The sequence below is a fragment of the Manis javanica genome, chromosome 2 (assembly GCF_040802235.1).
Source record: "Manis javanica isolate MJ-LG chromosome 2, MJ_LKY, whole genome shotgun sequence".
In the NCBI taxonomy this organism is placed as follows: Eukaryota; Metazoa; Chordata; class Mammalia; order Pholidota; family Manidae; genus Manis; species Manis javanica.
In genome coordinates this window covers 9489816-9778173 of record NC_133157.1, presented here as the reverse complement: position 1 = coordinate 9778173, position 288358 = coordinate 9489816, and the positions used below count along the sequence as shown (strand labels likewise).

The following is a 288358-nucleotide window of genomic DNA, read 5'->3' as shown; positions in this document are numbered from 1 at the left end:
TTGAATGTTTTTAGAGATACAATTTATCTCAAAAAGGCAAACTGTACAACATGAATGCCAAAACAAAGCTTTGGAGGAAATCTATCTGTAGCAAACATATATGAAGCAAACCATAAAAAAATCTGAAGAAAAGTAACTGATGGAACTTCTAATTGAATGAAGTAATGCAATGACAAAAAGACTTCAGGGAAAAATGCAGAACTCAGCTTCTACACACTTGACTTGTAACAAGCAAATTCCTCTAGACAAGTTTGAACAAGATCTGCAAGGGAATGAAGGGGATTTACAAGAGTGAGGCTTTCCAAAAAGCACTGCTGTTTAGCTAGAAAGCTTGAGATAGCCAAACACCAAGCGTTCTCCAGAAAAATATGTCAAAACTATGTTTTCTTCTGTGGTAAGAGAACATAATTTTTTCTCTATGTAACTGTGAGTTCCATTGCTGGGAGTAGAGAGAACATTCAGATCTTCTATGTGTGAACTTTCTTTTCCAACAGTTCTTGGAATTCTAGCAACAAAGATTCTCTGGCAGATCGCTGGTCTCTTCAATAATTCTATCCTCATCTGGAATTAATAGCAGCATAATCTACCTACACCCCAAAAATGGAATTCCCATAAGAAGATCATCTGAAAGAAACACAACACACCTATACACATTCTTTTCTTTTTCTTCTCCCACCCATGCTTCTACCTCACTGCCAGAAAAATGGCAAGTGCTCAACAGGTTACTACTTGGAATGAGTGGATTCCAGGATTTTTCTAACAGTGGAACTACCTAACTAAAACAATATTGGATTTATAAAAGAAAATTCAAACAGCACTAACAACCTTTTCTTTAGTCCTACATGACAGCTGTTAACAGACTTTTAAATGTATATGAATGAAGATTACACAGGCTACGGAAGAACAAAGATTACCAGTTAAGCCTCACTTTGGAGCTGTTTCTTTTCTAGGAAACTCTGTGTGGCCCAATCTCTCATAAAAAGATAATCCCCCCCTCCTTTGTGCTTTGAAACTACCCTAGTATTGTGATACCTGTTACAACATCTATTATTGACTGGTTTTAGGTAATATACTACTGCATGCTTAAGAAAGCCTAGTACATAGCAGGCACTCGGTAAAGCCCATTAATGAGTAATATGTGCTTTTCTGCATAATTTCCACACAGACTAAAAATTGTCTTTTCCCTTTCTCTTCCTACAAACATAGTAGGTGCATACCTGTCTTCTTTATTGACTTGAGAATAATATGATCTCTGTCTGATTGCAGAATAGAAGGAGAAAGCCTCGTTCAGATAGCTGGTCTCAGATGTGCGTAGGCTATGAGAAAAAAAATCTTTCAATTTGACAGTGCCTCAAACTTCACCATGATAAATACTTATTCCACTATTCCTCTACACAAGGGGATGGGAATGACTATCCTAAATTTGAATCAACAAATAATCACATCACTCTTTAAATGTATAAAAATAATAATAATAATGACAATTAAAAAAATACCTTTCCACTGTTCCCAAGTCTTTTTTGATGGCAACCCAAAGTACACATTATTCTCACTCTTCAAAGGGACTCTCCAAACCCACTCAGTCAAATCTTTCCACCCAGGACCAGACCATTCATGATGTCCCCTAAATCCATACATAGTCATTTGCTCTATGGCTCATTTCTTTAGTTTTTTTCTCACAGGACTCAGAGATGTGAGTCTTATTAGTCTCTGGAGGATGCTAATGAATTAGGTTCTCTGTTTAAAATTTCTTAATGTCAAGCACTAACACTTTTTAAGAAAATATTCTAACTAAGAGAGTGATTTTAATGGTGGGAATTTGGGGATGGTGCCAAAAGACGGAAAGTGGAAGGGATTTTCTGGCCTATAAAACTACAAATGGTCCAAGCCTTTTTATGATATACCTGATATTACTTCACGATAATAACACTTAAATTCCTAAAAAGGTTTTTCTTCTTTCCTTGACTCATGGGTAGGACTATATAGATGTTATTGCTTTAAAGATATAATCAAAATTATCTCTACTTCATCTAACCTTTTAGACACCCTAGAAGTATGAGTTTTAAAGTATTCTCCTGAAAACCACTCATTCAAACATACAAGTTATGATATGTTTCTGTATAGTATCAAGATTTATGTGAAACCATTAAGAAACATAAATTCATTTACCATATATCAAACCAGGATCATACTCCTTTAAATAAAAACAACTTTAAGGTATTTTTTTAAATTGTCATTATTACAAATAAGTTTGACCTAATGGACTGTTTGGAAGGTGAGTCTTTGAAGCAAATAACGTTACCATGACTATGGAAGGTCATTTCATAATGCTGTCTTGATCAATCTGATGTGAACTATTTGGGTTTCATTTGTAACTCCTTGGTTTTTCCTCCTACCAAGTAAGTATACCATGCATACTTCTGCATGCTGTGTTTACATCAGAACAATGCTTTATTTTTTCCACATGCAATTCACTTACTAATAGTGGTAGTATAGCTGCCCAATCTTAGATGCAATTTCCCCTATTTGCCACCGCTTTAAGCCATATCGATTATCCAAGACTTGTCTGTTTTATATAGGAGATAAGAAAATAGAAATAAGAGACTATAAATTTCAAAAGTAACCAACTCTGTAAATATAATAGGATGAAATGCCACCCAATTCAGCATGAAATTTTGAACTCAAGAATTCAAATTCATGATTTTTTCATGCTATTTCAACATCATTCAATTAAATTAAAAAAGAACTTATTAAATTAGAAGAAATAGCCCCCCACCCTCTTCCCCATCCCATAGCTTTGGCCAAGAAACACCTATTTTAGAATAAAACCATGAACAGCCTGCTTATGTGAGAGTTAATCTGAACCATTTCAGATATAATGTCATCTCTAAAAATTAGATAAGAACATTACATTTTAAAACCTTAAATAAATAGGAAAGAATTCAATTTGTTTTCACTTGGGTCATGAAGATGAAATACATTAAAATAAACCACAAGATGAAAAGCATTGAGGTAATAAAGGCCAAAACTGAGTCTAGCATAAAATGGACATTCACTCTCCTTTAACTATAAAAGTCCTTTACCGATGTTGCTGCTGGAACTTCCAGAGTTTTGTGTAAACATCAAAAGTTCTTCCAAAATAGGATTGCCACTGCTTCTGCCCATACTGTGGCAAATCTCTGTAAGAACAAATAAGCACATATTAATTTTAAATCTCTTGTGCCATTTGGAAGTTGAGTCTTGTAATGGTACAAACTGAATAGATTTAAGCACTTGCATTCAGGCTGTCTTTAAAATATAAAGTTGTAATTTTTGGAGCAGAAATAGTTCTGTAACAAGGGTCCAGGACACGTTATTTCCTATTTGTCTCCCCTACCTCTGACAGCTCATACTCAGTCTCCGTTGTAGATACTCTCCCAGGGGGTTTCTAGTACTCTCTGGTACTCTCCCTAGGTGCTCTTATTCCTACTCACTTATATGTTGATAACTTCTGTATGTTTATCTTCAGCTAAGAACTGAGCGCCTTTGAAAAACTCTGCTTTGGAGAATAGATCTGACGCGGATGTGCAGATGGTATTGTCATTCTCAACATGTCTATCCCCTCCCAATAGGTGGAACTGTACATCCCTGTCCCTGGGCCTGGTGACTTATATAGACATCCCTTAGAGACAAATTACTTCCCTATCATGCAAACACTGGGCCTGGTCATATGAATTGCTCTGACCAATGAAATGTAATTGACAGTTATCACACATGTCTGGAGGGAGGATTTAAGAGATATTTCATGGTGCAGCATTTTTTCACTTCTCCCTCTGATCTAAGGCCGAGACAGGGCTGCTCCTCAGTCTGAACACAGAATAAGGCATATTTAATGGAGCCTCAGAACTGCAGGCAACTTGTAGCTAACATGGGAATAAATCTTTAGAAATAAATGTCTATTGTAGTAAGGCACTAAAATTTTGGAAGTGTTATAGCAGCCTGACTGAGGAAAAGCCAGTACAGAAACTGGTACCAGGAGTAGGTTATTCCACAGCAAATATATAACATGTGACACTTGTACTGAAATCAAGAGGCAAGTAAGTGTTCCTGAAGTCTGGAAAAATGGTGATACATAAAATAGCGGTAAAACTGCATTTGCATGCAATTACTTGGAAAGCAGATAATGTGACTGGTGAACTTGTGGATTTATACTAGGAGATGGGGAAATAGTATGTCACTAGCCTTGCATGCTATTAGCTGCACTTAACTTAAAATACGAGAAAGAGATGAACTCAGGAAAGCACTAGCTGCACGCAGGGTTGAAAAGGAAAAGAAAACCCACAAATTCCAGAACGTTCAGGATTGAAAGATACAACAATTTCTAATGCATAAGTGTAAATGATATAGTTGAGAAATACTAGCTTTAAATGCCAGTTAAGACTGAGTGTCCTCCTCAAGGCAAAAACCTCTTCATAAAAGCCTGCAAATAAATATATGGAAGTGACTTCAAGTAGATTTTTTCAGTGGGTCAAAAATAGATTAGCAAAAAAGAATCTAAGAATTTGGTTGTCTTGTAGAAGCCTGACAGGCTCAAGGTATCTGTAATGAAGTCTGGAAAAGAAAGAGAGGCATGGTATGTCTCAAAAAGAGGCACAGCACATTCAGTGGGTATGGCTATTGGTACACGGAAGCTAACTTGAATCAGACAGTTGGCTGAAAGTCAACTAAATCTTCTGAAAGTTGCACTGCCAAAAGTAATTTATTTTATTAAGGAAAAATAATCATCTATTATAGTATGCTATACTTCTTATCTTAGTCTGTAACTTGTCTTCTCATTTTTGATTGCTTTTATAAATGAGTAGATATCAAATGTATCAATCTTAACCTTTGTTCAGTGCTTTTTCTATCTTTTTAAAGAAATGGGTCCATATAATAATATAGTCTTTTAAAAGATTTAAGTTTTGACTTTCAAATTTAACTCTTTAATATAACCAAGTTGAGTTTCAGATACATAAAACAAATTTTATCTGAATGATTTTTTTAAAATATATCCTTTTGACTAACATGCTAGAACTAGAACTGCAGTCATCAATCTTCTCTTATGCTTGGGTCTCAACTTTTTGTCCTATTTCATTGGTCTGTCTTTTTAGTTCCTCATTAACACTCTATTAATTACTGTAGCTTTATAATAAGTCTGTTATGTTTCTGCTTTTTCAGGAGAACCTTAGCTATTCCTGGTTCCTTGCATTTGCATATGAATTTTAACAGCTTATCAAAGCTCTACCAAAAAATAGCCCCTGTTGGGTTCTAATGGGACCTGAATGAATCTAGAGATTCACCTGGGGAATTGACATTTAAAATAATTTTCAGTGTCAATGGTATCTCTTTCCATTTACACTGAAAAATGCTATAAATCTTACAACATTTTCCATAAAGGTCTAATATTTCTTGGTTCACATTACTGCAATATCTCAATTTATATTGCTTTTGTGAAAGGTATCTCTATTTTTTAAGTTGTATCTTTAAATTTCTTTATGGTGGAAAGTTTCAAACATACACAGAAGTGGAGAACAGTACAATGAACCAGCTTCACAGATTATAAACTTATGGTCAAATCCCTTCTACTTGGGGTTGCCAGATAAAATACAGTTGTTTGTTTTAGGGCTCTCTATTCCTTTCCAACGGTCTAATTGTCTATCTCTGTGCTAATACCACTTGGTCTAAATCAATACCCCTCTGATAACCAAAAGAAGTACAGGCTGTATTTCAGAAAGATCCCTAAATCCCAATGTCTGCCAAAATACTTAAAATAGAGAAAACACATAAATGTTTAGTAGTAAAATGAAACTTTTGAAATATAGATCCTCTTATTTAACCTAAGTTTAACTTTCAAGTATAAAAGAAATCCTTTATTTACTTCACATAAGCAAATAAGCTCAAGGTTCTTAGTACACTATACAAATGTATAGAAATTTAAGGTAGTATTTTGTGTTGTTTGGTTGTTTTGGGGGGAGGGATGTATATCCTTCCAGATTTTATACATACGCAGTATTTATGAAAACAGGTACAGTGTTTGTAATGCAAACTTTTTATTATATCATTAACATATTTTCATGTTTATACACACACATGTGCAACACTATTATACATACATGTTGGGAACATATATATGTTGGCTGAAAGGCCACACATGCACACACACAAACCTGTTATGTATTTTTTTATTTACTTAATGAAGGATGCATAATTTCCTGGAAATGACACAGCTACAGAGCAGAAACAAACGCAGCTTATGTTTGTGTAGCTTTTCTCCTGAGCTAGGGGGGTACTTTGCTCTTGGTGACACTTGCCCTGCAGTCAGACACGGTGTGTTTGGAAGACACTGGATGGAAGGAGAAGACATGGTTATACATATAATTCTGTCAAGAGTTAAGTGTTATGAAGGCCAGAGCAAGTAATGTGAAATATGATCTCTACAATCAAGGAGCTTATTTTTTAGTTAGACAGAAAATACATATACTGAGGAGAAAAAAATCACACATAACTACTAAATTATATGGTATTAAGTAAAAGTAATAGAAGAGTGTAGAAAAGACACACATCGGAAAGCCTGAGTAGTCAGGGAAAGCTGCACAAAGAGAGAGATTTGGATAGGTGAAAGAGAAAGATAACATCATGAGAGAGGGGGAGAATAAGATATATAAGAGAAATAAAGGCAATTATAAGCTAATGAAAGCCTCAGCCAGACCTCACTGAGCAACTGTGGACAGCTAGTGGGGATGCCTCCCTCAAATGCCCACCAGTCACCTAGATGACAGCTAAGGTGCTAGGTCATGTGTTTCTCATTATCCAACAGGCTAGCATGGGTCTGTTTACATGAGATTGGTTCCAAGGATCCCAACAGCAGCAAAAGAGAGGGCAGCTGTGATGTGCCCTTTTCTTTTCAAGTCTTTGCATCATGTTCGTACCATCCCACTGGCAAGAGCAGATTTCATGGCCAAGCCTAGAGTCGGTGTGGAAGGGCTGACTCATGGACATGGACACAGGAAAGGGAATAATTTTTACAATTTCCAAAATTTCTTCCTTTTCCAACTTTGAAAATAATACAAGTCTCTTGGAAAACAAAAAATATATATCATATAAAGCAAGAAGTAAAATATACCCTATTGCTTCTCCCCTCAATCCCCAGATATAACTACCATTAAGGATGCATTTTCCATGCATATTTAAGTATGTATGTGAGTTTATTATTTTACCACTAAATGGGATCAAACTACATATAATGTTCTATAATATGCCTTTTTTATTTAATATTGGGTTTTTTAATGCATATAGAATTGTATCAATATTTACCTGTGTATAATATAGTATATAATAAACCAATTTATTTAACCAATCCCCTCCTGATGGGCATTTATATTGCTTCCAGTTTTTTCCTGTTATAAAAATGCTACAATAAACATCTTCATACTAATAGACTTGAATAATTATATGAGTAAAAGGCAAATTCTCAAGTAAGCAGATGCCTGTAAATTCCCTTGAGTTTCCAAAACTGACAAATTGAGTAAATCTCAATAATACATCCTGTTAAGGGAGAAAACAGAACTAGAGCTCAGTGTTTTATTTCAGTTATTCAGTGAAAAGGACTTTGGGGGAAAGGAATTTTGTATAAGGTCTAAAAGCATATAAAAGGTAATCTAAAAGGCCAGAACAAGGCTCCTGACATTAAGGTGTAATATACAAGTATTTTCTGATTAATAGCTATGAACAATGTTGGCTAAATTCTATACTATTTTCCTCAACAGAATTTAGAATAATCTAACACTCCAGTCTAAAGACTCAGCTATAAAGACAGTAATTTCTTTTTTAAAACAGAGTTAAAAAAAATTTTGTTAACTTCCTAAAGGGTAAGTCCTATGATCACCCTTTTTCTAATGAGACATATCACAGAAGCTAATATACAAACTACTATAATATGATTAGAGTCTAAAATTAACTAAGGTAGTTTATATAAAGAGTTTTAGAAAAATTTCTCTATTCAGAGCTTGACTCTGGTATTAGACTCTGAATATATCATTTGGTCATTATTACTGTCAGTAAGGATGGGAAATTAATGGTCCATAGAATCTCAAATTAAATGGGGCTGTGAATTATCCCATAAGCTAAGTGATCTCGTACTTCACATTTTGCAAAGGCACCTATGTTACAAATTGGCTGCTCATATCCTTTTTCCAAGGCATTAGAGGAAACTGAAAGTATGGTACTAATCTTGCTCTTTTAAAAAATCCTCAATTCTATCAACAAAAGTTGGAAGACTGGTAGGAAGAAGTATAGACAAATGGTTAAACCTGATTCTGAGATGTTTCAAATGTGATGTTCAGATGTCAAAACTTGGAAATTTTTTATTTCCAAGTTTCTACAAATCAAAAATTTTTACTAAACTGAATTTAGCTACACTCACTGATGCCTACCCACACCTAAAAGCCACCCCCAACTGTCAGCATCCAGTCCTCCTGCCAGTCCTCCTAGGAGTGGCGCTGTTCACCACTTCCTTACATTCTTGTAACTCTATCTTCTTTCTGTTCTTAGTCTTTTTCATCGGTTTCTCTTTCCTTAGTCCATCCTTCAGTGCTTAGCTTCTCCAGGGTATGTGTGTGTATGTGTGTGTGTGTGTGCAGACACACACCATAAAATGAGGTTCAGAGAGCTTGAGTTGCCTGGGAACTCATGGCCAGTAAATTGTTAAACTATGATGTAAATTCAAACCCTCTAACCCTTAATCTAAAGCTCTCTTCTTTCTACCATATGGAAAAATAACCTATATTTTTATTCTACATTAGTAAAATTCTTCTCTGGAAGCTTGTTCTGCTCCTCAGGTCTTGGCACGCTGCTGATCTCCAACAAAGCTATGGTCAAAGGCTAAGTAAATAACTCTGCTTCTCTGGATATGGGTTTCAGTCAAGGAGTACACTGTCTCATCACACATTCTTGTTCATACAGACAGAACTGACTGCATTTCAGGGACACCTTAGTTCCAAGACATGCCTTTGTGTTCCTTGGTATACCAGACAAAACTGTGTTTTGGACTTGCAAAGCCCAACTAAGTGTCGCCCCATTTTAACAGCTACATTTAAAAAAAACCCCACTGGTATACCTGGTTTTCAATTTAGGCTCAGTAGTGGATCTGTGGGCTTGAAAGTATGGGGAGGGGTTATCAACAGGCCCAGGCAGTTAAGGCTGAGGATTTCCTTTAGGGGCAGACACCTTAAAGACACCACTGTAGCAATCCTTTTGTTTAAGAGGGAACAAAGCTTTTTTTTAAATGGGGGATTAAGGGAGAGAAAATGCACAAGAGTGCTAGATTAGTTTGAAGACACACACCCTGTTTATCTTTAGTGTCCTGTCTCTAGACCTACCCCAGTGCCCAAAATGGTGCTGGCACATAGAAGGCACTTAGCACGTTAGTCCATTCCTGATGATGGTTTGTGAATTTGAATAGCGTTGAATAAGCATACCTAGTTTGAATTTAGATGATCCAAGCAAATACAGCTATAGAATGCTATCTCTTCCTCCTGTGCACAAGCTTCACGGAAGTATAAAAATTCTTGCATTTAGAAACAGCTATAAATAAATTTATTTTCTAGAGGAACATTGCTCATAGAAAAAGAGGCTGCCAAATCCCATGCCTTCTCTAAGGTGTTGATGCCTTACATCTTACTGGTCCTGCCAAATGACCATGACAATCTAGTAGGTATGATGATCCACAGGGAGCTCTATAGATGTGGATTCCTCTGAGAATCAAGGAGATGAGTTCAAGAAATTAACTGCTACCATTCTTAGAGTTAAGCATTTGCCCATGCCATCTCCAGAGATGATGCTATTAAACTCCCCTGGAAGTTATGTGACCCTTACTCTTACAATGACAAAAAAACTTCTATAAAGGAGCACATCCCAAATTATAATCCATTAACACAGGCCATTACATTATCTGCCAAAACTTGGTTTTCTCATTTGTAAAGCTGAGAAAATAGACACAAATGAGGTTGTTTTGAGGATTTAATAATATACAGCATTATTAAAATCTTTATTTTTGCTCTTTATGCTCTTCCTGGAGGTTCTTAAAAACTAACTCTCCCCCTAACCAATTTCTGATCTAGCTTCCACTAGCAATTAAAAAAGTTAAGGATGCCTATCCATATTTCTAGCCAGGCCTGACAATTAAGATCTTAGAGAGAGTTAACTTATAAGACCAGATTATATTGAGCTTTGATAGTTAAAAAGAACTGAGAGGAAACATACTAATCTATTTTGTTGTTTAATATTTTGGTATGGCATTTAAATAGCTGATTTTCTGGATTTGGGGGGATATGGTGGCAGCATAGCTTTGAATCTTCTCAGAAACTTTCCAAAAACAGACTGAACTACTAGATAACAAAACCAAAAACCCAGAGACAACACTTTCAGCAAAAGTATGTTATGAGCTGAACTGTGTCACCTCTAAATTCATATGTTGAAGTTCTAATCAGCAGTACCTCACACTGAGACTGCTTGGAGATAGGGCCTTTAAAGAAGTAATTAATTAAATTGAAGCAAGGCCTTTTAGGGCGGGCCCTAATACAATCTGACTTGTGTCCTTATAAGAAGACTAGGGTACACAGAGAGACACCAGGGGTGTATGCACAGAAGGACAACAACATGAGGACGTTGCAAGAAAATGGCCACCTACAAGCCAAGGAGAGATCTCAGGAGGAACAAACCCTGCTTACACCGTGAAGTTTTTTTTTTTTTTAATTTTGGTATCATTAATGTGCAATTATGTGAACAACATTATGGTTACTAGACTCCCCCTATTTATTATCAAGACCCCACCATGTACCCCATTATAGTCACAGTCCATCAGTGTAGTAAGATGCTATAGAATTATTGCTTGTCTTCTCTGTGTTATACTACCTTCCCTGTGAACCCCCGCTATATTATGTGTGCTAATCATAAAGCCCCTTTTTTCCCCTTATCCCTCCCTTACCACCCATCCTCCCCAGTCCCTTTCCCTTTGGTAACTGTTAGTCCATTCTTGGGTTCTGTGAGTCTGCTGCTGTTTTGTTCCTTCAATTTTTTCTTTGTTCTTATACTTCACAGATGAGTGAAATCATTTGATACTTGTCATTCTCTGCCTGACTTATTTCACTGAGCATAATACCCTCTAGCTCCATCCATGTTGTTGCAAATGGTAGGATTTGTTTTCTTCTTATGGCTCAATAATATTCCATTGTGTATATGTACCACATCTTCTTTATCCATTCATCTACTGATGGACACTTAGGTTGCTTCCATTTCTTGGCTATTGTAAATAGTGCTGTGATAAACATAGGGGTGCATCTGTCTTTTTCAAACTGGGCTGCTGCATTCTTAGGGTAAATTCCTAGAAGTGGAATTCCTGGGTCAAATGATATTTCTATTTTGAGTTTTCTGAGGAACCTCCATACTGCTTTCCACAATGGTTGAACTAATTTACATTCCCACCAGCAGTGTAGGAGGGTTCCCTTTTCTCCACATCCTGGCCAACATTTGTTGTTGTTTGTCTTTTGATGTTGGCCATCCTAAGCGGTGTGAGGTGATATCTCATTGTGGTTTTAATTTGCATTTCTCTGATGATTAGCGATGTGGAGCATCTTTTCATGTGCCTGTTGGCCATGCGAATTTCTTCTTTGGAGAAGTGTCTGTTCAGATTCTCTGCCCATTTAATTGGCTTCTTTGCTTTTTGTTTGTTGAGGTGCGTAAGCTCTTTATATAATTTGGATGTCAACCCCTTATGGGATATGTCATTTATGAATATATTGTCCCATACTGTAGAATGTCTTTCTGTTTTACTGATGGTGTCCTTTGCTGTACAGCAGCTTTTCTGGTGACATAGTCCTACTTGTTCATTTTTCCTTTTGTTTCCCTGTCCGGGGAGAAATTTTCATGAAGTGGCTCATGTTTATGTACAAGAGATGTTTGCCTATGTTTTTTTCTACGAATTTTATGGTTTCATGACTTACATTCAGGTCTTTGATCCATTTTGAGTTTGCTTTTGTGTATGGGGTCAAGCAATAATCCAGTTTCATTCTCTTCCATGTAGCTGTCCAGTTTTGCCAACACCAGCTGTTGAAGAGGCTGTCATTTCCCCATTGTATGTCCATGATGGCTCCTTTATCATATATTAATAGACCATACATGCTTGGGTCTATATCTGGGCTCTCTAGTCTGTTCATTGGTCTACTGTTCTGTTCTTGTGCCAGTACCAAATTGTCTTGATTACTGTCGCTTTGTAGTAGAGCTTGAAGTCAGGGAGTGTAATTCCCACCACTTTATTCTTCCTGATCAGCATTGCTTTGACTATTCGGGGTCTTTTGTGATTCCATATGAATTTTAGAACTCTTTGCTCTAGTTTGTTGAAGAATACTGTTGGTATTTTGATAAGGATTGCATTGAATCTGTAGGCCATTTTGACAATATTAATTCTTCCTATCCATGAGCACAGGATGTGTTTCCATTTATCAGTATCTTCTTTAATTTCTCTCATGAGTGTCTCGTAGTTTTCAGAGTATAGGTCTTTCACTTCCTCAGTTAGGTTTATTCCTAGGTATTTTATTCTTTTTGATGCAATTTTGAATGGAATTGTTTTCCTGATTTTCCTTTCTGTTAGTTCATCATTAGTGTATAGGAATGCAACAGATTTCTGTGTATTAATTTTGTATCCTGCAACTTTCCTGAATTCAGATATTAGAGCTAGTAGTTTTGGAGTGGATTCTTTAGTTTTTTTTTAATGTACAATATCATGTAATCTGCAAACAGGGACAGTTCCACTTCTTCCTTGCCAATCTAGATGCCTTTTATTTCTTTGTGTTTTCTGATTGCTGTGGCGAGGACCTCCAGAACTATGTTGAATAAAAGTGGGGAGAGTGGGCATCCTTGTCTGTTCCTGATCTTAAAGGAAAAGCTTTCAGCTTCTTGCAGTTAAGTAAAATGTTGGCTGTGAGTTTGTCATATATGGCCTTTATTATATTGAGGTACTTGCCCTCTATACCCATTTTGTTGAGAGTTCTTATCATGAATGGATGTTGAATTTTATCAAATGCTTTCTCAGCATCTATGGAGATTATCATGTGGTTTTTGTCCTTCTTTTTGTTGATGTAGTGGATGATGTTGATGGATTTTCATATGTTGTACTGTCCTTGCCTCACTGGAATAAATTCTACTTGATCATGATGGATGATCTTTTTGATGTATTTTTGAATTCTGTTTGCTAATATTTTGTTGAGTATTTTTGCATTTATGTTCATCAGGGATATTGGTCTGTAATTTTTGTGTGTGTGTGTGTGGTGTCTTTGTCTGGTTTTGGTATTAGAGTGATACTGGCCTTGTAGAATGAGTTTGGGAGTATTCCATCTTCTTCAACTTTATGGAAAACTTTAAGGGGGATTGGGTATTAGGGCTTCACTAAATGTTTGATAAAATTCAGCAGTGAAACCATCTGTTCCAGGGATTTTGTTCTTACGTAATTTTTTGATTACCAGTACAATTTCCTTGCTGGTAATTGGTCTATTCAGATTTTCTGTTTCTTCCTGGGTCAGCCTTGGAAGGTTGTATTTTTCTAGAAAGTTGTCCATTTCTTCTAGGTTATCCAGTTTGTTAGCATATAATTTTTCATAGTATTTTCTCATAATTCTTTGTATTTCTGTGGGGTCCATCATGATTTTTCTCTTCTCATTTCTGATTCTGTTTATGTGAGTAGATTCTCTTTTTTTCTTGATAAGTCTGGCTAGGGGGTTACCTAATTTGTTTATTTTCTCAAAGAACCAGCTCCTGCTTTCATTGATTCTGTCTATTGTTTTATTCTTCTCGATTTTATCTATTTCTGCTCTAATCTTTATTATGTCCCTCCTTCTACTTACTTTGGGCCTCATTTGTGCTTCTTTTTCTAGTTTTGCTAATTGTGAGTTTAGACTGTTCATTTGGGATTGTTCTTGTTTCCTAAGGTAGGCCTGTATTGTAATATACTTCCCTCTTAGCATGGTCTTGCTGCATCCCACAGATTTTGCAGTGTTGAATTATTGTTGTCATTTGTCTCCATATATTGCTTGATCTCTGTTTTTATTTGGCCATTGATCCATTGATTATTTAGGAGCATGTTATTAAGCCTCCATGTGTTTGTGGGCTTTTTGTTTTCTTTGTGTAATTTATTTCTAGTTTCATACCTTTGTGATCTGAGAAGCTGGTTGGTACAATTTCAGTTTTTTGAATTTACTGAGGTTCTTTTTGTGGCCTAGTGTATGATCTATTATTGAAAATGTTCCATGTGCACTTGAGAAGAATGTGTATCCTGCTGCTTTTGGATGGAGTGTTCTGTAGATGTCTTTTAGGTCCATCTGTTCTAATCCGTTGTTCAGTGCCTCTGTCTCTTTACTTATTTTCTGTCTGGTTGATGTGTCCTTTGGAGTGAGTGGTGTGTTGAAGTCTCCTAAAATGAATGCATTGCATTCTATTTCCCCCTTTAATTGTGTTAGGATTTGTTTCAGATATGTAGGTGATCCTGTGTTGGGTACATTGATATTTATAATAGTTATATCCTCTTGTTGGACTGACCCCTTTACCATTATGTAATGTCCTTCTTTGTCTCTTGTTACTTTCTTTGTTTTGAAGTCTATTTTGTCTGATAGAAGTACTGCAACTCCTGCTTTTTTCTCCCTATTAGTTGCATGAAACATCTTTTTCTATCCCTTTACTTTCAGTCTGTGTATGTCTTTGGGTTTGAGGTGAGTTTCTTGAAGGCAGTATATAGATGGGTCTTTTATTTTTATCCATTCAGTGACTCTATGTCTTTTGATTGGTGCATTCAGACCATTTAAATTCAGGGTGATTATCAATTGGTATGTACTTACTGCCATTGTAGGCTTTAGATTCATGGTTACCAAAGGTTCAAGGGTAATTCCCTTACTATCTAACAGTCTAATTTAACTCACTCATATGCTATTATGAACACAATCTAAAGGTTCTATTTTCTTCCTCCTCCATTTTTTATATATTAGGTATCATAATCTGTAGTCTTTGTCTATCCCTTGATTGACTTTGGTGGTAGTTGATTTGATTTTGCATCTGCTTAGTAATTAATTGTTCCACTTTGCTGTGGTTTTATTTCCCTGGTGACAGTTATTTAGCCTTAAAAATACTTCCATAACATTCCCTCCAAACTGCACTGTAGAGGTGGTTTGTGGGAGTAAATTCTCTCAGCTTTTCCTTATCTGAAAATTGTTTAATCACTCCTTCAAATTTAAATGATAACCTTGCTGGGTAGAGTATTCTTGGTTTGAGGCCCTTCTATTTAATTGCATTAAATATATGTTGTCACTTCCTTCTGGCCTGAAAGGTTTTCTGTTGAGAAATCTGATGATAGCCTGATAGGTTTTCCTTTGTATGTGATCTTTTATCTCTCTCTAGTTGCTTTAAAAGTCTGTCTTTATCCTTGATCTTTGCCATTTTAATTATTAGGTCTTGACATTGTCTTCCTTGGGTCCCTTGTGTTTGGAGATCTGTGCAACTCCATGACTTGAGAGACTATCTCCTTCCCCAAATTGGGGAAGTTTTCAACAATTACCTCCTCAAAGACACTCTCTATCCCTTTTTCTCTCTCTTCTTCTTCTGCGACCTCTATAATGCGAATATTGTTCCATTTGGATTGGTCACACAGTTCTCTCAATATTCTTTCATTCTTAGGGATCCTTTTTTCTCTCTGTGCCTCAGCTTCTTTGTATTCCTTTTCTCTAATTTCTAATCCATTTACCATCTCTTCTACTACATCTAATCTGCTTTTAAATCCCTCCATTGTATGTTTCATTTCAGATATGGAATTCCTTAATGATGAATCTCTGTCTTAAATTCGTTCCTGAGTTCTTGAATATTTTTCTGTACCTCCATAAGCATGTTTATGATTTTTATTTTGAACTCTTTTTCAGAATATTGGTGAGCTCAGTTTCATCTGGCCCTTTTCCTGGGGTTTCTGAGATTTTGGTCAGAACTAGGTTCCTTGATGTTTCATATTTCTATGTGGTGCCCTTTAGTGCCCAGAAGCTCTAGTCTCTGGAGCTGCTCAGCCTGTAGAATGAGGTTGGGGGTTGTAGGGGAGTGGTGCTGGTGTCTGGGGAGAGAAAAGAGCTGTTTCCTTATTCCCAGCTGCAGCGCCTGTCTCCAGTATCAGAGCCAGTGGGCCGAACACAAACGTGTAAGCCTCTGTGCTTTGTGTTTCTAGCTGTTGTAGGTGGGGCCTCCCTCTCGCTGGCCTGATGCCAGTGCAGTGACTGCCGGTTTGCAAGCAGGTGCCAGCAGGTTAGGAGGAAGGTGCAGCAGGCTACATCATAGTGGGGGTCTTGGAGCAGACTAACCAGCCAGGGGGATGGAGCGCCTGAAGCTCCTCAAAGTTTCCACCTGCTGGGCAGAGCGTGCCCAGACAACCTTGTCCACCTGTCCCTTCTCCTAAGCAGTAAGCTCCGTGCAAACCCCACCCCTTCAGCAGCCCTCCAGCTGCTAGGAAGCCTCTCAGGGCACCTGCCTTTCCTTTGTCCCAGAGCAGTGGTGTATGGATTCCCATCTTCCATAAATGGCCAGAATCTCAGTCTCTCAAGCACTCCACCTGTCCCAACTCCCCAACCCCACCAACCTCCAGAGCATCACACAATGTAGGTTTGTGTTCCAAAGTAGATCTCCAGGGCTAGGTGTTCAGCAGTTCTAGGCTTCCACCCTCCCCCCACTCCATTTATCTTCCTCCCACTGGTGAGCTGGGGTGCAGGAAGAGCTTAGGTGCCGCCAGATCAAGGCTTTGTTATGTTACCCTGCTTCTTGAGGTCTGCTATGTTCATGAGGTCTGTATGCAGTCTGGTGTGGCCTTCTTTCCTGTTGCTGTTTTAGGGTTAGTTGTATTGACTATATTTTCGTACTCTATGTGGTTCTGGGAGGAGTTCTCTGTCTCACCTCTCATGCCGCCATCTTGAATCCCCTTACACCTTGATCTTGACTTCTAGTTTCCAGAATGTGAGACAATAAATTTCTGTTGTTTAAGCCATGCAATCTGTGGTATTTTGTTATATGACAACCCTAGCAAATTCATATGGTAAGTGATAAGGTATCCCTCAAATTCTGAAATACAGGTGGGTAGGGATAAATCATCAACAGCCCAAAGACCTGCAGACTACAGGAATCTGTACAGAAGAGACAGAAGAAACAAATGGGGATATCTGATGGACCTGTGAATAAGAGAACCCCAAATAGCCAGTATGTATTCATTGAGATAGTGGACCATTTTGAGTACAAAAGCTAAAAGTGGGAGGAATTTTGCCTGCGCCAAGAGCCACATGTGGCAACTGAGTATTTTAAATGTGGCTAATCTGAACTGAAATGTAAGTGTAAAATGTTCAGTGTACTTCAAAGACATAGTATGAACAAAAGGAAAGTAAGAGATCTCAATAACTTTTCTATATTGACTACATGTTGAAAATATTTTGGATATACTGGATTAAATAAAATATTAAAATTACTTTTGCTTTTTTCCTTTTACATTTTTAAAAACCTGGCTACTAAAAAATTTTCAATCACATTTGTGGTTCACAGTAAAATTGTAGTAGTCAATGCTTCTCTAGACCATGCAATCAAGATATTTACTGCACTCTGCTGGCAGTCTACCTCAAATGCAAGTGCAATTCTGTTGCATGGTAAGGCTTATAAAATGAAAGCATATGTCACAGGCTTGTACAAATAGTTTAGGGTATTCTCTCTGAAATAATGTACACCTTACTATTACCAGTTTGCAGAAATTGCCTCATGGAGAGTTTTTTTTTAAGAAGGAGGAGAAAAAAGAGGGAAGGGAAGGAAAAGGAAGCAGAGAGCAAGGTGAGGGAGGGGACAATGTAACAAATGTTAATTTCTCAGTTATCCTTTTCCATTTAGGAACCAGGGCATCCTAAATAAAGGCTCTTAGAGGAATCATTGTAGATGATTTCTTCTTTAATTTGAAATACCTGGGGCATATTTAATAAAAATAATTTTTGTAATTACTTTTATTTCAGACCATTACACTTCACTTCGGTGCACTTCTCTATAAATATATGTATTTATGGTCTCCAGAGATGATTTTGTTTTGTGTATTTGCTCCTCTGGAGTCAAATAAGTGACAGAAAGGCCTCTGCTATTTGAAAGCACCAAAAGTCATGGACATCACTGGTAGACACAGATGTGTATTCTCAAATACATGTCTCAAAATGCTGCCTTACATAATCCCAGGAAGTATTCCATTCTGCTTTGACAGTCTGAGTCACCATGGTAACTAGACTCTTACAAGCACTTGGGCTTTTGATCATTTTCTCACAGTATTCAAATCTATTTCTAACATTGTTCTCATTTCATTACTACTGTAGCTACATGCAAGAGCTATTATAAGCAAAACACCATTCATTTTATCCATTTCTCACTCTCTGGACTATGTTTTCTTAAACAGTGAGTAGAAAGAAGAGCTTATTTATTATGCACATATTATAAGAAGATATTTCCAGTCAAGAAAAATACTCTGTTAAAAGATATTCATGGCTGGGAAAATGAAAAGGTTCTGACAACTTGGATGAACAGCTTAATAAAAGGTGGAAAGACATGCTTTCAAGAATAAAAAGAGAATTTATTATATCCAAGTAAGACATCATACAGAAACTCTGAACACTTTCATGCACTGAAATGTACTTTTTTCATGCTGCTCACAGAATTAAAAAGTCCCACTAAGAGGGAACACAGGGTGGGTGCAGAGGCGCTGTATGTTCTATTTCCTTATCCAAGTATGAGCCACATGAATGTGTTCAGTTTGTAAAATAAATACTTATACTATGTGTACTTTCCTGCAGGTGTGTTACCCCACAATAATAAGTTGAATAACTGGTCTATGAATGCAAGCAAGAGAAAACACAAAGGAAAGCCAACCAACAGATGGGCACTAATGATGAAAGGAACACCGGCAATGAAGGACTCACGTTCAAAGCTGATACTGACCCAGCTGGATTCCCACTTCTCTCCATTTCCCTAAGGTTCAAAGCTGGTCCAGAACCAGTACAACATATTATTTGTTCTCTATAAGCACTATGATCCTGTTTTCTTTTCAGACCAATACAAATATAAGAGATGGGTGGGGGGCACAATCAAAAACTTTCTTTTCATTATTCCCAAAGAAATATTTTCTTTCAAAAGGAATGTGGAAAAACTTTATCAATACTTGGAAGCAGAGAAGTGTTTAACTCATATACTTGAACAGCTACTTTGGAGAAGAAACGAGCGGATAGTGGGGGAGAAGAAGGCCACACACTTCCAACCAATGCAGCACCATGAGGAATGGTACAGAATCACAGACCTGATAAGCAGAGGCCTTTCCAACCACTTTCCAATCAATGTTTAACACTGAACAAAACCTTTTCATTTATATAAATAAGTACAGAATATACACACATTCACATGCATCAGATACTGAGAAAATCAGCTGCCCAGAAGGGAGAGACCAAACTCAGCACTAAGAGCAGTCTCCATTAACAGTTAATATGGTTACAGAACATAAACTTAATACAGAATTTCTGATAAAACGAGATCATGTAAAACACAATTTTTATAATTTGCTTTTTTCAATTAACCATATATCATGGGCAACTTTTCATTTATAGCTCCACCAAAATCTTTTTAATAGTTCCACATTTTTCTGTGTATGTATACAACAAATTTTCTTTAAAAATGAATGGGAAGAAAGAAGAACTAGTGGTTACTAGGGGGAGGAGTGCAGGAAGTTGGGGAGGGAGGGAGGGAGGAGGGGATTGAGGGGTATTATGTGGGTGCACATGGTGTGGGGGATTGCGGGGAAGACAGTGTGGGCACAGAGAGGGCAAGTAGTGAACCTGTGGCATCTTGCTACACTGATGGACAGTGACTGCATTAGAGTATGGGTGGGGATTTTATGGTATGGGTGAGTGTAGTAACCATATTGTTTTTTCATGTGAAACCTTTATAAGAGTGTATATCAATAATTACTTAATAAAAAAGTTTTTTTAAATGAATGGGAAGAGAGTCAAAGTACTAATTTGTCATAGATGTGCACTGCCACTAGTCACAAACAAAACCAAAAGCATGCAAAGAATATATAAGCTTTATATATATATATATAAAACATTATTTTTATAGAAGTAATTAGCCTTGTTTAAACTGCAGATAGTCCTTCACACAAAACAGTAGAAATAAATCTTGGTGGATCTGCTTACCACACTTCTAGGCCAAAATTTATCACTATTAGTATTACCAAATTTTGAAACAGCACATTAGAAAGGTACTACTCCACATTCGGGAGGCAATCAATATATTAATATAGCAAACACTTTCCAGGAAGCGATTTATGATATGGCAAGTTACATATATATGCTGATAAAATTACTGATTAAGCAAATGAAGGAAATTTCAAATCATTGGGATCTGTGTCATTATCTACTGAATATTTCAGAGAACAAAAGTCAAAAGGATTAATTTTTGAACCCAATATAGTCTTTAGTGTTCAAGTACTAAAATGAAATAGGTATCCTAAGCATTTTACAATAAATTTCTCCAACAATAAATAGTTTGAAAGATCAGACTTCATACTTCTCCCTGTATAAGTTTCCTACTGTTCTCACAGACATGATTTCACTTTGTAATTACCTAAAAAATAAATAAAATCTGTGTCATATCTAAAATGGAACTTTAAAAAAAGATCAAAATGAGAATACATTTGAACTAGTAAAATTTATTTACACAGCCAAAAGAACACTTCAAAAAGAAGGTGAAATAGAACAATTCATTTTTAGGTAACAGATGTTTTTGGTACTATATACCGTCATCATATGATACGATATACTGTGGCCAAAGATAAAGATGTACTTGAAAGTGATTTAAAAGCTGTAGAATGCCCTGTGGAAGTACGTTCTGTGATTGTACTGTTCCTGTAGTTACAGAGTGATTTTCGTCCAGCAGAGGACAGCCTCTAGAAGGAGACTACCTGAGTTTTACGATTCATTTTTTATTCAACATCAGATTAGGAAAATAGTTCCTTTTTAAGAAGAGAAATGCCACTGCACTGAAAGTGAAAAAATTCACTTCCATTTACAAATACATCAAAATATGTCTTCTTTGAATATATAGAGAAGTTAGTTAAACTTTTGGTCAAATACTACCTACTTTTGTAAAAAGAGCAGTATATCAAAAATTGCTAGTATGAAATGGTAAGATAGAATATGTCTGACATATGACAGACACATTTGAGACATTTTCTGAAAATGATCAGAAAAAGAATAGGGATGAAAATCAAAAGACAATAGAAGGTAATGGAGGATTTAGACTGGTTAGTCAATCTAAGCATTACAAGTATAAACTAGGACAGAGAACAAATAAGGAAGAAAGAAAGAAAAATATGAAAAAAACACAATAATCAATTGAGAAAAATATTTTTCTGATAAAAAAATGCCCAAGTCTTCATACTATACACAAATGTTAACTCAAAATGCTTCACAGACTTAAATGTAAAAGCTAAAATCATGAAACTCATAGAAGAAAGCAGGAGTAAATCTTGACTTCAGGTTAGGGAATGATTTCTTAGACATGACACCAAAAGCACAAAAACACGAAAGAGAAGAATGACAAGTTGGACCACATTAAATTGAAAGCTTTTGTGCTTTAAAGGACATCATCGACAAAGTGAAGGGACAATCCACAGAATGGGAAAACATACATTTGCAAATCATAACATCTTTTAAGGTACTTGCATCTAGAATATACAGAAAACTACAATTTAAAAATCAGGAAGATAAATAACCCAATCTGAAAAATGATCAAAGGATTAGAACAGACATTTCTCCAAAGAAGACATAAAGAAGGCCAAAGCACATGAAAAGATGGTCAACACCATTAGTCATTAGGGAAATGCAAATTAAAACCACAAGGAGATATAATTTCACACACACTAGGACGGCTAATGTCAAAAAGAGACAATAACAGTGTTGATGAGGATGTAGGAAAACTGGAACCTTCATACATTGCTGGTGGAGGTGGGTAGCTTCTTTGAAAACAGTCTGGAATTTCCTCTAAAGGTTAAATATAATTATATGGCCCAGCAATTTCAATCCAAGGTATATACTCCAGAGTAATAAAAACATATGTCCACACAAAATGCTATCCACAAATACTCATAATAGCATTATTCATAACAGCCAAAAAGTGCAAAATAACTCAAATGTCTATCAACTGATGATTGGAAAAACAAAATGTGGTAAATCTGTACAAAGGGATATTAATCTGTAATAAAAGAAACAAAGTACTGATACATGTTACTACATGGATGAACCTCAAAAACATGCTAAGTGAAAGAAGTGAGTCACAAAAGATCACATGCTGTTTGGTTCCACTTATACGAAATGTTCGAAACAGGTAAATCCATAAAGACAAAGTGGATTAGTGGTTGCCATGGGTCAGGGACTGGGGGAACAGAGGGTCACTGCTAATGGGTATGGGGTTTCTTTGGGGGGTAATTACAATGTTCTAAAATTAGATTGTGGTGATAGTACACAAGTCTATAAATATACCGAACTATCAACTTTGAATGGGTGAATTTTATTTTATGAAATACAGCTTCATAAACTGGAGTGACAGGAAGGTGGAGGGGAAGGGGAATGGAAGGGGAGGCATCACTCTCAACTTGAGTAAAACAATGTAAATTATTCTCCTTTCCTATTGTTTTATTCATCTGAGAATAAAGACACAGTGTCAAAGAAGAAAACTGTTAACTTCTAGTATAGATATTTATATAACATTTTATCCATAACTTTCAGAAACATACTACACATCAGCAATGGGAAAAAAAAATACAGAACCAGAGAAAAGTATAAGGCATCAAGACTCACTAACCTTAACCCATTGAACAGTTGCTTAGATTTATCCAGAAGATAACAAAAATCTGTAACTGTTTTCCTCTCTCCCTGTGGGATGTCATCTTCAGCACCTCCAGAAGACATGATTTCTTTAAGAGCAAATTCAGTCCTATAAGAAAACATACATTCATTTACCCAGTAGGTGAAAATAAAAAGAGAAACAAACATTGGTTGTATCATCTGATAGCATTTTTTTTCAAAATACATATAGAGAATTCTTTTGACTACAGTCAAATCATCAAAATAATTTAAATACAGGATGGTGTGGGAAAATAGATGATCTCATACTGTTGGTGTGAATGTAAATTGGCACATCTGTACTGGAAAGCAATTTTTATAATATTCTTTCATTTAATATTATTTCAATACCTATTGTGCTCCAGGCACTCCTCTACATGGTTAAGAATAAAAAATGTTGACCCTTTTGACCTGCCTATTCTATAAGTCCATTCTGTAAATTCATCCTAGAAAATGATCCGACAAATGTTAAACATTTTATCCATGTAAATATTTATTTCAGTATCATAATATTTAAAAACTGATGACAACCTAAAAGAATCAGAGAGGGAAAGGGCTAAGTACTTCATAGAACACCAACATCTGCCCTTTACCCCATCATTAACTTAAAAATCAAATTTAAGATGATAAGGAAATAATATGGAGACACCTCAATATAAAAGGGATATAAAGAATCAAATACACACACACACATATATTAAAGCTCTATTTTTTTGTTATCATTAATCTACAATTACATGAAGAACATTATGTTTACTAGACTCCCCCCTTCACCAAGTACCCCCCACACACACCCCATTACAGTCACTACCCATCAGCGTGGAATCACTACTTGTCTTCCCTGTGTTGCACAGCCCTCCCCTTACATGCTAATTATACATGCTAATCATAATACCCCCTTGCTTCCCCCCACCTTATCCCTCCCTTCCCACCCATCCTCCCCAGTCCCTTTCCCTTTGGTAACTGTTAGTCCATTCTTGGGTTCTGTGAGTCTGCTGCTATTTTGTTCCTTCAGTTTTTATTTATTCTTATACTCCACATATGAGTGAAATCATTTGGTACTTGTCTTCACCTGGCTTATTTCACTGAGCATAATACCCTCTAGCTCCATCCATGTTGTTGCAAATGGTAGGATTTGTTTTCTTCTTATGGCTGAATAATATTCCATTGTGTATATGTACCACATCTTCTTTATCCATTCACCTACTGATGGACACTTAGGTTGCTTCCATTTCTTGGCTATTGTAAATAGTGCTGCGATAAACATAGGGGTGCATCTGTCTTTTTCAAACTGGGCTGCTGCATTCTTAGGGTAAATTCCTAGGAGTGGAATTCCTGAGTCAAATGGTATTTCTATTTTGAGCTTTTTGAGGAACCTCCATACTGCTTTCCACAATGGTTGAACTAATTTACATGCCCACCAGCAGTGTAGGAGGGTTCCTCTTTCTCCACAACCTTGCCAACATGTGTTGTTGTTTGTCTTTTGGATGGTGGTGATCCTTACTGGTGTGAGGTGATATCTCATTGTGGTTTTAATTTGCATTTCTCTGATAACTAGCAATGTTGAGCATCTTTTTATGTGTCTGTTGGCCATCTGAATTTCTTCTTTGGAGAACTGTCTGTTCAGCTCCTCTGCCCATTTTTTAATTGGATTATTTGCTTTTTGTTTGTTGAGGTGTGTGAGCTCTTTATATATTTTGGATGTCAACCTTTTATTGGATCTGTCATTTATGAATATATTCTCCCATACTGTAGGGTGCCTTTTTGTTCTATTGATGGTGTCCTTTGCTGTACAGAAGTTTTTCAGCTTAATATAGTCCCACTTGTTCATTTTTGCTTTTGTTTCCCTTGCCTGGGGAGATATGTTCATGAAGAAGTCACTCATGTTTATGTCCAAGAGATTTTTGCCTATGTTTTTTCTAGGAGTTTTATGGTTTCATGACTTACATTCAGGTCTTTGATCCATTTTGAATTTACTTTTGTGTATGGGGTTAGATAGTGATCCAGTTTCATTCTCTTACATGTAGCTGTCCAGTTTTGCCAGCACCATCTGTTAAAGAGACTGTCATTTCCCCATTGTATGTCCATGGCTCCTTTATCAAATATTAATTGACCATATATGTTTGGGTTAATGTCTGGAGTCTCTATTCTGTTCCACTGGTCTGTGGCTCTGTTCTTGTGCCAGTCCCAAATTGTCTTGATTACTGTGGCTTTGTAATAGAGCTTGAAGTTGGGGAGCAAGATCTCCCCCACTTTATTCTTCCTTCTCAGGATTGCCTTGGCTACTGGGGGTCCTTGGTATTTCCATATGAATTTTTGAACTATTTGTTCCAGTTCATTGAAGAATGCTCTTGGTAATTTGATAGGGATTGGATCAAATCTGTATATTGCTTTGGGCAGGATGGCCATTTTGATAATATTAATTCTTCCTAGCCAAGAGCATGGGACGAATTTCCATTTGCTAGTGTCCTCTTTTATTTCTCTTAAGAGTGCCTGGCTCCTGCATTCTTAGGGTAAATTCCTAGGAGTGGAATTCCTGGGTCAAATGATATTTCTATTTTGAGTTTTTTGAGGAACCTCCATACTGCTTTTCTCAATGGTTGAACTAATTTATATTCCCACCAGCAGTGTAGGAGGGTTCCCCTTTCTCCACAACCTCGCCAACATTTGTTGTTGTTTTGTCTTTTGGATATTGGCAATCCTTACTGATGTGATGATCTAGCTTTTTTTATACAAACCTGCTTGAAGCTGAAGTTTAGGGGCTATATTCTTGTAATATAGAGAACAAGTTTCTCATACTTACAAAGGTGAAATAAAAACTGTATAATTGCTGAAATGATAGGATAAGAAAAAGATTTATAGAATCAGCCCTACTACTCCCAAAAAACTAACCATAATCTTATGAAACCAATCTCAAAGTGAGACAAATGCCATATTTTAAAATCAAGCTGAGAAATGGAAATAGTTCTTCATACTGGATCATCCCCATTAAGAAAGAAGAATTTAATTAACTCTCCTGGTAGAGAGTAAAACTAGTCTGAATAGCATAGAGCTGTATTTCCTAAAGCTGGCTGGTTATCCTGGAGTTTTTTTGTTTTTAATTTTTTTTAAATGATTTCTAAGACCTACTTCCAGATATTGTGGTTCAGGAAGGCTAGGATTCTATATTTTTTTTTTTTTTTTTTTTTTTTTTTGATTTTGTGGTATATTTTTTTTTTTTTTTTTTGAGAGGGCATCTCTCATATTTATTGATCAAATGGTTGTTAACAACAATAAAATTCAGTATAGGGGGGTCAATGCTCAATGTACAATCATTAATCCATCTCAAGCCTAATTCTCGTCAGTCTCCAATCTTCTGAAGCATAACGAACAAGTTCTTACATGGTGAACGAATTCTTACAGAGTGAATAAATTCTTACATGGTGAACAGTACAAGGGCAGTCATCACAGAAACTTTCGGTTTTGATCATGCAATATGACCTATAAACCATCAGGTCAAATATGAATATTCATTTGATTTTTGTACTTGATTTATATGTTGATCCCACATTTCTCCTATTATTATTATTATTTTTATTTTTAATAAAATGCTGAAGTGGTAGGTAGATGCAAGATAAAGGTAGAAAACATAGTTTAGTGCTGTAAGAAGGCAAATGTAGATGATCAGATGATCAGGTGTGTGCCTATGGACTAAGTATTAATCCAGGCTAGACAAGGGCAGCAAAACATCCACGGATGCAGAAGATTTCTCTCAAAACAGGGGGGGTGAGGTTCTGAGCCTCACCTCTGTTGATCCCCAAATTCTCACCTGATGGCCCCCCTGCGACTGTGCCTGTCTTAGGTTGTTCCTCCCTTGAGGAATCTTACCCGTCTCTGGCTAACCAGTCATCTTCCGGGGCCATACAGGGAAATGTAAAGTTGGTAAGTGAGAGAGAAGCCATATTGTTTGCAAAGGTTAGCTTTTTACTTCTTTGCAGATTTATGCCCTGTGGCTTCTATGCCCAGCACTTGTCTCGAGGTATCTTTACCACCTGGAGGAATTATGATACTCGGTAAATTCGATATGAGGCACGAATTCTATTTAAAGTTTGTAATTAGGAAGGAAGAAGAAAAGCTATAGATGTAGCATATGAAGGAAACTTGGGAGGATTGATTATTTCTTTGACATATCTTCTTGTATAGTACCTTAAGTATGTATAGGTTTTAAACTACTAACTAATTTGCACACACATATTGACATAATAGGAATACGGTGACATAAACAAAGCAAATCTATAATTACCAGCCATCTCCAGTGAAGCCAAGAAAACCATTTAGGCACCCTAGGCATTTGTGAAAATTTATCTATGATATGATGGATATTTTCCAACTGTACTTGAACCATCAGACAAATTAAAGCAGCCCATTTCTGGGATCTGTTCACATCCCATATGTTCTTTTAACCATAGATAGTCTATAGTCATGAGATTTTGGGGTGCTACAACTTGCACCCCTCCCAACTCCTGGTTGAGTTCCAACAGACAGATCCGGTCAAATTCGTTGTCTCACTGTATGCACATGCCAGCCTAGACATCTCCCTCCTCCTTCTCATGGCAAGTCCAGGAGATGGTGGGCTGGATGCAGCCACAACCGCAGCATCGTCCGGATCCCTGTGGAGGCTTTTTGATGATCATCCCCCGGCACGAGTCCTCCAGAGAGTGCTGATGCCGGAAGCTCCTCCTCATATCGTATCTTAGTTCATTTTCTGGGTATCCAAGCTAGGCCTTGATCTTCTGCGTAGAAACAAACAGACCCTTTGCCCACACTTTGACATGCCCTCTATACCACTGTGCAGAACTCATTGGAGGTCAGCACACAGTAACTGCTTTTTTTTTTTTTTTTAATTAAGAGAAAGGAATATTATCAGAAAAGAGTACCTCCATAGCTGATCATCTGACACCCTTTAAGTGATCAACATTAAGGATATTTAAAGCATGCGTTGATCTTTGATTTACCAATAGTTTTATCCTGTTAAGGAGTAATCCCCCTTTTCTTTCTTTCTTTCTTTTTTTTTTTTTTAAATTTTTAATCTACACTTACCTGAAGAATACTATGTTTACTATGCTCTCCCCTATATCAGGTCCCCCCTAACAACCACATTACGGTTACTGTCCATCAGCTTAGCAAAATGTTGTAGAGTCACTACTTGTCCTCTCTGTGTTGTGCAGCCCACCCTCCCCTTTCTCCCTCCCCCCCATGCATGCTAATCTTAATACCCCCCTTCTTCTTCCCCCCCCTTATCCCTCCCTGCCCACCCATCCTCCCCAGTTCCTTTCCCTTTGGTACCTGTTAGTCCATTTTTGGGTTCTGTAATTCTGCTGCTGTTTTGTTCCTTCAGTTTTTCCTTTGTTCCTATACTCCTCAGATGAGTGAAATCATTTGGTATTTCTCTTTCTCCGCTTGGCTTATTTCACTGAGCATAATACTCTCCAGCTCCATCCATGTTGCTGCAAATGGTTGGATTTTTCCACTTCTTATGGCTGAGTAGTATTCCATTGTGTATATGTACCACATCTTCTTTATCCATTCATCTACAGATGGACATTTAGGTTGCTTCCAATTCTTGGCTATTGTAAATAGTGCTGCGATAAACATAGGAGTGCATCTGTCTTTCTCAAACTTGATTGCTGCGTTCTTAGGGTAAATTCCTAGGAGTGGAATTCCTGGGTCAAATGGTAGGTCTGTTTTGAGCATTTTGATGCACCTCCATACTGCTTTCCACAATGGTTGAACTAATTTACATTCCCACCAGCAGTGTAGGAGGGTTCCCCTTTCTCCACAGCCTCGCCAACATTTGTTGTTGTTTGTCTTTTGGATGGCAGCTATCCTTACTGGTGTGAGGTGATACCTCATTGTAGTTTTAATTTGCATTTCTCTGATAATTAGCGATGTGGAGCATCTTTTCATGTGTCTCTTGGCCATCTGTATTTCTTTTTTGGAGAACTGTCTGTTCAGTTCCTCTGCCCATTTTTTAATTGGGTTATTTGTTTTTTGTTTGTTGAGGCGTGTGAGCTCTTTATATATTCTGGACGTCAAGCCTTTATCAGATCTGTCATTTTCAAATATATTCTCCCATACTGTAGGGTTCCTTTTTGTTCTATTGATGGTGTCTTTCGCTGTACAGAAGCTTTTCAGCTTAATGTAGTCCCACTTGCTCATTTTTGCTGTTGTTTTCCTTGCCCGGGGAGATATGTTCAAGAAGAGATCACTCATGTTTATGTCTAAGAGGTTTTTGCCTATGTTTTTTTCCAAGAGTTTAATGGTTTCGTGACTTACATTCAGGTCTTTGATCCATTTTGAGTTTACCTTTGTATATGGGGTTAGACAATGGTCCAGTTTCATTCTCCTACATGTAGCTGTCCAGTTTTGCCAGCACCATCTGTTGAAGAGACTGTCATTTTGCCATTGTATGTCCATGGCTCCTTTATCAAATATTAATTGACCATATATGTTTGGGTTAATTTCTGGGGTCTCTAATCTGTTCCACTGGTCTGTGGCTCTGTTCTTGTGCCAGTACCAAATTGTCTTGATTACTATGGCTTTGTAGTAGAGCTTGAAGTTGGGGAGTGAGATCCCCCCTACTTTATTCTTCTTTTTCAGGATTGCTTTGGCTATTCGGGGTCTTTGGTGTTTCCATATGAATTTTTGAATTATTTGTTCCAATTCATTGAAGAATGTTGCTGGTAATTTGAGAGGGATTGCATCAAATTTGTATATTGCTTTTGGCAGGATGGCCATTTTGACGATATTAATTCTTCCTAGCCATGAGCATGGGATGAGTTTCCATTTATTAGTGTCCCCTTTAATTTCTCTTAAGAGTGACTTGTAGTTTTCAGAGTATAAGTCTTTCACTTCCTTGGTTAGGTTTATTCCTAGGTATTTTATTCTTTTTGATGCAATGGTGAATGGAATTGTTTTCCTGATTTCTCTTTCTATTGATTCGTTGTTAGTGTATAGGAAAGCTACAGATTTCTGTGTGTTGATTTTGTATCCTGCAACTTTGCTGTATTCCGATATCAGTTCTAGTAGTTTTGGAGTGGAGTCTTTAGGGTTTTTTATGTACAGTATCATATCATCTGCAAATAGTGACAGTTTAACTTCTTCTTTACCAATCTGGATTCCTTGTATTTCTTTGTTTTGTCTGATTGCCGTGGCTAGGACCTCCAGTACTATGTTAAATAACAGTGGGGAGAGTGGGCATCCCTGTCTGGTTCCCGATCTCAGTGGAAATGCTTTCAGCTTCTCGCTGTTCAGTATAATGCTGGCTGTGGGTTTATCATATATGGCCTTTATTATGTTGAGGTACTTGCCCTCTATTCCCATTTTGCTGAGAGTTTTTATCATGAATGGATGTTGAATTTTGTCAAATGCTTTTTCAGCATCTATGGAGATGATCATGTGGTTTTTGTCTTTCTTTTTGTTGATGTGGTGGATGATGTTGATGGATTTTCGAATGTTGTACCATCCTTGCATCCCTGGGATGAACCCCACTTGGTCATGGTGTATGATCCTTTTGATATACTGTTGCATTCTGTTTGCTAATATTTTATTGAGTATTTTTGCATCTACGTTCATCAGGGATATTGGTCTGTAATTTTCTTTTTTGGTGGGGTCTTTGCCTGGTTTTGGTATTAGGGTGATGTTGGCTTCATAGAATGAGTTTGGGAGTATTCCCTCTTCTTCTATTTTGTGGAACACTTTAAGGAGAATGGGTATTATGTCTTCTCTGTGTGTCTGATAAAATTCCGAGGTAAATCCGTCCGGCCCCGGGGTTTTGTTCTTGGGTAGTTTTTTGATTACTGTTTCAATTTCTTTGCTTGTAATTGGTTTGTTTAACTTTTGTGTTTCTTCCTTGGTCAGTCTTGGGAGGTTGTATTTTTCTAGGAAGTTGTCCATTTCTTCTAGGTTTTCCAGCTTGTTGGCATATAGGTTTTCATAGTAGTCTTTAATAATTCTTTGTATTTCTGTGGAGTCTGTCGTGATTTTTCCATTCTCATTTCTGATTATGTTGATTTGTGTTGACTCTCTTTTTCTCTTAATAAGTTGGGCTAGAGGCTTATCTATTTTGTTTATTTTCTCAAAGAACCAGCTCTTGGTTTCGTTGATTTTTGCTATTGTTTTATTCTTCTCAATTTTGTTTATTTCTTCTCTGATCTTTATTATGTCCCTCCTTCTGCTGACTTTAGGCCTCATTTGTTCTTCTTTTTCCAGTTTTAATAATTGTGATGTTAGACTATTCATTTGGGATTGTTCTTCCTTCTTCAAGTGTGCCTGGATTGCTATATACTTTCCTCTTAAGACTGCTTTCGCTGCATCCCACAGAAGTTGGGGCTTAGTGTTGTTGTTGTCATTTGTTTCTATATATTCCTTGATCTCTATTTTGATTTGTTCATTGATCCATTGATTATTTAGTAGCATGTTGTTAAGCCTCCATGTGTTTGTGAGCCTTTTTGTTTTCTTTGTAGAATTTATTTCTACTTTCATACCTTTGTGGTCTGAAAAATTGGTTGGTAGAATTTCAATATTGTGGAATTTACTGAGGCTCTTTTTGTGAGCTAGTATGTGGTCTATTCTAGAGAATGTTCCATGTGCACTTGAGAAGAATGTATATCCTGTTGCTTTTGGATGTAAAGTTCTATAGATGTCTATTAGGTCCATCTGTTCTAGTGTGTTGTTCAGTGCCTGTGTGTCTTTACTTATTTTCTGCCCGGTGGATCTATCCTTTGGGGTGAGTGGTGTGTTGAAGTCTCCTACAATGAATGCATTGCAGTCTATTTCCCTCTTTAGTTCTGTTAGTATTTGCTTCACATATGCTGGTGCTCCTGTATTGGGTGCATATATATTTAGAATGGTTATATCCTCTTGTTGGACTAAGCCCTTTATCATTATGTAGTGGCCTTCTTTATCTCTTGTTACTTTCTTTGTTTTGAAGTCTATTTTGTCTGATATTAGTACTGCAACCCCTGCTTTCTTCTCACTGTTGTTTGCCTGAAATATGTTTTTCCATCCCTTGACTTTTAGTCTATGCTTATCTTTGGGTTTAAGGTGAGTTTCTTGTAAGCAGCATATAGATGGGTCTTGCTTTTTTATCCATTCTATTACTCTATGTCTTTTGATTGGTGCATTAAGTCCATTTACATTTAGGGTGACTATTGAAAGATATGTACTTATTGCCATTGCAGGCTTTAGATTCGTGGTTACCAAAGGTTCAAGGTTAGCTTCTTTAGTATCTTACTGCCTAACTTAGCTCGCTTATTGAGCTGTTATATACACTGTCTGGAGAGTCTTTTCTTCTCTCCCTTCTTATTCCTCCTCCTCCCTTCTTCATATGTTGTGTGTTTTGTTCTGTGCTCTTTTTAGGGGTGCTCCCATCTAGAGCAGTCCCTGTAGGATGCCCTGTAGAGGTGGTTTGTGGGAAGCAAATTCCCTCAGCTTTTGCTTGTCTGGGAATTGTTTGATCCCACCATCATATTTAAATGATAGTCGTGCTGGATACAGTATCCTTGGTTCAAGGCCCTTCTGTTTCATTGCATTAAGTATATCATGCCATTCTCTTCTGGCCTGTAGGGTTTCTGTTGAGAAGTCTGATGTTAGCCTGATTGGTTTTCCTTTATAGGTGACCTTTTTCTCTCTAGCTGCCTTTAAAACTCTTTCCTTGTCCTTGATCCTTGCCATTTTAATTATTATGTGTCTTGGTGTTGTCCTCCTTGGATCCTTTCTGTTGGGGGTTCTGTATAATTCCATGGTCTGTTCGATTATTTCCTCCCCCAGTTTGGGGAAGTTTTCAGCAATTATTTCTTCAAAGACCCTTTCTATCCCTTTTCCTCTTTCTTCCTCTTCTGGTATCCCTATAATACGAATGTTTTTCCTTTTGTATTGGTCACATATTTCTCTTAGTGTTGTTTCATTCCTGGAGATCCTTTTATCTCTCTCTATGTCAGCTTCTATACGTTCCTGTTCTCTGGCTTCTATTCCTTCAATGGCCTCTTGCATCTTATCCATTCTGCTTATAAATCCTTCCAGGGATTGTTTCACTTCTGTGATCTCTTTCCTGACATCTGTGATCTCCTTCCGGACTTCATCCCACTGCTCTTGCATTTTTCTCTGCATCTCATCCCACTGCTCTTGCATTTTTCTCTGCATCTCATCCCATTGCTCTTGCATTTTTTTCTGCATCTCTGTCAGCATGTTCATGATTTTTATTTTGAATTCTTTTTCAGGAGGACTAGTTAGGTCTGTCTCCTTCTCAGGTGTTGTCTCTGTGATCTTTGTCTGCCTGTAGTTTTGCCTTTTCATGGTGATAGAGATAGTCTGCAGAGCTGGTACAAGTGACCGCTGGAAGAGCTTCCCTTCTTGTTGGTTTGTAGCCTTTTCCTGGGAGAATAGCGACCTCTAGTGGCTTGTGCTGGGCAGCTGTGCGCAGACAGGGCTTCTGCTTCCTGCCCAGTTGCTTTGGGGTTTATCTCCACTGTTGCTGTGGGCTTGGCCTGGCTGGGGCTGTTCCTCCAAAATGGTGGAGCCCCGTTAGAGGGGGAGCAGCCAGGAGACTATTTATCTCCGTAAGGGGCCTCTGTGCTCCCTGCTGCCCAGGGGGTTAGAGTGCCCAGAGATCCCCAGATTCCCTGCTTCTGGTCTAAGTGACCTGTCCTGCCCCTTTAAGATTTCCAAAAAGCACTCTCCAAACCAAAACAACAACAGCAACAATGAGAGAGGGAACAGAAAGGAAAAAAAAAAGAAAAAACACGCGATTTTTTTTTTTTTTCCTCAGGTGCCGGTCCCAGGCACCCGCGCACTGGTCCTGCTGCCCTGTCTCCCTAGCACCAGGGTCCCTGTCCTTTCAAGGCTTCCAAAAAGCACCCACCCACCGGTCCCGCAGGGAAGGAACGCTCAATATTCTTTGTCCTCAGGCACTGGTCCCACGCACCCGCTCACCAGTCCTGCCGCCCTGCCTCCCTAGCACCGGGGTCCCTGTCCCTTCAAGGCTTCCAAAAAGCACTTGGCAAAAAGAGAGAAAAAAAAGGGGAAAAACGCGCGATTTCTTCCGTCCTCAGGTGCTGGTCTCAGGCACCCACCCACCGGTCCCACAGGGAAAAATGCGGGATATTCTTTGTCCTCAGGTGCCGGTCCCAGGCACCCGCTCACCAGTCCCGCCGCCCTGCCTCCCTAGCACCGGGGTCCCTGTCCCTTTTAGGCTTCCAAAAAGCACTCGCAGAAAAGAGAAAAAAAAAAGGGGAAAAACGCGCGATTTCCTCTGTCCTCAAGTGCCGGTCTCAGGCACCCGCCCACCGGTCCCGCAGGGAAAAACGGGGGATATTCTTTGTCCTCAGGCGCCGGTCCCAGCCACCCGCTCACCAGTCCCGCCACCGTGCCTCCCTAGCACTGGGGTCCCCGTCCCTTCAAGGCTTCCAAAAAGCGCTTGCCAAAAAGAGAAAAAAAAAAAGGGGAAAAACGCGCGACCTCCTCCGTCCTCAGGCACCGGTCTCAGGCACCCGCCCCCAGGTCTCGCAGGGAGAAACGCGGGATATTCTTTGTCCTCCGGCGCTGTTCCCAGGCACCTCCTCACCGGTCCCGCCACCCTGCCTCCCCAGCAACGGGGGCCCGTCCCTCTAAGGCTTCCAAAAAGCGCTCGCCAAAAAAAAAAACTGCTCCGGTTTCTCTCCACCCGCCGGGAGCCGGGGGGAGGGGCGCTCGGGTCCCGCCGGGCTGGGGCTTGTATCTTACCCCCTTCACAAGGCGCTGGGTTCTTGCAGGTGTGGATGTGGTCTGGATGTTGTCCTGTGTCCTGTGGTCTCTATTTTAGGAAGATTTTTCTTTGTTATATTTTCATAGCTCTATGTGTTTTTGGGAGGAGATTTCCACTGCTCTACTCACGCCGCCATCTTGGCTCCCGCCTCTCAGGATTCTATATTTTTAAAAATTACTTTTGCCATTTCTGATGATTAATTCATTTGAAAAATCACTGTCTTAACAGGATTAAAAAAATGATTTAAAAAATTTTTACTTTTTATATATATTTTTTACTTTCTCCTTACCTTTTTAAATAATGGATGTGCATTTGGCCTATTTCAAATAACCAATATGTAAAAAAAATAGATAAAAATAATGGACTAATCAGTCCTGGGGGAAAAGTTTCCGTGAAAATGAGATCATGTACTCTCAGATCATCCACATCTAAAAATGGTTGGCTGCTTAGTTAGCAATCATGTAGAGCCCTGGAAGAAGGAATAATATTTCTGAGTGTCTATACTTGAACTCAGTTCTAGAATGACTGTAACTAGCAACCTTCTTTAGCATCATAGTGTACATAGTAGGAGCTTAGAAATATTTTTTAAATTAAAAAATGGTAAATGCTGTAGGATTTTATGAATATCTGCTAGATAAGCTATACAGCCCTGTGCAAAATAAGACTGCATCACAGACTCTAGAAAGGTCTGGATTTTAGGGTGTAAAAAAATGAAGAAGAGAGACAGGAGATGGGGAAGAAGAAAAGCAAGAAGACAAAGAAGGATTTTCCCCAAGAATTTTAGTACCAACCTAATAAGCTATTTCATGAATCTGTCCATTTTCTTTTTATCTCTTCTGCCACTATCCTAAGTCAATTTCATCTACACTGGAACCTCAGGACTGGTTTTCCTACTTCCATTATTGAACCCCTTACTTCAGTCTTTATGTAGCAGCCAGAGTAATCTTTATAAAGGTCTTCAAGATAGAGCCAATGACCAAATAAATAAGTTCAGAAGTCAAACAGATGAGATTTCAGGGATCAGAAATGGCAGCCACAGCACCTACCTTAATCTTTTCAGGCTTCTAGAAAATGCTACAGACTGAGTGGTTTAAAAACAATAGAAATTTACTTCTCACAGTTCCGGAGACTGGAAATCCAAGATCAGGGTGCCAGCATGGTCAGATGAGGGCTCTCTTCCAGGTGACATGCTTGTTTCTTCATGTGGTGGAAAGAGCTTTATGGACCTCTCTAGAGCCCTTTTATAAAGGCATTAATCCCTTGAGATTCTACCCTCATGACTTAAGCACCTCCAAACGGCCCCAACTACTAATGTTGTTACCTTTGTGGGTTAGAATTTCAATATATGCATTAGGGGGTGGGGGGCTGGAGACACACATCATACCACAGCAGCACTCTTAACTGGACATCCTTAACAAAAGTCTTCTGGTGGTATGACCTTGGCGGTAATTCCAGATCTCTTGATTCCCTTAGTTTCAGCCTGTTTTCTGAACTAGATTCTCCAATCTTTCTATCAGTGCTGTGAGGTACTTGACAACCTTCCAATAAATTTCTTGTCTGTTTAAGCTGGCCATCAGGGCCTGTAATTCTCAACCATGGACCTTTCGTGGAACAATGCCATACCCTTTTATCTTTTTAAAAAATAACCTGTTTATTTAAAAAAGGTTTAACCTCCCCCAAATGGGTATAATTAAAAAGCTGAAATTTTAAATACTATTCACATCACCAACCTCTTAAAAACAGCTTTCAAGTGAACAATTAGTTTTATTTATTACTTGATTGAGTCCAACCCTCTACCTACATATCTTGTGTATGGGCAGCTAAATATGGCTGAAGAAACACAAATGATCCTACTGATTAGTCTCATTTTCAACTTGCAACCTAAAAACAGGCACTCCCACCACATTTCCCAAGTCCATTCACTCTCTACCTTCCTAGAGCACTATTTCACATTTCACACCTTCTTCCCTCCTCAAACATCCAACACTCATCCACCATCCTCACTTTCAGCTGATGGCAACTGTTCCATATTTCACTGAAAAACAGTCAATCAGGAAAGATCTTCCACACAGTGTGCCCAGCCACACATGCACCAAACCACATGTATCTGTAACTGTAGCATTCCTCTGTCTTCCTATCACCTTGGTTGAAATGACTGTTACTACTAAGGCCAATGCCTCTACGTGTGCCTTAGCTCTCACAGCCATAACGTTATTCGAGGACATCAGTCCAGCATCACCAATCACCTCGCCTATACTGCACAATTAGCATCAGCATTCAAAGAGGCTGGAGTATCTTCAACATCAATATCCCTCACATCCGCCTGCAGCTCTCATGCTATCTCTCTACTCTCCTTCTCCTTCACAGCAGAAGTCTTTAAAAGATGGGTCTGTATAGCTGCCTCCAATTCATCTCCCATGCTCTGTTAAATACATACCAATCCACTCTGTTCACATTACTCCACTGAAACTCTACATGTGAACAGTGGTGATCTCCATGCAGGTAATCCAACAGGCAATTCTCAGTCCTCATCTTATGTTACTTACAAACACCACCCAACACAGTTGGTCATTCTCCTCTTCTTGAATACTCCTACTTGTCTTCTAAGTCATTACTTGCTCCTCTTACCTCACTAGCTTCTCCTTCTTAGGTCTCCACTGGTGGTTCACCTCATCACCAAAACCTAAAATGCTTTAGTGCTCCAGACCCCAAACCTCTGAGATGTTCTCTTCTCGTTCCACAGGTGACAGTATGCATCCTCGCAGCTTTAAATATCGACTCTACACTGACAGTTCCCAAATTTAAATTGACAGATTGGGCTTCTCTCCTACATTCCAGTCTCCATTATCAACTTCCTATTTGACATCTCTATCTGGATGTCTAATTCAGAGTCCTAACTTAATATATCAATACTTAATCCCAGCTATTCCACCCCCACCCAAAATCTACTCTATTCATAGTCCTCTCCTTCCTAGCTAAAGGCAACTCCATTCTTCCAGTCACTCAGGTGCAGTTCCTTCCAAACAGAGCAAAGTGATATTTTAAACTGTACATCAGATTCTGGCACTTTTCAGCTCAAAACCTTCACATGGCCTCTCATCTCATTCTGAGAAGATCTCAAAGTCTTAACAATGGCTTACAAGGTCTTATATGATTGACCACCATTATTATGTCCAAGACTTTTTCTCCTCCTATCCTCAGTCATTCTGGTCTAGCCACACTGGCCTTCTCAAACATGCCAACACACTGCACATGCTTGCCACAGAGCTGTTTTGGTACTTGCTGTAATCTCAGCCTAGAACATTCTTCCCCAAAATATCTGTGCAGCTAGTCCTACCAATTCACTCTTATCTTTGGCCAAATCACCTCAGAGAAGTCTTCCCTGACCACTCTATATAAAACACAAACACCCCTCCTTATATTACATTATTTTCCTCTCAAGTAATTATCACCATCTGACATATTGTAGATTTACTTATTTATTGTCTGTCATCAAATACAACATAAGCTCCTGAGGAAGGGACTTTTTTGTCATTTCCCCATCCCCAGAACCTTAATAGAGCCTGACTCATAATAGTTGCTCAAAAAATTATTGTGGAAGAATGATCAAGTAAATTTTACCTTTTTAAATTATAAAATGGATACATGAACTAATTATTTCACACTTACAAAAAGTTGTAATGGACATAGAGGTATGCCACCAAGATCTCCCTTCAAGGAAGGCCTTGGTGTCCCTGTTGCTATGCACACTGTCAGATGGCTCAGGGATCACCTCTGCAGAGCTGCCTCCCCCAAGGTCATGTTCCTCCCAAGGGAAACCACATCAATAAGTGATGCAGGCAAGGGTATAATGGTCTAGCCATTTCAGTGCGGTGCAGGACAGTGCTAAATGGCCGCTTTAATTCCACGGCTCCCTGTGGAATCAGCCAAGACTGTTACTCAGGACTGCATCATAGTCAACTTCTGCCAAACCCTGCCTCCTTCTCATCCTTCCACAGGTGCTGAACATAAAGGCACTCTCTAAGATGCTGTGACACAGTTAACAAAAAAGTGCATCTTGTTGTTAAAACTAAAAACAAACAAACCAACAAAATACATCTCCACAAAGCAGAAAATGAAAATCCATGTAATAAATAGCCCTACAATACAGGTTTTCTCCTTCTACAGAAATGGTTGCATAATAAAAGAGTCCCCAGTAAAAACTATCTTCCATGCATTCACATGTGGCCATATAACTAAGTTATAGCCATTGGGATTTGAACTGAAGTAATAAATTCCAGAACTTTTCCTTGAAATTAATGTGCTCTTTTCTTCCGATGTTCCCCCCTTTTTTTGAATGGAAATATGGACATAATATTGAGCATTCCAAACTGTGCAGGTGTGGGCCATAACCTAGAGATGACAGAGCAACAAAAGGAGCCTAGAACCCTGTGGAGCCACCAGACTAGCCCGAGGCTGCTTAAATTAGGTTACATGAGAAAGAAAGAAACCCCTATCTTGTTGAATCCTCTATAACTTCCCAGCAGTCCTTAAGCAATAACCAATGGGGATGGGAGTATAAAGGCTCTCCCTTCTTCCTTTGTCTCTGATAGTGACAGCTGTTAGATATAAGCTCCAGAACTCTCTTGCAGGACTGAGCCAAAGCTGTCCCCCATGGGGCTTTGTTTGATCCTTGCTACATCCTTGCTTGGCTACAGCCTCCTTCTCTCTTCCCAGTCCTACTTCCTCAGTTCCTACCAGTTCCCCTAAAACTCTTCCTAGTAAGTCAGTTTTCCATGAAACCTCATCCCAAGTTCTGTTTCTGGGGAATCCAACCAGAGGCAATATTTATGGGATGCCCAGTGAGTACCATCTCATTCCCTAGGTTTCATCACAGTTAATAATTGTATACCCTTCCAACCTCTTTGTATAATCAAATATATGGTGGTTCTCTTAAATGAAAATGGAATTTTATGATATAAACAATGCACTTTGTCTTTTTCACTTAAAATATTTCATGGACCTTATATTCCATGACAGCTGAATATATATACCTCCAACTATCTTTCAATATGCACGGTTGCCTATGATTTAAAGTCTAAATAAATATCAACAACACTTTTGGGTGGGAGAAGTGAAGAAAGAATTTAAAAATGTGGGAAACACCTTTGGTTTGTCTCTGCAATTCTGCTCAATATACATTGATCTGTTTAGGTTTCCAGACCCAATTCCAGAGGGTGTGTACACAGGAGAGAGTTTTCCCATGAACAACACCAAGCAATTCTCCAACATTGGATTCCCTGGTTTAAGGGTTCAGTCCCATAAGACTGCCCTCTACCCCCACTCCAGACACCAGTTGCAAGCTGCAGGCTATTAGTGGGTTTCTGATCTACCTGCTGCATATTGGAGGCTCCAAAGATCTCCCCCTTGGGTTCAATTCATTTGTTAGAGAAGCTCACAGAACTCATGAAACCATCTACGTTTACCAGTTTAATAAAGGATACAAGTTAACAGCCAGATGAAGAGATACCTAAGGAAAGGTGCCCAATCAGGGAGCTTCTACCCAGTGGAGCTTGGGGCCTGGCTTGGTGGCACGTGCAAGCGGTCTGGTACCCCAGGCGCAGGAGCTCTGTCTCAGGAAAGCAGGATGCAAAAAAGGGAAAACAAAATGCTCTTCTCTTTGTAAGGGCTTTGCTGCAGAGCCATGACTGAATAAATCATATCGGCTGATTCAGCCTCCAGCCGCTCTGTTGTCTCCAGTCCCAGAGGTCAGGGGCTGGGGACTGAAAGTTCCTACCCTCAAATCACATAGTTGGTCCCCCGACAATGCGCCTCCACGCTGGGGTAGGATCCAAGACCCCTCTTTAACGTAACAAGACACCCATTTCAACCTTATGCATCTGAAGCATTTTTTTTCAGGAACTATGGATGAAGAAAAACTGTATCTGAGAAATATATATTTGGTTATCTGAATGACCAAATATGTATTTCTTACAAATCATTACATTGCAATTGACTTCTAGAAACACCAAAATGAAGCAATGCAGAATTTATTAAAAATAGGTAAATTTATCTTTTTTATTCGATGACTTTAAACTACTGGGTTTAAAGGCCTAAAGAAGATTAATACATTTTGTATGTATACATAACCTTCAATACACTAATATTAAAATAAATATATTTAGATACATATAAAAAATCAGGATGCTCTTCCCTAGAGTCTTGTGATTTAAGAAGGCAGGAGAAGAGAAAGAGGAATTGTACGAATTATATGTGTACTGTTAATCTCCCTAACTCCTATTTTAAGTTTGGCATTTCCAAGGAATATCCTTTTATTATTGGCAAAATATATTCTGGATATTTCAGAAGGGTATGTTGTTTGAAATACACCTACATTACAAGAAAGAAGACTTTACAGATGTTTCATGAACCTCCAGGAATTAAAATAAGTCAAAAAGCAATTGAAATGTTAATATTTCAATACTAACATTATTTAAGAAAGTAAATATATTCAGAGCATAACTGATAATACAACAACAAAAATGATCTCTTATTGGATGTCAAATCTGGATTTCAAGTGTTAAAAGAGACTTAATAAAGCAGTGTAACATTTGTTTTCCACAAAATGACGACACTGGTGCATAAAATCAAACAGAAGCCTTTTTAAAAGACAAATTCTTATGAATGACAAGACTGTTTGAAACTCATTTGGAACTGCTCAATGTTACATATCAAAAAATTTGGTAGGCCAATAATCTATAACATTGTAATTTAAGACTGCGAAGAAGAGGCATAGCAGTGAAATGCAGTTGCACTGCTGGTAAATTAAGAAATGGAGGAGGTTAGATGTGGGAGAGAACTTCCACAGTGGTGTTTTTCCTATTTGTGCATTGCAAAGGGAAATCTCCAATCTAGTTATTAAACTTTCAGTCTGTCTGAGGTAATAGCTATTATGCCAGAAGCAATTACACAGGCTAGAACTGGGGATCGAAGGGCTTTGTTGTTTTAGCAGAAGTAAGGTAATTCCTTTTGGGTATATGTATTCTTATCCCTTAATCAGCAAGTACATCTACAATATCACTCCTTTTTCCATTTCTTCTTGATAGGCAAATCACATATTTAAAAAAAATTACACTAAATAAGTATGTCCAATATTGCCTTGATGCAAATATTTTTGGACAATTTTTTTAAAACTTCTGGGGGATTTTCTTTAGATATAGAGAAGTGATTACAGCTCCAGGACAGTTACTTCAGATACTGCTAGCTACATTCTTGACATCCTACACACACACACACACACACACACACACACTATCCAATATATATACAAATCTGGAAGAAAATGGAGAAAATATATACGTAGGTACTTCCCCAAATTAAACTAACCATGATGCAATTCCTACAAACTTATATAAAATGAATAATTTTTTTTCCCTGAACAAAACAAGTACACACCTTTTACATGTACAAATCGTAAAAATTATCACCATTACCCTGGCTTAGGCTCTGGCTAGACTTGGACATTCCAAAGTTTTGGAGTGAGGAACATGGAAAAATCACATGCCTGTCAGTAACGTGTTAAATTTACATGAATCACTGATACAACAAATGAATGTATTTTTTATTTATTTATGTTAAAACTGTCTCATCAGAACAGTATCTATAGTTTAAAACTAGTCTCTGCTGATCTTTTTGAGCTCTACAAAAACATACACAAAGCCCTTGACTACTTTGTGGTGATTGCTAAATATTCTAATGTGAGACTTTTTTCACTGTGGTAAAATACACATAACATACAATTTACTATTTTAACCATTTTTAAGTTCAGTTCAGTGGCATTAAGTCCATTTGCATTGTTGTACAACTACCATCACCATCCATGTCCACAATTTTTTCATCTTTCTCAATTGAAGCTCTGTACTCATTGAACAAACCTCTATTCCCCCTCCCCCAGTCCCTGGCAACCACTATTCTACTTTCTGTCTCTATGAGTTTGACTAATCCAGATACCTCATGTAAGTGGAATCATATAATACTTTGTCCTTTTGTGACTGGCTTATTTCACTTATCATGGTATCTTCAAGGTTCATCCATGTGTGGCAAGTGTCAGAATTTCATTCCTTTACCAGTTCAACAATATTCCATTACATGTACATATACATATGTAGACATGTGGACTGCTTCCACCTTTTGGCTATGGTGAATAATGCTGCTATGAGCATTGGTTAAATATATCTTCTTGAATCCTTGCTTTCAATTCCTTTGGATATATATTCAGAGGTGGAATTATTGGATCATATAGTAATTCTATGTTTACCTTTTGGGGGAACTGCCGTACTCTAATGCAAGGTTTTGAAGCACAAATACCAGCACATTGTACAGATAGATCTACGAGAAGTAGCCCTTGCCTTTTGTGCTGATTGTTCACACTGACTATATCTGAAAACTGCAACCTGGAACACATGTCAGAAAAGGCCCAGGATTTCATATTTGGAAGGGGGGGGAAAATAGCAGCTATCATTTATAGACTACTTTTTAAGTGCTGGATTCTGAGTTAAAAGCTTTACATACAAGGATGAATACATAATACCAACCAGTCAAGAAATTAAAGTACAGCCTTTTCCTAAATGTATTTCTCAGCTTGTTAACAGTTGCTGTGATAGAGGGAGAAAACAGTCAATTGGTTAGATTTTCTCCCAAGAATTTTTCAGACTTTAATAAACTAATACATACTGAAAGAAAAAGGAAGAATAGATGAAAGAAAAAGAGGAGATGTGAACTCAACAGTCCAAGCAAGTTTACTGCTAAACTGAAGGGACCCCTCTGTCCTGGCCAGCAGAACAAAGGAAAAGGAGCCTCTAACAGTTCAAGAGGCTTTTTATGGCCAGGGTTTTTGGTGGGTTTTTGAGGGAAGGGGTCAGGGGAAAGGTGGGTTTGTGGCTTGCTGACGTGTTCTCTGGAGGATGCTTGTAGCCTAGGTAAGATGACACCTAGGTCTCTCTGAGATGGTGGGTGGGACTTATTCAAAAAGTGGTACTCAGGTCTGGATTCTATCACATACTGTGACTTTCCCGGAGAGGATAAACTGAACTGTTATTCAAATTTCTCGGCTTTTGTTGGAGATCACGTTGCAAGAATGTGCTGATCTCTGGCAAGGTTTTCAACCACAGCACTGGAGGCATCTGGGACCAGATCATTCTTTGATGTGAGAGGCAGTTCTGTACATTGTAGGGTGTTTGGTAGCATGCCTTTCTTCTACACACTAGATGCCAGTAGCACATTCCCCAACTTAGGACAATCAAAAATGTCTCCAGACATTGCCAAATGTCTCCGGAGGGGCAAAATCATCTTCAGTGAAGGACTACTGGTCTGTTACTATCTCAGCAAGTTCACTATCCATTTCCTCACTTATATAGAACCCACTGGACAGGAATTTCCTCGTTTCCCCTCTGGCCTCAAATTCCTTGTCTTCTATCTTTTCTCCTCTTTTACAAAAGAGCAGTTACTCCTCTTAGTCTCCCAAGGGCCTCATACTATGACCTGCCCGCTAATTATCCTCCAGCTAAAATGTTTAATTTCTCAGGCTCCAAACATGCACATTTTTTTCTTTCCTATACAAAACAAACAAACCCAAACCCTTTCTCCTCTCTCTTAAGTATCCCTGTCCTTCTCTATACAACTAAATATTCGTAAGGGTCCATGTTAGACTCATGGCCTCCACTTTTCTCCACCTCACGTTTACTTCTCTGCCCAATAAAGTCTAGGTCTACAACCATTTTTCAGTTCTCTGAATAATCAAGACCTCTTACCTGCCCAGTTCAGTGGTTTCCTCAGGGTCCTTCCACTACCTGACATCACCTAGTGTGTCCCACAAAAAAATATTTTGAATGAACTTCTGAAGAAAATACTTGACCTGGAGAGCAATCTACCTCTTGAATTCCATGGCATTCTCCTCCTAGTTCTCCTCTCACCTCATCGACAGCTTCTCTACTTCCCTGTTTCTTCTGCATCCCCTAAATATAGGCAGTCCCTTGGGGATGACTTTCAGTACTCTCCCAAATGGTTTCTCTCACTCCAAATACCCATAGGAATTCTCTGTTCATCTCTGAACCCATATTATATCCTGAGCTCCAAATTAAGATTTTTTAATAATAGCAAGACAGCAGAATTTTGACTAAAAGGAACCAGAAGTAATGTTAACATAAAAAATAATGGTAACTACCACCAAAAAAAATACCTTCTACATGCCAGACACTAGAGAAAGCACTTTACAAATATTAAGTCATTTCAACAACCTATGAAGTAGCCTTACTATGCCAATGTTACTAATGAGCTTACAATCTCAGAGAAGTTGAGTAATTCTCTCACATAGCTAGTCAACTGTAAATACAGGATGGGAACTATATTTTCCTTCAAAGCCAATTTTCTTAACAAAGTCACATTGTTTCATTTTATCTTTCACCTTTCTTCTCAAAATTCAATTCTCTCAGGTCTTCCTGAGTTTTACAAATTTATGAGGAATTCTAAGGTCAACATTGTAAACTATACTTTTGGACTCTGTATTAAAGAAAATATTATTTTCCTAAGAATTCTAGGGCCAAAAGAAAGTCAACATTATATATAGTTCATCTCCAAGCCTGTAGGCAGAATTGTATTTAAACCATTCCAGACACGTGGTATCTCCTATTTTTAATGACATTTAGGAAAGGAGATTCTCCCCTACTAAATTCAGATTGTGAGCCAAAGGAAGGAAGCATATCTAATTTTATGCTCTATAGTTACACCTTCACATACAGTTGGTAACATACATCCTAAAGGATTATTACCACAAGTATACATGGGCACTTAAAAACTGCAATAAAAAAACAAAGTCAATCACTAGAGAGGGATTCAACTGGATCCTGCAAGTTGGCAAGAGAACAAAATCATTCTAGTCCAAATTATAGAAGAGCTGACATCATATTCTTCCTATTACATTAAAAGCTGTCTGGAAGAAGTAACTGGAAAAATGGCAAAGGAGTTTCTAGTATGAGATGGACATTTTACATGGCTGTAACTATTTTCCAAGTGCCGTATCTTAATGGAGAAGAGTCATGACTGTATCTGAGGGCAGTAGCACTTTGGGGCTACATTTCTACCTCTACAATCACTTCCTCTAAGGATCTAGGTTTTATAATCCAAACATGTCACAATCCCCCCAAAAGATTTCACTCTAACACTGCCTATCAGATCTTTACCAGCTCTCTATACATTAAAGGAAAAATAACCAAAACAAAAAATTCACTAATGCTGAAAAATTAAGAGATTTCTGGCAGTTTATTTCAAAAACTTCTTTGCACCACTCTAAAATAATTATCTCAAAGAAACTACTAGCTAGAGCTGACACAAAAGTGTAACTGGCCCTAAGTCAAATACTTTCCAAAATTAATCATACATCTTCACAAAGTTGCTTTTTAGCATTACTTCAAATATCGTAACACACTGGGTCAAATCATACTGTAAAATTAAGTTCATCTTTTTTTTTAATGAATAAAGGGAACTGCAGATTGGATAACCACATGAGTATAACTTTTGACCTCCATTATCACATTAAAATCTAGCAGATTAGCAATAAATGAAAGTTGACAAAGCTAGGGAAATGTTTGTGTGAAATTATAATAGTAGTGTTGGTACAATTCCACACACCCAGGTCATGGCTTGACCATTTTTTAAAACAAATATTCATAGAAACAGCAAATGTCAAGGATAAAATGAAAATATTGACCTGATACAATCAGGCAAAACCACCAAATACCTTTCTGAAAGTAATTCATGCTGCTTTTCAAAAGAGAGAATCTATTTTTATCTAAGCAATAATGAGGTAGGACATTTGTGGCCAAAATAGATCTTAGCGAATGATTTGACAATGAAATGGAATTAAAGGGACAAGGTTTATTCTGTCATATTCTAATTTTATAACCTTTGTTTCAACCCGCCTAAGTAAAAACCTGTTACAAGCACAAAGTATATTACTTCAAACCAACAATCATCTTCAAATTTAAATCAAAATGGTCTATCCCACAAATACCTAAACAACAAAATGTTACCTTATGTTTGGCCATACAGTAGCAACTCTAATAATGCCAAGTTCTATTTGTTGTCTGCTGTAAGCTCATGCAATGCTTTTCTCAGCTGCTTCTCAGTCATACCTCAGTCTGGAGGTGGTTAACTGCTTGGATTCTAATTCATATTTTATCAGAAAAACAATCTTTTATTAGTCATTAAAGCAAGCCATTCATAACACTTAGTGTCTTTTAAAATAACAGCTTGAGATATAACTCAATGCCATAAAGCTCTCCTCTTCAAAATGTGTAACTGTGGTTTTTAGTATATTCACAAAATTCTACACTGATCACCATTATCTAATTCCAGCACACTTTCACCACACTGAAAAGAAATCTCATACCTATTAGCAGAAAATCATCCCCATTTTCCCCACCCCTAACCCTGTCAACCAAGAATTTACTTTCTCAGTGGATTTGCCTATACAAGATGTTTCATATTAAGTGGAATCTATAACTGTGGACTTTGGGACTGGTTTTTTTCACTTAACATAATATTGTAGGGATTCATCAATGTTGTAGCATGTATGAGTACTTCATTTCTTTTATGACTGGACAATATTCCTTTGTATGGACATACATCTTATTTATTCATTCATTAGTGAAACTGCAGTATTTCCAGAATCTCTTGTCTGGCCTCAGTCCATTTATGTATCAGTAAGTGTTTTTCAGCAGCCTCTGGGACAAGGGGTGGGGGAGACTGTTCTCCCCTCTGTTACTTAATTGGTCTGGCACTTGCCAGTCGTGGGGATCCCTCAGGTGAGCCTGGATGGGGGAGACAGGGAGCAATATTGTTGGCCAGAGTGGAAGAAACGATCCCAGCATCACCGTGAGCAATAAACAGGTTTCTCCCAATCTAGCCTTTCCTTAGTTCGCCCAGCTCTGGCAACACCGCTTCCCCAGTGCCCCCACCTCACCCTCCCAAGAGCTACATGATGAACATTTCAGCTGTTTCCATTTTTGGCTATTATGAATAATGCTGCCACAAAGGTCTGTGTACAAGTTTTGTGTGAACACGTTTTCATTTTCTTGAGTAAATATCTAGAAACGGAATTTCAGGGTCACATGGTAACTACGTTCTTAACCTCTTGAGGAACTGCCAAACTTGTCAAGGCAGCTGCATAACTTTACGATCCCACCAGCAATGTAATGAGGGTTGGAATTTCTTCACATCTTCATCAACACTTGTAATTGTCTTTCTTTTTTTACTATAGCCATCCTGGGGGTAGAAAGTGGTATCTCACTCTTCTTTGGATTTGCATTTCCCATTGACAAATTATGTTGAGCATCTTTTCATGTGGTATTGGCCATGGGTTATTTGCCTTTTTACTGTTGAGTTGTATGGGATTTTTTTTTTAATATTCTGGATTTAAGTTCCTTAAAAGAAATATGACTTATAAATCAATTCACCCATTCTGTGGGCTGTGTTTTCAATTTTTGAGGATGTCCTGTGAAGGAAAAAAGTTTTTAATCTTGAAATGGTCCTATTTCTCTCTCTCTTCTTTTCATTTGCTACTTGTACTTTTACTGTCATATCTAAGAAACTATTGCCTAATCCAAGGTCACAAATATTTAATACTTCTATGTTTTCTTCTAAGAGTTTTAGTTTTAGCTCTCACATTTAGGTTTGCAATTTGTCTTCAGTTAATTTTCATACATGATGTAAGGTGGGAGGTCTAAACTCATTCTTTTGCATATGGATACCCAGTTGTCCCAGCACCATTTGTTCCACAGACTATTATTTCACCATTGACTTCCCTTGGTACCCCTATAAAAAATCATTTGACACAGACTTAGGTTTTTATTTCTTGACTTTCTATTCCATCGATCTATACATCTTTCGTTATGCCACGACCACACAACATTTTTACTGTAGCTTTGTAATAATAAGTTTTCAACATTGAGGAATTTAAGGGATGAATCAAAAATACTTTAAGATTTAGAAAGTCCAATATAGGAAGACTCCAACATTTAAGAGGTTGTTATACTAAATGTTCAATTTCCAGTCAACTCTTGGAAAACCTAGAACTTTTTTTCCTGGTATTTACATGTGCCTCACATTTTTATTTAGATCATTTTCCATGCACCTAGCTTTTAAGTTTGAGTTTTTTTAAAATGCTCCATCATACATGTATCAATTTTATTCTAAATGTTCTCTCATATAAAATAATTTATTAGTTGTCTTACATATTTCTCCTGGACACCTATTTCTCGTAGCATTCCATTTCTCACCACACTGGATTGAATGCTCTCAGACCTGCTATGCAATGTGCCACCCTGAAACTTCCCTTTCACTGTTTTCCTGTGCTGTAGCTGCCCTTTGGTGAAGCCCATTATCACCATCTTTCATGGAATATTCCCTTATTTTATTAAAAAGCACCCTCTGATAGTTTCCTACAAAAGGACACATGAAAGATAGAATTTCTAAATCCTTGCTGATCAGAAAATGATATGGTATGATACTGCTAATGATTGATAATTTGGCTATGTATCAAATTCAGGTTAAAAACACTTTTTTCATCATAATTTTTTAAGCATTACACCATTGTCTTTCAGCCTCCAGAACTGCAATTGAGAAATCTGATACTACTCCTATTATATACTTTTTAAAAGTGATGGGGGTGAAAATATGGCAGCGTGAAAGGATAGACGGTGACCTCCTCCCAAAACCACATATAATATGAAAATATAATTAATACAACTAATCCAAGAAGAGCAACAGGAAAGAAGACTGTGCAAGACTGCACATACCTGGAGAAAAGAACAGACCTCAGGGAACAGAGTAACATACCAAAGTCATGATCCGGCAGTATCTAAGCCCTTCCTCCACCCCAGGTCATGGGGAGGAGGAAGAGAAACAGAGTGGGGAGGGGGTGGAAGCATGGGACTACTGAACAAACAGCCCTGGAGATCTGCTCTGGGAGCATGGACCTACACTGCATGGTGCTTTGAAGATTAGTTGGGTTGGAAAGCTAAGACAGGTGGAATACCTGGAAACACTGAGATTTTGGCCGCTTGTAGAAAACAGGGATCTGTCCGTCTGCTCTGAGACAAAAGAACAGTGGGCAGTCTGAGAGACGTCCTAACAATGAGAGGACTGCTAAAGGGGCAAGGACTGCATAGAGCTTGCTGCTTAGGAGAAAGGACAGATGTACAAAATTGTTTCAGTGCACTGTGTCCAGCATGTTGGGAACCTTCAGGAGCTTCCGGTGCTCCACACCCCTGGCTCCAAGGCTCCCCACTGTGATACACAACCAGCTGAGCCCTACTCCTGGCCAGCACCAGCTCATAAACTGGCTGCCCCTGCCCTGGCGTCAGACCAGCCAGAGGGAACTCCAACTATGGCAGCTACAAACACAAAGCATAGACACTTACACCTGTGCACTCAGACTACTAGTTCTGGCAGTGTATAAGGGCACAGCAGCTGGGAAGCAGACAACAGCTATTACCTCCCCCTAGGCACAAGCACCACGCCCCTGCAAACCCTGACATAACTCCATAGGCTGAGCAGCTCCACAGAGTAGAGTTTCAGGACACTAGAGGGCACCACATACAAACATAAAACATCAAAGAAACCTGGTTCAAAGCAAAATTCTACATACACCAGAAAAAGAGCCAAATGAAACCGATCTCATGAATCCTCCTGAAAGAGATTTCAAAATAAAAATCATAAACATGCTAATGGAGGAACAGAAAAATATTCAGTAACTCAGGAATGAATTCCAGATGGAGATCCAATAATTATGGAAAACAGTATTAGAAATGAAACATACAATGGAAGGTTTTAAAAGGAGATTAGATATAGTGGAGGAAATGATAAATGAAATAGAAATTAGAGAAGAGGAATAAAAGAAGCTGAGGCACAGAGAGAAAAAAGGATCTCTAAGAATAAAAGAATATTGAGAGAAGTGTGTGACCAATCCAAATGGAACAATATTCATATTACAGGGGTCCCAGAAGAAGAAGAAGAAGACAGAGAGAAAAGGGATAGAAACTGTCTTTGAGGAGGTAATTGCTGAAAACTTCCCCAATCTGGGGAAGGAGATAGTCTCTTAGGCCATGGAGGTGCACAGATCTCCCAACACAAGGGACCAAGGAAGACAACACCAAAACATATAATAATTAAAATGGCAAAGATCAAGGATAAGGACAGACTTTTAAACACAGCCAGAGAGAGAAATAAGATGACATACAAAGGAAAGCCCACCACTGCCCTTGCACTGTTCACCATGTAAGAACTTATTCACTATGTAAGAATTTGTTCACCATGTAAGAACTTGTTCGTTATGCTTCAGAAGATTGGAGACTGTTGAGAATTAGGCTTGGGGTTGATTAATGATTGTGCATTGAGTCCCGTATACAGAATTTTATTGTTGTTAATAACCATTTGATCAATAAATATGAGAGATGCCCTCTCAAATAAATAAATAAAAATAAATTGAAGAACAGACTGGGAGAAAAAAAAAAAAAGGAAAGTCCATCAAGCTATAATCAAACTTCTCAGCAGAGTAACATGATATATTTAATGTAATGAAGCAGAAGGGCCTTGAACTAAGAATACTTTATCCGACAAAATTATCTTTTAAATTTGAAGAAGGGATTAAACAATTTCCACATAAGCAAAAGGCGAGAGAATTTATCTCCCACAAACCATCCCCACAGTGTATTTTGGAGGGACTGCCATAGATGGAAGTGTTCCTATGGCTCAATAGCTGTCACCAGAGGAAATAAAACCACAGTAAAGAAAGTAGAACAACTGATTACTAAAGAGATGCAAAATCAAGTCAACTATCCAGGGATAGACAAAGAGTACAGAATATGATACTTAGTATATAAAGAATGGAGGAGGGAAAAAAAGGAGGAAAAAACTCTTTTAGATTGTCTTTGTAGTAGCATACTAAGTGAGTTAAATTAGAGTGTTAGATAGTAAGGAAGTTACCCTTGAATCGGTAACCACGAATCTAAAGCCTGCCATGGCAGTAAGTACATACCTATCGATAATCACCCTAAATGTAAATGGTCTGAATTCACTAATCAAAAGACATAGAGTCACTGAATGGATAAAAAAAAAACCCCATCTATATGTTACGTACAAGAGACTCACTTCAAACCCAAAGACATACACAGACTAAAAGTGAAGAGATGGAAAGAGATATTTCATGAAACTAATGAGAGAAAAAAGGAGATGTAATACTTGTATCAGACAAAATAGACTTCAAAGCAAAGAAAGTAAGTAACAAGAGACAAAGGACATTACATAATGATAAGGAGTCAGTCCAACAAAAGGATATAACTATTATAAATATCTATGCACCCAACACAGAGCACCACCATATATTAAACAAATACTAACAGAATTAAAGGGGGAAATAGAATGCAGTGCATTCCTTTTAGGAGACTTCAGCACACCACTCACTCCAAAGGAGAGATCAACCAGACAGAAAATAAATAAAGAGACAGAGGCACTGAACAACACACTAGAACAGAAGAGCCTAACAGGTAGCTACAGAATACTCCTCCCAAAAGCAGCAGGATACACATTCTTCTCAAGTGCACATGGAACATTTTCAAGAATAGATCATATACTAAGTCACAAAAAGAGCCTCGGTAAATTTAAAAAGATTGAAATTGTACCAACCAATTTCTCAGACCATAAAGGTATATAACTAGAAATAAATTACACATAGTAAATGAAAAAGACCACAAACACATGGATGCTTAACATCATGCTCCTAAATAATCAATGGATCATTGATCAAATAAAAACAGAGATCGAGCAATATATGGAGACAAATGACAACAATAACTCAACATTGAAAAATCTGTGGGACACAACAAAGGCTGTGCTAAGAGAGAAGTATATTGCAATACAGCCCTACCTCAGGAAAGAAGAACAACCCAATATGAACAGTCTAAACTCACGATTAACAAAAATAGAAAAAGAAGAACAAATATGTGGCCCAAACTCAGTAGAAGGAGGGACATAATAAAGATTAGAGCAGAAATAAATAAAATCGAGAATAAAAGAATAGAAAGAATCAATGAAAGCAGGAACTGTTTCTTCAAGAAAATTAACAAAATAGATAAATCCCTAGGCAGACTTATCAAGAAAAAAACAGAGTCTACACACATAAACAGAAAAATTAGAAAGGAAAAAATCACTATGGATGCCACAGAAATACAAAGAATTATTAGAGAATACTATGAAAAATTATATGCAAAAGACAGTGGATAACCTAGAATTGAAAACTTTAGAAAAATACAACCTTCCAAGGCTGACCCAGGAAGAAACAGAAAATCTGAACAGACCAATTAGGAGCAACAAAGTTGAATTGGTAATCAAAAAATTACCTAAGAACAAAATCCCTGGACCAGATGGATTCACCACTGAAGTATTTCAAACATTATTGAAGACCTAAAGCCTATCCACCTTAAAATTTTCCAAAAAGTAGGAAAAGGGAATACTTCCAAACTCATTCCATGAAGCCAGCTTCACTCTAATAACAAAATCAGGCAAAGACACCACAAAAAAACAATATTACAGACCAATATCCCTGATGAACATAGATGCAAAAATCTTCAACAAAATATTAGGAAACTGAATTCAGAAATATATCAAAAAGACCATCCATCATAACCAAGTAGGATTTATTCCATGGTTGCAAGGATGTTACAGTATTCAAAAATCGATCAACATCCTTCACCACATCAACAAAAGGGAAAAAAAACACATGCTAATCTCCATGGATGCTGAGAAAGCATTTGACAAAATTCAACATCCATTGGTGACAATAACCCTCAACAAAATGGGTATAGAGGACAAGTACCTCAATATAATAAAGGCCATTTATGACAAACCCACAAACAACATCATACTTAACAGTAAGAAGCTGAAAGCTTTTCCTTTAAGATCAGGAACAAGACAAGGATGCCCACTCTCCTGACTTTTATTCAACATATATCTGGAGGTCCTATCCACAGCAATCAGACAACACAAAGAAATAAAAAGCATCCAGATTGGTTAAGAACAAGTTAAACTGTCACTGTTTGCAGATGACATGATACTGTACATGAAAAACCCTAAAGAATCCACTCCAAAACTACTAGATCTAATATCTGAATTCAGCAAAGTTGCAGGATACGAAATTAATACACAGAATTATGATGGGCACACATACTGTGGGGGAGATCATGGGGAAGACAGTATAGCAGAGAGAAGACAAGTAGTGACTCTGTGACATCTTACTACACCAATAGACAGTGACTGCAATGGGGTATGGGGAGGACTCGATAATATGGGTGAATGTAGTAACCAAATTGTTCTTTCATGTGAAACCTTCATAAGAATGTACATAAATAATACCTTAATAAAATTTTAATTAATACACAAATCTGTTGCATTACTATACACTAACGATGAACTTGCAGAAAGAGAAATCAGGAAAACAATTCCATTCACAATTGCATCAAAAAGAATAAAATACCTAGGAATAAACCTAACCAAGGAAGTGAAAGACCTATACTCTGAAAACTACAAGACACTCATGAGAGAAATTAAAGAAGACACAAATAAATGGAAATATTCTGTACTCATGGATAGGAAGAATTAATATTGTCAAAATGGCCATCATGCCTAAAGGAATCTACAAATTCAATGCAATCCCTATCAAAATACCAACAACATTCTTCAATGAACTGTAACAAATACTTCTAAAATTCCTTTTAATTTTTTTATTTTGGTATTAATATACTACATGATCAACATTGTGATTACTAGATTCCCCCCATTATCAAGTCCACACTACATACCCCATTATAGTCACTGTCCATCAGCATAGTAAGATGCTATGGAGTCACCACTTGTTTTATCTGTGCTATACTGCCTTCCCCGTGCCCACTCCCCTACATTATTTGTGCCAATTGCAATGCCCCATATTCCACTTACCCCTCACTTCCCACCCTTCCTCTCCAGTCCCTTTCCTTTTGGTAACTGTTCATCCATTCTTGGGTTCTGTGAGTGTGCTGCTACTTTGTTCCTTCAGTTTTTGATTTCTTCTTATACTCCACAGATGAGTGAAATCATTTAGAACTTGTCTTTCTCCGCCTGGCTTATTTCACTGAGCATAATACTCTATACCTCCATCCATGTTGATGCAAATGGTAGGATTTGTTTTCTTCTTAAGGATGAATAATATTCTATTGCGTATATGTACCACATCTTCTTTATCCATTCATCTATTGATGGACATTTAAGTTGCTTCCATTTCTCGGCTATTGTAAATAGTGCTGTGATAAACATAGGGGTGCATATGTCCTTTCAAACTGGGCTCCTGCATTCCTAGAGTAAATTCCAAGGAGTGGAATTCCTGGGTCAAATGGTATTTCTATTTTTAGTTTTTTGAGGAACCTCCGTACTGCTCTCCACATGGTTGAACTAATTTACATTCCCACCAGCAGTGTAGGAGGGTTCCCCTTTCTTCACATCCTCGCCAACATTTGTTGTTGCTTGTCTTTTGGATGTTGGCCATCCTGACTGGTGTGAGGTGATATCTCATTGTGGTTTTAATTTGCATTTCTCTGATGAATAGCTGTGTGGAACATCTTTTCATGTGCCTGTTGGCCATATGCATTTTTTCTTTCAAGAAGCATCTATTCAGATACTCTGCCCATTTTTTAATTTTATTAGCTTTTCATTTGTTGAGGTGCATGAGCTCTTCCTATATTTTGGATGTTAATCCCTTATCAGATATGTCATTTACGAATATATTCTCCCATACTGTAGGACGTCTTTTTGTTCTCTTGATGGTGTTGTTTGCTGTACAGAACGTTTTCAGCTTGATATAGTCCCACTTGTTCATTTTTGCTTATGTTTCCCTTGCCCGGGGAGATACGTTCATGAAGAAGTTGCTCATATTTATGTTTAAGAGAGTTTTGCCCATGTTTTCTTCTAAGATTTTATGGTTTCATGACTTACATTCAAGTATTTGATTCATTTTGAGTTTACTTTTGTGTATGGAATTAGATAGTAAACCAGTTTCATTCTCTTACATATAGCTGTCCAGTTTTGCCAACACCAGTTGTTGAGGAGTCTGTCATTTCCCCATTGTATACCCATGGCTTCTTTATCGCATATTAATTGACCATATATGCTTGGGTTAATATCTGGACTCTTTATTCTGTTCCATGGGTCTATGCGTCTGTTCTTGTGTCAGTACCAAATTATCTTGATAACTGTGGCTTTGTAGTAGAGCTTGAAGGTGCAAAGCAAGATCTCCCTACTTTATTCTTCCTTCTAAGGATTGCTTTGGCTATTTAGGGTCTTTTGTGGTTCCATATCAATTTTAGAACTATTTCTTCCAGTTTGTTGAAGAATACTGTTGCCATTTTGATAGGGATTACAGTGAATCTGTAGATTGCTGTAAGCAGGATAGCCATTTTGACAATATCAATTCTTGCAACCCAAGAGCATGAGATGAATTTCCATTTATTAGTGTCCTCTTTAATTTCTCTCATAAGTGTCTTGTAGTTTTCAGAGTATAGGTCTTTCACTTCCTTGGTTAGCTTTATTCCTAGGTATTTTATTCATTTTGATGCAATTGTGAATGGAGTTGTTTTCCTGATTTCTCTTTCTGCTAGTTCATCGCTAGTGTATAGGAATGCAACAGATTTCTGCGTATTAATTTTGTATCCTGCAACTTTGCTGAATTCAGATATTAAATCTAGTAGTTTTGGAGTGGATTAAGGTTTTTTATGTACAATATCATGTCATCTGCAAACAGTGATAGTTTAGCTTCTTCCTTACCAATCTGAATGCCTTTTATTTCTTTGCATTGTCTGATTGCCATGTCTAGGACCTCCAGTACTATGTTGAATTGAAGCAGGGTGAGTGGGCATCCTTGTCTTGTTCCTGATCTTAGAGGAAGAGCTTTCAGCTTCTTGCTGGTAAGTATGATATTGGCTGTGGGTTTGTCATATACGGCCTTTATTATGTTGAGGTACTTGCCCTCTATACCCATTTTTTTTAGGGTTTTTATCATGAATGGATGTTGAATTTTGTTGAATGCTTTTTCAGCATCTATGGAGATGATCAAGTCATTTTTGTAATTCTTTTGTTGATGTCGTGCATGATGTTGATAGATTTTCGAATGTTGTACCATCTTTGCATTCCTGGGATTAATCTCACTTGATCATGGTGTATGATCCTCTTGATGTATTTTTGAATTTGGTTTGCTAGTATTTTGTTGAGGATTTTTGCATCTATGTTCATCAGGGATATTGGTCTGTAATACTGTTTTTTTTTTTGTGGTGTCTTTGCCTGGTTTTGGTATTAGTGATGCTGGCCTCATAGAATGAGTTTGGAAGTATTCCATCCTCTTCTATTTTTTGGAAAACTTGAAGGAGAATGGCTATTATGTCTTCTCTAAATGTCTGATAAAAATCAGTGGTGAATCCATCTGGACCAGGGGTTTTGTTCTTGGGTAGTTTTTTGATTACTGATTCAATTTCATTGCTGGTAATTGGTCTGTTTAGATTTTCTGTTTCTTCCTGGGTAAGCCTTGGAAGGTTGTATTTTTCTAGAAGTTGTCTGTTTCTTTTAGGTTATCCAATTTGTTAGCATATAGCTTTTCATAGTATTCTCTAATAATTCTCTGTATTTCTGTGTCATCTGTAGTGACTTTTCCTTTCTAATTTCTGATTTTGTTTATGTGTGTAGATTCTCTTTTTTTCTTAATAAGTCTGGCTGGGGGTTTATCTATTTTGTTTATTTTCTCAAAGAACCTGCTTTTGGTTTCATTAATTTTTTGTATTGTTTCATTCTTCTCAATTTTATTTATTTCTTTTCTGACCTTTATTATGTATCTCATTCTACTGACATTGGGCCTCATTTGTTCTACGTTTTCCAGTTTCAATAATTGTGAATTTAGACTATTCATTTGGGAGTGTTTTTCCTTCTTTAAATAGGCCCAAATTGCTTTATCCTTTCCTGTTTGAACTGGTTTTGCTACATCCCACAGAACTTGGGGTGTTGTGCTATTGTGTTCATTTGTCTCCATATATTGCTTGCTCTCTGTTTTAATTTGGTCATTGATCCATTGATTATTTAGGAGCAAGTTGTTAAGCTTCCATGTCATTGTGGGCCTTTTTGTTTTCTTTGTACAGTCTATTTCTAGTTTCATACCTTTCTGATCTGAGAAGTTGGTTGGTACAATTTCAATCTTTTTTAATTTACCTAGGCTCTTTTTGTGGCCTATTCTGGAAAATGTTCCATGTGCAATTGAGAAGAATGTGAATCCAGCTGCTTTTGGGTGGAACGTTCTATAGATGTCTGTTAGGTCCATCTGTTCTAATGTGTTGTTCAGTGCCTGTGTATCTTTATTTATTTTCTGTCTTGGTGATCTATCTTTTGTACTCAGTGGTATGTTGAAGTCTCCTAAAATGAACGCATTGAATTCTATTTCCTTCTTTATTTCTGTTAGTATCTGTTTCACATATGTTGGTCCTCCTGTGTTGGATGCATAGATACTTATAATGGTTTTATCCTTTTGTTGGACTGAGCCCTTTATCATTATGTAATGTCCTTCTTTGTCTCTTGTTGCTTTCTTTGTTTTGAACTCTATTTTGTCTGACACAAATACTGCAACACCTGCTTTTTTCTCCCTATTGTTTGCATGGAATGTCTTTTTCCATCCCTTCACTTTTAGTCTGTGTATGTCCTTGGTTTTGAAGTGAGTCTCTTGTAGGCACCATATAGATGGGTCTTGCTTTTTTATCCATCCTGTAACTGTGCCTTTTGATTGGTGCATTCAGTCCATTTACATTTAGGGTGATTATCAATAGATATGTACTTATTGCCATTGAAGGCTTTGGATTTGTGGTTACCACAGGTTCAAGGAGAGCTTCTGTACTATCTGTCTAATTTAACTCACTTACTACGCTATTGTAAACACATTCTGATCATTATTTCTCTCACTTCTTATTCTTCCTTCTCCACTCTTTATATGTTAGGTGTTTTATTCTGTACTCTTTGTGATTTCATTGACTCACTTCATGGGTATCTGATTTTATTTTTCAATTAGTTAGTATTTAGTTCATCTACTTCCTTTGCTGTGGTTTTATTTTCTCTAGTGACAGCTGTTTAGCCTAAGGCATACTTCCATCTAGAGCAGTCCCTTTAAGATTCACTGTAGAGATGGTCTGTGGGAGGTAAATTCCCTCAACTATTGCTTTCTGGGTATCGTTTAATTCCTCCTCCAAATCTAAATGATGGTCTTGCTGGATAGAGTATTCTTGGTTCGAGGCCCTTCTGTTTCATTGCATTGAATATATCATGGCATTTCCTTCTGGTCTATAACGTTTCTGCTGAGAACTCTGATAGCCTAATGGGTTTTCCTTTGTAGGTGATCTTTTTTCTCTCTCTGGCTGCTTTTAATACTCTGTCCTTATCTTTGATCTTTGCCATTTTAATTATTATATGACTTGGTGTTGTCCTCCTTGGGTCCCCTGTGTTTGGAGATCTATGGGCTTCAATGGCCTGAGACACTATTTCCTTCCCCACCTTGGGAAAGTTTTCAGCAATTATTTCTTCAAAGACACTTTCTCTCCCTTGCTCTCTGTTCTTCTTCTGGTACTCCTATAATGTGAATATTGTCTCATTTGTAATGGTCACACTGTTCTCTTAATGTTCTTTCATTCCTAGAGATCCTTTTTTCTCTCTCTGCCTCAGCTTCTCTGTATTCCTATTCTCTGATTTCTATTCCATTAACAGTCCCTTCCACCTCATCCAGTCTGCTCTTAAATTCTTCCATTGTTTGTTTCATTTCTGTTATCTCCCTCCTAAATTCATCCTGTAGGTCTTTTATATTTCTCTGTAGGCTCCATCAGCATGCTTATGACTTTAATTTTTCAATTCTTTTTCAGGAAGATTGGTGACTTTGGTCTCACCAAGCCCTCTTTCTGGTGTTTGAGCGATTTGGGATTGAACAAGGTTCTTCTGTCTTTTCATGGTGATGGGAGTGGACACCAGTAAGTGGTGTATGTGTCAGCCGGGAGAACAATATCCCTTCCTGCTTGCAGGTCGCCTTGTCTGTCTCCACTGTTTGTGCCGATTAACTGCACACAGAAAGTAGCCTCTGGGTTAATCCCCTAGGCTTCTGTGGGTGGTGTGGCCCTCAGAATGGCCTAGGGCACTGGCAGCCAGTGGTGCGTAAGTCTACTGCAAGGACAAGACCCCTTCATGTTTCCTGGTCACCGTGTCTGTCTCCTCTGTCTGTGCCAGTCAACTACACAGAGGGAGCAGCCTCTGGGTTAATCCCCTAAGCTGCCATGAGTGGGGCGGCCATCAGGATAGCCTAGGGCAATGGTGGGGTTTGCAGGCCAGCAGCACATGTTTTGCCACAAGGACAAGGCCCCTTCATGCCTCCCAGTCTCTGTGCCCATTTCCTCTATCTGTGCCAGTCAACCACATACAGGGAGGAGCCTCTGGGTGAATTCCCTGAGCTTCCATGAACGGGGTGGCCCTCAGGATGGCCTATAGCACAGGCAGGGTATGCAGGCAAGTGGCATGTATTCTGCCATGAGAACAAAGTCCCTCAGTGCTGCCTGGACTCTGCACCCATCTCCTCTGTCTGTGCTGCTCAGCCGCATGCAGGGAGTAGCCTCTGTGTTGAACCCATGAGCTGCTGTGGGTGGGGGGGCTCTCAGGAGAGCCTATGGCACTAGCAGGGGTGGCAGGTGAGTGGCATGTATTCTGCCATGAGAATAGAGCCCCTTTGTGCCTCCCAGACTCTGTGCCCATCTCCTCTGTCTGTGCTGGTCAACTGCATGCAGGGAACAGCCTTTGTGTTAATCCCCTGAGCTCCCATGGGCGGGGCAGCCCTCAGGATGGCGTAGGGTGCTGGCAGGGTGTGCAGGCAAGCGGTGCAGGTTCTGCCGTGAGAACAAAGTCCCTTCGTGTCTCCTGGACTCTGCCCCTATGTCCACTATCTGTGCCAGTCCACCACATACAGCAAGCAGCCTCTGGGTCTGGGCCAACAAGCCGTGCACAGGGAAATGCCCCATGTTAAGCTGTGTGGTTACTGTAGGTGGGGCTGCTCTCTGGCTGGTCTGCAGCAATGGCAGGGACAGCTGGCTTGCTCACACATGCCGGCAGGGAAGAAGGAACAGCAGGCTGCCTATCGCCGTGAGGGGCCTCAGAGCTGCATTGCCACCAAGGGACATAGGGTGCCTGAAGTTCCTTAAAGTTCCCAGCCTGCTCGGTTGAGTGTGCCAGGACGATTTTCTCAACCTGTTAAATCCTTGTCCCTTTAAGACTTTTAATGCACCTGATTTTCTTTTGTCCCAGGGCAGCTGGCTGTGGGAACCTGTTTGCAGTTTTAGTCTTGGATTTTGCTTTTCCACTCCTCCAATATGCAGAGCACCATGCAATGTGTGTCTATGTTCCTGGGGAAGATTAATAGGGCTGTTTATTTAGCAGTTCAGTGCTTCCACTCCCTCCCCACTCTGATATTTTTCCTCCCACAGGTGAGCTAGGGTGGTGGGAGTGCTCAGGTCCTGCCAGGTCACGGCTCTGCACCTTGCCCTTTTCCGTGAGATGTTGGTTTCTTGCAGATGTTGCCTGGCTGGTATACTGTATGTTCTGGTTACTCTTTTAGAAAAAGTTGTACTTGCTGTATTTTCAAAATATATATGGTTTTGGGAGGAGATTTCTGCCACCCTACTCACGCTGCCATCTTTGGGTCCTCCTAAAACTCTTATGGAACCACAAAAGACCCCAAATAGACAAAGCAATCCTAAGAAGGAAGAATAAAGCTGGGGGGATCATGCTCCCTGACTTCAAGCTCTACTACAAAGCCACAGTAATCAAGACAATTTGGTAGTGGCACAAGAACAGACCCATAGATCTAGAGAGCCCAGATATAAAAATCCAACCATATATGGTCAATTAATATACAATAAAGGAGTCATGGATATACAATGGGAAAATGACAGCCTCTTCAACAACTGGTGTTGGTAAAACTGGACAGCTACATGTAAGAGAATGAAACTGGATTGTTGTCTAACCCCATACACAAAAGTAAACTCAAAATGGATCAAAGACCGGAATGTAAGTCATAAAATCATAAAACTCTTAGAAGAAAACATAGGCAGAAATATCTTAAATATAAACATGACCAACTGTTTCCTGAATGCATTTTCTCAGGCAAGGGAAACAAAAGCAAATATGAACAAATGGGACTACATCAAGCTAAAAAGCTTCTGTACAGCAAAGGACATCATCAGCAGAATAAAATCGCATCCTACAGGATGGGAGAATATATTCATAAATGACATATCTGACAAGTGGTTAACGTCCAAAATATATAAAGAACTCACACACCTCAACACCCAAAAAGCTTATAACCTGATTAAAAAATAGGAGGATATAAACAGACATTTCTCCAAAGAAAAAATTCAGATGGCCAACAGGCATATGAAAAGATGCCCCATGTCGCTAATTATCAAGGAAATGCAAAGTAAAATCACAATGAGTTATCACCTCACACCAGTTAGGATGGCCAACATCAAAAGGACTAGGGACAACAAATGCTGGCAAGGATGAAGAGAAAGGGGAACCCTCCTACACTGCTGGTGGGAATGTAAACTAGTTCAACCATTGTGGAAAGCAATATGGAGGTTCCTTAAAAAACTAAAAAGAGAAATACCATTTGACTCAGGAATTCCACTCCTAGGAATTTACCCAAAGAAAACAAGTTCTCAGATTCAAAAAGCCATATGCACCCCTATGTTTATTGCAGCACTGTTTACAATAGCCAAGATATGGAAGCAACCTAAGTGTCCATCAGTGGATAAATGGATAATGATGTGGTATATACACAATAGGACACTATTCAGCCATAGGAAAAAAACAGATCCTACCATTTGCAACAACATGGATGGAGCTAGAGGGTATCATGCTCAGTGAAATAAGTCAGGCAGAGAAAGACAAATCCCAAATTATTTCTCTCATTTGTAGAGTATAACAACAAAGCAAAACTGAAGGAACAAAACAGCAGCAGAATCACAGACTCCTAGAAGGGACTAGTGGTTACCAAAGGGGAGGGGTGTGGGAGGGCAGGTGGGGAGAGAGGGAGAAGGGGATTGAGGGCTATTATGATTAGTTCACATGATGTGTAGGAGGTTACTGGGAAGACAGTGTAGCATAGAGAAGACAAGTGGTGACTCTGTGGCATCTTACTACACTGATGGACAGTGACTGCAATGAGGTATGGGGGGGACTTGATAATATGGGTGAATGAGCAATTACATTGTTTTTCTTGTGAAACTTTCATAAGAGTGTGTATCATTGATATACACACTCTTAATAAAAAAAAAGTGATGGGGGTATGTGTATGTGTCTACAAGTTTTCCAGAACTTTATTTTATCTTTTGTCAAGGGTGTTCTGTAATTTCATGCTGATGGATCTTACTATGGGCCTTTCTCATTCACTCTGCTAGCCTCTCAGAGGCTTTTCATTCTGAAAACCTCAGTTCTGGACAATTGTCTTGTTTTGCTGTTGTTCGTATAATTTTTCTCTTTTCTTATGCAGCTTGTTAGTCTGTCACTGTACCTCCTCAATAATTTTGTAAGCCTCTCACCTTTTCTCTCCTTTATTCTATTACTCTCTTCTCCTTCTAGTTTCTGGGAGATTTTTTCAACTTCACCTCCCATTTTTAAGTTTTTTCAAAAAAACTTGAGCTTTCATAATTACATACATCCAATAGCTCTTTTTTTATTCCTAAATTGTACCTTCTTCAAAGAATCTAGTTCTTCTTCTACAAATTCTTATCTCTATGAAATTATAAACCAGAGAATTTTTGTTTGATTTTGGTTTGATGGGATCTGTGAGTTGTTTTTTCTTTTTCTTTTTATAGTTTTACTCTGAGTCCTCTTACCTCACCTCTGTTTCCACCAGATTCATTTTTACACTGTGTCATTTTTGGTCTGTGTTTCATGTTGAAGGCTTTTTCCCATGTTGTGTGACCTTTAGTTGTTCAAGCCTATTTAAGAATGCAGCCCTGAAAGATTTGATTGGCAGCCCTGGTGTATACAGAAGGATGTGCAAACAGCGAGCTTCCTTACAGAAACAGCTTTTCTTCTTTTAGGAACCCTCAAATGTCTGTAGGAGAAGTCTTTTCTTACGGCTTCTTCAGTTTCTCTAGAAAGGATCCCTTCAATCTCCTGAATGAGCCACAGAAGTCTTATGGCCAGTGCTCAGGATCTACAGTCTATTTGAGAGATTAAGTACAAGGATTAAGTCTATAGTTCAGTGCATAGATAATCCCCATTTCCTATTCCATGACTCACTCCATCCCACAATTACTCCAATTTGTAGAAACCCCAGCCCCCATCACATGTAATTCCTGAGTAACTGAGGGGTAGTCAGTATACAGACTTTGAACCAATGTCCCATTTTCAGCTCATTGCCTCACTGCCACCTCTGAAGTTCCCCGTGACTCTGGAAAAGTTTGTGGAGTGAACCAGTTTGCTTCTTGTAGGCACTGCCTCTTCAGGTCCTAAAGGTCTTGCTCTGTCAGCTACTTTTCCTCTATCATGTTTCTGTCATCCAAATTTGTATTAAATCTCTCATCAGATGCTCCCACTCTTCTTATTTTTATAGTCTTACACTTTTCTGCTTTTTTAATATCAAAAGAGAAATGTACATGCATATGCAAAGGGCATCCTTTTTAATTAAAGGTGAACCTAAATTCACAATAACACTGGAAGGATGTTATTTTCAAGTGCATTTTAAAAAGAAGGAAACTAAGTCTCAAAATGATTATAAGTAAAATGCTGAAAGTCAACAAAGTAGCAAGTGACAGATACTGAATTTAAGTCCATGTCTGTTCAAAGAAGAAGGGAAGGTTAGATTTGGGACCAGTACAAAGTTATGTAAAATACAAAAATAAGCTAAGAAATATAAGATTCAACACACAGATGAAGAGCACACATTCCAGATATATTTCTTCTCATTCTTGGAGTAAATCAAGAAAATTATGAAAAGAATGAACTGTATGAACCAAGAAGTCAAAAAAAAAAAGGGTAAGAGTCAACAGAAAATAATTGATCCAAGTAAAGAAAATGAGTGAGGAAAAAAATACCATGTCAGAATTTTAAATAGAGCCAGGAACAACAAATGCAGAAGAAAAAGGAGGAGGCAGGAGACAAGGAAGACAGAGGGATGAAAAGGCAAGGGAAAGGGAAGGAGGGGGAGCAGAGGAGGAGGAACCCCATTCCCCTTCTGAATGCGGACAGTAGGCAGGAGCTCAGGAAACCTCATCAGGAAGTGAGGTAGTGGCTATTGGAGGTCTGATGTTGAGACCACCACAAGATCCAGGATGCTAAGCCTGGTCTATGATTAGATGGGACTTGAGGTGGTCTCTGGAGAGAGGGGCTAGAAGAAAATATTTTATAAGCATAAGGAAGGAAACGAAATAGTTATGACAAAAAGCAGATTGTAGAATACTGAATTACTGTTTTACACTTTGGGAAATGCTAGTTTAAACCATCAAATTTACTTCAAGAAACTAAAAGCCTATTATAAAAACTAAATATGCCTAATAATAATAACAGCTAACATTTATTGAATACTTACTAAGCCTGATTCTAAGAGCTTTACTTGTTATGACAGTAGCAACAGTAATAGCTAACATTTGCTAGCACTTCATAAATATTAATATAACCCTCAAAACAAGGTACACAAGGTATATACTATTATTAATCTCATTTTACAGTTGAAGAAACTGGGACACATGGAAGCAAAGTAACCTGCCCAATAGTACAGAGCTAGTTAAGTGGCACAGCTCTAGCTCTTAGTAATTTGGCTGCCTCTGATGCACAGGGTAAAATGCAGCTGCAATCTGAGCTCAAAATAAAACTCTTCTGTAAAAAGAAATTTTTCAGAAATTAAGTAGCAGCATTTTTTTTTGCTTCTTCAAATGTTCTTTAATGCTGTTATGAATTGTATCCATTTAAAAAATAATTAATATCAATATTCTATGTCCCAGAATTAAACCAGACTGAGATTTCAACCTACAACAAAGTTACAAAGATTGTCTATAACTGAAATCACAAGACCATCTCTATTCCTTTTAGTGTTTTATAGCATTAATCTAAAACATTTCTAGAACTTCAAGAGGCACTCATAATGGAAGAGAGAAGAGTGTTTTATATATGTAGAAGGAGCCAAGAAAGCTTAAATTAAGTAATCTCATAATATCCTTCTCTCAATTTTACACAGATAAATACTTTGGCACACTTTTATTTATATTCTCTGTATTTCCATTTTTGGCAGGAAAAGGAAATTGCTTAAGCTACTTGCTATATTTTGTTCCCAAGAACTTAAAGCCCTTCTCCTAATTCATTTCCAAATCTTAATATCAGAAAATAAACATTTAATATCAGAAAATATAATTAATATTTATTCAATCTGATCTTAAAAAATTTCTTAAATTTTCATTTAAAAGTTTTAAACAGTTTATATTATATGAGTAAGTAAATCTGATTGTTTACTAAACATAATAGTGTGATAAAGAATACAAACATTCGAAGATTGGTTTTCAATGGTCTAGCCATCCAGTAAAATGTTTTAGCACCTTAAGCTTTATTTCCTGCCTGACATCCTCAGGGATCTAGTCTGACAGCTGTCCTGTACAATTTCTGCTACAGGACTATTCTGGCCTCTCCTGGCACATGTAAACTGCTGCTAGGTAATATTTCTTTTGGCAACAGAATACATACTTTATAGAAACAAACTGTCAGTTGAACCCTCTCCACTCAAAATCACATTCTTCCCTAACATGTGAATCTTAAACTAAGTCTACTACAACAAGATGGACACATTTTTATGGTACTGAAATGTTATTCACTAAATTTTTCCTAATAACAGAATTCAGTTCAAGTTATAATATGTCTTGAACAGCAATAAAAAATGGTTTTGGTAAATCATATTTTGACTAGAGTCATTTTTCTTTCTTTCAATTGCCCTAGAATTATATACAGATATCTATTCTAGTAGGTTAGTAGGTTTTAGGAAATAAAAATAAAATTGAGTAGATCTAGAAAAAAAAATGAACGATATAAATGGTATTTTCAAAGTTTAAGAACTTTCAGTTCACTATTCCCACCTTTTTATTCAATACATACAACAATATTAACAAAGAACTAAAATGTGAATTTTAGAGGCTGACAAGAGCCCAAATGAAGTATTGAAAACAACTACTTATATCAAGGTCTCTCCTTTTAAAATTTCAAAACAAACCCCAATTGCTTTAAATTAACTCAAATATCTATTTGGTCCTAAGCCATATATGATACAATCAGAGAATCTGCCTGCTAGCTCATAGCCTATTGGAGAGGATAAAAGTGTATACAAATTTAAAAGTGTATGTTATGTTGGTATCACATAGTTTGAAAAAGCACAGTATTGGAAGGTTTATTCATTATTACATGTATGACCTTGAATAGATCATTTGTCTTAGAAACGCTGGGCAAAATTGAAAGAGAAAATAAATGAATAATCTGAATAGTCCTATTAAAGAAACAGATCTGTAATTAAACAGTTTCCCAAATGAAAATACCACACAGCTTCACCAGAGAATCTAACCATTTATGGAAGAAAAAGCACCAATAATAAGCAAACTTTTAGAGAAAAAGAGGGAACGTTTCCCAACCCATTTTATAAAACAGGACGGCCTGGGTGTCAAAACCTGAAGGGCAGGATATGAACATAAACACAGATGCAAAAATCCTCAAAAATATACTAGTAAATTGAATAGAGCAATATATATATATAAAAAAAAAGGACAATACATCCTGACTAAAAAGAGTTTATTCCAGAAATGCAAAGCTGATTTAACATTAGAAAAAAAATCAATCAATGTAATTAAACTTACATTCTCAGAAAAAAAAAGAGTAGGAGAAAAATCATACAATCATCTCAACAGACATAAAAAAAATATGTGATAAAATTAAACATCTATTCTGGATTTTTAAAAATATCTCAAGGACTTCTACTTCTGGCCGAGATACAGCAACAAGGACCAGATTTACTCTCCTACATTAAACAATCAAAAGCAAGCAGAAAAAAATATGTAAATAATGGTTTTCAAGGCACTGTATATCAGGCAACAAAGAACAGTGATCTCTGAGGACAAAAGAAATAAGTCCTACAATTGTACCTGCTCACTGCCTTGAGCCCACCAGATATTCTAAGTTGAAATGATGGAGCTGAACATCCAGGGAGACCAAGGCAGCTGGAGTTCACAGAATGGTGGGATACTGTAGAGAAAAAGCGTAACAGAGAAAAACGCTGGAGATCTGTCAAATATCCCAGCCAATATTCATCAGCCCATGCTTGGAAGAAGATGACCAAACACAAAGGAAAGAATCATCCAAGAGGATTAGTGGGACAGTTCCTGGAACCTACACAGGGCCAACAACAGTGCCTGTTCCTACCAGCCAGACTTGGAGGCTCCCAGGTAGGGTATTCTGCAGGTTCTTGCCCCAGCAGGAGAGACTGAGAAGCCTTAGTGATGACAGCTGTAAATGCTGCTCTGGTCCCCATGCAACAAAGCTTAAAGCCAATGTCATTCAACACCCAAAAGAATCAAAATATTTACAAATAATTTAACTGCATCCCAGTAAAAATCCAGAAATTTGTACGAAAGAAAACAAAAGAATCAAACAAAACAAACGCCAGTCCCTCTACAATGTCTGCCACCCACTCAAAGATTACCAGGCTTCCAAAGAAACAAAAGATGACCAGCAATGATGAGAAAAATCAGCCAATCAAAACCAACACAGAACTGATATTAGAACAGTTATCATAACTATAGGGGTAAGCAATCTTTCTCTGTAAAGGGCCAGACAGTAAACATTTTTGCTTTATAAGCCATACAGTCTCTGTCACAACTACTGAACTCTACTGTTGGACAAAAGTCTTGAACAGACTTGTTACATGACAAACAGGATATATAAATAATAACTAAATATATATGAAGGCCTCTGACTTCATAAATCATCAGAGGAATATAAATACCACACAATACTCCATTAGCAGCAAGTACACCCAGTGCCCAATCTTGATTCTTAATACCATTCACCAATAAAAGGAAACAGGGCTCCTTGGAGAAATGTCTGATTCATGACTGAGGCAAGAAATAGACAAGATGAGCCTGCAGCATCGTGTAGTGCCAGAAAGTAAGCAAGTGGTCCAAAAAAAATTTTTTTTAACCTATAATGGTAGGAGTATGTCAAAGGGACAGAGCAGCCAATTGAAGAGCTCCCAAAAGCCAAGCTGGAACAGTTTCAGCAACAAAAATCAAAGTATTTTTGGATTATAATCCCCTGCCCCTCCCAAGTATTTATAAATCCAATTACATAAATAAATGATTGAATAAACAGACAAATAAATAAATTGGGGGGGAATAGATGAATCTCCTATGAATAAGAGTTTAAAATAATTGATGTATTCTGTACTCCACACAAGGAAGTGGAGCATAACATAGTGACTTCCTATCAAAGCAGACAGCACGAAAAAAGGAAATAAAGAAGTAACTTTATAGTGAAGAAATCTGACAAACATTGCCTCAGCTAGGTGATCAAGGTTAACATCAATCATGATAACTCAAGTGGACAGCACTAGCCTTGATTCCAAGAGAATAGCATTTTACCTCTGTGGTCTTCCCAAATGAAAGACTCATTAAAAAATACTTGACGAATAATCCACAACACCATCAAGGTCATCAAAAATAAGAATGGTCTGAGAAACTGTCACTGTTAAGAGACTTCTCAGGAAAACTGATGTAACATGGTATCTGTGTGGAACAGAAATAGGACATTAGGTAAAAACTAAAGAAAGCATAATAAACTGTAGACTTTAATAGTTTCTTTTTAAAATAGAACATACACCTTTTTTCCTCTGATCTCTTAAGTGTATATACTCACTATAAAAGAAATATGGCAAATCCAGAAAGTATTAAAAAAATTAATAAAATTCAACTCCCTGGAGGTAACCATGATTAATATCCCAAGGTTGTGATTTCCAAACTTTGCGCTCAGGCACCACAACGCACCACAGCAAATTCACAAGGATGCGGCAGATATTTTAAACGTTCAAGGGAAACACACAGTGACATCTGTAGGATACTACACAAACTACAAGCTCTAGGTAGTTCAGTTTTAACATTAAAACATTTTACATTCCTTAAAATAATGTCTTATATTTGTGAAGCTGGGTTTTTTTTAGAGGTTGCTGTCATAAAAAGCAAATACCATGTGAAAATCGTGTAGTAGAGTTATTGGGGTGATGGCATCCAATATGATTCCAAGATTTAGAAGCTGTGAAGTGCCAACACAATTGCAGTTATTTAAGAATGAAATAAAAAATGTATTCTTTTAGAAAAAAATGCATACAGATGGCTTCACTGCTGAATTTTATCAAACATTTAGTGAAGGTCTAATATCCATCCTCCTTAAAGTTTTCCAAAAAGTAGAAGAGGGAATACTTCCAAACTCATTTTATGAGGCCAGCACCACTCTAATACCAAAACCAGGCAAAGACACCACAAAAGAACAATATTACATATCAATATCCCTGATGAACATAGACGCAAAAATCTTCAACAAAATATTAGCAAAATGAATTCAAAAACATACCAAACAGACCATCCACCATGATCAAGTAGGATTTATTCCAGGGATGCAAGGATGGTACCATCAACAAAAAGAAGGACAAAAAACACATGATCATCTCCAGAGATGCTGAAAAAGCATTCAACAAAATTCAACATCCCTTCATGATAAAAACTCTCAACAAAATGGATATAGAGGGCAAGTACCTCAACATGATAAAGGCCATGTATGACAAACACACAGCCAACATCATACTTAACAGCAAGAAGCTGAAAGCCTTTCCTTTAAGATTGGGAACAAGACAAGGATGCCCACTCTCTCCACTTTTATTCAACATAGTTCTGGAGGTCTTTCCCGAGGCAATTAGACAACACAAAGAAATAATGGCATCCAGATTGGTAAAGAAGAAGTTAAACTGTCACTGTTTGCAGATGACATGATACTGTACATAAAAACCCTAAAGAATCCACTCCAAACTACTAGATCTAATATTAGAATTCAGCAAAGTTGCAGGATACAAAATTAATACACAGAAATATGTGGCATTCCTATACACTAAAGATGAACTAGCAGAAAGAGAAATCAGGAAAACAACTCGACTCACAACTGCATCAAAAAGAATAAAATACCTAGGAATAAACCTAACTAAGGAAGTGAAAGACCTGTACTGTGAAAACTACAATACCCTCATGAGAGAAATTAAAGAAGATACCAATAAATGGAAAAACATCCCATGCTCATGGATAGGAAGAATTAATATTGTCAAAATGGCCATCCTGCTTAAAGCAATCTACAGATTCAATGCAATTCCTATCAAAATACCAACAGCATTCTTCAATGAGCTAGAGCAAATAGTTCTAAAATTCATATGGAACCACAAAAGACCCCAAACAACCTACGCAATCCTGAGAAGGAAGAATAAAGCTGGAGGGATTACACTCCCTGACTTCAAGCTCTACTACAAAGCCACAGTAATCAAGACAATTTGGTACTGGCATAAGAAGACCCATAGACCAATGGAACAGACTAGAGAGCCCAGATATAAACCCAAACTTATATAGTCAATTAATATATGATAAAGGACCTATGGACATACAATGGGGCAATGACAGCCTCTTCAACAACTGGTGTTGGCAAAACTGGACAACTACATGCAAGAGAATGAAACTGGATTATTGTTTAACCCCACACACAAAAAGTAAACTCAAAATGGATCAAAGACTAGAATGTAAGTCATGAAACCATAAAACTCTTAGAAGACAACATAGGCAAAAATCTAAATATAAACATGAGCAACTTCTTCCTCAATGCATATCCTCAAACAAGGGAAACAAAAGCAAAAATGAACACATGGGACTACATCAAACTAAAAAGCTTCTGTACAGCAAATGACACCATCAACAGAACAAAAAGGCATACTACAGTATGGGAGAATATATTTGTAAATGACATATCCAACAAGAGGTTAACACCCAAAATATATAAAGAACTCACACGCCTCAACAACCAAAAAGCAAATAACCTAATTAAAAAATGGGTGGAGGATATGCAGAGACAATTCTCCAAAGAAGAAATTTGGATGGCCAAGAGACACATGACCAGATGCTCCAGATCACTAATTATCAGGGAAATGCAAATAAAAACAACAATGAGATATCACCTCACACCAGTTAGGATGGCCAACATCAAAAAGACTAAGAACAACAAATGCTGGTGAGGATGCAGAGAAAGGGGAACCCTCCTACACTGTTGGTGAGAACATAAGCTAGATCAACCATTGTGGAAAGCAATATGGAGGTTCCTCAAAAAACTAAAAATAGAAATACCATTTCACCCAGGAATTCCACTCTGAGGAATTTACCCAAAGAATACAAGTTCTCAGATACAAAAAGACATATGCACCCCTATGTTTATCACAGCACTACTTACAATAGCCAAGATATGGAAGCAACCTAAGTGTCCATCAGTAGATGAATGGATAAAGAAGAGGTGGTACGTACATACAATAGAATACTATTCAGCCATAAGAAAGAAATAAATCCGACCATTTGCAACAACATGGATGGAGCTGGAGGGTACTATGTTCAGTGAAATAAACCAGGTGGAGAAAGACAAGTACCTAATGATTTCCCTTATTTGTGGAGTATAACAACAAAGCAAAACTGAAGGAACAAAACAGCAGCAAAATCACAGACTCCAAGAAGGGACAAGTGGTTACCAAAGGGGAGGGCTGTGGAAGGGCAGGTGGGGAGGAGGGAGAAGGGGATTGAGGGGTATTATGTTTAGTACACATGGTGTGGGGGGGTCATGGGGAAGACAGTGCAGCACAGAGAAGGCATATAGTGACTCTGTGGCATCTTACTACACTGATGGACAGTGACTGCAATGGAGTATGAGCGGGCATCAATAATATGGGTGAATGCAGTAACCACATTGTTTTTCACGTAAAACCTTCATAAGAGTGTATATCTACAGTACCTTAATAAAAAAAAAGGAAAAATAAAATAAAATAAACCCAGAATAAAATGCATAGTAGTATTATTATGTACTTACCACAGTGGTTAAAACTTAAGAATACCAAGTGCTGTCAAGGAGTAGAGAAATTAGAACTCTAACAGAAGTGGCTGATGGTAGTGTAAATTGGTACAACTACTTCAGAAAATGAATGTCAGTATTCAGTTGATGGTGCCCATTGTGTATTATCCAGAAAGTCTTCAGATGTACACTTTAAAGAAACTCTCCCACATATACAGCAGGAGATACTCTTTAAAAATGTTAGTGGCTACATTGTTTCTAACTTAGAAATAATTCAATTACTCAGGAGAATAGATACATCATGACATAGTCATATAACTAAATGCTATTTAACAGTGAAAAAAATGGGACACATTCCTGTGCCTCAACATAAATGAATCTCAAACTTCTAATGTTCAATGAATGAAGCAAACTGAAAAGAATACATGCAGTACAATTTCATGCATACAACAAATCTAAAAATGAACAATGTATTTACAGTTACATTCATATATAATGTAAAACCATGAAAAAAATTCAAGAGAATGAAAACAATTTCAAAGTAGTGCTTTCCTTGGATAAGGAAAGGAAGGAAGTGAATGCCGTAGGAGAGGCAAATGAGGAACTTCCAAGGTACTGATAATGTACTATATTAATTCTACACTTGGCCAGTAGGAACAAAGATGTTCATTTTATTATTGTTCTTTAAAGTATGCGTATGTCATATCTGCTTTTTGGTTTACATGTTAGATTTCATCTTTAAATAATTAAACTAGTCAACAAAATATTTATTGAACACCTACTGTGTTCCAGATATTTTTTGTGCTTTTCAACCAAAGAAACATCCCTGCCCTCACAGAGCTTATATTCTAGCACAGGAAGAAGACAGAAAGCGAAACCCAAAGTGCATGAATTTAAATATATGTTATTTTATATTATATTTATTACTTTTTAATTATTCTTTTTATATTTATATCACACTTATTTTATTATTATATTTACTTTAAAAATTAAAAGCAGAGAATGGGATATCAGGAATATCAGGCAGCTTTTAATATGAAATACTAAACTTGAGGTGTTTGAAATTTTTACTACAAATAAAACTCTTCGATTTTTACTAGTTTATAAGAAACTAAGAAAAATCTAAGTGGTGAAACCATTAACAGTATATTAAAAGAAAATCATTTCTGCTTTCAGTATCTTGAAAATAACAAGCAGATTATCCATTAATAGTCTTCAGAATAAAAAAATGCTTAGCGTATCTAAATGTTTTAGAGTATCTATTGAACAAACGATTGCTCATGAACTGTCTAAATTATCCCATTTTCTGAGCTTGCATTTTCCATAAAGTAAAAATTTAAAGAGATCTATGAAAATGAATGGCTGAACTCTCATTTGCCCTTTAATTATATTGTGTTTATCTCTTCACCTACAATATGAAAGAAAGAAAAATCTGAGACCTTCAGGAATACCAATCTGATTGAATCAAAGACTACATTCCTGCACCTGAAGAGGTTTTTTACTCAATAACATTTCAAATCATCTAGTCTCAAATGTGAAGTTTGTTAGTTCTCCAGCAAAATTAAGTAACATCACTTATATTTCTGCCTCTAATCTTTATCTAAGAGACCTGCAATAGCATGCATGCACTGTCTAGGAACAGAATTCTTTTCATTGTTACTGGTCTTTACTTTCTTTGATACTTAAAAAGGCACTAGGTAACCCAGAACAACTACTTTTACCTAATACCGAAGCATGGAGAGGAGCATCTGATAAAACTACACTATCTCAATGACAGAAATTGGTGAAAATAGAATATAATGGTTTTAGAAGCTTGAGGAAGTTTGAAACATTTGAAACCAGAGGATATCCACATCAAGAACTGTTTTTATTTCATTTATGGGACCTTAAAAAAATTTCATCAGAAATTATCCCCTCCGAAGTTGGAAAAAAATTTCCCATGTCACTATTTTAGTCTGTAATCACAAAATTTTGTGCAGCCAGACAAAAATTGTGTTCTGTCTTGACTGTGCCACTTCCTAGCAGTTACTTGGGATAAAGCACTTAACTTCCCTGAGTCTCAGTTTCTCTATTTGTAGATGGGAATAATATAATCTGTCTTCTAATGAAGCAACAAATACAAACCTTATCTGTTAATAAGCACCAGCCCTGGGAATTAAGTTATCCTCCCTTGCTCCCCTTCTTCCAATTAGTTCATTTACTCGACTCTAATAACCCTGAACACTAAACGATTAAAAATTGCTAAAAACACAATGAACTAAACATTTAAGACCTATGTATTTTATTGCATGTAAAGTACTGATCAATAAATTGAAAGAGCTTGTTAAAAAACATACCCGTGATGACAGGTAATATATTTGAGACATGACAGCTCAATCTATTAGTAAATGCTGGTCATTTTCAAGAAGTCTAAAACCCAGCACCAGCTCACCCCAACTCTGGTTTTGAAATTTCTCTATTAACCTTCTCACTAACCCTTTTTTCCAAAGAGGTCATTCTGGCCTTCACCTCTTAAGTGAACCTTTAAACCTTGAAAAATCTAAAACATGTTTCTTAATTCCTTAATCCCTTCAGACTTCCCAACACCCCTTTGTCCCTAACTTCTCAGGAGCATTTCCTCCATCATTTCAGATTACAACCTTCCCCTCTCTAGTCTAAAAACAGTAGTAGTGATTAGCAGTAGCAATCAACAGTCAACATCTTATGACACCACCATCTAAACACTTTATATGAATATTTCATAGAATGTTCACAACAACCCTATGAAGGAGATTCTGTTTCATGGATGAAGACACTGAGTTAAAAACAGGGGACACACCTGGCCTGAATCATTCCAGTCACTGCTTGTTATTAACATGCTGTGGGTAAAACTGTAACATTTCCAGAGTATCTCGCCTGGCTTTAGTACATCTGCATATCAACAGGCGTTCAGGGGTGGAAAGAAGTATGGCTTTAATGCATTTGCATTATTCCTCAGGGGTGGAGAGAAGTATGGCTTTAATGCATTTGCATCATTCCTCAGGGGTGGAGAGAAGTTCATCCCCATATCAATGGGTAATTACCTAGGCAAGGAGGGCTTATCTGTACCTGAGAGGTGAGGGGAGAGCCTGTTTTGCTTCTGCTGGAGCAGGAAAGAGAGAAGGGCCTGGACTGCAGTTTGTAAGCAATAAAGGACTTAAAACTATTTATTCCTGTGACTGATTTCGGTTTTAGAGGTATTTTGCCCCGGGATTTCCTCTCCCCAGACATACATCTGGCAGTAGTCGACAGGATTCCTCTGAACCCGAAATCTGTCATAATGGGTGTGACCTTTGGGAGCAGAATACAAAGGGAATGTTGGAGAAAAGATGAATGACACCCAAGGCTAGGCTGATGTATTTATTAGTCAGGGTTCTCCTGAGAAAAAGAACCAACACAACGTGTGTGTGTGTGTGTGTGCGCGCGCGCGCGCGCACATGTGTGCAGACAGACAATAAGGAACTGACTTATACAGTTACAGGGGCTAGGAAGTCCCCAGATCTGCAGTCAACAAGCTGGAGACCCAGAAGAGATGATGGTGTGGTTCCAGTTGGAGCGTGAAGGCTTGAGAACCAAGAGAGCTGGCGGCGTAAATTCCAGTCTGAGAGCCAGCAGGCTTGAGACCCAAGAAGAGCAAAATTTCAGCTCGAGTCCAAAGGCAGGAAAGACCAATATCCCAACTTAAGCTATCAGGCAGGAGGCATTCTCTCTAACTCAGCTTTTTTTTCATTTCAGATCATCAACAGATAAGATGTGGGGTCAGCCCACACTGGGGACAGCAATCTGTTTTACTCAGTCTACCAACTCAGTTGTTACTCTCATCTGGAAACACCCTTGCACACACCAGAATGTTTGACCAAATACTCTGAGGCCCAAGTAAGCCGACATGTAAAATTAACCATCAGAGTGTACTTCATCCTGATTTGCCCACTCTTCGCATTCAAGAAAGGGTTGAAAAAGAGAGACTGAGCCCTTTGGGTACAATGGAACTAGTGCTGCAAGAAAAGAGGCTTTCCCTACCAAAAAAAAAAATCACAGGCTCACATAACTCAGCCCTTGTTAAGCTAGGCTAATAAATCAAGCTGTTGGCCAGGGCTGTAGTCATCTCAAGGCTCAACTAACATAGGTTCCCCTTCCAAGCTCACTCTCATGCAGTTGCTGGCTTCTTACCATGTGGCCCTCCCCATAGGCTGCCTGAGTGTCTTCACAGCATGGCAGCTGGTTCCCCTCTCTCCAGGGCTGCCTTACATCATGGCAACCAGCCTCCCTCAGAGCAAGTGATTCAAGAAAGAGAGAGTGAAAGAATCCACCCAAGACAGAAGCTGGAGTCTCCATATAACCTGATCTGAGAAGTGACATCTCATCACTTCTGCACTATTCCATTCATTTAGACCAGAACACATTCATGAGGTGAATTAGCTTCATCTTAAAAAAAAAAAGAGAGAAAGAGAATCAAAGAATTTGTAGACAGATCTTTAAAGCCACCCCAGGGACTAAAAAAATTACTGAAAGGAAAAAATGTAGCTGGGTAAGTTATTAAGACATCATTGGATGTTTTATTCTCACTGTATTCCCCAACCTCCAAGAAGACAGTCCTTACCTCAGGGGAGGTTTGTGTTTGTTTTCTGAAAATGTTAACTCCCTGAGGAGATAATGCTGAGGGAAGAACAAGAAAAATAGTGTCTTTGAAGGAAGAAAGGTAGAAACAAAAAGGGTGTGATTTATCTGGAAAGGGGAGGGAGTTCTTTGGGACCCTCAAAAAGAGGAGGCTTGCAATCCCACTTCCTAGCAGTGCCCTGGATAAATGACAAGTGCTAGGGAAATGGGTGTGCCCATGCCTGGCAAAACTTCATGTGCTGTATTTCCTATTGGGAATATTCCTTCATATTCCCAATGAAGTTGGCCATACTATTAGAGTCACTGAACATCAAGGAGGTTCATCAATGTGGTTATCAGTCACAGCCATAACGGACTGAAAATGAACCTGCCACCCTTCTACTGGTTCTTTGTAAGTCTCTCAGGTTCTTCCCATCCTGAGGAGGAGTAGATGCCCATTCTTAATCACTGACATTGACTTTTTCATCAGTTTGGCAGAATTGGGAGTGAGGGACTGTCCCTTGAAGGTTGGATCTAATTTCATTTGAAGGAATTAAAGTATTTTAACATTTCTTGGTTGCCTGATTTGTGAAATAAGATTCATACTTACTGTGCAGTCACTTGATTTATTTAACTTATGGATATCTTTTTTAACTCATTAATCTTGGTGGTTTACAAAAAATGTCCCAAACAAATTGCTCCATCAAAACATTAAGACTTTTCCATCAGTAATATATTACCTCCAAATTTTTCCAGGCTATACTCTCCTAATGTATAGAATATTAAGCAATGTTATATATCCTGTGTATCTGCCTGGGTTCCCATCCACCCAGAAAAATCCTGGCCTTGTAGGGAAGTCATCTATTTAGGTTTGGGATCCACAATTTCCATCAAGAAGAAAAAGTTCATTCTACCACCTGGTCATTTTATCTCTCAACTGATTCAGCCATAATCAGCACTACAGATTACCTATATTTCAAGATCTTAACCTAAAATATAACTCCCAACTATGTGCTACTCAACTTTTATCAAAAACCTAAATTTTAAAAATCACACAAATGGAGGATTATTGAAGAACACAGTCTATAACACATTATTCTAGACTTGCTACTTTCAAAATGACTTTTATCATATCATCCTATCTTTCAACAGAATCTCAGGATATAAAACAGCTAGTTAGAAGCAGAGTGGTGCTAGAAGAAATAGGTCTCCTTGGAGAATGGCCAATTCTAGATCTGAGCAGAAAACAGACAAGATGGGCCTGGAATACCTTTCCCAACCAGGAAGCAAGGAAGCTATCAGTCTACTGGAGTCATGTCAGAAGGACCCAAGTGCCAATTTAAAGAGGCTTCCACTGGGCAAAGTTAGGTCAATATGAACATCAATAAGAAAAATAATCCTAACAGACTGAAATTCACCAAATACATTTAAATCCATGGGTTGATAATATGATTAATGAAAAAGAAAGGTAGCCAGATACCTTTGGAGCATGTTAGGAAACCAACTCATTGAAATCTGGCTTAAAAAGGGGTCTGGGGCATCTATCTTGCTTTTCCTTTTACAAACTATTCCTTAGGAAAATCAAATAGTGAAGGGAAGGAGAACAGATCAGTTTCAGGGGGCAGAGGGATGCACTGAGGATGTGACTGCTACAGAACAGCACAAATGAGTTTTTTAGGGTGATGGAAATGTTCTGTAATCTTATTGCAGGGGTGGCTATACAAATCTACATGCATGTGTTCAAATGTCATGGAAGTGAACATTCCAAAAACTGAATGTGCAGTATCATTGTATATTAATTTCAAAAATGAAATTAAAAAAATTTTAAGTCAACAAGGGATAAAGGAATGAGAGTTAAGACCGTTTTATCATCTGTAACTGCAAATGAAATTATAAATAGAGACACTGATTACTATGGGTTCCTAACATCAAAAAAAGAGAGGTCTTGATGAAGTACACACCATTCCTATGAAGTATTTTTTCTGAAAAATTAAAAAATTAAATCTGAATCTCATCAAGTTTCTAGAACTAGTTCTAACTACCAATTGATAAAGACACACAGTGAATACAGAAACATGGTAAGTGGTACCATGGAGAAAGAGTCAGCAACATTCAGGCTGTGGAAAAACCAGTCGGTGGCTGCCAATTGGTCAGTGGGAACAGAAGGGGATTTTGGGGAGTAACAGAACTGTTCTCTATTATGACTACAGTGATGGTTACACAGCTGTATGCATTTGTCAAAATCCACAGAACAATATAGGTGAATTTTATTGCATAGAGTTATACCTCAGTTTTTTAGAAAACTAAAAATTCAGATTGTGGGAAACTAATAATGAATGTGCTTTCTTCAACAAACAGCAAGGAGAAAAAAGACAGAGTGGGAAACCTATGGAATATCAAACATTTAAGATCTAATCAACAAATTGCAACTTATGAACCTTATCTAGATCCTGATTTGAACACATATTCTTAAAATAATCAGCAACTGGAAATCTGAACACTGATGAGATATTTGATATTAAGGGAATACTGTTAATTTTTAAGTTATTGTTAACTGCATCATGGTTATGTGTTTTAAAAGACCTCTTATCTTTCAACAGTATTAAAACATTTACAAATTAATGATATGTATGGAATATACTTCAGGTGGAGTGGGGGAATACATCATCAAATAGGATTGAGATAACTGTTGAAGCTGGGGATGAACAACTCAGGTTCATTGCAGTATTCTAAATTTGTATTTGAAATTTCCCATATTAAAAATATATATACATACATAAAATTAGAAGTGGAACCTTAAAAGCCAGCCTGCTTAGCCTTCTTCTAGCAACTCCTGGCATCCCACTCTCTGGGAACCCTTGAATAGTCCCAAGGAAACTTTGGGCTCTTTTTGAAATCGTTGAAAATCACAGCTTGAGCTTATCTAGGTTTTATTCTTGAATGAAATTGATCTTGAATACCATGAAATTGCTGAATACTTCGACCATATTATCTTGGGCCCCTGTAGAATCTGCTTTCACAGAACTGAATTTTGGCATTACGTCCCAGGTTTTCACTGACACCGGCTATAAGAACGGCTCTACCCAAACCACTGCATTTCTGTAGGAATGCTGCTGAGGCAAACACTGTCACAAAGAAGCTGTTACATAGAGGATATTCCTGAGTTCAGTGTAAACTCAAAAATGTTCATCTAGTTGTCCAGATAACTACCTCCAGAATCTCAGTTTTCATCAAAGAGTACAGAGATCTATCTCCCAGAGACAAATACTACTTGTTTGAATACTACGTACATGTAACATGCTACCCCTTCTACGCGTAACACTCAAGATGATCTCCCTAGTTATTTCATTTATTTTCATGATTCCATTACTAAGTGTTTGCTGAGGACTTTTAAAAATGTATCTCAAGCCTAATCTCTCTTCTCAGTCCAGACCCATGTTTTCACCTTACTGGCTATGAAATTATGAGATGGTACACTGAAGAACTTAATACTCCATATAGCCAAAATAAACTCATATTCTTACCCTTCCAAACTTGTTCCTGTATCTGCTGTTTCAGTTAACAGCACTCCCATCCAACCTATTATTCAAGCTAAAAACGCCTCAAGATATTGTAAAGAAAAGGAAGACTAGGCAAGAATATCTGCAAAACATACACCTAATAAAGAATTTGTTTCTAGAATACATAAAGAATTCTTCTAACTACACGAAACAAACTGATAAAAAGAAAAATGGGCCAAAGATTTGAACAGAAAATTCACAAAAGAAGTTATATAAATGGCAAATACACAAAAACATACTCAACTTCATTAGCCATGAAAGAAAGGCGTATTAAAAACATAGTGATATATAGGGCTATACAACTCCCAAAATAGCAAACAATGGTGATGGTTTCAAGAGTGTATATATATATGTCAAAATGTACTAAATTGTACACTTTAAATATGTGCAACTTATTGTATTGCCAATTATGCCTCAATAAAGTTATTTAAAAGAAAAAGAATGGCAATACCAAGGATTGGCAAGGATATGGAGCAAACGGAATCCCATACATTACTAGTGAGAATGCAAAATGGTACAGCCACCTTGGACAACAGTGGCAATTTCCTAAAAAGCTAAACATACACTTACCATAAGACCCAACAAGTCCACTCCTAGGCATTTACTCAAGAGAAATGAAAACATATGTCTGCACAAAGACTTAATTCAAATGTTCATTAACAGTTGTATACACACTAGCCAAAAACTAGAAACAAGCCAAATGTCCATCATCTGATGAATGGATAAACAAATTGTGGTAAAATCAGACAATGAAATGCTCCACAATAATCCGAAGAAATTAATACAGTTATAAACAATAATATGGATGAATCTCAAAAGCATCAGGCTAAGTGGAAGCTAGACACAAAAAAGCTTTATACTGAATGATTCACTTACATGAAATTCTAGAAAAGGCAAAACTGTAGTGATAGGGAAAAAAAGATCAGTGGTGGCCAGAACTATGACTGCAAAGGAACATGAATAAATGTGTACTTTGGCGGGGCGGGTGCCGCAGGGGGGCAGGGGTTGGTGGTTTGGGGGGAGGGCATGAGGAGAGGACAGCAATAGTGATATTCTATACCATAATTACAGTAGGTGGTTACACAACTGAATATATTTGTCAAAACTCATCAAATTATATACTCAAAATTGGTGAGCTTTAGTATATGTAAATAATACCTCAATAATGTTTTTTTTAAAAAGACTAGGAAGATTTAAATTAGTCACAGTAATAGCTATCATTTATGGCATCCATAATGCATGTCAGGTAACTGTCTTATGTACTATACATTCATTATTTCATTGAATCCTTTCAATAAGTCAATCTTTGAATTATCCAAAGAAGAGTTACTGAGTCCCTATTATATGTGAGGCACTGTTCTAGGTGCTAAGAATAAAATAGTAAAGGAAACACACACAAATCTCTGCACTCACACCGTTTATGTTATTAGAGGACAGTAAATCCTGTAAGGTAGGTACTGTCATTACCTGCGTTTTGCAAAAGAGCAAACAGGTTCAGAGATTACATACATTATTTGCCTAAGAACTCAAAAGTTAGTATTTCAAGTAGGTAGGATTCAAACTCTAGTCCAGTCAGCCTCAGCATCATTGACAATTTGAGGTGGATAATTCTTAGAAGTGGGAAGTTGTTCTGTGTATTTCAGGGTACTCAGCAGCATTCCTGGTCTCTATTCACTAGATGCCCCAGTTCTAACAACCAAAAATGTCTCTGTCTGGGTATTGCCAAATACCCCCTAATTGAGAACCACAGCTTGATCTTGAAAAACTGACACCACAGCCCAAGCCCCAAAACAAACACTGTCTTTCCACACCTGACACAGCCTTGGTTCAAGTCCTGAATTCACCTCACCTAAAATCTTGTCATTAGTCAGTCGAATCCAGGCTCTACTTCTGTTATTTTAACAGTTACACTACTGCCTTCTAAACCTTCAGGGCCTATATGAAATAACTGTGGAAACTGCCCTCACTACTGCAGAATTACTATAAACCCTTTGTATATATACAAAGTCATTACACTGACTTATTTTGTGTGTTTGTCTTCTCCACTAATACATAAGCTTTACCTTAGCAGGGGCCATATCTCACTCATCTCTATATCCCTAGTACCCAGAACTAGAAAGCATTTAAATGCAAAATTCAAATATAAGTGAAACAAATTACATTTACCACCAAAATGCCTAGATCCCTTTGCTTTAAACACATCAAAAAAAAAAAAAGCTCCCAAATCATACAGTAAAGCTTTAATCAATATGAATCCTATCTTGTTCCTAAAAGGACCTGAAAGGATTCTTTAACTCATAACCAAAACATTATTAACAGACATACTATAGTCCTCAGAATTTTCCAAAACCACAAAAGATCAAATTTCCTAATCTTAAAACTCTAGTAGTTTATCAGGGGCATTTAATATTATCACATTATTTTGGACCACAAAGCCCCATCCTATACTTACTCCTTCTTGTCACCAATTCATTTATTGATTCAATGTAGTTTTATTGAGCACCCCTCAGTATTAAGGATACAAAGATGAATGAAGACAAAGAAACAGAAGTATTAGTGGGGAAAAAAGACAAAAATAATAATAGTAGTGTATGAAGTGCTTGCTTATCTCAGATTATCTTTGTTTTTCTTCAACTGTCTTATAGTTTGGTCTTTACTACAAATGATCTCAAAAGATCTCAAAAGATCAGCCACTAACTGATACATATCAGAAAGAATGATAACAGCAACTATTCTAAAATAAAAACCATACTTTTGGCGACTGTTTTCCAAACTGTAACAGGACATATAGTATAACAATCAACAACTCTACACAGCAGGCTTGTCTAAGGGCCACTTAAGGCTACATTCAGCAATTAATCCATCTGGAAGTGTTTCATTTGATATTGGCAATCTATATGACCACAATATGCAACTAATAATAACAGCTATAAAACAAATTCCATCTACAAGCATTACATCCTTTCTCTATAATCCATCTATATGTTCTTCATTGGCCGTTTTGACTTCTATTTTTAGAACAATCCCAGAACTGTTTTCTGTCTTGGGCTTGCCTGCAGGACCTCTTTAGAGATGTACTGTGGCCATACATTCAGGTTAAAATCCTAACTTGATCAGGATCTGACCTGAATCAGACATGAAGAACATGTGCCCTCATGATTCTTCCCTGAGAATATAAACTTAAACTCTTGGCTGACTGATATTTACCAAAACATATTCACAGAGAATCACGTAAGAACACATTGATCCGGTAATTTAATCAACTTTTCTAGCTGCTGGAGATAAGCAGAGTCCCTACAGCTTATTCATTCCTCTTCATCCCTGAACCAAGCCCAACTGTCTGTATACCTAAACAACATTCCTTTGTCTCTTGAGAGAATCTTCATTAGAGTTACCTGAACCTGGACTGAGAAGTATTGTAAGAAGCAATCTTAAAAAACTTACTACTACATTTATCATTCAACTTTTTTCTCCACAAAACAGTGTCCCCACTATGAAAACTAGTGAGAGAAAGTTCTCAGATTTAACAGTCAAAAAGAGTTGCGCTTCTCTTGAACAACATGTGCTTGACTTTTCAGACACCATGAATCTGAAAGTTGACCTTTATTTTCTTCTTTACTTTGCTCTAGGAAATTCAGAGCCAAATATGGAGCCCACCTTAAGTAACTGTGAAGACTTTCTAGTCTGTATACAAACTTTGCCACTGGTTTAATTTTATTCTTCCCTCATTTCTTATTTGCTTTAGTATCTTTATTTTTGATCCTTTAGACTGCATTTATTTAGAAATGAGATGAGAAATAAAAGGGTGCTTTTTTAAAATTTAAGTATAGTTGATATACAATCTTATGTTGGTTTCAAGTATACAACACCGTGGTTCAACAGTTACGCATATCATTAAATCCTCACTCTCCACTGGAGCGGTTACTATCTGTCAACACAAGAAGAGGTTACACAATCATTGGCTATATTCTCCATGCTATACTACAATCCCTGTAACCAATTTATGACTGAGAATTTATGTGCCCAACAGGGTGTTTTTTAACCTAAAATATCTATGCACTTCCTGTGTGTCAGGCACTGTACTAAGCAGTCTACAACCTATTAGGGTTGAACCATCATTATTTCATTATATAGATGAGGAAACTCGGACTCAGAGAAGTTTATTAACTTGCATATGATCTTATAACGTGTATTTAACAGGGCTAGGGCTCAAATTAAAATCACTACACCTAGATGTACGATCAATTATCAAGGGAGCAAAAAGATAAAAGTAGAGGAAGGTGAAGTGAAGGAAAGAGTGGGGAGGATGTGACGTTTGCACTAAGTCTTTAAGAAGGGAACTTGCCAAGGAGCAAGGAGAAAGTATTCCAGAAAGAAAGAGAAACCATGTGCAAAATCCCAAAGCAAAGAAAGAACATAAGTTTGGGAATGGCAAACAGAACATAGGGTTACATTGAGTTATTAATTTATCGTGAAGGGTCTACAGAAAGTTAAAAGTCATTAAATACTAGACACTTTATGCCTCAAAAAATAGGCAGAAGTGAAATAAAAGCCTCTTTTTAAAAAGTCTCTTTTTACACTTAGGCTAAAAAGTCTGAATTATGTTCAATAAGGCAATGGGAACCATAGAAGGATTTAAGCAGGAGGATTACAAGACCGACTTGCACAGTGAATGAAGTACAGATCCGAGGTAGGTAACCCAGTCATTACGCTACTCCAAGAGCCTGGCAGTCGGGTAATAAGAGTTAAATAAAGGTAGTCCAAAAGAAATATAATGCAAGCCATATATGTAATTTTTAGTTTTCTAGTAGCTATGCTAGGGGAAAAAAAAGGAAGAATAGTTTAAGTAATACTTTTATTTAATCCAATAGATCTAAAATATCTAAAATATTATTTCACCATGTAATCAGTATAAAGATTAGTAATGAGAAATTTTACACTCATTTTTTATACTAACCCAAAATCTAATACATATTTTATACTTAGAGCATATCTTATTTTAGACAGTAAACTCTCACTGGAAATTTATCTGTATTTAGATTTCATAAGATTTAGAAATGAAAAAGTAGATTCACATACCCAAGTTGTTCCAAACATACTTAAAACATTTTCCAATAAGTGAATCAGCCAAGTATTGGTTTTTGAATTTAATATGTATGTCAAATTAATATGTTATAATTAATAACATTCAGTTCCTCAGTCATGCTAGTCATATTTCAAGTGCTTAGCAACCACATATGGCTACCCTACTGGACAGTTCAAGCCTAAAGAGTGACAAAGGACCTTTGGCTGTTGATATTTCCATCAGTATTTCCTGTCTGTCTACTGTTGAGGTTTTCTGTTTACTGACATTAAAAACTTACCAAATATTAACTATGACAGTAATCCTCCTGGCCACATCTCACTACTGTAGCTTCCTTTCTCTAGAGCCAATGCCTACATCTGTGAAAAAGGCATCTTCCTTATTCCACACAGACTTGCTATGTAGTGACATCAGGAAGGCCGTGAAAAATGTTTGTGGAATGGATATATGCTCTTCTTCATTACTCAAGGAATAATCCACTTGTTTGCAGTCCTTTGTTTCTATTTTCCTGTAGTTCAACTGTTTATTAGACTGTGTACAATAATAAAAGAAAAAGCAGTAATAAAACTTATTTTCAGTTGTATATTTATTAGAGGCATTATAGTATAATGGCTAGGAGCTTCAGCTCTGGAGTCAGACTGCCAGGATTCAAATACTGGTTCTCTCATTTATAGATGTATGAACTTGAGTAAATACTTGGCCTCCCTCTCTGTGTCTCAGTTCCCTCTTCTGCAAAATAGTAATAATGGTACATACTTTCTTGGGGTGCTTCAAGATTATAACACATAACACTTACAAAGTACTTGCAGGTAGTACCAGACACATAGTTGATGACCAATAAACACTTTTAAAGAGAGCTGGTGGAGAAATTGAAATTATGGCTTAAGTAACAATTAGGATTTCTCAATTATCCACATCTTCTTTCCACGTAATTTCAGATACAAAAAAGAAAAAGAAGAGAAAAAAGTGGTACAGGTAGTAGTTAGAAGTCCTCAAAAGAAAGATCTTGCATGTAGCTACATTCATTTAAAAAAAAAAGATAGGTAAATAAGAAATTTCATCTACTGACAGTGCATAAATATGCAGTATGGCATAGGTGTAGTCAAGCAAATGGAAAAATATGAATCAGAGTAGGAAGGCATTTTGCCTTACCTGCTTTTCCGTTTTCGAGGTGGTTTCTCCACTGTGCCAGTCAATCTACAGACCAAACAAATAATATGGTAACTAAAAGTAACATAGAAGCCCACATCTCCGGGCCCAACAGAGCCAGTCAAGAACTCAGTATACCATCCTCGCTAAGCCCATACCTGACCTTCCAAACGCCTTAAGCTCTGCTTTTCCTATTGACCAAGACCCAGCAATCTTGGGAGTCCCTGTTCCCCTAATGTCTGCTGAGCTCAAACCCTGCCCTGCCTCCTGGTCCCTCACTCCGTCCTCAGCTCCTATTCTTCAGAGACCAGCTCCCCAAAACCACCCACCTCCACCTACTCATTGTCTGCCTCGTCACCCCCGAAATCCCCTCCGACCTCCCACTCCCCGTGCTCACACGCTCCCGAGTGTGCGCTGCGCCTCCGAGCCCCGCCCCTCCAGGCCCCGCGCCCCCCGCATTCCGCGGTGCCTCCACGGGGCGCGCGCAATGCCCCTCCCGGCCCAGCGCCCCAGCCTCATCCCTCGGCGCCCCTTCCCTCACACGCCCCTCTCATCCGGCCTTGAGGATGCGATCGGCGCCCAGCCGCTCCCCCACCCTTGGAGCCCCCGAGTTCTCCCCAGACAACCCCGGCCCTTCCAGTCTCGGGGCCCCGAACGCTACACGGCCCCGAGCCGCTGCCCATGGGCCCGCTCCCAAGCCCCCACCCCATCCCTAACCCCGACAGCCACGCCGCCCCCGCCCCACCTGGGGGCCAGGCGACTCCGCGGCTGCTGGGGCTGCCGGGCTCCTCTGACCATCCGGCTCCGGCTCCGCCGCGGGAGCTGCTCCGGCGGCCGCAGGGCTCGCTCGGGAAGCTGAGGCGGCGGAGGCTGGAGTAGGCGGAGAGGCGGGAGGAGGGCGTCGCGCCTCGGCCAGGCTTGCCGCGGGGCCCGCCTCCTCCGCGCCCCTCCTCGACTCCTATTGGCCATAGCTATAGTGTGGCCGCAAGCCTCGCGGCCGATTGGTCGTGCGGGCCGTCACATCCCGCGCACCTAGAGTTTGGTTGAGACTGCAGGTGGCGGCGGAGGTGCCTTAGAGACTGCGAGCTGGGCTAGGGGGGAACCTAAACGCCACCGTGCGCCCGAAACTAGAAACTGCACCTTCAGCGCCAGACACCTGCCGACAGGTTCTGGCTCTGCGTCCTGCATCCCACACACCTGCTGGCGCCCCCCAACACTGCACCGCAGCCGGGACCAACAGCCAAGCACTAGAAATTTCCCAAACTCCTCTGACAGGTGCGACATTGAGGTAAACTCTCCAAACGGAGCTTCACTTTGAACCAACTTGTCTGCGATCCCTGACTCTTTCAGACTGAAATGTCTCGCAGCTCAGATACCCTTCATAGAGAATCCAGCTAGACTGTGAGAGTCTACCAAAATAAACATGGTTTAGATGCTCAGTCCTCTGCAGAAAAGATAATGAGCTCAGCTATCGGCTCCCAACGAAGCAAGGGTTTTTTAAATTACCATGAAAGAAAAGTCAAACTGCAAACAGAATATAACTGAAAGCAGTAAGTCCCCTTTTGAAAGGCCTAGAATTGATCCCTGAGTGTGTGCTACCCATCCTGTGATACTGCAAATGATTGTAAATCCTAAGCCAGTTAATTCTAAAATTTTCTAAATTTCTGCTAAATTTAAATTTTAAATATTGTTGACACACCAAAGCATGAAAGACTACCACTACAAAAGCACAAAAAATTCAGTTGCCTACCCTCTTATACTTCAAAAGGCCATCCTTGAGAAAAACATTGTAAAATTCCTCCTTTAATGTGGTATATATACCCTTCAACCTCTCTACATTCTTTGTGCAGTTTTTGTTTGGTTGATCCATGGCATCTCTTTGGGTCTGGTAGGAGGCATAAAAATTTCTCTTAAATGTGACAGCCTAGAGTAATACACACCAACAGATTGGGGACAAATCTCTCACCGACTTTCACAAATGGTAAAAAAAATGGTACTAGTTTTTCACAGAACTAAACTTACTCGGTGCAAAAAGCTGTCCTTTATTCTAATGGCTTTTTATTTTTTTATCTTTCATGTTAAAAATGACCCTCCTTTGAAATGATGAATTACAGAGGGATTTTTTAATGGCTTTGACAAGGAAAAGAATGTCAAATTTCTGTTTCCCCAAATTAATATTTTATGTAATCCCAAAGTCAAAGAACAACAAACCTTCTCAACCCCAAAGAACAGTATCCACCCTTACCATCACCAAGCCAGAAAGGAGAAAGAACCTCAGAATAATTTGCCAAACAAGACTGGAGGAGATAGTGTAGGAGTCCTGGTGGGAAGATCATCAACTCAGTAGGAAACTAATCTTAAAACATCACTCATTGTGTTTCTTAAAATATGAATTGAAATCCTCTATCTGGTTATTTATAATCAGCTGACACCTCTTTGATACATAGTACTATTAACAGAGCTGCAGCTACTCATCTCTTATGCCCTTCGAAGACGTAGCCTTAAATCCTATCCTCGTGTCATGTCCAAGTCCTAGTAATCTCTGCTTCTGTGCTTTTTGTTGAAGAAATGCACATGCCATCATTCTAGTCCACGTTTAACTCACACATCCTCTTATAAGCCTTCCCCAATTACTCCAACCTACAACAAACATTTCCTTCTCCAAATCTGCTGTACTTCCTTAAGCTACACTATGTCAGCAATTATATATTGCCTTGGATTAATCTTACTTCCCAACTACACTGAATTTGGGCAAATGCTATCTGAGTAAGCCCTCAAAAAACAGCGGTTAGGGGCCAGAGATGGAGTGCTTTATATGTGGTAATTTTAATCCTGAGATCAACCTTGCATTGTATTCTCGTATTTTAAGACATAATTTCAAGATTCAGAGAACACAACTTACTCAAGGTCACGCAGCTACAACCAATATTGCTTGAAATGACTTAAGAGGTACTCTGGTATGCCCTAAAGGGGTTCAAATTCCAGCTCTTCTGTGCACCTTGGGCAAATTACCTAAGCACCCTAAGGCTGTTTCATCTGTATTGAAGAAAAAAAAGAGGAATATAGTCATAGAGCTATCATAAGGGTAACACAAAATAGGACATGTACAGTATTTAATTAAGTATGCTCAATACAGGTTAGATGCTATTACCGCCTGGCAGAGCTGGATTTTTTACCTAGTCTAATCCCAAAGTCTGTATCTTTTCCATTCCATAATGCCTCCATGCAGTCTTTTATATCCCACCACCATTTACACACAAAAGCAGAGTACTAAGAACAATAGCGGTGCCCAGAGATTGAGTAGAATACACTATGTAACAAGTATTTTTGTTTATACACACAAAAAAATCTTCATAAATTTCATACCTTCTTGAATTAAGACATTTGAGTGACTCAAGCCAGCTTAAGCTTACTCTCAATGAGGGTAAAAAAGGCATATATTCACAGGCTGATTGACAAGAAAACAGCAACTTGGTAAGAGGGGATTAAGGAACCAACCATCCCCAATCATCTACTGTTGGCATCATGCTAGGGGACTTTCCACATGCTTCTTTCTGGTGTTTTGCTATTGTATACTTTATCAGCAAGACTACACACCATAAAAACACAATTGAAAGGTTGTGACAATCTCACAATGCATGATTCTAGGCACGGGATCCTGGACATAACAGTGAATACTGCCTTTAAAGAACTGGAACACTCAGCTCGGAGTCAAATGCAGAACAAGAAAGTTTCACTTCTGTTTACTAGGCTAAGCAATCAAGTGAAGGAATAGCATTTTTTAATTTGTTATACACGATGCTAACTTACTGGGACATACTGCAAACTAGGGACTAAATTTTTTTGACAAACTTCCTATAATTTTTTATTAATTTACACTGAGAATATAGCACCTTTCATCCAATGAACTGAAGGTGCTTTACAAACATTAGCATTTAAAAAACAATTACATTTAAGAATCTGGATTCTTGCTGTTAAATCTCTTCAACTCCAGAAACACAATTTGCTGGAGGCTGATGGAAAGCAATTCTATTTCCGACAATGAAAGATGCTCAGGAAGAGTTCAGCTTTGCTTTCACAATACAGGTATTTTCCAAACCCTGGTGCTGGGCTTACAAAGCAAAACACAAAAACCTTAATGCAATGAACAATATTTCAAATGCAAAACCCAGGGATTGAAACATTAAAATCTACCAACAGTTCTAGACATCCAGACGGAGTAGGAGCTGATGCAGGTTGCATATTAAGACATGCTCTTGATGGAGGCTTTTTAGGATCACACCCAAATGAACACATTTGAAGTGGTGAGATTTTTCAAGAAAAAGCATTAACCTACAAAAAGCTAGCCAAGAGCATATCATGAAAATTAGGACATGGAGTAACTGGCAATTAAAAGTAGACAGTTCTCACTAGAGCCTAGGATACTTTATTAGAAACCAAGTATATCATAGGCAAATAAAAAGTTATTACCCCCATCAATACAATATAAGGGATTTTACATTCAGCCTAGATACAGGAAATAACAGATTCTCCTGCCTACAAAACTGTAACTTGCAAGTATCTTCCACCACATGAGTACTCTGTATAATACATAGCCCTTGTTGATTAGAGAGAGCCAAATATTCCTTTTAGGCTTACAAAGTCCAAACATTCACTCTCTTCCCTTACATGTCTAATAGTAAAACTTTTTTTTTCATGCAAAAAGGTTATGTAACAAGTTGTGTTCAAGGTTATGTATTCAGTTGAAGAGAAAAAAAAAATCAGGCAAAACAGAGATGGCAGTTAAGGAATGGACAGAATATTATTGGCACATGCCCCAACTACTGACAAACAAATGCAGTACACCATGACTTAAAAGTAAAAATCACATTACAGGGATGACTAAAACAACTACATCAATCTAAGCTAAGGAGCATCAAATGCGAAGGGAGGCCTGAGGGTTACTGGTTTTATTGGTACAACTTAAAAGCAGTCAAGAGCAAGCACTTAAATACAATTATGATAACAGAAAAAAATACTGCAGAGAGCTGTTTAAAGACCACACCAAGTTGTCTGGGCCATTAATTTCCAGTGTTTCATAATTAGTAAAATACATAGCTAAATATTCCTGTAAAATAAAATTACCTTTCCCTCTGATTTACGCTGGGGTCACGGCAATAGCACAAAGCTACTGACCCCACAGTTCAAGTGTGTGCAGCACATGTCTCAGCCACTTCTGTAATACAGTGATCACGATTAAAGAGTAACAAGGAGCTGGGGAATGGAGGAAAAGAAATCAAAACAGTATTGTGCTTATTTAATACAAGAAAAACCCTGATGAAAAATTATATGCCAAGAAGCTTAGACTATAAACATTTTTATTGCATTTTTAGGTAACCTGGAAGTTCTTATCCTGAAGGGGAAAAGTGGGTTTTCAAAGCTACCTGAACAGATGCTAAAGTGCTTTATTAATTGGCTGGCTTCACAAAGATTTCCTGGACTGACAAAAATTAATTATAGTAGTAAAGGGATACCAAGTATTTCACAAAGTGGTAAATTCCAACATCATTTATGACCACAGTCATAAGGGACACTGGAACACTTGTCCTTAGTTAAGTGGACAGTTGCATATCAAGAACTGATCATCACAACCCTTTGGATATTCAAATTACTTACACAAAGCCAAAACATGGTATCACAGACCTTTACAAAAAAGGACATTTGTTTCTTTCTATACTTCTTAAAATCTGCTTCAAATTACAGTTCACAAATACAAGAGTCCTGACTTTTCAAGCTTTCCAGTTAAAAAATGAACACTTTCTAAAAGTTAAGGTGAAGTGTTACAGCATGAGAAGAATGTTTCCTATTGAAAAGTACACAGATTTTACTTAGTTGATACTCATGATAAATTGTAAACTGGATTGATCACATTCTACTCAACTGGTATCAAATGAATACATCAGTATTACAAGTATTAAATGTTTTTCTATTACTAGAGAGGATATAAACCAAAACATTAATATGGCAGTTATGTTCTTTAGGCACAGTTTAGTAATTTCTTTTTTTAAATAAATAGTACTGAATTTCAATTGGAGTTTTAAACTCAATAACCAAAGGGTTAAGAGTTCTGATTAGAAAAAAGAAAAAAAAGAATAAACCAACAATGTAAGCTGTTTAAAATTTCTAACACTTTAACCTATCTGGGTTTTATTTAAGATTACTTTATTAAAAAATACAATGAATCTGAAAAAAGATCAATACAATTATCTTAATGTACAAAGTCATAAGCTGTAGCAGTTTTTAACTAAAATTTAAAAACGCAACAAGGAGGGCAGCCCTTTAGAGCAATTTATTTTATATCCATTTAAAATATCATCCAACAAAGGACAATGAAGTTTACAGCTGGGACAGGTATACAGAACTCGAGGCATTTGCAGTCCATCATGCCTACTGAATAACAACTTTGCTGCTGAAATTTCTTAAAACTTACCAAACTAAAACAAAGGGCTGACTGATACAAAAGGAGTAGTATTTCAGTGTAGTCTGTTCTGTCAATTGGCTTTTTAAAAAAAGGAAACACATCCTGTGTTCCCCACACCAGTAAATAAGCAAGAGCTACATGCAGCAGTGTGAGTATTAAGACATTTCTCAAGTCTTCTCAAATGAGTCCAAGGTGGGGATGGGATCCGGGAGAAAATGATAGAAAACATTGTTATAGACACCGTAACAAACAATAAATTTAGATAATTTAAAATAAAAAAAAAAAAAGGCAAGAGGCAGCATTTCAGCAGCAAAGTGCTCAATAAAAAGTATATTGTAGAGGGTAATACACAAAAGTTGGGGTAAGAGGGCACAAAAATGGGTCAGCAGGATGGGCGAAGTCCTCAAAGGAAATACGGCGTCGTCGTTCTGGGAGGAATAACACGTTCTGAATCTGGAACTGCCCGGAATAACTTTGGTTCTCTTGTATTTACATCTTTGAAGACCATGATCGAAGCAATATTTCCACAACGATAGCAGTAATTAGGCGCAGACCACACTGTTACCAGCTTCTCATCAAACATAAATTTATAGCCTTCGTGTACTAGTTGGTGTGCTCTGCAGATGAGTTTTAAGTTGTTGATATGAACAAACTGAAATTTGGAAAGGTAATTTGTTAAGTATTCAGCATATTAAACAACAAAAATCAACCTACATATATAAGAAAATAATCCTTTAAATAAAGTATAAATCTTTTTACTTCTAAAGTTTTCACGATTAGAGGACCCATTCTACAGTTGGTCCCCACTAATTTCAATAAATTACAGGCAAGTAGAGCTGCTTTGGCATGAGTTATAGAAATCACACAGTCACATAACTAGTTAGAAGTTTCTGACAGAAAAGCTTCCAGAAAAGTACTATCAGATATGAAACAAAGTTTTTATGGTTTAATAATAATATATTACTATCAATATCTGTCATTTACTGAGGATTTAGTATGGTTAACAAAAATTCTGAGATTATCTTTCTTTTGCAATGTAGGGAAACAAAGACTCAGACAAGATAAATAACTTAAGTTGAATCTAGCTCTCTAACTCTATTATGCTCAGTAACTTCCCCATATAAGCTCATCTCTTGTGTGTGTATATGTGTATGTTTGTGTATATATGTGGATATTTTTAAAAAATCAAAAACAGTTGAGCCTCAAAGTCAGCTGTTCACAATATATGCATATATCAATATCATGTTGTACACCAAAAATGTCAAATATATCTCAATTTAAAAAAATATAAAGAAATATATATGTATATATAAATTTAAAAACTTGCTATCTTGCCCTTTGTATCTCATTACTCAATTGCAATATTTGAAAGAAAAGGAACATTTATTTTACACATATTTCCAAGTGGATACTGAAAGAGGTGTGTTCATTATGTGATCTCATTTAACCACTAGGGAAAGACATATATATGATAAACTAGATGAGAAATTATAAATCCATAACCACCATAGTTTGAGTAAACTACACTAGCAGTCTGTTATCTATAGCCACCATAGTTCTTTATGTAACCCATTAGCAATCACCAAACCACCTTTCAAAAAATGGCAGCCTTACCTCATTTGTGACCTTTGCGCCAAAAAGCCAGCCTGCGCCTCGGGGACTGATTGCCCAAGTATCCACATCTTCAGGATCAGACCAAACCAGATCACAAAATGCTCCTTTATGAGGAATTTCCTGATTCCGTTCAATGGTTCGAATTTGATCCAGTGTTTTGATATCAGGAGATAAACCACCATGAACACACAAAATCTGCTCATCTATTAACTAGCAAAAAAGGATAGAGAGCTGAATGTATAATAAACTCAGCCAGGTATCTAAATTCATCAATGAATGCCAATGATATTGATGCAACTGAGATGGCAATTAGATAAAACTATGCAAAGTGCTAAAGGCAGGAAAACACTTAAAGTTTTAAGAAAGTGTACATAAACTTACAGCTGCTACTGTGAGCATGTCAAAAACTTTGGTACAATATCTCCAGGCATTAGCATTTCCATATTTGGTCTGGCACTCATCTATGAAAGAAACGGAAGAGCTCTCATTAATGAAGTTCTGAATTTGCCAATAAAAATAAAGAATACAGCCATTACTAGGACAACAGAAATTCAGTTTAAACTAGGACAGCAAGTTATGACACATATTTAGCCCTAGTAGGTCTTCCATATAGAGCCAGGAGACCAGTTCATCTAACTAGTCTAAGAATTTAATCCTGCTTTTTATTTGAGAAGTGGCCCTAAGCAGCAGCTGAAATTATTGATCAAAATGCTATGACTTAGAAGAGCTAAATATTAATTTCACAACACCCAAAGTAAATGCTTTTGTCTACTGCATTATTAATACTGGGCAATTCTTTCAGAGTAACTTATTTAAAGTGACTCTCTTTTTCTAGCAGGATTCTCAAACAAATTAGAAGACCCTTAATTCTAGAAGCATGGGTAATTCCCAGCTTAACATTTCCCAGGCCTAGGTTGTCTCTTCGGAGATTTTCTGCAAACTGTGCAAGAAAATACAAGCTCCAGTAAGTACACCTGTAATCATCACTGAGACCAGACTGCCAATCAGTTCTTACGTATTCCCAGCTGAGCACTCTCTCTACAACAGTAATAGGATACATATCTCTTCTTTCAATGAATACTAAAGAAGTTCTGCTCTTTGGCTTTCTTCCTTAATTTTGAAAAAACTGACAGTACCACTATTGCCCTGTTTATAGCTAAAAGTGATAGAGAAGACTATGGGATATGGTCACTCCTCATGGTTTATTTTTTTTTCAGAGCAGAGTAGTTTATTGGGAATATGTAAAGCCAAGGAGCACAGAATGGTGGTGATTTTTTTTCTTTCCTCCTTGGTCCTCTCCTCCTTGATCATGTTCTCAGCTTAGCTGACCCTTTTATTGTCTTTCCACATCTCTCACGCCACTATCTTGAATCCCCTCCTCATTTTTTAAAGTAGATCTCTACGTGAAGTAGGATCCATATGTACACCTGCATGACAGAGCTCTATCAACAGGTTCAACCTGCAGTCAGGAATCTTGCATTTTTCATCTTCACACATACACAAAGTACTTGGCTCATAATAACTGCTCAGTATATACTTACCAGCATGAACTGAAGACCTAATATAATTAATTAGTAACTTTTTATGGACATTTTTACTACTTTAAAATCCATGTTAAGTCCCACGGTGACTAAAGTTTTCTCCCCTCTAAGGATCTGGTGGGCTTTCTTTTTAAACAGAACCATAGATGAGCATTAGATGAACATAGTGTAGAAACAAGGAAATTCCACACTAAATGTTGTGGCTGTTGTTATTTTCTTCAGTCAGAGCATCTTGATCAAAATGTCCTCCTTCCTTTTTCCCTTTTATTCCTTTTGCTTTACTTTGATAAATGTTGGTCAAAGTCTGGGGTATAATTACATGTAAACATTCATCTTACACAGCTGGAGCCAGTTGCTTTCACTAACCTAATACTCACAGTATGTATTACCCAAAATACTGACTAGTTTGCAAAAGAATCAAAACCTTTTATTTCAAATGGTACACTTGGTATTTTGTGAATGAAAATCAGAAGTAACTTGTAGAAAGGAGACAAATATTAGCCATCCAAATTATTAAATTACTATTAGCAAAGTTATATGAACAATATATTATCAAAATTTCTAATTGACAAGAGCAGACAAACTGAAGAGTAAGACAGTTCAGCTTATCTTTATAATGACAGAAGATAATGCAAAATAAAAAATCTAAAACTAAAGGGTTATGAGATTAATATCTTTTCAAATCTCTCAATACCTGCCTTAATAATTGTGTTCAAGGAAAAGTCATTAATAATCTCTCAATAGCTCTGCCTTCAAAGAGCTTCCTAAACTCATTTTTTTTTAAATTTTCACCCATATAAAAGTTTTATAGAAGAAGCTATTTTGCTTTTAATGGCTGAGTTCTGCTTCTGACCCCAGAGGTCTTGGCACTCTCTGGAACAAGCACACAGATAAAACTATTTTATATTTATATTCATATATACTTGGTGTTTTATATATACCAAGCACACAGACACACACACAGAGACACATATATATGACACATAAAATATCCTTTCACATATATATCTTGTCATATATATATATGTAAGAGGATATTGACTCAACTAATGTTTTACAGCAACTTAAAAACAACTCCACTGTCCAATGTTAAAGCAACTGGGTTAAATCAACTATATATATACATCCATACAGTATAATAAAGCACAGCTATAAAAATAATATCAATAAAGTGAAAGTGCTGGTCATAATATTAGGTGAAAGCAAGCAGGTATGATCCCATTTTAGTGTGGTAGGTATGAGTACACACACATATATGTATACATATATACAGACCAGGTTCTCACAGTATGCAGAACATTATCTTCAGCAGATTCTAGGATACCACCCCAAAGGGTCTGCACTGGGGCTCGTCTATCTACAATTTTAACAAACACCCCAGATGATTCCAATGAGGTAAAATGAGGACTACACTTTAAGGCACTAATCTAAAAAGATGTACACCAAAAGGTTAAGAATGATTCTTTCTCCATAGTAAGACTGTCAATTTACTGGGTCAAGTGGGGGAGTTAAAGGATGAGAAAATATAAAAACATGATCTGTATTTTCTAACTTTACAATAAAAGACATGTTTGATCTGTGTGGCTTTTTTCCCAAAGAGGAAAGTAATAAAACAATATTCAGTGTCAAAGAAATAGAAGTTCTTACCATAAAATCCATAAACCTGTGTTATCTGTCTACTCTCATGATTTCCTCTCAAAAGTGTAATACGATCAGGCCATTTGGCCTTTAGTGCAAGAAGGTAAGTGAAGGTCTCCAAACTATAGTAACCTCTGTCTACAAAATCACCCTGTAAAATAAAAGTTTACAGTTACAAACAATACCATAAAAAAAATTTTTTTAATTATACCAAAATGCATGTACTCAGAGACACAGCCCCAAATAACAAAACTGAGTAAAACATTGAATTATTTGGAAATTGGGTTTTAACAAAAAATTCAAAAGAATAAGCTGTTTCTACTAAATGTGCTAGTCTTATGATTTGGGAGGCGGATAGAAACATGCTATGCAATTCTCTCAAGGATTTCCCCTGCAGAACCACTATTTTTTCTATTTTCTATTACCTACATTAACAGATGTTTCTAAAAGGTCATTCATGAATCAAAACTTTCTAGATAAATTTCAAAACCCATTTTAACTCTGTCAGAAGAGCTGCCAACCTGAAGAAAATAATTCTTTTGTAAAGCAAATACCATAATCATAATAGGTTTCTAAGTTCAGCTTTGTATTTAACAACTACATATGATAGTATACTATTTACACTTCCCATTAAGTCTCATTAATATTACTTGGGTCAATATTAGACCAATGGGAAAAGAGCTAAAATAGGAAAGTGACCCAGAAACTTTCAGAAAGAAGGAAAGTGATAGGATTCAGATAAAGCTCAACAGTAACATTACATTCCAAAAGGAAAATAAGCAAATATCTACCTTAATAGCAAATGTTTATGTGTATATATTTATTGATCTGCAAATTAACAGCAGATGAAAATGAATGCTCAAAAAAAAAGTCTGACAAATAACAATACATTGAAGATTTATGCCTTAAACCTATGGTCCCAGGATATTTTTCTGCCCAACAATTACTTAGGGCTAAAACCTAATCCAAATAGGAATTTACCAAAGCAGTTATTTTCAACTAGAGGACACAGCAGAATGCAGAGAAGTACAGAGTTACTTTTTCCTTTATTTAAATAGTGGTTGCCATGTGGCAAGGAAATCATGTAATTTACATGTAATATGTCAGATCTTTCCATTTTAAGTAAGAACTTGGTGGTATTGATGTTTACATACCATAAATATGTAGTTTGTGTCAGGAACCTGACCTCCAGTTCTGAATAGTTCACAAAGGTCATAAAACTATAAAAGAAAGGTAATATATGCTGATTACAAATTCCTGTGAAGGAGCAAAATAATAAAAACAGAGTGAAATGTGCAAAGCAACAGTTAATTAAGAGGACTTTAAATATTTACATTTATAAGAAGAAGAAGTGTAAGGAAAACTGCCAGGCATACAACTGCCAGTCTAAAAAAAAAGTGCTAAAATACAGCTCACAGTTGCCATGAAAGTCATTCCTAAATTATCAAAATTATAGGCCCCCCTCAAAATTCTTTCATACATCTCCTCAACCTATCACTTGAGAGAATGTGAAATCATTTAATCTATTCAGTTACCTAATTTGTCAATATGCTAACCTAACGGCCTGCCCCACAATCAGCACCTATTTTAATGAGACAAAAGAAAATAAGTGGATAAGAATTTCTTTCAAAGAAAGAACAGATCAACCTACTATCCAACACTCTACTGTTGGAGATGTGTATCCTCAGTCTCCATAGCTCTGGAGTGTCTTCTTGATAATCAGTAAAAAAAATAATTTTTAACAATAAAAATCAGGAAAAAATGTATTTCTTTATAATCTACTTGACAGAAAACTGGTAAGTAACCAATTGCGCATTTGGTGACTTCAGTCTACTAGATTCCCAATCCTAATTCTTAAAGAAAACCACATTTTTTCTGAAAATGATTTGGGATTAAAGGAATTGACTATAATATACTGTACCTACTACAAATGATTTCCTATACACTTATCTCTTATTAAAACCTTAAACATGAAGTTACTAAAACAGTACAAGAATCTTAGTCACAGTGAACAATTTAAATAGTAACTACTGAAAGACAGAGCACTACCTTTTGTAACAATGTTTCTTCTTAAGTCTGAAGAGTTGTTACTTCCTTAGACTAAAAAGAAAACTTCACAAACTTTAGCATTAAAGCTGTCCTCTCACTAAAATTATCAAGTAAACAAATGTTCATTCTCAAACAAGTGGCAGACTATTATTTGTTCAAAATATTTGCTGTTTGTTTCTACTATGTGGAGTCCTTCCCTTTCAAGAGTTATACTCTCATTTTCCACCCCACAGATGTGTATGATGGCATATGTGTGTCATACATTATTTACATATACATTTATAAAAATGCACACAGTCGAAGTAAAAAAAATACATATGCCTACATGTATATACACACACTCTCAATATATGTGTGTGTACATATATATACATATATATTTCATTATATACATCATCCAAAAACCATGTGTGTCTTATCTGGCTTAGTAATTCCACCTCTGTGACTGTATCCTAAAGGCAAAACAACAACAAAAAAATCAAATGCTGTGTAAATATATAGAAAATGTGTTAAACCATCATGTATAATAACAAAAGAAACAACCTTCATGACTAACATAAGGGAATATTTAATAACCTATGATCTACCTACTCAAGAACTTGGACCTTACATGATCATGAATAATTATGATGGAAACTACATAGCAAAATGGAAAAATTATTTAAGGAAAAGGATGGAACCCAAATCTATACCTATAACTACACAAGTTTACTATGTAAAAATTAGGTATACATACAAAGACAAGAAGAGAACATTAAAAAGTTTTATAAAACAGTTACTTTCATAAAACTGTGGTAGAAGAGTAAGTGCCCTTAAACTTTTCTATTGCTGTTTATAGAAACATGTCCTTGACTAAAAGCTTTATAAGTTTCCATTTACCCTAGATATATTTAATGTATATTTTTCATATCACAGACACTCTGTAAATGTTCTCATTTTAAAACTGTGGAATTTCATTCCATCATGAGAAGGAAGGAAACAGGTGGACAGCTCAGTAGTTTTTAAACTTTTTGGTTTCATGACTCACTCAGTCTTAAAAAAATTATACGTCCCTGATTAAAGATGGTGGCGTGACAGGTGAGACAGAGGCCTCCTCCTAAAATCGCACATAATACAAAAGTTAATACAACTATCCTGAAAGAGCAACAGAAAAGAAGGCTGAGCTAGACTGCATACACCTAGAGAAAAGAATGGAGTTCACGGAACAGGGTAATGTACCAAAGCCGAGACTGGGTGGAACCCAAGCCCTTCCCCCACCCCAGCTCACAGGTAGGAGGAAGAGACTTGGAGCGGGGATGCAGTGGAGGCCTGGGGCTGTTGAAGACCTAACTCTGAAGATCTGCTCTGGGAGCACAAACCTCCACTGCATGGTGCTCTGGTGATTAGGGGGGTTGGAAAGCGAAGAATACCTGGAGAGACTGAGATTCCAGCCACTTGTGAAAAATGGGGATCCACACCCAACTGCTCTGGGACAAAAGAAAGGCAGGCAGTCTGAGAGAATTCCTAACGGCAAGAGAGCTCCTACAGGGGCAAAGATTGCACAGAGCTTACTGCTCAGGAGAAAGGACAGGTAGACAAAATTGTCTCGGTGCACTGTGCCCAGCACATTGGGAACTTTCAAGATCTTCAGGCACTCCAGCCCCCTGGCTGGCTAGGCAGCTCCACGGCCCCCATCCATGATATGCAACAGCCTTCCTCCCAGCCAGCCTGCACCTGGCGGGCAAACTGGCAAACCCGGCGCTGCCATCAGGCCAGCCAGAAGGAAGCCCTGCCTACTGCAGCTACAAATGCAAAGCATAGAAACTTATACCAAGGGTTCTGGTAGTGGTGACAGGCACAGCAGCCAGGAAGCAGGAAACAGCTATTTCCTCCCGCAAGGGAACCAACACCACTTCCCTGAAAGCCCCAAAATTGCTCCAGGGGCTGAGCAGCTCCACAGAGTAGAGCTTCTGGGAACTAGAGGGCGCCACATACAAACATGAAACATCAAAGGCACCTGGTTCAAAGCAAAATCCTACATACACCAGAAAAAGAGTCAAATGAAACCGATCTCATGAATATTCCTGAAAGCGATTTCAAAATAAAAATGATAAACATGCTTATGGAGGTACAGAAAAATATTCAGTAACTCAGGAATGAATTCCGGTAGGAGATCCAATCATTACAGAACACAGAATCAGAAATGAAACATACAATGGAAGGTTTTAAAAGAAGATTAGATCCGGTGGAGGGAATGATAAATGAAATAGAAATTAGAGAAGAGGAATACAAAGAAGCTGAGGCACAGAGATAAAAAAGGATCTCTAAGAAGAAAGAATATTGAGAGAACTATGTGACCAATCCAAAAGGAACAATATTCACGTTATAGGGGTACCAGAAGAAGAAGAGAAACAAAGAGGCATAGAAAGTGCCTTTGAAGAAGTTAATTGCTGAAAACTTCCCCAATTTGGGGAAGGACATAAGTTTCTCAGGCCATGGAGGTGCACAGATCTCCCAACACAAGGGACCCAAGGAAGACAACACCAAGACATATAATAATTAAAATGGGAAAGATCAAGGATAAGGACAGACTATTGAAAGTAGCCAGAGAGAGAAATAAGATGATACACAAAGGAAAGCCCATCAGGCTATCAACAGACTTCTCAGCAAAAACCTTACAGGCCAGAAGGGAGTGGCATGATATATGTAATGCAATGAAGCAGAAGGGCCTTGAGCCAAGAGTACTTTATTGGGCAAGATTAATATTTAAATATGAAGGAGGGATTAAACAATTTCCAGATAAACAAAAGCTGAGAACTTACCTCCCCCAAATCCTCTCTACAGTGTATTTTGGAGGGACTGCTATAGATGGAAGTGTTCCTAAGGTTTAATAGCTGTCACCAGAGGTAATAAAAAGGGATAGAAAAAGAGTAGAGATATGAAACCTGATATATAAAGAATGGACGAGGAAGAAAAGAAGAGGGAAAAAAAAGAACCTTTAGATGGTGTTTGTAATAATATATTAAGTGAGTTAAGTTAGAGTCTTAGATAGGAAGGAAGTAACCCTTGAACTTTTGGTAACCACGTATCTAAAGCCTGCAATGGCACTAAGTACATACTTATTGATAATCACCCTAAATGTAAATGGTCTGAATATACCAATCAAAAGACAGAGAGTCACTGAAAGATAAAAAAACAAGACCCAACTATATGCTGCCTACAAGAGACTCACTTCAAGCCTAAAGACATACACAGATTAAAAGTGAAGGGATCGAAAAAGATATTTCATGCAACTAATAGGCAGAAAAAAGCAGGAGTTGCAGCATTTGTATGAGACAAAATAGATTGCAAAAAAAAAAAGTCACAAGAGACAAAGAAAGCCATTACATAATGATAAAGGGGTCAAGCCAACAAGAAGATAAAACCATTATAAATATCTATGCACCTAACACAGGAGCACCTACATATGTGAAACAAATACAAACAAAATTAAAAGGGGAAATAGAATGCAATATATTCATTCTAGGCGTCTTCAACACTCCACTTACTCCAAACGACACATCAACCAGACAGAAAATAAGTAAGGAGACAGAGGCACTGAACAACACATTAGAACAGATGGACCTAACAGACATCTATAGAACTCTACACCCAAAACCAGCAGAATACACATTCTTCTCAAGTGCACATGGAACATTTTCAAGAATAGATCACATACTAGGCCACAAAAAGAGCCTCAGTAAATTCTAAAAGACTGAAATTTACCAACCAGCTTCTTGGACCACAAATGTATGAAACTAGAAATAAATTATGCAAAGAAAATGAAAAATCCCACAAACACATGGAGGTTTCACAACATGCTCCTAAATAACCAATGGAACAATGACCACATAAAAACAGAGATCAAGCAATATATGGAGGGAAACGACAACAATAATTCAACACTGCAAAATCTGTGGGATGCAGTGAAGGCCGTGCTAAGAGGGAAGTATACAACAATACAGGCTTACCTCAGGAAAGAAGAACAATCCCATATGAACAGTCTAAACTCACAATTAATGAAACTAGGAAAAGAACAAATGAGGCCCAAAGTCAGTAGAAGGAAGAACATAATAAAGATTAGAGCAGAAATAAATAAAATCAAGAAGAATAAAACAATAGACAGAATTAACAAAAGCAAGAGCTGGTTCCTTGAGAAAATAAACAAAATAAATGGACCCCTAGCCAGACCTGCCAAGAAAAAAAGAGAGTCTACGCACATAAACAGAATCAGAAATGAGAAAAGAAAAATCACTACGGACACCACAGAAATACAAAGAATGATTAGAGAATAGTATGAAAAATTACATGCTAACAAACTGGATAACCTAGAAGAAATGGACAACTTTCTAGAAAAATACAACCTTCCGAGGCTGACCCAGAAAGAAACAGAAAATCTAAACAGACCAATTACCAACAACAAAATCAAACTGGTAATCAAAAAACTACCTAAGGACAAAACCCCTGGAACAGAAGCTTCCCCGCTGAATTTTATCAAACATTTAGTGAAGAACTAATACCCATCCTCCTTAAAGTTTTCCAAGAGTAGAAGAAGATGGAATACTTTCAAACTCATTCTATGAGGCCAGCATCACTCTAATACCAAAACCAGGCAAAGACACCACAAAAAAAGAAAATTACACACCAATATCCCCGATGAACATACATGCAAAAATACTCAACAAAATAATAGCAAACCAAATTAAAAAATACATCTAAAAGACCATCCATCATGATCAAGTAGAATTTATTCCAGTGATGCAAGGATGGTACAACATTAGAAAATCCATCAACATCATCCACCACATCAAAAAAAGGGACAGAAACCACATGATCATCTCCATAGCTGCAGAGAAAGCATTTCACAAAATTCAACATCCATTCATGATAAAAACTCTCAACAAAATGGGTATAGAGGACAATTACCTGAAAGCTGTATATGACAAACCCACAGCCAACATCACACTTAACAGCGAGAAGTTGAAAGCCTTTCCTTTAAGATATGGAACAAGACAAGGATGCCCACTCTCTCCACTTTTATTCAACATAGTTCTGGAGCTCCTAGCCACAGCAATTAGATAACACAAAGAAATCAAGGGTATCCAGTTTGATAAAGAAGTTAAACTGTCCCTGTTTGCAGATGACATAATATTGTACATATAAAATCCTAAAGAATCCATTCTAAAACTACTAGAGCTAATAACAGAATTCAGCAAAGTTGCAGGATACAAAATTAATACACAGAAATATGTTGCATTCCTATACACTAACGATGAACTACCAGAAAGAGAAATCAAGAAAACAATTCCATTCACAATTGCATCAAAAAGAATAAAATACCTAGGAATAAACCTAACCAAGGAAGTGGAACACCTGTACTCTAAAAACTATAAGTTACTCATGAGAGAAATTAAAGAAGATATCAATAAATGGAAACACATTCCATGCTCAATGATAGGAAGAATTACTATTGTCAAAATGGCCATCCTGCCTAAAGCAATCTACAAATTCAGTGCTATCCCTATCAAAATCCCAATAGCATTCTTCAAAGAACTAGAGCAAATAGTTCTAAAATTCATATGGAACCACAAAAGACCCTGAATAGCCAAAGCAATCCTAAGAAGGAAGAATTAAGTTCGGAGATTATGCTCCCCAACTTCGAGCTCCACTACAAAGCCACAGTAATCAAGATAATTTGGTACTGGCACAAGACAGAACAGACCAATGGAACAGACTACAGAGCCCAGAGATAAACCCAACCATTTATGGTCAATTAATATACAATAAAGGAGCCATTGACATACAACAGGGAAATGACAGCCTCTTCAACAACAGGTGTTGGCAAAACTGGAGAGCTACATCCAAGAGAATGAAATTGGATTATTGTTTAACCCCATACACAAAAGTAAACTCGAAATGGATCAAAGACCTGAATGTAAGTCATGAAACCATAAAACTCTCAGAAGACAACATAGGCAAAAATCTCCTGAATATAAACATGAGCAACTTCTTCCTGAAGGCATCTCCTCAAGCAAGAGAAACAAAAGCAAAAATGGATACATGGGACTACATCATGCTAAAAAGCTTCTATATGGCAAAGGATACCATCAGTGGAACACAAAGGCATCCTATAGTATGGGAGAATATATTTGTAAATGTCATATCCGACAAGGGGTTAACATCCAAAATATATAAAGAACTCACATGCCTCAACACCCAAAAAGCAAATAACCCAATTAAAAAATGGGCGGGGGATATAAACAGACACTTCTCCAAAGAAGAAATTCAGATGGCCAACAGGCACATGAAAAGATGCTCCACATTGCTAGTCGTCAGAGAAATGCAAATTAAAACCACAATGAGATATCACCTCACACCAGTTAGAATGGCCAGTATCAAAAAGACTAAGAACAACAAATGAGGATGTGTAGAAAGGGGAACCCTCCTACACTGTTGGTGAGAATGTAAGCTAGCTCAACCATTGTGGAAAGGAATACAGAGGTTCCTCAAAAAACTAAAAAGAGAAATACCATTTGATCTGGGAATCCCACTCCTAGGAATTTACCCAAAGAATAAAAGTTCTCAGATTCAAAAAGACATATGCACCCCTATGTTTATCACAGCACTTTTTACAACAGCCGAGAAACGGAAGCAACCCAAGTGTCCATGAGTAGACGAATGGCTAAAGAAGATGTGGTACATATACACAATGCAATACTATTCAGTCGTGAGAAGAAAACAAATCCTACCATTTGCAACAACATGGATGGAGCTGGAGGATATTATGCTCGGTGAAATAAGCCAGGCAGAGAAAGACAAGTGCCAAATGATTTCCCTCATCTGTGGAGTATAACAATGAAGCAAAACTGAAGGAACAAAACAGCAACAGACTCACAGACTCCAAGAAGGGCCTAGCAGTTACTAAAGGGGAGGTGTTGGGGAGGGAGGGAGAATGGGATTTAGGGGTATTGTTTAGTACACATAGTGTGGGGGGTTACGGGGAAGACAGTGTAACACAGAGAAGGCAAATAGTGAATCTGTGGCATCTTACTACACTGATGCACAATGACTGCAATGGGGTATAGGTGGGGACTTGATAATATGAGTAACTGTAGTAACCACATTGTTTTTTCATGTGACACCTTTGTAAGAGTGTACATCTATAATACCTTAATAAAAAAAATTATAGGTCCCTAAAAAGCTTTGTTTATGTAAGTTATATCAGTCAGTAATTACAATATTAGAAATTAAAACTGATCATTTTTAAGTGTTTAAATTCATTTAAGTCAATAATAAACTCATTAAATATGCACAAACACATTTTTTAATGAAAAGTAGATTGTTTAACAAAATGACAAATTTAATGAGGTGAGTGGTATGGTTTCACATTTTTATAAATCTCTTTACTGTCTAGCTAAACAAAACAACTGGATTCTCATAACTTGTCTGCATTCAGTGGGTTGGGATACACTGATGCAATGTATATGAAGAAAATACAGCTTCACACAGATACGTGTTACAAAAGAGAGAAGTATTTTAATAACCATTAGAGATAATGGTACATTTTCTTATTTTAATACATCAAAACTTGACAAGTGGTTTTTTCATAGTCTCTTAGGTAAACTGGTCTAACACTTTGAGTGGTAATACAGTTGTCATTTGGAAAATGGAAATGACATTTCACTATATATCATCAAAAAAACATATTCATGAATGTCACTACTCATCTCACCAGAAAAGTGTTTAAGTAACAGAAGCGGATAGCCTCATCATGGACTCAAATTTTCTAAAATTCTAATTTTTCATTTGAAAACTTAAATTTTGTCAGTGGCAACAAATACTATTCATTTTCCTTGAAGTGACTGGCTCATCACTTCTGCAAAAATGGTTGTCAAATAACCACTGTTTGTCAATTATTCTCTCAGGTAAAAATAGCGTTCCACAAAAAAAGAGGTTCCCTCTGCTTGCAATGCAAAGAGCGGCATATCTTCCTTGAGCATCCATCCTTCGTTGGTATGCAGCAGATGTGTTTTATGCATAATTCCTATTTCATCACAAGGACTACTCAGAAGACTTACCTACTCAAGGGTTGAGAGTTACAATTAGTAATACCTGTTTCATCAAAGACATTTGTCAGTGGTACTGGCATTTTATTTTACTGTGTATGCATGCTGGTGAAGAATATGATAATCAGTGCCGGTGCTATACCCTTGACTTTTACTCAGGCACCAGCAGTTTTACCCTCATTGATAGTGTACCACCTTAGGGACCCCCAAGGGTCCATAGGCCATACTTAGAGAACTTGTGAGCTAACCAAAGAGGCTTCTTAAATAGCTAGGATGTAGCCGAGCCAGGACTTAAACCAAGCTCTGTCGACACTGACGTTTACAATCTCCTCACTAGATTACACTGTATAAATGCTTTTCAGCACTCTATGCTTGCCAGCATTTTGTGAGTTTATTTATACTCATAATCCAATCTTCCATTTCCAGAACTGGCCCAAGGGGAAGACAACTGTACAAGTACAAAAGGATATATATATTACAGTTGATTTATCAAAGACTTTAGAAGCTCAAGTCTGATGTTTTTGATTAGCAATTGTTTTAAAGGGTCAAGTACAACAGAAACAATCTTCAGTTTAGTAGTAGTCTTAAAATAATATGGGCTATCGAGCACCCCAATGAGTTTCAAATCTCAGGTCTGTCCTTTAGTAGTTGTGCACGTTTGGGCTAATTATTCCATCTTTCAGTCTCAGTTTCTTTTTCTACAAAATGATCCAATTTCATAGAACTCTTGAAAAAATTTGACATGGAATATGTTAAAAAATACTTTCTTAACCTCAAAACACAAGATAAATGTTAGTAAGAACTGTACATTTGCCGGGAGGTATATATATAAAGAGAAGTACAATTTTTTTATTTTAAATAATTTTAGTTGTTTGAAGTTTCTCTAACTTCCTGACTTTTGACCATGGCTGTAATTTATATGTTGAAAGTCCTTGATAACACAGTTAACTCCTCAAATTTAATATTTAACCATGGGAAAACATTACGTGTTTTATTACAGCTCTGAGGAATGTGTTAAAGCATTAATATCTTTTATGTTAGCAAAATACATATGTTTACTATATTTTTGGAAAGAATATATGGAAAGTTTAGGAAAATCCCTTCTGAAGAATACTCCAGAGAACTAGAATTTTAACAGATCAAAGAAGATATAATGGGGTCTCTATTTAGATTGCTAACAAGCAGATGTCAGATTTATTACAACTTCAACCATCCAGGGAACAGATTGAAAAACCAGAAAGAAAAGAGCCCTTTCAGTAGCCATTAAGACTTTACTCATGGAACAGCTCCTCATCACAACCAATTTATACACATTTCTGTTCCTCTAGACAATCATATTTAAGGCAGGAAATTGCATAGATGAAAGTAAGTCCTGTTGGCCTTCATAAGTATTATATTGTTCATATTACATGTCTTACAGCCCAATTCCACTGTATGCATATAGTAGGCTATGAGTGTCCTGTTCAGCTTTAACTTCCCAGTAAAACAAAACAAAACAATACTCTACAAATACACAGAAGGTTTCCAACTAGGCTAAAAACTAACAGTACAAATCTAAAAATGAGGTGTGCGTTTCCTGTCACAACTTTAAAACTCTTAAAAACAAACAAAACCCAGCAATCGAAAAAAATGAACTAAATCTTTCTCACTCCATTCTAACAGTGACTTGCTGGGAAATTACGCATCACCATTTTTATCTTTCTGAATCTTTGCTATTCCCATTTCACTAAGGAAAAATGATACATTTTCAATAAAATATTACATAAGTGAACAAAGTAAACAGAAATGAATGGAATGAATAAAAAATTAGCATTTAAAACCAAAGCATCTCCTATTAATCATAGTAACTGTCCACATTTGTTTTATATCTCCCCTTTCCACACAGCAATAATGCTGCATTCTGTTTACTTTGAAAGTATAATTTCAACAAACTTTATGAATAATTTGAATAATTTGACCACTTTGATTCACTGTAACAGTAAGCAGGAATCATTAGTGTCACACAGATTGAAGCAACCTGACCAACCACCAATTGTTTATTCAGCACACATGGGCTAGAGACAGTAGAAAAACTAAGTATCTGCTCATGAAATATTACCTGTCCGTGTATGTCTCCACACACTGTTACTGGTGTCGATACTGGCTGGACATTTGACTCTTCCAAGAGGAGATCACAAACATAGTCACAAAGCCGCTGTAAGAAGAGAAAATAAAATGCAATCTTTTACTATAATATTAAAACTAAGGATCAAATGCAAAAAAATGTAAGAATTGATATGCACATTGTTTCATAGGAAGGAAAATTACCCTTTGAAGACACTGGGATTCAATTTCTGTCAGCTTTCACCGTCATAAAGCCTAAGATTGATAAGATTCCAAAACGCAAACTCCCTGGCTACATGAACAATGGACTGAATAAGACAGCTTTACCAGGAACTGTAAAATTATGTTTTTCACCAAAAAATGTAAGAGCAAATAATTTAACAGGGTTAGGTTTTAATATGCTGATTTTTGAAGTAAATTGCAAGCCATACACTTCATATATGACCCAGTAATTACACTCTTGGCAATGAAAATGTATGTTCACATAAATAAATGTCCTTAGAAACTAAGTTCATAATAGCCCCAACACTGGAAATGAATTAGTTGTCCTTCAACAATGAATAGTTAGACAAATTGTGGTACATCCATACGTCGGAAGACTATTCAGCAATAAAAAGAAATAAACTATTGACACACAACAAACTGAATAAATCTCAAGGGAATTTATGCTACGTGGGAAAAAAAACTACCCAAAAAAGGTTATATACTGTATGATTCCATTTATAAAATATTCTTGAAATGACAAATTTATAGAAATGGGAGACCAGATTAGTGTTGGCCAGGGGTTCAGGAACTAGGGGCTGCAAGAGGGAACTGAGTGTGGTTATAAAAGGACAGGAGGAATCCTTGTGGTGTAACTGTGTCTTGATTGTAGTGCTGCATATGTTGAGATTACAGATCTAACAAAATACACAGAACTAAATACACGCACAAATTAGTACAGTAAAACTGAAGAAATTTGAACAAGATCATGGATTGTATTAGTGTCAATATCCTGGCTGTGGTATTTATACTATAGTTCTAACAAGACACTACTACTAGAAAAAACTGGGTAAAAGGTAGATGGGATCTCTCTATTATTTCTCACAACTGCATATAAATCCACAATTATTTCAAAATAAAAAGGTTAACTAAAGTTAATTATTAAATGTAAATCTAAAATTGGGGAGTCACTCTAGTTTTTAAAAAGAACTTTAAAGGTTTGCATTAAAATTTTTTTCTCTTCTGAAAACAATCAAATCAACAGATTTCATAGAAGGAAAATGATTTTCACAGCAGCGCTCTGGAGAAGTGTATAGTCCTACTATGTAAAGAACTAGAGGGGATCCTACCTTCCATCTGAGACCAGTTTATATTAGTCAGAGGAGGCCCTGCTGCATTTTATGATAGGTCTGCCAAGAGAAGAGAAATTTAACTACTGTATATACCACTCCTTCAACACCAAATGCAATGGTGTATTTTTTCCCTATGTATACTTATAACAAAAACAATAATATACACAGCAGTAATAGTAGTATAACTTCATTTGGGTTCCCAGACCTGATTCCAATGTGTGTTAAGTATGTGGGAGGGGGACTTCCCATACATACTAACACCAAGCAATTCTCGAACACCAGCAGGATGCTGGAGAACTCAACTTAATTCTTATGCTATCTGCAAAGAGACAGCACCAGATTCCCCAAGTTAAGGGTTCTGTCCTACAAGACTGCCATCCACCCTCCACCAGTTCCCTGTGCTTCTGACCTGCCGGCTACAGATTGGAGGTTCCCACAACCTCCCACTTAGGTTCAATTAATTTGCTAGAGGAGCTCACAGTACTCAGGAAAACACTTAACGTTTACTAGTTTAATAAAGGATTCCATAAAGGATACAAGTTAACAGCCAGATGAAGAGATACATAGGGCAAGGTCTCAAATAAAGGAGTTTCTACCCTGGTGGAGCTTGGGGCCTGGCTCAGTGGCATATGGAGGTGTTCCGGTTTCCCAAGGTTAGAAGCTTTCTTCCACCAAGCAGCAGGATCCAAATGAGCAGAGCACACAAGGCAGAGCAGAGCACTGACACAATGACAAGCTCTTCTCAGGGGCTTTTATGGGGGCTTCTCTGCATAGTCATGATTGACTAATTATTGGCCATTGGCTGATTTAGCCTCCAGCCCCTGCCCTTGGGTGGGGGGTACAAAGTCTCTCATTAACGTAACACAACATTCATTTCACCTTTAAGACTTTTGCAGTGTTTTCAGGAATTGTGGATGAAGTCCAAATATACCTGGCAAATATATATTTGGTCATATGAATGACCAAATATTTATTTTTTATGACTTATAAAATCACAACTACACAAGTATAATGAAATGATTTTAAGCAGTAGTAAGGAATCTAAATGCTACAATTTACTTAAATATATGAAAGACACACTTTAACAGTTATAGCTACAATACTTTACACAGGCATGTGCAGGAGAGAACTCACAATGGGTGGGGCAGGAAGAGGAGGAAAAAAGGTTCCCCAAATAAAATGGGAGGAAAGAGAGCTGCTTAAAAACTTTCCAAATAAGAAAAGGATTAAAGATGGTGGCGTGAGAGGAGAGACAGAGGCTTCCTCCTAAAACAGGATACAATTAGAAAATATGGTTGGCACAACTAATCCTGAGAGAGCAACAGGAAAGAGGACAGCATCAGACTGCACACACCTGGAGAAAAGAGCAAACCTCACCGAACGGGGTAACGTACCAGAGCTGTGGCTCCGCGGGACCCAAGCCCTTCGCCCACTCCAGCTCACTAGCAGGAGGAAGAGAAACGGAGCAGGGAGGGAGTAGAAGGTTTGGGACTGATGAATACCTAGCTCGGGAGATCTGCGCTGGGAGCACAAACCTACATTTCATGGTACTTTCATCATACTCTTCTGATTAAGGGGTTGGAAAGTTGGGACAGGCGGAATTCCTGGGGAGACTGGGATTCCGGCCGCTTGTGGAAAGCAGGGATCCATATCCGGCTGCTCTGGGACAAAAGCTTATTATACCTGTGTGCTTGGCACACTAGATCAGGCAGTGGAGACAGGCACAGCAGCCGGGAAGCAGGGAACAGCTCTTTCCTCCAACCAGGAACCAATACTGCTCCCCGGCGACCCCCAACATTGCTTCAGGGGCTGAGCAGCTCCAGAATACAGCTTCTGGACACTAGAGGGCGCCATATACAAATATGAAACGCCAAAGAAACCTGGTCCAGAGTAAAATTATTAATACAACACCTGAGAAAGATTTAAATGATATGGACTTCGTGACTCTTCCTGAAGGGGAGTTCAAAATGAAAATCATCAACATGCTAATAGAGGTACGCAAAGACATCCAAGAACTCAGGAATGAATTCAGGTTGGAAATCCAATCATTGAACAGCACGATGGACAGTATTAAAAGCAGGTTGGATACAGTAAAGGAGATGATAAATGAAATAGAAACTCGAGAAGAGGAATACAAAGAAGCTGAGGCACAGAGAGAAAAAAGGATCTCTAAGAATGAAAGAATATTGAGAGAACTGTGTGACCAATCCACATGGAACAATATTCGCATTATAGGGATACCAGAAGAAGGAGAGACAGAGAAAGGGATAGAAAGTGTCTTTGAGGAGGTAGTTGCTGAAAACTTCCCCAATCTGGGGAAGGAGATAGTCTCTCAGGCCATGGAGATCCACAGATCTCCCAACACAAGGGACCCAAGGAAGACAACACCAAGACACATAGTAATTAAAATGGGAAAGATCAAGGATAAGGACAGACTGTTAAAAGCAGCCAGAGGCAGAATTAAGATCACATACAAAGGAAAGCCCATCAGACTAACATCAGACTTCTCAGCAGAAACCTTACAGGCCAGAAGGGAGTGGCATGATGTATTTAATGCCATGAAGCAGAAGGGCCTGGAACCAAGATTACTTTATCCAGCAAGATTATCATTTAAATTTGAAGGAGGGATTAAACAATTTCCAGATAAGCAAAAGTTGAGAGAATTTAACCTCCCACAAACCATCTCTACAGTCTATTTTGAGGGACTGCTATAGATGGAAGTGTTCCTAAGGTTGAACAGCTGTCACCAGAGGTAACAAAACCACAGTAAAGAAAGTAGAACAGCTAATTACTAAGCAAGTACAAAATTAAATTAACTATCCCCAAAGTCAATCAAGGGATACACAAAAAGTACAGAATATGATACCTAATACATAAAGAATGGAGGAGGAAGAAAAAGGAGGAGAAACAGAAAAGAACCTTTAGATTGTGTTGCAACAGCATACTAAATGAGTTAAATTAGACTCTTAGATAGTAAGGAAATTAACCTTGAACCTTTGGTAACCACGAATCTAAAGCCTGCAATGGCAATAAGTACATACCTATCAATAATCACCCTAAATGTAAATGGACTGAATGCACCAATCAAAAGACACAGAGTCACTGAATGGATAAAAAAACAAGACCCATCTATATGCTGCTTACAAGAGACTCACCTCAAACCCAAAGACATGCACAGACTAAAAGTCAAGAGATAGAAAAAGATATTTCATGCAAACAACAGGGACAAAAAAGCAGGTGTTGCAGTACTAGTAACAGACAAAATAGACTTCAAAACAAAGAAAGTAACAAGAGATAAAGAAGGACATTACATAATGATAAAGGGGTCAATCCAACAAGAAGATATAACCATTATAAATATATATGCACCCAACACAGGAGCACCAGCATATGTGAAACAAATACTAACAGAACTAAAGGAGGAAATGGAATGCAATGCATTCATTTTAGGAGACTTCAACACACCATTCACTCCAAAGAACAGATCTACCAGACAGAAAATAAGTCACAACACAGAGGCACTGAACAACACACTAGAACAGATGGACCTAATATACATCAATAGAACTCTACATCCAAAAGCAACAGGATACACATTCTTCTCAAGTGCACATGGAACATTCTCCACAATAGACAGACCACATACTAGGCCACAAAAAGAGTCTCAATAAACTCAAAAAGATTGAAATTATACCAACCAACTTTTCAGACCACAAAGGTATAAAACTAGAAATAAATTGTAAAAAGAAAGCAAAAAGGCCCATAAACACAGGGATGTTTAACAACATGCTCCTAAATAATCAATGGATCAATGACAAAATTAAAATTGAGATCCAGCAATATATGGAAACAAATGACAACAACAACACAAAGCCCCAACTTCTGTGGGATGCAGCGAAAGCAAACTTAAGAGGAAAGTATATAGCAATCCAGGCATATTTAAAGAAGGAAGAACAAACCCAAATGAATGGTCTAACACCAAAATTATCAAAATTGGAAAAAGAAGAACAAATGAGGCCTAAAGTCAGCAGAAGGAGGGATATAATAAAGATCAGAGAAGAAATAAACAAAATTGAGAAGAATAAAACAATAGCAAAAATCAATGAATCCAAGAGCTGGTTCTTAGAGAAAATAAACAAAATAGATAAGCCTCTAGCCAGACTTATTAAGAGGAAAAGAGAGTCAACACATATTGACAGAATTAGAAACGAGAAAGGAAACATCATGATGGACCCCACAGAAATACAAAGAATTATTAGAGACTACTATGAAAACCTATATGCTAACAAGCCAGAAAACCTGGAAGAAATGGACAATTTCCCAGAAAAATACAACCTTCCAAGACTGACCAAGGAAGAAACACAAAATCTAAAAAAACCAATTACCAGCAAGGAAATTGAAGCAGTAATCAAAAAACTACCCAAGAAGAAAACCCCCAGGCCAGATGGATTTACCCCGGAATTTTATCAGACATACAGAGAAGACATAATACCCATTATTTTTAAAGTTTACCAAAAAACAGAAGAGAAGGGAATACTCCCAAACTCATTCTATGAAGCCAACAACACCCTAATGCCAAAACCAGTCAGAGACCCCACCAAAAAAGAAAATTACAGACCAATATCCCTGATGAACATAGATACAAAAATACTCAACAAAATATTAGCAAACCAAATTCAAAAATATATCAAAAGGATCATACACCATGACAAAGTGGGATTCATCTCAGGGATGCAAGGATGGTACAACATTCGAAAATCCATTAACATTATCCAACACATAAACAAAAAGAAGGACAAAAACCACATGATCATCTCCATAGATGCTGAAAAGGCATTCGACAAAATTCAACATCCATTCATGATAAAAACTCTCAACAAAATGGGTATAGAGGGCAAGTACCTCAACATAATAAAGGCCATATATCATAAACCCACAGCCAACATCATACTGAACAGTGAGAAGCTGAAAGCTTTTCCTCTGAGATCAAGTACAAGACAGGGATGCCCACTCTGCCCACTGTTATTCAACATAGTACTGGAGGTCCTAGCCACGGCAATTAGACAAAAAAAAGAAATACAAGGAATCCAGATTGGTAAAGAAGAAGTTAAATTGTCACTATTTGCAGATGACGTGATACTGTACATAAAAAACCCTAAAGACTCCACTCCAAAACTACTAGAACTGATATCGGAATTCAGCAAAGCTGCAGGATACAAAATTAACACACAGAAATCTGTGGCTTTCCTATACACTAACAATGAACTAATAGAAAGAGAAATCAGGAAAACAATTCCATTCACAATTGCATCAAAAAGAATAAAATACTTAGGAATAAACCTAACCAAGGAAGTGAAAGACCTATACCCTGAAAACTACAAGACACTCAAGAGAAATTAAAGAGGACACTAATAAATGGAAACTCATCCCATGCCCTTGGAAGAATCAATATCGTCAAAATGGCCATCCTGCCTAAAGCAATCTATAGATTCGATGCAATTCCTATCAAACTACCAACAGCATTCTTCAATGAACTGGAACAAATAGTTCAAAAATTCACATGGAAACACCAAAGACCCCGAATAGCTAAAGCAATCCTGAGAAGGAAGACTGAAGTGGGGAGGATCTCACTCCCCAACTTCAAGCTCTACTACAAAGCCACAGTAATCAAGACAATTTGGTAGTGGCACAAGAACAGAGCCACAGACCAATGGAACAGAATAGAGACTCCAAACATTAACCCAAACATACATGGTCAACTAATATTTGATAAAGGAGCCATGGACATACAATGGGGAAATGACAGTCTCTTCAACAGATGGTGCTGGCAAAACTGGACAGCTACATGTAAGAGAATGAAACTGGATCACTGTCAACCCCACACACAAAAGTAAATTCGAAATGGATCAAAGAACTGAATGTAAGTCATGAAACAATAAAACTCCTAGAAAAAAACATAGGCAAAAATCTCTTGGACATAAGCATGAGTGACTTCTTCATGAACATATCTCCCTGGGCAAGGGAAACAAAAGCAAAAATGAACAAGTGGGACTATATCAAGCTGAAAAGCTTCTGTACAGCAAAGGATACCATCAATAGAACAAAAAGGTACCCTACAGTATGGGAGAATATATTCATAAATGACAGATCCGATAAAGGGTTGACATCCAAAGTATATAAAGAGCTCATGCACCTCAACAAACAAAAACAAATAATCCAATTAAAAAATGGGCAGAGGAGCTGAACAGACAGTTCTCCAAACAAGAAATTCAGATGGCCAACAGACACATGAAAAGATGCTCAACATTGCTAGTCATCAGAGAAATGCAAATTAAAACCACAATGAGATATCACCTCACACCAGTTAAGGATCACCACCATCCAAAAGACAAATAACAACAAATGTTGGCGAGCTTGTGGAGAAAGGGGAACCCTCTGACACTACTGGTGGGAATGTAAATTAGTTCAACCATTGTGGAATACAGTATGGAGGTTCCACAAAAAGCTAAAAACAGACATACCACTTGACCCAGAAATTCCACTTCTAGGAATTTACCCTAAGAATGCAGCAGCCCAGTTTGAAAAATACAGATGCACCCCTATGTTTATAACAGCACTATTTACAATAGCCAAGAAATGGAAGCAACCTAAGTGTCCATCAGTAGATGAATGGATAAAGAAGATTATGGTACATATACACAATGGAATATTATTCAGCCATAAGAAGAAAATAAATCCTACCACTTGCAGCAACATGGATGGAGCCAGAGGGTATTATGCTCAGTGAAATAAGCCAGGTGGAAAAAGACAAGTATCAAATGATTTCACTCATATGTGGAGTATAAGAACAAAGAAAAAAACTGAAGGAACAAAACAGCAGATTCACAGAACCCAAGAATGGACTAACAGTTAACAAAGGGAAAGGGACTGGGGAGGATGGGTGGGAAGGCAGGGGCAAGGGAGGAAAAGGGGCATTACAATTAGCAGACATAATATAGTGGTGGGAGGCACGGGGAGGGCTATACAACACAGAGAAGACAAGTAGTGATTCTACAGCATCTTACTATGCTGATGCACAATGACTGTAATGGGGTATGTGGTAGGGACTTGATGATGGGGGGAGTCTAGTAACCATAATGTCGCTCATGTAATTGTAGATTAATGATACATATATACATAGATAGATAGATAGATAATTTAGCGGCCCACCTGTGTATACTCTTTAAAAGATTAAAATGTTACCCAAACAAATCTATAAGCAAGATGGCCTCTAGAAAGGCTTGTCCTCACTCTGCATTATCCTGCCCTCCTTTCCTAATTGCTTTTTTTCCAAATTGCACTTTAATGTCATGCCATTAACCTGCAGAAAGGAACACTATAGGAAACAGTCCTCTATGGTGCTTACCCATTACATAGACTATAAACAAAGTAGAGGATGCTGGGATTAAACAGTGGTCTCCAGGGGGGACCCAGGGGAGGAATGTCTCTTTGCTCCCTCTATCAGACAGAGATGAGATTTCCCTGAGAAGACTGTTTTCATCATTTTACAGACTGAATTTTTAATTGATCAATTTCCATCTTTTGGTAGGCTCCTAGAAAGTTTAGGGCCTAATCTCAAAGAAGTAACCTGGTCATCACAGCTTTTACTTTACATACAATTCTTACTTTTACTGTTGGCTCCATCTTGGTTTCCTATCTGTATTTTCTCTTTTGTCTCATTTTTCTTACTTATTCTAAACATTATATACCTTGCTATGTTTTTTGTAATCACTCTCTAACCTTTCTGAAACAAAGTGAGCTATCAATTAATTATCATTTTGAAACTAATCACAGCACTGATTCCTGAGGGTCTCCATGGTTCCCATATTTGAATGTGCCAGAATTCACACTCACATATGACTGGCTCTCCTAGCCCAGAATACCTCATGACCTGCAAGTCACCCCTGGTGACTGGCCCATACCCCCAGTGCTAATCAGACCATAAACTAAACAACATTACCGTGACATCCTGCCAATTTCTGGAGAACACATGTAAACTACCTAAGTAGCATCTTCAACCCAAGGTCAAGCATGCTAATTTGAGTAAAATAAGTTGCCTCCTCTAACTGCCAGTTCTGCGGCCCCCACTGAGGATTTAGAGCTAAGTGTCTAAGCCAAAGCCAATGCATCTCTCCAAATCAGCAATATCTTAACAGGATCAAGCCAAGCACACAGAAAAATAAGAAAACTATGAAATCTCAGTACAAACTCTACATTAAGTCATGTAACTACACACACAGTGACCTCATAGAGCCCAGTCCTGCCATGGGAGACACACATAGCCCTCCCCTCCCAAGTCTGCTGCTTCGTTTGCAGGAAGTGTGGTTTCCCTACCGCTACAAAACAGTCACTGATGCTAGGTTCTCAGTCTTATCCCAGATTTAGGACAAACTACCCCTATCTCTGGTAATGAGTGGAAATCCAAGATGACAATGGTATGCTCTCCCTAACAACACAAAACAACATACCTGTATCTTCATTCTAAACGAGAGTTTCTCACCCACAACACAGCTGGTAATTCCTTGTTGTCGGGGACTGTCCTGTGCATTACAGAATGTTTATCAATATTTCTGTCCTTATCACACACTAGATGCCCACAGAAGCCCCCCAGCTGTGATCATCAAAAAATGTCTAGGGACAAAATCACTCCCTTTTGAGCACTGGTCTAGACCTTTTTCCTGAGCTTAATACTATTAAAATAATGTTTGGAGCACATTTGGCAATCAGTATTTATTACCCAAACAATCTGTGTATCCAACAGTTTTCTGGACATCTCTGCCTCAATGTCTTAACAACTTCTCAAATTCATTACAGCTCAAACCAAATTCCTTTACAATACCTGATATAGTTATAGTATTACTGAGTAATTCATACCAGGAAACTAAGAGATTACACTGACCTCTTCTCTCTCTCACTTAACCTAGACCTAATCTGCCAACAGGTCCTATTATACCTCTTCATTTCCTTTTAAACACCACAATTACATGTCACTACCTTACTTCAAGATCTCACTTCACCTGGCCTATTCATTCTACAACATTTTTGTCCCATTCCAATTCATGGTTCATAATGCTCAGAGAATAATATTTCAAAACCTACTCTCATGTCTTCCTTTAGAATCTCTCAAGGGCACTTCTCTGTCTATGGCAGAATTTCCAAAACTCCACTCAGATACCATCTCTATGATTGTGTCATATTCCTACCACATACAAGAGTGTATCCCTGTAATAGTTTTCTTTGAATCTACTTTTCACTTTAGTTAGCCACATTTTAAACAATATCACATGGTCACAGTATGACTTGTTTTTCCCTAAAATACAAAAAACACTTCTAAGTGTTTATCCATGTACCACCTAAAAGATAAAAATCCAAGTTCATCAGCCTAGTTTTTCATGATTTAACCTGTGCCTGTCTTCCTAACACCACCTCCAGTCATACCAAACTACTTCAAGTTCCCTGAACCAGTCACGCTCTTCCAGATTAAGCTATACCCCTGCACACGGTATTTTTTCTGCTTCCATGTTTGTCCCCCTGTACAGGCTCTGTTCATTCTTTCACTGTTCCTCCTTCGTGAAATCACCTCTACCTCCAGAGTTAGATGCTGCTGCTTCTGGACAGCGCTCTATTACATAGCACTTAGCGCACCATGCAATGACTGTTTACCTCTCTACCTCCCTTACTTTGAGTGACCCTCAAAGGCACAGAGAAGTACCAGATTCTATCTCTAGCACCCACAGGAACAGTACTTGACAAACGGAGACAGCCAAAGAAATGTTTGTTGTAAAGCAGAGTACAGAGTTGATTCAACAAACCTTAACTGATTGTCTATCACATACAAGGCAGTGCAGAGGAAAATAATAAACAAGATATGACCCTGGCCCTCAAGAAGCTTGTAGTCTAATGGTGGAGACAGACATCTTTCCTATCTTACAAAACAGAACACTGTAAGTGGTAAAATGGAGCAATAAAGTGCAATGGGGCAAAGGTCAGTACAGAGAAGAATGGGAATTTTTAATAGCAAATAAATCAGGTATGTATCTGCTGAGTCACTATGGTGAAAATTAGACATCAAACCTGACTGATTATCTAATCCGCCTTACACAAGAATTATGTCAATGTAGAGTGGACATGAAGGTGCTCTGAAAACTCTAAGTAGCTATATAAATCCTAATCATTGCTAATAATTCTGATTGTGGAATACAGGAGCCCTACCTGAAGAAAGTGCCATCTGAGCTAGACTTCAAAAGGAGCATGAACGGTACTGTATAGAGAAATCACAAGCGGTAGTTTTGGACAAGAACCCTGGAGCCAGACTGCCTAGGTCTGAATCAATTACAGCTCCTCCACTGACTTACTAGCTGTATGACTTTGGAAAGTTATTTAATCTGTCTGGGCTTCAGTTACCTATCTGTAAAATGCAGTAAATCTTAGCATCCAACTCACAGAGTATTAAATGATTTAATATTTGTGCTATGTAAGAATAAAATAAGTAGGTGAAAGAGACTGAAAAGAAGAAAAGCAGGGAAGTACAGGGCATGTTGTCAGAAGAAAGCAGTCCAATGTGCTTAGAGTAGAAGGTAAAAAGAAAGGTTATGAAGTAGAAGACATACCCAGAAAAGCATATTTGCCATCCTAAAAAGGCTATTAACTATATTAGAAAGAGGTCTGCACAAGGAAGCTTTCCAACGTAATTCACTGATTAGCAGGACATCCTCTATGAAACTCAAGATTCCTGTTCAGTAAAGGTACAGAACTAGGCAAACTCTAACTCTCTCAACTCTGAAATTCCAAGAAAGGGACTGGGGTGTCATTAGAAGTGTGCACTGTCCTACATAACACCAACAGCCACAGGTAGCTATTGAGCATCTGAAATACAGCTGGTCTGAATTGGGATGTGTTGTAAGTTAAAATATACACCACATTTCATACACTTGGTGCAAAAAAAGAGCAAAATATTACTTTAATAATTTTATATTGATTACATGTTAAAACTGGGTTAAATATTACTAAAATTAATCTGTTTCTTTTTACTTTTTATAAATGTGACAATTTGAGTCTCACATTTCTGAGCATTTTATTTCTATTGGGCAGCACTGTTATAACAATTTTCAGAAGACATAGGAGAATGTGAACAAAACATCAGGCACTATCAGAAAGGGTCTGGAAAACACAGAAAACACTCTTAAAACCCTATGCAAAGTCACAGTGTGTCCCTAACTGTGGTACTGTATTTGATTTTCCTTGCATTACCTTTAGAAAGATACACTGTAAAAAAACAACTCAGGTACACAGAATGATCAATAAGACAGGCAAAAAGGGGAGTGACAAGACTAACAGGTTAGAGATGATGAGAATCTATAAAATCAGATGGAGGCTGAATGAGGAGGTGTGAAAGGCTATTCGCCAAGCTCAGAAAGGAGCAAGGACTTTGGAGGTTTATGGAGGCATTTCAGAGGTACAATTTCGCAGAGCAGGTAACCAGAAAGACTCAGAGATGGCTCAGACTAAGCATAAAAGTGCATTCCAAAAAGATTATGTTATTAATCCACAGAAGTGGTTACTATGGAATTACACAATTCCTTCCTTGTGTTACATCCCTGAGATAGTATTCTCCCAACCCCTACACCACAGTAACTGTCTTCAGTTCCTCAGCAGAAAACCTCAGTGTGCAATTTCTTTACTTATATGTCACCTTGAAGAACTGTCCGAGATATCAGCCACTCTCCAAAGTCAGATCAGACAATCTGCCAAAATATTTGCATATTCAGTAAGCCTGCCTTTTATCATTCATTCTTCCACTTGGCCAGATATGGAATCTGTATCTCCTATGATCTGCTCTGAAATCTTTATAATGGATGAGAATCACATGAACTCTTTAAGGTTATGCCTTGTTCCACTCACTTTCACATATTTCATCCTTATTATTTCACAACAGTATGTAGACTTAATCCAGTACTACTGATCTGACCATTTCCAATTCAGATACAGAGAAATCCTGATTAGATCCAGAACATCCTTTCCATTTATTTTACTTAGTACCTCCAACTTCTAGTCAATTTAAAAACAAAGGTGAATTTCTGTTTTCTTTTCTACCAAAACAAGTGTTTTTCATAATCATCATAAGTGGCCCCAATGATTTCTTCCCTGATAAAATCTTTTATTTTGGCATTAAAGCCTCAGAAAAGGTGTTCCTGGAATACTTTCATGGCCTGCCTAATTTTAGTGTGCACTTCATGTTGAGACATAACAACAAAATCAAATTTCTTTAAATACACCAGAGATCAGCAGCACAAGCAAATTAATCTGATCAAAACATTTCTGAGAAGACAAGCCTCCACTTACAGAGAATTCAGAATTCTTTTTTTTCCCAGTAGTTATCCAGAATATTTAAAAATAAAAACTTTATTAAGAAATAGATACATGCTGATTAACACTTATAATGTAGGGGGGTCACAGGGGAAGGCAGTACAGCACAGAGAAGACAAGTAGTGCCTCTAACATCTTACTACACTGATAGTGACTGCAACGGGGTGGGGGGAGGGGACTTGATAATATGGGTGAATGTAGTAACAACCACAATGTTGCTCATGTGAAACCTTTCTAAGATTGTATATCAATGTTACCTTAATTAAAAAAAACAGAAACAGATACATGCTAACTACAGTTCAATTGTGTTGTAAATGGATATGAAATGGTTTAATAATTATTTACTTAAGGGAGGAAGGAAACCTAATGTTTATGAAATTAAGAGGTCTAAAGAAAATCCAACTGATTATCTTCCAGACCATTTCAATATCCAATTTCAAGTTAACATCAAGATACATTTTCAATAAGAAACATTTTATTCATTATAAACACAAAGTGTAAAACAACTTTACATGTGCTTAAAGAACAGAAAATTCCACATCAATTCACTGATATGCAAAAATCAATTTCACCTATGGGATTAACAATGCTACCAGAAGACATCTGGTTAGTTTTTCATGAATTGGGTCCCAATTTTGGTCGTATCCTTGTTTCGTAAAAAAAAAACATACAGCAGAAAGAAGCCACAAAACTAATGTCTGAAGGACTCAGATTAAGCATGAAAGCTACATTTCTACTAGTATTGGCTTTGCCCTTATCTAAATGAAACTATCCTATTAAAAAGGGGGAAATGCACAAGAACGACTCCCACATCACATAGCACATATGGCTAACATTTAAGTACAAATAAATAAATTACATTCACAACAGCTCCCATGACTTTAACATTTTGCATACTAGTTGACTGACTTATTAAATATTAACTTCCTGTACCAAGAGATAGCAAAAGAAAAAAACCAATAACGTACCTTCCTTAACAGAAAAAATTCACAAAGATAAACTGCTTTAAGCCCACAGATTCAAGAATACAAAGGACTCAAAACTATCAACAGTTTATCCAGTTACCACAGAGCAAATTAAAGTTAACTGAACAAATAAAACAGGCTACTACTAACCACTAAACGATGGTAGACACCCAAGCACTGGTTTTAACAAACGCATAGAAACACTCGTCAAAAAACCGTTATGCCAAAGACTCACATTCCTTAACTCTTATATTTATTCCTTTACTCACACATATATTTACTATTACTTGGACTCGGCCGTAACAAGGCACAAATCTCCTTTGGGAAACCAAGAAAATGAAATCCCGAATTAAGAAGGGTTATAGGGGAATAAATGATGGGACAGAAAAGTATATTTACTGAAGGACGACTACTTCATCCACTTAAATGAATTCAACAAGTACTTGAAAATCGGTTACTATCTGAATTAGCAAAAGAAAACCAACACTCCTCAAAAGCAACTTGCGGGAAGGCCACGGAAAGAGGGAAGACTTTGTTCTCTCACATCACTACCAAACCGCTCTGGCCCACCGTCCTGCCACTCCTCGGGACCCTAAGCACACTGGGGCGGCGTCCCGGGAGCCGGCGGCATCTCCTGTCAGTCCCCAGCCACCCCGCGCTCCTGTCACAACCTCTGGGGGGATAAGCCCATCCCGAGTGCACTGCCCGCTGGGGCTCGGCTCGGGCTCCGAGAGACCGGGGCTGGGTCGGGAAGGGGAAGGAGTCTTCTAAGCAAAGCTGTTAGGTGTCAGAGCCCTGGGGCAGCCCGAAGGCCAGGAGGGGGTGTCAATCCTGGAGCAGAGGCCGCGACATCCCTCGGGATCCCCGCTGAGGGAACCGGGAGAGCATTCGGGGGACTCGGCTTTCCCGGCTCTCCACGTGACTCCAGGTCGGCCCGGGTCGCTTCGCCCCGCTTTAGGCCTTCCACCGCGACCGGACGGGATACCGGCGGGGGTCCCGCAGAGAGTGGAGGAGCGGGCCGGCTGGTGCCCTGCTCCCGGAAGGGGCGAGCCCCGCAAGCGGCGTTCTTGCCCTGACCGGACTCACCTTCAGGTCGTTCTCCGGCAGGTACTTACACAGCCGCGCTATCTCCACATACTTGTCCAAGTCCAGGGGCGCCATTTTAGAAATAACAAACCACCCCCAACAGCGGCGGTGGCGGCGGCAGTGGCTGTAGTGGTGGGAGGAGCGGCGGGGGCCGAAGCCGGAACTCTTCTACGTCACGTCCGACCCGTGAGACGCGACTGCGCAGTGACGTAACGCTTAACCCGACTCCCCCGCTGCTTAGGCAAGCCTCACGCCCTCTCTCGGTGAAGCCAGGCTGCAGGTCCCTTGACGCCCACTCGTTCCAGAGTGAAACCTGCTGGGACCCGTAGTTGTTTGCCGCGAGGAGTGCTGGGACTTGTAGTTTTAAGTAATAGCCCGCTGGCTCTCTTTTCCTCCCTTTCCCTTTCTCCAGACTTCACCTTTCAGGGACCCAGAGAGGCTTTCCGAGGCAAAACTGCGAAGTAAGTGACTTCAGCCATTCCCTGGTTTCTCACTCCAACCCTTTTAGTTCTTCTCTCAACAGAACATCTTCAGTTAAAAATTAGGTAAGCGTGTTTCCTCCAGGTGGTAAAGATACCTCGAGACAAGTGCTGGGCATAGAAGCCACAGGGCATAAATCTGCAAAGAAGTAAAAAGCTAACCTTTGCAAACAATATGGCTTCTCTCTCACTTACCAACTTTACATTTCCCTGTATGGCCCCGGAAGATGACTGGTTAGCCAGAGACGGGTAAGATTCCTCAAGGGAGGAACAACCTAAGACAGGCACAGTCGCAGGGGGGCCATCAGGTGAGAATTTGGGGATCAACAGAGGTGAGGCTCAGAACCTCACCCCCCCCTGCTTTGAGAGAAATCTTCTGCATCCGTGGATGTCTTGCTGCCCTTGTCTAACCTGGATTAATACTTAGTCCATAGGCACACACCTGATCATCTGATCATCTACATTTGCCTTCTTACAGCACTAAACTATGTTTTCTACCTTTATCTTGCATCTACCTACCACTTCAGCATTTTATTAAAAATAAAAATAATAATAATAATAGGAGAAATGTGGGATCAACATATAAATCAAGTACAAAAATCAAACGAATATTCATATTTGACCTGATTGTTTATAGGTCATATTGCATGATCAAAACCGAAAGTTTCTGTGATGAATGCCCTTGTACTGTTCACCATGTAAGAATTTATTCACTATGTAAGAATTCGTTCACCATGTAAGAACTTGTTCGTTATGCTTCAGAAGATTGGAGACTGACGAGAATTAGGCTTGAGATGGATTAATGATTGTACATTGAGCGTTGACCCCCCTATACTGAATTTTATTGTTGTTAACAACCATTTGATCAATAAATATGAGAGATGCCCTCTCAAAAAAAAAAAAAAAATTAGGTAAGCGTGGCCGTAGTAACCCATTTGCACTTCTCCGACGCTTTGTGAAAACCATGCCTAAACCTGTGGCAGAGATGTCAGGCTACCAGTCTTCCAGCCTGGAAGGTAGGGAAACAAATATTAAAGAGTTCTTTATGCTAAATCTTCTTTATGCTAAGTGCTATATAGATGCTGTTTTTTACGTTTAATCCTCATAACGATTGATAGAAAGCAAGGCTCAGAGAGGTTAAGTAACTTGCCCAAATTCTTCAGGGAATAAGCATGGAAGCTGACACTGGAACATAGATCTAACGAGTTTGCCCTAGTGAGGGCAGAGAGTATTTTGTTGTACCCCCAGCGCGAAGAACAAGACCTGGCAGTTAGTATACCTTAAACGTTGGTTCATTTAACAGCTATTTATTGAATACCAACTATGTGCCAGGTAGAGTTGTAGGCACTTGGGATATTCAGCAAACAAAATAGAGATCCGTATCCTCAGCCTGTAGCAACATTTCTGTAGAGGAGATGGAACATAAAAATAAACATAACAAATAACTGTATAGCATATTACAAAGTGTTAAGTGCTGTGGGAGAGGAGGGTGCCCAGCAGGGTAAGAGAGATGGGGTGAAGCATTTTTAAGAACCAACAAAGAGAAGGGGAAGTCAGCTATGCAGATACTTGAGGGAAACTATAGGGAAGAGCTGATGCAGAGGCCCTAAAATGGAAACATATGTAGAATCTTGTTGTTGGAGCAAGGTAAGAGGAGAAGGAAAGGAGATAAGAGAAAACACTGATTTTTACTTTTAATATAATGGGGAGTTACGGCAGGTTTTGAACAAAAGAGTAAATTCTTTTTAAAGTGATCACTGTGGCTGCTGTATGAGACTGTAGGAGACAATGCTTGCAGCTAAGAGACTGGTTGGGAAACTGATATACACTCCAATCGTAGCAGATGTTCAACAAATATTTGTTGTCCAGGTAATCCTGGACTTGATCTTCTTACTTTGAAGTATATTTGGGGGACATTTGGCTAGACTTGTATAGTTCTTTGTATAATTCTTTTAACTGTTCTGTAAGTATAAAATTTTTCAAAGTAAAATTAGTTTTTAAAAATTTGTTGCAGAAAGACTCAGCCTTCCAGTGTGATCCTGAACATTAATCTGCATGCATGCACGTGAGATGTCTGCAGGAGTCATTCCATGTGCAGTTTTTAACCAACATGTATTATGTTTTAATGACTCAATACCTTTTAAGTAGTCTTAATATATAATAATCAATGTGAATAAAATGATCCCAATTTAAATTAAATGATATGATGAAATGTGAAATAAATAAATAAAAATTTGTTGCAGAATGAATCATGTCCACAAACATACATTTCTTCATTTATTCAACAAATAATTTTATTGTACCTATGATGTGAATAGAACAGATACGACTCCTCTCTTGTGGCTTATGGTCTGATAGGGAAGACAAACTGTACATATAAATGAGCAAGTAATTGCAAAGTGTGATTGGTGCTAAAAGGGGAAAGGAGTGGTACTATGAGTAAGAAAATAGTAGTAGAACGGGCCTTCTTTAGGTTGACAATATAGTGGAGGTAAAGTGTGCAGACTCTAGCACCCAATGTGGAAATGATAACAGTGCCTACCTCATATTACTTATAGGTTTATACTGATGGTCTAATAGAGTTAATATTTGGAAAGGGCTTAAAACAATGTCATATACAAAGTAAGTGCAATGTGAATGAATGTTAGCCCTGAGTAGTGGGTAGGCTAGAAAGGATTTTTCTAAAGGAGTAACATTTCAGATTTTAGGAGGAAAACGTATCAGGATAATATGCTCAGAGTTTCTTGGGGAAAAAATTCCAAATGAGGAAAAGACACTACTGTTATTTGACTTTTTTCCCCCAATTAGTCTTTGGAAAGCTGGAAATTCACTTTTCATCTCTGAATCTCAGTAACTGCAAATGAATCTACTCAAGATAAATTTTCAGAATTGGGAAAGAGAACAAAGAGAGTTGGATATGAATGTTTTTTACAAACTATAACATGCTTGAAAGGAAGATATCACCAGCATATTCTTCCCTTGCTGATAAGTTAATGAACAGGTAGGTAATGAAAGTGAATAGTATCCCTTTCCAGTGAAAATAAGTGGCAGTCCTCACATTACCAGACTGTCTGGAAGTGAAAATCTCCCTCGTGCAGACCCACTTCATTCAGTGATCCTCACTCCTGACATCCACAGCAGATAGAAAGGAGGGAAGCATCCCTCAGATATTGGGTGAGTTCTTGGAAGAGGTGATAGACACATTGGGTTGTTTGTTACAAGCTGGCCTTTCATCAGTACCATCAAATCCTCTCAACTGTTCCGTGAGGTAGGTATTACAATTCCCTTTCTAGAGGTGAGGAAACTAGGACTCAGAGAAGGTAATGAACTTGCCATATGTCAGGATTAGATGGTTAGTGCTGGAGCCAGGATTTGAACCCAGGTATGTCTGTCTGCTTCCCACTATGCTCTGTACTCCAGGAGCTCATGGGGCTTCCTCTATTTCCTAGGACACAACTGGCTTCAGCCCTACTAAGTAAATTGTGAGGTCTTCTGAAACATAAACATAGGTGAGCCACCTCTCTGTTTTCAGAAAAGCCACAGAGAACCTATGGTTATGAAGGAGACCAGAAGTAATGCAGATGAACATGTCTAAGTCAGGACTGGTGTCCAGAGTTCATTTATAGCTGTGAATAGCCTAACACTTTAGAGAGGACCAGCTCTGTGCCACAATAACCTTATGACAAAAAGTCTTACTGGCTCCATTTTACAGACAGGCAACACTGAGGTGCAGAGAAAAGTAATTTACCCAAAAATAGATACTCCCACTGATGAACTTTTTATTCCTTGCATTTTTTACAAATGAATGAATACCTAGTTATTTGTTTAATCTCTCTTGTTAGATTGTAAACTACAGGTCAGGGGCCATGTTTGTCTTGTTCGCCAAGTGCCTGCCATATTTACAAAAGCTAATTATAGTGAGTCAACTGCCTAACGCGCCAAAGCTTGAACTGGCCTAAGGACTGCGCCAGGAGATTCCACACCTAGGAAAGCACCTTAACTCTTCCCTTTCAGGAACCATTTCTAACAGCCGTTGGAACTGAAAATAATCCTACCCGCTTTAGGAGAGCCCAGCTGCCAAAGGAATCTGGGTCCTCCAACTGGACGCCCAGCCCCGGCCAATTCCCTTGTAAATTGTTTCCAAGTATCCCTGACTGACTCCGCTGGGGAAGGAAGGCCCCAGGGGCTGTCGGGCCTGTTCGGTTACCGAGAAACGCACAGCCTGGCCGCCACCCGGGGCCGGGAAGACACCCCCGGCTGCTTCCAAAGGCGCGCCGTCGGGGCGGGGAGGAGCGGCGCGCTCGGCCGCCGCACTCTTCCAAGGCTCAAGCCCCGCCCCCTAGTGGGGCGGAGCCACGGCCGGGGACCGTCCTGAGCCGCCTCAGGTAACGCGGTGCTGGGCCTGGGGTCTCGCTGCGAAGGGTCTGACGCGATCGCGGGCAGGGGCGGCTGCATCCTTTAGGGACTTGGGCCCGGGCCGGGTGGAAGGCGCTGGGAGGGGCGTGCTTGGGCTACGGCCCGGCATCACTGACCGTGCAACCAGCCTGTGCTCTGCCGACCCTGTCTCCTCCCCCACTGCTGCCACGCGGGGATCGGACTGGGGAATGGGACTGTCGGGGTGGCCGCGGGGAATCCCAGCCCGTGTGAGGTTTATCCCACTGAGCTTTTGGGCTTTGGGGACAGCAGTCGGTGGCTTAGGCTTAAGTTTGGACTTACCCATTCACCTCCCAGAAATCTCATCCATTTTCTTTCTTCATTCATTTATCCCTCACCTCTACTCTATGCCGGGTCCTTTGGTGGATTCTCGGAATGAATCCGGTAGGCTCAGCTCTCTTGGAATTTAGAATCTAGTCCAGAGACTTGTAAATAATTATATTCAGGGTGATCCTTGCAATGATGGTGGCTGAATAGATAACCTTCAGAGGGAGAAGGAAGTAATTTGAGAATTTAAGTGGAAAGCAACAAATCAGGGAAGGTTTTACTGAGGAGGTGACATTTGAACTGGACTTTGCAAGTTGACTAGTAGTATTCTAGGTGACAAGAAGGAAAGAGACATTTCACATAGGGCAGTCAGCACAGGATACAAGTTATGAAAAGGCCTGCCATTTTAGAGGAACAAAAAATATAGCAAGAACTGCTCAATATAGCAAGAAATTGTGGAGGTGAGTTCCTGGAAAGACAGTTGAGACAGACCAAAAGGCTTTGAATGCCGTGCTGAACTCAGAATTCATCTGAGTTCAGTACTTCTCAGCCTTTTAAAATGTTTTATCTTTTGATAAACATTTTAGGACCTCTAAAAATTTATTTTGATGCATGCCCCTTCCCCATGAAAATACAGAAAACTTCAAAAAACTTCTGCAGTTGTGTTAAGAAAGTTCTATTATATTTGCCTCCCGAATATAAGCTTTTATCAAAAAGGTTGGAAATGCTTATGCCAATTAATCAGGCCCTAGAAATTGGTACATGAACAGGAAAGTTTTTAAAAAGGAAAGGGACCTGATTTGTTCTGTGTTTTAGGTGGAAAATAATGGTAAATGTCTAAAGAGTGTCTTTCTTTCTCATGCATAGGACACCATGAAGCAGCTGCCAGTCTTGGAGCCTGGAGACAAGCCCAGAAGAGCAACATGGTCTGTAAGGAAGGATTCAGACAGAGAAAAACATGAGTTTTTGTCTCATTTTTATAAGTAGTTTACTAACATATTTGATCATCTAGGAAAAGGGTAGAGATTAAACTGCAGTTTCTGGCAATTAGACTCATACTGTTTGAGAAGGTCTTCAGAGGAAAGATAGTGGGGCAATAATTATCACAAACCAGATGTTGATTTTATTAATATCCACTTAGCAGGAAGAGTAATGCACTGACCATCTGGCATCCTCAGCTTCAACACTGTGTCTTCCCCTAAGCTGTGACTCATTTTTAAGATTTTCAGAGAATTGGATTTGGTTTAAACTGGCTTTCTTGGGTGTTGCTCAACAAACCCTTCATTCAGTAACTGACACTGGCCTGAGGGGCAGCTGCCGTGTTGGTGACAAAGGTACAGAGGTGAATGGTCTCAGTGTAGTGGGGGCTGTACACTGAGCAGGTGATGGTGAGGAAACAGGAGCAGTGGTGAAGTGGGGTTCACAGAAGGTGTGGAGAGGAGGCAGTACTTCCACAGGACCCTGGAGGAGACTCCGATCTGGCTTTCCTGTGTCCACTCCTGCTCTCTACCCAACATAAATCTGATCATGGCAGTCCTTGGTTGGAAACCCTTTTTTACCTCCCCATTGGTCTTCAGATAAAAACCAGAGTTCTTAACATGGCCCACTGGACCCTGCATGATCTGTCCCTGCCTATCTTTCCCACCTCAAATCCCCTTACCTGTCCTTCGTTCTCTTTCTCTTCCTTAACGTGCCTTGTGAGGTGCCTCTCAGGAACGGTTCATGCCGGTCTCCCTGCCTAGATCACTCTTCCCCTCCCTCGTTCATCCTGCTCTGCCCAGCTAACTTTTACTCATACTTCAGCTCTCAATTCAAATGGTACTTCTTCCGGCAACCTTCTCTGACCACCTCACACCCTCTACTGGTCCTTACAAGGTGACGTCCCCCTATGACATGTTTTCATACTGTATGTCCTGTATATATCCTGTACTCTTTTATACTACAATTGAAATGAAATGGGTATTTGTGAAATTATCTGTTTGATGTTCCTCTTCCTAACTAATCCATAAAGGTTATGAAGGCAGGGAATTTTTTTGTTTCAATCACCATGTACCTGGATGTTTGTGCTCTTGGGTAAGTTATTTGACTTTTCTAAGCCTTGGGTCCTTCACTGTAACACTCAGATGATGATAATAAGACTGTCCTCAAAGGGGTTTTGTGCAGATTAAGTGAAACCAGGGTTGTAAAGCATGCACGGGCCATTGTTAGGAATTTTCCAAGTGATAATGGGACATATGAATCTGGACATCAGAAGAGAGATCTAAAAAAGAAACATTTGAAAATCACTGGTGAATATATAGATGAGTGGTAATTGAAGCCATCAGTACAGATAAAATTGATCAAGTAAGCAAACATAGACTGAGGAGAAGAAAAGAGAATCAAAGGATTCTGAGGAATAGGAGAAAGCTGGCAGGAGAAAGGAGTCAGAAGGTAACAAAGATCAGCTAGAAGGTGGGGGCAGAACCAGAAGGGAAGATTATAGGGAAGCCAGTTAGGCGAAAAGTACAGGAAGAAGGGAGGAGTCAGGAGTAACAAATGCCAGAGAGGTCAAATAAGACAGGGACTGAGGAAGAGTGACAGAATTTTCTTTTCCAAACACAAAGCTTGAGGTATGTTTTCTCAGTCAGCTTTCAGAATAAATTTAGAGAGTGAAATGAATAGATCTGGTATTTGATTTTTTTCAAAGTTCTAGCTTTGGCCTCCATCAGCTTTATGAGTAATCTGGGAAAGCTCGTAACATCAATAAATTCAGGAGAATATTACTTGCAGAGGGAAGCATCACTGGCTAGTGGCAAGAGCACTGGGGCTGTGGGTTCCCATGTGATGGCACATAAAGCTCTAGCCACCATTGGGTCCTTCCCTGCACTATCACAAGACTTCAGCTTTCTCTTCACAGGCAAGAACTATTGTTATCATCATTTTACAAACAAGGAATCAAGGTTCAGAAAGGTTCAATGACTTTCACAAGGTCACACATCTCGAAAAGACCTGACATGGGACCCGAACCAGTTTTCTGAATTCACAAATCATGCTCATAACTACTATCCTGTGCCAGGCCATGGGACCTGGACATCCCTGGGCATCAGTTTCCCTACCTATCAAATGGGGACAGCACCAACCCAGTGTACCCCCATTGGGTTAAAGTCAAAGCTTATGTGCAAATGGAAGGTACTGATAATAATCAGGGAAATGCTGCTTTATTGGATGCAGTTTAAAATGTCTGTATATGTGTAAGACTCTTTATTCAGGTGAATATTTCAAGAGGAATGGAGAGAACACACTACTGCATTTATTCTCTACTTAGGCCTCCTGATTACATCCTCCCTTGGCAGGTACACCTTAACCCCCACTGGAGACAGCCCCTGTGCTCGGGTTGGCCACAGCTGCTCATATTTACCCCCTGTTGGTGATGCCAAGAGAGGGAAGGTCTTCATCATTGGGGGAGCAGATCCAAACAGAAGCTTCTCAGATGTTCACACCATGGATCTGGGTAAGACCAGCAGCTATGAAGCACATGCCCTGTGACCAGAGAGCAGTGCTTTTTGCTGCCAGCCATGACCAGAGCATTCCTAGGAACACCAGTTCACACCAGACAGCAGTGAGAGGCACCTAAGGTCTCAGCAGACCCCTGACACACATCCACCCAACCAGTTCCTCATTGTTTTGTATGGAGCCCTGGACATCCTGCTATTCATTCATCAAATATTTTTCTGGGAAACACTGGTGACTTCACACCCTCTTCCATCCATATATCCAGTACATCACCAAGTCTGTCCATTGCCACTACCACTATTATAGCCAAAGCATTATTCTCTCCAAACCAGATATGATAACATCCTCCTGTCTGTCTCCCAAGTTCCCCCCTGTATAGTGCATTCACCATACCTAGCCAGACAGTATTGTCTAAAATACACATCTGACCATGTCACTCCCACATTTCAAGCCTTTGCCAACCTCATTTCTTGGCTCTCCCAAACCCACATTTGCTACACTGAGTCCTTCACTTACTTGAGCACATCTTGAACTCTGGCCTCCAAGCCTTTGTGCATATCATTCCCTCTGCTCAGAAGGCTTCCCTTTCCTTATCATCTGGCTACTGTTCATCTTTCAGACCCCAGATTAAATGGCATATAAATGTCAGCTTTCCCTGATACTTCTGGACTGCTGTAGGCATTACCACTGTAAAGGAGAAACTCTGCTGCTCTCCTTCTCTCCTCCTGTGTCTCCTCTCAGCACTTGTCTCAGTACTTTGCTTCTAGCTGTCAAATATGTGGTCTTTTTTCCCCACACCAAGCAATTCTGCAGCACCTGCTGGGTGTCCTACAACTCAGTTCAGTTCTGACAAGATCTACCTGAAGTTAGCATTAGTTCCCACACATAAAGGGCTCAGTCCCACAGGACTCCTCTCCCCCCAGTCCTTCAGACACTAGTCACAAGTCCAGATTGTCACCTGTGCTTCTAACCTACCAACTATATACATCAGAGGTTACTGTGACCCCCCTCCTCGGGTTCCATTAATTTGCTAGGGTAGCTCACAGAACTAAGGAAAATAGTTTATTTACTAGATTGCCAGTTTATTGTAAAAGAGTGTAACTCAGGAACAGCCAGATGGAAGAGATGCAAGGGGCAAGTTCTGAGGGAAGGGGCATGGGGCTTCCATGCCCTCTCCAGGCGCACCACCCTCCCAGCACCTCCACGTGTTCACCAACATGGAAGCTCTCCTAACCCCTCCTTTTGAGTTTTTATCAGAGGTTTCTTTTACAAAAGCAGGATTGATGAAATCACTGGCCATTGGTGATTGATTCAACCTTCATCCTGTCTCCCCACCCCAGAGGAGGGGCAGGGGGGTGGGGAATGGAGGGCAGGCTGGGACTGATGATAGTTCCAGCCCTCTAATCGTGTGGCTGGTTCCCCTGGCAACCCGCCCCCATCCTTAACGGCTTTCCAAAAGTCACCTCATTAACATAAACCCAGGGGCTTGTTAAGGAAGACACGTTTATGGATATTATCGCTTACGAAATTTCAAGGGTTTTAGAAGTTCTTTCCAGTCCTTCTCCCCCTTACAGCTCTTTTCACATGTGATTGTCTCTTGCCTGTCTTCCCCACAAAGGTATAAGCTCCTTAGAAACAGGGAACATGGTTTTCTTACCATTGTCTCCACAGCCACACCATAGCACCTGGCACAGAGCAGGTGCTTTAAAAGTATTTGGATGAAAGGATGAATGAATGAGTGAACAGGGACTACTAGGTACTATACACAACAGTAGAAGAAAACTGGTGACCCACATGCACATTTTGTTAGGTCCATGAAACATTGCTGTTATTGTTTCAGTCTATGTTGTTTACCTACCAAATGTGCAGTCTACATATAAAAATTGATGTTGTTTGGCTTCTCTTGGCAATTTTGGAAGATCTGACATCAGTAGGCCTGTACGTCTACATAGAAGCAATTATTTGGAGCTGAGCTGCCACCTATCACTGGGGCTCTCATGCTTCAATTAGCCACATTCCCTTTGCTCTAATGTAGGCATTTGAATTTCTACACTTGTCCTAGGGTATCAAAAGTAAATTAAATCTCTTCCAGCCCTCAAGAAACTCACTGTCTGGTTCAGTTATGTCTTTGTTGTGACCTATAACTAACTTTGTGTCTCTGGCTAACCCATCTAAACCACCTGGGCTTCAGTCCTGTAAAATAAGAATAATAACTTTTTCAATTGGCAGTTACGGTGATCTAACAAGATAATGCCTGTCAAAGTCCTGTGTGAGTGGTTTACTAACTAAAATAACTTGTAGGTTGGGTGTTATTCTGTGAACCTGTTTTATCCCAAAATCATTTAGTTGCAGGTAACAGAAACTCTCTTAAATCGGCAAAAAAGGAGGAGTCCAAGGGCAGAAAATATAGCCTAGGCTCAGGAAAGAGTGGAAGGAGAAACTGGGAAACTCAGAAACCATCTACTTCCTCCCTCACACTCTCTGGGGAAATCTGCTTCCCACACATGGTAGAATATGGCCACCCAAATCCAGGAATCTGAATTCCAAATTCTCTGGGAGGGAAGGTCTGATTGGCCCATTTTGGGTAAAGTGGTTACCTTAGACCCCATCAGCAAAGGCTAGAAAGTCAAGGGGTTGTAGTACAAACAAGTCCTCTTGAAGCTACCCCCTGTGCTTGGGAGAGTGGGGACAGTTTTCATATGAGAGGGCATATGGACTAGACAGACAGTAGAAGTGTCCACTGTAGAACTTTTTGGAATTCTACCACATTCCCTTTAAGCGATCTGATGATTGTTCACCTATGCTTTTGACCCTCTTCTCCTCTCTACCCACCCCCAAGTTTGTCAACCAATGTATGCACTTGGCAACCTCAGTCTAGGAATGGGGTGAAATGTTTTCTAGGAACACAATGCTGGGAGTTAACCGCCTCGGAGGGCCTCTTGCCCCGGTATGAGCATGCCAGCTTTGTTCCCTCTTGCACACCTCACAGCGTCTGGGTGTTTGGAGGTGCTGACCAATCAGGAAATAGAAATTGCCTCCAAGTTCTGAATCCTGGTAAGTAGCCAGAGGTAATTTTATTTGATTATTTATTTTTTGCTGTTCAGTCTTTTTTTTATTAAGGTATTATTGATAAACACTCTTATGAAGGTTTCACATGAAAAAACAATGTGCTTACTACATTCATCCATATTATCAAGTCCCCACCCATACCCAATTGCAGTCACTGTCCATCGGTATAGTAAGATGCCACAGATTCGCCATTTGCCTTCTCTGTGCTACCCTGTCGTTCCCATGACCCCCAACACCATGTGTAGGAAACATAATACCCCTAAATCCCCTTCTCCCTTTTTCCCCACCTGCCCTCCCACACCACTCCCCTTTGGTAACCGCTAGTCCCTTCTTGGAGTCTGTGAGTCTGCTGCTGTTTTGTTCCTTCAGTTTTGCTTCATTGTTATACTCCACAAATGAGGGAAATAATTTGGCACTTGTCTTTCTCTGCCTGGCTTATTTCACTGAGCATAATACCCTGTAGCCCCATCCATGTTGCAAATGGTAGGATTTGTTTCTTTCTTAAGGCTGAATAGTATTCCATTGTATATATGTACTACATCTTCTTTATCCATTCATCTACTGATGGACACTTAGGTTGCTTCCATATCTTGGCTATTGTAAATAGTGCTGCGATAAACATAGGGGTGCATCTGTCTTTTTGAATCTGAGAACTTGTATTCTTTGGGTAAATTCCTAGGAGTGGAATTTCCAAGTCAAATGGTATTTCTATTTTAGTTTCTTGAGGAACCTCCATACTGCTTTCCACACTGGTTGATCTAGCTTGCATTCCTACCAGCAGTGAAGGAGGGTTCCCTTTTCTCCCCATCCTCACCAGCATTTGTTGTTCTTAGTCTTTTTGATACTGGCCATCCTAACTGGTGTGAGGTGATATCTCATTGTGGTTTTAATTTGCATTTCCCTGATGATTAGTGATGTGGAGCATCTTTTCATGTGCCTGTTGGCCATCTGAATTTCTTCTTTGGAGAATTGTCTCTTCATATCCCCCGCCCATTTTTAAATCAGTTTATTTCCTTTCTGGGTGTTGAGACATGTGAGTTCTTTATATATTTTGGATGTTAACCCCTTGTTGGATATGTCATTTACAAATATATTCTCTCATACTATAGGATGCCTTTTTGTTCTGTTGATGGTATTCTTTGCCATACAGAAGCTTTTCAGTTTAATGTAGTCCCATGAATGTGTTCTTTTTTGCTTTTGTTTCCCTTGCTCGAGAAGATGCGTTCTGGAAGAAGTTGCTCATGTTTATATTCAGGAGATTTTTGTCTATGCTGTCTTCTAAGGGTTTTATAGTTTCATAACTTACATTCAAGTCTTTGATTTATTTCGAGTTTACTTTTGTGTATGGGGTTAAACAATAGTCCAGTTTCATTCTCTTGCATGTGGCTCTCCAGTTTTGCCAACACCACCTGTTGAAGAGGCTGTCATTTCCCCATTGTATGTCTATGGCTCCTTTATTGTATATTAATTGACCATTTAGGGTTGGGTTTATATCAGGGCTTTCTAGTCTGTTCATTGGTCTATTGTTCTGTTCTTGTGCCAGTACCAAATTGTCTTGATTACTGTGGCTTTGTAGTAGAGCTTGAAGTTGGGGAGCATAATACCCCCAGCTTTATTCCTCTTTCTCAGGATTGCTTTGGCTATTCATGGTCTTTTGTGGTTCCATATGAATTGTAGAATGATTTTCGCTGGTTCGCTGAGGAATGCTGTTGGTATTTTGATAGGGATTGCATTGAATCTGTTGATTGCTTTAAGCAGGATGGCCATTCTGACAATATTAATTCTTCCTATCCATGAGCATGGGATGTGTTTCCATTTATTGGTATCTTCTTTAATATCTCTGCTAAATGTCTTGTAGTTTTCAGAGTACAGGTCTTTCACTTCCTTGGTAAGGTTGATTCCTATGTTATTTTATTCTTTTTGATGCAATTGTGAATGGAATTGTTTCCTGATTTCTCTTTCTGCTAGTTTATCGTTAGTGTATAAGAATGCAACAGATTTCTGTGTATTAATTTTGTATCCTGCAACTTTGCTGAATTCATATATTAGATCTAGTAGTTTTGGAGTGGATTCTTTAGGGTTTTTTAACTACAATATCATGTCATCTGCAAACAGTGACAGTTTAACTTCTTCTTTACCAATCTGGATGCCCTTTATTTCTTTGTGTTATCTAATTGCTGTCTGTGGCTAGGACCTCCAGAACTATGTTGAATAAATGTGCAGAGAGTGGGCATCCTTGTCTTGTTCCCAATATTAAAGGAAAGGCTTTCAGCTTCTAGCTGTTATGTATGATGTTGGCTGTGGGTTTGTCATATATGGCCTTTATTATGTTGAGGTACTTGCTCTCTATACCCATTCTTTTGAGAATTTTTATCATGAGTGGATGTTGAATTTTGTGAAATGCTTTTTCTGCAGTTATGGAGATGATCATGTGGTTTCTGTCCTTCTTTTTGTTGATGTGGTGGATGATGTTGATGGATTTTCGAATGTTGTACCATCCTTGCATCACTGGAATAAATCCTACTTGATCATGATGGAAGATCTTTTTGATATATTTTTGAATTTGGTTTGCTAATATTTTGTTGAGTATTTTTGCATCTATGTTCATTGGTGGTATTGGTGTGTAATTTTCTTTTTTTGTGGTGTCTTTGCCTGGTTTTGGTATTAGAGTGATGCTGGCCTCATAGAATGAGTTTGGAAATATTCCCTCCTCTTCTACTTTTTGGAAAGCTTTAAGGAGAATGGGTATTAGGTCTTCACTTAATGTTTGATAAAATTCAGCAGTGAAGCTATCAGGTCCATGAGTTTTGTTCTTAGGGAGTTTTTTGATTACTAATTCAATTTCCTTGCTGGTAATTGGTCTGTTCAGATTTTCTGTTTCTTTCTGGGTCAGCCTTGGAAGGTTGTATTTTTCTAGAAAGTTGTCAATTTCTTCTAGGTTATCCAGTTTGTTAGCAGGTAATTTTTCATACTATTCTCTAATCATTCTTTGTATTTCTGTGGTGTCCATAGTGACTTTTCCTTTCTCATTTCTGATTCTGTTTATGTGTATAGACTCTCTTTTTTTCTTGGCAAGTCTGGCTAGGGGTCCATTTATTTTGTTTATTTTCTCAAGGAACCAGCTCTTGCTTTCGTTAATTCTGTCTATTGTTTTATTCTTCTTGATTTTATTTATTTCTGCTCTAATCTTTATTATGTCCTTCCTTCTACTGACTTTGGGCCTCATTTGCTCTTCTTTTTCTAGTTTTGTTAATTGTGAGGTTAGACTGTTCATATGGGATTGTTGTTCTTTCCTGAGGTAGGCCTGTATTGCAGTATAGTTCGCTCTTAGAATGGCCTTCACTGCATCCCACAAATTTTGCAATGTTGAATTATTGTTGTCATTTGTCTCCATATATTGCTTGATCTCTGTTTTTATTTGGTCATTGATACATTGGTTATTTAGGAGCATGTTGTGAAACCTCCATGTGTTTGTGGGATTTTTCATTTTCTTTGTATAATTTATTTCTAGTTTCATACCTTTGTGATCTAAGAAGCTGGTTGGTACAATTTCAATCTTTTTGAATTTACTGAGGCTCTTTTTGTGGCCTAGTGTATGATCTATTCTTGAAAATGTTCCATGTGCACTTGAGGAGAATGTATATTCTGCTGGTTTTGGGTGTAGAGTTCTGTAGATGTCTGTTAGGTCCATCTGTTCTAATGTGTTGTTCAGTGCCTCTGTCTCCTTACTTATTTTCTGTCTGGTTGATGTGTCCTTTGGAGTAAGTGGAGTGTTGAAGATGCCTAGAATGAATGCATTGCATTCTATTTCCCCTTTCAATTCTGTTAGTATTTGTTTCACATATGTAGGTGCTCCTGTGTTGGGTGCATAGATATTTATAATGGTTATATCTTCTTGTTGGATTGACCCCTTTATCATTATGTAATGGCTTTCTTTGTCTCTTATGGATTTTTTTGTTTTGAAATCTATTTTGTCTGATACAAGTACTGCAACTCCTGCTTTTTTCTACCTATTAGTTGCATGAAATATCTTTTTCTATCCCTTCCCTTTTAGTCTGTGTATGTCTTTGGGTTTAAAGTGAGTCTCTTGTAGGCAGCATATAGATGAGTCTTGTTTTTTAATCCATTCAGTGGCTCTCTGTCTTTTGATTGGTTCATTCAGACCAATGACATTTAGGGTGATTATCGATAAGTATGTACTTATTGCCATTGCAGGGTTTAGATTCATGGTTACCAAAGATTCAAGGTTAACTTCCTTACTATCTGAGAGTTTAACTTAACTAACTTAGTATGCTATTACAAACACAATCTAAAGGTTCTTTTTTTCTCCTCCTTTTTCTTCTTCCTCCATTCTTTAAATATTAGGTATCATATTCTGTACTCTTTGTCAGTCCTTTGATTGACTTTGGGGGTAGTTGATTTAATTTTGTGTTTGCTTATTAATTAACTGTTCTACTTTCTTTACTGTTGTTTTATTACCTCTGGTGACAGCTATTAAGCCTTAGGAACACTTCCATCTAGAGCAGTCCCTCCAAAATACACTGTAGAGACAGTTTTGGGGAGGTAAATTCTCTCAGGTTTTGCTAATGTGGCAATTGTTTAATCCCTCCTTCAAATTTAAGTGATAATCTTGCCAGATAAAGTATTCTTCATTTGAGGCCCTTCTGCTTCATTGCATTAAATACATCATGCCACTCCCTTCTTGCCTGTAAGGTTTCTGCTGAGAAGTCTGATGATAGCCTTGAAGGGCTTTATTTACCTAATGACATAAATAATTCCAATTCCAATACAAAAACCTGTTTGGATTGTACTGAATAATCCATTTAATATTTGTGTCCTCATTGGAAGTAGGAATTTTAACATCTAGCAGAATCTGAAAATAACAGAATTGCATTTTGTTTTCATGGCAACATGTACAATGATCAACTTCATAAAAAACAAAGCTAAAAGAGACTTCAGAGAACAGTGTGCTAAATGGCCCACCCAAGTCCAGGGAAAGTGACTTTCCTAAAGTCACTGGCAAGTCCATGACTAAACTAGGCTAGAACCTTTCACCTAGATTAGTAGTCTCAGATGGGGGTTATTGTCCAATCGATTGTCCAAAGGTCATGACTTGGAAACATTTTAGGTCATCACAACTTGAGGCTGGATTGAAGTTGCTACTGTGTCTTGTTGAGTAGAGGCCAGAGATGCTACTATACATCCTGTTATGCACAAGACAGGCCCCCAGTAACAAGTTACCTGGTCTAAAATGTCAATAGTGCCAAAATTAAGAAACCCTGACCTAGATCCCCCTAGTAGGTTTCTTTTAGCCCAAAAGTGCAAAGTTGCTAATGAGTCTCACTGGCAGTTTTATTACAGAGGAAGCAGTTTGGGAATATCTCTGCTCAGAGAATGTTGTTGAACCACCAATGGATGATTATTTGTCTGTTTGTCAGGTTAAAAAATTTTTGTTGTTGTCTTATTATAAATAATAATTTATATTATGAATATAATTTATAAATTTAATTACATTAGGTTTATTATAGTACATATAAAATAAATCTATTATATTGGAACTATAAATACATAATTTATCAGTTTGTAATTTATAAATATAATTTATATTCATTGTAAGACATTTGAAAAGTGTAAATATGTGGACAGAAACCATCCACAATCCTGTGACATTAAGGCTATTAACATTTTTGTGTACTTCCTGTCTTTTCTCCGCATTTTTATAAGCCAAAGATCATACTTTTCCAACACTACACTGTTGTACCTTTCTCTTTTTAATTTCATAATTACCAGAGAAATGACTTCCTATTTTCAGTGCTTCGTTAACACCATTTTTAGTGGCTGCATTATACTCCATTTTATGACAATACCATAATTTAGGTTGTTTTCAGATTTTTGCCATTATGAATGACAAAGCAGTGAGCATCTTTTTTTGGAAGTCATTGTTTATATGTCAGATTATTTTCTTAGAATCCATTCCCAGAAATAAACATATTAAGTAAAATGCTATGAACTTTATAGCTTTTGATACATGCTACCCAGTTGCTTTCCAAGAAGATTGTCTAGCTTATCCTCTCTGTAGCTGTGTTTAATAATGCTTGTTTCACTCCTGACATGCATTGAATTTATCATTTTTAAACACTTCTAATTTGATAGGCAAAAAACTTGTATCTGATTTTTTAAATATGCATTTTGTTAATTACAAATAACCTGGTCATTTTTCACCTAACAGTCAACTCTTGTCCAGCTCCTTAATTGACAATATTCTATGCTTTTATAGAAGCCCAGTTAGCTTCTATCACTTTGGGATAGTAATAGCTCCTATCTTTTTAAGTTTGGCAATGATTTAAATTAACTCAATATCTTGCACATAGTTAAAGCTCAGTAATTATTGTTGTGGTTGATATAGCTGTAGTTTGGCAGATGGAATCATTTCTGGAGCCCTGGCCTTTTGATTTTCAGTAATGGCATCCATTTGGCTAACATACAGTAAGAATTTGGAAAGCCTCTGTCAAAGGAATTGGTATTCATTTGCAACAACATGGATGGACCTAGAGGGTTTTATGCTAAGTAAAATAAGACAGGTGGAGAAAGACAAATATCATATGATTTCACTTATTTGTGGAATCTAAAAACAAAACAAAGTGAACAAACAGCAGTAGACTCATATATACACTGAGAAGTGATTGGTGGTTACCATGGGGGAGGGGTTGGGGTGGGTGAGTGGGGTGTGTGCAGGGGATAAAGGGGCACGAAAAAATCTCAATCATAATATAGGTTGGTCACAGGGATGGATGTTCAGCATTAGAATACGGTCAATGATTCTGTATCAACTTTCTATATTGACAGATAGTAACTCCACTAGTTGGAATGAGGATTTAATAATGCGTGCAAGTGTTGAACCGCTGTGTTGTATACTTGAAACTAAAATAATATTGTTTATCAACTATACTTCAATAAAAAGAAACACTTTAAAAAATAACAACAAAGGAATTGGTTTTCCACCATATCATTTTTCTCTCCTAGAAAGTATAATTTGACACCATGCCTAAGAAATCATTAGTTGCTTTTGTTCCTGAGGCAAGTCTGTCCAATGGCTTAGGACTCCTTTGTGATTATCTGTGCTGGCATTTAACTTGGCAGGAACACAAACCCTGATCCTCTGACCCTGGAGGTCGTGTACCTTCTAACTCCCCCTAAGATCCAAAAGCTTTCTAAGATCTGTAACCACAGAGACAATTACATTTTGCTTTGGATATAGGCTGAGATTTGTTTGGTCTCCAGGTTCATGTTTGAGTTCCACACGTCTTAGAAGCACTTCATGTGGCCCTTTACCAAAAGCCCCAAACTTCCCAGGAAAGAATTATTTCCCGGTGGGTGGTGGTAGAGTGAGTACAGGAGTCTTGACATGTCTGAATTCAAACTGCTGCTCTGCTACTCACAAGTCCCGGGACCTGAGGGAGAGGATTTATATTTTCTGAGCTTCATTTCCCTCATCTGCAAAGTGGGGAGACTTTCCACCCATCTCCCAGGGCTGAATAAGGGTAGTGGGGATGGCAGAGTGCTCAGGGCAGTGATTCTGTATGAGGAAGGTGCTCAGTTAATGCATCTGTTTCTATAAAATTATGTTTCATTCTAAAAAGAAATAAGCTGTTTTATACCTACCCAGGTGGGGAAATTGTGTTCTCAAGTCCAAAGAGTAGAAAATGCATGGATCTTGGTGTTATTGAAATAGAATTTTGAATCCCAACTCAGCCATTTATTAGCCATGTCACCTTAAACAAGTGACCTCATCTATCTCTGCTTCAATTCTCTGGTCTATAAAATGGAGAAACAATATTTACTTAGCACTTACTGTTGAGTAGGGGACTGTTATTACTGCTACTGAAACTGTGATAACATTGTCTACTTTCTTTTAACGGCCATATTTCCTGAGAAATTTGGCACATTTGGTTCTAGCTTCTAGTGGGAATGAACTTTTGCAAACATTGAGCTCCTCTGAATGCACACAGATCAGGGTAGTGAGCAAAGTGGAAGAGGGTTCAGAGAGGATATTTGAAGTCCTCCAAAAACAAATCGACCTCATTCTTAATTGCACTTGTGACTTCAGTCTTCAGGATTTGACTCTTATCTATTCTAAGTATTGCCCCCTATGCCTCCTTGACTCTGGTGGCGAGATCCCTGCCTAGACTTACACTGTCCTCCTTAGGAAGTGGGGTTTAGAAGGTGATCCTGTCCAGCCCCAGAGTCAAGGTCAGAGGCCCCTCAAACTGGGTGTTTTAGGTGCCTGTTTTCTCCTTGGACCAGAAACCAGGACTTGGACCATACCAGAGGTGATCAACCTGCCACCATCCCCAAGAACATTTCACACGTCTTCAGCAGCCATTGGAAACCAGCTGTATGTCTTTGGAGGTGGAGAGAGAGGTGCCCAGCCCGTGCAGGATGTGAAACTTCATGTGTTTGATGCAAGTATGGACTGGTGGGCACCTCGGGGCTGCCACTTACCTGTTCAGGGTCATCCCCGCCTGCAGCTTACCTGATGTAGGAAGCAGAGGTTAGAAAATGACGCCCTGACTTCGTGTCTCACTTCTAGACGTCTTTGGTATATCCCTTAGTTGATACCGTCTTCCCACAGCAAAATTTGCATTTGAACAGATATAAATGATCAATTTTTAAAAATTTAAACTTAGTTTATAAAGTAAAAAAGTAAAAGTTTCGCTTTTAGCCTTCAGCCTTCAGCCTCTCCTTCCCACTCTCTGGACAGAGGTAAACACTGTTAAGCAGTTCCCAGTGTTTCCTTCTAGACTTTCTTATGCACTTAATCATACATACCTGTACATATGTGAATTTTCTATGAATTTGGAAATTATGTGAAAACTTTAAAACACATGTGTGGAATTAAATTATATATACTGTTCCACAGCTTACTTTTGCAAGGCTAAGGGTAGATCTTAGTAGCTGAAAGCCTGAACTTCGAAGCTGCACACCATGGACTCAGGACTACATCTGACGCATACTTTCTATATTACTTTCAACAGGTTACTTAATCTCGCTAAGTCTTAGTTTGCTGATCTGTAAAGTAGAGTAATAGCACCTACCACAAAGAGTTGGAAAGGTTAAATGAGATCATGTGATATGATGCATGGCACATAGGAAGCATCTAATGTATATGAACTGTGTTATTATTATTATTCCTTCATTTAATTATATATCATAGATGTCTTCTAAGTCAGTACCAATTTCTTTGCAAAGCATATCCTCCTGTGTGTATTCTTTATTCATCCATTTTTCTGCCGATTGACATTTTGCTGACAGTGTTGCAGTGAACATGCATGTCAATTCTTAGATACATTATAAACATTTGTATGGAAGAGATGCTGAGAAGTGGAATTACTAGGTCAAAATGGTAAATTGTGAGACCTCTTGCCAAATTGTTGTCTAGCAAATGTCTACATTTCTTCCTCTTGGTAGTGAGAATTTATGAGTAATACTTAACAAATAATCTGACAAATACAATTTCCATGTGTATATTTCAGGAACTATGCAGCCTTTTTTTGATAAAATGCCATAAGCAAAATTTTAAACTCATAAAGTAAAACTGGAAGAATTGAGACATATCACATTATGACTTTTCTCTTTCCAGAAAGAATTGGTTTTGTGATTCTCCTAAAGCAATTTTTAAGATGTTAAATAATATTTGTTTGATACATGTAAAACTCTAAGGAAGGAGAAAAGAAATGTGTATCTATGTACGCTCTAAGTGTATGTGTGATATATAGATATATATGTATATATATATCACCACCAAATTATTAACATCTCAATGCACTTCGTCTTTTTTTTTAAATAACAGATAATTCTATATGTAATATTTGTATCCTATATTTTTCACTTAAGCATTTCCACTGTAACCACGAAGTCTTCACATTTTTAATGAATGTATGGTATTCTGTGACCATAGCAATAATAACCATTCACCTGCAGGTAGACTTAGTCTATTTCCAATTCTTCTGTATTACAGACAATGCCATGATGAATATATTTGGACACAAACCTTTTCAGATTATTTCTGCTTGTTGTCCTTGAAACACTGGGGTCTCCTTATGTAACCTGCAGGCGTGCCACAAGCAGTAGTTCAAAGATAAATTGTTGACAGGCTTTTGTCTCAAATGGTTTTTTGCAACATTCCTTTAAGACTTTTTTGCTTTGTTGCAATGATTGATTATTGTTCTCAAATTCTGTATATACACAACTTTGAAGATGTGAAGGGTCGCCAGCAGGTAGAACACATCTGTGCTATTAGGATAATAACCGTATTAATTTCTGAGGAATTGGATACTTTCCCTGTGCCTGTGCTTTATGTACATTATCTTACTTAACCCATGCTTCAACTTTGAGAGGTAGGTGTTATCTTTAACTCCATTTTACAACTGTAGAAACGAAAGCTTAGAGAATTAACTGGTGCACGTACACACAGTTGTTCAATGAAGTAACCTATTTTAACTCCAGATCCTATGTTCTAACCATTAACTTACACTGCCACTTCAGAAGGTCCTCCTAACTTTAAAAGTCAGTTTCCTTCCACATGCTTCCAGCAAATCGATAAGGATATTGTCTTGAAAAAAGAAGATTCTGAAGGCCTGTGAGGGAAGCAGCAGATTCATTCTTTTTAACTTGGGGGCAGTTCTAGGTTGAAACTAAGGGAGGTCTTTTTAATTCAAAGCAAAGAATGCTTTCCTACTGCCTGATAGTAGAAGGGGCAGATGTTTCGGGTAGTGACTGCTGCAGCCCCCAGATGTGACTAGGCAGGGGCTGCACAGGCTGTTGAGGGAGGGAGACCTGAATTGGGTTGGTGAGTTGGAGTGAATGACCCCAGTGTCACTTTGTGTTGAAGCATTTCTCCTTGTGAGGAAGTGAGGCTTGGATGTATTTCTCATGTTCTTGCTTTGTAGCTTTGTTGTCTGATGTCAGTGAATTACTTTTTCAGACACTCTGACCTGGTCACAGCCAGAGACACTTGGAAAACCTCCATCCCCCCGGCATGGTCATGTAATGGTAGCAGCAGGGACAAAACTGTTCATCCATGGAGGTTTGGCAGGGGACAAGTTCTATGATGATCTCCATTGCATTGATATAAGTAAGTAGTATGGAGGGCATGGGGGTTTGTCTGCTTTAAATTAAATGAAATGTGCTTTGATAGACTATAGCCTTGCTCTTAGGTTTGGGTAACTTGACCAGCCAGCAGAATCTTCACTAGACTATGTCAAATGTACCTGGATAATAGTAATAAACAATAATGGCAGTAAAAGCAGTCATTTCCTGAGCACTTGCTATGTACCCAGCCGTTCTCTCTTATCCTTCCAACAACTTTGCTCTTGCATTAAAATTCATTATGCTTTCTGTTCCCCGACTAACTTCTAGAGTGTGTCTGGTGGTAGTTGACCAGAACTGGCATGCTGAGTAGTTAAAAACATTGGGAAGAGGAAAGTTAGGGAAAACCTGACTATTGCTTTTATGTGTCTGAAGGGCTGACGTGCACTAGAGAGCCTGGACTCGTTTGGAGTCATTCTATCACACTGTGAGCTCCTTGGGGCAGGGACTTTGTCTCTTTTGTTCCCAGTGTATTTCCAGCACTTAACAGTGTCTGGCAGATCATAAATGATGAGTTCACATCTGCTGATCACTGGACAAATGAACATGTTCTGCATTGCTCCAGACCACAAGAATTGGAACAATGGGCAGAAAGCATGAGACCTGTTGTGCAGTGGACTGGGCCACCTTGCCAAACAATGGGCCCTCTAGCTTGGTGACATCTGATGCCTGGCAACACTGGCTGGGATTCCTGCATTGGCTGGAGTTTTGGCTAGACAGGGTGATTCTCCCCTTCCACCTCAGATCCTGGGGTCCTGTGTTGAGTTGACAGACAGAAAAATACCTTCACAGAAGTGTTCCTTGAAGGCAGGCAAATGGGGTTTTAATGATTATTTTTAAAAAGGTCCTTTTCTCTTATGCTGAGGAACTACTTCCTGTTTTTCTTCCTTCCTTACCCATGTAGTTCTCTAAACCTAAAATCCAATCATATCCTACCTCATCTCAACACTTGCTGAAAAAGATGCAAATATCCATGCAGAAATAGGTTGGAGGCAGGTGCTGAGACAGCACGTTATGGTATAGAGAACATAGGTTTTGGAGTCAAACCTGAGTATCATTCTAGCCCTGTCTGCCACTTGCTAATTGGGGGATCTCAGACAAGTCTCTTTTCCTACCTAATTCCTCTTCCCTTACCTGTAAGAAAGAGGATAGGCAGAAGTAATACCAACTTCATAGGGCTGTTATATGAGAATTAAGTAAGCAAGATACTTCCAGTATTTAGCCAGAACTCACAAAGTTGCTTTCTAAGGAACTGTACTAAAAACATGTGCACGCACACACACTCACATACACAATAAAAACTTGGAACCTCACCTAAATTCCAGGCTCCGAAATAATTAATGATGATGGTCACCTAAGATACACATTCCTGTGTGCTTGGAAGACCACCACCATCAGCATCACCTGGGAGGCTTAGTCCCTCCCTCCCTGGAATACCCCAACAGAATCTCAAGCTCACCCAAGTAATTTTTACATGCACTAAACCTTGCAAAGTTACCTCTCAGAGCTCTTGGCAAATGACACTCAATGAGTGGTTTGCAAACTAGAGTCTGGTAGTTAAGTTTGAGACCACATTTAGACTACTGTTGTACCCACTTTCTTTCTCTTGGCAGGTGACATGAAGTGGCAGCAGCTCAGTCCCACTGGGGCAGCTCCCATTGGCTGTGCTGCCCACTCAGCTGTGACCATGGGAAAACATGTGTATGTCTTCGGAGGGATGACTCCCACGGGAGCCCTGGACACAATGTACCAGTATCACACAGGTGAGGTGTTCACTGTGGGTGGGTCTTTCAACAGCTGACCATTTTCTTAAGTATCACAGTGCTTTGGTTCTTCAATTTAGTCCCTTCACACTTAAATCCAAAGGAATAGAAACCAAACTTTAAGGGAATGACATCATCAAAACAGTAACAGTGTCATTAATTTTATTTCCCGTTTCTGTTAGGGCTCAGGTGATACAGATCACTGAACATTTCTGGAAATTTCTTAACAGAGCTTTTGTTTTTTCCTCCCCTAACATAGAAAAGCAGCACTGGACCTTGCTTAAATTTGATACTTTTCTGCCTCCTGGACGATTGGACCATTCCATGTGTATCATTCCATGGCCAGTGATGTCTGCTTCTGAGAAAAATTCAAATTCTACCACTGTGAACTGTGATGCTGAGAAAGGGGATTCCACTGACAAAGGAGTGACTCAGGGTGGTGACTCACAGGAGGAAAATCAGACTGACAGGCTGCTCTGTTTTGTGTTTGGTGGGATGAATACAGAAGGGGAAATCTATGATGATTGTATTGTGACTGTAGTTGACTAATAAAACCCACATTTAAAAGTGTTTAAATGTCAATTGCTTTCAGAAGTTAGATAAAAAATGAACCTTAGCTGTCTCACAACTCCAAAATACTTTCTGCACTATTACGTTCTTGTTCGTAACTACTTTGGTAGGTATAGAAATGACCTGGGTAGCCCAGTAGAAAAACCTCTTAAAGGGGTTTGCCAGCAATTACAACCATAATTTGTTAATAGTAATCACACAAAAAAGTTGTGGTATCATAATTGTTAGGTGTAAGCTGTAGGAACTGAGTGGACTTTAAAGTATTTAGTAGCTGCTCCTTAGAAAGATGTACTATCAGTTGGCATTTGTTAGTGAACCACTGGGGACAGGGATGAAGCCGTGTTTCCCAACTATTATCAGACCCCACTGCAGACAGCACTGTGGGTCATTTTTAACGTTTGTATTGAACTTCACCTGAAGGCCATCTGTATTATACTCCAGGCCAGTCCAGATGCTTCTGGGGCAATACCACCCACAGCAGTCTGGGCCTCAGTGTAAAACAATCATGCCATGAGGTCCCAGTTCTGCCACAGTTGGCAAAGTAACCTCTCAGCCAAGTTGCTCATTTATAAATTATCCTTGGGCAGTACTGGATTCATGTTAACATCAGACAGCTGGCCTTATTACTGACCATACTAATTATTTCAACAAGGTTATCCTTTCCTCAGGAAGCCAATCCAAGTAATCTTGAACCTGTGTCTCGACACAAATGACTGCTTTTGAGCCACAGTTGCAGTAGGGTTGAATGTTGCTTCCAGGTTACCATTCTAGGTCCTGTCCAGTACCAGAGAAATTTGAGATGGAGACTCTGACATAACTTAAAGCTCAAAACACACCTTTATATCCATAGATTGGATCTAAGTGTGTAAATAACAGTGATCTGTCAATCTATCAAATCTTAAGAGAATACAAGTAGCTATAAATCAGTAATAAAAAGCAACCAGCAGGACAAGAGGAATAGGAAATTTCAAGCATGTTCAAGAAAACTCCACTCTTGGTCATTGTAAAATGGTCCTTGCAAGCTCCCTGAAAATACTGAAAAAAAATTTCTTTACCTCAAAACCCCAGCACTTACCCCAAGTGAGGCTTACGCCTTAAAATAAATGACCTAATTAGAAGCTTGTCACAAAAATAAGACCAGTGTAAATAAACATTTATTGGTGTCACTTATGGTAGAAAAAAGTTCCTACACCAGATGCACATGACCAATTGTTAAATAACATTTCCAAGGTGAACACACACCCTAACCCAGTTTTACCCACTTTTTAAGATGGCCAATTCCTCCTCTTCTCCTACCGCAAGACATGTGAGCAACTGCTAATGAAAAGCAGTAAACAGCCACTTAGGCTATAGCATTTTCAACTCCACTCCAAGGTGAAGATTCCAATTACATTCGAGATTTAAGTTCTCTCAATTTTCTCCTAGCGAAAGTTCCCGAGTCCAGTATTTACAATATTACAGCACTGGCAGAGCAGTGTCTACAACTCATCTTTGTCTGCTGCTTCCTCATCACCAGTTGGGGGAGGGCCTGCACTTCCATAGAGTTTGCTGATAATTGGCTGGACAATTTCTTCTAGTTCCTTCTTTTTAGCTTTGAAATCTTCAATGTCAGCATCTTGGTGACTTTCTAGCCATTCAATCTTTTCCTCTACGGCTTTTTCCATGGTCTCCTTATCTTCAGAAGAAAGTTTGCCTCCCAGCTTTTCTTTATCCCCAATCTGATTCTTTAGAGAATAGGCATAGCTTTCCAATTCATTTCTGGTATCAATGCGCTCCTTGAGCTTTTTGTCTTCCTCGGCAAACTTCTCGGCATCATTAACCATCCTTTCAATTTCTTCAGGTGTTAGGCGATTTTGGTCATTGGTAATGGTGATCTTATTTTTGTTGCCTGTACCTTTGTCTTCAGCCGTCACGCGAAGAATGCCATTCACATCTATCTCAAAGGTGACTTCAATCTGTGGAACCCCACGAGGAGCAGGAGGAATTCCCGTCAGATCAAAAGTTCCCAGAAGGTGATTGTCTTTCGTGAGGGGTCGTTCACCTAGAAGTTAAACACAAAAAACTTACTGCTACTGACAAATACCAGTACACCTGGATCCCCACATCTCAGTCTATCAGACCCTACAGTGAGTGGCAAGGGCACTCCATTCAGTTACAAGTGGGTCAGTATTCACCTGTAAGTAGCAGCAAATAGGACTAAGAGTGAGTTGAGTCACCAACTCTAAACTGAATTTCATCTACTTTATAGCATTATGAACCCATTTCTTGTTATTGTATTCTAAGAGCCAGCTCATAAGTTATTTTTAATGGGAAAGGGTGCTAGATTAGAACTGAATTTTAGTACTGACTCCACCAAATTCAACACTAGTCAAATTAGGCACACCCATTTGAAAATAGCAGGCGTCTCTTTCCTAGTCATTTCAATAGAGCATTTTAAGCAAGATATCATGCTCTTCAAAAACATACTATGGTATTAACAAATGTAAGCAATTACCTTCATAGACCTTGATTGTAACAGTTGGTTGATTATCAGAAGCTGTAGAAAAGATCTGAGACTTCTTGGTGGGCACCACAGTGTTCCTTGGAATCAGTTTGGTCATGACGCCTCCCACAGTCTCAATACCGAGTGTAAGGGGACATACATCCAGCAGTACCAGATCACCTGCAAAGGTAAGTTAACGGAAATAAGTTCAAATTCAAGAGTCCTAAGAGCACCATCACGCAGTCTCCCCACAAACAGTGTAACTTTATCTTCTCCCTTTGGCCATTTGGTTAGGTTCTACACAAAACCATTTTCAAAGCAGAGGACCTTGAGATTGTGCCAGTCTTATCTTCACTGTACCCTTTACTAGGTGTGTGACCTCGTTGCTCGTATTCTATTACTTTCTAAAGCAAGAGCTACTGACACTCCTCCCATTCAGCTACTGAAGCACCATGGAAGATGCTGTGATGCCAGCCTACCTGTATCTTGATCACCAGAGAGAACACCAGCCTGAACAGCAGCACCATATGCTACAGCCTCATCTGGGTTTATGCCACGGGATGGCTCCTTGCCATTGAAGAACTCTTTAACCAGTTGTTGAATCTTTGGGATTCGAGTAGAGCCACCGACAAGAACAATTTCATCAATATCAGACTTCTTTAAATCAGAATCTTCCAGCACTTTCTGGACAGGCTTCATGGTAGAACGGAACAGGTCCTAGAATAAGAGAATTACTGTGATGATGCCTGTACCGCTTGATGTTGTCTACACATTAACTGTCACGAACTCAAGAGTGTCGAACTAGATCTCACCAGTAAAGGAAATAAACAAGGAACATACCATGTTTAGCTCTTCAAACTTGGCCCGAGTCAGGGTCTCAGAGAAGTCTTCTCCTTCATAGAAAGACTCAATCTCAATTCTTGCTTGATGTTGAGAAGACAGGGCCCGTTTGGCCTTTTCTACCTCACGTCGGAGTTTCTGCACTGCTCTGTTGTCTTTCCTAACATCTTTGCCAGTCTTCTTTTTGTAGAGCTTGATGAAGTGTTCCATGACACGCTGGTCAAAGTCTTCTCCACCCAGATGAGTATCTCCATTAGTGGCCACAACTTCAAAGACACCGTTATCAATGGTTAGAAGAGACACATCGAAGGTTCCACCACCCAGATCAAACACCAGGATGTTCTTCTCCCCTTCCCTCTTGTCCAGGCCATAAGCAATAGCAGCTGCTGTACTGTTAGAAAGAAAAGAAAAAAAAAGCTTAAACTTACATTTCCCTTTTTTTGGCATATATACCGTATCTTTGAATTTAACACTTACGGCTCATTGATTATCCTCATAACATTCAATCCAGCAATAGTTCCAGCATCTTTGGTTGCCTGGCGTTGGGCATCATTGAAATAGGCTGGTACAGTAACTACTGCATGGGTAACCTCGAAGGATAACAAAAGTTAATTAAGTATTTTGTTACATGATTTAACCCTTTAGTCAAACCAACACTTTCATTTCTAAATCAGTTTCTTTGTAAGATGGATGTAGTACATATAATTTTCTATCCACGGATTTGAGAGCATTCAGTGATAACACATAGAAAGTCCCTAGTATTTTGTTTGCCCTACAGTAAAGCATGCAAGTTAACTGAAACTCATATTCATGGATGTCATACTGATTAAAATTATTAAAATAAAATCATCTTAACAACACAATCAAGAACAGTAATAAAATTACTTAACATTGTTCCAGAAATACATACTTTCTTTCCCAAATAAGCCTCAGCAGTTTCCTTCATTTTAGTGAGAACCATGGCAGAAATTTCTTCAGGAGCAAACGTCTTTGTCTGCCCACCTCCAATATCGACTTGGATATATGGTTTAGTTTTCTTTTCAACAACCTATTTATAAAATGATTATTATTTTCAGACACAGAAATACTAACATTTCAAACATTTTTTGACATTTCAAGCTTTGTCTGGGACCCACTTCCTCCCCTCTAGCTTGTCTTTTGGTCTCTCAAAGCAGAAACAGAAATACGTAACAGTAAAGGTGCCTTATAAAAACATGCCTCTTCAGTTTTAGTTGGCCTCTTAATTCTAAACTATCGTTGACAAAGTTTAGGATTGCCAACTTTAGTTTTGTAACATACACCACAGCCGTATTCTTTTTAGTCGCCTCAACATTTTTTCATTAACTTCTTAACTCTTAACTACTCCCCACCACCACCACCTACACCCAACTTTCTATCCAGGTGAGAAAAACCCGTTCGAACCTTGAAAGGCAAGAACTTGATGTCCTGCTGCACAGATGGGTCATTCCAAGTGCGGCCGATGAGACGCTTGGCGTCGAAGACAGTGTTCTCAGGGTTGGAGGTGAGCTGGTTCTTGGCTGCATCGCCGATCAGTCGCTCCCCTTCAGGGGTGAAGGCCACGTACGACGGCGTGATGCGGTTGCCCTGGTCGTTGGCGATGATCTCCACGCGGCCGTTCTTGAACACCCCGACGCTGGCGGAAAAACCGAACGGAAGGAATCAGCACCACGACTCTCACAGCAGCCCAGGAGGCCACACCCCAGTCGCCCCTTCCCACAAACCCCACTTACCAAGAGTAGGTAGTTCCCAGGTCGATACCGACCACGGTGCCCACGTCCTCCTTCTTGTCGTCCTCCTCCGCCCGCGCCGCGCCGAGCAGCAGAAGCACCGCAGCCACCAGGGAGAGCTTCATCTTCCGCAGCCGTGGGCCAGCGGTTGGCACGCAGGCAGGATGCCGCAGGCGATCCAGTCACAGGCCGCAGACGGGAGCGCACCGAGGGTACCGACCGGAGGGCGAGAGGCCCGCAGTCAGGAGCAGCAGAGGACAGGCGAAAAGCAGGTCCGGAAAAGCAGGCCGCGGCGCTTACCTCCCCACTCACTGAATCCAACTCCCCCTGTAATGATGTCTCGGTTAGCCTCGACCGCGCCGTCGCCGAGTCCTCTTTTATACCTTCCCCCAGCCCGGTCGTGGAGGCCGCCGATTGGCGAAGGCGCAGCTCGTTGGAGGCCACTGATTGGTCCCGGCCACCAAGCTGGCCGCAGCCGATTCGAAGTGGCCTGCTCCGCAACTGACATCACCTCTACACCCACCCCCGGGCCGACTCATTGGCTGCTGGAAGTGCCCACTAGCCACCAATGGGAGGCAACATCCGCCCTGTGTGATGTCCCCATTGGTTCAGTAGCTGCCTGTCTTTCGTGCAACCTCTCACCCGAAGGCCGCTTCCGCCGGCAGCTGCTGCGGTTCCGTTTTCTCGCTGGGGCCTGAGGGGTCGCTACCTATCCAGCGTACCTGACTCCGTCGAGGCGGCGGGATTTGAGTCCTTTGCTTCTCCCCACTGCCGGTCCGCCCATCCTCCGTCCTTCATCCCCGAGCGGGAAGCGGCTGTCCCTCCTCCCGACTTCCATCCTATCCCAGGCAGACAGGCTTCAGCATAGATGCAGGGATCACCTAGAACAAATTTCTCTGCCCTTAATAGGCACTCCGGGTAGTAGGCTCTCCGTTCCGCAGCCCTCGAGCTGGGGCCTGGTCTGGGCACTGCCAGGCCACCAATCAGTGGCTCCGCCTAGCCAGTTCTGTCGCCCTTATTCTCCCTGCCCAGCCACCAGGCTTCTCCACCTTGTCCTGCCCCCACGGTAAGTCACAGGACAGGCCTGGCCAACGTAATTTCCCCCTAACCCTGGATACCCGTCCCCACCGTGGCAGCTCTCTCCTGAAGAGCTTAGTAATGCCATCGCAACCGCTCTGTGATGTTTCATTTTTCTAGCTTGGCACCCTTAGCTTCCCCTCCTCTGCCCATCATTTACCTTTACAAGGCCTTCCTCATCCTTTATTCTTGATACCTTTCACCTTCGCTTTTCCTGGAGAACATCTGATTGTGCTTAAATGCATTTGATACACAAAGACGTCTTGATGCCTTACTCTTGTATAAATGGCATCCTCTAATGAAAAATAATAGCGGCTACTATTCACTTCATGCTCACTATACACCTAGCGTTGTTCTGTGTTTCCCGTGTCATTCGGTCCTTGCAGTTCCCATTTTCCGGATAAGAAAATTGAGACTGAAAGAGATCAATAACTAGCTTAAAGTCATAGAGCTGGTGAGTGATGGAGTTAGGATTGATACCCAAGTCAGCTTAACTCCATAGCCAATGGGCTTTACTTTTTTTTTTTAATTTTTTAAATTTTGGTATCATTAATCTACAATGATTATGTTTACTAGGTTCCCCCCTTCACCAAGTCCCCCCCCACAACCCGCGTTACAGTCACTGTCCATCAGCGTAGTAAGATGCTGTAGATTCACTACTTGTCTTCTCTGTTGCACAGTCCTCCCTGTGCCTCCCCCCACATTATACATACTAAGGGCTTAACTTTTTTTAAACATTAATTCAACAAATATTTTTGGAGGACCTACCATGGACAGGCCAAAGGCCTGATGCAAAATACATTGAAATGCTTACAGAAAAGGCTGAAGACTGAAGTATTTTTCCCACTACATGTGTTTTTGAGATTAGTGGGTATGTGCAATACTGTGACCAAATAGCACTGAAACATCTTGAAGTTCACTAAGATGCTAAGCCTAGGAGTCAGTACTCAAGAATTTAGTGCTTTTCTCCTTTAAGTGCTCTTCAAAGGTTATGCTGGTGACTCAGAGTTGAATCCATTCTTACTGTAGAAGTTGCATCATCTAACTCTTTCAACCGGGCTTGTAATACTGCTGTAACACTGACCCCTTCTTCAGGTTACATCAGTTCATTATCACTATAGAAATCACCATTTGGCCACATTATACCCTCCTATCATTTCCAGCAAATTTTCTAAGCAAATTTCTAAGCAAATTTTCTGTATCTATCACAGTCTGTTTTCACTCAAAATTTCAGGCTCAATTTCAATCTGAAAAACCTCAATTTCAGACTCACCCTTGAGTGCTGGAGTAACCTTTTGCAACTCTCCTTTATCTGAGATTTCTTAGAAAAGTGGTATCTAGCTAACTTCCAAAGGGAACTGAGTAGTGGTTTTAGTATCTTTTAAAAACCAAGTATATTAGGTACTTATTGCAGTATACCTGTTCCAAAGTGGGATCGTTTATGCATTGAATAGGAAAGTGCATAGATAAATCTAGCTTGCTGAACGTTAAATGCTAGTATTAGTGCCAAATTAATCAATATTGAACTAAGTGCTAGACTTTTGCTAAATGCTTTATGTGCATTATCTCTTTTAATCCTTAGTTGACTTTTTTTAACCTCTGTTTTAGAGCTAAGGAATCTGAAGTCCCAAGATGTAAGAAAACTTGCCCAGGAGATCACACAGCTGAGAAGATATGCAGCCAGGATTTGAGCCATCTCAGTTTGATTTTTAATTTCTGTAGTCTAGGTTGTCAAACTTATATTGTGTTTTAGGATATAGAGTAGTTGCATAGGTTGCAAATATTTTGGTAATGAGTGCTAGAGAGATGTAGATTTTATCCAGTAATTTAAACCAGCTCCTTTCACTTGTGCTCCTATATTTAAGAAAATAGATTTCTATTTCCCATCTGATCTCAGAAAGCTAAGCAAAGTTAGGACTGACCAGGACTGGGTATCATTTAGCTCCAAAATCTTACTTTCTGAAAGGAAATGAAGGGTATAGAGTTGGAAGGAAAAGACAAACACCTATGTAATTGACAAATGTTGAGACCCTGATAATTGAGCATTTTCTACATGCTTTGCTGAAGAGAATACTCAGTTAAGAGAGACGGTACATCACCTTGGACAAACCAACCTCTTAGAACCTCAGTTTCTTCATTTTTTGGATGTCAGGGATCTCTGTCTTGCCTGTCTTAGTGGCTTGTTCCAGATATCAGATGAGATACTTTATGTGAAGGTATTTGGAGTGTTGTAGAGGAGTGGTAATGCTATTGTTAATCATGTTAATACATTATCACAAGAAATTTTAGAGGCTTTTCAAGAAAACTACCTCTTAAGGGTCAATTTTCAAAAATTCTTTCAATGGGAAATAGTAAACTTGGTGATTATGTTGAATTTGACAGAGACTTTGGAAATGCTTTAAGACGTACTACATCTAATTACTCTCATATTGGCCACATAGATCTTTTTTTATTAAGGGACTGGGAATAATTCCACAAACTTCATTAAACAACTTGGAAGTAAAACAGAAGTATCTCTAACGTGAGCTGGGAGTAATACAAGGTATAAATCATGTAGTGTTTTTTATTTTTTATTTGGTATCATTAATATACAGTTACATAAGCAACATTATGGTTACTAAATTCCCCTCATTGTCAAGTCCCCACCACATACCCTGCTACGGTCACTGTCCATCAGCATAGTAAGATGTTACAGAGTCACTACTTGTCTTCTCTGTGCTCCACTACCTTCCCTGTGCCCCTACATTATGTGTGCTAATCGTAATGCCCCTTGTTCCCCTTCTCCCTCCCTTCCCACCTACCCTCCCCGGTCCCTTTCCCTTTGGAAACTGTTAGTCTAGTCCATTCTTGGGTTCTGTGAGTCTGATGCTGTTTTGTTCCTTCAGTTTTCGCTTTGTTCTTATGCTCCACAGATGAGTGAAATCATTTGGTACTTGTCTTTCTCCACCTGGTTTATTTCCCTCTAGCTCAATCCATGTTGCAAATGGTAGGATTTGTTTTCTTCTTATGGCTGAATAATATTCCATTGTGTATATGTACCACATCTTTATCCATTCATCTACTGGTGGACACTTAGGTTGCTTCCATTTCTTGGCTATTGTAAATAGTGCTGCCATAAACATAGGGGTGCATATGTCTTTTTCAAACTGGGCTGCTGCATTCTTAGGGAAAATTCCTAGGAGTGGAATTCCTGGGCCAATTGATATTTCTATTTTTAGTGTTTTGAGGAATGTCCATACTGCTTTCCACAATGGTTGAACTAGTTTACATTCCCACCAGCAGTGTAGGAGGGTTCCCCTTTCTTTGCATCCTTGCCAGCATTTGTTGTTCCTATTCTTTTCTATGTTGGCCATCCTAACATGTGAGGTAATATCTCATTGTGGTTTTAATTTGCATTTCCCTGATAATTGGTGATGTGGAGCATCTTTTCATGTGCCTGTTGGCCATCTGAATTTCTTCTTTGGAGAAGTGTCTGTTCATATCCTCCGCTCATTTTTTAATAGGGTTATTTGCTTTTTGAGTGTTGAGGCATCTAAGTTCTTTTTGGGTGTTGAGGTGTGTGAGTTCTTTATATATTTTGGATGTTAACCCCTTGTTAGATATGTCATTTACAAATATATTCTCCCATACTGTAGGATGCCTTTTTCTTCTGTTGATGGTGTCCTTTGCTGTACAGAAGCTTTTTAGCATGATGTAATCCCATTTGTTCATTTTTTATTTTATTTCCCCTGCCCAAGGAGACAAGTTCAGGAAGAAGTTTCTCATGTTTATATTCAAGAAGTTTTTGCCTATGTTTTCTTCTAAGAGTTTTATGGTTTCATGACTTACATTCAGGTCTTTGATCCATTTTGAGTTTACTTCTGTGGATGGGGTTAGACAATCCAGTTTCATTCTCTTGCATGTAGCTGTCCAGTTTTGCCAACACCAGCTGTTGAAGAGGCTGTCATTTTCCCCATTGTATATCCATGGCTCCTTTATCATATATTAATTGACCATATATGGTTGGGTTTATATCTGGGCTCTGTAGTCTGTTCCATTGGTCTATTGTTCTGTTCTTGTGCCAGTACCAAGTTGTCTTGATTACTGTGGCTTTGTAGTAAAGCTTGAAGTCGGGGAGGGTAATCCCCCCAGCTTTATTCTTCCTTCTCAGTATTGCTTTGGCTATTTGGTGTCTTTTGTGGTTCCATGTGAGTTTTAGAACTATTTGCTCTAGTTTGTTGAAGAATGCTGTTTGTATTTTGCTAGGTATTGCATTGAATCTGTAGATTGCTTTAGGCAGGATGGCCATTTTGACAATATTAATTCTTATCCATGAGCACAGGATGTGTTTCCATTTATTGGTATCTTCTTTAATTTCTCTCATGAGTCTTGTAGTTTTCAGGGTATAGGTCTTCCACTTCCTTGGTTAGATTTATTCCTAGGTATTCTATTCTATTCTTTTTGATGCAATTGTGAATGGAATTGTTTTCCTGATTTCTCTTTCTGCTAGTTCATTGTTAGTGTATAGGAATGCAACAGATTTCTGTGTATTAATTTTGTACCTTGTAACTTTGCTGAATTCTGATATTAGATCTAGTGGTTTTGGAGTGGATTCTTTAGGGTTTTTTATGTACATTATAATGTCATCTTCAAACAGGGGCAGTTTAACTTCTTGCATGTAGTGTTTTTTTGTACTTTTGAAAGTGCAGTGTGCTATGCACTAAGTTTCCTTCTTTGTCTTCGCTTTTTAAAGTGAATTTTATAGTTAATAGAGAACCTTCTCCAAAAAATAAATAGACCCACAAATATAGACAACAACTGTTGGTTACTATAGGGTGTGGGGATGGGTAAAATAGGTGTAGGCGATAAAGAGCACAAAATTTCAATTACACAAATTAGTTATAGGGATGAGAGTATAGCATAGAGAATATAGTCACTGATAATGTAATAGTATCTTTCTGTGTTGACAGTAACTACACTAATTGGGGTGAACATTTAATGATGCACATAACTTTCTAATCACTATGTTGCATAATTGAAACCAATATAATACTGTTTATCAACTACAATACAAAAAACTAAAAAAAGAAGAAGAGAGAAACTTCTCTTTCCCCCCCACACAAATGGAAAGTAACAAATAGTGCATTTTCTATTCTTCAAATATATTTTTTTGATGGAAGACATTTAGGAGAGCATGCTGTGTCAGATAGTGTGATAGAAGACCAAGTTGTTACGAAGCATACAAACTATAGGAATTCCAGTTCTATCAACTAGCTGTGATTTAGGACAAGTCACTTAATCTCTCTGAGGCTCTGTTTACTAGTAGTCTGTAAAATGGATATAATTCTTACTCTTCACAAGGCTGTTATGATTTATTTGAATAATTTAATTTTATACATAAAATGCTAGTTTTAATTTTTCTTCTGTGTGAAATTTTCCTTTGAAGTAAAATAAGCTAAATATAAAGAGGTGCTCCTACAGAATTTGACTGATAGTATTTAACACATATCTTAGATTTCTAAATTTTTTAAACTGGAAATATATACACATAAAATTCAAAGGGTACAATATACAATGAAAATAAGTCTGACTGCCACCCAGTCCCAGTCCTGTTCCCCTACCCTGGTAAAGGTAACCACTGTTATTACTTTCTTCTATAGCCTAGAAATGTTTTATGCATGTACAGTGTGTGTGTGTGTGTGTGTGTGTGTGTATATATCCCTGTCTGAAGTCTAGTAATGGAGCATACTATACACATGGTTCTGCTCCTTTATCTCTAATATAGTTACCTATATTTCTTAGCGATTGTCACAAATCAGCTGCCTTTTTTTAAATGCCGTGTCAATAGCAGCTACCCTTAATTGAGTATCTACTATGTGCTGGATGTTTTTTGTATTTTAAAATGTTTTATTATAAATTACAGTGTAAATACAGAAAATACATAAAATGCAAATATACAGTTTAGTGAATAACTATAAAGTGAGTGCCCAGGTAGTTGATATCCAGGTTAAGAAATAAGAGTGTTGTCAGCACGCGGAAGTCCTCATTTTCCTCCCTAACTGATCACAATCTCCTCCTCCATAAAAAACATTATTGTTATTATAATCTTCTAGAATTTCAAATATACTCTGTCAATTAGTTTTTCCTGTTTTTTTAGTTCATGTAAATGGAATCACAGTGTCTGGCTTCTTTCACTCAGCATTGTTTTTAAGTTTTATCCTTACTCTTGTGTAGCTCTAATTTATTCATTTTTACTTCTGTATAGTATTCCAATGTATCACAATTTATATTGTATTTAGATGTTGGCTATTATGAACAATGCTACTATGAACATTCTTCTATATGTTTCTTGGTTCACACGTGCATAAATTTCTCTAGGGTGTATGACCAGGATTAGAATTTATGGATCAAAGAGTTTAAAATTTTCAACTTAAGTAAATCATGGCAAATCGCTTTCTAAAGTGGTTGTACAAATAAATGTCCACTCTCACCAGAAGTGTATGAGAGTTCCAGGTGTTCACATCATTGTCAACACTTTATACAAACTTTCTATTTGACATTCTGGGGCATGTGTACTGTCATCTCATTGTGGTTTTAATTGTCATTTTCCTGATCACAAATGAAGTTGTGTATTTTTTCATATTTGTATTGGTCATTTTGATTTCTTATTTACTGAAGCAACCCATTTGTCTATTGAGTTTCTTATTTTGTGATAATTATTTATGTTCTAGATATTAGTCAGTTTTTCAGTTATATGTGTTGCGTATCTTTTCCCACTCTTTGGCATGTTTTTTTATTCCCCTGCTGATGTTTTTAAAAAAACTTTTAATTTTGAAAGCAGTACACTCACAGAAAGTTGCAAAAATAGTAGAATCCCAGGTACCCTTCACTCAACTTACTCTAATGTTAACATCTTACATAGCTGGAAAAATTAGGAAATTGACCTTGGAATATTACTTTTAACTAGACAATACATTTTACTCAGTTTTATACCATTTTTTAAAGCCTGCATTTGTGTGTGTTTGTATACAGTTCTGTACAGTTTCATTTTTTGTAGAGATTCATGTAACCATCACCAAAGTCAAGTTATAGGAGTTAATACTGAGTTTTTTTTGATGAACAGATATTTTGACAAACAGAAAACTTAGCAATTTTTCCCTTTATGGTTGTGCTTTTCATGACTTGTTTACATACTCTTCTCAATTTTCTACTAAAAATTTATTTCTTTTTTACCTGTCTCTTTCAGATCTATATAGTTTACCTGAAATTGACTTGTATACCTATGAGTTGTATATAATGAGTAAAATTAATTTTTTTCCAAATGGATAGTGAATTGTCCCAGCACAATTTTTCATATTAGTAGGCGTGTTAGCCTCTGTCTTAATTACTATAGCTGTATAATAACTCTTCATATCCAGTAGAACAAGTCCTTCTCCATTCCTCTTCTTCAGGACTCTCTTTGGCTATTCTTAGCACTTTGTATTTCTATACAAATTTTAGAATTAGCTTGTCAAGTTTGGAAAACTAATGTTTTATATTGTTAAAGTAGGCTACTCAACAGTATGATAGTACTATATCTTTTTAAAATTAGCTTTACAAAGTATTAAATTTCTATTTAATTTTTAATATTCTACAATTTAAAAAATACACACAAATTTAGCATTTAAAAAGTTACCAGGAATAATTTCCATTTTGAAATGACAAATTATGATACATCAGCATGATGAGATATTATGTAACCATTAAAACTGGTGATATCTATGCTTTTCAAAGAGTGAATTGTATTAATTGTGTTACATTTTTGTCTGCATTTGCTTATTATTTTAAAAAAATCTATGTCTATCAGGAAGTTACTAAGCTTGAAAAACTTTAGGAATTTAAAACTAAAAGTTATATAAGAGAACAAAAAAGCTTGCCAGTGAAAGATATGTAAGATATAATTACATTAAGGGTCTTTCATACATTATAATTAGTTATAGGTTAAATTCAAATGCAGGCAATTTACAAAAGTTTTGTGTTGTATTAACAGCTCCTGTCAGTCTGGACATTCCTGGTTCTGGTAGAAAAATAAGGTTTATGGTAGATTTCATGCTGTTTAAGTGTAAGTTGTATAATTTATGACCCTGTTCTACAGAAGACACTCTCATTTTCAATATTCTGAAGTTTTAGACTTTTAGTTGTTGTCCTCAATTTAGCCGATAATTTAAAATTCCTTGGCAAATGTTACAAAGCCATACAACTGAACACATTGCTGGGGCCTTGGAGGGGCCCTCAATCATGAACTCCAGCAGCTTCATTAGTAAATTGACCTCTGAGTACTCCTATTTATGAGCCTACCAGTGGGGGCCAGTGCAGGACAACCAAGGGCCCAGAACATGGAGTAGGGCTATGCCTGGAGGCCTGTCCTTTACTTTCAGTTGGACTGTTCTAAAGTGCAGAAAGGATTTTATGAAGGAATCCTTTCTGCCATGTTGTATAGGACAGCTTCCATCATATCTTTCCAGATTTTTTCATTTACAGATTCCCAGAGCTTTAGAAATTTTTTCCCATTAAAAATTAACATAGTTAATTCACAGATATTTTTTTTTGTTCAAAGTATAAGTCAACTTAAATGTCCATCAATGGGGAATGCTAAATAAGTTATGGTAGATTATTCTGTGGAAATACTGTACAAAGTTTCATATGAAGTAGATTTTTATGTACTGATATGGAAAGATGCCCAGGATTTATTATTTAAAAAGTAAGTTATAGAACACAGAAGTGTGTGTACAAGGTGATCCTATTCATGTTAAACACCTCTCACCCCTAAGTTTGGACAGATTGCTATCAAATTAACAAGAATGGCTCCCTTTGGGCAGAATTGGATGGGAATCCAGAAGAACTTTTGACATTATATACATTTTTTTAAAGAACAAAAATGAGTTCCTGTATTATTGTTTGATGGAAAATAAATTTCAGAAAAGAAATGAAGCAAATGAAAAATGGCTAAGTTAGCCATTAGCATTGAGTGTTTGTTTGCCTGCTCTTTGAGTTTGAGCTATGTCACAGTATAACAGCCTATATTTGTGTTTTGCTTTATGGTAAGCATAAATAGATATGCTTTATGTGTTTTGCCTTATTATTTCATAATAAAACTATGAATTTTCTGCTGTGTTGGTTTCTATTCATGTTATTGCTGTATTTACCTATCACCTACTTTATGTTTTAATTGATTCAGGTGAGACACTAAGATTAATCTTTCTACAGGCTGTGTCTTTCCACAGCCAAGTGTGTACTGCCACTTCAAAGTAATTTATTTCCCATGCTGTGTGCCAAATTGATAAAATCATGTCATTTGATAAAATCATGTCATAAGTGAAGTCCTTGTTTTTTCCCCTCTCACCTTGCTCTACCTCTTCTTAGTTTTACTTCTTTCTGGATTTGGCCCTGTTTTTCTTTCAGGTATGACTTTTCTGACTATGTACAAGTAACTTCGTATCGCTATATGTCAGGGAATGCTGAGTCATATAGTGGAAAGAAAAGGGCTTTGGTCAGGGTTCTGTTTATTCATCCCGTTCATTAAAAAAACAAAATGAAAAAAGTTTGCATTACATTCTAGGCAGTATGCCAGGTTCCAGGGAGACGATGGTGAATAAGATGGGTTCCCTGCCCTCAGGGAGTACTACTTATCAAGTTTGAGCATCTTTCCACCTGTGGAGTTCACTTTCCTGTGAGTAAAAGGGGTTTGAGAATAATACCTGCTCCAGTATTTAGCAAGAATTACTCTTGTAGTGATCCATTATTCTAATGTATTGGTGTGTTCCTTGGGTGTGCTGGGTGGAAAAAAATATTGAGAACTGCTCGTATAGTTCAAGCTGTTCGTTTGTAGGTGTCAGAGTAGGGCTCAGAACAATTAGCATACCAGTGCTCTTTTTAGAACGTGTCACGGTGCAGTTTCTTCACCACCCTCAAAAATATGTTGTAACTTTTGGGATCCTTTCCTTCCCCTCCTCCCTGGCCCATGTGCTCCAGTATATCTAGAATATTCAGTCAAGTGACAGCAAACTGTGATTGTGTTCATTTACTCATTCATTTTGCTTAGGCTGGGTTCTTAGCAATCCTCATATACCATTTCCCTTCTCGAAACCCAGCTATCTCGTAACTCCCATGTGTCATCTCTTTCCTAAGGTCATGGCCCCTCCACTTGATGAAGCCTTCCTCTGGGAGTCTCATAGCACTTTATACCTTATCTTATCGTTATTATCCTTAGTCTGTGTGAGTTATCCTTTCACCCTAGATTTTAAATCATATCCTGTTGCTTTTTAAAATTCCCCTTCTGCTTTTGGACAATTCTTTATAACAGAGCTGATAAATAATCTTTGGATTGAATTCTTTAATCAGTTGAATGGCAATATGATAGCAACAATACCTGAACAGTTTACCATAGAATGCTATCATGGTAATAAAATGAGGCAATAAATATGAAGAAAATTTTGACAAGTTTTAGAGGTAATACATCAAGGAGGATGATTAAATGGAAAGCAATCTGGGAGCTGATTCACATTTGAAATAGTTGAAAAACTGATTATTACTTTTCTTCTTTTTTTCTCCTGAAGACTCCCAGAGTTGGAGGATATAATCATTGTTTTCAATATTTTGAAAGGCTGTCAAGTGGAAAACATTCCATTTTGCCCCAGGAGGCATAACTACCGGCAATGGAAGAAAAAGGGAAGCAGATTACAGTTCAACAGGAGGCGGGACTTTCTAACATTTAGAGCTGTCCAACAATGGTGTAGGCTGCCTTACTTAAGATAGTGAGCTCCCAGAAATTCGAACTGCTGAAATAGAAGTTGGATGACCGTCTGACTGGAATGTACAAGAGGGAATTCCTTCCTCGGGGAGGAGTTGGTCAAATGACCTTCAAGGTGTCTTCCGAGTCTAAGGTTTCTGTGACTGTTCAGCTCGGTTAATTTGATATTTGAATATACCTAAATTGGTTTTGTAAAAAAAAAAAAAATTTTATTAGATAAATGGTTAATCAACCACATGGTCAAGTTTACAATATGTAAATTTTGGTAAAATGAGGAGTGGAAAATCAGGTTCAAAGCTGATAATCCAGATACTACCAACAGTTAGCGACACTTAACATCGAGGGAGAGGAGAGGTGTGTGTATGTGTGTGTGAGCTTCCAACGACGTGTCCTGGGCAAGTGACAGTTGTTAAGGACGGCGTAAAAGCTCTGACTTGTTATACTTCACACATACTTGCTCAGGCGATTTTTCACATCCAGCAGTACCATGCGCGCAAGCAAGGGCCTGCGCGTCTGGTTTTCACCAGGTTCCCGGAAGGCGCTTCGCGGTACCCGCGTCGCCCGCCACCGCTCAAGCGGGTAGCGGACCCGGGTGGCTAAAGCTGAAGGGGAACCAGCAGCCGGCCCGCCGCCCGGACCACCAGTCCCAGGGGCCCCCGCGGCACTGCGCACGCGCGCTGGCGTGGCGGCAGCGCCGCCGCAGGACGCAGAGGAGCCAACTAGCGAGTGGCGGCGGCGGCAGTGGCGGTGGCAGTTTGCGGCGAGGGCGACGGCTGTAAGGCCGAGCGACGGCCTAGCGGAGATCGCGGTGCCCACTTCCGCGTGATCTCTTGGTGAGTACGCGTTTCGAGTTCACCCACGCAGAGTACGCGGCTCCCCGCCTGGCGGCCGGGCTGCTCCGGCCTAGGGCCGCACGCTGCGCTTGACGGCCGGGCCGCCCATCCTGGCTGACCCCTGGGCCCTTCCCTGTGGTGTCTGGAGAAGTGAGGGAAGGAGGAGATACGGTTAGGCCCCGGGGAGAGCCGTGGTGGCGCGCAGGGGCCAGGGTGGCCTGGGGCCGACGACAGGGAGGGACGCGTGGGGGATGGGCTGGGAAGGGGCCGGAGGACCGCGGGGCAGTTTCGGGTGGAAGCCCGAGGCGAGCCACCAGGCTGGTAGGGAACTGAGTATAGGAGGCGAGAAGGAGGTGGAATGTATTCTGAGCGCCTCTGTGAAGATGTCGGCCTTCGGGGACTCTTGACAAGCTGGACTCAAGAGTTGGTCTTGAGTGGCTGCGCCCCCCGGCCACCGCAAACACACAGTGTATCTGGCATCTTTCCATTTGCCGTGGAGGTCAGGAAATGAGGGACTTTTGGTTGCTTCCATCTCCTTTTCTGCAAATTCACTTTTTATTGACTAGCAAAATGTAAATGGGTGAAATAAACAGGATTCTGTGTAAAAACCTGTGAAAAATCAGAGAGGCATGATGATATTCTGCTCAGATGAGAGCTAGGTGAAAGGAGGAACCAGTGTTTTTATTTAAAAACTTGTGACAAGAATCATCTTGAGCAAGACTTTGAACTAGAAAGGGCTTTTAACCTGGGATTCACCAGTTGGGGGACAGAATTCAGGGGATCCTTGAACTAGAATGGAGATTAAAATCCCATCTTTATTTTCATTATCTGATAACTGTAATTTATTCTTTTCATTATGAGTGTAGGCAATAAACCACAGTGGAATTAGAATTCGCAATGCCTGTGACTATGTCACCAGTAAAAATTACAGACTTTTAAAAATCATTTTTATGGTTGTTGCGGATATCTCCAGATATCATTTATGCTAATAATTTCTTCAAATTTATGGTATTATTAGACTTGTTAGATCTTATTATATTTAATGTGATAATAAAGCTACACATACATAGCCATATCAGGATTTTTAAACTGTTTTGCAAATAGTTCAGTGTAATTGTTTCCTTTTTTAATCTGATGTATTTAAATATGCATTTAAAACTGAGAAGGGATCTGTAGGTTTCATCGGACTACCCAACATCCATGGCACAAAAAGACTAAGGACTCCTGAAGAAGCAATAAGTTTTGGGGATCTTATTCGTCTGCCTGTAAGAATTTTTGAATCATTAGATAAGAAGGAAGACAGTGCAGATAGGATGATAATGTAGGTGAAAGAGGGAATTTTGTAATCAGAAAGTAAAAGAAAAGATTTGGCTGGGATCAGAGTAATAGTTTTAAAAGAGACTAGACCACATATATTTCATTCAGGGACTAGAGAATCAGCAAAATATCTGAGGAAAAAATAAGAGGAAAGAGAGAAGTGAATACTTTGGCCCTTAGGTTTTTGTATTAAGGCATTTCTAGTTCCGAGTAATTGAAGCCCTCTAAACCCTTGTGTAAGCCTGTGAAAGGTAATTTTAGTGTGTGCTGGTTTTCTTTAATCATGTAGATACTGTGGCTTAGAGAGGGGTATTCCAATTTTTCTGTCCTTAAGTGGAAAACCGCAGGATCTCTTAAGATGTATTTTCCTATTGCTTTTATTCTTCTTTTCATATATGATAGAAAGTAAATGTGCAGATGATACAGTTGAAGAATTGTCAAGTCATTTTCTTGAAATTTCATTTTAAATTCTTGCAGTTCAGCTTCATTTTGTCATCAGGCTTCTCACTGACAAATCATTCTTAACATTTTTTTCAGAATGTGTGACTTGAAATTTGCACCTGTTTATAAAGCACCTGTCATCATCTCTTGTGAAATATTTTTCCCCTCTAAAATAAAAGCAATAATGGAAAAGCACTATAGCAAACTTTTTCTGGAAAAAATAAAGGGAAGGGGGTATGAAATGCTGAATAAGAGTATTTTATGAAACAGATGTTGGTGCTGCAATAGTTTATACTTAACACACCATATTACAAACCACTACTTTGGAGAGATCTTGCCTGGTACTTTCTGTGTCTTTATACTGCCCCCTTTGTAATTCATTATTCCTATCTCTTTATTTTCTTTACAGTATATATATACCGGATATCATTATTTGTGAATTTCTTTATTATTTTGATTTTTGTCTCATTAGAATGTCAGGTATGTGAGAATAGGAACTTGGTCTTCAGTGCTGTGCTAGAGTAGTGTCTGGAACATAATAGGTACTCAGTAAATGCCGAATAAGTAAATTAATGAGTTAATTTATAAGAAGTAAGTTTTTTATTTCTAGGATTAAAACACATTCATTTTTAAAATCTTGGAAATGGTGGTATGCATGCTGGGTTGAATTTGAAGCTTTTCATTTTATATTTTTTAAAAGACAGGTAATTAATTCCCAAACACTGTGTGGTGCTTTTGTGAGCATTCAGTTTCATATGGGGACTAATTCTTAGTATATGCTGTCATGTAGGTTTGATTATCCTCAACTTTCTATAGTGATGTAATAAAAGGAAGGGTCTGTGGGTGAAGTTCTTATTTTGCTAAGGCTCTTTTGTTGTATGGTCCTAGTTTGGTGTAAGTGACACTGCATTTTTCACATCAGATTGACCCAAAAAAAATTTATGTCATGAAATATGATAGTAGGTGATATTTTTTGACACCTTCATACAATTGATCTTCTCCATAGAACTTACTTTCCACATAGTAGGTAATACTGGTTGTGTAGAGAAGGTATGAAACTTCCCCAAAGTCATAACAAATCAAGAATAGCATGAATAAGAATTCCTACCTTAGGACCTCTGTTGTATCTATGATCTATGTATATATCTCTTACAGAATTTACTTTGTGAACATATTCAATAGGTTGTGAGGGAGATGTGAAAGTGCAGTTGTACCAACTGCACAGATGAGGCCCATCAGTCTACACACTTTGGGCTGGAATGGTGTCTCATTGCTTGTTATCTGGAGTCAGGGCTGAGGCTGGATTTCCTTCCACTTGAGTCCTCATCATAATGACATCAAAGGGAAGGCAGCTGAGTGCCAGTGAAAAGCCCAAGGTGTTCGTTGTGTCAAGTTGTCTGGGTTCAAGCATTTGGTCACCTATGTATCAGCCTTGTGACCTGAGATGAGCCACTCAGCATCTCCCTGCATCTCTTTTTCTGGTAGACATAGAGGCAGAAGAAAGCAAATGCTGTAGAAATGTTAGTGTGAACTCCGATCTTTAAATTCTCTTTGGGGTATTTATGCCCAGATTGACAAAAAAAATTTAATGTTTGACAGTGTCAAATATTAGTGAAGATGTGGTTGAAAATGGTAATTTAGAAACTGCTAGTGGAGTTCAAGTTGGTGCAGTTGCCTTGAGAGACACTATTTGCAGTGCTTGTAAAGTTGAAAATGGGCATTCCCTACCTTAGAATTTCACAGTGTCTGGAAGACAATAAGAATGGGATGATGTGGCAAAGGGGATGATACCTATTTTTTGTGAAGACTAGAAGCAACTATGACAGTGTTAGCTGTTAATTCTGGGAGGCAGAAAACAAGTGCTAAATCATTCTTTGCAACTTTCTCTATTTTCTGTTGATTTTGTTTTTTTGAATCTATAACTTTTTTTTTTTTTTTGAGAGGGCATCTCTCATATTTATTGATCAAATGGTTGTTAACAACAATAAAATTCAGTATAGGGGGGTCAATGCTCAATGTACAATCATTAATCCATCTCAAGCCTAACTCTCGTCAGTCTCCAATCTTCTGAAGCATAATGAACAAGTTCTTACATGGTGAACGAATTCTTACATAGTGAATAAATTCTTACATGGTGAACAGTACAAGGGCATTCATCACAGAAACTTTTGGTTTTGATCACGCATCATGAACTATAAACAATCAGGTCAAATATGAATATTCGTTTGATTTTTATACTTGATTTATATGTTGATCCCACATTTCTCCCTTTATTATTATTATTTTTATTTTTAATAAAATGCTGAAGTGGTAGGTAGATGCAAGTTGAATCTATAACTTTTAAATACTGTTTTCGAACTCTGAAAAATTGTAAGCCTACAGAAGAGCTGCAGGAGTACAATAAACACCCATATATTCTTCATCTAGATTGGATAATTATTAAAACTTTGCTTTTTGTGCAAGTAGACATTTTTTGCTCAATCATTTGTGAGTTAGGTATAGATATCATGAGGACACTTTATCCCCAATACTTCAGTCTATATTTCCCAAGAACACGGACTTTCTTCTACATACCTGCAATTCTGTTGACACCCTGAAGAAATTTAACATGGATGTAATATTATTTAGTGTGTAGTACATATCCAGATTTCTTCAGGTATTCTCATATTAGTCATTTATCATTGAACCCCCATCTCAAGCAGTGAGTTAGATAGGATTAAATTTGGTAATAATACATGGGAAGAGTCAGGAACATGACTTTCATTGGACATTTCCTTAGTTTTTAAATTTTTGTTATTGACCCAAGATTCAACCAAGGATTTTGCATTTAGTTGCCTGTTTTAATCTGGACCTGTTTTCCAGCCTTTTTTTTAGTCTCATGACAGTAAGCGTTCAGACCAGCTGCTTTGTAGGATGCCTCTCAGTTTGGATTTGCCTGAACGTTTCTTTGTGATCAGATAAGGTGAAACACTGCTGTCTGGAATGCTACCTAGGTGATTTTAGGTCTGTCTCAATGTAGCACATCAGAGGCACAAGATGTCAGTTTCATTATTGGTGTAAATTTGATCATTTGAATAACGTAATGTTTCCTAGATTTACATTATAAAGGCACTGTTTTTCCTTTGTAATTAATAAGTAATATGTAGGATGATAATTTTTTAAAACCTCTACAAGTCATGAGTTGTTAATAGAGGTACCAGTATAAAAAGTCAAGAATCCATAGACTGGAGATCTTATTACTAAATGGGAGAATGGGAAATCAGGGAGTGCTGTGTGGAGGAGATGGCATTTGAACTGGACCATAACTCACAGATGTAATTGGCTCTAGGGGTATTGGAGAAGGGCTCCAGATGAAGGGAACAACTTGAACAAAGACAAGAACGGAGGAATTTGTAAATCAAACAGAACATCCCAGTCATTTTTTTCTTTCCTTGTTTTTTTTTTTTGCTAGTGTGTCAGGCCTGTGAATGGACAAAAATGGGAGAAAAAGTTATAAAGGTAGCTTGAATGAAGAAAGGCTGACAAGTCTAGTCTGTCTAGGTGATAGTATGTGACCGTGGGCCTCCAGGTGGATCCTTCCCTTCCTAGAGCCCACTGTGGTGAAACTGCCCACAGGGAACCTGAAATCAGTATCTGAGTAAGAACCAGAGAGGCAGCTTGGGGAAATGAGAAGAGTATGTGTGCACTGTGGAGTCAGACAAAGGTTATTTTGAATTTCTTCTCTGCTGCATAATAGCAGAATGATTAGGCAGTAAGTTGTTTGACTTCTAATCTTGTTTCCTCTTTTATAAAATGGAGGTGATAGGATTAATTTTTTTAAACTTTTATCTTTCATCTCAATTTTATTCTCATTATATAAATGATGGAAGTTCATTGTTTACAAAGTGAAAAAAATTAAAATTACTCAAACTCAACATCCAGATCTTTTTTAAATGTATGAATATAAGCATAATTCTGTATTTACCAAATACCCCACTAGTTATACTGTCTTGAACTTGCTTTCTCCTCTCAACAATTTGTCTTGAAAAGGCCTGTGTTCTTGTGTTAGTCATTTATCATTAAACCCCCATCTCAAGCAGTGAGTTAGATAGGATTAAATTTAGTAATAATACATGGAAAGAGTAAGGAACATGATTTTCATTGAATAATTGTTGGTTGTCTTTTGGTGCTCCAACTCTCAAGCTACTTTCACTCTTTTCGACCTTGGTATCAAATCCCTGACTTTAAAACAAGCTCCACTTTTCTGATGCCTTCTTGGCCACCGCCATGCTGTCACTTCTCACTTCACCCACTTGGCTCCACTGTAGGGTTTGTAAGCTGTTTTGAAATGATAGCACAGAGCACTTATCACCTTACAAGGTGATGCGGTCCGTTAATGGCATTCTGGAAATTACAACATGTTAAATTAGTTTATTTGGAAAAATTATCCCCAAAATTATGGAAAATAAAGGGAGAAAGTGGATTTATTCCTAATGGTAGACATTTCACTTCAAAAAAAATTTTCAGGAATGAGTATATTGGGGAGAGTTGGTTACATACACACATTATTATATTACATTTGAACTGCCTGAATTTGTGTTTACATAGAATTATTTTTGTTTGTAAGTCAAGTAATCCTAGTCAAGCAGTTTCATTTGTAAAGGACCAATTATTTCTGTATTGTGTACACATTTGAGAAGAAGCTTTAGGCACTGAGCATATTTCTGGTTTTTTTAATTGTAGTTAATTAAGATTTCCTTCTTTATGCCTACCTATATTCTCTGAGTTTTTGGAATGTTTCAATATGTATTATGATTTTGTAAAAACATTTTCAGAAGGGAAGCTTTTCATTGTTCCTAAGCTGAGACCCAGTTTTGAACTCTGCAGTAGAGTGATCAGAAGTGGTGAATATTTGTCGATACTTCATGTTCTCATATTTAATATATGTAAATGAGTGGTTGAGCAGATGTTTAAAAAAAACTTACAAATTTTCTAGGGGGCTCTTTAATGTCTTTTTTTTTCTTTTTTTGAAGTTTGAAGATGCATCATTTAACTGGTAAGTATTTATATCTGAAAGGAAGGTGTAACTTAACGCCAGCTCTGTGGTTACATATATATATCAAGCCAAAATTGTCCTTGCATGCACCATTTTTGTAAGCTATTTTTTTAAGGCTTTAAGCATAGTGTTGTAACAGGCAAGAATTCAACAGGCATACTGTTGAAAACAGGCAAGATGCCGGCTCATTAATCTGAGATGTCGGTCTGAAAAGGTGCTTGCTTGGTCTTGCTCCCATGTGACGCCAATACACCCACGCTGGAGACTAGCGAGAAGCATGTCGGCAGACATACTCAATTTTTTGCCCTTTTTTCTCTTACTAATTTCTGTGTTCAGTTTATTTTCTGTGAATCTTTGAAAGGATCAAAATTGGAAAATTAAAAAAAAAAGTAGTCAAAGGATGTTAATTAGCCTCATTTTCTTCTGTCAGGATCAGAGTAAAGTTTTCTTCCTAAGCAATCTTAATTTTATCCAAATAAAGTTTTTAGGACTTAGGCAAACTCATCTGTTTTCAACCCACAATGAACTGTCTCCTTTCACTTTCTCATGCAGAACTCTGATCCATCTCCTGATTTTACTTCCATTATTTGTAAATCCTGACTACCTGACAAAAATACATTAGGTCTGAAAGTCATAGCACTTAAGGCAGAATTGCAAATGTTTACAAATACAAATTTCTGTACCAGAAAGCTTAGAAAAGGTGAATTTTTTGGCAGAATATATTTAATCTATACTATCTTTAGTTCCTCTTTGATTCCTCTAAAACAAAATGCTTCTTAATATCTAGCTGTTCAAGATGGTGATGGGCCAATTTGGATTCTGATGAAAAGTCACTTATTAAACCTTCCTGAGTAAGTTTCTCTTCCATCATTTCCAAACATTATCATAATGATAATAGCTTTGATGATGAAAAAATTGAGTTTTTTCCCTTTTTTTAGACATATGTAAACCATTTAGAGTTATGAATTGTATAATTCTAAGGAGGAATCTTAGTGATTGATTTCTTTTTGAAAAGCTATTTTAACTAACTAGATAATTTTTTTCCTTTTCTTTTTTTGTGGTCTAAGAGGTTCCTTTTAGGTAGGACACAGTCAATGATTATAATGCTGTTTGAAGTTTGATAATAAATATTTACAATTTTATGAAACATCATTCTAGTAAACGTGAGGAAATGGACATGACAGCTTGCTGTCTACGTGCTTTCCTTAATTTTGAGGGTGGACGCTTGGTTCTTCAAACAGGCTTTACCAGTATTACAGCTCAGCAAAAATGCAGCTGAAGCTCAAAGTTCTCTTTCTGCTCCTCTATTTGGTTGTTTTGTACACTGTATTTGTGGAAGAAGCTAAGTTTATCCCCGGGACCAAAGCTTCCTCAAAGTATGTGGGTGGTGAAATCTTCCTCTGAAAAGTTTGCAGAGAGTTCTAAGGAATTTTGTTTTTGCCTTAGTTATTTGGTTTATCTTATTTCCAAATTTATATATGTCTTAGTCGTCATTAGAGATTGTTGAATAGGAGGAAATTAGGTTTGGCATTATTTAATTTCAGACTAATAAAATTAATGGAGGTTTATCTAACTGAAAATTCCTTATACTCACCCATTTCCTAGATTCGGTGGATTTTTTGAATTACCTATTGCCTCTGGGAAATGAAGGGATATAATTTTAATGCCATTGCAGTTTTGCCTATTGGTGTGTAGCTTGTTATTGTTGAACTATGTCTGGATGTTAAGTACTATGTCATTTTTGTTGCACTTGAAATTTTTCATGGAATTTGGTCCTGAGTGTTTAAATAATTGCACCTAACAGATCTTTCATTGGACAAGATCTTAGTGCTGAATTTTTATTATGTTTTCCTTTTTTTTATTACTAAAGTAGTAAATGTTCTTTGTTTAAAAAAAAAACTCAAAACAATGCAAAAAAATGGAAGCATTTCTTACCTGCATATATATGCACATACTGTATGACTGGATTTTTTTCCCCCAAAATTCCAAAAAATTATAGTTGACACATGTGCTTGCTAAGTGCTCTACATTTATTAATCCATTAAACTCTTACAACATACCCAAGAAGTAAGTTCTATTTTATACTTTTTGCATACGAAGAAACTGTGGCAGAGGTAACTACTAAAGGTTGCACAGTTAATGAGTGGCAGAGCTGAGAACTAAGGCCAGGTAGTCTTGCTATAAGGTTTGTGTTTTAACTCTTGTACTGCCTCTGGGATCCTGCCATGCGCATTATTCTGCAGTTTTCTCTTTTCACTTACTAGTACATAATGAACATCTTTCCATGTGCCTTTATCTCCTTAATTACATAATATTCATGGTAGGACTGTACTAAAACTTACTTAATGTCTTTGGAACTTAATCTTGTTTAATATTGCCAATCCCATTAGTAATGATTTCAAGTAATATCTTAAAAAGTCAAGGTTTTTAAACTGGAATAGTGAGGATACATTAATTTTTACTAAGTAATGCATGTTAGCTCTCCAAGTCTTAATCTCTCAGTCAAGTTGTGTAATAAAATTTGAGTTTAACCCAAGAGCCATTTGTTGTGCATGGATTTCACTATTTTTGTGGTTTGTCTTCTTTAGCTGTGGAAAATCAGTAGCATGTTGTGGCTAAAATTGACATCAGTTTGGATTTTATTTATATTTGGTAGATCTGGAATTTTGGTGTTATTAACAAGAAGTCTGTCATAATGTAAATTTGAGTTCTGAATACTGTCTGGCTTTATCTTGCTTGTATCTTCAAAATAGTGTGCCTTTCAGTTCTCTATACTTGTGCCAGGATTAGTTGGTACTAAGTACATTCTTTTTTCTACAATGTTTCACTCTTGTTTCAAATATACCAAGTAAAGATAGTAAGTATTGCTTATTTCCATTTTTTTTCCCTCATGGGTACTTATTTCTTCATTGTGAGGAAATACCTTTTTAGTACATTAATAATTACTTCAAACATACTCACTGGAAAGTTAGTAGATTTTTCAACTTAAATTTAGTTACAATTCTTTAATCATTTTGGAACTGAGTTAGCCCCAGCTTAGCTGATTCCTAACTGCAGCATTACTTTGCTCTTTGTCATTCAGCCATTTATTTATTCATTTTATAATAAATTCAAACACTTAATCAGCACCTGCTAAATGCCAGTCCCTTTGCTAAGTAGTGGGGATACTAAGATGACTATGTCCCCACTTCATGGAACTTGAAATTTTGTTGAGAAAACAACGTTTTTTTTTTGTTGTTGTTGTTGTTTTAGATAATTATTTTTTATTGAAGGGTAGTTGACACACAGTATTACATTAGTTTCAGGTGTACAACACAGTGATTGAGCATTTATATACATGATAATTGTAGGTACCAGCTATCACCATACCAAGTTGTTACAATATTTTGACTATATTCCTTATGCTATACATTACATCCCGGTTACTTATTTATTTTACAATTGGAAGTGTGTACTTTTTTTTTTTTGAGAGGGTATCTCTCATATTTATTGATCAAATGGTTGTTAACAACAATAGAATTCTGTATAGGGGGGTCAATGCTCAATGCACAATCCTTAATCCACCCCAAGCCTAATTTTCGTCAGTCTCCAATCTTCTGAAGCATAACGAACAAATTCTTACATGGAGAACAAATTCTTACATAGTGAATAAGTTACATGGTGAACATTACAAGGGCAGTCATCACAGAAGCTTTCGGTTTTGCTCATGCATTATGAACTATAAACAGTCAGTTCAAATATGAATATTCATTTGATTTTTATACTTGATTTATATGTGGATACCACATTTCTCTCTCTATTATTATTATTTTTAATAAAATCCTGAAGTGGTAGGTAGATACAAGATAAAGGTAGAAAACATAGTTTAGTGTTGTAAGAGAGCAAATGTAGATGGTCAGGTATGTGCCTGTAGACTATGTGTTAATCCAAGCTAGACAAGGGCAATAAAACATTCACGTATGCAGAAGATTTCTCTCAGAACGGGGGGTGGGGGAAGGTTCTAAGTCTCACCTCTGTTGATCCCCAATTTCTCACCTGATGGCCCCCCTGCGACTGTGCCTGTCTTAGGTTGTTCCTCCCTTGAGGAATCTTACCCGTCTCTGGCTAACCTGTCATCTTCCTGGGCCATACAGGGAAATGTTAAGTTGGTAAGTGAGAGAGAAGCCTTATTGTTTGAAAAGGTTAGCTTTTTACTTCTTTGCATATTTATGCCCTGTGGCTTCTATGCCCAGCATTTGTCATGAGGTGTCTTTACCACTTGGAAGAATTATGATACTCGGTAAATTCGATATGTGGCACGAATAAGGGTTGTAATTAGGAAGGAAGAAGAAAAGCTATAGAAGTAGCAGGCGGAAGAAAACCTGGGAAGATTGATTATTTCTTTGACATATCTTCTTGTAGAGTAACTTCAGCATGTATAGGTTTTAAACTACTAATTAAATTGCGCACACACATTAACATAATAGGAGCACAGTTACATAACCAAAGCATACCTGTAATTACCAGCCATCTCCAGTGGAACCAAGAAAACCAGTTAGGCACCTTAGGCATTTGTGAAAACTTATCTATGATATGGTGGATATTGTCCAACTGAACTTGAACAGTCTGAGAGAAATCAGACAAATTAAAACAACCCATTCCTGGGGACCTTTCGCATCCCATATGTTCTTTTAACAGTAAATAGTCTGTAGTTGTAAGATTTTGGAGCGCTACAATTTGCACTTCTCCTAATTCTTGGTTGAGTTCCAACAGTATAGATCCAGTCAAATTTGTTGTTTTACTGTATGCACAGGCCAGCTTAGATATCTCCTTCTTCATTCCCATGGCAAGTCCAGGAACTGGTGGGATGAGTGCATCTACACCTATAGCAGTGCGTGGATCTTTGTTGGGGTTTTTTGATGATCATCATCTGGCATGAGTCTTCCCGAGAGTCCTGATGTTGGAAATTCTTTTTCACATCGTATCTTAGTTCATTTTCTGGGTAGGCAAATTAGGCTTTGATTCTCTGTATAAACACAAACAGACCCTTTGCCTACACTTTTATATGCCCTTTATATCATTGTGTAGAACTCATTGGAGGTCACCACACAGGAACTGCTTTTTTTTTTTTTTTATCATCAATCTACACTTACATGATGAATATTTTGTTTACTAGGCTCTCCCCTATACCAGGTCCCCCCTATATACCCCTTTACAGTCACTGTCCATCAGTGTAGCAAAATGTTGTAGAATCACTACTTGTCTTCTCTGTGTTGTACAGCCCTCCCCTTTCTCCCACCCCCCCATGCATGGTAATCTTAATACCCCTCTTTCCCCCCCACTTATCCCTCCCTACCCACCCATCCTCCCCAGTCCCTTTCCCTTTGGTACCTGTTAGTCCATTCTTGAGTTCTGTGATTCTGCTGCTATTTTGTTCCTTCAGTTTTTCCTTTGTTCTTATACTCCACAGATGAGTGAAATCATTTGGTATTTCTCTTTCTCCGCTTGGCTTGTTTCACTGAGCATAATACCCTTCAGCTCCATCCATGTTGCTGCAAATGGTAGGATTTGCCCTTTTATGGCTGAGTAGTATTCCATTGTGTATATGTACCACATCTTCTTTATTCATCTATCAATGAACATTTAGGTTGCTTCCAATTCTTGGCTATTGTAAATAGTGCTGTGATAAACATAGGGGTGCATTGGTCTTTCTCATACTTGATTGCTGCATTCTTAGGGTAAATTCCTAGAAGTGCAATTCCTGGGTCAAATGGTATGTCTGTTTTGAGCATTTTGATGTACCTCCATACTGCTTTCCACAATGGTTGAACTAATTTACATTCCCACCAGCAGTGTAGGAGGGTTCCCCTTTCTCCACAGCCTCGTCAACATTTGTTGTTGTTTGTCTTTTGGATGGCAGCCATCCTTACTGGTGTGAGGTGATACCTCATTGTAGTTTTAATATGCATTTCTCTGATAATTAGCGATGTGGAGCATCTTTTCATGTGTCTGTTGGCCATCTGTATTTCTTTTTTGGAGAACTGTCTGTTCAGTTCCTCTGCCCATTTTTTAATTGGGTTATTTGTTTTTTGTTTGTTGAGGCGTGTGAGCTCTTTATATATTCTGGACGTCAAGCCTTTATCGGATGTGTCATTTTCAAATATATTTTCCCATACTGTAGGGTTCCTTTTTGTTCTATTGATGGTGTCTTTTGCTGTACAGAAGCTTTTCAGCTTAATATAGTCCCACTTGTTCATTTTTGCTGTTGTTTTCCTTGCCCGGGGAGATATGTTCAAGAAGAGGTCACTCATGTTTATGTCTAAGAGGTTTTTGCCTATGTTTTTTTCCAAGAGTTTAATGGTTTCATGACTTACATTCAGGTCTTTGATCCATTTTGAGTTTACTTTTGTATATGGGGTTAGGAGAAAACAACATTTTGTTGCAAACAGTATAAAATGCTGTGATAAAAATTAGCCCAAATGAGAAATATTTGAGTCAAGAGAATGGACAGTAAAGGCTACTGGGTTTGAGCTGGTCCCTGTTGCCTCAGTGGGATTTAACTGGCCAATGAAAGGAGTGGCCAAAGGGTTCTAAATGGAGGGTGTATAGAAATCTCATCTGTAAAAACCACTCAAAATTGTCACTAGAATGTCACATGTCCCTGTGAGAATGTGGGCCCCTCAAGAACAGACTTTACTTGTTTTATTCATTAGTGCCTAGCACATTGTAGGTGTTTGATGAACATTTGTGGAATGAATGAGGGAAGGAAGTGTGTTAAATAAAGTTTACTTTGCTTGTCTGTCCATTTTTTGGAAAGAGATGAGATTAGTATTTTTAATGGCTGACAAGTTTTAGGTCATATAATTTAACAAAACATTATAAAATGAGTAAGTAATTGTTTCTGCATGGAAGGATATAAATCTTGTAAGGGGAAACACATGTAGACAAATCCTTGTAATTCAACATAATTGTTAAAATATTTTTAAAAATATTTGCAACACCCTTCTTATATGGATTGGTTTGATCCTTGAAAATTGGTGGGTAATTAAGTCCTCAAATTTAAATTATTTGATTTATATAATATAGGAGCTAACATTTTGGTAGGTCATTAAAAAATGGCAATCATGTCTTTTTTCGCTCTAGCACATTAATACGAATATTACATAAATACTATGAGGAAAAGTGCCTATATTATGAACAAAAAATTAAGTGACAGTTCTGTCTAGGGGTAGGTATCAGTGCATAAAAATGTTTCCCATGCTTAATCCTTGAGTAATGTCATGATTTTTCCCAAATCTGCATACTACTTGTACTGTTATTTTGATTTATGAACACACTAAAAATATTTTTAAAGAAACGTTTACTACCATAATGCAAGGCTAAACATTTCTTACCCTATTTAAAAAGCAACTTAACTCCAGTATAAACAAAACAATGGTATAAAACCTAGCTAGCTACTGTTTGCAGAAGATGCTGAGTTTGAAGCCTGCTATCCATTAATGAGAAGAAAATAGCAAGTGTTAGAGAAGTGTTGAAGACAAATTGGCACCTTGCTTAGACTTGCTCCATGATGTAAATAGAAGGAATGAAAGCAACTTTAAAACAGAGTAACTTCCCACTTAGTCATTCAGTGATATTTAGTGTCATAGAGGAGGAAAGGCTGCTTTCTGTTTGTTGGTGGGAGCTGTTCCCCTAGAAAGAAGACATTTGGACACTGGAACTTAAGGATAAATCTGAGTTCATTTGAAAAGCAGGATACGGGTCTCTTAGGTGATATAATAGCATCTGCAAATATTGGAGACTTATAGTATGGCAACAATGTCTGACTTTGGGGACGTGGAGGAAAGGTGAAAGAGGAGATAGAATGTGTAAAAAGAGGGATTTATAGGATTTACCCATAGTAATTCTTTTTAAATTTTCATTATATCATTTCTTTTATAGAATGAGGGAATTTAGGTTATTTATTTAGTCCTGAAGTCTAGCTGAACTTGACCTTCTCAGATAGTTTAAAACTATTAAAGAAAGGGGGAGTTGTCCAGATAGTGACTTAAATATTAATGGTTGTTAAAAGCAGCAGAGTGATTAGAAGAAGTGACCTTGCCATAAATTAAAGTACTCACACATAGTATAGTGGTTAAAAGCCGTGTGAGCCAGATACACCTGGATTCTAGTCTCAGCTTTGCCAGTTGTTAATTTGGCCTTGAGCAAGTAACTTAATTTCCTCAATTTCTGTAGAATGTGGATAAGAATGTCTACCTTTCAGGAGTGTTTCACAGACTAAATGAAAATATCCATGTAAAGCACCCCTTTTCATGCCTAGTATATGACAAGCCTGAAATGTGTGATAGTTACTATTTTTATTTCCTAAGCACCCATATATTTTACTGCAGTCAGTCAGTTAAAACTCTTTCATTTAACCATTTCTATTTATAATGGCTTTTTAAAAAGTTAGCCTTTTTAAAAAGTGGAAATTGATGTAAAAACTGGCTTTTCTTAAATAATTCTGTCTAGGAAATATATTTGCCTTTCTTCAGTTGACCAGGAATGTAGCTATGGAAATTTTGTCTTACAGAGTTTTTGTATTTTATTTTTGATCAAAGTGGACTGAAAACAATTTTTTAGTGAGATAGTTTAAACACTACAGTGTGTTACCAGATGTTAATGGATTCTGGAACATCATATGGTAGTAATTCTTTTCCTAGATGGTGGTGTTAGAGGTGGGGATAAATTAGTGTTCAAATGCTTCTCTTAAGTGTGTATACTTTTCCTTACTGAAAAAAAGTGTTTAGTTGGATGCTTGGATTTATTTTTTATTTTTTATGAAGATATCATTGATGTGCACTCTTATGAAGGCTTCATATGAAAAACATTGTGGTTACTACATTCACCCAAACTATCAAGTCCCCCCCATACCCCATTGAAGTCACTGTCCATCAGTGTAGTAAGATGCCACAGAGTCATTACTTGTCTTCTCTGTGCTACACTCTCTTCCCTGTGATCCCCCTGCACACCGTGTGCACCAATCATGATACCCCACAATCCCCTTCTCCTTCCCTCACCCCTCCCCTTTGATAACCGCTAGTCCCTTCCTGGAGTTTGTGAGTCTGCTGCTGTTTTGTTCCTTCAGTTTTGCTTCGTTGTTATACTCCACAAATGAGGGAAATCATTTGATACTTGTCTTTCTCCGCCTGGCTTATTTCGCTGAGCATTATACCCTCTAGCTCCATCCATGTTGTTGCAATGGTAGAATTTGTTATCTTCTGATGGTTGAATAATATTCCAGGATGCTTGGATTTAGAAGTATATTATTATAATTTAAAAAATTTAAATAGACTTTAAAATAAAGAACAGTTTAAGATTTACAGAAAAATTGAGACAGTAGTACACAGAGTTCCCATATACATAGCACCAAGTTGCCCCTATTACTAACATCTTACATTATTAGTACAGTATATTTGTTACAATTAGTGATCTGGTACTGATACATTATTATTAACTAAAGTTCATACTTTATTCAGATTTCCTTAGTTTTTACCTTTCTGTGTTCCAAGATCTGTTCCAGGGTCCCTTTGAGAATACCATATTACATTTAGTTGTCATCCATGAAATTTTTAATTGGATCATCTTATATTATACACATTAACTTATTTGCAAAGGATGCTTTATTCTCAAATTTCAAAGCCATACTTGTGTCTGGCATGTTATTAAAAACCCTTCAATTGAAGATAGTTGGCCTTTAATTTCACTTTTAATAAGTCTTTTATAAGTTTTATAGGTTTCATAATGTTAGCAAGTAGTCTATCTTACCTCTTTGATACTTCCCACTTACTGCATGGAAAGGATCATATTGGTCATTTCTGTCTTATGATAGACATGGAGTCTATCTCACTTTGACCTAGTGAAATGATGAAAATTACCCTACCTTTTAAGTGAGGAGAATAATGCTTTGTTATATTGGGCAGTCATTTACACTTTAAGTCATCTCATGTGAGCTGTACAGTTTAGTGTGTGAGGTAGATAAGGACGTATTATTCCAATTTTGAAGATGTGTAAACAGAAACTTAGGTGAAGTGACTAGTCACAGATTACATTGCTGGTAGGAGTCACAGCCCTATGTTAAGTGCCTCAAATCTTCTAAACCCAGTTTTGGTATTCTTTCTGCTGTGGTGTTTGAAGTAGTCTCTATGTAAAATAAGAAAGTAGTACATGGTCATCTCTCATTGACTGTCTTACAGAGTTGTTTATTAGATTAATAAAGAGATGGTTAGTTTGATTACTTGAAGTCTAGCTATTTACTTACAATTTAGAACTATTAGATGCATACTAACTTGGGGTGCCTTTAATTAGAAATTTTCAACAGACAAAACATTAAATGTGATTCTCATCCTATAAAATGTTTGAAGTAATTTTTTCCTACTTTAGAGTCCTTCTCTTGAGTCACAGAAGTTTGTTCAGGCATAGTCACTAATATTTGTAATATATGTATCCTCCTTGGAACTTTTAATGTATTTCCAATTCACATATATCACTTTATTAAGCTGTGCTTCCTGTCCATGCTCTCTGTTAGAGTAGGTATACTTGCTTATTAGGAGTTGGCAAACTTTGTGAAGGGCAAGATAGTAGATATTTTAGGTTTTGTGAGCTCTGAGGACACTGGAGGACTCTGGCAAATGTCCAACACTGCCATTGTGGCATGAAAGCAGTCACAATATAATAAATAAATAAATGGGCATGTCTGTGTACCAATACATATTTTTATTTATTTATCTGGTATCATTAATATACACTTACATGAACAAAATTGTGGTTACTAGATTGCCCCATCCTCAAGTTCCCCCCACATACCCCATTTCAGTCACTGTCAATCAGTGTAGTAAGATGCTATAGAATCACTACTTGTCTTCTCTGGGCTATACTGCCTTCCCCTTACCTACCCCTCTACATTATGTGTGCTAATCATAATGCCCCTTTTTCCCCTTATCCCTCCCTTCCCACCCATCTACCCAGTTCCTTTCCCTTTGTTAACTGTTAGTCCATTCTTGGGTTCTGTGAGTCTGCTGCTGTTTTGTTCCTTCAGTTTTTTCTTTGTTCTTATACTCCACAGATGAATGAAATCATTTGATACTTGTCTTTCTCTGCCTGGCTTATTTCACTAAGCATAATACCCTCTAGCTCCATCCATGTTGTTGCAAATGGTAGGATTTATTTTCTTCTTACGGCTGAATAATATTCCATTGTGTATATATACCACATCTTCTTTATCCATTCATCTACTGATGGACACTTAGGTTGCTTCCATTTCTTGGCTATTGTATATAGTGCTGTGATAAACATAGGGGTGCATATGCCTTTTTTCAAACTGGGCTGCTGCATTTTTAGGGTAAATTCCTAGAAATAGAATTCCTGGGTCTAATGGTATTTCTATTTTTAGTTTTTTGAGGAACCTCCATACTGCTTCCCACAATGGTTGAACTAATTTACATTCCCACCAGCAGTGTATGAGGGTTCCCCTTTCTCCACATCCTCGCCAACATTTGTTGTTGTTTGTCTTTTGGATGTTGGCCATCCTAACTGGTGTGAGGTGATACCTCGTTGTGGTTTTAATTTGCATTTCTCTGATGATTAGTGATGTGGAGCATCTTTTCATGTGTCTGTTGGCCATCTGAATTTCTTCTTTGGAGAAATGTCTGTTCAGCTCCTCTGTCCATTTTTTAATTGGCTTATTTGCTTTTTGTTTGTTGAGGTGTGTGAGCTCTTTATATAATTTGGATGTCAACCCCTTATCAGATATGTCATTTATGTATACTCCCATACTGTAGGATGTCTTTTTGTTCTACTGATGGTATCCTTTGCTGTACAGAAGCTTTTTAGTTTGATATAGTCTCACTTGTTCATTTTTGCTTTTGTTTCCCTTGCCCAGGGAGATATGTTCATGAAGAAGTTGCTCATGTTTATGTCCAAGAGATTTTTGCCTGTATTTTTTTCTAAGAGTTTTATGGTTTCATGACTTACATTCAGGTCTTTGATCCATTTTGAATTTATTTTTGTGTATGGGGTTAGACAGTAATCCAGTTTCATTCTCTTACATATAACTGTCCAGTTTTGCCAACACCAACTGTTGAAGAGGCTGTCATTTCCCCATTGTATATCCATGGCTCCTTTATTGTATATTAATTGACCATATATGATTGGTTTTATATCTGGGCTCTCTATTCTGTTCCACTGGTCTATGTGTCTCTTCTTGTGCCAGTACCAAATTGTCTTGATTACTGTGGTTTTATAGTAGAGCTTGAAGCCAGGGAGTATAATTCTGCCTGCTTTATTCTTCCTTCTCAGGATTGCTTTGGCTATTCTGGGTCTTTTGTTGTTCCGTATGAATTTTAGAACTATTTGCTGTAGTTAATTGAAGAATGCTGTAGGTATTTTGATAGGCATTGCATTGAATCTGTAGATTGCTTTAGGCAGGATGGCCATTTTGACAATATTAATTCTTCCTAGCCAAGAGCATGAGATGAATTTCCATTTATTAGTGTCCTCTTTAATTTCTCTTAAGAGTGTTCCGTAGTTTTCAGGGTATAGGTATTTCACTTCCTTGGTTAGGTTTATTCCTGGGTATTTTATTCTTTTTGATGCAATTGTGAATGGAGTTGTTTTCCTGATTTCTCTTTCTGGTAGTTCATCTTCAGTGTATAGGAATGCAACAGATTTCTGTGTATTAATTTTGTATCCTGCAACTTTGCTGAATTCAGATATTACATCTAGTCATTTTGGAGTGGATTCTTTAGAGTTTTTTATGTACAATATCATGTCATCTGCTGTCAGGAACAGTTTGACTTCTTCCTTGCCAATCCGGATGCCTTTTATTTCTTTGTATTGTGTGATTGCTGTGGCTAGCACCTCCAGTACTATGTTGAATAACAGTTGGAAGAGTGGGCATCCCTGTCTTGTTCCTGATCTTAGGTGAAAAGCTTTCAGTTTTTCGCTGTTAAGTATTATGTTGGCTGTGGGTTTGTCATATATGGCCTTTATTATGTTGAGGTACTTGCCCTCCATACCCATTTTGTTGAGAGTTTTTTATCATGAATGGATGTTGAATTTTGTCGAATGCTTTTTCAGCATCTCTGGAGATGATCATGTGGTTTTTGTCCTTTTTGTTGATGTGGTGGATGATGTTGATGGATTTTCTAATGTTGTACCATCCTTCCATCCCTGTGATGAATCCCACTTGATCATGGTATATGATCCTCTTGATGTATTTTTGAATTCGGTTTGCTAATATTTTGTTGAGTATTTTTGCACCTATGTTCATCAGGGGATATTGGGCTGTAATTTTCTTTTTTTGTGGTGTCTTTGCTTGGTTTTGGTATTAGAGTGATGCTGGCCTCATGGAATGAGTTTGAAAGTATTCCATCTTCTGCTCTTTGGAAAACTTTAAGGAGGATGGATATCAGTTCTTCACTAAATGTTTGATAAAATTCAGCTGAGAAGCCTTCTGTTCCAGGGGTTTTGTTCTTAGTTGTTTTTTGATCACCAGTTCAGTTTTGTTGCTGGTAATTGGTCTGTTTAGATTCTCTTTTTCTATCTGGGTCAACCTTGGAAGGTTGCATTTTTCTAGAAAGTTGTCCATTTCTTCTAGGTTATCCAGTTTGTTAGCATGTAGTTTTTCATAGTATTCTCTATTAATTCTTTGTTTTTCTGTGGTGTCCGTAGTGATTTTTCCTTTCTCATTTCTGATTCTGTTTATGTGAGTAGACTCTCTTTTTTTCTTGATAAGTATAGCTAGGGGTTTATCTATTTTGTTTATTTTCTCGAAGAACCAGCTCTTGCTTTCATTGATTCTTTCTATTGTTTTATTCTTCTCTATTTTATTTTATTTCTGCTCTAATCTTTATTATGTCCCTCCTTCTACTGACTTTGGGCCTCATTTGTTCTTCTTTTTCTAGTTTTGTTAATTGTGAGTTTGGACTGCCCATATGGGGTTGTTGTTCTTCCCTGAGGTAGGCCTGTATTGCAATATACTTTCCTCTTAGCACGGCCTTCGCTGTGTCCCAGAGATTTCGTGGTGTTGAGTTATTGTTGTCATTTGTTGCCATATATTGCTTAATCTCTGTGTTTATTTGGTCATTGATCCATCGGTTATTTAGAAGCATGTTGTGAGGCCTCTGTGTGTTTGTTGGATTTTTTCATTTTCTTTGCGTGATTTATTTGTAGTTTCATATCTTTGTGGTCTGAGAAACTGCTTGGTACAATTTCAATCTTTTTTAATTTAGTGAGGCTCTTTTTGTGACCTAGTATATGATCTATTCTTGAAAATGTTCCACACAGTCCTAGAGGAGAGAAATGAAGTAGAGAGGTTTTTTTTTAAGATGAAAAAAATAATAGCAAAAAGTAATAGGATATTTATGTATCTGTGAGAATGTTCCATATTTCTAGAGGAGAATAAAGATGGTGATGATGGGGTAGTTGGGATTTCTATAGTAATGGAATGTTCTTGAGTAGATGTAAAGGGAGAAAATTAGTATACAAGTGAGGGTTGCTAGGAGAAAGGCAGTTCATTCAAAGTAAAAGACAAGGTAGAGCACAAATGGGTGTGCATGTATATGATGCTTTAAGGTTGGGGAAGTCTCTTTTTTTCTCAGTAAATTAGGAAGCAAAGAGCTAAGAATAAGGATAGGGTAAGAGTTGTTGGAGATTTGAGAAGAGAAGATGATGTTAGTTGCCTGGGAGAATGGGAGAGTAGTGGATGGACTGGGGAAATAATAGTGTGCATGCTATGTATCATTAAGGACCCATGTGGGGTTTGTGATCATGTTAAAGTGATGTTAGCATGGTTGTGTGTGCTTTCTCATCTACAGTTACATACTAGAGTCAGGCAGAGCATTGGGTTTTACTGGAATTGTGGTTTAGTTAAGTGAGAGGGCCAAATTGAGAGTGCATTCAAGGAAGTGATCATGACTGACCATGGGATTTATGCTAGCTGGTAAGGAGGAAAGCAAAGACAGGAAGGGGTGAAGGTTAGTAAAAAAGGTGATAGGATTATTGGCTTGAAAGTCTTGGTGGAGTCAAACCATTGTTGCAGTTTTTGGGGTGTTGCAGTAGTGAGAGACACTGTAGTACCTGATTGCAAGGGGAGTGTAATAGGTCATATGGCTTGATGACATGAAAGTCAAAGCTGGGTCTTTTCATGAGTAGGGAGGGAGAATGGTCTGGAAGTGGGCCCATAATGTGAAGGGCATGGGAGAGGAAACAGCTGTATCTGAGAGGTCTGTAGAGGAAGCTATGCTTCCGGGGAAAGCTGTGATTCAATTAAAATGATTAGGCCCAGGGAACCTTTCCAGAAAAGGGTCAGATTATAGGAGGTTTTCTGAGTGGACTTGTGTTCCAGGGGACACTGTGAAAAGGACTGTAGAGGTGGGGAAGGGCAACAGGTGAGGTTAGAAGAGCTGTGTAGGGATTAGGTTCTGCAGGATGAGGAGTTCTTGGCTTCCTGTTGGTACTGAGGTGGACAGAAATACAGAGCAGGCTCGGTTAAGACCTGGTGGTCCAGGGTAGATTTTGATGGAGTTGGCTGTAGGGTTAAGGGAAGGCAGAGCAGAGGATCTTCTTGCCAGATACATGCAGAGTTTCTGGAGCTTCCGTTTGACTCCAGCTGTTGGAAGCCTGGAGAATTAATCAGGGGTAGTCTTAATTAGCATGCAAACACCCTCCTGACTTCAACAGGTGATTTAACATATTCTGGCACTGTAGGGAAGTCATTAATGTCTGAAAGGGGATTTGGGAGGGATTGGGTAGGTTATTTATCAAGTAGTGCTTTGGAAATATTCAGTGTAGGATGGACTGGAAAGAGAAGAACCTTTAAAAGGCAGAGAAACATGTTGGGACATTTTTTTCAGTTGTTTGGATTCCTGGGACTGAATTTATTTGCTAGAGGAATTAGACAGATGTGAAAGTAGAACTTGATTGATGCAGACTGCTGCTGAGGAAAAGGATGAGTCCTAAGGTTTTGAGACTGGAGTGTGTTTGTGCCACAACAGAACATGGCAGGAAGGTCTGGAACAATTGCCAGTTTTAGGGTAGAAATTTTTAGGTTCCGTTTTGGAGATTTTTGAGTCTTGAGTGATTGGGCTCTTACTTCTCCCTTTGTCATACTTGTAGCTACTTGTAATGTACTTGCTCCTGGCTTCAGTCACTAAGCTTTGAGGACAGAGGTTGTATGTGTTTTGTTCTGTGTTAAGACATTCAGAAAATAATTTGTTGAATTCATTTGGAGAAGATAGCTTTTAATAGCTTTTCCAATTCTAAGATTCTGTCTTGATATTAAGATGGCAGAAGAAATAAAGAATTTAAGCTCAGCCGAGAGGTGAGGGCTAGGGATAAAGTAGATGTCGCTAGAAGCCAGACAAAGTTCTGTAAAAACCAATAGATAAAAGGAACTTTAAGAAGCCAGTTATTAAATTAAAGTATATGTTACTGACAAAATGTTTTGATTAGTTGGTTGGGAACAAGGGCTGATTTGTAGTCTGACAGAGTTGGTTTGAATTTGATGTAGCTACTTACTAGGTATGTCAGCACTTTAAGCAACCCTTAAATGAGAGCATAATTGTCATAGAGTCATGAGGATTCATGAGGAAAGACTAGCAGTGCCTGGCATTCTAAAGTCCTAAATAAATGTTAGTTTGATGTTAATATTATTATTAGTTTGATATTGTTATTGTTACTTTTCAGGAAACTGCCAGTGTTTGTACTTGTCTTCAGTAAGGTGAAATTTCCTCACTTTTAATTATTCATGTCTGTATTTATTTAAGCTATTCTTGTTGGCTCTTAACTCCTCTTGTGTTATAGTGATGCCTTAGAAGGGCAGACTTTTATAGACTTTACCTTTTAAGCTCTCACACCCTTTTTTGCAACTGTTGTTTTTAAGTAATGATCTATTAGGTATTATTATTTATGTGTGTGTGTAGAGGGGGGAGTATTATTTTTCAAAATGTCTGAGCCCAGGGCACGTGGTGCTCCCTGAATTGACTTCTGTTAACATGTTGCGCTTCTCCTAACTGCCATTAGCTTTGCTAGGACACAAGGGTGAATTCGTTCTTTCCCTCAGTGCTTACACTCTAATGGAACAGGTATAATATCACTGTGCCCTGGCATGTGCTGCATGTTATATAAAATAATATTCAGAATATGAATTTAATTTTTAAATAAGAATTTAAAATGACCTTAATTTAGGTAAATTGTGGGTAATCATATAGGTCAGAGTTAATTCATATTTTGTGGAAAAAGGATTTTACATTTACACAATGATTTTTTTTAAAGTATTGTTTTATAGGGTAAGCCACTAACTATTTTTTGACAGCATTCTGACTGGCTTACTATAGAAAAGAAAGCAGCAAAGCTTATAATTCTTGAACTTGATTAAAGAAAAAATTTGCGTAGCAGGTTTGTCTATGTTTATTTAAAACATCTTTACAAAAATGTCTTTGAAGACATTTAGGTCTATTGAAGCATTTAGAAGATGAGTTCTTGCTTACATTACTTTTTTTTGTGGGATGCTGCAAAAGCATTTCTTTTTTTTTAAGGTATCATTGATATACACTCTTATGAAGGTTTCACAAGAAAAACAATGTGGTTATTATATTCACCCATTTTATTGAGTACCCACCATACCCCATTGCAGTCACTGTCCATCAGTGTAGTAAGATGCCACAGAGTCCTTATTTGTCTTCACTGAGGTACAGTGTCTTCCCCATGATCCCCCACACACCATTGTTTACATTTACTTTTTAAAAAATTAAGTGGAACATTACTTTCATGTGTTAATTTTTTTTAAGTGAAGTTATATTTGAAGGTTTTAATTTCTGAATTGCATAAATTGGTTCATACTTTGCCATCCTTGGAAACATTTCATGTGCCCTCTGCCTTGAACAGTCTTTTGGTTGTATGTAATGAGACTATGAGCTCCTTGAGATTAGGGGGCCTGGTTAGGCTCCAACAAAATTCAGTAATATATTTGTTGAATTAAATTGTACTAAAGTAGCAAAAAAGGGGGCACACTTGGAGAATTTCTAAAATATTTTCCCTATCTTTTTATTATGAAAAATTTCTAACATGTCTGAAACTGTTAGGGGATAGTAAAGGGATCCCCAGATACCTTCTACCCAGATTCAACGGTTGTTTACATTTTGCTGCATTTAAAAAAATCTCTTGAGTTTTTTTGCTAAGTAAGTTACAGACATCCTAACCCTACTTCTACATATTTGAGCATGCATCTCTTAAAAGTAAAATATTTACTTGAGTAATCATGGGTTTCTGAGTCATTCTTACAGAGATCAGGGTAATAATAGTGTACTGGCTCTACCACTTCTCACCTGTGTGGCCTTGGGCATATTACTTACTATCTCTGATCCTCAGTTTCCTTAGCTGCAAAGCACCTATCTCAGCAGGGATATTGTGAAGATCCAGTGTGTAAAGTCCTTAGAACTACACAGGCACAATTTTCAGTTTATAATGTATTTCCTCATATGATACTCAATTCTGATAAGTAACACCACACCACTCTAGTCACCAGAGTTGGAAACTTCTACCTCACCTTCCCCCATGTAGTGCCAGCAAATCTTGTATTTTCTACCTCCTAACATCTCTCAAATTTGTCCTGCTCTTTCCATTGCCACTGCTGCACTTCCTGCCTGTCACCGATTTCTGTCTTCCTTCATCTTGTGCCATCCTCACTTCCTTATTCTCTTCCTTACTGATAATTTATACTCTCAAATATAAATTTAATCAAGTTAGTTTTTTTGTTTAAAACTCTTTTCCCACCCCCTGCAGTGCAAAGTCCTAGTTTCTTAACTCTGGTGTCTGTGTACCTTCTGTCTGTGCAGCCTTATCTTTCATTATACCCTTCTTCCCCTCCTGCCAGCTTCACTCAGCACACAGACACACACACACATGCCCCCAAGACTGTAGCAAGCCATGCATAGTTTTCAAAATAGACTTTTTGTTACACATCTTTGTGCCTTTGCTTGGCTGGCTCCCTCTATCTGGAATTCTATCCCTACCCACCATCCTCTTTATGTCTGGCAAATACTTGTATTTCGCCCCCTACCTCCATACTTGTCTTTTTTTTATTATTAAGGTATCATTGATACACAATCTTAGGAAGGTTTCACATGAGCAACACTGTGGTTACTACATTCACCCATATAGTCAAGTCCCCACCACTGTCCCCCATTGTAGTCACTGTCCATCAGTGTAATAAGATGCTCCCATACTTGTCTGTTAAGGTGAGATGTAGTTATTTGACTCTTCAGTCACTTCTTTTTGTCTCTACTTCTCACATACAGTCTCTTAGCATAATGCCCATACCATTTTTGGGTGGCCATTTGCTTGCATGTCTGCCTCATTGTATGAGTTAAGAAAGCCCTTGAAGATACATGCTAGGTTTTATTTCTTTTTATATCCCAGTATCAAATATGTTGCTTATACCAGGCCCAAAATAAATGTAGATATTTGTCTACGTTTTTATGGATGGAAAAAAATGGAGATTCAGAGAGTATGTATTATGTGCCCAAGGCAACAGAACTAATTAATGAAGCATTTAGATCTTTAAGAGCCCATTTCATTACCATTTTCATTAACTATAACACTTCTTATAATTACAATCAGTTGTTCAGTGATTCTGTTCTTGGCCAATGGACTTACAGCATCCTAGAGGATGTTAGAGTTCCCACATGGAAATCTACAGTCATATATGCATCTTCTGTAAGCTGAGTTAATAAGATTATGTATATGTGTGTCACCAATTTTTTTTAATGTACATAGATGCTGTTGTGATTAATAGCAAATCATCTTGGTGAAGTAGACATACTTCTTCCTTTTGAGAGGAAAACAATATACAGGAGATTTGGACTAACAGATTTGCATAGTTTGCTAGGGAATTGTTAAGGTACAAGAAAGTGTTTTTTGAAAACAAATTCAGATTAGATCTTAATATCTGAAATTTTCCTACTCATCAGGAGTCCATTAAAATAAGAAAATGTAAAAACTTCTGAACTTAAAAATTGTTATATCTATTCCTTTAGGTAAAAGTGGTTTTAAATTTATTTCCACCTGCTACCATACTGTTTAATTCTTCTCTTTTTTATTGGCCTTAGCATCAAAAATGTTTATTTCATATCTGTGAACATGTTTTGTTGTATCTGTAAACATTGAGAGTCTAGGTTGTCATCTCTCTTAAAATCTGAATTCACTACAAATTGTATTGTTTGATACAGTAAGGTGACTTTTGAATCTTATTGGTGGGGGCAACTTTTTTTTTCTAACTTTAATGAGATGTAATTCACATATAACATATTACACATTTAAGATATACAATGTGATGGTTTGATATATGTATATATTGCAAAAGTTTAACTACAATAGTACTGTGTGAGTTAACACATCCTTGACCTCACATAATTACCATTTTGGTGTTATGGTAAGAACGTTAAAGCTCTGCTGTCACAGCAACTTTCAATCATATGAAAGTATGCAATCATAATGCTTAATTCTTAATGAGAAGTATTTTTCTAACTTAATGACTATTGGCTGTTCTGGACACACAGTGTTGTATTATTATCTGGGCTAGATGCACTTTTATTGTTGAAATAAAATATTTGTGGTCTGGCTGGCATTCTAGATTCAGGCGTATAACTTAAATAGTAATGCTACTTCTATCAGTTTGTTCAGCTACCAGATAAACAAGAATTGTGTGATTTCATTCATTCCTTTGGCAAATGTTTATTCAACTCCTGCTGTGAACCAGGCCCTCTCCTCGGTCCTGAAATTATATCTATGAGTAAATACAGCAGACAAGCATTGGCTCTGGTGGCTCTTACCTCTTAGCGGGAGAGCCATACTCTGAGCAAGATGAACATGCAAGTAGGTGCCTGTGATGTAATACTAGACAGTACACGTACTTTTTAAAAAGGCTGGAAGAGGGAGTAGAAAGGTTTTTTTTAAATTTTAGAATCTGAGAAGGCCTTTCTAATTAGACATTTGAGCAGAGAGACCTGAGTGAAGTCAAGTCACTAGCCTTGTAAAGATATCTGGAGGAATAGCCTTCTGTGCAAAGGTATCAACAAATGCAGAGGTTTAGGGAAGGGGATGCTTGTTCTGTTCAAGCAAGGAGGCCAGTGTGTCTGGTGCTTTGTGAGCAAGTGTAGAATGGTAGGAAATGAAGTTGGAGAAGTAGCCTAGGGAAGATCATGTAGGACCTTCAAATTTCCTTCTAAGTGTAAAATAAACCATTGGATGGTTTATAATAAAGGAATAAAGTGGTCAGACGCAAGTTGAAGGGACACTGTGCTATGTAGAGAACGGACTCTAGTAGTAAAAGAAAGGAAGCAGGGAGAGCAGTTAGGAAATAGTGGTCATAGGCCTTAGGGTGAGAGGTAATGATGGAATGGTGAGAAGTAGTCAGATTGGAGATGTATTTTAAAGAGAGTCAGCAGGGTATGTTGATTGATTATAATGAAAAGCTGTAGGAAGTCAAGGAAAAGCTGGTTAATAGACAGACACTGTACTTGAAGGATACAAAGAAGGTTTTTACAGTGGCTGTCTCTGAGAGGTGGCTTTATTAGAAGCTTTTCTTTTTGCTTATCTATATTTACTAATTTTTCTATACTGAACCTGAATGCTTCTATAATAAAAAAACAGATTATTTTAAAAATAGAGTTAATCTTAGTGCTCAATGTAGCCTACCTAATTCTTAACGTGTTCTCTTACCCGTTTTGATTTTGGAAAACAATTCAAGTGACATAAAAATTTTCAATTTGTCTTTTTTGCTCTTAGTGATCAGCCTTGTACCTTTTCCACATTTGAAGATGGTGAAGCTAGATATTCATAGTCTGGCCCATCACCTCAAGCAGGAACGCTTATATGTAAATTCTGAGAAACAGCTCATTCAGAGGCTCAATGCAGATGTCCTTAAGACAGCTGAGAAGTTGTACCGTACAGCATGGATTGCTAAGCAACAGAGAATTAATTTGGATCGGCTTATCATAACCAGGTAAAAAGTTTTGAGGTCTCAGATTTTATGAGCCACTATAATTCTGTGCTAATTGTAAATACAAATCTATTTCCAGCAAAGTACATGGTTTAAGATAATTTAAATCCACGTTAATGTAAATCTTTGCCTGTTTTATTACCTTAAGTGCTGTTACAGAGAATTATAACTTAAGCATTAATATTTTATACTACACCTATCAATTTTGTATCTCTGTGTATAACGTTGTAAACTGTCTTGTGTTGTTTTTCTATTATTTAATATATATATTGCCATGTTCTGATACTGTATATCTGTTTTTCAATTTTAGAAACCTCAGTTTTAACTGTTAATACCTCATTGTTCTCTTGTCCAAGAAGCAGTTTTTAACTTTAAAAATAGTGGTGCTTGAGGTATAATGTTGAGAAAAGAAGTCAGACACAGAAGATTACATACTGTATGATTCTATTTATATGAAGTTCAGAAAAAGGCAGGACTAATCTTTGATGATAGAAATCAGAATAATGGTTACTTCTTGATACTTTTAGTTGAACCTTATTTAATACAATGAATTTGTCCTTGTTTGTACTTTGTTTTTGTCTTTCTTTACATATTCAGATGCTGGGGGTCTAAATTATTTTAGCAATCCAAAGTGATCTCATTGCTGGGATTATAATCAACTCACATTTCCATGTTTCAGTATAGTATGTGTGCTACACTATTGTTAATTTTGTTATTTTGTTTGCTCGGTTTTTAGTGCTGAAGCTTCTCCTGCTGAATGTTGCCAGCATGCCAAGATTTTGGAAGATACACAATTTGTTGATGGATATAAGCAGTTGGGATTTCAGGAGACTGCTTATGGGGAATTCTTGAGTCGATTAAGGGAAAATCCTCGTCTTATTGCCTCCTCTTTGGTTGCTGGAGAGAAACTTAATCAGGAGAACACACACAGTGTTATTTACACAGTTTTTACCTCCCTCTATGGCAACTGCATTATGCAAGAAGATGAAAGCTACCTCCTTCAGGTTTTGAGATACTTGATTGAATTTGAACTTAAGGAAAGTGACAACCCCAGGCGACTTCTAAGGAGAGGAACTTGTGCCTTCAGCATCTTATTTAAACTTTTTTCCGAAGGACTGTTTTCTGCCAAACTTTTCCTCACAGCTACTTTGCATGAGCCGATCATGCAACTGCTGGTTGAAGATGAAGATCACCTTGAAACAGATCCAAACAAGCTAATTGAGAGGTTCTCCCCATCTCAACAGGAGAAACTCTTTGGAGAGAAAGGCTCAGATAGATTCAGGCAAAAGGTTCAAGAGATGGTAGATTCCAATGAGGCCAAACTAGTGGCTTTGGTGAACAAATTTATTGGTTATCTCAAGCAGAACACATATTGCTTTCCACATAGTTTAAGGTGGATTGTGTCACAGATGTACAAAACCCTGTCCTGTGTGGATAGACTGGAAGTTGGGGAGGTCAGGGCAATGTGTACTGATCTCCTGTTGGCCTGCTTCATTTGTCCTGCAGTTGTCAATCCAGAACAATATGGAATAATTTCTGATGCTCCTATTAATGAGGTGGCGAGATTTAATCTGATGCAGGTATGCTTTTGCTATTATTAATGCGGCATTTAGTTTAAAATTAGTTGGGCAGTAGGGGTAGAAATAGAAAATATGACAATATTCATATATTCTTACTCTTCTGTTTCTTCAAACTGTCCTAAGTATTTGCTTCTTAAGAAATGAAAGCAGTCTATTGGGATTTTAAAATATTGTAGTCATAAAACATCTTATGTTAGTTTTTTAAATAGAGTCCTCACATACTTGGATGTGTAGTTGATTGGATTTTCTGAAACAAATCCACCATCCCTTTCCTGTGATTTCAAAATCCAGAATGATTGAAAACTGAGAGTGTCATTTGGTAGCAAAACATAACCTGAACTAACACGAGACTGTTTATAATTGTCAGTTCTTCCATTTGGTGCTAATGAATAGTCATGTTTTGGGGCAGGAATGTTATTGTGTTTGATTACAGGATGCCACCTTAAGTATTGTACATGTTACATATACACTAACCAACCTTTCTAAATCTCCCAAATTTTGAAATCTGAAACTGTTTTGGACCTAAAGATTTCAGAAAGGATTTTTGGATCAATACTATCACTTTTTTTTTTTTCCTACTCATCTGAACTACTGAAATATTTTATCCCTCAGAAATACTGTGAAGAAGGGACTGAATTTATTTGAATAAAATGTATCTTTGGATGATTACCTTTTTTTCATGATCAGTTCTATCATATTGGGGTGTTTAGCAGTTAACTATAAATTCCTGAAATAAAATTAAAAAATTTTTTTTCATCTGTGAAACATTAAATTTATTCAAATGTTAATGTAGTTCTCATTTTTGTCATTCCAGTAGAGATTGGGTTACATATTTTCAAAATGAGTGAAATGGAGGATTGTCCCATATACTAAGATGATGCTTTATGATGTAACTTTCAACAAAGTATCTTTAAAGAGAATGGATTAACAGTTTTTGGCAGTAAGGAGCTTACTCTATGAACTAATACTTACCTTCCAGTCAGCTTATGTTCTGTAGGAACTGTTTGCTTTTAAATCTAGGAAAGAAATTGTACTTTGAGTACTTTGTGGACTACATAGGGAAAGGTATTTAATATTTGAAATAGTTTGAATCTCCTTTTACAAGTTAATTAAAAATTTTCTAAACACATGGAAATTACAGTATCAAAAAATGTGTTGTATTTTTATTTCCTCTTATTGATATAATGTGTTTAAAAGAAATGAAAGCAAAATTTTCTGCTGCTTCTCCATAATTCTTAATATAGAAAAAGCTGGTGTAGACAAGGTGTACATTTTATTGGGGACCCTGTTGTATTCCTGGTCAGGTGGTGTTGGTGTGAATATTATTGTGAAACAGATTTTTAAAATTAAGTGGAAGTACTTTCACAGGGAGGGATTTGTGAATGTCTGTAGCCTGTGTCTTCCCACCACTGCTTTGGGTTGCAGGTTGGGCGCCTTTTGCAGCAGTTAGCGATGACTGGCTCTGAAGAGGGCGATCCCCGGACAAAGAGCAGCCTTGGGAAATTTGACAAAGTAAGAATGAATACTGTGTCATATGAAATACTGTTTGTAGACAGTTCTGCCAAAGTATTAGCAAACCTAACTATTTTCTTTATTAAATCTTATCCTTAGGTGATGTATAAATTATTATTTTCAGTTAGTCTTGGTATAGCTGTAGAGGATTCAGTGTCAGATTGGCAGCATTTAAAGGAAGAAGTCACTAAAGATGACTAATTGTCACTTATGAAAGTGTTGAGATGCCACTGTAATGAGAATCAGGAGCTATTAAGATTATTTTTAAAAGTTTAATTTTACAAAATGTCACTAAATTCAAATCAGCAATAATTGTATAATAAGTGTATTTCTTAAGTTAACATGGCATTGTTCAGTTAGTTTAATTAAAATCTTAATCATATTTGAATAGGTTGTAAAGAGTTTAATTTTTTAAAATGTTTGGTTTAATAAAATTTTCAAGAAGAAAACCTTATTTGCATTCTTGTCCACCTTAATCAGAATTTTGTTCCCTTATTTTAAAGGGGAAATGTTCACTGTGTAGTCACTGTCTACACAGTGTATTTATACTGTTTTTACTGTGATCTGTTTCTGTTTTAACAGAGCTGTGTTGCTGCTTTCCTTGATGTTGTGATTGGCGGCCGTGCAGTGGAGACCCCTCCAATGTCCTCTGTTAATCTTCTGGAAGGGTTGAGCAGAACTGTGGTTTATATAACTTACAGTCAGCTTATTACTCTGGTAATGGCTTTATTCTTTAATAGGATTTTCTCAAAAGTCACTTATCTAAGACTCATAGATGAGTATACTGTGTGAGAAATACATACTGTGTTTGAAAAATTGATTTCACTACCTAATATCATTTTACTTTTGCTAGGTGAATTTTATGAAGAGTGTAATGTCTGGAGATCAACTGAGAGAAGATAGAATGGCTCTTGACAATTTATTGGCAAACCTCCCCCAGGCAAAGCCAGGAAAAAGCAGCAGTTTAGAAATGACTCCCTACAATACTCCTCAGTTGTCTCCAGCAACCACACCAGCAAATAAAAAGAATCGATTGCCTATAGGTAAAGAGAGTTTCTCATATCAGGACTTTCCCTTAAATTTGTTATTTCTTTATTAGCGTTTGCTATTGCTCATTGTTTTGGAATATAGTTTTAAATACTCTGGAAAAGTCTTTCTCTTCAAGTTTACTGATAGTAATTCAATTTTTTAAATTACACCAGAATTGTTAAGTTTCATCAGTAGGCTTTAGCTTTATCTAGATGTATTTTTCATAATTAATTGAAATCATACCACTGTAGTATATTTTGTATATCTTTGTGTCTTGGAAAATGTGGAAGTGTCATTTGTTGTAAGTAGTAATTATTTGAATTATGTCCTTCTGCAAAATTCTGAAGAGTAAAATAATATTTTAGAAGTTCTTATCAGTAAAGTTGAAAATGCATAGTTACTATTTTTCCATTATTGTTGTTATTAATAGTCTTTTATCAACTGAGCTATTTGTGTTAATGTATAAAATAAAAGTTTCAATTTTTTGTCAAGCTTATTTATTTAAGAATTAGGTTTAAGCTTTATTCACTTAGTAAATATCTATTTTTTATCTTTATATACATATTTATATGAAAAAAATTGAGCACATACCATGTATCAGACATTGGGTAAGCACATTATAAATGTTGTTTCATTTAATCCATGCAAAACAATGCATGCCAAAAGAGCAGGCATAATCACTGTCCCGAAGATGGAGCTGTGTTAGACACTGGGGTTGCAGAGACCATTAGGACATGCCTTTACTCTAAATTAGTTGCTGGTGGTCTCTTTGGGCAGAAAAGTAGAGACCATACCTTTGAGTATACAAAGTGTCTGATGGGGGTTTCCTAACTTAGCCAGGTGGTGATGGTATCAGGAGAAGATCCTGGAGCAGGTGAAGCCTGTACTTTGTCTTGAAGGATAAATGGGCGTTAGAGAAAGTAAACAAGACAGGGAAAGAGTGTTCAAGCCAAGGTTGCAGAGTGATCTAGTGTCAATTTTTTAGTGATAATGAGGACCTTAGCAACAATTAGTGAACATGAATAGTCACTGTAATTTATGCATTTTGAAGAATGGGATTTCAGTTTTTAACTTATGAGAACTGATTTGTAAGTTTCTAAAAATTATCTACCTTACATTTAGCATACTATTGAATAACATCATCAAGATGCAGCATCATATTCAAGTCTTGGTTTTCATCATGCCAAAATGTCAATTTTCAAAATTAAACATAAGAAAAAAATTGTTTGACATTTAATGATTTTTAACATTACAGGCTATTTGCATTTTTTCAACATGAAGTAAATGACTCTAATTCAGATTTTTTTTCTCCATTATTCACTCCTGTATATTCGTTCTTTAATTTCTTGCCATCCAGAAGTCATTAAATGTGGCTATAATAGAAGTAAATTTCATATGTTTACCCAGATTTATTTTGTATAGTCATATGACTGGGTCATTGAATTTATTTCATATTTTTTTTAATGTGTCCATTATTCAGAGGGTTGATTTTCTTTCTGTTTAATGCTTTCGCAACCCAGGACAACAGTTAGCAGCCATCACTGCCTGGGATTCCTCAGCCACCAATCTTACTGCTCATATTACTCTAGTAACCCCATTTGGTGGGTAATAGGCTGCTGTTCCTCTTTTTATTTAACTTTTATTTTAAAAATTGTCTCAAAGTGTGCTCCATGTGCATGTTGCTTTTGCTTTATGTAAATTGCTCCATGAATTTTGATTACTTGCATTTTTATAAATCAAAGTTTTTTACTTAAGATTTATGTAATTCATGAAGTTGAATTTAAGTTCTCAGTTTAGTAGAGGAAAGTGAGGGTCAGCAAATAAGGTGTGAGTGAATGTGTTTTATTCTTGGAAGTTGATGTGTACTCTGATTTTTTAACGTTAATAGTGATTAATTAACAGATCTACAGCATTTTGGAAAGGTGATTGTTTATATTTGTGTCTTCAAGTAGGTCATCTTTCACTCAAAATTGAAAGTCTTGTTTTTACAGAGTGTTTTTGGTTTGTCTCTACTTTTGATTATTTTGCACTGAAATAGAATCTCTATTTAGTATTCTGGTTGTACTGAGTATTGTCCTCTGAAGGAAAATTGAAACCTTATGACAGAAGATTAAAAACTCATAGAGAAATTGTCATAAATTATGTAAGTCTGTTAGCGTCCAAGAGTTCTTTTAAGAGTTATAAGGAGTTACAAGTATTACTTGTTTATTTATAGGTAGGGATCCAAAATAATTAGATCCTTTATTAATTTAATAGAGCAAAAAGGAAACTTGTATTCAAACATAGGACTCTTCTGGACTACATCTTTGGAAAGAGGTTAATACACTTCAGGAAAAACAATGTGTTTTGAAAAATTCTGATTTTTCCGGTAGTTGCCTGACCAACATATATTACACTATATGGCTATCAGGTTTATATATGACTTTCTAGTGCTTATAAATTAGTTCAGTTATTAGTATGGAAGACCTGTGGCAGCTAAATCATTTTCTAGAATAGTTGAGGCTATCTTTAAAAGATAAGAAGTAAGGTAATGTTTTTTTTGTCACCCTAAGTCTTAAATTGATGGGGATATCTTTGCTGTCATTGTGGTCATCTGTGTGTCACTCTCTGTCAGGTGAACATGGATCCTTGTTTCTGATTATCAGTTTTGAAGGAGAATCTTTATTTTAGTCATCAGGAGAGTAACTGGAAAGATACAGATATTTTTTTCTTATTCATTTCTCATCACTTTTGTTGCATGTGCAAGTGTTCTACATTAATCAAAAATGTTTTTGTATTAGTGTACTATTTTCTCTATCTTTGTCTTTTTCTCTAAGTTATCATATTTGAAATTTTTTTATTAGCAACTCGGAGCAGGAGCCGCACCAATGTGCTAATGGACCTACATATGGACCATGAAGGACCATTTCAAGAAACCATCCAGGAGGTACAACCAGAAGAGGTGTTGGTCATTTCCTTAGGGACAGGTCCACAGCTTACTCCAGGGATGATGTCAGAAAATGAGGTATTTAACTTATGGCCATCAATATTAAGAAATTTAAATTCTTCTAATTAATTGTCACTTGCTTCTATAAATCAATATTCATTTAGTGAATATTTTTCGTTATCCTCAGTGGGCCTACCATGACACACCATCAAATGCTAACTTCCCTGTGAACAGTTCTGGAGGCATGTTTACGTTACTGTAGTTGGTGACCAGGTCCACACCAAAAGAAATTTTCTTTATAGTAGTAGAAGAGACAGGAAGCCTTGAAATGGAAGAGACTTTTCCAGTGACCTTGTTTCTTTTCTTTCTTTAAGTGGTATTCCTGCTTTAAAGAACCAAACATTCTTTAGAAATAGTTTCTATTATTTGACCAGTTAGGAAGAAATGGAAGAGAGAGAACAGAAAAAGACCAAGAAAGTAAAATATTTTGAAGAAATAAGGTTGGAGGTATGGAAATCAGTTTTTAAGATACTTGTAAACAGAATAGTTTGGGACAGAGGCAAAAGGAAAATAATCTTGACTCTCTAAAGGTAGGAGCCTTTTCTCATAGAGTGTGACCTCCTAAAAAAGAAATAATGTTTTATATTCAGCAGTGATTGTTTATTCAAGAAAGTGTATTCCTGGCCTGGGAAGAAGGGACCAGTTATTTGGTTGAAGAGGGGATGGTAGTCGTTAAAGCTGTGTTTGAAACTGTGGCATGACTCATAAAAAATAGGACTATAATACTCTAAAACTGCACACACACACATACACACACACACACACACACACACCACACACACACACACACACACAAAAAGCTGGCAAACGCAAAAGCTGTCAGAATCAACTTCTTAGGTATTCTGGAATATAATAAAAAACACAACAACTAGGGGAATGCTGAATGGGGAAAAAATTGCTGAATTTCAGTCTGAGAGCTCTGTGGCATTTCACTTTATCCTGTGATCTTCCCCAATCTGCAGCTCGGCAGCAGCCTTGGAAATAGTAGCTTGCATTCTTGTGCAGGGAATTACCCGCATTGTGGTGTGATCCTTTGGTTTCTTGTTAATTCATACCACTCTCTCTAAACCTTCAGATGGGTTTTCCTGAAGATTAGTTGTACATTTCTCGCTATAAGTTTAAAAGACCAAGTTATCTTAAAAATTCAAAATGTAAAATTTTTATGTTTGCATTTACTTTTAAGCAAATAGGAAATACATCCTATTTTCACATGGCTTTTTTTTTTTTTTTTTTTTTTTAGGAGAGCAAAGCAGAGGCTTTATTTAGAGAGAAAGCGAGAGGACAGAGCTCCTGGCTCACGCCTGGAGGGGACAAGAGAGCCCCCACATGGCTTTTTAAAAGTATCATATGGCTGAATAGATAGAGCCATTCAAAACTTCTAATTTGCTCATTTAAATGCACAGCAAACCAGCACCCAATGCTGTTTGTTTTATTTTGCTTTATCTTCTTTTTTGGAATGAGGATACTATTCATATTCCAGCAACAGCCTACAAACCCAATGGCTGTGAGTTCAAGTTCTAGGTATACTTAAAACATGCTGTGTGACTTCCAACAAAGAAATGTTCAATTCTTCATTCAGTTGGAGATCAACATACCAGGCTGAGTTAGGAGGCTTGTGGGAATGAGAAGTAATTATGTTATTTGAAAATCATCTAACAAATAGAAAACATTATAGAAATGTCATTAGCCCTAAGCTGGAAATGTCTTTGAAATCACACTTCAGCTTCTGGTATGAACTTTTTGCATATTTATATATGATTGAGAGGAGGTTCAGACTAGACTGATTAAGTTCTGGTACCTACAAGATAATTTGTTTATATGTTCTCTTCCTGTTGTATTAGTTTATTAACTTTAGGAAAAGTGTACTACCAATTTAATGTGTCATTTTACCATGCCAAATGCTTTAATCTTTTAATTTAATTATTAACAATTCCATGGCATGGAAGGCTGATGGAAAGGCATAGATTCAGTCTTTTTTTAACTGATATACTTTCATTTTAGAGGTATTTAAAAGCTTGTAAATGGGTTTTTAGTAAAAAATGATAGTTTAAGAAGAATTTAAATGTGTATTTGCTGTGGTTTGTTTTCTTATCAGTAATCTTAGTAATCAGTTAGTTATGAAAAACCAATAGCATTCTATTTTTCAGGTCCTAAACATGCAACTTTCGGATGGAGGACAAGGAGATGTCCCTGTCGATGAAAACAAACTCCATGGTAAACCTGATAAAACCTTGCGCTTTTCCCTCTGCAGTGATAATCTGGAAGGAATATCTGAAGGTGAAGGATTACTTCATTCAAGGAATTGTACAACTCAAATAATGTTTTGTGTTTTTTTAAAGGAGACTTATAAATTATAATTATACCGTTTGTGCCTCTCATTGAGGACAGTAAAGAAGTTTTCTTCTAATGATCTTTGTCATTTGGTTGTAAAGATTATTTCTTGAATAGAATTAACATTACAAGAACAAACAAAAGATTGCAAGAGATCTTTGGTCTTATAAAATGTAGAAGAAAATAAGTCTTCAATGAGATTCCAATAATACCAAGTTTTCTTTCTTTGGCATTAATATGTACCAAAGCTTATAGAGCTCCTTTAGAGGGAGATAATGCATGACTAAATGGAAAGCAATGGACTTACTAGTATTTCAGAATTTTGTGTGTACTTCTCTGTATTTCTTTATTCACATACTAACACCTTTATGAAGCAGAAAGATATAATGGTAATAGGAATAAAAAAGAAAACTAAAAGCCAAGATTGTGAAGTGAGAGTATGTCATTCCATGTACTAGGACAAACTTTTTAAATGAAAAAAGTTGAAGTTTACTAACATTTTTAAACAAAGAGTAATAACTTTTCCTTTTTCTTGAACTTTTCATAACAAAAGTAATTCATTCTAGAGAATGCAGAAAAGAAATTAAATCAACTAATCTCACCATTCTATCAACAACAGTTCACATTTTGATTTATTTATAGCAAAATTAGGTTTATGCTATCTTGTAACCTTTTTAGTTTAACAACGTTAAGAGTAACATTTCCCTTTGTTATTTAACATTATTAACACGGTTTTTAATGGCTGTTTTCTTTAACATCAAATGGGTATATTATAATTTACTTAAACATTCTTCTAAGATTAAATATGTGGATTACGTCCACTTTTTAGACATTTTGAAGCCCTGCAACAAACAACCTTAGATGAATTGTGAAATCATTCCTAGGATAAATTGCTAGAAGCAGAATTTCTGGCTTAAAAGGCATGTATATATATATATTTTTTTTTTTTGAGAGGGCATCTCATATTTATTGATCAAATGGTTAACAACAATAAAATTCAGTATAGGGGGGTCAATGCTCAATGCACAATCATTAATCCATCTCAAGCCTAATTCTCGTCAGTCTCCAATCTTCTGAAGCATAACGAACAAGTTCTTACATGGTGAACGAATTCTTACATAGTGAATAAATTCTTACATGGTGAACAGTACAAGGGCATTCATCACAGAAACTTTCGGTTTTGATCACGCATTATGAACTATAAACAATCAGGTCAAATATGAATATTCGTTTGATTTTTATACTTGATTTATATGTTGATCCCACATTTCTCCCTTTATTATTATTATTATTATTATTTTTAATAAAATGCTGAAGTGGTAGGTAGATGCAAGATAAAGGTAGAAAACATTGTTTAGTGCTATAAGAGGGCAAATGTAGATGATCAGGTGTGTGCCTATGGACTAAGTATTAATCCAAGCTAGACAAGGGCAGCAAAACATCCACGGATGCAGAAGATTTCTCTCAAAGCAGGGGGGGTGAGGTTCTGAGCCTCCCCTCTGTTGATCCCCAATTTCTCACCTGATGGCCCCCCTGCGACTGTGCCTGTCTTAGGTTGTTCCTCCCTTGAGGAATCTTACCCGTCTCTGGCTAACCAGTCATCTTCCGGGGCCATACAGGGAAATGTAATGTTGGTAAGTGAGAGAGAAGCCATATTGTTTGAAAAGGTTAGCTTTTTACTTCTTTGCAGGTTTATGCCCTGTGGCTTCTATGCCCAGTACTTGTCTCGAGGTATCTTTACCACCTGGAGGAATTATGATACTCGGTAAATTTGATATGAGGCACGAATTCTATTTAAGGGTTGTAATTAGGAAGGAAGAAGAAAAGCTATAGAGGTAGCATATGGAAGAAAACATGGGGGGATTGATTATTTCTTTGACATATCTTCTTGTAGAGTACCTTAAGTATGTATAGGTTTTAAACTACTAACTAATTTAAGGCATGTATATTTTTAAGGCATAATAAATAAATGCAGTATTAAGAGCACTTTAATCAGTCTTTAGTCTCTAGGGCATGAAAATTACATCATGGCTCATGGCTGTTTTGAAAAGTCCACTTACAGTATAACCATTTCCTTAGGTCCTTCAAACCGTTCCAATTCAGTATCTTCTCTAGACCTGGAAGGAGAGTCTGTATCAGAACTAGGAGCAGGGCCTTCTGGGAGTAACGGAGTTGAAGCTCTACAGCTGTTAGAGCATGAGCAAGGTAAAGTGAAGTTTATCACAGTTGCTCAAGTGGCAAAGAATTTACCTGATTACAAGATAAACAATGTGTTTCAATGTAAGTTGGCTGTGTTCAATAAGAGAATAATTTAAGTTGATTATCTAATGACCATTAAACGTGCATTTATTCATAGTTGCCTCAGTTCTTAAAAATGTGTTTACTTGGTAAGTAAATTGTTTAGGCTTAAATTACATAGAATAATTAAAATGAATTGCTTGAATGCTATAGTATTTGGCATTTCAGTTCTGTGATATTCATATTTTAAAGGATCCAAAGATAAAAATACTCCGGGCTCAAGGCACTTAAAATAGGGAGAAAATGGTACACAGATGATTGAAAGTACATGAAAGTGCTTTGGCAGTTTTGAGTGAGAGATATGTGTGGTTGAAAGTATAGGGAAAAGCTTATTGGAAGAAAATAATAGCCTTAATACTGGCTGGCATTGCATTAGCAGAAACTGGAAATAGGGCATTCTAGTAAAGAAACAGACCAACCAAGTCAAAGAAGTGGGAAACCGTAGTACTAGTTCAGGACCTGTCAAGTAGGGGAATAGTGTGAGGTTAAGGATTGGAAAGTAGATGGATCCCCATTGTGCTTTAGGAAGATAAATTTGAACAAGTTCTTTGAATGTGTTATTTAAAGGTCACTGGTGGACTTCAAGAAAGTGTTGAGGGCAGCACTGAGGGCAGCTGGGTTTGAGGCAATGATTCTTTGACTTTAGTGCACATAAGAATTACCTGGGACATGCTATTTACAATAGCCAAGATATGGAAGCAACCTGAGTGTCTATTAATAGATGAATGGATAAGGAAGATGTGGTACATACACACAATGGAATATTGTTTAGTCATAGAAAGAAAACAAATCCTACCATTTGCAACAACATGGTTGGAGCTAGAGGGTATTATGCCCAGTGAAATAAGCTAGGTGGAGAAAGACAAGTACCAAATAATTTCACTCATTTGTGGAGTATAATGACAAAGGAAAACTGAAGAAACAGAACAGCAGACTCACAGACCCCAAGAAGGGACTAGCAGTTACCAAAGGGAAAGGGGGTGAGGAGGGTGGGTGGGGAGGGAAGGAGAAGGGGATTAAGGGGCATTGTGATTAGCACACATAATGTAGGGGGGCTCAGGGAAGGCAGGATAGCACAGAGAAGACAAGTAGTGACTCTGTAGCATCTTACTATGCTAATGGACAGTGACTGCAATGGGGTGTGGGGGGTGGACTTGATAATATCAGTGAATGTAGTAACCAGAGTGTTGCTTATATGAAACCTTCATAAGATTGTATATCAGTGATACCTTAATAAGAAAAAAAAAAGTGAAGGAAGCAAGATATAGACTGCTTCTCATTGGTCAAGGGCAGAGAGAAAACTCTAGAACTGGGGGCAGTGTATTCAAGTCACGTGGAAAAATTTTTTTTAGTATGAGTTTACCAATTACTGCTGTAATAGTGCTGTATAACAAACCACCTCAAAACTTCATGACTTAAAACAATAACATTTGTTTTTGTTCTCATGTCTGTGGGTCCACTTAGTGGTGCTTTTGATTTGCATTGGGTTCATTCATGCATCTGCAGTCACTAGACGTTGAGTTAGGAGCCCTACTGATCTTAACTGGGGGTCATTTGGTCAATGGGAGCAGGCTGGTCTAGGATGACCTTTGCTTTGTTCCATGTGGTCTCTTATCCTCCAGCAGGCTAGCTTAAATTAAGCTTGTTCACATGGGAGAAGCAAGGGTGACAGAGCAGAAGTTCGTAAGGTGTGTGGAGGCCTCCCCTCACCACTGGCACACTTGCTCCTTACCCTTTTGACCAAAGCAAGAAACAAGGCCTGCACAAATTCAAAAAGAAGGTAATATATCTCAGTTCTTGTTCAGTCACACTCCCTGTGAATACAGGGAGACAACTGCGTCAATGGCCCCAGTTAATCTACCAGGATGGGGAGTACATGTGATGAGCTTAGTTCAGAGAGGGAAAGATTTCCTCAGTGAGGGAATAATTCAGTGCTTTGGTACTACATTCACAGTGTTAGTGATAAAATATGTAACTTTAAGTCCAAAGACAAAGTTCTTCAAAGTTGACTAAAAAATTATAGCTCTGTTACCATTTATTAAATGCTTAATTTTGTTTTGTAGCTACAACACAAGATAATCTTGATGATAAGCTAAGGAAGTTTGAAATTCGTGACATGATGGGACTGACAGATGATAGAGATATATCAGAAACAGTGAGTGAGACCTGGAGTACAGACGTCTTGGGAAGTGATTTTGACCCGAACATTGATGAAGATCGTTTGCAAGAAATTGCAGGTAACTGCTACTTAATGTCTCTGGAAGATTGCTGTTTATTCATACCCAACCCACCCTTCTGGGAGGGAACTTAAGATGCTCTGACAACGAGGTGTGCATGTTAGCGCTAACTGGGAATCTAAAATAACTGTATGTGACAAGACAATTCTGTATTTTTTTTCTTAAATATAGGTAGTGCTTTCCCTGTGTACATTTAACTACCCCCTGCAGAACCCCAAAGAAAAACCAGTCTTTTGAATTGGCTTGTTTGTCATCATGTCTTGTTTGCAGGCCATAGTATATGCTCTTAGTTTATGATTAGGTTATTCTTCTTTTGAGACTAAACACCTTCCATACCTTAAGGTGAAAATTCTTGCAGATTATAGCCATAAAATCTTTTGAAATAATATGATACTGAGATTCTCTAAAAATTTAATCTATTTCTAGAAGGATTAATTTAGTTCCAAAGACTAGCCAGTTTTTTTCTTTTTCTTTTTTTAAAATATTTTATTGAGATACAATTTATATACATTAAAATTCACCCTTTATAGGGAATCTATGAATTCCAAAAGATTCATACAGTCTCATAACCACCATCTTCATTTTCATACACACACACACACACACACACACACACACACACACACACACACACACACACACACACACACACACACACACACACACAGCCAGTTTTATTTCTTCTCTTCTCCCACCCTCTCCAGTTGTTATGTTTAGGCAACTTCCAGTCATCATTTTATTTGTAATTATTTCATGACATAAATCACTTTAAAAAGTTTCTTTAACCAGTAACCTGTTTCCAGAGGTTTTTTCATGCCCTAACATTCAATTTTTATTTTATTAGGTTTAATCACAAGTACTGGAGCTTTTCTGAACTTAAGGATTTTTAACACAGATGTACACTACTGCTTAGTCCTTTCTATTTGTATTTTTAAGAAGTGTAAATAAATTTCTTAAATGGTTTTGCATTACTCTGTTCCAGATGCCAAAGTAGTAGTTTTCCTGGCAGTGAGCTATATTTAAGCAATAAGCTGTATTTACATTTGAATGAGTGTTCAGAGGAGATGTGTATTTTCCTGCAAATATATTTTATTGCTCTGAATATGTAGCTAATGTTCCACAAGAAAACGTATTTGGCCAATATAACTTACTGTGATTACATGTCTGCGAGTGTTATTAATCCCTGTAGGACTCATATACATTTTAGAAAGATGCTGGGAGCACACACAAAATTTGCTGAAAAATCAAGGTGAAAGTTAGTTGAAATGACTTGACCTAATGATGTGTGTTTTTTCAATGGAGGTCCGAGGTGAACAGGAGGAAACCAATGGAAAGGAGCTTGTGTCATTGTGGCCAGAGTGGGAAATGTGTGTTTTTGGTGGTTACTCATGGAAATTACCCTTACCTTGGCTTCTTTCTTGTGGGTAGAGTAGAGAGCTTTTGTTGGTTTAGTGTTTGGCCTTTCCCTGGTATCACTGCTCTTTCCTTTAGGATCTTTGTTAACCCTTTGCTCCCCACTGGTTATACAGGTGCAGCAGCAGAGAACATGTTAGGCAGTTTACTATGCCTGCCAGGCTCAGGGTCAGTGCTTCTTGACCCCTGCACTGGTTCTACCATATCAGAGACAACAAGCGAAGCTTGGAGTGTAGAGGTATTGCCAAGTGACTCAGGTTAGTACGCTGTCATTGTTTGCTTTTGATTTGCACAGAAGTTTTAAATGTGAGGTATCCAGATTTCTGTACTATGTACATTTTGTCAAATATATGTTTAATAAGTGTGAAGCAATTGCATTGCTAAGAATTTCAAATGGAAAATTAGGACATTTCTGTCCACCAAGAAAAAATGCAGTGTTGGATGGCAGGGACTTTCTGTCTCTTGAGTTATTTTGGAAGCAATTGTTGGTAACTCCTCAGGGTTCGGTGTGGGACATTGAGTTCAGTTATCTCCCACTAAGTCAGAACAAAATAGGAGTAGCAAAAGAACTTGACCCCCAAGTGGTTGGATGCCTGGTAAGCATGTTTAGGTTTATCCCAGAGGAGAGCTTAACCCTTTAAAAGATATCTAATATATTTTTGAAACACATTGAAATTGAGACTCTGGAGTACTGAGAATTATTTTGTGCAAGGTTATTATAAAGGTATATAAAGTGTTTGTACTTTCTCTCTTCTTATATATTGCATTTCTACTTTTTTTTCTGATTATCTTTGCTGTCAACTAAATGTCAACTACCAGAATGCAAATATAAATAACTGTATGTCTGAACCACATTCTATCTGATCTGCTTGGTTCAAGAATAATCAAGTGATCCTGATACGTGTTTTGTAATGTTAATACATTCAGACATGCTAACTTTTGCATAAGGAGATGGTAGGATTAGCTCACTGTCTGTTAAGCATCCACAGGAGTTATTTTTAAGAAAGCAGTTGATTTAATGCTAAGTTATTCCATATTCTCTTGTTCCGTTTACTTGTTAACCAACAGCATATTCTATGAGATGAGTGGTCTAGAAGCAGAGTTTCTGTCTTTGCGCAGTGAACTGGTTTATACAGGGATGAAAACCGTAACCTTGTCTTTTTTAACACTAAGGACCTTTGCTAACTGTCCCAGACCGAGAAATCTATTTACACTGATTTCATTCAGGCCCTGTTAGTTTTTTTCATCTGGGTCACAAAAGCTGAAGCTGTGGTGTGCTAACATAATCACTAATGTGATTCCTTGTGTCTTCTATTCAGAGGCCCCAGATCTAAAGCAGGAGGAGCGGCTTCAAGAACTGGAGAGCTGTTCTGGACTGGGTAGCACATCTGATGATACGGATGTCAGGGAGGTCAGTTCCCGCCCCAGCACACCAGGCCTCAGTGTTGTGTCGGGTATGTCTGTCTTGTTTTAAGGAATAAGGATTCAAGGTGTGTTCCCACCTCCCCATTTATAAAGTTGATGGCAAAGAGATATGTTGTATTTAAAAGCTGAGTAAGTTATTTCTGTGGTACCTTAAATCTGTGAGAACTTAACCTGTGGTTTTATCAAGCCTGTTGAAGTAATAGGTGAATAGTCTGTGTGTGTTCCCTCTATAACTATCTGTTCTTGGTAACCTCTTCTATATTTAGATATCACATGGTAGTTCTGATTATGTTGTATAAATCAAGGGATGTATATAAGCCATAGTATAATAAAGTATATAATATCAAACGGGAAACAAAATTTGAGAATATTTACATTTCTATAAACTTCATATTCTTTTTGTGTGTTTATTTTGTTCTTCCTGTTTATTTTTTACTATTTTTTTTTTTTAAGGCATAAGTGCAACCTCTGAGGATATTCCCAATAAGACTGAAGACCTGAGATCTGAGTGCAGTTCTGATTTTGGGGGTAAAGATTCTGTCACCAGTCCAGACATGGATGAAGTAACTCATGGTAAGAAGGGGAAATGACAATGACTTTTAAAGTGATGACATTCATGACTGAAACTCAGTCTTACACATTGCTGGTGATGTCAGTTATTAGAGCACTTTGGAGTATAATTTTTCAATATGTATATAAGGCCTTAAAAGTTCACATACTAAATTTGGTCCACTTAGCCCACTTTAGGTATCAGTCATAAGGAAACAATTCCATATGTGGAGAAAGTTTTACACACAAAGATGTTCTTTACAACATTTGTATTGACAGAAATGAGAAACAGTCCAAGAATTGAAAAATAGAATGGCTAAGTGAATTTTGATATAACCACTTACTAGAATTCATAAAGCTATTTCTTAAGTGCTTTAAGGAACATGAAGTAACTTGGGGAAGTATCTAGAAAATACTATCATTTGGAAAATTATTTTTTTTTGAGGGTTCTTTTTTTTTGTTATCAGTAATCTACAATTACATGAAGAACATTATGTTTACTAGGCTCCCCCCTTCACCAAGTCCAAGTCCCCCTCCCACACCCCATTACAGTCACTGTCCATCAGCATAGTAAGATGCTGTAGAATCACTACTTGTCTTCACTGTGTTGCACAGCCCTCCCCATACCCTCCACCCTATATTATGCATGCTAATCGTAATGCCCCCTTTCTTTTTTCCCACCCTTATCCCTCCCCTCCCACCCATCCTTCCCAGTCCCTTTCCCTTTGGTAACTGTTAGTCCATTCTGAGTTCTGTGATTCTGCTACTGTTTTGTTCCTTCAGTTTTTCTTTGTTCTTATACTCCACATATGAGTGAAATCATATGATACTTGTCTTTCTCTGCCTGGCTTATTTCACTGAGCATAATACCCTCTGGCTCCATCCAGTTGTTACGAATGGTAGGATTTGTTTTCTTCTTATGGCTGAGTAATATTCCATGTGTGTATGTACCACATCTTCTTTATCCATTCATCTACTGATGGACACTGAGGTTGCTTCCATTTCTTGGCTATTGTATTTAGTGCTGTGATAAACATAGGGGTGCATCTGTCTTTTTCAAACTGGGCTGCTGCATTCTTAGGGTAAATTCCTAGAAGTGGAATTCCTGGGTCAAATGATATGTCTATTTTTAGCTTTTTGAGGAACCTCCATACTGCTTTCCACAATGGTTGAACTAATTTACATTCCCACCAGCCGTGTAGGAGGGTTCCCCTTTCTCCACAACCTCACCAACATTTGCTGTTGTCTTTTGGATGGTGGCGATCCTTACTGGTGTGAGGTGATATCTCATTGTGGTTTTTATTTTCATTTGGAAAATTTTAAGAATTTTACATATAAGACAATGAAACATAAAAAAGCCTATCATAGAGAAGGCATTGGAAATACCAAAATGTTACCAGTGGTTTTATATATAATAAATACTGGGTTTAGAGGTTTTTGTTTTTTTTTTTTTAACATTTTTGTTTGTTCCAAACCAAGGTTTCTCATGTTAACTCTGTTGACATCTTGAGCCAGGTAATTCTTCATTGTGAGGGCCTGTCCTTTGCATCGAAGGTTGTTCAGCAGCATCTCTGGCCTCTACCAGGAGCACACCACCCCTTTGTTCCCCTGCAGTGTGGCACCCAAAAACATCTGCAGACATTTCCACATGATCCTTTGGGGGGCAAAGTAGCCCCAGTTGAGAAATGCTGTTCCCTTTTTTTTTGAAGTATCATTGATATACAATCTTACGATGGTTTCTCGAACACAAAACAGTGGAGAACCACTGTTCTTAACAGTTCTTAACCAGCAGTTTTCAACAGGCAGTTTTTCATGGACTCTTGAGGGCCCTTAAGACCCTTCTGAGGAATGGGACTTACAAGTTCAAAACTATTTTCATAATAACAAAAGATTATTGTCTTTTTCACTGGATGGAAATTTGCACCAGTGGCACACAAGTAAAGGTGGGTAAATTTGCCAAGGCCTCAGCGTGAAGCAAGGCACCAAACCATGCTAGCAGTCACTCTTCTCTCCAGTTAAAAAAGAAAGTTTTACTTATGAATGTCTTTGATGAAGCAGTAAAAATTATTTAATTGTATTTCTACCCTTGAGTACACATCTACTTAATATTCTAAAGAAATAAGATGTACCCCTAACGCATTTCTGCTGCGTTCTGAAATACGATGAAGTGTCTCAAGGAAAAGCACTTATGATTGAGTTGTGAGCTTAACTAGCCGTTTTTTTTTTCTTGTTTGTTTTTTATGAAATACCATTTTTACTTGAAAGAATTACTAACAAACCATAGTCATTCATACTTGGGTTTTTGGTAGACATTTCTTAAAAAATTAAAAAGTTTTACCATTTCCAAATGGTAAAATTCATGCTTTGAGATAAAAATTATAATTTCAGAAAATTTGTGCCCACCTCAAGTTTGACAGCTTCCTGCTATTTAAAGACTTTGGGTGAGATTGATGGTGATAGCAAGAATGTGATTTTTTTTTTATATGATGAAATGTGTCAACATTTGGAAGATAGGCACATCTAACTGAACCGGTATTTTCCAGATGATCAGTGCATGATGTTACAAAGTCATGCATGAGTAAAAGATCTGTTCAAAGTGCAAGACAGATCAATTAATTTTTAGTGTAACAGAGTACAAAAAAGTTACTGATTTGGGTTTAAATTCCAAATTGTAGCTAACCTTTAAAAACCTACTTGTCAAGGTTAAGCGTTGTTATCAAAGAAGAGTATCCACAGTTATCTGACAGAGCTATTAAAATATCATCCTTTTTCTAACTATGTATCTGTGTCAGGCCTCCTTTTCTTTATATACTTCAGCCAAAGCAATATATTGCAACAGATTGAAAGCAAAAGCAGATAGACTTCAGCTGTGTTCTGTTAAACCATATGTTAAAGGACTTTGTAAAAAATGTAAAACAATGTCACTTTTGTTTTTTATTTTGGAAAAATAGTTATTTTTTTTCCCCAATATAGTTATTTCCATTAAATGTAGCTACTTTTCATTAAAAGGGGTTATTTGTGATACCATTTAATGGGTATGTTTAAATGAATATATAAATATTTGTACATTCCAGTTTTTATTTCTAATATAGTAAACATCAAAGATAGAACCAATATAGACAAGCTCTTAGGGTCAGTAATTTTAAAGAATGTGAAAGTGTTCTAAGACTAAAATTTTGAGAACTGACATTTTCAAAAAGGAAGGGAAATGTAAGACATAAGACAGAAGGAAAAATCAAAAGGCATAATCGTCCTTTTGTTCATTATCAAAAAAGAGCTCAAACTCAGAAAGTGTAGAGTAACCATTCTTTGTATGTATTGAAAAGTTTAAGCCTCCGCATATAAGCCTCCACATACTTACCTGTTTTAATATTTTGGATTTTGGTTCTTTAGACATATGCTTAGAGGAGTCATCTTTTATTTTGTAGCTTCAAATAGTGTACTTAGAAGTTTGAGTTTGTTTTATGGTATAATGTAGTACTATTCATTTTTGCTGTGAGTTCTTTTAGAAATTGTCATTTGCTGAGAACAATTTGCTTAGAATTTCAAATTTTGCAATTTTTTATACTCCTCCTGTAAATGGTATTGCCTCTAGTTTTACAGGTGGAGGGAAGCTAAGGCTCTGGGAAATTGTGACATTCTGAAAGTTTTGATGATTTACATCTTCTGGCCCTGCTTTTTGCATTAACCATAATATAGTTTGGCCACTAAAAGTAAGAGGCATGTGGATGCCAGACCACTTAAATGTAGTTAAAATCCATGTATGTAGATAAAAGCATAAAATGAATTTGCAGCAATCAGAATATGATATTTATTATATTCTTTTTTCCTGATATGCCCCTCCAGTTCTAATTGATCCAAAAAGGAAAACCGGAAGAATGCTAGAACCTTTTTCACTGTATTGGAACTCTCACTGAGTCCTGAGTTCTGACTTGGTTTCACAGTTTGTCCTTCTGTTTTAGGCGCCCACCAGCTGACCTCTCCTCCTTCTCAGTCAGAATCTCTGCTTGCCATGTTTGATCCACTGTCTTCACATGAAGGTAAACTAGACAAATGGGCTTTTTGACTTTTGTCTTATCATGGATGGAAGAACAAAACTAAAATCCGTTATTAATGCCTTTGCTGGATCATTTGTGTCTCAGTTGCAAACATTTTTTCCTGTGTTCCAGGGGCTTCCGCTGTGGTAAGGCCAAAAGTTCACTATGCCAGGCCATCGCATCCACCACCAGATCCTCCAATCCTGGAAGGAGCTGTGGGAGGCCATGAGGTTCGATTGCCAAACTTTGGTTCCCACATTTTAACTCCAGCAGAAATGGAGGCATTCAGGCAAAGGCATTCTTACCCTGAGAGACTAGTTCGCAGCAGGAGCTCCGATATAGTATCTTCTGTCCGGCGACCCATGAGTGACCCCAGCTGGAACCGACGTCCAGGGAATGAAGAGCGAGAACTCCCTGCAGCTGCAGCCATTGGTGCTACCTCTTTGGTGGCTGCTCCGCATTCGTCATCTTCATCCCCGAGTAAGGACTCCTCGAGAGGAGAGGTATGGGACACCAGCCATGTAAAATTTGCTGATTGTGGTCAGCTCTAGTGTTCTGTCTGCCTCACTTCTCTTGATATCTGAAGCTAACATGAAATGTATAAACCTAGGCTTAAGGGTGGACAATTGTCATGATTAAAGATGATTTTTTAATCTAGTATGTCTGTAAGCATGACCCATAGAAAGCTGCACTACTTTGGTTTCGTAGTAATGTGTCTTGCATTTTTTGACACTTTAAACTTTTCTCCAAGCAATTTTGTATCTGACTTCATTCAAACCTCACAGTTTCCTTCCAGGATCGTTAGATGAAGTATTATTTTTTATCTTGAAACAATCACAAAGTCAAAAAATATGGGAAAAGATACGTACAAGGAACCTCTCTACAACCATCTAAGATTAAGTTTCCCACCTGATGCTCTAATGCCCCATCACCTATGAATACCTCAGTGTAAGTTCCCTGCAAACAAGCACTTCCTCCTACACGTCAGAGTGCAGCCATCAACATCAGGAAATTTAAATTGATACATTACTACCCTCTAGTTCTCACACTCCATTCATGTACCCCTAGTTGTCCCAGTAATATATTTTATACTAAAAAGATCCTATTCAAAACCACATCTTTTATTTAGCTGTCATGTCTGTTTGGTCTCTTTCAGTCTAGAGCATTTCCTCAGTCTTTCCTTGATGTTCATGATCCTCACTCTCTTGAAGATTACAGGCCAGTTATTTTTAGAATGTCCCTCAATTTGGGTTTGTTTGGTGTTTTCTCATGAATAAATGCAGTTATTCATGTTTGGCAGGAATATCACTAAAGTGACACTGTTCTTTTCATTACATCCTTTCACATAGCACACAATTTTAATTAGTTCCACTACTATGATGTTCATTTGGATAATTTGATGAAAGTGTTGTCATTCTTTTTCCCTTTGTAATTAATAAGTATTTTGGGTGGAGAGGGGACTGTGAAAATATATAAACATCCTGTTCTTCATCAAATTTTTAATTTATCCATGTATTAGTTGTTATACTTATGGACTCATGGTTTTCTGTTTTAGTCAGTGGGTTTGCTGCTGTTATTTATTTTGAAGCCCAGTTGTCCCTGATTTGGCCAGTGGTAGCCCCTTCATGCTGGCTCCCGGGCTCATTGGACACACACACAACTGTCATTATTTGAGTATTCCTTTGCTTTCTGACCCAAAATGTTATGAGCTTATATTGTACTGTGTCTGCCCTGGTTCTGGAGCCAACCATTTCTATAAGGAGCCCTTGTTCCTTTTGGGAGAAAATGGTTTTTAAAAATCAAGATCTGGATACAAGGTGTGCCCATTGCTGTAGGAGTGTTGCTGTTCCTAGGACCTCTCAGTAGACAGAGCTCTGGGGGAGGGGTGTATGTGTACATATTTATTTACATATATATTTATTTCTACGGCTAGCTTTCTCTATATGTAGAGAACCACAAGCTCAAACTGATATATTCCATTCCAGCCTAAAAACAACAGAATTTATTTCATCTTTCTCCCTTTCCATATTTATAACTCCCTTCTCTAACATTGAGAAATCTGCTTTTATTATTCTTTATGTATGTACTTATTTGATCAGTCCCCCTGTATGTTATCAGTATTCCATCCCAGCTGCTAAGCTCTCCCTGGCACAGATGCCCTCATTCTGCTTGGGTTCTGATAGCCCATCACATGGATGCCCTTACAGAAGGTATTATTAGTTCCAGCTTTGTAGAAGAGAAAATAAATGATTCATCTAAAATCGGATGATAGACTAGTAACAGAATTACAGTCCCTGTCCTTTGACATGTGATCTTAATTATAATTCATTATAATTGGTAATCAGACATGAAGTTTGTCAGATCTAGGTTTGAATCCCAGATGTGCCACATACAGGCTATATAACTTTGGGAAAGATGAAGAGATAACCTTTTTTAGCCTCATATTTTTCATCTATAGAAAGGGCCAAATAGTCCTAAGGCTACTGTGAGGTTTAAATGGGATAATATACACTCTGTCTGGCACACAGTACATACTCTGTTTTAATATTAATACTTCTGCTACTATCTCTACTCTCCCTCTAGACTCCAGTGCATTGCATTTACTTATTGTATAAGTATTTATTGTGCCTGCTCTATGCTAGGCTCTGTATTAAGCACTTGGTTTAGTAACAGTAATGAGGTAGTGCTTACTTTCAAGCAGATCATATAGTCTGGTGCTTAAAAGTATACTTCCATGTTCCAGAAGTTGCCTATACAGCAATAAGAACAGTTTAGCTTTTAAGACAAATAAGAGTGGTTTTTGTATTTCACAAACTAACTGAAATCCTTTTTATAGTAATTAATCCTGCTGTTCAACTCCAACTAAAGCGTCAAACTTTTTCTACAGACTGAAGAACGCAAAGATAGTGATGACGAGAAATCAGACAGGAACAGACCTTGGTGGAGAAAACGTTTTGTTTCTGCCATGCCTAAAGGTAATTTTATAAAATATTAGAATGCTGTATTAGCAACAAGAACCAAAGCCAAAAATCCTCTTTCAGACAGCCAATATCTCAACTCCTGAGGCTTGCTGGACCTAAGTTTCTAGCTGTTTTGAGGGTATGGAAAATGGTTTTGCTCAGGTGAACACTAAGGCAGAGCTTTAGAGATACTTCTTGTTCTTTGTAAGAAGTGGTAGTGGTTGCATGGACGGACGCCATGCAGGTCACGGTTGTTTAAATAACATACACCATTGAAGTTAAACGAATAGAACTTTTGACATATGTGTTGTTGATAATTATTGCAGGAAAAAAGGGATGCTATTGGTAATTAAACATTGAAAATTCATCCTTTACATAAAAAACTTAAGCTTTTTATGTTTATGTTCATGCATTGAGAATGTTTATATCCCTAGTAGTTTTTTATTCTGGAAGGCAGTTGTATAAAATTGTTTGCTTATTTTGTGAATAGCCTGGCATCATACCAGTAGATACTAAGATTTGAGTTGGCAAAAGCATCTCTTCCTTCAAGGAGAGAGCATCCAGGATTAAAGCTAGGGGCTTCTTCCAAAAGCCTCTTCTTGGCACTGTGGCGCTCAGGAGCTGAGGAGCACTGCTTTCACGCCTGCTCCAGCCCACTTGGTGAGGAGGAGAGAATGAGGCTCAGAGCTTGGAGCGTGTTGTTTTGAGCAAAGGTTAAGAGACAGTGGTTTTGATTTAGTCCCAATAGGTTCCTGTTAAATCATTCTTCCTGTGACCAGTGACTCCAAAGCAGGTTCTGAAAGCTGCTTTAAGAATCTTCAGTGCTGTATTTTAAGAATTATTATCAGTTGACACTCAGGATTTCTTAGCTTTTAAACTTTTCACCTTCCTTTCACTTAGAAATGTTGGCACACCAGTTAACTCCAAAATGACTGCTGTCTTCCAAGTAGTGCAGTATGTTATATGTCACACTACTGACTTTATTTAATTTCCAGCTCCTATACCATTTAGAAAGAAAGAAAAACAAGAAAAAGACAAAGATGATCTGGGGCCTGACAGATTCTCAACACTCACAGGTTTGTAGACCCATGGACTTCCTGGCTCCTTCATTCCAAGAGCACATATTTCATAACACTTTTTCTTGGGTGCCATAAGCGTTGCCTTCTTAGAAGAGTGTGTCTGTGTGTGTACAGTGGGGAGTATGTTCTTCATAGCTCTGTGGTTCCAGTTGGTGGCCACAGTGAATCTTAGTGTGCTCTTCCTGCAGACCGCCCCCACCATCATCATCCTCATTATCATAACTTGCATTATGATGAGGCCCCTGAGCCTCTAGGTGTGCCCTGCAACTCAGCATGTTAGCGGATGATGACACAGTGCCTTTTAGGGACGTGCGGTAATGGTTTCAGTGCTATGCATGCCATATCTTTGGATCATCGATGGAATAGTTTTCTCTAATGTTGATTATAGACTTCTAAATTTATTTCCATCTATAGTTCTTGATTACTTGGGATCACAGTGAAGTTCTGTTTTACCTAATCATTTCATTTTTTGGTGATAAAGTGTTTATTTAAACAGTATCGTAAGTTTATAAACTTTACCAATTTTTTACAGCTCAGATAATCTTAACATTGCCATCTGACCCAAGGAAAGTATAACTAGGGGTTGGATTTTATCTTATTCAGCATTTTTATTTTTGTAGCTTCTTTTTTGGTACATTATGAATGGGTACCCTTGAAGGAAAGAGTTTGAGAAGTAGTGTTAATGACCCAACCTTAAGTTTGATAGCTATGTGCTGTTTCCAGTGACAGGAGCATCTAGAAGGAAATTAATTGTGTACCTCTTTTTTTCTTATTTTGATCTTAAATTATTTTATCCTACTAACTTAAAGTGAGGAATTTTATTTAAAAATGAAATGGGTTTCAAAAGAACATCCTCTTCAAAGAGTTCAGCATAGTACAGGTAGAATCTCATTTCAATTCATATTATTCTAATGTCCACGTCTATATCTTTAGACATATTTCCACATTGTAGCATACTTCCCTTCTTTATTCAGTGAGGTGACTTTCCAGGAATAAAGGGTTTTGAACAGCAGCAGCCATGCTTCCAGTTCACAGTTCCCTGCTGAGAGCAGTCAAGCCCATCCTACTCAGTTAACAAATATTTATTGAACATCTGACTCATGCCAGGCACTGTGCTAAGTGTTGTAAGTATTAAGTCAATCACACATGACCCTGTTCTTCAGGAACCTGCAGTCTTATTGAGAAGTGTTGGAAAGGTATCCTTCTGGCAAGGTATTTAGGTTTCCCTACCATGTCCTAGTTTTAGAACACCATGAAGGTTTATAGACTACTCTTCATGAAATCTCATGTTTTTAAAATGTTGAATTAATAACTTTGGAGAAGCTGTAAATTACTTTTTACTTGCATCTTTGGACAGACATTTTTCTTGGTTCTTGGTGCTTAAACCAGAAGCTAAGTAAGTTTTTCTCATGAAGTCTATAATCTTCTTTGTGTTTAATTCAAGCAATTTAGTTTCCCTTCTGGTATAGAAATTTCTATCCAGTCCAAATTAGTGACCTATTGAAAATTATCATTAAACTAATTTTAAAATGTTATGAAAGGAAATTTCTTAATAGTCTGCCCATTATCCCCCATGCTTTTTTTTTTTCATGTTCTGTCCCAGTTTCTCCATATTTATACAAGGCTTTTCCACAATTGAATCAAGAGTATGTGTGTCACATTGTATTCTTCTTTTACTACTTGCTAGTTCATAAACCCTTTCCCAACTTCTACTAAACATAGTTGGTTTTTTAATAATTTTTATTAGCTCTAAGATAATCTGTCATATGATTTTACTACAGTGTGAATGCTCTCTTGCTTTTGGATATTTAAGTTGTATCCAGTTTTTTACTGTAAAAATTCTACTCACATCTTCATGTGTGTGTATGTATATATAGCATTTTTTATTTGTTCTTATTATTTTCCTTGGGTAAATTTTTCAGAATGGTGTTACAGAAATGAAGATTATAAGCAACATTATGACTTTGACTGTGTTAAGCCAAATTTGATTGTCCCTTTTTCAGAGCCCTGAACAGCACTCAAAGCCAATAAAGCAAAAAAGTACTCCCCCTCCAAAAAAAGATTTTTTAATGATAAACGTTTTATCAGTGTACATTTTGAAGATGAGATTTTATTAGGACTCCCTTATGCATTCAGATACCATTATAGGAGAAAAATTAAATTACTTTGGAAGTTCTTTCTCTGCAGTTCACTACAATTATATGGAGACACAGATACTAAATATTTTTTTCGTGGCAGCAGAAGAAGAGCCAGTGAGCTGCTTAACCTCTCCGCACCTTGATCTCCTCTTGTGTAAAATGGGGGGGATTATGGCACCTCCCTGCAGTGCTGTCATGATGATTAATGAAGATTGTTTAGCACAGCTAAACAATAAGATGCTTAGCACAGCTCCTGGCATGTGAGAAGTGCTCAATAAATGTTAGCCGCTATTAATACTAACTGCTGTTAACACACACTCACATACAGAAAATCTAATGATTCTTATGTGTTTTCAGAGTTTTTGAAAAATGGGATTCTACCAGGATGTGGACATTTATGGTTACCTTCCTGGCCTAGATCTCTCTCAGGAGTTTGCATTTCACCGTGGAACTTCATCTTGTCCCATAGTCTGTAGCAGTTCTTGGCTTTGATAACAATGATTCTGCCATCTTAGACTCCAGGAAGACATTGCGATGTGCTGATTTTGCTGCCAGGATAACAGTCCTGCCAGCAAACAGCTGCCCCTGTGATTGTGATAAGCTTTCTCTCTGTGCATCCCAGGTACAAGTCCAGCACTCCCCAACAATTCTAGATTCTCTAGGAGTGCCTCTCACACCATTGCATGCACAAAAGTGCTCTGTTCCAGCAGCTGCGCTGTCATGGTGAGATTTAGTGGGATGGAATATGAATATTTGAAGTTTTCAGAGGTGGTATAGAGAGAGAAATTCGTGAAGGGAGAATGAAGGCATTTTTTTTACTGTTACTTAAAAGGGTTAATTCTAAGTTTGAATGCTTCTTTCTTCCCTCCTTCAGCATGGAGATGTCTGAATAAATGAAGTCTGCATATAAAAATGCATTGTAGGAAGTTTTGTAAGCATGAATTGCTAATAACAATGATTTGAGTATAAGCACTTTAGAAACCCATCATCCATTCAGTCTGCACTGAACTTTTTGACACTGTCATGCAGAATTCTGGCGATGATGAGAAAGTGGAGCTAATCGTCCTAATTTTGTGCTTTGGCAAGGCTCTCAGACCTAGAAATGGGATGAGTAGGCAGCTGCATGGTGCCTCTTAACATCGAGATATGTGCTCTTTTTAAGTCTTACCTCCTAATCCGCCTTTGGGATTTTGCTACTGGTGTCGTACTAACATCAGAGTTGGTGCAAACCAAGGGGAGCTAATTCTTTCACTCTCCTTTCCCCTGCAGATGATCCCAGCCCTAGACTCAGTGCACAAGCTCAGGTCGCTGAGGATATTTTGGACAAGTACAGGAATGCCATCAAACGAACCAGCCCCAGTGAAGGAGCAATGGCAAACTATGAAAGTGCAGGTGATAATCATGATTAAGATTTGAGTAGTAACTTGTATCACAGTGATAAAGATAACCTGAATAAAAAGTAGCTTTTTAATAGCTACTTTTGAATAGCTGTCAGAAAAATATTATACAAACCCCAAGATAAATGAAGCAGAAACAAAAGTATATAAAAGTAAATCATACACTGCATGCATGTATGCTTGTGTGCATGCAGAATATCTCTGGGAGACTCTGTGACACACTGGTAATGGGAGCTGGCTTGGAGGGCTCAGGGATCCTCAGAGGGAGCCGGGGGAGAGGAGACCTTCCCACACTTTCTAGTTTGAAAGGTTTTAAAATAACAGAAAAGTTCAAAGAATAGTACAATGAAGGTCTCTATTCTATCAGTTGTTAACATTTGGCACATTTTCTCTATGTATTTTTTTCCGAAGCATTTAAGATTATCTCCTGAGTATAAATATATTTTTCCTACATAAGCACAGTATTTTCATTACACTAGTGAACTATTTATTCCCTTTGATTTTATGTATATATATATGTACTATCTAAATTGATTCATTAAAAACATAAAAACAACTTGGGAATCACAGGATCTGTTCTAGCTGCATTCGTGAGTTTGTCGCCAGCTCACTTGTTCCTGACCAGTGGATGAAGCCTCTGGGACCTAAGCACAGGCCTGCTGTGGCCACTGGCTGGCCCAGGGTTTCACAGCCGCCATTTTGTGCTTGGGCAGGATTCCATGTCTATAAAGCAAGAGTGCTACTTAAAAAGATTTTTGGGGCACTTTTTAGTTATGTGGGTCAATGATTCTGATTAGAGAATATTGTCTTCATTAAGTTAATAAGGCTTTCATTGTTTTGGATTAGGATTGGTCTAGGAAGTAAAACCATTCTCTTCTCAACAACTGTCTCTTGATACATTATCTTGCTATCAATAACTTGGTTAAGTTTTAAAGTTTTTTTTCTTTCTTTTTCAAAGAGTTCTTATTGTAAAGCACAATGCCAATTTATTGTTGAGTAGCTCTGAATACCTACTAGTGTCAGAATATTCTGGAGTAACCTGCTTATCCTTGTTTGGGGGGTGGGTTTTGTTCAGAGGTTATGGGTGATGGGGAAAGTGCACATGACTCTCCTCGTGAGGAGGCCCTGCAGAACATCTCAGCCGATGACCTCCCAGACTCCGCCAGCCAGGCCGCCCACCCACAGGACTCAGCTTTTTCTTACAGGTACTGCTTTTATAGGTTTAGAACTTTGGGGTTTGGACTTCTCATTACCTTTGCAGTCACTTTAAGCCCACTGATCTATTGAGTCACTTAATAAGTGTATAAAGAAGAGAGGTAAAAATGAAGTGCTCTCTACTGAGAAGACCTTGTGCTTCCCTTATGGATGCTGTATACCCAGGGCTTTAAATCAGGGATAAAAAGTGCCTCATATGATCTTGCTGGTCATGTAATAAATTTAAATGGAACAAGTGGCATTGCCTCTGCTGAACCAGAGCTCCAGCCCGTGGGAGAGAGGTTGGAGGAGGGTTGAGGTAGAGGTCGGCTCAGCCACAGAGTTGTTGAGGAGTTCCCTGGCCCCAGGAAACCTGCTGGAGCCCTCTCAGCCTGTCAGCCTCCTCATTCCCTCGGCAGGTTTCTGTTTCTAATGGGGCTTGAGGAAGAAAATGACATTAGGAGCCTGAAAAATCTGCCGTTGTTTCTTAGGGACCCTCTGCTTCCCCGAACAAGGATTATCAGTTTTAAAGCACAGGCCACCCATCTCCATCTCTCTCTCTCTCTCTCTCTCTCTTTCTCTTTTTCTCTCTCTCCCCCTTTCCATCCCCAATCTCTAATCATCTGTTTTTGCCTTTCTTTAACTTTTTATTAGAGAAATTTTCAAACATGTACAAAAATGGAAGAGTACAATAATGTGCCCATTACTCACATTCAGCAGTTATTATGTGGCCAGTATTGTTTTGCATTTATCTCAAGCCCCTCCCACAAATTAGTTTAAAACAAACTCTAAACAACATGTCTTTATTTATTTATTAAGGCATCATTGATAAACAATCTTATGAAGGTTTTACATGAGCAACATTGTGGTTTCAACATTCACCCATATTGTCAAGCCCTCACCTCGCCTCCCACTGCAGTCACTGTCTATCAGTGTAGTAAGATGATGCTATAGAGTCATTACTTGTCTTCTCTACAAGGTATCTTCATTTATAAATATTATGAAGCTTTATAATTTTTTTCCTACAGTAAAGTTGGGGGGAATGGCAGACAGAATTTTTATTTCTATCCATGGCTTTTACCATTGTATATTTTATAAGAGTCTTTGCAACATGGGTAAATACCACATTTAATTAGCTTGATTTGTAAATTATAAGTTTTATAGGAAGCCAACCAATAGAGAAAGAGTCCAAGCTAGTCATATAAGGTGAGCAAGTGACAGTCCTGCAGGAGGACGAAACTCTGGCCTGTTCTCTGAGGTGTTTCAACTCCTTTCTTTGGATGGTGTTTTGCACATTCTGAAGCAGCTCTGATCCACACCCTGCAGGACCAGAAAAGGGCACAGACTCCAGCAGAAAAAAGAAGCTCAGGGGCATCTCCTAGTGTGAAGAGCTGATTGTTGTAGAAGGCGGCACTTACTGAAGGGTGTTCCTCCCTGAGTGGTAGTAGGGGATTCAGTAGTTGTGAGTTGAAAGGAAACAGGTTTTGGCTTGACATAAAAAAGTTTCGACCAATAGAAAAGGCTTCTTGTCGGGTAGTGAGCTTGTCATGTACAGAATCAGCATCTCATTTCTCAAGAGATGTGATAGGAGGCATTATTAGTTTGGGTAGTGAGATGGCTTGGGTGACATCTGTGGTCCCTCCCAACTCTGGCATAATACATCTGTATGACTCTCCTCAGAGCAACTATCATAGAACTTAGAACATGGTAAAAAGTCAAAAGAATCTGTTATGTGATTGATGCTGGCAACCTTACAGAATAGCCCTGGCCCAGAACACTTTTACAGCCTTCCTCCTTGGGTAACTAAAAGAAGATGTGGTACATATACACAATGGAATATTATTCAGTCATAAGAAGAAAACAAATCCTACTATTTGCAACAACATGGATGGAGCTAGAGGGTATTATGCTCAGTGAAATAAGCCAGGCGGAGAAAGACAAGTACCAAATGATTTCACTCATTTGAACGTAGTAACAAAGTAAAAACTGAAGGAACAAAACAGCAGCAGAATCACAGAACCTAAGAGTGGACTAACAGTTACCAAAGGGAAAGGGACTGGGGAGGGTGGGTGGGAAGGGAGGGAGAAGGGGAATAAGGGGCATTACGATTAGCACACATAACGTAGGAGTGGGGCACGGGGAAGGCAGTGTAGCATGGAGAAGACAAGGAGTGACTCTGTAGCATCTTACTGTGCTGGTGGACAGTGACTATAATGGGTTATGTGGTGGGGACTTGATAATGGGGGGAATCTAGTAACCACAATGTTGCCCATGTGATTGTATATTAATGATACCAAAAAAAAGTTATCTTTTATTTGTCACCACTTGAAACATTTGAGTCCTGAGGTAACATACTAATTTATACGATGAATGTTCATAAAATGTGACTATATATGGGTAAAGAGATTAATGTATTTTCAACTCATTCCTCAGAGATGCAAAAAAGAAACTGAGGCTTGCTCTTTGCTCTGCGGATTCTGTTGCTTTCCCAGTGCTAACGCATTCAACAAGGAATGGCTTACCAGACCATACAGACCCAGAAGGTACGTGGTTGCCTGAAGTTTATTTTTCCTCTCTGTATAGGTTAAACCATATGAAATTGCCAGTGTTCAGCTGTATTTAAACTATACAGCAGTTCAGAGTGGTTCAACTTAATACATTTGTATTAGCATCAGTTAAGGGCACTTTGATTACTGATGGCTCATTAATATGCTCTCAGATTGAGAGGCAGTACAACCTAGTGCTGCTGAAAGATGGTAGTTCAGAATTGACATCCCAAAGACTGAGGGAGGACATATCGCTTATCTTGGCCCTTGGAAATTCTCAACAATAACAGAATTCTTATTTTTTGGTTTAGACAATGAAATTGTATGCTTCTTAAAAGTTCAAATAGCTGAAGCAATTAATTTACAAGATAAGAACCTAATGGCTCAACTTCAAGAAACAATGCGTTGTGTGTGCCGCTTTGATAACAGGACTTGTAGGAAACTGCTGGCATCTATCGCCGAGGACTATAGGTAATATGCCCAACCTGTTTCGCTTGTAGAGCTATTTTCAGGTGCAGTATTTTCTTCTTGGTCCTTATTCCAGAAGTGAATCTAAATCTAGACTTGCTACAAAGTGCTTGGCTGGATGTAGATGTCTAGGGAACACGTTTGGATATTCAGTCTGGAAATGTAGTGGTAAATGAGCAGCTCTTATAACAGAGAAGTGCAGTTTACTTCAGCTTTGCACAAGTTCAGCTTTAACAGAGGTGAGGCCACCATAACTAGGGTGTCAATTTCCTTTTTGTAGGGGTAAAGGAAAGACTCCTTTGGAGCAGGCAAGCAGGAGTAGGCCGCGGATATGCTACACTTTGTTGCCAGTCCTTTGCTAACAGTTAAGGTGAAAAAGTAACTGAGATGCTTAGGAAAGGAAGAGGCTTTGAGGCCTAGGGAACAGGTATCCTAATGATTGTTAGTTAGATTATAAGCAAATAATTGGTGGTATGTTTAATGATCTAGTGGTATATTAACTGTACTTTGTTGTTATTTTAGTCTTCGGGGGCAATCAATTTCCTGTTAAGTATGAGATCCTACAACATAGAGACCATGCTCCCATGTAAATAGGCCAGTGATGCAAAGGGACTTAGGAACAGTTTGTGAGTTAGGAAGCTAAGTGTTCAACCCAGTAGCTGATACTCTTCACAAGCATAAAGAATTATTCTGTTTCTTGAGCTGATAGCATAGTCTTTGTGGTAGTTGTCTGCAGCCTGTCATGCTAATTTGCAGTATCAAAGTTTATGAAGTACTTTAAAAAAATAAATTAAAAATATTTAAAAATATATCTCCTTTTAGGAAAAGGGCCCCCTATATTGCATATCTCACCCGTTGTCGACAAGGACTGCAGACCACACAGGCTCACCTGGAAAGGCTACTCCAAAGGGTTTTGCGGGACAAAGAGGTAGCCAATAGATACTTTACCACCGTCTGTGTGAGACTGCTGCTTGAGAGCAAAGAAAAGAAGATCAGGGAATTCATTCAAGGTAACTAAAGACCTTTAGATTAAGCACGTCTTCAGCCACTGGAGAGATTTGGAAATTTTTGTTTTGCTAGTTTGTTTGAGTACCTACCATGTCAAAGGCAGTTCCTTAAATTCCTGGTTATTTTATGGATTCTTAATAATTAAACCTTGATGTCATACCAATACATTTCATTTTTTTTTTTTTTTTTTTTTTTTTTTTTTTTTTTTTTTTCTGCTACCAGCTTTTTTTTTTTTTTTTTTTGAGAGGGCATCTCTCATATTTATTGATCAAATGGTTGTTAACAACAATAAAATTCAGTATAGGGGGGTCAATGCTCAATGTACAATCATTAATCCATCTCAAGCCTAATTCTCGTCAGTCTCCAATCTTCTGAAGCATAACGAACAAGTTCTTACATGGTGAACGAATTCTTACAGAGTGAATAAATTCTTACATGGTGAACAGTACAAGGGCAGTCATCACAGAAACTTTCGGTTTTGATCATGCAATATGACCTATAAACCATCAGGTCAAATATGAATATTCATTTGATTTTTGTACTTGATTTATATGTTGATCCCACATTTCTCCTATTATTATTATTATTTTTATTTTTAATAAAATGCTGAAGTGGTAGGTAGATGCAAGATAAAGGTAGAAAACATAGTTTAGTGCTGTAAGAAGGCAAATGTAGATGATCAGATGATCAGGTGTGTGCCTATGGACTAAGTATTAATCCAGGCTAGACAAGGGCAGCAAAACATCCACGGATGCAGAAGATTTCTCTCAAAACAGGGGGGGTGAGGTTCTGAGCCTCACCTCTGTTGATCCCCAAATTCTCACCTGATGGCCCCCCTGCGACTGTGCCTGTCTTAGGTTGTTCCTCCCTTGAGGAATCTTACCCGTCTCTGGCTAACCAGTCATCTTCCGGGGCCAAACAGGGAAATGTAAAGTTGGTAAGTGAGAGAGAAGCCATATTGTTTGCAAAGGTTAGCTTTTTACTTCTTTGCAGATTTATGCCCTGTGGCTTCTATGCCCAGCACTTGTCTCGAGGTATCTTTACCACCTGGAGGAATTATGATACTCGGTAAATTCGATATGAGGCACGAATTCTATTTAAAGTTTGTAATTAGGAAGGAAGAAGAAAAGCTATAGATGTAGCATATGAAGGAAACTTGGGAGGATTGATTATTTCTTTGACATATCTTCTTGTATAGTACCTTAAGTATGTATAGGTTTTAAACTACTAACTAATTTGCACACACATATTGACATAATAGGAATACGGTGACATAAACAAAGCAAATCTATAATTACCAGCCATCTCCAGTGAAGCCAAGAAAACCATTTAGGCACCCTAGGCATTTGTGAAAATTTATCTATGATATGATGGATATTTTCCAACTGTACTTGAACCATCAGACAAATTAAAGCAGCCCATTTCTGGGATCTGTTCACATCCCATATGTTCTTTTAACCATAGATAGTCTATAGTCATGAGATTTTGGGGTGCTACAACTTGCACCCCTCCCAACTCCTGGTTGAGTTCCAACAGACAGATCCGGTCAAATTCGTTGTCTCACTGTATGCACATGCCAGCCTAGACATCTCCCTCCTCCTTCTCATGGCAAGTCCAGGAGATGGTGGGCTGGATGCAGCCACAACCGCAGCATCGTCCGGATCCCTGTGGAGGCTTTTTGATGATCATCCCCCGGCACGAGTCCTCCAGAGAGTGCTGATGCCGGAAGCTCCTCCTCATATCGTATCTTAGTTCATTTTCTGGGTATCCAAGCTAGGCCTTGATCTTCTGTTAGTCCATTTTTGGGTTCTGTAATTCTGCTGCTGTTTTGTTCCTTCAGTTTTTCCTTTGTTCCTATACTCCTCAGATGAGTGAAATCATTTGGTATTTCTCTTTCTCCGCTTGGCTTATTTCACTGAGCATAATACTCTCCAGCTCCATCCATGTTGCTGCAAATGGTTGGATTTTTCCACTTCTTATGGCTGAGTAGTATTCCATTGTGTATATGTACCACATCTTCTTTATCCATTCATCTACAGATGGACATTTAGGTTGCTTCCAATTCTTGGCTATTGTAAATAGTGCTGCGATAAACATAGGAGTGCATCTGTCTTTCTCAAACTTGATTGCTGCGTTCTTAGGGTAAATTCCTAGGAGTGGAATTCCTGGGTCAAATGGTAGGTCTGTTTTGAGCATTTTGATGCACCTCCATACTGCTTTCCACAATGGTTGAACTAATTTACATTCCCACCAGCAGTGTAGGAGGGTTCCCCTTTCTCCACATCCTCGCCAACATTTGTTGTTGTTTGTCTTTTGGATGGCAGCTATCCTTACTGGTGTGAGGTGATACCTCATTGTAGTTTTAATTTGCATTTCTCTGATAATTAGCGATGTGGAGCATCTTTTCATGTGTCTCTTGGCCATCTGTATTTCTTTTTTGGAGAACTGTCTGTTCAGTTCCTCTGCCCATTTTTTAATTGGGTTATTTGTTTTTTGTTTGTTGAGGCGTGTGAGCTCTTTATATATTCTGGACGTCAAGCCTTCATCAGATCTGTCATTTTCAAATATATTCTCCCATACTGTAGGGTTCCTTTTTGTTCTATTGATGGTGTCTTTCGCTGTACAGAAGCTTTTCAGCTTAATGTAGTCCCACTTGCTCATTTTTGCTGTTGTTTTCCTTGCCCGGGGAGATATGTTCAAGAAGAGATCACTCATGTTTATGTCTAAGAGGTTTTTGCCTATGTTTTTTTCCAAGAGTTTAATGGTTTCGTGACTTACATTCAGGTCTTTGATCCATTTTGAGTTTACCTTTGTATATGGGGTTAGACAATGGTCCAGTTTCATTCTCCTACATGTAGCTGTCCAGTTTTGCCAGCACCATCTGTTGAAGAGACTGTCATTTTGCCATTGTATGTCCATGGCTCCTTTATCAAATATTAATTGACCATATATGTTTGGGTTAATTTCTGGGGTCTCTAATCTGTTCCACTGGTCTGTGGCTCTGTTCTTGTGCCAGTACCAAATTGTCTTGATTACTATGGCTTTGTAGTAGAGCTTGAAGTTGGGGAGTGAGATCCCCCCTACTTTATTCTTCTTTTTCAGGATTGCTTTGGCTATTCGGGGTCTTTGGTGTTTCCATATGAATTTTTGAATTATTTGTTCCAATTCATTGAAGAATGTTGCTGGTAATTTGAGAGGGATTGCATCAAATTTGTATATTGCTTTCGGCAGGATGGCCATTTTGACGATATTAATTCTTCCTAGCCATGAGCATGGGATGAGTTTCCATTTATTAGTGTCCCCTTTAATTTCTCTTAAGAGTGACTTGTAGTTTTCAGAGTATAAGTCTTTCACTTCCTTGGTTAGGTTTATTCCTAGGTATTTTATTCTTTTTGATGCAATGGTGAATGGAATTGTTTTCCTGATTTCTCTTTCTATTGATTCGTTGTTAGTGTATAGGAAAGCTACAGATTTCTGTGTGTTGATTTTGTATCCTGCAACTTTGCTGTATTCCGATATCAGTTCTAGTAGTTTTGGAGTGGAGTCTTTAGGGTTTTTTATGTACAGTATCATATCATCTGCAAATAGTGACAGTTTAACTTCTTCTTTACCAATCTGGATTCCTTGTATTTCTTTGTTTTGTCTGATTGCCGTGGCTAGGACCTCCAGTACTATGTTAAATAACAGTGGGGAGAGTGGGCATCCCTGTCTGGTTCCCGATCTCAGTGGAAATGCTTTCAGCTTCTCGCTGTTCAGTATAATGCTGGCTGTGGGTTTATCATATATGGCCTTTATTATGTTGAGGTACTTGCCCTCTATTCCCATTTTGCTGAGAGTTTTTATCATGAATGGATGTTGAATTTTGTCAAATGCTTTTTCAGCATCTATGGAGATGATCATGTGGTTTTTGTCTTTCTTTTTGTTGATGTGGTGGATGATGTTGATGGATTTTCGAATGTTGTACCATCCTTGCATCCCTGGGATGAACCCCACTTGGTCATGGTGTATGATCCTTTTGATATACTGTTGAATTCTGTTTGCTAATATTTTATTGAGTATTTTTGCATCTACGTTCATCAGGGATATTGGTCTGTAATTTTCTTTTTTGGTGGGGTCTTTGCCTGGTTTTGGTATTAGGGTGATGTTGGCTTCATAGAATGAGTTTGGGAGTATTCCCTCTTCTTCTATTTTGTGGAACACTTTAAGGAGAATGGGTATTATGTCTTCTCTGTGTGTCTGATAAAATTCCGAGGTAAATCCGTCCGGCCCCGGGGTTTTGTTCTTGGGTAGTTTTTTGATTACTGTTTCAATTTCTTTGCTTGTAATTGGTTTGTTTAACTTTTGTGTTTCTTCCTTGGTCAGTCTTGGGAGGTTGTATTTTTCTAGGAAGTTGTCCATTTCTTCTAGGTTTTCCAGCTTGTTGGCATATAGGTTTTCATAGTAGTCTTTAATAATTCTTTGTATTTCTGTGGAGTCTGTCGTGATTTTTCCATTCTCATTTCTGATTATGTTGATTTGTGTTGACTCTCTTTTTCTCTTAATAAGTTGGGCTAGAGGCTTATCTATTTTGTTTATTTTCTCAAAGAACCAGCTCTTGGTTTCGTTGATTTTTGCTATTGTTTTATTCTTCTCAATTTTGTTTATTTCTTCTCTGATCTTTATTATGTCCCTCCTTCTGCTGACTTTAGGCCTCATTTGTTCTTCTTTTTCCAGTTTTAATAATTGTGATGTTAGACTATTCATTTGGGATTGTTCTTCCTTCTTCAAGTGTGCCTGGATTGCTATATACTTTCCTCTTAAGACTGCTTTCGCTGCATCCCACAGAAGTTGGGGCTTAGTGTTGTTGTTGTCATTTGTTTCTATATATTCCTTGATCTCTATTTTGATTTGTTCATTGATCCATTGATTATTTAGTAGCATGTTGTTAAGCCTCCATGTGTTTGTGAGCCTTTTTGTTTTCTTTGTAGAATTTATTTCTACTTTCATACCTTTGTGGTCTGAAAAATTGGTTGGTAGAATTTCAATATTGTGGAATTTACTGAGGCTCTTTTTGTGAGCTAGTATGTGGTCTATTCTAGAGAATGTTCCATGTGCACTTGAGAAGAATGTATATCCTGTTGCTTTTGGATGTAAAGTTCTATAGATGTCTATTAGGTCCATCTGTTCTAGTGTGTTGTTCAGTGCCTGTGTGTCTTTACTTATTTTCTGCCCGGTGGATCTATCCTTTGGGGTGAGTGGTGTGTTGAAGTCTCCTACAATGAATGCATTGCAGTCTATTTCCCTCTTTAGTTCTGTTAGTATTTGCTTCACATATGCTGGTGCTCCTGTATTGGGTGCATATATATTTAGAATGGTTATATCCTCTTGTTGGACTAAGCCCTTTATCATTATGTAGTGGCCTTCTTTATCTCTTGTTACTTTCTTTGTTTTGAAGTCTATTTTGTCTGATATTAGTACTGCAACCCCTGCTTTCTTCTCACTGTTGTTTGCCTGAAATATGTTTTTCCATCCCTTGACTTTTAGTCTATGCTTATCTTTGGGTTTAAGGTGAGTTTCTTGTAAGCAGCATATAGATGGGTCTTGCTTTTTTATCCATTCTATTACTCTATGTCTTTTGATTGGTGCATTAAGTCCATTTACATTTAGGGTGACTATTGAAAGATATGTACTTATTGCCATTGCAGGCTTTAGATTCGTGGTTACCAAAGGTTCAAGGTTAGCTTCTTTAGTATCTTACTGCCTAACTTAGCTCGCTTATTGAGCTGTTATATACACTGTCTGGAGAGTCTTTTCTTCTCTCCCTTCTTATTCCTCCTCCTCCCTTCTTCATATGTTGTGTGTTTTGTTCTGTGCTCTTTTTAGGGGTGCTCCCATCTAGAGCAGTCCCTGTAGGATGCCCTGTAGAGGTGGTTTGTGGGAAGCAAATTCCCTCAGCTTTTGCTTGTCTGGGAATTGTTTGATCCCACCATCATATTTAAATGATAGTCGTGCTGGATACAGTATCCTTGGTTCAAGGCCCTTCTGTTTCATTGCATTAAGTATATCATGCCATTCTCTTCTGGCCTGTAGGGTTTCTGTTGAGAAGTCTGATGTTAGCCTGATTGGTTTTCCTTTATAGGTGACCTTTTTCTCTCTAGCTGCCTTTAAAACTCTTTCCTTGTCCTTGATCCTTGCCATTTTAATTATTATGTGTCTTGGTGTTGTCCTCCTTGGATCCTTTCTGTTGGGGGTTCTGTATAATTCCATGGTCTGTTCGATTATTTCCTCCCCCAGTTTGGGGAAGTTTTCAGCAATTATTTCTTCAAAGACCCTTTCTATCCCTTTTCCTCTTTCTTCCTCTTCTGGTATCCCTATAATACGAATGTTTTTCCTTTTGTATTGGTCACATATTTCTCTTAGTGTTGTTTCATTCCTGGAGATCCTTTTATCTCTCTCTATGTCAGCTTCTATACGTTCCTGTTCTCTGGCTTCTATTCCTTCAATGGCCTCTTGCATCTTATCCATTCTGCTTATAAATCCTTCCAGGGATTGTTTCACTTCTGTGATCTCTTTCCTGACATCTGTGATCTCCTTCCGGACTTCATCCCACTGCTCTTGCATTTTTCTCTGCATCTCATCCCACTGCTCTTGCATTTTTCTCTGCATCTCATCCCATTGCTCTTGCATTTTTTTCTGCATCTCTGTCAGCATGTTCATGATTTTTATTTTGAATTCTTTTTCAGGAGGACTAGTTAGGTCTGTCTCCTTCTCAGGTGTTGTCTCTGTGATCTTTGTCTGCCTGTAGTTTTGCCTTTTCATGGTGATAGAGATAGTCTGCAGAGCTGGTACAAGTGACCGCTGGAAGAGCTTCCCTTCTTGTTGGTTTGTAGCCTTTTCCTGGGAGAATAGCGACCTCTAGTGGCTTGTGCTGGGCAGCTGTGCGCAGACAGGGCTTCTGCTTCCTGCCCAGTTGCTTTGGGGTTTATCTCCACTGTTGCTGTGGGCTTGGCCTGGCTGGGGCTGTTCCTCCAAAATGGTGGAGCCCCGTTAGAGGGGGAGCAGCCAGGAGACTATTTATCTCCGTAAGGGGCCTCTGTGCTCCCTGCTGCCCAGGGGGTTAGAGTGCCCAGAGATCCCCAGATTCCCTGCTTCTGGTCTAAGTGACCTGTCCTGCCCCTTTAAGATTTCCAAAAAGCACTCTCCAAACCAAAACAACAACAGCAACAATGAGAGAGGGAACAGAAAGGAAAAAAAAAAGAAAAAACACGCGATTTTTTTTTTTTTTTTTCCTCAGGTGCCGGTCCCAGGCACCCGCGCACTGGTCCTGCTGCCCTGTCTCCCTAGCACCAGGGTCCCTGTCCTTTCAAGGCTTCCAAAAAGCACCCACCCACCGGTCCCGCAGGGAAGGAACGCTCAATATTCTTTGTCCTCAGGCACTGGTCCCACGCACCCGCTCACCAGTCCTGCCGCCCTGCCTCCCTAGCACCGGGGTCCCTGTCCCTTCAAGGCTTCCAAAAAGCACTTGGCAAAAAGAGGGAAAAAAAAGGGGAAAAACGCGCGATTTCTTCCGTCCTCAGGTGCTGGTCTCAGGCACCCACCCACCGGTCCCACAGGGAAAAATGCGGGATATTCTTTGTCCTCAGGTGCCGGTCCCAGGCACCCGCTCACCAGTCCCGCCGCCCTGCCTCCCTAGCACCGGGGTCCCTGTCCCTTTTAGGCTTCCAAAAAGCACTCGCAGAAAAGAGAAAAAAAAAAGGGGAAAAACGCGCGATTTCCTCTGTCCTCAAGTGCCGGTCTCAGGCACCCGCCCACCGGTCCCGCAGGGAAAAACGGGGGATATTCTTTGTCCTCAGGCGCCGGTCCCAGCCACCCGCTCACCAGTCCCGCCACCGTGCCTCCCTAGCACTGGGGTCCCCGTCCCTTCAAGGCTTCCAAAAAGCGCTTGCCATAAAGAGAAAAAAAAAAGGGGAAAAACGCGCGACCTCCTCCGTCCTCAGGCACCGGTCTCAGGCACCCGCCCCCAGGTCTCGCAGGGAGAAACGCGGGATATTCTTTGTCCTCCGGCGCTGTTCCCAGGCACCTCCTCACCGGTCCCGCCACCCTGCCTCCCCAGCAACGGGGGCCCGTCCCTCTAAGGCTTCCAAAAAGCGCTCGCCAAAAAAAAAAACTGCTCCGGTTTCTCTCCACCCGCCGGGAGCCGGGGGGAGGGGCGCTCGGGTCCCGCCGGGCTGGGGCTTGTATCTTACCCCCTTCACAAGGCGCTGGGTTCTTGCAGGTGTGGATGTGGTCTGGATGTTGTCCTGTGTCCTGTGGTCTCTATTTTAGGAAGATTTTTCTTTGTTATATTTTCATAGCTCTATGTGTTTTTGGGAGGAGATTTCCACTGCTCTACTCACGCCGCCATCTTGGCTCCCGCCCCAATACATTTCATTTTTATCCTGGATGAAAATCTGTAGTTTATACAAAATTTGGAAAATTGGTATTGGATCTGCACAATTTTTCCCATTATTTACAACAAAGTATATCATTTTTATAACACATCCCATGCTGTTAAACTTTTACATATTTTTTACCTTTCTCTTGATTTTAATGATTTGGCTGTATATTCTCCTAAAATAAACATCCAGACATTTTTGGTTTTAAGAGCATAGTATCTGCAAAAAATGATATAATTTCCTTTTTTAAATTATTCAGATAGTGTATAAAAAATTATTATTTTGCATTGGAGACTTTCAGAAACTCACAGCAGCTGATGACAAAACTGCTCAGGTAGAAGATTTTCTGCAGTTCCTTTATGGTGCAATGGCCCAGGACGTCATATGGCAAAATGCGAGTGAAGAGCAGCTCCAGGACGCTCAACTTGCCATTGAACGAAGTGTGATGAATCGGATCTTCAAGCTTGCTTTTTACCCTAATCAGGATGGGGACATACTTCGTGACCAGTGAGTTCTTCTGTGTTTAATGTGCCTGTGGTAGACTACGTAGGGACACATCAGTAGGGACACATCAGCTAGCCCCATGTTTTAGATACTCTATACAGGAGACTGAGTATCTGATAGTAAAGGAAATGCATGCAACCATTTCTCACCCATCAGACTTACAAGGTCAAAAAGAATGATAATATCCATTTTCAGGGATGTGGGGAATCAAGCTGCTGGAGGGCATATCAATTGGTGTAGCCTTTTCAGAAGGCACTGCTGTTTACTCTGCCTTAACTCTTCTTCCCTTCGTCCTTGTTTTCTTCCTAATCTCACATATCCTTTGGATTTTGACTCTAGAATCACTTCTCAGGGAGACCTTTCCTGGCATTTCTGACTAGGTTAAATCCCCTGCCAGGGCTCTCACAGGCCTGTGTGCCTTCCACTAGCACTTGACACAGTTTCAGGTTACTTTTGTAGAGTCAAGATTTCTCAGCCTAGCACTACTGACATTTGGGGTCAGGTAATTGTTTGATGTGGGAGGCTGTTGTGTGTGTCATAGGACAGTTAGCAGTACACATTAGATGCCAGTAGTACCCCAGGAGTTGTGAGAACCAACATGTCTTCAGACATTACTAAATGCCCCTGGGGGGCAAATCACCCCGTCCTCTTGATCAGTGGTTTGTGTGATCATCTGATGAATGCTTCCCCCAACCCCCACTGGATTTTCCTCCATGAGCACGAGAACAGGATGCTTTTCTTTTATTCACCAATCTATCACAGCATCGTATTGACTTCTAATACAGGCTCATTATTTATTAGGGATGAAAAGTTATATATTTGAATATTTAAAAAATTCCTGGAATTGTATGGTATGTGAACTACATCTCAGTAAAACTTTTTTTAAAAAGTGATCCTAAAAAAATAATCCTGAAAAAAAATATCTCAAATGGTAGCAGTGGTTATTTTTGGGCATTGAGACAATGGGTGATGTAGCATTTTTAGTTTTCCTCTTTTTCATTTTCTTGAGCACTGCCTTACAGCCCTTTCTGCCCTGTGCATGAGCCCTGTGCTCCCCAGGGGTTACTGTGGCTTCCTGTGTCAGCAGCTCTAAGGAGTCCATGTAATAGGACCCCAGGGGGGAGTCCTTAGCAGTTTATATGAAATTGTTTTCAGGGTTGTTTTAAGGTAGTACATGTGCATTTGAGAGAATCCACTTCCTGTGAGTGGACTAGGATGATTCCAACCTGCCTCTTATTTGTTCGTAGCTTCAGAAGCTTTTGGCCCACTCCGGGTTTCTTTACTTAATTTGCCAAGTGACCTTTTTTCTCTCCAGAGCACCAGTGTTTGGCTTGCAGAATGGGATAAGGAATGGGGTCATTCAAACTGTATTTACTGCAAAGAGCATCTTTGAAGCAAATTGTTCCTGCCCTGTCCTCCATGACATTTCTGCAGGTTTTAAGAGTGGAGAGTTATCACTGTTCTAGAAAGACACCAAAACCAGGATTTGTCCCCTGCTCCTAACCCCTCTGGTGGCCTTGGGCAAAACCTTCACATTTTTAAGACTAATTATTTTCATCTGAAATGAGAGGTTAAGTGTTCGCAGAGTCCTTTTCCCATGTAAGCATCTGTGGTCTTTGGTTTCTGGCTTTTGATCCCACTACTTCCTCTCAGTCTATTCCTAATTAGTGTGTCCAAGTAGCTTCTGGGCTAAGGGCTCCTCTCCTTTCTCCTGTGGGATGCAGTCCTAGCCCAGAGAGAAGGACTTACTCCCCCTGCATCCTCAGCATTTCTAAGCAGATCCTAGATAGGAGACATTTTTGACAAGACAGAATACTTATAGCAAAGAGACAGTCTCATCTGTAATTGTAATTTAAATCTAGAAATAAGTAAAAAACTTTAAAAAATCTATTACAACTATTTGTGTGCCTGATTTTCTGAAATGTATATTTACCTATGTGTTTTTGGGGGTTTTCAGGGTTCTTCATGAACATATTCAGAGATTGTCTAAAGTAGTGACTGCAAATCACAGAGCTCTCCAGATACCAGAGGTAATACAAGCTTACATAGCATGGGTGGTATTACTTAAAAACTGCTCAGTATACTATATGCATGTGATAATTTTCAAGGAAATAGGATATAATAAATTATGCAGCACTTTTTGTACTAGATGTGATTCATTCTAACTGTAAAGTTCTCAAAGGTCCTTCCAAGGATTAAAATTCCCTGGCATGGAAAGGGACCTCAGGAGTGGAGAGAAGGAAGAGCCAGCACTGCAGAGCCCTGCCCTGCCTGAAGCCACTCAGCATGCAGGCAAGGCCACTGTCTGCAGCCCTGCTCGGCCTGGGGCAGCAACGCTCTCTATTGATGTTTTTATAGTCATGTTTCTGCAGAAACACTCCATTTGAAGCACGTCAAAGCATACAACAGCTTCTGTTCTAGGAGGGGGAATTTAACCTGAATGTGACCTCAAAATTACCTTTTAGTTATTGATACTAGCATTTTTACCTATCATGCAACTCTTACAAAATAATAGGAAAATTTCAGGTATTTGAGCTTTCTGGTTGTTATATTAAAATCCCCACTAATGAAGTATTAATTAGCATAAAATTTTTCATTGTCCTTGATTTTTTTGAAACTGTTATGTCTGTAACTGCTGCAACAAAGGTACATATTAAGTTTTTTCCTTTTAAAAGTAGCTTGTTTGTGCTTTTAGAATCAGCTTCTGTGTGTGTTGTAGATGGGTTTCATTCTAGCTAGTTAAGAAAGATAATTATTTGAAATTTTATGAATTTGGGGTTCCATGTTGTCATATGTTCTTTCCTCTGCTAATGGATATCTGGGTTGCTTTATTGTAAAATGCAAAGCAAATTATTTAAAAGTTGAAAAGCTAACCTTCAGTCTTAAGTGGAAGGGGAGGGAACCACAATCTGGTTTAACTGAAGACAGGAAAAGGTAACAACTCCACCCTTCTGCCTCCTGACATGGAGGTTGCTGTGGTAGCTACCTGTAGCATAGCCCTAGGATTCAAGATCTGTCTCTCTCTCTGTGGTTTCACTTAGGTTTATCTTCGGGAGGCACCATGGCCATCTGCACAGTCAGAAATCAGGACTATAAGTGCTTACAAAACACCCCGGGACAAAGTGCAGTGCATCCTGAGAATGTGCTCCACGATCATGAACTTACTGAGCCTGGCCAATGAGGATTCTGTCCCAGGAGCAGATGACTTTGTCCCCGTTTTGGTATTTGTGTTGATAAAGGTGGGCCCCTCATTACTGCTAGTGAAAAGAGTGTATTTGACATTCTGAGCAGGGTGGTGTAGGGCCTCACGTGATGACACAGAGCTTGGCTCTTTCCCAAGCTCCAGCTCTGTGTTATCCAGAGAAAAGGTCTTGACCATGTCAAGTTTTGTCCAACCCAGGAGCTAGGGTTTTCAGGAGAAAGAGTGGAGGACCGGGTCCTAGCTGAACATTTTCAGCGTTTAAAGCAGTCCTTGAGGTTCTTGGGGCTCAGTTACGGCTACTGAGGGAGGGAGGGGGCGATGCTGTCTGTGCTCTGCTTGTGCCATCTCCTTGCACATTGGATGCCTTGCTGTAGTTGGCACATCAGCTACCAAGTTCACTAAACATCCCTCTCCTCTTACAGCCTTATTTTGTAATTGTACCTTATTGTTTTAAAAACTACTGACATCTCTTGTCCTTTTTTGACTTTAAAGTTTCATCATTTAAATGGTTTATTTTGAACATTTCTGGTGTGCCATGTGGTGTAGGTGCCCAGAGCCACCAAGTGACTGTGTTACTATTATGTCCAGTTCAGCTCAGCTCATCTGTTGATGTCTAAAGTATATTTGACATATATCTTACTAATTTTTAATGTTTGCAGTATTTCTCCAACCTGAACTCTTAGCTCAGAGTCAGAAAATACCAGATCGGTGTATGATCAGCCTTCATAACTCCTTCTGATGGCCTTGTTCTCTTCTCTCTCTTCCACATGTGCTGTGTCTAGTTCTGCACTGAGCCAGTTTGACCTTCTTTTAAGGAATAGCTCTTTGCTTGTCCTCCTAACCAGTTAATGCACCTGTGTCCTTTCTATCCCCATGAAGAGGATGAAAAAGCAGATGTTCTATTTTACCTCTTGCAACAGAGGGCATATTATCTCTTTTAGCTTTGTCTTTCTCAGCTGATTCTACCCAGACTTACTAACCTAGACTTAAAACTCAGTTTACCTCCAGCATTTATTCCCTTATCTAACATTCTAGATTATGGGATGGTGGGTAAGTCCACTGGGATAGTTCAGCTTCCTTAAGCAACAGCAAGGTTAAGTGACTCGCAAGGATTGAAAGCTCTGGACAGCTCAGCTAGGATTGGAACTGGAGTCACCTTCCCTCTATGCTGTTGCTACTCATCGTAGCTAGGGTTTATAAATTTCTTCCAAAGAGAATTTGGCTATTGTTTTCAAAAGGACTGGTATCTGTTTCTCAGAAAAACATTCAGAGATGTTTACCTTAATACCTTAATTTTTGTAAACTATTCATCTGAGTGATTGACTCTTTCTTTTTCACTTCTCCAGGCAAATCCACCCTGTTTGCTGTCCACTGTTCAGTATATCAGTAGTTTTTATGCCAGCTGTCTTTCTGGAGAGGAGTCCTATTGGTGGATGCAGTTCACAGCTGCAGTGGAATTCATTAAAACTATTGATGACCGAAAGTGACCACAGCCAAGGCCCACCAAGGCAGCAGACTGTTAGGCGGGCAAACCGATCCCTTAGAGAATGTGCCAGCTGCTTTGAAGGCTGAAGATTGTTTTTGTATAATATTGTACAGTATTCAGACATTTTAAACAGATCTTTACTAAACAGATTAATGAGCTAACAAGCAGGTTCTCTTTTCTTTGGGCTCTTTTCCTGTCTGAGTTGCGTATTTTGTTATTTTCTTGTCCCAAGTAGAGAATAGTACTGCAAAAAGGGGACCACATTTTCAGGTTTTTTTAAATATTGGGGGAAAAAAAATCTCCTAGAAAATTCCCAGATCTCCATTCATGGGTATCCATTCTTTTGTTTTATTTCAAAAAAAGAGTGTACACCTCTTTCAAGATGCTCTCTGATCTCATATGCATCCAATGGAAGGAAGATACCAGTTGCACTGAGGGTGATTATAATAGTGGTGACATTAGTGGCATTATCTATAAATACAGTCACCTAACTTGAAAAGCTAAGAAGGAAATGTAAATATATATTTATATTTGATGTAATATGGACATCTTCAGATTCTAATAAACAAGGAATATTGCCGGTAGTAGGTTTGATGTATCCTCTTGTGAAATGGTTTCCTTGACAAAATATAAGCTAAGCTTAAAAGCAAAAAGCAAATACACAGAAATATTTATTAAGGTGTAATACAGTTCATTGAGCTTTTTAGGTGTGGAGTTTGATGCACAGGGCTACCTTTGATGAAGGGTATAAAAATCACTCGGACACTCTTACCCTCGATGTCTCTGAGCCTCCCGTAGACTCCCGATCTATACATGCAGTGCGAAGGAGCAGGAGCTATGTAGTTCATTATTGTGGCGCTTCTCATCTGAAATACTAGGAAGTACAGTGTAGAGACCCCAAACAGAACTCCTTACAGACTTCTAATTGTAATATATTTTTGATGATTATTCACATTGAATGCACAGACCAGGAATTCAGTGAATGTCATTTTTTAAAAAAACTAATTTGTATTGTCTAGTGACACAAGTTTTACTAGTGATAAGCTATTTTAATCAATCATACTATTCTTATGGAAAAAAATCTATTTTGTCAGGTTTCTGTGCCTTTATTTCCCTCTTCTGAACAAAATTACATGTTACGGTATTTTTATTTGATTGTATATTGATAACTAACTAATCAGGAGCGGGTTTTGGTGTCTGTGAAATTGAGCAAGGAGGTTCACCAAAGCTTCAAGCACATGTGTTGTACGTAGGTTATCACCAGCTGGTTTCACTTTGTATGTTTCTTAAACACATTTAGCTGCTTTTATAACAAACTCAGTCCCACAGTTTGAGCCCCTTGTTGCTGGCAGCATTTCCAGGCATTTTTAAGGGAACTGAGACCAACAGCCTTAAGCAGATGAATACAGAGGCTGTCTCCTCCCTCCCTCCAAGATCCTTTTGTGTAATTGTGACTAAAGAAGCTGGATTTCCATTATGCCTCCACCTCTTCTCATTCATTTATTTTATAATACCAAAATAAGCTGCAGAGGAGTGTGGGGTGTGGTTTCTGCCTTTTAGGGAGAGATCAAAATTAAACTAGTGCCACAGAATGTCCTTTTGAATGTTAGGTCAAGAAATCTGTGTACAGTCATGTGCTTCATGGGCTGTAACTGTCAAATTTGCGTAGGTATTAGAAGTCAGTTCCCCTCGTAAATACTTAACAAAACAAACTGCCTAATGTGATTTCTAAGACCCTCTAGAGGGAGTCCATTTACTTCACATTTGATTCAATAAATGTTAAGTCAATGGAAGACTTGGAGTAGTTGAAATTCATTGTTAAGGGACTTAACTCATAAGTCAGTGAGATTTTTTTCCTCCACAATGGTTGCTAATTGATGGCATGTTATTACTATGGAAATAAATACGACGATGTGGACATGGCACAGGGCTTGTTTCTGTGAGGCTGAGGTGACAAGTTGAGTGTAGGGCTTACTGGAGGCAGGTGACACAGCTCTGCAGCGCTTGAGCTGGTGGTGAGGGTAGAAGCCCAGAGTCACTGTATCTCTGAGTCAGAGGCAGGCACTTGGGTCTTGACTCAGGTGCTGGCAAAGAAGCACAGCCCAGCTGTTTAAGGGGCAGTTACGTTTCCCTCAGGAAATCCTGTCAGGAGCAAGGACCAACCAGCATTAACTGTTACTGGTCTGATTCCAGGAGAGGATTCATTGTAGTGTTGTTTCTGAATCTGCATGGCAGGTGGGGGTGGGGGTGAGATAGGGAGGAATTTGATTTTGCTCTTTCAAGAATGAGGAATAGTTGTTCTAATGTTTCACTATACTTCTTTCCAGTACCTAGTCTATGTGAAAGATTACTGCAAAAGTACAAAATCACCCATAGGAAACATTCAGTAGCCACCAGTTATTACGTGGAACTTACAAGGATAATGAATGTTAAATGGAGAGGTGGTGACTCAGTTTATTGAAATGTTACAGAATTAACTCCTCTAATGAAAAATCAGTTTGTATTTCATATTAATATTCTGCTGTGGCAGAGAGTTGAGTAATAGAAATATAGATTGAAGATTGTTTTTCCTTGTGAAGTTTTTAAAAAAGTTCTTCCTTGTGAATTATTTTTTTAAAAACCTGGCAAACATTTTGTTTTCTTGCTCCATGTTCAAAACTCAGCTAGTTACTGCTTTCTTCTTTTTTTTTATTTTTAAAAAACCTGCTTACAAAAGCCTTTTTATACAGATATAAAATCACTGTAGTAAGAGAATTAGGCTTTATGAGGGATTGAAAATGTGGTGCATGGTTTTCCTTTTCCTGTTGTGTCCTGGAAGCCTTTGTTTGTTTCACCATACATGTTCCTGAGGTAAATAAGAAAACAAAAATCTGGCCCCAAAATAGGCTGTGTTCTTGCCGTAAGAATCTGTAGCTGACTGCCCATGCCAGCCTGGCGCCACTTTTCTGTTGCCTGCCGTGGGAATTCCAGTTTGGGCCAAGGTCATCTAGGTGTTTTAAATGGGTGCAGTTTTAAAATACTACTTTCTCTGATGTGATTGGGTATGAAAAGGGAAAGTAGGACCACACTTGCTCTGAATTATTAGTGGATTGTGTAGAACTGATAGAAATGTGGAGTTAGCATTCTTCATTTCTGTGTACTAGACTTTCTCTTCCTGCCTCTCCATTTTCTTAAAGGAAAAATCTGTATTTGCTCTCCTTTTATTTATTTTAAGTCTAGTAAATTTATTCTGTATGTAATTACCAAAATTTGTGGGGTGGGGGGTCAAATGATCTTGAAGGTCAAAGAATTTTTAGTAAAGTAGATTAACAGTGACAAGACATTTGAGATATTTTTGAATGCCAAAATGCTTCAGAACTTTGCCAGATTAATAATTACTTAATGTAGTTTAGAATATAGGTTACCCAATAAGTAGGATGACCTGGATAGCTTTATTACTCTTGAGAACATTTGGAGAATAGAAAGTATAATTTGCTTCAGTGTTGAGGTTGGTGTGGTTGAGCTGTGGCGTCACCATGGAGTTGCTGTGTCCAATCTGCCTGTCCTCAGAATAGGGTAAGTCCAAGAGAGGTGACATCTACACTTGGTTAATGGCAGATAGTGTGGGCAGGGGCCACATGCCTTAAGAATTCACCTCTGCTGAGTTGATACTCTCATCTACCGTATTCTTGTGCTTCAACTGTGTTAAAAACCTTTGTACTGCCTCTCCTCTTGAAACTGACAAAACCTTATATGAGCCTCAGTTAATGAGCTTGCGCAATCTTGTATGTGTATAGGCAACCCATCCTGTCTCCTAATGTGATTGCTAGTGTATATCATTCTGAAATACTTATTAAAAAGGGAGAGCAGTTGAATTCACTGGGTTTTATGTTTACATCATCTATTTTGTATTCAGAAGAATTTCTGGAAATTTCTTTGACTTCTCAAATATTACTAATGTTCTCCATAAATTTACACTTGTCATTTTCATCTGAACATCTAAGGATATTTGTTAAGTGTGGTATGGGAAGGAATTAGAAAGATCCAGCAGTTACTAATGAGACTGTGAACAATTACTATTTTAACACAGTTCCTATCTGACTCCTGTATTTGGTAGCTATTCATCAGCCTTAGTTCTGAGAGCAGAAGTCCTCATCGGGGTACTCACTGAAGCTTTTATCAGCCTTTTCGGCTGAGGGGAGTCCCTATTAGACAAGGAGCCCTTGTCACAGAGGCAAGCTCGCTCTGCTGGCTTCCCTCGCTGGTGGAAAGGTGCTTTCCCTATATTGATTCACTTCATTTAGAAAGTTCTTAGAGAGTTCTACATTTAAAAATTTGATTAGGGCTTAGTGTTCACTCAGTCTGCTTGGTATTAATATTACAACTAGCCTAGAACTGAAAGTGGAGTTCAATTTTTCTTGACAACTTGGAATTACCTGTGTTCTTGGGCTCCGGTTTTATTTGTACCCAGTTAACCCCTTCTCCAAATAAGTGGCTCTGTAGCTTTTCCCAGAGGATGCTGAGCTTGTGACATTGTTTAGCTAGGCCTCCCTGTAGTGCTGCCTGTAAAATGTGTCAGGATCCTGAAAAGTGAGATCAGGTCAGAAGCTCTTCTTGGTTGTAAATGTGTTCTCTACCTAGAGATTTAAGTATTCATTGAAGAGTTTTTGCTTCAGTTATTTCGTTCCAGAAGAATGCTTTTCCATCTTTGGGTACTAAAATGCAGTTCAGACTTAAAAAAAAAACTGACCAGAAAAGCTGGAAGGTCTCTTGTTGTGGGGATCCAGAAAACATCTTCCACATTCTGTGCTAAAATGGAAATATCTCTCAGTTCAAACCATTGAGCCTGTTACAAATGATGAACATGAAAACCATGGTAGTCTTAACTTCTGTTAACTAAGAATTCAGCACATCGCTGGTCAAAAACATTAAATTTTGCGTTCCTGTGAAAAGAGTATCCAATGTGATTTTTTAAAAATAGGACATTTTCACCCCCACTTTCCTTAGCCCTCCTAATTTGTATGTTTGACAAAAGTTTTGTAACCAGGGCTGTTAGCTGCTGATGTTTCTTATCATTAATTAATTACTGGTTAATTCAGTCAAGTGACCTGTTCTGACTCAGTTTTCCCAAATGAATTCTAATCTCTGGGAGTGGGGCCCATTCTTAGGTGCCTTAGAAGTTCTACTATACACTATTGTTTTCCAAATTTCCCTGTTGAGAATCACCTGGTACTTGTGTTGGTAAATCAGAATCCGTGGAGGACAGAAACAAAAATAAGTCCTTGACTGATTCCTGGCTCTAGGCTCTCTGGGCTGGAGCATCAGGAAAAGACAAATTGTAAGAAAAGAAATAGAAACCATGTTTCAGAGATTTGTATTACAGGTACTTCCTCAGTTTGTAAGACAGGAGTCTGAAATGCTATTAGCTTTTTTCTCAAGAGAGCTCTGCATTGTGTGCTTACTTGGACAAATGGACCAGGACTTTGTAATGAGACAGGTTGAAGGAAAACCCAGTCATGATGTTTTCTCTAGCCACTAATGAGAGGTGGCAATCGGGAAAGTGAAGCTCATCATGGGTGATAATCATTCAAAAGACAATATGACCAGGCCTCAGAGATGTGGTATATATATATATATGTGAAAAAGGGGTGTTGAATTTATGTGGAAGGGGAAGTAAAGTGAACACGGATTAAAAATAATACAAGTTAACAACAGCAAGTGTGGTGATAATGTATTTCTGCATGAGCAAACGAAAGAGAAGGCACGGAATGGACGATTCTTCTTTGTCCATTGTTTGGTACCGTTTCATTTCCAAATCATACTCCTTATAATTTCTAAGGACAGGAATTCAAACATTCTTTTATATTAAAAAAAAGTCCTCCAGGTGACTTACTCAATTCAGGGAGGTTTGAGAAGCGCTGTGAGCGCCTCCATTTCACAAAGTATGAACCAATGAGCCACGTGCATCATCCATCTGAGGACAATCATAAACTGCAGACTTGTGATATCACCCCATAGCTATTGAATCAGAATTTCTGGGCAGGACCTGGGAATCTGCATGCCTGGCAAACTCCCCATTTGACTATGATCCTTATTAAAATTTGCCATCTACTGTGGAAATCTTATCTCCACCTCCCTCAAGGTAATAGGTATGAGTGAGCAAGGTCCTTTTAAAGTATAAGAAATCTTGCCCGACAGCCAGACCAATTTGTCCTTTAAGGGTAGCTCTTCTTATTTGCTTAAATTCAAGTATTTTTTTTTAGTCATAATTATGTAAAAGCTGTCTCCCTCCCAAACTTCAACTTGCTGAACATCCTCAGAGGATTGCAGTGTTCAGATTTCTGTATGAAAAACTTGTCTAATCTTCCTCACTGTTTTAGCTTTTAAAATGGCTGTTTGGTTTCTGCTGTTTTGTACTCATTCATAACCCATGTCCCATGTAAAATAACGGCATTCATTCCAGCAGCCCCTGGCTTCTGACTTAACTTTTACTCCCAAAGACCAGCCTGGCCTGCCCCTGCTAAATGTGAGAGAACCTTCGCTTTCATCTCCTATTTCTGGTCCCCTCAGTCCATTTGTGAATTCCAGCTCCTGGATTTATTTACCTCCCTCTCCTCACTTGATTACTAGCAACCCTGCTTTCCTTCTCTTGTGGCTGAGAGGGAGGGGAGAGGCCACGTGCGCTGCAGCTTAGCGGTAGCAGGCTGAGAGTGAGCCAGCCTGGTGGAGAGACGGGGGAGGTGCGTGCCTAGAAGATGATGATAGGAAGAGAGGATGGTAAGCTCCAACCAGCATTCCCACAGCAAAGCTGGACCACTCGGATGTGCCTGAAGAGTTTTTTTTTTACCCTCCCTGGATCATTCTTGCCACTTGCTGGAAAGTCATGGGCTTCAAGTGGGGTATGTTGTAGTGCCAGGTCCTGGAGCCTGAAGATGGTTCTAATCTTAGCTCTGCCACTAACCAGTCCTAAGGCAAGTGACAACTTTGAAGGCCTTTCCTGTGTTGGGCTATATTACCTCAGTTGATCCCTTCTAGTCTCTGGTTTTGTCATGTTACAATATATAAAATCTTGAAATATTTCTGCTCTTTTACCATTTAACCAAGGGATGTAGCTAAAGTAAAGTGACTTTGTGGCAGTTGCCAGAAGTACCATGTTGTTTCGGACCCCTGTTAGAAGAGAATACCCACTGAGCTGGCTCAAAGGGGAACTTGAGACTGGCCAGTGAACACAAATTTGGTCACCAAGCTTCTTTCTAACCTGGTTTAATGAACTTGAACCAGGACTGAAACGTTATGGGTGGTGAGAGGCCAGGAAGTCCTGGAGAAGCATTACCCTCCACCATCAGCTAGCAGAGCTATCACTGTAAGAGGGACAGCATTGATGGTGCCTCTAGACATGTCAGGATCAGGTGTATACCTGTAAGCATAGAAATCACTCGAGGAACCATTTTTAATTAAAAGGCTCTGTTGTGAATTTAAGTTTTATTGTGCTGTGGTCATGAATAATAACTCCGGTGGAACAATTCCTGAAATTTTCCTTTATTCCCGTCTGGGTCTGGACACGCAATCCTCCAGTGACTGCCGTCCTGCCTCTTGTATTCTTCCCTGCCCCCAATCCGGGGTCATCCAGTCTCCACTGTCTCCTGAATGTGCCTCCACCGCTACAGCCGGTTTTCTCCACTAGTCTCACAGCTGCCCTCTGATGGGCTTCCATGACGTCTTCTAGCTCTTTCTCCCAAGTGCCCTTTGTATTGGGTTCGACCAGGTTTCTCTTCTGCCTAAAATCTTCTCTCTTCTATTTTGGTTCCAATCTACTTTTCAGGCTTAAGCTCTCTGCCCCTTCTCCTTCCTCTCCAGCTCCACCTGGCCCCTTAAAACTCACTGTACCCTCAAGTGTCATGCTCTGTGTCCCTGTAGGCCTTTGCCCTGGCGGTCTGGGCACGCCCTAACCTCTCCTTCAGCGTAAGCCGACCCCTCCCGGAGACGAGCAGTCTCCCTGGGGTCCGAACTCTCCGTGGGGACTGTGAGACCCCGACGGGCAGGGGTCCCAAATGCCTGCAGATGGGAGTGGATGAGAGAGCAGACAGTAGTTCCGCGGGGCGGGGATTCCGCATTTTCTACCCCAGTTCGGCCCCTGTAGGACTGGCTCTTCCTCCCCACCTCTCGTGCACCCGGTCCCCCCGGAATTCGCCGCGCCCGAGCCCTTGGGCACCCGTCCGGGGCAGAGGACGCGGGGCCTCTCCTCTGCAGCTCGGCCCAGCCGCCCGCTTCCTGCACCGCGGAGCCAAAGAGGCCAGGGCTGGGGGACCCATGGGGAGCCTCGTGCTCCCCACGTGCCAGCACCACCGAGTCAAGTCCCGGGTGCAAGGTTCCGGCCGGGTCTACAGGCCCTGGAGGGACAGGCTCGGGGCCCAGGACCCGGGGCTCTCCAGCTCCAGCCGGTCCTCGGGTCTGGAGACACCAGGGCACTTGGCCCAGCATGCGCGCCCCGTTCGGTCGCGGGGTCCCCGCACTCCAGGCCGCGGGCTGCCCGGCGCCGCTCCAGCCCCGGTGGCGCCAGGCCGGGGCCCTGTTCTTCCGCCCTTCTCGGCCCATCCAGATCCATGCGCCAGGGGGCCCGATTTTGTAGGATTGGTGCGGGCCCGGCTGGGCCACGTGGGACTGAACAACTAGAAAGATGGGGCCTGGGGCCGCCCCGAGGGGCGGAGAGTATGCCACAGTGTCGCCTCTCCAGCATCTGCTCCCCACCCCTCCCGCGCGGGGCTGGGACGGAGGATGTCGGGGACGCACAGGGCGCCTGCGCGGCTGCAGTCCTGAACACACCGAGGTTGCACCACCCTCTCCACCCGTCGTTTCCCGGGCACTGATTCTCCTCTATTAAGTAGCGATTATTATCCCTATTTATATGTGAATTTAGGTGGGGTCTGCAAACCAGAGTTCTCTGAAGGCACCGGCGCATGTTCTGCAGTAACTCCTGGAATTTGATCCCACCCAGCACGCCTGCCTCTGCAGGCCCCTCCTCTGCGGATTCCCAGAGGTGGGGCGGCGTGAGGACTGCGGCTGGATTTGCCATTCTGATTGGCAAGTTTTCTCCCAGATCCCTGCTTTCCTAAACAGTGGGTGACATCTTGTGGCCAAGGCCAGGTACAATCATTGACTGTAAAAGCTGCCGAATGAAGGACCCTCTCCCGCCTCCTTGGAGGAGGGGCCAGGTTGGCCAGGGGAGCGGGTAGGCTCCGGACGGAGGAAGCCTCAAGCAGCCTCTGCTTCATTGGGCCTTTCACTGAATTCTTTATTAGGACAGTTCTAGATGGACCCTAGAACTAGTCCATGGCTCTTGCCCCAGAGACACAAATGCGCTGGCTTCCAACTTACCCACCCTGTGTTGTGGCAAATAATAACCACTATTCCTGATATATAAAACTTTTCTGCTGCAACCCAACGGCAAGGTTATTACTGCCATGTCACAGATGAAGCAGCAGCTCTGAGTCACATAGCCAGTAAATAGCCAAGTCAGGACTTGAGCCCAGCTCTGACAGGCTCCAAGGCCAGACAAGCTCGTGGGACACAGTCCTAAGAACTGTGGGAACCCTCCCTGTAGCCCCATTCTCCAGGGAGACACTACCTAGAATGCATGTATTGCTAATCACAATAATGCCTTGAATTCTGGGGCCATTTTTATGCGCCAGGCACAGAGTTGAGTGCCTTATGCACATTACCTCCCAGAACCCTCACCTATGAGCAGGGTAGTATTATGAATTCCATTTTACAGACAAGGAAGCTGAGGCTCAGGGAGGTGAAGTGGCTTATCCAAAGCCACACGGAAAATCCATGACAGAGCCAGGATCAGATTCAGGTTTAGATGATTCCCCATGTCCTTATTCTTAGCTACTGAGGGATCCTATCTGCCCCTCTGCGAAATACCAGCCCCACAGGGTTGGGGGGGTCACGTGGGGTGGGGGCAGAGGGGGCTTTGCACACTGTAGAGGATGGTGTCTGTGATGGTTCATTATTATTCTGATCCTGGTGTGCACTTCCTCTCCAGAGCAGGGCTGGACACTCGAGGCATCCCCAGCACCCAGTGTGGAGCCTGTCACCTAGCAGGCATCAGCAAATCAGACTGAATTAGAATCTCCGGAGCAGGGAAAGCCCATGTCCCCCACACAGCCCAGGTCGACTTCCTAGGGTCAAGGCCACAGCAAGGACAGACAGGCAGTCTCCACCTCCTGATTTGCCTCGTTCAGAAGGAGTGACCTTCATCTCCTTTGTTGTAATGGGATGGCCACCTGGACTTCCATGCAGGGCCCAGGGGAGAGGGCCTGTAGGGGATCCCTCACAGACCCCGGAGAAAGCTACAGGGCAGTTGGAATATAAATGTGTCTGTGAGTGCAGAGGAACAGACGAGAGAAAGCAAGCCTCCAGGTGACTGGGTGGAAAGGACCCACTGGGCAGCCACCTCCTCTCTGCGCACAGATTGAGCCTGTGATGAAGATGAATGGAAACCCCTTTGCTGGAAAATGTGGAGGCAATCAAGACGGCTACCTGTGCTGAGGGGCCCTCCCACCAGCTCTGAGCAGTGAAATGTTAGGATTCGGAATTTTAGCAGCAGCCACATGGTTAGCACAGAAACCAGGCAAAACTCGTGATAAGCAGCCCCAATTACAGGATAAATGATTCAGGACGCCCGTTAGTGTGGCAGGAATTACTGGACTCATACAGCGGCTGCAGGCGGGTAGCAGGCAGCCCCTGTAAACACACAACAGCTTGTGCAAAAGAAAGGCAGTCCAGACTGATGAGGGCCCCTGGCCTCAGACGGCTCAGTGAGGTGGTGTTAATGACCAAAAGCCTTTCATGCTAGCGGCTGTGGAATTTTTAAAGGCTGGTTGGTAGGGAAGATGGGAGATGGTTTTGTGGGTTATCTGGCCTTTGCTGATGAGAACAGACTGAATTAGTAGCTCCCAAATCCCACGCAGGGAGGCAGGACTGATGAGAACACTGTGTCTTCATCTTTCCAGGCTGAAAAATCCCAATTTTTCTCAATACGTCCACTGCAGAACAGTATGTGACTCGGTCACATGCACGGTGGACCAAGAAGAAAGGTTTGCTGAGCGAATTAATATTGTCGATGAGATTGCAGGGGGCATGTTTAACTCACTTCAGGTGCTCTAGAAGCATTCACACAATGGATAAGCTAATTACAAATCATGCCTATTTATTCATTAAACAGGGCCTGGGGGAAATTCAAAGAGGCAACACTGTCTTAACTTCATTCAATTTGCTGTCTGTGATTAAGCGGAACACAGCTGCAAGACTCCAGAAATGCTGTCAAATAGTGCCTTTTTCCTGGTTCAGACCTCTACTCTGGGGGCCATTTCTACCCTCAAGTGGGATCTTGTCCTTCAGCCCTTTAGATGCTCATTGGCTACTTGTGACTTTGGGCAAGCCCCTTCGCAGCCCATTTGTCAGTTTTCTCATCTGTGCAGTGGGTTCACAACCCTCTGGCTGTTGGGATTCCTGAGAGGAGTAGGGAGGTGTCAGCTGTTCGGTGGCTGTTCCAGAGCTTGACGGGCAGCTGTGTGGTGAAGGTTCCTTCCCTGTCCTGGGACACACATGGGCTGCTTGCCTATTGCTGGATTGAACTGGCCTGATGTCTCCTATCTGTGACCAGGTGTCCCTCTAGGATAGGGTGACCAACTCTCTCAGTTTGTCCTGCTCTGAGGGGTTTCCTGGGATGTGGGATTTTCAGAACTAAAACCAGGACAGTTCCTGGCAAAGCTGGATAGCTAGTCACTTTGCTGTCAGAGCTGCAAGAAACTCTCCATATCCAAGTGCCCTAAAATATGCAAAAACTAGAGCTAACTTTACTGTCAATACTTACAAACATCTGGAGGTCCAAGCATTGTTTATTATCATCAGTCAATTATAAGAACCAAACAGCCAACATTTGCTTAGCATTTTCTGATTCACAAAGTGCTTTTAATGTATGGATGGGTGTTTTGGGACTTCCTGCCCCTTCCCTCAGCACTAGAACTGATGTGGGAAATAGGAGCTCAGTGGCTGTGTCCCCTGTAAGGCCAGAGATCTGGCAGCTCCTTGGATTCTGTGACCCACAGCTCAGGGCCCTGTTCTGTCCCTCTCTCCTGCCTTTGTGGGAGGCTTCTGTATCTTAGAAGGGGTCTTTAGCCAGGAAGTAAAATATCAGCCTGAACCATATGAAATTACCATTTTTGTGGACCCTGAATGGTCAAATTTTGGCAAGTTCATATGGTTCAACCTAATACAGTAGTGGTGAGTGGCAGGCCACGATGCAACTTGAGACAACTTAATTTTTCTGAGTCTCAGTTTCTCATCTGAAAAATGGGGATCTTGATAGTTTCTCTGTCCCTGTGTTGCTGTTAGAATTAAATGAGATCACCCATGTACAGCGTTTCAGTATTGCCTGGCATATGTAGGCGCTGTCTGAATTAGAGCTTTTATTTCGGGTTTGCACCTGTGTGTGTTCTTCCTATTTCTGAGTTGCCTGTGGTCAGCCACGCAGCTGGCAACCAAAAAATGTCAGTTGAATGAAGAGGCAGAAGTAAATGCAGGCATTTCCCTCCTGATGGTCTTTCCCAAATGACCTTGAACTCAGAGAGGCGGCTTCCCCCTCTGTCAACCAAGGGGCTCTTCCTGGCCCCCTTCCCTTGGAGACCTCTCCTTAAAACCCCATTTCCCCATAGCTCCCGGTGGGGGGCCTCATGGCTTGTGAGACAAGTTTCCATCCCCCCTATGGTTTCTAAAACACACAAATCATTCTGGCTGCAGTTCTGTGTTTCATTACTAGGGAATGCACATTTGAAAACAACAGAGGGTGAGGTTTAAAAGCAACATGCAATTTTTATTACATATATCTCCAAATCTGCCATTAGGCTCATCCCCGTGGTGGTATTGACCTTGATTCTTTCTCATTTGCATCCTGCATTTTTCATCCTTTGGAATATGGTGTTTTGGGACTTCTCCATCATTAAGTGGATTTACAGCAATTTCCCTGTGTGTTTTCTCCAAGGGATTCTGTTATGAGATGCACATTAAATCTCCATTAATACCTCATTATCCGACTGATAAGATTACCATGATAATGAGGCAGAAATTCTAATTGTTTCACTTCTTATTGTGCCTACCATTTAATCCTTTACTCTACCTGGAAGTTGGTCACAAGCAGGTGAGCACCAGGCTGAAAAAGACTTTGCAAACGCAGGACCCGAGGCTGGAAGCATTGTGATCAATAGTGATTGGGGGAAAGAAAGGGATGGAAGAGTGTTTGAACCTCTTGGGCAAAAGTTTGACAGTGGAAGGCCATCTGGGGTGGCCCTAGTTGGAACTATCCCTCCACTCCTGTCCACAATGTACTCACACACACACATGCACAGGAACAAATGTACATGCACACATACACATAACCACTCACATGTGTGCACACAAGATACACACACACGTCTGAACCCCAAGTTCAAGAGAGCCTAGCCTCTTGAACTCTTACTCTATTTCCCGGCCTCCCCCTTCCCTGCCTTACCCCCCACCCGGCCTCACACCCACCCCTGCCCTGCTTACAGGACCCCTTTCCAGATCATTCCTAGCTCTGGAGCACTCTATGAACCCGCCTTCCAGATCCATGAACTCATTTGCTGAAGAGTCAGGCTTTGGGCCAGAAGATGTGGCGGGCAGGGAGGGAGGAGTGGAGACAGCAGAAGAGGAGGCCCCTTCAAGGGAGAGCTGACAAAGGGTCCTCTGTGAGGGGTGCTCCCACCAGGGCATCTTGGGGCCCCCCAAGTGTGCTTGTCTGCTTCAGGTCAGCTCCCTCTATCTGTTGGAGAGTGTCTTGCCAACAGGTTTCAGCCCCGGGCAAGTTTGCTATGGATTCAGTGTGACCAAAGAAATTGACAGTAAAACGTTCTTTGGGGTGAAAGGGTTATATCCAACTTTATTTCCAGGTGGCAGGTCAGTCACTAAAATCCCATTCACTCAGAGTGAGTCTGTATGCAGCAAGCCAGTCTCTGCCTTGGGCCCCTCTGCCCGCACAGCCGTCCTCTGGGCCTCTGTCCTCAGCACTGCCACCACTCCAGCCTCTGCTCTGCTCTCCTGCAGCCTTGCAGCCCTGCCACCATGTCACGCCCAGAGCACTGGGCGGAGCTCTTTATATAGAGTCAACAGCCATGTATTGCCCACAGGTGTGCAGTGAGCTAGTCAACCACGGCCAGGTGAGAATCCTGGCCACAGGAACTCTCATTTTATCCACAGGGGGGGAGTTCCCCTGAGAATGTCCAGGTAAACAACGGCCCCCTGGCTGTCATGCTCGGGGTGCTATGAGCTTTGCACATTCCCGGAGCTGGGCTGCTCAGGCAGTAGAAGAGAAAGTCTCCGCCTTGGCCTTCATCCTGTCCTTCTGCTTGGAGAGCAAGCTCCCAAGCCTGCAGGAACCCTACCTTGAGGCAGAAAGAGCATTTCTGAAGTAGCCAGAAAGATGGCGGCTGTCAGTGGTGGAGGGTCTGTGGCTGGAGAAACAGCCTGTCAGTGGGCCCCGTTCCTCAGGTGTCCCAAGGTCAGGTCAGGCTCCGCCCCAAGGGTAGGAAGCTGCGCCACTTCCACAGGCTGGACTTGGGGACTGGGGAGCTCAGTGGTGCCTGGACATTATAAACATCATTATAACAATGCAGACTTTCTACAGTTATCTTAGGTTTAGTGGCAAAATATTGAAAGTGTTTCTGTTGCCTTCTGTGTTTGTTCCTAGGGCTGCTGTAACAAAACACCAGAAACTGGGGGCTTAAAAACAACAGAAACTTACTCTCTCACAGTCCTGGAGGCTGAAAGTCTGAAATTCAGGTGTCAGCAGGGTCATGCTCTCTCTGAGATTCTGGGCAGAGCCCTTCTTGCCTCCTGGCTTCTGGTGGAGGCTGTTGGTCCTTGGCACTCCTTCGCTTGCAGCCACATCGCTCCAGTCCCTGCCTCTGCTGTCAGATGGCCACCTCCTCCTTGCGTGTCTGTCCTCTGCTTGTAAGGGCACCAACTGTGTTGGAGTAGAGCCCACACTAATGACTTCGTGAACTTCATTACATTTGCAGAGCTTCTGTTCCCAGATAAGACCACAATTACAGGTATTGGCGGTTAGGAAGTCAACATATTTTTTTGAAGGAAACAATTCAACCCATAACAAGTACATATTTTTAAAAATTCAAATGGTATGAAAAGCTTTTATCAAAGCCAGCTGTCCCTTGATCCATCCCTACGTCCTTTCTGAGTTCCCCAAAACAATTACGTTAAATTATTTCAGGCAAATACCTCGTATTTGTCAATAATATGTTTATGCTACTATTTTTTGACTCGTCAACTTTAGACATTGTCTACTAGTGGAACAGGAAAAGTTAATTCTCTTACTAGCCCTCCTTCCATTTTTTCTTGCCTATGCTCATAGCAATATTTGTTAAATCAGTATTCAGCATCTATATAATTATTGTTCACATCTGAGCCATGTAGGGAAATTTAATCACATTTCCTTTCTTGTATAACTCTGGGGAGCCTCACGTTTTCATTTGATCAGTTTCCTATGTCCTGATTGTTAATTTTTCTCCAGCTCCTCAACAGAACTGTAGAACCCTTCTGAGGTCTGCTTGCCACGTAGCCTAAGAACACCTTGTTGATTTTCTCCCCTTGCTGACTTTCTCCTGAAAAGTTCTGACCTGCTGGAGTCTGGGTCGATCACTTTTGAGAGCCTCTGCACAGCATCCCACACTTCCCTCATTTCTCTCCTGTCTCGGATCCATCCAAGATCCAGATCACAACCTCAGGAGCCTCCTGAGAAACTTGCATAAGAGAGATCTTGCAAGGTATTTATTCTGTGCACCTGTGGGATTCATAGTTTGGTTGGATATGAAATTCTAGGTGAGAAGTTGTATTCTCAGATAATTTTGAGGGTTATGCTCCATTACCTTCTACTCCCCACTATTGCCATGGTGCTGGTGAGACGTCCAAAGCCATTCAGGTACCCAATCCACTGTACATGACCTTTTTCCTACCCTACTGTAGAAATTAAAAAAATATTTTTTTTGTTATAGTAAAATATATGTAATATAAAACTTACCATTTTAACTATTTTAAGTGTACAGATCTGTGGGATTAACCATATCCACACTGGGCAACCATCCAGCTCCAGAACTCTTTCATCTTGTAAAACTGAAACTCTGTCCCCGGTAAACACTAACTCCCCAATCCCCGCCCCAGCCCCTGGCACCGCCGCTCTCCTTTCTGTCTCTGTGCATGTGGCTGCTCTAGATACCTCATATAAGTAGAATCACACTGTATTTGTTCTTTTGTCTGTGGCTTATTTCACTTAGCAAATATCTTCAAGGTTCATCCATGTTGTAGCATGCATCAGAATTTCCATTCTTTTAAGTCTAAATAATATTTCATCGTATGTATATGCCACATCTTTTTTTGGAGGTGGGGGGAATACCCAGAAGTGGAATTGCTGGATCATATGGTAATTCTATGTTTAAAATTTTGAGAAACCACTATACCATTTTCTACAGTGACAACACCATTTTATATTCCCACCAGCAGTGCCCAGTGTTCCAATTTCTCCACATCACTGCCAATAACATATGTTATTTTCATTTTTAAAAAGTAATAGCAGTTTTAATGAGTGTGAAGGGGATCTAATTGTAAATTTGATTTGCATTTCCCTAATGATTAATGATGTGAAGCATATTTTCATGTGTACATCTTCTTGGGAGAAATTTTTATTCAGGCCATAGCCCATTTTTGAATTGGGTTGTTTGCTTTTTTGTGTGTTGAGTTGTAAGAGGTTTTTGTAAAAACTGTATTCTGGATATTAATCCCTTATCAGATACATGACTTACAAAAGTCTTCTCCCATTCTTCAGGTTGTCTTTTCACTTTCTTGACAATGTCCTTTGATGCACACAAATTTAAAATTTTGATGAAGTCCAATTTATTATTTTCTTTTGTTGCCTTTATTTTCCTAATTGTATCTTTTGAATAGCAGTTCTTACTTTCCATGATCTACATTTTATCAATTTTTTTATTTTGTACTTTTGGTGTTGTATCAAAAAAAACCTAAGGTTACAAAGATTTTTCTCCTGTTTTATTCTAGAAGTTTCATAATTTTAGGTTTTATATTTGGATCTATGTATGAATCTGTTGTTTGGTATCTTCCACTGATTTTGGAAAATTCTCAGCCATTCTTATTTCAAATACTTCTTCTGTCTCATTCTTTTCTTCTGGGATTCCCATTATACATATTTTAGACTATTAGATATTGTCTCTTAATTCTTGGATTCTCTGTTCTGTTTCTGGGGTATTTCCCCCTCACTCTTTTTTCTCTTTGATTTCAGTTGGCTATCTTCAGGGTCACTGACTGTTACCCCAGCTTTGTTGAGTCTATTTTGTTGAGTCTTTTGATGAGTGTGGATAAAATGAGAGTTCCTGTGACCAGGATTCCCACCTGGCCATGGTTGGCTAGCTCACTGCACACCTGTGGGCAATACATGGCTGTTGACTCTATATAAAGAGCTCCGCCCGTGCTCTGGGCGCGACATGGTGGCAGGGCTGCAAGGCTGCAGGAGAGCAGAGCAGAGGCTGGAGTGGTGGCAGTGCTGAGGACAGAGGCCCAGAGGACGGCTGTGCGGGATGGCTGTGCAGAGAGGCCCAGAGGACAGCTGTGTGGGATGACTGTGCAGACAGAGGGGCCCAGAGGCAGAGACGGGCTTGCTGCCTGCAGCCTCACTCTGAGTGAGTGGGATTCTAGTGATTGACCTGCCACCTCGAAATAAAGTTGGGTATAACCCTTTCACCCCAAGAGCGTTTTGCTGTCATTTTCTTTGATCACACTGAATCCATAGCAAACTTGCCCGGGGCTGAAACCCATTGGAAAGACACTGGGTCTATCAAAGTCATTTGTCATCTCTTACTGTTTTTCATTTCTATCATATTGTTTGATTCTTTATTATAGTTTCCATCTCTTCGATGAAATTCCTTAACTGTTCATACATGTTATTCACCTTTTCCCCTAGAACCTTTAATATTAATCATATTTATTTAAAATTTCCTATTAGTTCCAACCTCTGGGTCATATCAAAGTCTGGTTCTACTGACTGCTTTGTCCTCTGACAGTTTTTTTTCTTCTTCTTCTTACCTCTTTATGTGTCTTACTGTTTTTGGTTGGAATCTGGATGTCTTATGTAGGACAGCAGAGATGGGAGTAAACAGTATTTATTTCTGGAAGTGGGCACATTTCTTCTTTTGCTAGGCCTGTTGTCTGGGGAATTGAGTCAATCTGGTCAGGAGTTGAGCTGAAGTTTAAGTTTTGTTGTTACGGTTATTTTTGCGCTTCATGTTCCTCTAGAAACACCTCGCTTGGCTAATAATATCAGGCATCATTTCATGTGTTCATTTGCTGTACATGTATCTTCCTTGATGAAGTGTCTATTCAGATCTTTTGTCCATTTTTAAAGTTGGGCTGCTCTGCATTACCCCAGCATTTCCATGTGCTTAGGGTAGGGCCCGATTTTCCCAAGGACTTCTCTCCACGTCTGCTCCACCTTCAGCTTTCGGCCTTCCCTTTGCACTTGCCCCCCAGAGAGAGCCTCTCCCCCCTCCTTGCCCCTCCCCCAGGAGTGGACCACTGTCACTAGTTACCCAGTGCTTGTGAGCCTGGCTGGGGGAGAGGGCGTTCCTTGCTGTTCTGGTCCAGCTTCCGTTTTGGGTAGGAGCTGGGTCTCACCCCTCACTGGTGGTCGGTGAGATTGGACGGTGTCGGCCCAGGATGCATTTCTACTCCTTGCCCAGAGCTAGAAGGCTTTTCTGTTTGATTCCTCCAGCTGCCATGGGTCCTCACCTGTAACCCACTGGCTTTTCCTGCCTTTCTCTCCACTACTTGAGACTCTTGTTCCATAGGAGAGAGTGGGAAAGGAGACAGTGACTGTAGGAAGCCTCTTGCCGCACCCCAGTCTTTCCTCTAAGCACCAGGTGAGGTACATGAAGAGCCGAGGGGGTAGGGATTCGCCTTGTGTAGCTCCTGGAGATTCTGTCTCTCTCATTAGCTCACCTTCACCTTTAGAAAATTGCCCACATTTTTAGCTGAATTCTTCTTAGCAGCTTGTATGGTGTCTGACCTCTCTGCCATTGGGTCCTGTCTCTCCTTGGAAATTAGTAATTGCCCTATGACCTCAGCTCAGAAAAGTTGTGATTCCGTTTGTTATCCATCTTTATAAAAGCCACAAGTCCAGTATTGTGCTTTTACTCAGTGACTTCAATGTGCCAGGCTCTGCTGGGCCCCGAGGGGGTGGCACAGGTGCAGGCTTTGCCCTCATGGGACACATGGTTCTCCTGGTGGACCTTGTTGGGGCCTCCCAGCAGCCTGAGCCGTCAGGCATCACCGCCTCTACTGTGCAGTGGCAAAACTGAGGCGTGGAGGGAGGCCCAGCCCCTCAGAGCTGGAGAGGCAGATCTGGCCCTGGCCTAACTCCTTCCTGGGTCCATCTGGCAGCAGAGTCCTGTGGGGCTGGTGTCCAGGGCTGCAGGCGGTCCTGGACCTGGGCCTCCTCCTCCTTCAGCCTTTGCTCACCAATCCATGGCCCCCGACAGGAGGTAGGCTGGGCCCTATGGTCCATTTCTGTGGCTGAATCTGAGGGGTGAGAGTTCAGGCTTGGGGGGGCAGGTTGCCAGGCTTTGAATCCTGGCTTTGTCACTCTGTCACACAGGCAGGTGAATGCCTTCCTCTGAGTCTCAGGTTCCTCATCTGTAAAATGGGAACAGTTTGTCCCTATTGTGCAGGTGGTTGTGAGGATCAAATGACAGAATATGTGAGGTGCCCGCAGTGCCAGGCCCCTGGCAAAGGCAGAGCCCAGTGGGGCGGAGGTCATTTTTTCCGGAAGCTGCTGTGCTGGTCTGTGAGACCTTCCAGGGAGTGCCCGGGGTTGCCCACCATGCTTTGCCCAGACACGGATCCACAGGGGGCAGCGTGGCACTCCGCCTTCTGAATGAATGAGACAGTGTGGCAGACTTAAAGGGGAACCATCTGGGGAGGATTTGGGGCAGCGCAAGGCCTGGTTAGCACATCCAGGCTCTCAGCTACTGTTACAGGTGGGATTTGTCCCCCCCGACTCGTATGTTGAAGTCCTAACCCCCAGTACTTCAGAATGTGATCTGGTTTGGAGACAGGGTCTTTATAGTGGTAATCAAGTTAAAAAACTTAACTTACATGTGTGTATGTGCGTGTGCGCATGCTGTGGTGGGGGTAAGGGCGGGTCCTGCGGGAGGGCAGGGAGGACGGGCTGGGATGGGCTGAGCATCTGGGTGAACGGCTGAGGCGCTGCAGTGTAACCACTCTTCCCAGAGGAAGCCCAGAGGATCTCGCAGGATCAGGTGATCTGTGGATCACAGGGGAGTCCAGCATGAGAACCCTGGGTGCCCTGGGGCCAGAGGAGTCTGGCTCACACCTCCTACGACATATACCCCAGTCCTCACCATGCCTCACAGCACCCCCCATGATCTCAGTGTAATGGGACTTCACCCCAAGTAGATATGTGATTACCTCCATGAAGACCCTTCAAATAGAGAAGTCATTAGGGTGGGCCCAACCCAGTATGACTGGCGGGGACTGGTGCCCATACAAAAAGGTGAAATTTGAACACACAGTGTACAGGGAGAAGGCCACATGAACGTGTGAAGGCAGAGATCGGGGTGACTCTTCTAGAAGCCAAGGGAGGCAAAGATTGCCAGCGACCAGCAGAGCGAGGAGCAGACTGTCCCTCACGCCGCAGGGGAGCCAGCCCTGCGGACACCTTGATTTCAGCCTCTGGCCTCCAGAGCTGTGGGATGGGAGATTCCAGGTGTGGAATTCTAGCCACTGAGCCGCACTGCCTTCACTGGGGAGGGCTGGGGAACCAGGCAGACCCTGGGTCCTCCACTCCCCACTTCTGGCGGCGCTTCGGACAAGTTACGCACCTCCCTGAGCCTGGCTCTCCCCACCTGTGCGGAGGGACGACGGCCCGTGCCCTGCTGCCCCATCAGGGCTGTTACCAGTGTCACTGGGCCACATGCCCTGATGTTTGGAGGGGAAGTGTCCCTCCTTCTGCTTAGCTCGGGGCCTGCTGTCCAGCAGCCGTCAGGTAGAGATGTGGGTATCCAGACACCACTGTCTACCCTCCCAGGCCTCAGGGCCCAGGGCCCAGGGTCCAGGGTCCATTGCAAGGTTGGCCCCTCTCTGGACCGTACTCTCCAAGATTCAAATCAGGTAGAGTGGGACAAAGAGACCAGTTTTGTTTTGTTTATTTTGTTTTTTTGTGGGTGGGGAAGCCTCTGTTCAGATACTTCCCATTAAGAGACTGAGCAAGTTTAGAAGCTGGAAAAGCTTTCATAGGTGAGTCTTCCCCCGTCGAGTAGACATACAGAGATAGAGAAGCAGAGATGGAGATAGGGGCAGGGCCTGGCCCAAGGCCCCACAGAGAGGTGCAGAAGGCCGGGGCTGGCAGGTGGGAGGGTTCTGTGCCCGGCACAGTGCCAAGTGGACATGGTGGTGCAGGGCTGTGTCTCACATGTCCCCTTGCAGAGCAAACACTGCCCGACCAGGGCTTTGAGGCCCGAGGGACCAGGACCCTCCTCTCCACAGCCTCTCCAGAGGCACTCCCTCCTGAGCCCTAGGCCCAGACAGAGCTGGCAGCAAACACTCACCTCTAAGCCCTTGCACAGGTGCCCCTCGTGCCAGTCAGGGTCCACCCAGAGCCACGGAAGTGCGATGGAATAAGGGGCTTATACACCGTACAGCCAGACACAGCTGTAGAAGGACCTGGGAAAGTGATGCTCAGGAAGGAGAAATTGGAGGGCCAGAGAGAGAGTCACCCTCTTGCTCATCTCAGGAACGAGACCTGTCCAGCTGTCCGGCTCTGCACAGCTCGTGGGCGCTGGGGGAGGTCTGTGGGAAGGTGCCACTAAGGTGCAGTGCCCACCTCTGGGGCCTGCGGTCCTGCGATACGCAGGCTCACAGGGATGCTTTATCTGTCCCGGGGCTTGGGGGGTGTCTTTGCCTCATCAGCTGGGTGACACTTTTGATGTCCTAGAACTTGAGCTATCAGTGAATTTACATTATATAATAAGCTTATACAGTTAGCTTGAGCCAGGATTGCTGCTTAGGGCACTCACCCACATCAACACATTTGGCCAGCCTGCAGCATTATACTCCCTCCACTACCATGTCCCCCCACAGGGTCCATTCCCGTGCATGTCTCCCTGTGCTTATCAGTTGGCAACATCTTGCAGTTCTTAGGTGAGTACGATGTCCCCTCATGGGTCACACCTTGTACCTGAGTTGCCTGGTGCTGCTGGGTCTGGAGTTTGTTAATTGATCTAGAATGAAAGAGACATGGGGGGATGGTCTCGAGAAGATCATTATTCCCCTGCAAGGACACCGCCTCAGGAGAGGCCACTGAGGTGCTGCAGGCACGGGGAGAATCCCTGGTTCTTCACTCAGAACTGGGTCTGATTCAAAGCCCTGAGCTCCTCTTTTTTGTTCTAAGGGTCCCAGTGCACTTAGAAACTTCTGAGCAGCCCACGGTCCTTACCCCCTTTAATTCCAGTCACATCCTATGGCAGCAGCTGCTCGGTCACCCAGAACCTTCTCCAGGCCATCGGTACAGGGCCCTGAGGGTGATAACTGACAGCTTCACGCTCGCCTGCCAGGCACCACCCGTGTCCCTTTACCAGCAACAGGGTCCTGAACGCCTCAGAATCTGCTCAGATCGGGAACCCAGTGCCGGACTCCCGTCCTCAAGACTGCCCATGGAGTGTTGCCACTGTGAAGAACTGCAGTCAGGGTTGGTCAGAATCAGAGCTTCTGTGGGCATTAGAGGACACGGATTTATTATGGGGACCGGGCTTGCCATGGCAGTGGGAGGAGCTGGGAGACAAAGGTCAGAGGGGGACGTGGAGGGTCAGAGAGGCACCTCCCCTGGGCAGTCTAAGAAGCCAGGCACTTCCAGGGTCTCTGTGTTCTTGGCCGAGCCTCTGGAGGTGGGCATGGGGCCATAATTGGTCAGCAGGGCCAGCAGACAGGACAGAAAGCTGGGCACAGAGCCAAGGAGAGCAGGGACAAGCTGGAACTCATGGGTGCCCTGGGTCTGCCGGTGTCCACATCTGATGACTGTGAACTTCAGGAGTATACCTCACAGCTTCACTTCCCCGTCCCAGATCCCGTCTCTGAGAACCACACAGGAAAGCGTTCTGGACAACACACTTCCCCCTCGCTCCCTCCCCAGGCTGGCCTTCCGCCCCTTGCCTGCCTGATGGCTACCCTGCCCTCCCCAGCAGCCCGGGGGCTGCGCTGTTGGGCCGGGTCTGCCCCGCTCATCACGGCTGTGGTCAGCGGCACAAGCTCGCGATGGAGCTGTGCTCAGTATGTGCTTGGCCAATGATGAGTGAACAAGTGAAGGAATGACAATGCCTGCTTGGTGCCAGGCCCTGTGCCTCACGCCAGAAAACAGGTCAGGAGGAGCCTCCTGCTGCCAGTTCCCGGGGTGCTCACTCCCAGCAGGGCCCTGCGCCAGAGGCTGGGGTGGGGGCGGGGCACAGAGATCAGCTGGTCCACGAAGGACTGCAGTGCATTCCGGTGAACATGTTCAGGGCCCTCGGGAGAACCAGTAAGAGGCTTGGCTGGGGCTCAGAGGAAGTGAGGCCACTGCCAGCCAGTGAATCATGGAGGACTTCCTGCAGGAGGCCTCATGGGTGCAGAATGAGAACAGGTGGAGTTTGGGTTGGGTGGGTGCATTCTAGACAAAGGGAATGGCTTATACAGATGCCAAAAGGAGGCATGCCCAGGACACTCCCCAAAATGGTGTTTTTTATTTTGCCCTCACTTCAGACTGTGGACTTGTCTGATTTCTTTAATGATTACTAATTTCTAGGATGATTCTTACTATTAAGGAAGATGGTCTTGTTCAGGTTAAGAAATGATAGGTCTTCATGGTGTAAACAGGAGGTGATGACAGAAACCTCATTCCTGAGTTCACTCCTGCCTCCAGGATCAGCCCCTCCAGTCCATTCACCACAGGCAGCTGGAGGGACAGACCTCTAAATCCCTCCATTGCTCCCTGTTGCCCTTGGAATATGGTCTAGCCTCCTGCTGCAAGGTGCTCTGTGCCCTTGATTTAGGGATTTCCTGGTTCTGCTCTGGGACAAGTTGTCATGTGACAGACCCAGCTTGGAACCCGTTCAGGGAGGACGGCCACCATCACCAGGCTCCTGTCTTCTGTCCACGGCAGGAGAGAGCAGAGCAGTCACCATGTCCTTCCTGCCTTCTGGGAGCCTGCCTGCAGCACATGCAGCTAAACAGGGTGATTAGCAATGTTCATCAAAGACCTTAAAAATGACCCCGCCTTTTGACCCAGCCATTCCACAACTAGAAATTTATCCCTAGAAATAGTTTGACAGATGCACAAAAATATGCACCAGAATGTTTCTGTGGTGTGGGGTTGGTGGTGTTTATAAAGGTGTGGAAATTACCAAACTGACCAAGACCAGCGTTGGGAGAGTGATGGCCCACTTGAGAAATTCTTGAGTAAATGACTGAAATTGTGGTGCCTTCACTGACTTCACTCGTGGGTCATCCTTGAAAATTTGGAGGTAAGTCCAGTTATCATCCCCACTTTTTAGTCAAAAGAACAAAAGCTCAAAGAAGGAAGGGCAGGTGGCTACTGGCGGCAGGGTCAAATTCATGGTCTGATTCCAGGGATGGATAAACCAATGCAGGCAGCAGTCAGAGTAGAGGAAATAGAATACAGGGAATCAGGGAGAAGACTCCTGCAGGCTACTCATTTTTTATCTTTTATTAAGCACGTGCCACCATAACGCCAGGGCAGGCTCAGTGCTCACAGCGGCAGTGACTCTGCTGCTGTTTGTTCACTTTTACCAGCAAGTGACAGAGGTCTACCCAGGTTCAAGGACAGCCGAATGTCAATGACCCATAGTAACATGAGCACGTGGGGAGAGAGCAGACCTACCGTGGCCCAGCCCAGTGGCCGCATTTTCATTTGAGAGGCCTCCCTGGGGCAGTCCTCACTTGCACATGGACCAGGTCCTGGTGGTTTTAAAGATGGACCCTGGAGCCAGCATGCCTGGGCTCAAACCCAGCTCCAGCCTCCACCGCTGACTGGCAGCATGAGCCTGGGCAAGGTGCCGCTCCTGATCTCACTCTCCCCACCTGTAAAGTGGGCATACTAACTCCTACCTCACAGGGTTGTCAAGAACCAAATAAACTAGTATTTGTAAAGAACACAGAACAGTGCTGAGTGAGTGACACATAGTAAGTTCCATATCAGCATTTGTTTTAAAAAATGCACACACACACACACACACACACACACATACATATATATGTAAAACTGTTAGAAAGTGAGAGTCATTTGAACAGCACATGTCAAAATTTTAAATGCACAGTACTATTCAGCAATCCCACTTTGTGGAATCTATCTAATAGACACACTCATACAAATTTGTAATGATGAATGTTTAAGAACATTTATTTATTTTATTTTATTTTATTAAACTATCATTGATATACAATCTTATGAAGGTTTCACAGGAACAACATTGTGGTTTCAACATTCACCCATATTATCAAGTCCTCACCTCCCCATTACAGTCACTGTCCATCAGCGTAGTAAGATGCTGTAGAGTCATTACTTGTCTTCTCTGTGCTGTACTGCCCTCCCCGTGACCTACCTATATTGTGAGTACTGATTATAGTGCTCCTTAATCCCCTTCTCCCTCCCTCCCCACTCACCCTCCCACACCCCTCCCCTTTGGTAACCGCTAGTCCCTTCTTGGAGTCTGTGAGTCTGCTGCTATTTTGTTCCTTCGGTTTTGCTTTGTTCTTATACTCCACAAATGAGGGAAATCATTTGATACTTGTCTTTCTCCGCCTGGCTTATTTCACTGAGCATAATACCCTCTAGCTCCATCCATGTTGTTGCAAATGGTAGGATTTCTTTTCTTTTTATGTCTGAATAATATTCCCTGTGTGTATGTACACACCTTCTTTATCCATTCATCTACTGATGGACACTTGGGTTGCTTCCATGTCTTGGCTATTGTAAATACTGCTGCAATAAGCATAGGGGTGCATGTGTCTTTTTGAATCAGGAATCTTGTTTTCGTCAGGTAAATCCCTAGGAGTGGAATTCCTGGGTCAAATGGTATTTCTATTTTTAGTATTTTGAGGAACCTCCATATTGCTTTGCTTTCCACAATGTTCAAACTAATTTACATTCCCACTGACAATGTAGGAGAGTTCCAAGAATGTTTATTATAGGTCTATTTGTAAGGACAAAACATTAGAAATAGCACAGACATTTATCAAAGGGGGGGTAACTAAATAAATTTTGGTACATCTACAAGTGGAATGCCATCCAGGGGTGAAAGGAATGAGTCACGTGTATTAGGTTGGTTCATCTGAAATTGCTAACACTTGACCATGTTTGACTGACAAAGTGGTAAGATGGGGATTCAGATGATTCAATCCAATACTAATAATATTAGAGGAGATTGGCCTGTGGCAACGAATAGAACTGCACATGTAATGGGTTAACGCAACAGAAGTTTGATGTTATGCAAGTAAGAGTTCCAGGTTGGGGGATGAGATCAATGAAGGGGAGGGGGTCCCTCTTCCATTAGGTGATTCAGACGCCTGGGCTGAAGAAGTCTGACATTTTCAACCAGTGCTTTTGCCAGGCTGTTGTGTTTGACTCTGTCCTAGAAGAGCATGCAGGAGCGTGTGGGAGGTTTTACGACCCAGGCCTGGAAGGGGCACCCCTTACTTCTGCTCCCATTCCACGGCAGAGAACTTAGTCACATGGCCACACTGACCTGCAGGGAGGCTGGGACCAAATGTGGTCTAGCTGTGTGTGTGGACAGAGAGAAAGGTGGGTTTTGGTGGGTGCTGGGCTGTCCGCCCCCAGCACTCCCTAAGCCTCACCTTTAAAATGGGGCCAACAATAGCAGCTGCTGTAGAGTAAATGGCATCATACCTGTGCAGCCAGCACCGCCCCTAGCCTGTAGTGGGCACTCAGTGAATACTGGGGTGGCAGCTACCTTCCAGGGCTCCCTAGTGAGACTCAGTTCCAACTGCCCACAGGGCTAACTTGCCTGGTAACTGTGGGAGATGGTATTTCCCCACGTGCTCATGTTACTATGGGTCATTGACATTCGGCTGTCCTTGAACCTGGGTAGACCTCTGTCACTTGCTGGTAGCAGAAGTGACGCTGCGTGACTTGCAAGGATGGATGTTACAGGCAGCATAGTTTCTACCTGACCTGCTCGCTCTCTTCTAAGCTCTGTTGCAATGCTTGCTCTCAGAACACAGCTGCCATGTATCAGGAGCCCAGGCCACCTGGAGGTGGGGGTTTCAGCTGACAGCCCAGCTAGGCCCGGATGGCCAGCCAGCATCAACTGCCATAGGTGTGAGTGAGTGACCTGCAGATGATTCCAGCCCCAGACTTTGAGTTTTCCTGATGAGGCCCCAGACTCTGTGCAGCAGAGGTCATTCACCCCTGCTGTCTGCTTCCCTGACCCACAGAAATCATGAGGGGTAATAGTCATTATTTTGAGCTACTAGATTTGGGAGATGTTTGTTACACAGCAATGAATACCCAGTACAGGCATGCATTCTTTTTTTTTTATTGAGGTAGCATTGATATACAATCTTATGAAGGTTTTACATGACCAACATTGTGGTTTCAACCTTCACCCATATTATCAAGTCCTCCCCCCCTCCCCCACTGCAGTCACTATCAGTGCACTCAGGCAGGCATGCACTCTCATTCCCTGCTTCCTTTTCCTTATTTCCCCCTCCCCTTCAGCTTTCCGGGGGACCACCTACCAGGTCACCCATCTGCCATCCAGTTCCTATCTCAGCATCTGCTCCTATGGGAACCCCAGCAGGCAACACTTTCTTTGGAAAAGATACACATAGAAAAATGACAAATGGAAAATCGAGTGCTTCGTTGGGAATGGGTTTGAGAAACAGAAACTACTTTTTATCTAATACACATCTGAATTGTTTACATTTTAAACAATTCTTCATTATAATTTTTAAAAGTATAAAAATTCTGCATAGAACCTTCAGTCAGTCTCATTAGGCCCAATGCTGGAGAGAGTGCGTCGATCCCCGGGGAGCAGCCAGCTGCCGACGTTTTGCCCCTGGCGGGGGGGCCGAGCTGCGTGCAGCGACCTCTCCTCCTCCTCCTCCTCCTGCTCGTCTTCTTGCTTTAAACAAACCAAAATCTGTGGTAGAATATATAGAACAAAGGTTGCCATTCCACCATTTTTAAGAGCCCAGTTCATTGTTTTTAGTACAGTCCCATTGTTGTGCCACTGCCGTCCATCCCCGGAGCGCTCCCATCATGCCAAGCCAGCACTCTGTGCCCCTTAGACGCTAATGCCCCACCCGCCTCCCCAGCCCCTGGCAGCCACGGTCCTTTCTGTCTGTGCGAATCTGACAGCTCTGGGGACCGCATGTAAGGGACTCGCCCTCACAGGTTCTTTGCGTGTCTGGCTGACCTCACTTAGGGTGGCGGTTTCTCATGGTCCCAGGGTCACGCTCGTGGTCCCCGCCGTCCGTGGCCGCGCTCCGTGGCGCGGGACCGGCACCCGCCCTGCGCAGGTGTGGCTGGCACGCGCGGTGGGCAGAGGTGGCTGGCCCAGACACTTTGTTACGGCCCAGCTCACGGCGCCTCCCCGTCCCCAGTTCCGAGCAGCATTGCTGGGCGAGGGTTAATCAACATTCAGTCATGTTTCCAAGTTTAAATGGAGCATTTGTTTAATTATGTGTAAGTAGCAATACATTGTAGCCATTATCTAAATCACTATTTTATTTCCTGGATGTGGTTTCATAATGCAGGGTTTCTGCTCCAGCCTAGCATCATTAACAGAGAAGAGTTAATGAATATAAAAGCGTAAAGGCTAATTACGCTTTAATTTACAATCATGGTCTCATTTTGGGACCACATGAAATCTGTTTTGAAAACAATTAAAAAAAAAAAAGCCCACTCTTGCCCTGGTAAGTGGAGGGACCCCGGCCAGGAGCCCAGCTCTGTGTGCCACGTCGTGGCTGAGCGGCATTGGCTGGCACCGGTCCTCTCCCTGGCGCCATTACTGGGAGGTTGGTGAGGCCAAGTTCAGCGTCCTGTGACTCTGCCTTTTGTTGCCAGCAGTTTTCCTCTTGCTTTCAGTGTCTGCTCTTGCAGCTTCTGGGGAGTGCCAGGGGAGGGCCCGTCTGCAGTGCCGGGGCAGGCTGCTCTGACGCCTCGCACGCAGGCTGGCCAGTGGGGATCACCTGGTGTTTTCAAAGGTGCCAGTGGTGGAAGTTGGTGGGAGGGACGCAGATGTTTACTAAGTTCTGACCATGTGCCAGGCACTACGCTGGGTACTTTCACACATACTGTTTATTCCTTAAAATTGCTTCTCAACAGCAATTAGTCTCCCTGAAATTTGAATTAGTCTTTCCGAAATGCTTAATGGAACTATAGAATCATTACTAATTTTCTTAGGTATGATAATGGTACTGTAGTTTTGTACAAGAATGTCCTTATCTTAGGAGATGAAGAGAAGTTTGCAGGTGAAAGGTCATGATGTGTGCCGCTTCCAAATGTGCGCTCAGGAAAAAATTATATATATATATTATATATAAAAACTATATTTATAATTATATATATGTGTATAAAAGCTGCATACATTTAACACATATACCTATATATATATATATATATATATATATATATATATATACACACAGTGAGAGAGAGAAGGAGGAGAGAGACACAAAGAGACTACTGGAAAAATATGAATCACCGTCGAATCCAGATGGAGGCTATACAAGGGTTCATTGCACAATTCTTTCAATTTTCCTATGTTTTAAAAAAAATCTATCATAAAAACTGGGAAGATATCATCCTCACTGGGATGGGATGTCTTTTCTTTTCTTGTTAAATAAACTCCTTTTCCTGTTAAATAAACTCTTTTCTTGTTAAATAAACTCCTTTTCTCCCAATTGAGGTCAAATGTCCATTTAATTAAACCCAGACCTTGTATGATTTTGTATTATGGATTACTGAAGTCTGGAATAATAATTAATCATATAATAAAATCATAATTAATCAAAGAAATATACAAAAAGCAAAATAAAGCCACAGAGGGGGTGGTCAGCGTGGGGGCTCAGTTTCCTTTTCTGAAACCCTCAGTTCAAGCTCCCCTTGGAAAGAATGATCATTTAAGAAAATACCACCAATTATTGCCCATTTGTGGCAAGGGGGGGCAGTAAAGGGACCCTATCAGCCAGGGCTGGTGGAGTGTAAGCTCTGCCTACCTGTAGGAATTCATCCTCAGGCAACACTGTGGGAGGGCCTCTTGTTACAGCACCATTTATGTTAAAAATAATAACAGCTAGGGACAACCGAAATAGAAAAATCTGAAAAGAAACGTCAGACATTTCTTTGCAATTCAAACAGTAAGATGCATTTTAATACCTCCTGTATTTCTAGACAGGTGTGGCAGGGTCAGACAGCCCACAAATCCAGAGGCTGTGCTCCCCACCCACGGGGGCAAGGTGGCTGGTGGTCATGTGATTCCAGCCCCGGGGCCACAGCTGATTGGACCAGGATAGGCACTCAAGCAGCTGATTGGACCAGGATAGGCACTCAAGCCGGGCCAAGCAGAATCCCTATCCCAGGAATTTGGAAAGGGGGCTAAGGAAACCCAGACTTACTCTGAATCTGCGAGCTGTCAGGGGCCGCGTTCTGCCATGTGGGCTGAGGAGCCCGAGGGCAGCAGAAAGCACAGAGCAGACATGTGGGCAGAAGCAGGATTCAGGGGGAGAGAACTGGGGAGACCCCATAACCTTCCGGATCCTTGTTCCAGGCCATGGTTCTTTCCTTAGATTCCGAAGACTCCCCTCTAGTATTTTATTAAATTCCCTTTTTGTCATTTCAATCTGGCATGAGTGGGTTTCTGTTACAATCGAAATAGTCCTAACATAGTGGGCATGTATTATTTTAATAATATGAAGGAAATGAATAGGAACCACTTAGCGACTGAGCTGGGCACCCTGTGCCGTGCTGTCCCCGGGGCCTGTGCAAATGCCCCTGGATCCATTTCTGCTCTGTCCTGCGTGGCAGGGCCCACCCTGCAGCTGGTTTCCCAGGCCCCCTCGAGGCACTGGGGGAGATGGAAGAGCAGGAGAAAGGAGAAACCTGGGTGTTTCTCCCTCCGTCTGTGTGCCATGTGCAGCCTCTGACAATGGCCGTGTTCTTTCTGCAGCTCCAGTTCTCCCAGATGAGCCCTCCCTGCTTCCTGCTCCTACCAACTGGCCCCTGGAAAACCTCTCCCCTCCCTCTGCCCCCTGGGTCCGTTCCTTATTGAACGCTAACTGATACACACACGCTATCTTATTTCCTCTTTGTAATGCCCCTCTGAGGGAGGCATTAGGATCCCCACTTTGCAGATGTGGAAGCTGATGCTCAGAGAGGCTAAGTAATGTGCCCCAAAGTCACACAGCTTCCACAAAGCTCAGCAGCTCTTTGAGCTTGTATTACTATATTGTACTGAGTTTTTTATAATCGCCTTTGTAGTTAAAGAAGTTACCATAAACAAAAAAAACAAAAAACAGAATCCTGTTCTCCAGGCCCTTCCAGCCCTTCCTAGCTGGTCAAGTGCAGATCTGGGTGACCCCGAGGGCCTGGGAAACTTCCTGGGAAACAGTCCAGCCCGTCTGGACTTGTGCAGGGGCTGGTCCTGGCATCCCACTCCTCAGCTTACTAACTGAGAGCCCTCGGGCATGCGGTCTCACCCCAGACCTCATGCTCCCCTCTGTCACCCGCGGGAAGTAAGTCATGTCCAGAAGGCGAGCTCCTCGAGGGTGGCCCTGGCTCCCTGCACAGCCTGAAAGGAAGGCACCTTGCTGGTTGAGTGACTGAGTAACGGTCAGAGTGCCCTGAGCAGCCTGGCTCAGAGTCACCCCTAAAAAGCCCACTCAGGACTTTTGCCGGTGTCCCCTTGCTCTGGGGCCCCCAGTAGCCTGTGTGTAAATGGAGGGGAGGGGTGGGGGGCTGCATCCCAGCTTTTACCCACCTCAGTTCCTCTGAGGTCCATGGCCAGCTCTGCCTGTTCTCATTTACTTAACGATTTTTCTTGCTTTTAAAATAATATGTTCATTTTTAGTATCCATGAAATGTTGGGCTTGAGGGGCTGGTTATATTTTTTTCTGACGCCTATGAAATTAAATGTGTAACTACTGCCATAAAAAATGCTCCTGGGAGATCCTGGAAACCGTCCCTGCCCCCCAGGCACTGACAGTGTGGGCCAGGTTCCAACTGCGCCTTGTCATCTGTTAGCTGAGTGACACTGGACAAGTGACTCCTCTCTGAGCCTCAGTTTTCTTACCTGTAAGTTGGATAATCATGGTCCCTACTTCAGGGGTTCCTTCAGCTAACTCAGAGGCCTGGAGGATGGGGCACACCTACAGTTATTGTCATTATTCTTGTTTATTTATTTATTGTTTATTATCTGGTTACTGTTTTGTTATCAGCAACATTAGCAACTTGAATGGGTCCCTTGTGATCTAGGAAGTGGCGGTGGGCCAAGTGCCAGAATTCAGGGGTTCCAGGTGCCCCCAGGCTGGGCTTTGGGTGAGGGGGAAGTGGGGCAGGGTGCCCTGGGTGCCCTCCCTCCCTCCCTCCCTTGCTGCCCACCGCTAGTGGTGCGTGCAGTATGGCAATTTGGGAGAAGTGGGTTCATGGGCCTGCAGAGTGCTCGCCCAGGAACTGAGACGGGCACCCTGCAGCGCTTACTGAGTGTCCTCCAGTCCGGTCAGTCCGGGGAGGTTGGGAGGCTCCTGACTCCCTGGCGATCTTCACCTCTGGCCCTTGGCAGCTCCCTGCCCCCCGCCTCCTGCCCAGACCCGACTGCCTCTGTGCGCTCCAATGCAGATTCCCCCTCCAGGGCACCTAGGGAACTGACTTGAGCCTGCTCTTAGGCATTGACACACCTGCAATTCCTGTCCCACTGTGCAGGAGCTGTGTGACTCTGAGCACAAGCTTACCCTCTCTGAGCCTCATTCTCTGCAGGTGTGAGATCATGAAGATGATGATACCTGGTGGGCTCAGACATGCGACCAACCCTTTCTGAGCCTCTGGCTGGGCCAAGGTGGTGCATAGTGAGGCAGTGGGGGTGCAGAGGACCCTGGCAGACTAGAGGGGACAGTTGTTATAACCAGAAGAATGGCCACATTTATGGAGCCCTCACTATGGACAAGGAGCGTTGCTAAGTGTTGGATGTTGGCTGACTGTCCCATCCTTCCAGGCGCCTGTGGTGAGGGTGGATTGCCCCATGTTAAAGCTCACATGCTGTGAGTGGACAAGTAGGGACTGGACCACAGGCTGAGGTGACCCCATGCATGGGTACAAAGTCTCCATGTGCCATGGCCTCCAGCTGCCTCAGTTCCTTCCACTGAACTTTGTTGCAGGCTTGGGTGAGGATTCATGGTGCTGTTAGTTGCTCCTCGAGGTTTGTTGTCCAAATTGGGGAGCCCTCTTGGTATTCTTGAAAGTTCTGCACCTATGGTGCGTGGGTATAGGGCACATATGACATCACCACAGGGGCAGTCCCCTTACATCCCTCTGCTGGCAGGAAGCCCCCTTGTCCTGCCTCAGTGCCTCTCACAGCTGGTGGGACAGGCAGCTCCTTGTCCCTGCTGGCTTGATTCTTCTAGAGCTGCAGAACCCAGTTATCAGAGTTGTGCACTGCACCTTCCTAAGGGCACTTGCTGTTCATGTTACAGACGCAGCCATTGTTCTAAAGTTAGGACAGTTTTCTCAAATAAGGGAATAAAGTGGAAGTAAGAATGCCTTTTCCCAATTCTTACAAAGCTGCCACATGAACCAGAATCTTTTCTACTTTGGGAACATGATACTTCAACCCAGTGAACCCTTTTCACTCTTCAAAGCCCGGCTCCTATGATCCCTCTCCAGGAAGCTTCTACTCTCTGAGTGGGAGTCTTTGCCCATTTCCCCACTCAGGGCTCCCTCAGTCCCTTCTGCCCCCTCCACCAGCCTGTGAGCCCCTGGGTGCAGTGATGACTGCATTGTATGGCATTCCACCCACCCCCTGACCTTTGCCTGCCCAACGAGGGAATCCATGGGCATCCCAGAAGGCCAGCATGGGCTTGAACTATGAAGCCAAATGGAGTTTCATAGGTGCCTAAAAAGTTGGAGTGGGAGGGCTGGCCGAACTCCCATCCACCCCCATTCTATAGCTGGAAACCCTGAGGTCCAGAGCAGGGAAGGACTTGCCCAAGATCCCACAGTGAGTTCGGAGCCCAGGCCTCCTGGCGCCCCACTGAGGCTGATGGCATCTGCTTCCCACTTTGTGGTGGAGAAGTGGCCAAAGCATCAGGCTGGCAGTGGGACAAGGATGAGGGGATGCCCAGGCCTCTGCATCCTGCCATGGCCTTGGAAGTGGTTTCCAAGCAACCTCCTGGGCAAATTCTTCACATGGAGCCTAGATATCCAACTCCTTGGAGACACATTCTCTGGCAGAGCTGCAGGGGGAGGATGCTGGGGTCTGGGGGCCAGTGTGAAGGTCCCTCCGGCACTGCCTGGACCCAGAGTGGCCCCCACCCCTGCCTGCTCAGGCCCCCATCTCCCACTCCCCTCCTCATCCAATCCACTTCATCCTTCCAAGATTTATTCCTGGGCTTCAGAGCCTGGAAATAATTTGCTGACAAAGCCCTGTCCCCGGCAGGTGCTTTAATTGGTTTTGTGGGAGCAGGTCTGGGAGCGTCTGTTTAGGAGACAGAAATCATGGCGGTCCTGCCTGTCCTACTGTAATGGGGGGTGTGGAGCATGTCTGTGTGTATGCTGGGAGGCAGGGCAGCCTTGAGGAAAGCGGGCGCCTGGTCACAGGGAACCCCTGGTCTTTCTCTGGGGGTGAGTGCTTTTGGCCTGGTGCACCTGGGCTGTGGGCAGAGGCAGCAGGGGCTCAGCAGTCCTGCTTCCCAGCCTTATCTCAGTCTCAGACTCAGCGCAGGGCAGCTTCTCAGCCTCTGCTGAGGTCGCTTCCTGGGGAGTCCTTCCCTGACTGACTGGCCCTCCTTTGGGCTTCTCCAACCCCAGCCAAGCCCTCATCTCCACTCTGATCTCTGGGTTTGTCACTGGGTCACGTGGGTCTCCTGCATGTCATCCCTCCCTCCAGACTGAAAGCTCAGCTGAACTATTGCCCTACAGAGTGGGGACTGCAGCCCTGGAAGCTCAGCCGGGGCAGATCCTGGAATGGTGCCTGCAGTATTGAGCAGCCCAGAGCCCAGCTGCTCTGTGCGATCCTGCGCAGGGCCCCACATCTCTGTGCACTCAGTCTACCCGCCTGTAAATGCAGGGTAGTCTGGGGACATCTGATACTCGGGGGACTCTGAGAGCCAGGCTTGCGCCAGAGCCTCACACCATGGGGCCAGGGTGACTGTGACTCTCATGATGTGTGTGAGTGTGTGGCCAATCTCCATGCCAGGGTTGGTCACATCACAAGGCCTGATGCCTGGCCCAGCCTGGGTTCAGCGTGGGGGCCCTACACTAGTCTGGGAGGCCCTGACGGAACTCTGAACTGAGTCTCAAAGCAGGGCTGGAATCTCAGCTCTGCCACTTACCTGCTCCGTGTGAGCTTGGACAAGCCTCCTGACCTTGCTGAACCTTGGTTTCGTCTGCAAAACAGAATCGTAATAACATCACCCCACAGGATCATTTGCTATGAGGATTACAGGATTGGTGCCCTGGGCCTGGCCCAGAGCACACACTCCAAAGGTGCCCACTGCTGCCATCTGTGCAAAACATGCTCGGTGCATGGTGAGGGGTGCAGAGGGGAGCACCTGAAGGATCTCAGTCTAGAAAGACAGCCAGACCAACAGAGCCCAGGCCAGACCGAAGGGGCCTGCATGGGTGTTGGTGTTCCGGGCCCAAGGTGAGCAGTGAGGCCCAAGTGTCTTTTTTTCTGGTGTGATTTTTCTAAGACTCCAGGAATAGAAAAATAGGTGGGAGTGGTTCCTGAGGACAGATGGGCAGTGCGGGTGGGGGGCTCAGAGGAAGGCCGAGGCCTGCAGAGCTTCCTGGATGGGGCAGGTGGTACAGGCCCAGCATGGTCAAGGGCCCAGGAGGTGGCCGGCCAGCTTCAGCCGCCTCAATCCCACAGGCCCCAAGGTCAAAGTCCCATCCTGGGCTCCCCCAATTCCGGGTTGTGGGCTGAGCCTCAGTTTCCCTCTGTAAGATGCGGCAACAGTCCCTGCCTGTGGCAATGGTGGGTGGGCCACAGCACGGTGCATTCACGGCCCGGCTCTGCGGGCTCCGGCCGAGCTCTCTGACCCAGACGCGGTGGAAGCCCGGCGCCTTGCCCTGCCTCTGGCCGGTCCGGGTTGGGGCCCGGACCCCTGAGGGCCTCGCGCGGTGACTAGACATCCCGGGAGGCGAAGCGCCGGGCGATCTGAGCCCCGTGGGCCCCGGCGCCGCGCCCGGAAGCCTGCGCAAGCCGGACCGTAGGTGGCGCCACGAGGCTGCGGTTGGGCCCCCTCGCCGCGCCGGCTGCCGGCCGGGCACCGCGACCACGGGTCTCGGCCCATCTCGGTCCCGCGGGTCTGTCACCGCCGCCGTCGCTCCGTCGGTCCGCGGGGACCCCGCGCGTATTTGGGGCGCCAGGGGTCGCACCCGGGCCGGCCGAGGCCACTGCCAAGTCCCAGACGGCCCCGCGGGCGGCGGGCCGGGTGATGCTGAGCACCCCGCACCTCCCACCAAACACTCCGTCCCCGCAGCTGCCACCGCAGGGCCTCGTGACGAGGCCTCCCGAGACACTCCCCGAAGTGGCCTCGGGTGGGAGCAGGGTGCCCCGGGCGGCGCGGCGCTGGGGAGAGCGCGGGCAGTGAGCCCGGGCGGGGGTCGGGGCTCGGGGCTGGGCACCGTGCGCGGCCGCCCAGGGTTCTGCCTTTGTTCCCGGGGCGGCCCGGGCCCGGAGAGGACCGAGACAGAGGGTGTCCTTTCCTCCCTCATCAACTTCCCGCCTCCGGGTTCTCTGGGCTCCTTCCCAAAGGGAATGTTTGAATGGGAGATGGTCAGGGTCCCCATGTGAGGGAAATGGAGTTCTGGGTCGTGGGGGGTGGGAGGAGCACTGGGGGAGAAGCCCTTAACACGGGGAGCCACCCCAGCGCACACACAAGATTCAGAGCAAGGGAGCGGCATGCTGTGTGATCGGGTGGGTTGCTTAACCTCTCTGGGTTGCTTGTAAAACAGGCTGTGTGGTGACTTGATGTTGAGGTCCCACAGTCTTTTCCCCCTTAGGTTCTGGTGGCAAACCCAGCGCCCTCCCCGGAGGCAGGGAGGGAGCGTGGTCTGGGCCTGGACAGGCCGAGTGCCCTATCCTGGCCAAAGGCTTTACTGCTGGAAGGGCTGCAGGACCCTCCCTGCCCCGTTCTTGCCTTGGCTGTCAGGCCATAAATCCTTTATTGACTTCAGCTGGTTTGCACTGCCGCTGGCCTGCCTCTGGGGAAGCCCAGAGCGGTTCAGAAATAATCACAGGGCCTCCTTGGGTGGAGGGTTCAAAGACCCCACGTGGGCAGGACGGTTCCCAGGGAGAGTGCTCTGAGGTCCGAGCCCCAGAGACAGACCTTCAGGCGCATCCCCGCAGCTGCTGCGTGAGTGGCCTGGGCCAGTCATTGCCCCTCTCCAAGCCTCGGTTGCCTCGTGTGTAACCCGGGGCAAGAGTTCCTCTCTCAAGGCAGCTGCGAGGACTGAGCCGTGGCAGTGGCAGGAGGGCTGGAGGGGCAGGATGGCTGCCTTGGGGCACTGGGTGTGAGGGGGCTGACTGGAGAGCGGGGCTCAGAAGCCCGGCAGATGGGGGGAGAGGGCTTTCTGACAGACGGGCGCTGGGGCTGGTCAGTGTGGCCACAGTGAGGGGCTGCATGAGTGACAGGGGTCATGGCCGGGGCTGGGGTTCCCCAGCCTTCCTTTGCCCAAATCAAATGGGTGAGTGTAGTTTCCCTGGAGGACTCAGAGCCCCTCCTCCAGCTGGGGGACAGGGACCCAGGCCAGTCCAGCAGGAGAGAGGGAGGAGGCAGAATAGCTGCCACCTGGACTCAGGTGGGGGGTGTGCATGGGCAGGTGCAGGAGGGCTCTGAGTCCAGGTACCAAGGTGCCAATGGCAGGCTCTGGGAATCGGGAGCCATGAGGGGCCCATCTACCTTGGACATCCTGCCATGTGGCCCTCAAGATATTTTCTGATTATTAAATAATATGAGTCCTGGGCAGGTGGGCCTGTGGACTTGGCCATGGAGCTTCTGCTCTACCAGGAGGGTTCACCTGCCTGGGGTCTGTCCATCCTATCCAGTCCTGGCCCCTGACCCTGTGACCCAGGGACACTGGCCCTGTTGTTAGAGGGCAGGAAGGGACTATAGAAGGATGGAGGGCCAGGCCAGGCATGTTTGTCCAGACCCTGGGCTACCTGGTATCTTGCTCAGGAGAATGGACCTGGATTCAAAATCTGCTGATCCCCCACAGCATGGGCCAGTGGGGAAAGCCTGGATCGTGTCCAGAGGAGGCAGATTGTGGTGAGGCAAAGAGCATTGTCACTGGAGTCAGAGAGACCTGGGTTCAAATTCTGCCTCTTCCACATCATGACTCGGTGTTGGGCAACTGGGCCTCTCTGGGCCTCAGGCTCCTCATCTGTAAATGGGGAATAACGGTGATTCCTACTTCCTTCCTTATAGGGAAGACGAACATTAAAGAACATGCTTGGCACAGCATACAGTAAGTACTCAGTACATTGTAGCCTTCGTTATTATTTAGATCTTGTGTGCAACAGTAAGTGTTCTATCACCAGACCTTTTTAAATGCTGTTTCCTCCGTGCAGAACATCCTGGCCTCGTTGGTGTCCTCCTCCTCCTCCAATGCCCGGGTCAGGGGTTCCGACTTGGAAGTCCCCCTGAGCTCACGCCAGCACCCAGCCGGCGGGACTCATCCCCTGTGGGCCACCCTTCCCAGCAGTGGGTGTCTCTCCTGCCCGAGACTGGACACTGGGGCTGCTGGGTCCCACTTCTTTGTGTCCCCAGGGCCCTGCCAGAGGCTTGAGGACCCCAGCCCATGCTTTCTGCCTCCCTACTTGAATTCCAGATCTCCTTCCCCTCAGATGACTGGGCCTGGGCTGGGCCAGGTGTCGGGAGGGAGGCCTGGGAGGCCCAAGGCAGCTGAGGTTCCCGTAGTGGAGGCAGATGGAGAGTGAGCCCACCTGAGAGGCGGTGGCCATCTTTGCCGGGGACATCCTTGAGCACAAATATAGGTAAAGAGGGAACAGGATTTTGGGGGGCCCTGGGCTAGGCAGGCAGATGGCCTAGACCTGAGGACACGGGCAGTCCAGGTAGGCCCGCTGCTCTTCTGGCCCTGGGCTCGGGTCAATTCCAGGCCTTTCTCTTCATCCCAAATGGGAGACCCAGTCGGCCTGACGTTGGGTTTCGATTGGAGAGGAGGGATTTTATGGCCTTGGTGAGGGGAGGCGGCAGACAGGCAGGGGGTAGATGGCTTTCCCGGAATCCCAGATCGCACTTTAATAATTTGTTTCAAAATTAATGTCCATTCACGCTGTCTTCACTGTTCCAGCTCATTGGAAGATTAAATAAAAACCCGTGCCCCCTCCCTCCTCCCCAAATGGAGGGAGACTAGCCCTGTTTTTTTCCAGCTGGGCTGCCTGCCTGAAGCCAGTGTAGGAAATAAATCTCTCAGAGAAAACCACTTTGCTCACACGATTTCAATCCTACAGGGCATAGTGGCCCCAGTCACTTCTTGTTTTATTTAGCTGATAATCTTTTATTGTATCAGGAGACCCTCACAGAAGCAGTGTGTCTTTACAGGCACAAGGCCTCCCCGAACACCCGGGCAGCCTCCCCAAGTGAAGTGCGTGCCCCCTGGCTCTCCAGCGCCTTCCTCTTGCCACAGGCGGCAGAGACAGGGACCCAGAAAGGTGGGTTTTTGGGTGCCCGGGCAGCAGAAGGGGTAGGCAGGCTTGCCCCCGGCACTAATGCGCAGGCCAGGGCCACGTGGTGCGGGAAGGGATGGCAGCACTTTTCCTCTGGTCCCAGGCCTCAGGGACCCAAGTGAGGGACGCTCATGGCAGTGGAGCCACAGGCAGAAGTCAGAGTGACCATTCAGTCCTTCACAAACTTGCTCATGACTCCCTTTTGGTGGACCTTCTGCAGGATGAGGGTTGATGGGACAGACAGACAGACAGATTCCTGCCGTCCTGCAGCTACGCCTTTCCTCCTTGAGTAAGACGCGGTCTTCTGCATCGCGCAATCACACGTTTCTGCTCTTCCGCCATCGTCTCCGCCCTAGGCGTATTCTTTTTTTTTCCCTTTGGTTTTATTTCATATGGATTGTCAAGTACAGAAGCCAAGGTAGTAATTAGTAATATTTAGAAATGTTAGAAACTGATAGGATATTCTAAAATTGAGTAGAAACAAGTCTTCGCATCAAAGAGGCAGTGATTATATAATGATAATGAAAGTCCGTTAATCTTGGGATCCAGAGAGAAACGCAGGCAACGTCAAGATACTGGATTACTACTTCATCCAATATTTAAGATTTTTTCCTGTTAATTTTTTGCAGCAAACCTTTTCACACTAGTATCAGTAAGCCTTGCTATGGGTTACTAACTTTCCCACATAGACTGAAGTTCTTTGAGTTAATAAATCCTGTTACCGTATCTTCCATAGCTCAACCTGGGTCACTAGAGTATCTTGTAGTCTCACGAGGGTTTCGTAAATGTTATGGAACTAAAGATTTGGTTCCGATTTCTCCAGCCCATTCTTCATTTTTAGATTTTCAAAAAAACATTTTATCTGAAAGTTAATTGTAGACTTTTCTAGACTTATAGGATGTTGCAAAAATAGTAGGGGGAGTCCGGGTTACCCGTCACTCAGTTTCCCCCAAAGGGAGCGTCTTGTGTAGCTGTGATACAGTATCACAACCAGGAAATTACACTGGTAAAGTCCTGTTAAGGAAACACAGCCTAACTCAGATTTTAGCAGGTTTTACATCTCCCAGTTCTGTGTGTTTCCATGCCATTTATCCTGTGACTCAGACACATTTAACAATTATGCTTATTTTCCATAACTTTTCAACGGAGGCATGACTTTCACAGTATATAGTACACAGAACCGAAGTGCACACGTGTGTCTGCCCCCCAGATTGTGCAGTGGCTCTGAGGTCTGGCCGCATGGAGCAGCTTTTCCTGTACCTGAACTTCACATAACAGTCGTGCCCCTGAGCCTGGCTTCTTCTGGAGGGCGAAGTCTGGGAGGTTCTCGCAGGCGCCTTTTGTCAGGCATATAGTGTGGTTATTTCATTGCTGGCATGAACCACGGTTGGGAAATCTGTATGGACTGCAGAGCCCAGGGAGCCTTTATTGTGGGAAGAATGGGCGAGGCAGGGTGGGCAAGCTTGAGCAAGTCGGGATGCAACAGTCGGACCTCCAGATCGTCTTTATTTTCTGCCGTGCCTGCTTCCTGCTCCATACTCCTCGACTAACAGGGTTGTCAGGGGCTGCTCGGCATTCCCGCACACGACGGTGAGGTCAGGGAGAGTGGGTGACGTCTGACAGGGCCCCATCCTGATTACCTTCATTGTGGGCCAGCTCTGAGCTGGGTGCTGGGCAGGTGCTGGGGAACCAGCGGTGGCCAGACAGCCCAGGTTCCCATCTTCACAGCTCTGCTAGTGAGCAAGCCCCAGACTCTGGGACTATGCGGAGGGACGTGGTTAAACACCTTTGTTATGCGCTGAAATGGGCCCCCAGATTCATATGTCGAAGTCCTAAGAAGGTGACTATATTTGGAGCTAGGGTCTTCAAAGGGGTAATGAAATTCAAATGAGGTCACTAGGGGGGCCCTATCCACTAGGACTGGTGTCCTTATAAGAACAGGAAATTAGGACACGCACAGAGGG

General features: G+C 39.8%; 5 protein-coding genes and 1 long non-coding RNA gene across 21 annotated transcripts in view; 3 read left to right on the top strand and 3 right to left on the bottom strand.

Annotated features, from left to right (window-relative positions):
• SCAI (suppressor of cancer cell invasion) overlaps positions 1 to 88414 on the bottom strand; it is a 131309-nt gene extending 42895 nt beyond the window's left edge. The window contains exons 1-7 of one of the 4 annotated variants that reach the window (XM_073224630.1): positions 88217 to 88256; positions 87475 to 87519; positions 86603 to 86853; positions 22957 to 23088; positions 3084 to 3179; positions 2480 to 2566; positions 1218 to 1316 (exon numbers count right to left, since the gene is read on the bottom strand). In XM_073224630.1, coding sequence (XP_073080731.1) covers positions 1218 to 1316; positions 2480 to 2566; positions 3084 to 3179; positions 22957 to 23063 — 389 coding nt within the window. In that variant the 5' untranslated portion in view covers positions 23064 to 23088; positions 86603 to 86853; positions 87475 to 87519; positions 88217 to 88256. Of the gene's footprint in view, positions 1 to 1217; positions 1317 to 2479; positions 2567 to 3083; positions 3180 to 22956; positions 23089 to 86602; positions 86854 to 87474; positions 87520 to 88216 lie in introns of all 4 variants that reach the window. The other 3 variants (XR_005058475.2, XM_037008171.2, XM_073224627.1) reach the window with 3 other exon arrangements.
• A 4397-nt stretch (positions 88415 to 92811) lies between these two features.
• Positions 92812 to 126927, bottom strand: PPP6C (protein phosphatase 6 catalytic subunit). Its single transcript, XM_073224592.1, has 7 exons — positions 126751 to 126927; positions 110956 to 111051; positions 99879 to 99944; positions 98734 to 98875; positions 95927 to 96006; positions 95546 to 95755; positions 92812 to 94583 (listed from the first exon to the last, which is right to left on the bottom strand). The coding sequence occupies exons 1-7, from the start codon at positions 126823 to 126825 to the stop codon at positions 94335 to 94337; spliced, it is 918 nt and encodes a 305-aa protein (XP_073080693.1). The 5' UTR covers positions 126826 to 126927; the 3' UTR covers positions 92812 to 94334.
• Positions 126928 to 127155: 228 nt separating this feature from the next.
• RABEPK (Rab9 effector protein with kelch motifs) lies at positions 127156 to 151972 on the top strand. Of its 3 annotated transcripts, none has more exons than XM_073224587.1 (8): positions 127156 to 127211; positions 132798 to 132856; positions 135263 to 135420; positions 138324 to 138476; positions 146796 to 146957; positions 149476 to 149625; positions 151253 to 151402; positions 151662 to 151972. In XM_073224587.1, the coding sequence occupies exons 2-8, from the start codon at positions 132804 to 132806 to the stop codon at positions 151949 to 151951; spliced, it is 1116 nt and encodes a 371-aa protein (XP_073080688.1). In that variant the 5' UTR covers positions 127156 to 127211; positions 132798 to 132803; the 3' UTR covers positions 151952 to 151972. The 3 variants fall into 3 exon arrangements, with proteins under 3 accessions (XP_073080688.1, XP_073080686.1, XP_036864063.2); XM_073224585.1 differs by lacking the exon at positions 127156 to 127211 and adding an exon at positions 131525 to 131614; XM_037008168.2 differs by lacking the exon at positions 127156 to 127211 and adding an exon at positions 131660 to 132047.
• Positions 151973 to 153108: 1136 nt separating this feature from the next.
• Positions 153109 to 157381, bottom strand: HSPA5 (heat shock protein family A (Hsp70) member 5). Its single transcript, XM_017662205.3, has 8 exons — positions 157046 to 157381; positions 156717 to 156948; positions 156205 to 156342; positions 155772 to 155884; positions 155295 to 155685; positions 154934 to 155171; positions 154467 to 154634; positions 153109 to 154013 (listed from the first exon to the last, which is right to left on the bottom strand). The coding sequence occupies exons 1-8, from the start codon at positions 157165 to 157167 to the stop codon at positions 153451 to 153453; spliced, it is 1965 nt and encodes a 654-aa protein (XP_017517694.1). The 5' UTR covers positions 157168 to 157381; the 3' UTR covers positions 153109 to 153450.
• A 156-nt stretch (positions 157382 to 157537) lies between these two features.
• On the top strand, positions 157538 to 167243 carry LOC140846812 (uncharacterized). Its single transcript, XR_012126250.1, has 2 exons — positions 157538 to 158108; positions 159728 to 167243. It is a non-coding gene; the product is annotated as an uncharacterized lncRNA (long non-coding RNA).
• Positions 167244 to 169567: 2324 nt separating this feature from the next.
• Positions 169568 to 246908, top strand: GAPVD1 (GTPase activating protein and VPS9 domains 1). 11 transcript variants are annotated; one of them, XM_073224549.1, is made up of 26 exons: positions 169573 to 169720; positions 198318 to 198534; positions 199268 to 200111; positions 201537 to 201623; positions 202206 to 202340; positions 202477 to 202666; positions 205496 to 205656; positions 207786 to 207852; positions 210049 to 210174; positions 212331 to 212504; positions 214034 to 214174; positions 215237 to 215371; positions 215796 to 215915; positions 219854 to 219931; positions 220061 to 220431; positions 222816 to 222903; positions 223884 to 223964; positions 227375 to 227497; positions 228578 to 228707; positions 231130 to 231239; positions 231554 to 231713; positions 232533 to 232720; positions 241426 to 241639; positions 243594 to 243666; positions 244678 to 244875; positions 246185 to 246908. In XM_073224549.1, exons 2-26 carry the CDS (start codon positions 198350 to 198352, stop codon positions 246323 to 246325), a joined length of 4320 nt encoding a protein of 1439 aa, XP_073080650.1. In that variant the 5' UTR covers positions 169573 to 169720; positions 198318 to 198349; the 3' UTR covers positions 246326 to 246908. The 11 variants fall into 11 exon arrangements, with proteins under 11 accessions (XP_073080673.1, XP_073080668.1, XP_073080650.1 ...); XM_073224541.1 differs by having other exon boundaries at positions 207786 to 207915; XM_073224547.1 differs by having other exon boundaries at positions 207771 to 207852.
• The last annotated feature ends 41450 nt before the right edge of the window (positions 246909 to 288358 follow it).

Bases quoted from the DNA above. Each gene is read 5' to 3' on its own strand.
- PPP6C (XM_073224592.1), bottom strand. From the start codon at position 126,825: ATGGCGCCCCTGGACTTGGACAAGTATGTGGAGATAGCGCGGCTGTGT. The intron at 99,945-110,955 runs GTAATATTTCAT...TTTCTTTTATAG, and splicing joins GTGGAGACATACACGGACAG to TTTTATGACCTTTGTGAACT. The intron at 95,756-95,926 runs GTAAGTTTATGT...CTTTTTTGCTAG, and splicing joins ACATGCTCACAGTAGCAGCT to TTAATAGATGAGCAGATTTT.
- RABEPK (XM_037008168.2), top strand. The intron at 132,857-135,262 runs GTCTGTAAGGAA...CTCCCTTGGCAG, and splicing joins AAGCCCAGAAGAGCAACATG to GTACACCTTAACCCCCACTG. The intron at 149,626-151,252 runs GTAAGTAGTATG...TTCTCTTGGCAG, and splicing joins TCTCCATTGCATTGATATAA to GTGACATGAAGTGGCAGCAG.
- HSPA5 (XM_017662205.3), bottom strand. From the start codon at position 157,167: ATGAAGCTCTCCCTGGTGGCTGCGGTGCTTCTGCTGCTCGGCGCGGCG. The intron at 155,885-156,204 runs GTATGTATTTCT...TTATCCTTCGAG, and splicing joins AGGCTTATTTGGGAAAGAAA to GTTACCCATGCAGTAGTTAC. The intron at 154,635-154,933 runs GTAGGCTGGCAT...TTACCTTTGCAG, and splicing joins CTCTGGTGATCAAGATACAG to GTGATCTGGTACTGCTGGAT.
- GAPVD1 (XM_073224533.1), top strand. From the start codon at position 198,350: ATGGTGAAGCTAGATATTCATAGTCTGGCCCATCACCTCAAGCAGGAA. The intron at 202,341-202,476 runs GTAATGGCTTTA...TACTTTTGCTAG, and splicing joins ACAGTCAGCTTATTACTCTG to GTGAATTTTATGAAGAGTGT. The intron at 202,667-205,495 runs GTAAAGAGAGTT...TTTTTTTATTAG, and splicing joins AAAGAATCGATTGCCTATAG to CAACTCGGAGCAGGAGCCGC.